Below are 288,358 nucleotides of genomic sequence, written 5' to 3'. Positions count from 1 at the left end.
GGTCATGGGATCGATTCCCACCTGTGGCCTTTCTGTATGGAGTTCCCATGTTCTCCCTGTGTTTGTGTGAGTTTCCTCCGGGTGCTCCAGCTTCCTCCCACATGGATAGGTGTGAATGTGTTTGTTTGTCTATATGTGTCCCTGCAACAGACTGGTGTCCTGTCCAGGGTGAACCCGCCTCATGACCTATGACACCCCCCACCCACCCCCCTTCCCCTGCAACCCTTAATTGGAGTAAGCAGCTGAAGGGGTGTGTGTGTGTGTGGGGGGGGGTACTTAGTGGAGAGTTTGTCTTAAATATGAAAAATCAGCACTCTGGGATCACTTTGGTGCAGCTGTAAATCTGTGTGATCACAAGTACCATTTTGTGGTGAGGGAAGCCACCAAGAGCCAACTAAGGGCTCTGAAGGAGTTAAAAATATCAGTGAATCAGATTAGAGGGACTCTGTAGTGAGGAAATGGTGCACAATTATATAGAAACACCATCCTGAATGTGAAACCAGGCGATGGTGACAACATCTCACTGGTGAAGCTTCTATGTTGGTGGTTCTGACAGGCTTGTGGGGCTGCTACATGTGTAGGCAAGTCTGCAAAAAATATATATTTATATATTTTTTAAAAACCCCAACCTTTAAACCTACAAACAAATAAAAAATCATCACTCTGGAATGAATGTGACACAGCTGTCAATCTCTCTACAGTAGGACATCCTTAAAAACTGTGACCACGAAGAACACATTCCGGTGAGGGAAGCCATCAAGAGCCATGTGAGGGCTCTGAAGTGGATGAGAGTCTACGACTCCCCCTGGACGGGGCGCCAGGCCGACGTTGGTCACTTCCCCAACCTGTACACATTTACAACTGTATAGAAAGAGACAACATACACTCAACAAAAATATAAACGCAACACTTTTGGTTTTGGTCCCATTTTGTATGAGATGAACTCAAAGATCTAAAACTTTTTCCACATACACAATATCACCATTTCCCTCAAATATTGTTCACAAACCAGTCTAAATCTGTGATAGTGAGCACTTCTCCTTTGCTGAGATAATCCATCCCACCTCACAGGTGTGCCATATCAAGATGCTGATTAGACACCATGATTAGTGCACAGGTGTGCCTTAGACTGCCCACAATAAAAGGCCACTCTGAAAGGTGCAGTTTTATCACACAGCACAATGCCACAGATGTCGCAAGATTTGAGGGAGCGTGCAATTGGCATGCTGACAGCAGGAATGTCAACCAGAGCTGTTGCTCGTGTATTGAATGTTCATTTCTCTACCATAAGCTGTCTCCAAAGGCGTTTCAGAGAATTTGGCAGTACATCCAGCCAGCCTCACAACCGCAGACCACGTGTAACCACACCAGCCCAGGACCTCCACATCCAGCATGTTCACCTCCAAGATCGTCTGAGACCAGCCACTTGGACAGCTGCTGAAACAATCGGTTTGCATAACCAAAGAATTTCTGCACAATCTGTCAGAAACCGTCTCAGGGAAGCTCATCTGCATGTTCGTCGTCCTCATCGGGGTCTCGACCTGACTCCAGTTCGTCGTCGTAACCGACTTGAGTGGGCAAATGCTCACATTCGCTGGCGTTTGGCACGTTGGAGAGGTGTTCTCTTCACAGATGAATCCCAGTTCACACTGTTCAGGGCAGATGGCAGACAGCGTGTGTGGCGTCGTGTGGGTGAGCAGTTTTCTGATGTCAGTGTTTTGCCAGCTTGCACTCGACCGAGACGGACGCACTTTTCTCTTCTCCCTCCCTCCTTATCTTTCCTGCTTTCCTTGCTTTCCTGCTTTTCCTGATCTTTTAAAGTGGTCTCTGAACGCAATTGACACTATTTTTTCTACAAGATCTTCGGGAGCGGAGGACCCGACCTGTCCTGCTGGGACGCATGTGATGGGTTACGTGATGGACTCGTGGAGGAGATGGCAGGTCATGTGCCTTTACATGCTTTCTGTGGAGGACGTTGAAGATGTGTACATATTCGGCTTGGTGGTGACCGGCTTTCTGATGTGTGGAGCGGGGCACTTGCTGGTTTACCGGAAAATCAAGAAAGTGGAAGCAGCTTTGATTGGTCGTTCCAAGCTGCCCTATATGATTGATTCGATTGGGAAGGCAGTGGCTGCGCAGTCGGCGGGGGTTAACCGCGCATTGGATGACATGTCTGGGAAGATCGCAGCCCTGGAAACCCGCTTTGACCGTCTGTGAAGACCACATTCTACATTCAGCGCATTGAGAACCACTCTGTTCTCAGAACTGTGGAATCTTTCAGGCGTCTGTTAATCTGGCTATTCATTTGGCTTCCCCAAATACAGCTGCACTTCAAGGTCGCTGTGATAAGATACCTCCTCAGAAGAACAACACTCTTATGCCTCGCTCCCTGGTCTTCCCCCCTCCCCTCAGCTTCTCCAGCTCTGACGTGAACTGTGACTGTCCAGGACTTTCTCAGCCTGTGCAGGGCTGTTCCCTTCCCCCCCCAGACTGTCGAACAAGGCCGTCGACGGTGCCGAAACTGGCTGGCTTCCGGAGTGTTCTGATAAACTGGTCCTTTCAAATCTCGGTTGTCGTCCTGTGTCCTTGTTTGTCTCTGTGATTATTGTTTTTTTGTGCTGATGGGATTTTGTTTTCCTCATTGCCGCTGTGTAATGCAGCGGCTATGAGGGTTTTTTTTCTTCTCCTTTTCCCTCGTGTTTTGCTTTATATATATGTTTTATGTACCGGGCCGGCCTATGTGTTGTGTGTTATGTGTGTTGTTTGTTATGGGTCGGTGTTGGTTTGCTCAGCCCTGCTGTTGACCAAGGCAGGGATGTACATCTGGAGCTGGTCCCCGGGCGCCTAATGGCGACCTCTGCTCCTACTGGCAAATAGGATGGGTTAAATGCAGTAGCCACATTTCATTGTGCAGGAAAGTTCTTCTGTTCTGTGCATATGACAATAAAATTTCCTTGATCCTTGGATCGAGTGGCCCATGGTGGCGGTGGGGTTATGGTATGGACAGGCATCTGTTATGGACGGAGACCACAGGTGCATTTTATTGATGGCATTTTGAATGCACAGAGATACCGTGACGAGATCCTGAGGCCCATTGTTGTGCCATACATCCAAGAACATCACCTCATGTTGCAGCAGGATAATGCACGGCCCCATGTTGCAAGGATCTGTACACAATTCTTGCAAGCTGAAAATGTCCCAGTTCTTGCATGGCCGGCATACTCACCGGACATGTCACCCATTGAGCATGTTTGGGATGCTCTGGACCGGCGTATACGACAGCGTGTACCAGTTCCTGCCAATATCCAGCAACTTCGCACAGCCATTGAAGAGGAGTGGACCAACATTCCACAGGCCACAATTGACAACCTGATCAACTCTATGCGAAGGAGATGTGTTGCACTGCATGAGGCAAATGGTGGACACACCAGATACTGACTGGTATCCCCCCCAATAAAACAAAACTGCACCTTTCAGAGTGGCCTTTTATTGTGGGCAGTCTAAGGCACACCTGTGCACTAATCATGGTGTCTAATCAGCATCTTGATATGGCACACCTGTGAGGTGGGATGGATTATCTCAGCAAAGGAGAAGTGCTCACTCAAAGCCTGCCCACAGGCAAATGACGCAACCGACAGGCATGGAAAAACTCACGCATGCGCACGAAGGTTCAAGCTTGGCTGATATAATCACACGTGATTCAAATCCATATAGTTTTTGAAAAAAATAAAAAGGTACGATACTTTTTGGACAGACCTCGTAACTGTTTTCTGTGAACACCTAGTGAGTAGCCTACCCTCGTTTAGGTTTTGAAACCTTGTTTCTGAAGTGTTTTTGTGTGATGTGCACAATTTTCAGTATTTTGACTAATACTACCAGTCATTTACAAGCCTAGATAAACTTTTATAAAAAAAAATAAAATAAATAATAATCAGTCCGAGTTTGATTATTAACGTTTACTTGTACTTTTACTTTCAATACTTGGGTACATTTAGTTGTACATTACTTGTCATACTTAAGTACAATAAATACTAGATACTTTAAGACTTTTACTTGAGTAGCATTTCAATCAGTGACTTGAACTTTTACCAAAGTCATTTTTTTAATGGGTATCTGTACTTTTACTTAAGTGTGATTTTCCGGTACTTTATACAACACTGGTCTCTCCTCTCCCTCCATTCTGAGAAAACTGGAGGTAAAACAAAGAAGTTGGAATAACTTAAATGAAATAATATGACTACCTAATACCACGTAATGGCTTTTTTTTTAAAGTTGGTTGAACTTAATTAACTTTGTAGAGGACAAAGCAAACCAAGTCTGCTAAACCAAACCACTAACTAAATGCTTTGAGTTAGTCTGATTGCACAAGTCTTGCAGAATTTATTCAGCAATGGTTGAGTTGCAATTACTTTAAAAAAGATCCAAGCAAATTGTACATTTAATGTTTTAAGTTGAGCAGTGTTATTTATTTTTTTTTTTTCGAGTGTGGCGCACCTATTGCTCCAGTTGTCAGGGTAAAAACACAAGGAAAGACTGTACCTCATCATGCCGTAGCCCAGTATGTGTGCTCGCCTAACTCAGGTATCCCTAAAGTTCAGGAACCAGTACAGGACAAACCCTGACTTAGTGGACACAAAGTCATTAATTCAGTTTAAATGTCTGAGATATTTGTTTGTGCAAGAACCCAAACCCGAGTTTCGATATGATGTGTTAGATTCAGTGCACAGGTGCCTCAGTGTTGAAGATGTGTCCTTGGAGAAGACGATGGACACACCCACATTTCACCTGGCTGTGAGACATGATGACAACTTTCGAGAGGTGGGGATGGACAGGGTGTCTGTCTGACGGCTTATGGTAGAGAAATGAACATTCAATACACGAGCAACAGCTCTGGTTGACATTCCTGCTGTCAGCATGCCAATTGCACGCTCCCTCAAATCTTGCGACATCTGTGGCATTGTGCTGTGTGATAAAACTGCACCTTTCAGAGTGGCCTTTTATTGTGGGCAGTCTAAGGCACACCTGTGCACTAATCATGGTGTCTAATCAGCATCTTGATATGGCACACCTGTGAGGTGGGATGGATTATCTCAGCAAAGGAGAAGTGCTCACTATCACAGATTTAGACTGGTTTGTGAACAATATTTGAGGGAAATGGTGATATTGTGTATGTGGAAAAAGTTTTAGATCTTTGAGTTCATCTCATACAAAAGGGGAGCAAAACCAAAAGTGTTGCATTTATATTTTTGTTGAGTGTAGATTGGGTCTTGTCTAAAAACACAGCCAGGTAGCACAAGCGGGATTTGAACCCAGGTCTACATATTGCCAGGGCAGATCCTGATCCGCTCAGTTACCTGTTGTACAGTCACTCCCAGTGTTTTATAGTAACAAAGTAAAAATACTTCACTACTGTACTTAAGTATGTTTTGGGAGACTTTGTACTTTACTTGAGTTTTTTTTTTTATTCAGCTTACTTTCACTTTTACTTCACTACATTTCTGACCTTAATTGCATACTTCTACTCCGATACATTTTCTATTGGCCATGCCGTTACTCGTTACAAAACACACACACACACACACACACACACACACACACACACACACACACACACACACACACACACACACACACACACACACACACGATAAAAGTTGTGTTTTCACCCAGAGACAACTAGTGACTGCAACGAAGTCAGGCTGATTTGTCATGAGGCATGTCCGATAGGCTTTTTGCACTTGCGCACTTGGGGGGTGTTTGTCAGGCAGCGCGGCTTTGCTTTGAACCTTGAACCAATCGAAGCACTGGTTCGCAGGTCGAAGCAGTGCTTTGATCTACGATTCATGGATTTTATTTTGCTTTATCCTAATTTTTCCCTGCTAAAACCCTGAAGAGCATATGTCTGTGAGTAATATTTAATATTTTTATGTTAAACCGACCTGTTATGGTCTTCTGAAACAGTTGATAGATGTATTTTATAACTTAAAAACGGGACCAATGCTAACGCGTTTTCTATGTTAAAGTTAGCATTAAGTTGTTTGCATCAGCACATTTGTGTTGATTTGTTTTCTGTAGAATTAATGGCTCAGCGTTCGTTGTCATAAAAGAGTCAAATTGTAATTTAAAAATTTTTTTTTTTATTCATATATTATAGCAACAACAATAATAGTCTACATAATTGACAATAATAGTCAATAACAATAGACTAATAATGTTACAATACAATTTTACAGAAAGAGAGAAAAAGAACCTAATGAAACAAAACACAACAGAAAAGATAAAACCATGTAACAATGAAAATAAATAAATAAATACATATAGAAATAAATACGAGGTCTGTCCAAAAAGTATCGTACCTTTTTATTTTTTTCAAAAACTATATGGATTTGAATCACATGTGATTACATCAGCCAAGCTTGAACCTTCGTGCGCATGCGTGAGTTTTTCCACGTCTGTCGGTTGCGTCATTCGCCTGTGGGCGGGCCTGTGACCACCCCTCCCGTCAGATTTCTTTTGTCTGAGAACTTGCTGAGAGACTGCCGCTTTGCTCCATGAAATTTTTTTCAGAAGCTGTTAGAGACAGGCAGTTGGAAACCATTCAAAAGATTCAGATGGATATCGGTGAAGATTCTGTCGACGTCACATGGATTATGGACTGTTAAAACCTTTTTAAAGACGGCCCACAGCGGCGGAGGGCGCGCGGCGCGCCGAGCGGCCATTCGACAGGCTGGATCGACCAGATCATTTCTAAATTGAACGCTGTGTTGATCCGGGACATCATGTGACTACCACAGAAATGGCAAGATAGCTGGACATAGCACTTTTGCGTCACATTCCACTGTTACAGGAGATTTTGTAATGAAAGACGTGCGGAGGATTTTGCGCGTCAGCACGAACCAGCTCAGGACACGCAGCAAAAAAACACCTCCGTCTTGGAAGTCTTACAGGACATGTTGTGGCATGTCCAGCTGTTACACAATTTCTTGGATACTCACTCGACTGAAAGCCATCAAAAGCCGTCTGAATCTTCTGAATGGTTTCCAACACGGAGGTGTTTTTTTGCTGCGTTCAGTTTAGAAATGATCTGGTCCATCCAGCCTGTTGAATGGCCGCTCGGCGCGCTGCGTGCCCTCCGCCGCTGTGGGCCATCTTTAAAAAGGTTTTAACAGTCCATAATCCACGTGACACCGACAGAATCTTCACCGATATCCAACTGAATCTTTTGAATGGTTTCCAACTGCCTGTCTCTAACAGTTTCTGAAAAAAATTTCATGGAGCAAAGCGGCGGTCTCTCAGCAAGTTCTCAGACAAAAGAAATCTGACAGGAGGGGTGGACCAGTGCTCACTCAAAGCCTGCCCACAGGCAAATGACGCAACCGACAGGCATGGAAAAACTCACGCATGCGCACGAAGGTTCAAGCTTGGCTGATATAATCACACGTGATTCAAATCCATATAGTTTTTGAAAAAAATAAAAAGGTACGATACTTTTTGGACAGACCTTGTAACTGTTTTCTGTGAACACCTAGTGAGTAGCCTACCCTCGTTTAGGTTTTGAAACCTTGTTTCTGAAGTGTTTTTGTGTGATGTGCACAATTTTCAGTATTTTGACTAATACTACCAGTCATTTACAAGCCTAGATAAACTTTTATAAAAAAAAATAAAATAAATAATAATCAGTCCGAGTTTGATTATTAACGTTTACTTGTACTTTTACTTTCAATACTTGGGTACATTTAGTTGTACATTACTTGTCATACTTAAGTACAATAAATACTAGATACTTTAAGACTTTTACTTGAGTAGCATTTCAATCAGTGACTTGAACTTTTACCAAAGTCATTTTTTTAATGGGTATCTGTACTTTTACTTAAGTGTGATTTTCCGGTACTTTATACAACACTGGTCTCTCCTCTCCCTCCATTCTGAGAAAACTGGAGGTAAAACAAAGAAGTTGGAATAACTTAAATGAAATAATATGACTACCTAATACCACGTAATGGCTTTTTTTTAAAAGTTGGTTGAACTTAATTAACTTTGTAGAGGACAAAGCAAACCAAGTCTGCTAAACCAAACCACTAACTAAATGCTTTGAGTTAGTCTGATTGCACAAGTCTTGCAGAATTTATTCAGCAATGGTTGAGTTGCAATTACTTTAAAAAAGATCCAAGCAAATTGTACATTTAATGTTTTAAGTTGAGCAGTGTTATTTATTTTTTTTTTTTTCCGAGTGTGGCGCACCTATTGCTCCAGTTGTCAGGGTAAAAACACAAGGAAAGACTGTACCTCATCATGCCGTAGCCCAGTATGTGTGCTCGCCTAACTCAGGTATCCCTAAAGTTCAGGAACCAGTACAGGACAAACCCTGACTTAGTGGACACAAAGTCATTAATTCAGTTTAAATGTCTGAGATATTTGTTTGTGCAAGAACCCAAACCCGAGTTTCGATATGATGTGTTAGATTCAGTGCACAGGTGCCTCAGTGTTGAAGATGTGTCCTTGGAGAAGACGATGGACACACCCACATTTCACCTGGCTGTGAGACATGATGACAACTTTCGAGAGGTGGGGATGGACAGGGTGTCTGTCTGACTGGTTGCCATCCAGGACCCAAGTTAATTTCCTGATGCGGTGAATGTTTTGACGTGCAGCAGCAGCGCATGCTCCCAAATCAGATTTGGCTTGACTTGTTAGCTGGACAAATAAATAGCCAATTTCTTATACCATGCTAAAAGCAAACTACCTCAAATTACCTGTAATACACAACCCACTAAGACCAGGCTTTTTTTTAGGAGGATGAAGCTCAGTTAAGATCCAAGTAGCAGGTCAGGTCTTGAGGCCCATGCAGCCAGTCATGTCGTGTCATCCCCAGATGACACAACATGAAGATGATGCCTTATTGGAACTCCGGTTCATTACAGGTTCCTTCCCTATTCAAGGCCGGTACCCATTTACAGCTGGTGGACTGGGATGATGCAGGTGAAGTGTCTTGTCCGTGGATACAGACAGGAAGCATGGATCTCACACCTGCAGTTGATCTCTTGGAGAGCCACCTGCTCTGCAAGACCCAAGTTACAACTTAAAAAATATTTTTGGGTTGGAAGGTTCCTTTAAAATATACCTTGACTTTGATGTTGAAAATCTTTCCAGGAGAAGTTATTGGATGTTTTGGGTTCTGTAGATCCCTCCCTTCTTATTTATAAATGTCAGGATGATTAATTTATGGTGTGTCTGTTGGATCTTTGTCCAGCACTCTAACTTCAACATTCACACTGATACCTTGTAAATTATTACCTCTGCCAACAAAGGTTATGTTATCACCCCTGTTTGTTTTTTTGTCTGTTAGTCTGTCTGTTTGTGAACAGCCTGGAGCCCATAATTTTTCATATATAGCTATGAAATTTTTACTGAAGCTTCATATCCTGATAGGCAAGAAGTGATTAAATTATCAAGGTGAAAGAGGAGGCAGAAAGAATCTTGGAAAATTGGAAAAATCCCTATCGCTAACATTGAACAAATAATTCTGTCAAAAAAAGATCAAATTTCTTTCATATTTGAGAGTGTTATATGTAGGATTGTATCCTTTATTGACTGACAAAGTTTGATCTGGATCTGATCCAGATTACAGATTTTTTGGCTATTTGAATTTAACATTGAAAACCCCATTTAATGTATATTTTATATTATATCTTAAACATGCTCCAATCACTCTCATATTTGAAAGTGAGGTGCCAACTGGCACTCACTATCACCTCACAAAGTTTGATATGTATCTGATCCAGATTACAGATTTTTGGGCTATTTGAATTTAACATTGAAAACCTAATTTAATGTATATTTTATATTATATCTTAAACATGCTCCAATCACTCTCATATTTGAAAGTGAGGTGCCGACTGGCACCCACTATCACCTCACAAAGTTTGATCTGGATCTGATCCAGATTACAGATTTTTTGGCTATTTGAATTTAACATTGAAAAGCTAATTTAATGTATATTTTATATTATATCTTAAACATGCTCCAATCACTCTCATATTTGAAAGTGAGGTGCCGACTGGCACTCACTATCACCTGACAAAGTTTGATGTGGATCTGATCCAGATTGTGGATTTTGTGGGCAATTGAATTTAATATTGAAAAGCCCATTTGATGTACATTAGCATTATATCTCAATCAAAATTGCCTCAGTCAGTCTCATCTGTGAGGTGTAACCTGGCACACGCAATGCATAGACTAATTTTGATGTGCATTTGCTCTGTATTGCAGAATTAGCAGATATTTGACTTTAACATTGAAAAGCCCTTTTGATCTACGTATATTTTATATTTTAGCTTATGAGAAGCCAATGTCTAACAAGAGTTTGACCTTTAGTTTTCCATATGTTTTACCTCCACCAGCGCAACAAGTCGATACCTGTTGAGAAGCTCATAGGTGGGTCACATATTCCAAAAGTCTCGGCACAATGAGACCTAAGGCACTTTGGCACTTGCACGAATTTGATCCCCACTCTGCCGCACAATTTGTCATGCAATGCGTCCCGCTTTGTCCTGCTTGACGTCACGCTATATAAAACAATAATTTCATAGCCAATGATGCATTTGCTCCAAGAAGTTGGCTGATGAAACCATTTGTCATCACTCCCAGAATCACAGAGAAATTATCTACAGCTATATGTTGTCTCGTGCACGTCATGCAGTGGAGAACGCATTTGGAATCTTGTCTCGAAGGTAATTATTTGTAATATATATTGTAGTGGCTTGGTAAAACAGTTGCATTTTCATTCCTTCTTATGAGTTAGAAAATATATCTGTAAAATTATGTTTATTATAGATGTAACATCTCGTCATAATTGTTCCGATGCCCTGCGCGCAGTGACACACATTGACACACAGTGTTTTCAAATAGGTTCCGCAATGTTCATAACTAGTTCACAAAATGAATGTCTGCCAGAATTTTTAACATTTAAAAATTTTCTTTGTGCACTGGCACGCATCCGCGCGCAGTTCATGCTCAATTTACAACAGTTTACGGGTCGTTTACTCACTGGCACGTTAGATTGCGTGCCAGTGCGGGGGTCAAATTTGTGCATGTGTCGAGGTGCCTATATGACTGCTTCACGTGTCAGTTAAGGATTGACTGAATAATCAACTAAGTGCACCCATTAGTCCATAATGCAGTTGAACATCAGTCACCCCTGTAATTCTCCTGACATGTTGACGGTAGCCAGTCTTAGCCGGCTACATTAAAGGTTGGATGAGTTCTGCAAATAGTTTGCGAATGTGGTGTGTTTCTTCTCATTGTCCAAATCCTCCACTGTGCTGGATTCATCCGGCCTCGCTCCTGCATTCATGCAGCTAGCTGGATGAACAATTAGGCTCTCTAATCTCATGAGAGGGAGCCTTTACCTCCCTGTGAATAATTTAGCATTTAACCAGCTGAAGCCGATAACAACCAAATGTATTTCTCTCTGCCAAGCAGAGGTTGGAGCGTCTGCATTCCCCCGGCAATGACAGGGATGCTTTTGTTTTTTCTCAAAATGCAATCACTTTAATGCCTAAAGTTGGGGAATGTGAGTGAGAGAGAGAGAGAGAGAGGGAGGGAGGGAGGAGCATTTTGCTGCAGTAATGGTTCTTTAGGATGCTACTGTGCTTGGGAACACATATTTACAAAACATCTTACTGCTGAAATTATGCCCTAAACAGCTGCGGCTGCAGAAAACTGAGGAGACGGGACTAAAAGCAGTGTTGAGGCATGTCAGTTAATATAAAATTAAAGACACCACATTAGAGTGTACAGTAATAAATTATGTCCTGCTTAATTTCAAGGAATTATTAATTAACCAGTTAGATTCCAATTTGCACACATCATTACGAATTAATCAAGAGTGTGGGTCATGAAAACAGAAATATTACTTACTGCTGGCAACAAAGGCTTCATTTATGTCCAACATATGTTCCAGTCTTTCAATCATAACCTTGAACAGAAAAGAATTTCAAATTATTGAGCGTGTAGGTCACTAAAAACATTCTACAAGTGCCTGTAATTCCAGGCGTATTTGTAGAATAAAATAATATGTTATGGATGCAAGAATTTCTGACCTAAAGTTATGATCAGTTACAAAAACACTTTCGATTTCATATTCAGATTTCTTTATTATTATCATTTCATTTTTTCTTATTCTATGCATGTAGTTTTATATCAAAATCATGTACAGAAAATTCAAGAAGTTCTTTCTTGAAAATGTGCCCATCAATATTAACAGTTCTTCCTCAAATATATACACTGCTGATTATGCAGCATTTCCTTGATGAAATCCCTGCAGTTGATATTTTAAAAGCAGTAAAAGTTGATGCTCCCCTTAATCTTGAGAAAATTCAGATTTTATCAACGATTAAATCGGTACAGTCAGGCAAATTCCCTGGCCCTGACGGATTCCCTTCTGATTTTTATAAGACATTTCATATGAAATTAGCCCCATTGCCTCTGCCTCAGCCTCAGCTAATTACCGACAGCGCATCACGTGCCACCTGTCATTTCTCAGGCACTTTGAACTTGAACTGGCCAGCGCTTGGATTGTGCTCCTGTGCTCACGTACACCCACTCACCTGAGTCTTTTCCTTCTCCTCAGTGAATCCACTCCTCGACAGCTCCGCAAGCAGCCACCTGGCTCTGGTTCTCCACTCTGTCAACTCATTACATCTCAGTTGTGGCTCCACTGGGCTGTGAACTATTGTCCATATCTTGGAAATCCTAAAGGGTCCAAGGGGGTGTCCAGGTTAACCTGTCGCTGTCCTGTGTTCTTGTTTTAAACATGGCAGGATTTTCAAGAAGTGTGAAAATTCTGTTGTTTTTTTTTCCCCACAGTGAATTTTAACATACTTTGGTCACTTATTTTCATTTCCATGGACCCTGAAAGATTGTCCTACTTGATGTGTCATCTATTGAGAGGTTTTCCAGAAACATCAAGATTGTGCAAAGGTTACATTATGGATGTGTTTCAGTTGTTTTTGTAACATGTAACATGGTACCATGCGTCTTGAGACAACTCTGTTGCGCCTTGAGGCAACTCTGTTGTGATTTGGCACTATATAAATGAAATTAAATTGAAAAAATTGAATTGAAATACCAGTTTGGCGTGTGATATCATCAAACCATATAGGCTAGATAACATTCATGGGCGACCGTGATACCAGATTGTCATAGTTATAGACTGTGACATTGAGAGTGTTGCTTTAGTTTGTGGATCCTGTTGGGTCTATAATTCTGTAAGGGTTTTAGCAAAGCTGGAGACCCCACAGCAGAGAACAACACAGAGAAGTAAAATGAATAGCCTTTATTTGGCAACATTGATCATGTAGATTTCCTGCTACTGTACACAGGAAAATTAGTCCACTAAATAACAGTGTCAGTGAGGGAGTTAGGAGAGAGGCGATACAGTAAAACAGGCAAAGGATCAGAACATCAGTCAAATGATCCAAAAGACAGTAGGCTAAACCCAGAGTACACTGGACGGCAGTAAATCCACCCCTAATGGGGTCAGACAGCCAGAACAAAAACTCTGTAGAGGGTGACATAGCTTTGTGACATAAGACAGAAATGAAAGCAAAATGATTCTTTAGTATATATGAAGAGTTCAGATGCAAAACCCAGTAAGTATTTTTTTTTTTTCAAATGGAGAAAAATGCAGTTGAAAATGAAGATTTAAAGGAAACCATATGCGGAAATGCAGAGACTTTCATCAATAAAATGGAAACAGTTTGTTTAAATTCTTTCATATTTTGCACACTGATGGTCCCCTTGACAGCCAAGTACATGTTGGCCTCAACTAAAAATTTATGGTTTTGGAGATTCTGGGTTTTGCATCTGAACTCTTCATACAGTAGTGTTCAGAATAGTAGTAGTGCTATGTGACTAAAAAGATTAATCCAGGTTTTGAGTATATTTCTTATTGTTACATGGGAAACAAGGTACCAGTAGATTCAGTAGATTCTTGTTGGATTTGTGAGAATCTACTGAATCTACTGGTACCTTGTTTCCCATGTAACAATAAGATATATATATATATATATATATATATATATATATATATATATATATATATATATATATATATATGAAGAGTAATATGTAATACAGGTTTCAGGACATATGGGATGTGATGGTACTGTGACAGCAACCTCCAAGAAAGAAGGTTCCCCAGTTCAAGCTGTGCAAAAAAGAAAAAAAAAAGAATGAAGAAGGTATTTCGTGACACACAATTTCAATAAACTATCCTCAGAGCTGCAAATAAACGCTTCAAATCAAGCGCTACCATTTCTAAAATGGCCTTTGTCAAACATCCTACGGTATTACTGCTGGTCAACAGGGAATATGTTTTCCCAGCAGTCTCCTCAGAGCTCTGACCTGCAGTAAAACCACAGAACTGTGAGAGCTTCCATCACCCTTCTGTGCATCCTGCCTGCAGTTCATTTTTCCTACAGACACGCTGAGGGTGCACGACCTGACCACACAGGCACACGTACATCCATCAGGAGTACAACAAACTGGTTTCACTCCCCGTGGAGTCTCAGCCATGTAAACATTTCAGAGACGTCAATTCTAATTTGATTTGTTGAGCTGGTCTCTGCAAAGATGCTGCCGGATGCCTGTGATGCCCGAGCACATCTTCAGGGGAGAAACAAAAGAAACTGTGGCTCCAATTAATCATTGAATGCATTTATAGGAGACCAAATGAAATTTGAAATGAGCACTTTTGTTTCATTAACTGCTAAAGCCTCTGGGTTTGAAGGAAAACAGGGATGTGTACGTCAGAGGAGGAGGGAAGAGAAAAATGCTTGGATGGAAATGGGATGAAAAGGCATCTGATGGCAGGTGGATTAATGACAGGAACCGGACTGAAACATTAAAAAAATGCCCTGTAGACTGCTGCTGCTGGTGGTTTGCTGCATTTATTTGAAAGAAACCAAACCTGTCTCTGTTTTTTTCAGTGCCTACATTGATGTGGATTCATCAGACATGTTGGCTGAGTGCAAATATTGATTTACATTTTGTCAGAAGATTAGAGTTCAGATGTGTTCACAGTGAAGATTTACGACAGATTAGATTTTCTTCAAGTAATCTTTATTTATTCACAGTTGCTGCGTTGAAAGTAATGATGACACAGTCTGATCTGCTGAAACAATCAACATGTTCTTGAATTGTGTAGAATTTCAGCTTTGATGCAGTGCGGCTTTAAAGCTTTAATACAAAAACATTGCATTTAGGAATGACATTTTTATGTGTATATACACAGTCACTCCATTTTCAAAATCAAAAGTAACTGAATAATCAGAATCATGCAGTGACACAAAGAAGGATTTTCCTTTAAGGTCAGGTTGGATCAAGCCTGGGAGCATGCACCAATGCCTTGTGTCACCCTGGGTCCTGGACAACAGCCACCCAGGCAGACAATAGATTCAGCCCCATTTCTCAAAAGTAACCATCAATCTGCTGCAGTCAGATGAAATGTAAGCATTCCTTTAGCCTTCTCCAGTCTCTGGGAACCTCAACACAGAGGAACCTGGGTGCTGGATCATGCACAGAGAAGCACACCACATGTCCAAAATGTTACATGATGCAAGTGATACTCTTCATCTGAGTCTTTCTAAGTAACCACTCATTTGAGTCATTGCAGTGGTACCCAAAGATCCTCCAAAGAGACTTATAGTACCAAAGATGCCCAGTGATACCTTAGGTCACTAGTCAGCATTCATGTCTCAAAACCATACAGTAAGACAGGAAGTGTCAGGACTGCAAAAAGACTTGGACCTTCATTCTCCTGCATATCCATATGCATCACAAACACCTCTGACCAGAGACCTTATGACTCCATAAGCTTTTCCTAGGTGTCTTTCAACCACAAAGGCCAAGGATCCAGACACATTAATGTTAATGTAGGGACAAATTAATCTCTCTGTAAGCTTGGCACTTTCCCTGAAAACAGATACACCTCTGATGGCCATGTCCAGGAAGTCACTGATCCAGAACAATTACAAATCCAGACAATCTAACGCCTTGCTTAAATTCTGAATTACTGTAATCAGGGTATCTCCTGATTCCACAAAGATCACAGCATCATCCATAAAGTAAGAAAACAACACATGAAGATATCTGATCAAGTCTCCCCTGTCCCTTCTGGTAGAGAGGAGCTGAAATTTCATATCTTCCTTTTTCATGTCATCTTTTTTCTGCCAGTCCACGAAGCTGTGTTACTGGAGATGTAACAGTCCAGTGTACATCTAATGACCATGCCATGTAATGCTTCTTCTTCTTTCGGCTGCTCCCGTTAGGAGTTTCCACAGCAGATCAATCGTTTCCATCTCGCCATGTCCTCTGTATCTTCCTCTGTCACACCAACCACCTGCATGTCCTCCCTCAGCACATCCATAAACCTCCTCTTTGGCCTCCCTCTTCTCCTCCTGCCTGGTGGCTCCATCCTCAGCATCCTTCTCCCTATATACCCTGGGTCCCTCCTCTGCACATGTCCAAACCATCTCAATCTCACCTCTCTGACTTTATCTCCAAACCGTCCCACCTGAGCTGTCCCTCTGATATGTTCATTCCTAATCCTGTCCATCCTCATCACTCCCAAAGAAAATTGCAACAGCTTCAGCTCTGCCACCTGACTTTTTGTTAGTGCCACCGTAAGCCTATGATAACTGTATTTCGGGAGAACTTTTCATAATGCTTCTTATAGTGTTAAAATGTATGTGTCTCCTGGTGCACATTGGTCGGTTAAGGGACCAAAAAAAAAAAAAAAACACTGTCATAACAGGCTTAATTTTTTTCCCCTTCGATACCTGGTGGTGGCCTGGTCTTGGTTAAAAATGCCCGGCCTGAAAAATTTCCCCAGTCCAGCCCTGCTCTAGAGCATATCTCCACCTCTCCAGGCTTGCTTTCCTTCCTATTCAACTTCTTGTACAGCTCACAATGTGCCATTTTCTTAGGTTTTGCCACTTCTCTTTTCGTCTTACTCCACGTCTCCTTGTACTTCTGGCTATTTTCTTCATCTCTCCAACTAGCCAAAAACTTTTTTGCCACCCTCTTTCTCATTATGCTTTCCTGGGCATCTTCATTCTACCCCCAAGTCTCCTTGTCTTCCTTCCACTGTCCAGATGCCACACCCAGTCCCAGTACGTTCCTACACAGTAAAATCACCAGTGTAAAACTAACACTGACAGTGTTAAATTAACACTGCCAGTGTACATATGGCCCTACTCTGGTCAGAGTGGGACCATATGTTCACTGTCAGTGTTGATTTTACTGTGTAGCTGTCCCCCTCACCGCATCTGCTGTACTTCTGCAGTTGTCCAGAATTGCTTCCCGTCCATCCAGAGCCTCTCTTAACTGCTCACTGAATTTCACACAACAGTCTTCCACCATCTGATCTTTGTTGAGCTCTGATTCTCCTCTTCTTCTTCACCTCTAAAGTCATCCTACAAACAACCATCAGATGCTGTCTACTACACTTTCTCCTGCCACCTCCTTACAGTCTCCAATTTCTTTTAGCTTGCATCGCCTACACAGAATGTAGTTCACCCGTGTGTACCTTCCTCCACTCTTATATCATACGTCATCCTGTGCTCCTCCCTTTTATTAAAGTAGTTACTCACCATAGCTGTTTCCATCCTTTTTGAAAAATCAACTACCATCTGTCCTTCCACATTCCTGTCCTTGATACCATATCTACCCATTACTTCCTCATCACCTCTGTTCCCTTCAAGAACATGCCCATTGAAGTCCACTCAAATCACCACTCTTTCATGCTTGGGCACACTCTCCACCACCTCATCTAACTCACTCCAGAAATCTTCTTTCTCCTTCATGTTACAACCTACCTGTGGGGCATATGCACTGATGATATTTATCATCACCCCTTCAATTTCCAACTTCACACTCATCATCCTGTCAGACACCCGCTTAACCTCCAACACACTCTTAACATACTCTTCCTTTAAAATGACCCCAACACCATCTCTCTTGCTATCCACACCATGATACAACAACTTGAACGCACTGCCTATGCTCCTGCTCTTACTTCCCTTCCAATTGGTCTCTTGCACACACAATATGTCTACCTTTCTCCTCACCATCATGTCAGCCAGCTCTCTCCCTTTACCAGTCATACTGCCAACATTCAATTCCCAACTCTCACTTCTACCATTCTAGCTTTCCTTTTCTAACACTGTCTGTGGACACATTCTCTTCCTCTTCTTCTTGTTTGCCCAGCAGTAGCCCAATTTCTGCTGGCACCCTGTTGTGCAATGGCACCGGTGGTGGTTGTTGTTAACCCAGGCCTCGACCATTCCAGTATGGATTTTTAGTCTGCATAGTTGAGTTGTCTTGTTTTACACCATATAAGTCCATGTAAGGCATTTTGTTGAATTTAGTCCACCAAAGCGGTAGTGAATCTACCACCTGGACCAAACCCAGGAGATGCCTGAAACTAGAGGTGGGTGGATCAATCCTAATATCGATACCAACACTGGTATTGATATTGAATGATCCTCATGTAAAAAGATCGAGACTCAAGCTTTTTATCTCTACCACACGCACTGACTGCTGCACACGCAGATTCATCAAAGTCTACTCTCTGTAAGAGTAGTGCTGCGCTGTGTCACACAACACGGAGCAGCGCACCCTTTTATTGTGGTTTGTCAGCCCTCTACCTCATGAGATTTTTTTTTTAAGTTGTGTTGAGTGATATTTTTTAAACAAAAATATTGATTGTGAAAATAAAGTATTTTTGTTGTCACGTACGTTTGGCGAAATTCTATCCTAGGTCTTTTGGATCCTTTGGATCTATGAAGCTTAAATATGACAAAGTATTGGTATCGGTATTGATATCGGTGATACTGGGCCTGTATTTACTTGGTATCAGATCAATACCAAAATTCCCGGTATCGCCCACCTCTACCTGAAACATCTAGCTGCAACTCCCAAACCTGATATGACCCAGTGGGTGGACAGAAAAAAAAAATCTGTTTTCAAGCTTTTTTTTTTTTGTTTTGTTTTTTTGTTATTGTTTGGTCCAAAAAAATAAAAGTTTTCCTGTCTTCTGACAAGTCTTGAGGATGCACTTGGGTTTTGTTTTTCCTTCTCCAGATTTAATGTGGCTCATGAATGTTTCAGCTACCCAGGGACCTGCTGTGCTGCTTTTGATTTATAGGAGAGCAGTTCCTATTAGACTTGGAGCAGGTGTAACATTTGGATAATGCTAATGATATAAACCTTTTTAGCTGTACTTATTTAACTGAGCAGCCAGGCTGCGTCTGGATACATAAGTGGTTGTGTCTGAAGTCTGTTCTTCTGTGTGAGAGCTCAGTGTTCAGTACATTCTCACTGGATGCTGCTGGTGAACAGACTGAAGGGATTGAATTGATTTTTCTTCTCAGATTGTAAACTTTTCCACTTCTTCATTGTTCACTGGACTTTGACTAATGCAGTTATTCTGACAAATACATTATGCATGTTGACTAATTATGCACAGATTGTTGTGAAAGTGTAGTGACACGGACCCACAACAGGGGGCGCAAATGAACGGCCAATAGATGAGCCAAAAGGTAACAATTTAATGTTGTGAAATGTGCACAACGAACATACAGACAATCTCAGAATATAATTACAGTCAAATCACAAAGGTGACGTGTGGGCAGGCTCGAGTATAGAAGACGTCTGTCCTGAGAAGAGCCGGAACCACACGATTTCCGCCGCCACAGAACCTGGTGAATACTGGAGCCGCCAAGTCCCGAATTCCCAGGTGATCACCGTCCCCGACTGTCGGATCTGGTACTGCTGCCGAGAACAAAGACAGTCAAGTGTGGGTGTGTGTACACCCAGTAACAACAGCGGTGGGAATGCCACCTCCACCTCTCACTCAATAACTGCAGAGTACTGTAGATTCCTCAGGGGAAAAGAGTGCCTTCAACGCTCTCTCAGCTTTCACCGACGGAGGTACCAGTACTCCTGCAAACACTCACAATATACAAATATTGCAATCACAAATGGCTGAGGATATTACCTCCAATGAAGTATGATATCTCGGCAACGAGGTGGAGATGACGTCTGGTCTTTATGGAGTGAGAGGACGTTGAGTAGATGGGTGACAGCTGTCAAGAGGTAATGAGTGACAGCTGTCACCCCCGGCTGTGTCCATGGCGGCAGCGCCCTCTTGTGCCTGAAGCCCGCTCTTTAGGCAGGGCGCCCTCTGATGGTGGGCCAGCAGTACCTCCTCTTCTGGCGGCCCACACACAACACAGATTGCAGAATCTAAATCCCATGTCACTTATTATTTTGACTTTATTTAAAGATTCAAACAGCAGATCCTCCAGGAATTTAAACATTAACTACATTTCATATTTCTTTTACATATCTGACTATAATATGAACAACGTCTGGTTGTCTGTTCCTCGGGTCCTCCCAGGTCCTTTTGCCAATTTCCATCAAACTTGATATGTGAATGCCATCAAATTGGTTTTAATGGGTTTATTTTGGCAAAGGTCAAGGTCGTAGGATCAAAGGTCAAAATGTAATTTGCACCAAACTTGCCACACATATGGAGTTGGGTTTCAGAATTGGCCAACAAGGTCAAATTTGTCAAAGGTCCAAACAGCATCCCATAGATGCTTCTGACTAAGTTGCTGGATGGTTAGTGGATGCTGGATGGATGATGGATTAGGAGCAGGTGTGGTTGTCCGTGAGAGCGACAGACTACTTCCGCATAAAAATGTACTAAATCAAAGGAATAAATTACTCCTTTTCATTGTCTCACATTTGTTACATTTTCAAATGCAAACAATGCTGTCCCAAACTGTACAATCCCGCAGGAAGAATTTTATATGAATGCAACCAAAACTTCTTCCTTTATCAACATATGTGTGGTTTTAAAGTTCCATGTAGCCTGAAATGCGATGGTTTGTCAGTTTCTTTCATTTCCAAAATGGCAGCTATAATTTTGAACCTCCCTTCTTTCAAAGTATTGATACAAGTAACCAAACATTCGTAGCTGTTTAACTGTATGTCACTGAATTCAAAGCCCATCAAAACATTGTGTACAGGAGAGTCTATTTCTGAAAATACCAACTACATCACTGTATTCTTTATGCTCGTGTTGGTTGGTCCTTTATACTCGTGTTGGTTGGTCCCTCCCAATCTGACGGCAGTGCTGGTTGAGTACCACGATCTTGCTGATGTCTTCAGCAAGGATCTAGCACTCACCCTTCCCCCGCACCGTCCGTACGATTATGCCATTGATTTGATTCCAGGCGTGGAGTTCCCGTCCAGCAAGCTGTACAACCTCTCACGACCTGAGCGCGAATCAATGGAGACCTACATCCGGGACTCATTAGCTGCCGGGCTGATCCAGAATTCCACCTCCCCGATGGGTGCAGGTTTCTTTTTTGTGGGCAAGAAAGATGGCGGACTCCGTCCATGCATTGATTACAGGGGGCTGAATGAGATTACGGTTCACAATCGATACCCGTTGCCCTTGTTAGATTCCGTGTTCACCCCCCTGCATGGAGCCAAAATCTTTACAAAGTTGGATCTTAGGAATGCGTATCACCTGGTTCGGGTCCGGAAGGGAGACGAGTAGAAGACGGCATTTAACACCCCATTAGGTCATTTTGAGTACCTGGTCATGCCGTTCGGCCTCACTAATGCCCCCGCGACGTTCCAAGCCTTGGTAAATGACGTCTTGCGGGACTTCCTGCACCGATTCGTCTTCGTATATCTGGACGATATACTCATCTTTTCTCCGGACCCTGAGACTCATGTCCAGCATGTACGTCAGGTCCTGCAGCGGTTGTTGGAGAACCGGCTGTTTGTGAAGGGCGAGAAGTGCGAGTTCTACCGCACTTCTTTGTCCTTCCTGGGGTTTATCATCTCCTCCAACTCCGTCGCCCCTGATCCGGCCAAGGTTGCGGCGGTGAGAGATTGGCCCCAACCAACAAGCCGTAGGAAGCTGCAACAGTTCCTCGGCTTTGCAAATTTCTACAGGAGGTTCATTAAGGGCTACAGTCAGGTAGTTAGCCCCATGACAGCCCTGACCTCTCCAAAAGTCCCGTTCACCTGGTCGGATCGGTGCGAAGCCGCGTTCAAGGAGTTGAAACGTCGGTTCTCGACTGCACCAGTTCTGGTGCAGCCCGACCCTAGCCGCCAGTTTGTGGTTGAAGTGGACGCCTCTGACTCAGGGATAGGAGCCGTGCTATCCCAGAGCGGAGAGACCGATAAGGTTCTTCACCCGTGTGCCTACTTTTCTCGCAGGTTGACCCCGGCTGAACGGAACTATGACGTCGGCAACCGGGAAGGGTCTTGAGGAGTGGAGACACCTGTTGGAGGGAGCGTCTGTGCCGTTCACGGTTTTCACTGACCATCGGAACCTGGAGTATATCAGGACCGCCAAGCGGCTGAACTCCAGGCAAGCCCGCTGGTCACTGTTCTTCGGACGTTTTGACTTCCGGATCACCTATCGCCCTGGGACCAAGAACCAGAGATCAGATGCCTTGTTGAAGACGAAGTCAAAACTGAGCTGTCGGATCCACCGGAGCCCATCATTCCGGAGTCCACTATCGTGGCCACCCTCACCTGGGACGTGGAGAAGACCGTCCAGGAGGCCCTGGCACGGAGCCCAGATCCCGGAACTGGGCCGAAGAACCGACTTTACGTCCCACCAGAGGCCAGAGCTGCAGTCTTGGATTTCTGTCACGGTTCCAAGCTCTCCTGTCATCCAGGGGTGCGAAGGACCGTGGCAGTTGTCCGGCAGCGCTTCTGGTGGGCGTCTATGGAGGCCAACGTCCGGGAGTACATTCAGGCCTGCACCATCTGTGCCAGGGGCAAGGCAGACTACAAAAGGTCCCAAGGACTTTTCCAGCCGCTTCCTGTGCCTCATCGCCCCTGGTCTCATATCGGCCTGGATTTTGTCACGGGCCTCCCGCCGTCCCAGGGCAACAACACCATCCTCACGATAGTGGACCGATTCTCCAAGGCGGCCCACTTCGTGGCCCTCCCGAAGCTTCCAATGGCCCAGGAGACAGCAGACCTCCTGGTCCACCACGTCGTCCGTCTGCATGGGATACCAACTGACGTAGTCTCGGATCGTGGTCCCCAGTTTTCCTCTCAAGTCTGGAGGAGTTTCTGCAGAGAACTGGGGGCCACCGTGAGCCTCTCGTCCGGGTACCACCCACAGATGAACGGACAGGCAGAACGGGCCAACCAAGAGTTGGAACAGTCCCTCCGCTGTGTGACATCCACACACCCGACAGCCTGGAGTAACCATCTGGCCTGGATCGAGTATGCACATAACAGCCAGGTGTCTTCTGCCACCGGCCTCTCCCCATTGTTTCCCGTGGTGGAGGGAGAGGTCGGTGTGCCCTCGGTCCAGGCCCACCTGCGGAGGTGCCGTCGGGTGTGGCGCACCGCCCGTTCTGCCTTGTTGAAGGCCCGGACGAGGGCTAAGACCCATGCAGACCGCCGGCGGTCCCCGGCCCCTGCATACCACCCTGGGCAGGAGGTGTGGTTATCAACGAAGGACATCCCCCTCCAAGTGGACTCCCCTAAGTTGAAGGACAGCTACATCAGACCATTTAAGATCCTCAAGATCCTCAGTGAAGCTCCAACTCCCAGCTTCACTGCGGATCCATCCTGTTTTCCATGTGTCCAGACTGAAACCACACCACACCTCACCCCTCTGTGCTCCCGGTCCGGCGCCGCATCCTGCCCGGATCATTGACAGGGAGCCGGCTTGGACAGTGCGCCGGCTCCTGGATGTCCGTCGTATGGGCCGGGGGTTCCAGTATTTGGTGGACTGGGAGGGGTATGGACCCGAAGAATGCTCCTGGGTAAAGAGGAGCTTCATCCTGGACCCGGCCCTCCTGGCCGATTTCTACCGCCGTCACCCGGATAAACCTGGTCGGGCGCCTGGAGGCGCCCGTTGAGGGGGGTGGTCCTGTTGTGTGGGCCGCCAGAAGAGGAGGCTGGCCCACCACCAGAGGGCTCCCTGCCTGAAGTGCGGGCTTCAGGCACGAGAGGGCGCTGCCGCCACGGACACAGCCAGGTGTGACAGCTGTCACTCATTATCTCATAAACAGCTGTCACCCATCTACACTTCATCATACCACTCCATAAAAACCGGACGTCATCTCCACCTCGTTGCCGAGATATCATCGACCTGTGAAGGTAATATTCTCAGCCTTAAAACTAACTGTGTCTTAGTCTGAACTCGTTTTCCAGCTGTTTTCCTGTGGAGTGCCTTATCTGGGGGATTGGCGTAATCAGCGACGGCTTCGCTTCACACCCCAGCCAGATAAGTGTTTGAGACAGGAGCTGCATGTGTGTGTGAGAGGTGGAGGTGGAATCTCCACCATTGTTGTTACTGGGTGTGCACGCACCCACATCTTATTGTTTCTGCTCCTCGCCAGCAGTACCAGATCCGACATTCGGAGACGGTGGCCACCTGGGGACTCGGGACTTGGCGGCTCCGGTATTCTCCGGGTTTGGTGGCGGAGAAAATCGTGTGGTTCCGGTTCTTCTCAGGACAGACGTCTTCTATCCTCTAGCCTGCCCACACGTCACCTTTGTGGATTGACTGTTTGTAAAATTCTGTATTCCTCTGTATTGTGGTTGTGCTCATTCACAACAGTAAAGTGTTCATATTCGACTCTTTCATTGTCCGTTCATTTACGCCCCCTGTTGTGGGTCCGTGTCACTACACTTTCCCAACAGAATGACCTAAAACTGAGGGAGCTGGTCTCCTTAGAATCTTTTAAAGGACTTTTAAATGACAGAGATGCTGGCACATTGACATGTAGTTCTTTTAACTGATTTTTTTTTTATTATATTGTAAAAATGTGTTGTTTTTGAACTTTTATACTGAAACTTCTACATTGGCTGGTAATTCTTTATTCTGTATGTGTGGTGGAATGCTGAAATTGACACATAACCTTGCTGCCTGTCTTGGCCAGGACGCGCTTGCAAAAGAGATTTTTAATCTCAATGAGACTCTTTTCCTGATTAAATAAAGGTTTAATAATAATAAAAAATTACATTGAATTCCCCAAACAGCAGCACAGTCAATCTGCAAATAGACTGGAATGTGATTACAGAGATGAAATGGAGTTTACTGTGAAATGAAGTAGCCAAGGTGAAAAAGAAAGTGGGCGGTGGGGTGGGGAGGGAGACATGAAGATGATGTATTTTGATGTTGTACGTTCTTGTAACCTTACAAACACAGAATACCTGGATGAATGTTTCAGCTACATACAAGCTCCAAACACTGTCAAAACCTTACTGAGTGTATGGATCTGTGCACAGATTCCATCCCGTCGATGTGGTTTCCTCAGAGTCGCGGCTACAATCGTTGTTGTGAACACGTCACAGGTAGTCTACAAAGCTGTATGTGATTGTTTGAGTAAAGGGGTACAACTTGCTGAATAATTGTGAATGCAGTGTAATTTGTCCAAATTTTTTAAGAACTCCAAAAAAAGTGGGACGAGAATGGCAGCTAAAAGCAAAAAGCTAAGAATCTAAACGACAAGCATATGCTGATTATTACAAAAAAAATTTCAGACACTGTTTTATATATATTATTTGATTTTATTTCATTGTTCCTTGCCCAGATGACCTGTTCTTTCTCAGAACTTTTGATTATTTTGTCAGAATTTTTGCTGAAATTGCACATGTACCACCAACAATATAAACCCAAGAACGGTTCGTCTTGAATTCCATCATCTTTTCAAAGCTGGCCTCCTGCTCTTCCAGCTGTTTTCTGAATTTTACCTCTTGTTCATTCAATTGCTTGAGTCTTCTGAGCCTCAAGCTCCTGTTGGAAGTTTGCTTCCTTTTCTCTGATCTCTTTGTTGTGCTCTTTCTTCAATGCTTCCAATTGTTTTTTAGCATTACTGCTTTGAGCTTCCATCATTGGTGGAATTGAGCTTCTTGATCCTTCAGCATTTTCCCAGCAGCGGTCTTCTGAACCTCAAGCTCCTTTTGGAAGGTTGAGGTGGATGTTGATTGTCCAGCTTCTGGTTCTGTGGAGTTTCTTTCATCAGCTCATCCTTTTTCTTCTTATCTTCATGGCACTGTGTAACACAAAGAAAAAAAAAATTCTGAAATGTTTCATTTTAATGTGATTTCTCAGCAGCACTTGAAGTACATTCATTAATTTTCTGACACTTATCTGGGTCCATGTCAAGGTGGCAACAGACCAAGAAATTCACCCAATGCTTCCCAATCAATGGCCACATTATTGAACTCTACTTGGGGGATCCCGAGGCGTTCCTAAGCCAGCTCGGAGATATAATCGTGCCTGGAAGATGACTGGGGGGCGTGGGCATCCTCACCACATACCTGAACCGGCTCAGCTGGCTCTCTTCGATGTGGAGAAGCACTGCTCTCTTCAGAGTCCCTCTTGAATATCTAAGCTTCTCACACCCACCCTGTCCCGGACTGTAAGCCCAGGTACACGATGGAAGAATCCCATTTCTACCACTTTTATCTTGTATTAACCAAAGTTCATGACCATAGGTGAGGACAAGGAGCATAAATCACCTAATAAAAAGACCACTGGTGGACCTCAGGTCAGCAGGGTGGGTTGGGTGCTCCTCCAAGACTCTAATCAGCTCCACACTACAGAATTCTGAGGTACATTCTGGCATGAATGGTCCCCAGGGTCAATACAGGACTTAAAACTACATTGTTAAAGTTCTACACACTGTCATACAGCTACAATCAAAGTTCTGAGCCAATCGCTATGGAGCATTGACGACTGAGTGGAAAATGTCAGCAGTGAAAACTCATTAGCCAGAACTATTTAGGTGGATGCGCAGGGGCGTTGGACTGGGGGGGGTAAAGGGTACTATGTACCGAGGTCCCAGAGCATGGGGGAGCCCACAAAAAACTGGCATTAAATACATTTTTGTGTTACGTTATTAATGTCCATACAATTCATGTTGTAAAAGAATTCAATTAGAATGAATGTATAAATGTTGCGAAACATAATTCTGCTATAACAACAATATTGAATGATCTCTGAGGCCCTTCCACCCCTGCACAGTTTTACAATGGTTTAGTCCAGGCGCACAGGTGGCATGCTGCCACACACACACACACACACACACATATATTCAGTGCAAGTCTGGTAGCCTACTTGGCTCGGCCTAAACCCAAAACGTCAATAGGTATTTAAATAAGGCATTGTTTCAAAAATGAATTCCAAGTTTAATGATGAACACATCTCAGCCAACTGCACAGACGCTGTGTGCAGTTACACAGACGCAAAGTGTCAGACACAAGCACCCGATGGACAATGCAAGCAGCAACGCAACGCTTAGTCATGTAAAGTCCTTTAAAATAAAAATTCTAAATATATCCGCAACATGAAAACAGGTTGGCTCGGTGGCCAAATTATGAAATTGATAAATAATGGAAACCATCAGAACAGACACCAACATGATTCGTGGCAGTTGCAATATAATATTAACAATTGGGCCTATTTAGAAGAAAAAAGTAATTAATGGTCTCACACTTACATTTGACGAATCCTTTTAATGTATGCTACAGCAGGAGACGACAGGGTTTTTTGTTGAACTCTCTTATCACGTCATCATAGTCCAACGATTCGGTCAGTTCTCTTTCAAGGGAAAGCACGGAGAGTGCATTCAATCTGTGAGTCAACATGCTCCCTCGTTTATCGCAGGAGTTACGTTCTAAAAATAACCCGTGATAAGCGAAATCCGCGAAGTAGTCAGCGCTATATTTTGCAATTATTATAGATGTTTTAAGGCTGTAAAACCCCTCACTACACACTTTATACACTTTTCTCAAACAGGCATTAACATTTTCTCACTTTTCTCTCCTGTGTAAACACTCTCTTTTTTCTTCTGGGCGAGAAGATTATCAACAGACACACACAGAACACAATGCGCAGCTCTCCCCTCACTCATTGCCTCCGGAGGTACAGATGCGGGACCCACAAAGAATCCAAGTCCTCTCTCGGTGGCCACGGAGCTCTGCGGTTGCGATCAACATCCGCATCAAAACAGCAAGTGTAGTCTCTGGACCTGTTGCCAGATTTGGTGCAATTCCGCACAGCAGACAGGGGGCGGTGTGAGTGGCCCGCTGCTGCGTTTACCGAGCACAAAGAAAGCGCATCGGAGCCAGTGAGCCGCAACCGGCCCGCCTAATAAGGACGCAGAACACAATGCGCCGGTAAAAAAAAAAAAAGAAAAAAGAAAAGTTTTAGAGCAAAGTTGCTCAAAAAAAAAAAAAAAAAAAAAAAAAAAAAAAAAATCCGCGAAGCTGCGAAAGGTGAACCGCGTTATAGCGAGGGACCACTGTACTGTGAAAATGAATTAATAAAAATCACAGAGGCTGAACCAGGTTTTTTTGATAAAATTTATTAATTGTCGCTCAGTGCTAATGCAATACCATATCATAGGAATACAATGAGGCAACAACAGGTGACTGTCGAGTGTTGACTCAGCCGTCTCATTGGATGGGGCGGGCCTGGCTGACAAGTGGGTGGGCCCAGGCCCATCCGGGCCCACCCCTGGCTACGCATAAGACCTAGTGACTCTTAATCCTCCACTTCACCCCTGTTTTATTTAAGTTTAATGACAATTTGTTTTGGTCAAACCACTTCTAAGCTGTGTTTTTACACAAGAAAAAATAAAATGCAGTTAACTGCACATCTGTGTCTTTTTTCATGAAAATATGTTTTTAAAGATCACATATTACACTTTAGTCAGGTCTTTAAAAAGGTCTTTTGTGGACTCTTGCTGTAATATGTTGTCAGTGGTTGAGATAGTTGCTGTAGGCATCTAAAAATGTTCATAATTGGGTGAAACCTGATGGAAATCTCTTTGTGGTGTGTCAGTGATGTACAACCCCTGGCAAAAATTATGGAATCACCGGCCTTGGAGGATGTTCATTCAGTTGTTTAATTTTGTAGAAAAAAAGCAGATCATAGACATGACACAAAACTAAAGTCATTTCAAATGGCAACTTTCTGGCTTTTAGAAACACTATAAGAAATCAAGAAAAAAAATTGTGGCAGTCAGTAACGGTTACTTTTTTAGACCAAGCAGAGGGAAAAAAAATATGGAATCATGAAAAACAAAAGAACGCTCCAACACATCACTAGTATTTTGTTGCACCACCTCTGGCTTTTATAACAGCTTGCAGTCTCTGAGGCATGGACTTAATGAGTGACAAACAGTACTCTTCATCAATCTGGCTCCAACTTTCTCTGATTGCTGTTGCCAGATCAGCTTTGCAGGTTGGAGCCTTGTCATGGACCATTTTCTTCAACTTCCACCAAAGATTTTCAATTGGATTAAGATCCGGACTATTTGCAGGCCATGACATTGACCCTATGTGTCTTTTTGCACGGAATATTTTCACAGTTTTTGCTCTATGGCAAGATGCATTATCATCTTGAAAAATTGTTTCATCATCCACAAACATCCTTTCAATTGATGGGATAAGAAAAGTGTCCAAAATATCAACATAAACTTGTGCATTTATTGATGATGTAATGACAGCCATCTCCCCAGTGCCTTTACCTGACATGCAGCCCCATATCATCAATGACTGTGGAAATTTACGTTCTCTTCAGGCAGTCATCTTTATAAATCTCATTGGGACGGCACCAAACAAAAGTTCCAGCATCATCACCTTGCCCAATGCAGATTTGAGATTCATCACTGAAATGACTTTCATCCAGTCATCCACAGTCCACGATTGCTTTTCCTTAGCCCATTGTAACCTTGTTTGTTTCTGTTTAGGTGTTAATGATGGCTTTCGTTTAGCTTTTCTGTATGTAAATCCCATTTCCTTTAGGCGGTTTCTTACAGTTCGATCACAGACATTGACTCCAGTTTCCTCCCATTTGTTCCTCATTTGTTTTGTTGTGCATTTTCGATTTTTGAGACATATTGCTTTAAGTTTTCTGTCTTGACGCTTTGATGTCTTCCTTGGTCTACCAGTATGTTTGCCTTTAACATCCTTCCCATGTTGTTTGTATTTGGTCCAGAGTTTAGACACAGCTGACTGTGAACAACCAACATCTTTTGCAACATTGCGTGATGATTTACCCTCTTTTAAGAATTTAATAATCCTCTCCTTTGTTTCAATTGACATCTCTTGTGTTGGAGCCATGATTCATGTCAGTCCACTTGGTGCAACAGCTCTCCAAGGTGTGATCACTCCTTTTTAGATGCAGACTAACGAGCAGATCTGATTTGATGCAGGTGTTAGTTTTGGGGATGAAAATTTACAGGGTGATTCCATAATTTATTCCTCAGAATTGAGTGAGTCCATATTTTTTTCCCTCTGCTTGGTCTAAAAAAGTAACCTTTACTGACTGCCACAATTTTTTTTTTCTTGATTTCTTATAGTGTTTCTTAAAGCCAGAAAGTTGCCATTTGAAATGACTTTAGTTTTGTGTCATGTCTGTGATCTGCTTTTTTTCTACAAAATTAAACAACTGAATGAACATCCTCCGAGGCCGGTGATTCCATCATTTTTGCCAGGGGTTGTATATGTGCAAAATAAAACAAAACACTACTCCTGGTATGTTTTTGACGACAACATAACTGTTACAACTCAAACGTTGATGTTGCGTGATAAAGGCCTTTTAATAATAACTCACTTAAAGAAATAATTGCAAAACTCACATGTAAGTAAAAAAACAACAAAAAACAAAACAAAACAAAATGATTAATCAAAAAAATAATCGACCAATGAACTGATTACTAAAATAATCAATAAGCCCTAGTGTTTAGGCTGAAATAAAATATGTCTTTCCTAAAAAAAAAAATCAAAGGCCGGATTTCAAAAAAGAAGAGAAAAAAAGGACAGGGAAAGAAAACTAAATGAGGGAAAGCAGCTGTTAACCAAATTCTTTGAAAAGAGAGGTGAGCTTCAAAGCTAGCTATATTGAGTTGGGGGGTTTGGGGCAGACTCCCCAGACTCCCCAACTCAATATTGCTAGCTTTAAAACTTTAAAAAGGGTTCTGACTCCCAAGTGTGATCTAAGGTATACATGCTTTAGACCTGGTTTGACTACACATTAGAAATTTGGTGTTTGCGTTAATAAAAAAGAACAGTGTGTGTGTGTTGGGGGGGGGGGGGGGGGGGTCTTCAGTATGGCTAGTACCCGGGGCCCAGAATTTGGTGCTACGCCCCTGTGGATGCCGTCTCTATCTTAAAGGAAAAACTCCCAGGAAAAATTTAAATAATCAGTGAATGTGACCCATTAATGCATGAACACCTGTTCTGACCAGGTGTACAACCTGAGGAGGTGATAACAACATTCAATTCAAGTCCCAAACAAAAGCCCACCTCCCAGTGTTTGACAGTCTGCTGAAATGTACGATAAAAACTTGTTTGAGAAGTTTAGTCTCACAACACGCAACGTCATTTGCTCAAAAATGGGCAACCAGACTCACCTTCTCCAAATGCTGGTCCACTGTGTCTTTATGACAGGGTTTGGGTTCAGTTGCTGCTACAATGAAATCATATCACGTGGAATACCTGCCACATTTCGGTAGTGGCCCTGCATTACCACTGCACAGCTTTGGAGCACCATTCTTCTTCTTCTTCTTTTTCTTTGTAGAAGGTTGAGGTGTTCCCAGCCTGAAGGTCACCTAGAGTTTTGTGAAGGAAGAATAAGAACATAAACAATTTCAGCATCTTTCAATAATGCATTTCTACTTACATTTCTGGGCTTATTTCTGGATATAATACACTTTGTTTTACCAAGATGAAGCAATAATTTATTTGTGTCAAACCAGTATTTTAAATTTTGTAATTCCCTCTCCATCATGTCCAAGAGCTGGCCCAAATGATCGCCACTACAGAACACAGTTGTATCATCAGCAAACAAAATACAACTCACAGACTTAGAAACAAAACCTATATCATTAATATACAACAAAAACAATAACGGCCCAAGGACTGACCCCTGGGGTACCTCACATGTAATCCTCAAAAATTCAGAATTTATCCCACCAAAATGAACACACTGATACCTATTGCATAAATAACTAGCTATCCAATCAAGGGCCAATCCTCTAATACTGTACTTCTGTAATTTGTCCAATAATAAAGTATGATCTATGGTATCAAATGCTTTCTGTTAATCAAAGAAAACCCCTGCAGTGTATTGCTTCATCTCTATTGCATTTGTAACTTGTTCAACAAAATCAATTAAAGCCAATGAAGTAGTACAATTTTTTTCTAAAACCATACTGCTGTTCGCTGAGTATATGATGTTTGGTTATAAAATCATTCAACCTCTTTACAAATACTTTTTCCAGAATTTTTGAAAACTGTGGTAACAATGAGATTGGCCTGTAGTTTGAAAAGACATGTTTATCACAAGATTTAAATAATGGTATCACCTTAACTATTTTCATTTTGGAAGGAAATGTCCCAGTCATTACTGACAAATTACAAACATAGGTTAAGGGTTTAATAATACAATCAATAATATTTTTAATCAAAAACATATCAAAATTATCACTGTCAGTTGATTATTTTTTTCCTTTTAATTTATGAACTATATTAATAATTTCATTTCATTTACTTCTGTAATATACTTTGAGTCCAGAATTGTATTAATTAATTTGCTGTTTTCCATAGAACACATTTTAGAGGATACAGTTGAGTTTGATAAATTTTTGCCAACATTAACAAAATAGTTATTGAACTGATCTGCAATAACTTTATTTTCTTTTACAATTTTGTCAGAATCTGTATAAAAATAAGATAGATGATGTTTAACAACTTTTTTCTTTTTAGTGATTTCATTTAAGTGCCTCCAACTGCCTTTAATGTTAGTTTTGTTTTTTCCAATAAATCACAGTAATATTGCTTCTTACACAATTGCATAATATTCATTAATTTGTTTTTGTATGTCTTATATTTTCTTTCAGCTTCATTAGTTCTGAATTTTATAAACTGCTTGTACAAAAGGTTTTTCTTTTTACATGCTTTCTGGAGTCCTTTAGTAATCCAAGGTTCATTAGTTTTTTGCATATTTCCAATTTTTTGCATCAACAGGCAATGTTTATCATACAAGTTAGAAATAATGGAAATAAATAATTCATATGATTTGTCAATGTCATCACAATAAATTTCACACCAATTTTGGTGCATTAAATCCCTTCTGAGTTTCTCGATAGTAACATCGGTTATTTTCCTTTTGATATGTACTTTTTCCTTTTGATCCATTGTATCAGCTGATGATTGGAAAGCTACAAAAACCGGCAAATGATCCACTGACACCACTAATAAGTATTCCACCTGTTATAGTCCCTACAGTAGCATTTGTTAATATATTATCAATGAGTGTTGATGTGTTTGTAATTATCCTGGTTGGATGCGTGATCACTGGGTACAGACCCATGCAAAACAGAGTTTATAAATTCTGTTATTTGTAACTGACCATAAGGATTTTAAAAAATTATATTAAAGTCTCCTTAGATAAATAAAAGCTTATTAGTTTTAATTGTGTTGTACATTTCAGTCCATTTATCCACAAAGATATTTATATTTGATCCTGGAGCACTATAAGCACAGCTTATAATTACACTCAACAAAAATATAAACGCAACACTTTTGGTTTTGCTCCCATTTTGTATGAGATGAACTCAAAGATCTAAAACTTTTTCCACATACACAATATCACCATTTCCCTCAAATATTGTTCACAAACCAGTCTAAATCTGTGATAGTGAGCAGTTCTCCTTTGCTGAGATAATCCATCCCACCTCACAGGTGTGCCATATCAAGATGCTCATTAGACACCATGATTAGTGGCCAAGTGGTTAATGCGCTTGGTTTCAGTTCAGAAGGTTCCGGGTTCAAATCCCACCCCTGCCACATTTCTCCATGTAATGTGGAGTTGCGTCAGGAAGGGCCAATTCAACATGCAGATCCACCTTGGATTTGCTGTGGCAACCCCAAGTGCAAACAAGGGAGCAGCCGAAGGGACTTACATTAGTGCACAGGTGTGCCTTAGACTGTCCACAATAAAAGGCCACTCTGAAAGGTGCAGTTTTGTTTCACGGGGGGGGGGGGGGGGGGGTACCAGTCAGTATCTGGTGTGACCACCATTTGCCTCATGCAGTGCAACACATCTCCTTTGCATCATCCATGAAGAGAACACCTCTCCAACGTGCCAAATGCCAGCGAATGTGAGCATTTGCCCACTCAAGTCGGTTACGACGACGAACTGGAGTCAGGTCGAGACCCCGATGAGGACGACGAGCATGAAGATGAGCTTCCCTGAGACGGTTTCTGACAGTTTGTGCAGAAATTCTTTGGTTATGCAAACCGATTGTTTCAGCAGCTGTCCGAGTGGCTGGTCTCAGACGATCTTGGAGGTGAACATGCTGGATGTGGAGGTCCTGGGCTGGTGTGGTTACACGTGGTCTGCGCTTGTGAGGCTGGTTGGAGGTACTGCCAAATTCTCTGAAATGCCTTTGGAGATGGCTTATGGTAGAGAAATGAACATTCAATACACGAGCAACAGCTCTGGTTGACATTCCTGCTGTCAGCATGCCAATTGCACGCTCCCTCAAATCTTGCGACATCTGTGGCATTGTGCTGTGTGATAAAACTGCACCTTTCAGAGTGGCCTTTTACTGTGGGCAGTCTAAGGCACACCTGTGCACTAATCATGGTGTCTAATCAGCATCTTGGTATGGCACACCTGTGAGGTGGGATGGATCATCTCAGCAAAGGAGAAGTGCTCACTATCACAGATTTAGACTGGTTTGTGAACAATATTTGAGGGAAATGGTGATATTGTGTATGTGGAAAAAGTTTTAGATCTTTGAGTTCATCTCATAAATCATATCCCTCAAGCTGAACAACATCAACTAGCTCCTCTCTCAACCAAGCCTCAGTAATTGCAATAACTGAAAAATATTTATTGGATATTCTTAAGCAGTCCTGAATTTTTGAAAAATTTGTGAGTGTAGTGCATGAGTGAACGTGGTGTGCGTGTGTGACCCCCATCCGCCCTTCCTGATCAGCATACAACATCCTCCTCAAAGCCAGCAGACAACTTCAATCAGGAAGGGCTGACCATCATAACAACATGAAGACAGACAAGAACGAAAAACAAGTGGCAACAGCAAAAACTGTGAGGTGATGAAAAGTGAGACACCAAGGAGATGGAACCCCAACAGTACAACATACCAGGACAAACAACCACACATGAACAAGCAGTGACAACAACAGTCTGTTGTCTAGTTAGTGAGCATCCATACCCTAATCTAGGACACCAGAGTCTTGAGCCCCTTGAGAACACCCAAAACCGAATTGTGGTGACGGCCACAAACACCTAACCACAGAGACCCAGATCACAGCTATATAACCGATCCCTACTGGTGCGTTGGGCCAAGACAAAAGTACAGGACCTTACCATATGACGTGGACCACTCTGGCATGTCAGGAGCCATACGGTCGACTGCATGCAATAGATGGAAATGGGTCTAGGATGCAGGGCCCCAGGAGAAACAAGGAGAAATAGGACAGTGGAAGGGCATAGGGGCCAGAAAGTACACCCACCAGAGCCACCGGGGCAGCCTGACGAACCACCAGGGGAATGGCCCAGGCAAAGCCAAAAAAAGGCACCTCCACACCGCTCCCCCACCTCATGGGGGCACAGGAAGCAACCCCACACACCAGGGGAAGCCTACAAAGAGTGACCCCCTTTGTAGTCTCACAAAGGGAGTCACCCCAGAACCACACCACTCAGGCCACGGCCCCCAAAGGGAGGAGCGAGCAGCGGTGGGGACGAGGGGCCAAGGAGCCAGCACGACGGAACCCAAAGCCCAGGCAGGGACCACCGAGCCCAACGAGGGCAGGATCCGGCCCCCAGACAGACCAAATCCCCCGAGCCAGGAAGCACATGAGACTCCCCCAACAGCCGAGACTCCCCCAACACAGCCAGCAGGACCCCCCAAGACTCCACCCCAGTTCCTCATCCACACCCACCGCAAACACCAAAGCCCAAGATCAGGAGACCACACAAGCGAGAGCGGGGCAACACCCCACCCCATGGAGATCATGGCCCCCATTTCCCCAGCAGCTATCCACCCCGTCAGTGTCATCACATGCAAACCATCGCAACCCCCCCTCCCCCAATGGGCCCCACAAGCCTCAGATTACGACCCCAAGACCACTGCAGAACCGGACAGACACTGCACCCTGCATCCCAGACATCCCCAGCCATCCGGGGCCGACCCCACATGCCACACTCATCCTACCTACAAAACCCACCCTTTTAATTAATCTCCCTAGCCCCGCCTTTTCTAAGTGTCCAGCGAGTGGTGTTGGATGTTCGTGTGTGTCACCTGGAATATGGCCAACACCTACCGGGAGAGGGATCGAAGGGGTGCTCACAGGGGGCTCTCTGTCTTTTGGCCACTGGTGTGCGCGAATAGTTGTAGTGACAGGCTTTAGAGGCGGCTCCGATTTTTCACGAATGGCATGCAATTCCTCCTTTGTGCGCTAGTCGGCTTCAATTGTGCTATGTGTGAAGGGGCCCTAACATTTGTACTTCCAAGATGGCATGGTTTGCTGATGTTACTCGTAGCAAAGTTAAACAACATCAGATAGTTATTGTTGCTCACACCATTTGACAATAAAATGTTTAATGCCAGCATCCCAGCAAATACTTTTACTGTGAAAGGCATACTGTCAGTGTTCCTTGCGACTGAGTTTAACTTGACAACACTGAGAAGACCTTAGTTAAAATTAGATTAGATTAGATTAGATAGAACTCTCTTTATCCCTTGGGAAGATTCCCTCAGGGAAATTGAGGTTTCAGCAGCATTGTATAGCCAGCCGAGTCTCACGTTTTTTTTTTTTTGTGCTCCCGTGACAAAATGAGTCAAATTTTCGTGACTTGTTTTTTTTTAACTCGCTATTACTAACCCTGCTCCTACCCCCAACCCTAATCTTAACCATAACCTAATCCTACTGCTTCCCCCCACCCTAACCATAACCACACCGACCCCCCCCCCCCCCTTCACTTTTAATTTTGTGCAGCCATCACGGAATGAATTAGAATGAAATTGTGCTGCCGTGACGAAAATGAGGCACTTTTTGTCACAATATCACGAACCAGTAGATTAATGTATATTTTGTACTGCTGAATAACGACTTGCCATGACACTGGGTTGGTATAGCAGCACACAGAGTATCAAAAGTGAAAAAAGAAAAAACAGTTTGCAAATATAAATAAAAATACAAATACACAATATAAATAAAGACATACTGACCAATACTGGTTTACTGGCTACTACTGTTCCTCTCCTTGTCGTCCTCTGTCTTCCTGTTACTCCTCCTCCCCCTGAGTGAGGAGTGGTACAGTCTGATGGTCTGAGGGACAAAGGAGTTTTTCAGTCTGTTGGTCCTGCACTTGAGAAGGACCAGTCTGTGGCTGAAGAGGCTCCTCTGGTTGCTGATGACGTGTGCAGGGGGTGACTGGCATCATCCATAATGTCCATCAGTTTGTCCAGTGTTCTCTTCTCTGCCAAAGTCCAGCTTCTGTTGGGAAAGTGTAGTGACACGGACCCACGACAGGGGGCGTAAATGAACGGACAATAGCTGAGCCAAAAATACAACACTTTACTGTTGTGAAATGTGCACAACGAAATACAGACAAATGCAGAATTTGGATTATAGTCAAATGTACAAAGGTGACGTGTGGCCAGGCTCAGGGATAGGAGACATCCGTCCAGAGAAGAGCCGGATCCCACACGATTTCCACTGCCACTGAACCCGGAGGATACTGGAGCCGCCAAGTCCGGAGTCCCCAGGTGGCCACCGTCTCCGGCTGTTGGATTTGGTACTGCTGGCAGGAAACAAAAACAGAAAACGAGGTGAGTGTGGTGACACTCAGCAACTCCTCGCACACAGTTCAGATAATGCAGGTGGGAATTACACCTCCACCTCCGCAAATATGAACACAATCTTTCTACAGATCTGATACAGACGCTTGTCTTCACGGGTCAGGAAGGGTGCGGCTTGTCACCCTGTCGTCCGCGACCAGCTCAGCCTCCAGCTGACACAAGCTACCACGAACTCCTTTAGAGAATCAGACAACGATTACGTGTGATACGGCACAGATTAAGGCTGGGGAAATTACCTCCAATGGTAGGCGATATCTCGGCAGCGGGGTGGAGATGTCGTCCGGCTTTTATGGAGTGGTTGATGATGTGGAGATAGGTGACAGCTGTCATGAGTTGATGAGTGACAGCTGTCACTCCTGGCTGTTCCCGTGAGGCGGCAGCGCCCTCTCGTGCCTAAAGCCCGCACTTCATGTAGGGCACCCTCTGGTGGTGGGCCAGCAGTACCTCCTCTTCAGCGGCCCACACAACAGCTTCATGCCAATCACGGAGCCAGACCGCCTGATCAGCTTGTCCAGCCTGGATGTGTCCTTCTTGCGAACACCAACAAATTTCTCGCAATTTGTACAACGTTTCAGTAACAACATAAGCTGAATAAAAGCTTATATTTGCTGTTAGTTCAAGTTTAAATAAACTGTGTTCAGGAGGTGGGATACTGTGTTTCCAATATTCTAGATGTTCTGTTTAATTTTGTTTTGAGTCTCTTCCAATAACCTGTTTAATAGGAATCCTCTTATTTTAATATAACTGATAATAAAACTGATTTTTTAAAACAATATGAAATACTATATTCAAATAATAAATTTAAATAATAAGAATAATAAAGACAGATTTTCATGGAAGATGATCATCAGACAAGCAAAACGTCTTGCACAACACAACCAAAGGGGTAAATGACTGGAATTTCAACATTTCTTTTGCTGTTTGATTCAAACCTGTTGTTGTTGTGTTCCGTTGTGTTCAGGGTCGCCTCAGTGGATACAGCCAGATCTGCATTCATATTTGGCACAAGTTTTACGCCGGATGCCCTTCCTGACACAACTCCAGTGTAACCTGTATTTTCTTAAACTGTAGCTTTCTATGAGCATCTCTCTCTCTCTCTCACACACACACACACACACACACACACACACACACACACACACACACACACACACACACACACACACACACACACACACACACACACACACACACACATTCAATCTCCTGGTGAATCTTCCTTCCTACGCACACCTATGGTCATGTGGGTTGGATCATGACCGAAAGAACTAGATCACATGTACAACCCGCCAAATTGGGCTCCCTTAGGGAAGTGGCTGGTGTCGCCCTCCGAGATAGGGTGAGAAGTTCGGCCATCCATGGGGAGCTCAGAGTAGAGCCGCTGCTCCTTCACGTTGAAAGGAGCCAGCTGAGGTGGTTCGGGCATTTGGTAAGGATGCCCCCTGGGCACCTCCCTAGGGAGGTGTTCCAGACATGTCCTTCTGAGATGAGACCACAGGGAAGACCCAGGACTAGGTGGAGATATTATATCTCCACACTGGTCGTGGAACACCTCGAGATCCCCCAGTCAGAGGTGGTTAATGTAGCACGGGAAAGGGAAGTCTGAGGTCCCCTGCTGGAGTTGTTGCCCCTGCGACCCGATCCTGGATAAGCGGTTGAAGATGAGTGAGTAATAATAATGATAATAATAATAATAATAATAATAATAATAATAATAATAATAATAGTGTTTATATGATGACAAGAACCTAAACAATTTATAAATACATTAAGACAGTAAATTAACATAAAAAAAATTATGTATTTACCAGGAAATACAAGGGTTGAGTTCTTCTAAAAACTGTTGTTGTCTATGGTTCTAAAAACATTCTGGACTCACATGCCATTCCAATTATAGAAACTTTACATAATTTATTACCACTCTTGAAAAATGTCAGCTACCTATTTTATGAACACTACCCCATCTAGAGCCCGTGGATCCCTATGGGCAACATGCTTGTTTGTTCTTATTGTTTGATTGCTTTTAATGTTTGTTTTATGTGTGCATGATACCAGTATATATTATTCAGGAAGTAATCTGTTGAAAATAACAGAAGTAATAGGGGATGAAATGATAAAAGTGAGAAACTGGTTTAATGAAAATAAGTTGGCTTTAAACTGGGATAAAACAAACTATATGATTTTTGGCAATCAAAGGAAGAATGATGATGTGAAAATTACCATTGATGGACATAATATTGAAAGAGTTAATGACGTTTCTTGGTGTTGTGTGGGATGAGAAATTAAATTGGAAAGCCCACACAGATTATATAACAAAGAAAGTTAGTAAAAGCATTGGTATCTTATTTAAAGTAAAAGATTTGTTTGAATGTAATTCCTTGTGTATGTTGTGTTGCTCAATGATTCTCTCATACCTCAGTTATTGTGCTGAAGTCTGGGGAAATACATATAACAATACCACTAAACCATTGTTTTTGCTACAAAACAGAGCCATTAGAATAGTCAACAAAAAAAGGTTACAGAGAGCATACTAACAATCTGTTTATTGCAGCCAATCAGTTAAAATTTAAAGATATTGTTAACTCAAAAATTGCACTTATTATGTGGAAAGCAAAGCATGGTATTTTACAGAGGAAGTCCAAAATATAGTCAGTTTTGTTACACAGGTAATTTGCCATAGAAGAAAATATAACTTTTGGATTACGTACTCACGAACTACTATGAAACTAAAATGTCCCTCTGTGTATGGAGTTAAGCTTTGGAATGCACTGACTAAAGAAATTAAATGTACAAATGTTCACAAGTTCCAAAAAATGTATAAAGATAAAATTATGAGAGAATACAGTAAACTAGAAGAAAAATGAATACAGCTGCCAAAGTGTGAATGTGGATGTTGAAATGTAGGATAATCGTGTTGATTTTTTTTTTTTTTTTTTTTTTTTTTGATGTTTGGTGGCTTGATGAGGGAGCGGCGTTGGGGATGAAATTTAAGTGACAAGTAGATTTCTGTCTATTTTTATTTATTTTGTTTTTTTTATCTTTATTTTGTTACAAGGAACAGAAAGATGTATGTTCCTTCTGTTCCTTTTTGTTCATGATGTGTGCTTATGTGGGTGAGAAACGAATGAAATGACATGAGTATGAACAAATAAATAAATGATAAATAGAAAAATAGACCACAGTGGAAATCAGTCTTTCATGTTGTTGTGTCATGTATTTTTATTGTATGTACTGGTATGTGCACTGAATGGTACTCAATAAATTCAAATCAATCAATGACAATGGGAGCGAAAGATTATGCAATTCTTTTTCAGAGAATGTGTATGGAACCCCAAATTGTTCAGGATAAAATAACAACATTTAAATATTAAAAAATACATTATAAAATAACAGTGCAGATGGTTCTATAATACGAGCATGAAATTTTGAATCATTAGTTAATATATAAATCAGATAAATTAGACTTCAGCACTACTGGAAATAAATGAAAAGATCTCAACTAAGCAAGTTTAAATTCTAGTTTTAAACCATATAGCAAAAAAAATTTCAGCATTTTTTGCATGCATTTTATGTATGAAATGAATAAATGAATAATAATAATAATAATTATTATTATTAATAATCATAATAATAATAATTTTTAACTGAAGCCGCGGATCGTTTTGCGCATGCGCACTGGTGTAATAATAAGGAAGTAGTTTTTTTTTCTGTCAAAGAAGGAAAACATGATAGTGTGGAAATTTTACTCCCCAACAGTATTCTGCTCTTGAGCACACAGTCGCCTGTGTTGAGTGAATCCAACAGGTGAAACTTTAACGCACTCCGTCTTTATTTTTGCTTTTTTCCCAGCTTCACTACCAACAAGCTAATGCTAATGCTAATGCTAATGGTAATGCTAAACAACTAAGTTTTGTTCATTTACCGAACAAACGCTTTGTAATGTTTTGAGTGCATGTTTTAGTGACAGCTGTAGTTGGCTCAGTGTTTCGCTGCAGGAGGATTAAAAACATATTTTGCATATTCTTATCCTACAGTAATAATGCAACAAATTAATGATGCGGTTTGTTTTATACTGATTATTTCTGCATCTGACTGAGTTCAGTTTGGTTGTGCCTCTGAATAATCTATAAAATATCAGAAAACGGTAAAATGTTTTTTTTTTTTTTTCAGGCACTCCTTCACTTTAGGACGAAGTTTCTAATACAGTACAGTAATACAGTAATACAGACAAATCTTTGAGTGACAGAATTTTTTTTTTTTAGGAAATGTTCAAAACTGAGTGTACATTTCCCATATTTGACTTTTCTGTATTACTTGGATTACTTCTATACTCGTTAAAGTAAAATAAAATAAAATAAATGTTTGAAAAGTTTTAGTTTATATGCAGTGAGTTTAGAATATATACAGTTTTCACTTTCTTAAAATACCTGCCCAAAAATATTGAAGTTTTCATGACATTCAGTTTTTTGAGATGCTAAATCCAAATTGTCTCAACATTTACATTAAAATATTAATTACAAAAATATCTGGCTTTTTTTTTTTAATGAAACGCTAATAACTAATTGATTTGTCCCTTGAGTTTGAGGTTTTACAGATTAAATGAATGAATGATTAGTCAGATGATAGATTTATTTGCAGCAGTAATTTCCATCAAGTCACATTTTCCTTTTACTAAATTGTTAAAAACCACACACATTGAATTAACAGTAAAAGAAAACATAATTTTTTAAATCAGAGAATAAACAAATGTTCACATTTGAGCATCTCTAACCTTATTTATTTATTTAGATTTAATAAGGCTCAGGCTGTATAATGCAAAATTGGTTTGTTTCTAGTATCCACCTTTTACACTTCAGTTTGTTTGGGTTTACATATTAGGCATCCTCAAAGTCCCACATTTCTATCCTGGTGAGAAACTGAATGGCTATAAGAAAAAAAAAAAAATTCTACTGAAATTACTTTTTTTCCTTTTGTTTTCTTTTCATATTTTTGCAGTGCCATGACAAGTATTTGTTTTGAAGACACATTGTAACCAATATCAGCTTTCTTAAAATATGCACAGTATGACCCCTTTAAGCAATTGATAGTAAAACTGTTGATTTGTTTTGGACTAATAAATTAATAATTTATTTGAATCTAAAATATTGTTGATTGTCATCCTCCTGGTAACTGACCACAAGACAAATACACAAGGAAAGAGAAACACCATCTCCTTGGTGGTGGTAATCATGTTCGTGCAATTGTTTGCTTTCTCAAATATAGGAAACAGAAGAAGACAACTCGGGGAAGGTTGACTTTTCCATTAACCTCCACAGTACAAAAAAAATCTGACTGCCTGCCTGATTTCCATAAGAGCATTGTCATTTCACAGATGTTGCCTTCGTACACACTGACATTTAAGAAAGATTGCTGAGAAATGAGATGAGGTCAGAAATCAGAGGTGGATGATTATTTCTTTCTGAATAAACAGCTCCTGTACTGGAATGAAGACCAACAGAAACAATATGTTTGGTGCTGGAATATCCAACAACAAGGTCAAGTATTCAAAGCTGGCAGCTGATGATGATGGTTACATTGACTTACAGGTCAGTCCTTGCTTTCAATACATCTGACATCATCCAACACACGGGGTTGATAATCCGTTAAGTATGTCAGCATATATTTATATCATAGCTTTCGAGTCTAGCTACAAAATTAAGTTGACTCTTAAGCTTTTAGTGCCTCCATTAGGCTGCTTTATTTGCTTGAGCAGTGATGCATGTGTAAGTCCTCACCACCCATGTTCATACTAATTAGCAAAAATGACAAACAAACAAAAGGAGCTCTTGTAAACGCTTAAAGAAGCATTTATTTCACTTCAATGAATGCAAGTGTTATGATCTTTGCAAGACAGTTAAAGTTTCAAGAGATGAAGTTGACAGGCCAGAACAAAAAACACAAAACAAGAGGCAGGTTCACGTTTGGATATCTCGCTGTTCTTCCCTCTTGGCTAGGAAGTACATAAAAAATCAGATATACAAGAAGAAATGGCCTTGGATTTTAGAAAGGCAAGGCATACGATCAAGTGGGAAGGTGTATTAGTTTTTGTGAGCTGTTTTTCTACTGCAGGAACTGTCTGTGTTAACTGTGCGACAGGCATCATGGTTGTTTTAGTGAATATATGATGCCTTCTGTACCTGAATTAAAGGTTGACCTTTCAAATTGCCAACCAAAGAAATGGTCTCAAAACAAATGGTGACAAAACTTGGTTTTGAACCTAGAATGTTGTTGAGATAACGTCTCCCACTCCAGACAAAGCAGAAAGGGGTAACAGCCAATGAACAGTTAACTGGATATCTACAACCCCTGGCAAAAACTATGGAATCACCGGCCTCGGAGGATGTTCATTCAGTTGTTTAATTTTGTAGAAAAAAAGCAGATCACAGACATGACACAAAACTAAAGTCATTTCAAATGGCAACTTTCTGGCTTTAAGAAACACTATAAGAAATCAGGAAAAAAAAAATTGTGGCAGTCAGTAACGGTTACTTTTTTAGACCAAGCAGAGGGAAAAAAATATGGAATCACTCAATTCTGAGGAAAAAATTATGGAATCATGAAAAACAAAAGAACGCTCCAACACATCACTAGTATTTTGTTGAACCACCTCTGGCTTTTATAACAGCTTGCAGTCTCTGAGGCATGGACTTAATGAGTGACAAACAGTACTCTTCATCAATCTGGCTCCAACTTGCTCTGATTGCTGTTACCAGATCAGCTTTGCAGGTTGGAGCCTTGTCATGGAACATTTTCTTCAACTTCCACCAAAGATTTTCAATTGGATTAAGATCTGGACTATTTGCAGGCCATGACATTGACCCTATGTGTCTTTTTGCAAGGAATGTTTTCACGGTTTTTGCTCTATGGCAAGATGCATTGTCATCTTGAAAAATGATTTCATCATCCCCAAACATCCTTTCAATTGATGGGATAAGAAAAGTGTCCAAAATATCAACGTAAACCTGTGCATTTATTGATGATGTAATGACAGCCATCTCCCCAGTGCCTTTACCTGACATGCAGCCCCATATCATCAATGACTGTGGAAATTTACATGTTCTCTTCAGGCAGTCATCTTTATAAATCTCATTGGAACGGCACCAAACAAAAGTTCCAGCATGATCACCTTGCCCAATGCAGATTCGAGATTCATCACTGAATATGACTTTCATCCAGTCATCCACAGTCCACGATTGCTTTTCCTTAGCTCATTGTAACCTTGTTTTTTTCTGTTTGGGTGTTAATGATGGCTTTCATTTCACTTTTTTGTATGTAAATCCCATTTCCTTTAGGCGGTTTCTTACAGTTCTGTCACAGACGTTGACTCCAGTTTCCTCCCATTCGTTCCTCATTTGTTTTGTTGTGCATTTTCGAGACATATTGCTTTAAGTTTTCTGTCTTGACGCTTTGATGTCTTCCTTGGTCTACCAGTATGTTTGCCTTTAACAACCTTCCCATGTTGTTTGTATTTGGTCCAGAGTTTAGACACAGCCGACTGTGAACAACCAACATCTTTTGCAACATTGTGTGATGATTTACCCTCTTTTAAGAGTTTGATAATCCTCTCCTTTGTTTCAATTAACATCTCTCGTGTTGGAGCCATGATTCATGTCAGTCCACTTGGTGCAACAGCTCTCCAAGGTGTGATCACTCCTTTTTAGATGCAGACTAACGAGCAGATCTGATTTGATGCAGGTGTTAGTTTTGGGGATGAAAATTTACAGGGTGATTCCATAATTTATTCCTCAGAATTGAGTGAGTCCATATTTTTTTCCCTCTGCTTGGTCTAAAAAAGTAACCGTTACTGACTGCCACAATTATTTTTCCTGATTTCTTGTAGTGTTTCTTAAAGCCAGAAAGTTGCCATTTGAAATGACTTTAGTTTTGTGTCATGTCTGTGATCTGCTTTTTTTCTACAAAATTAAACAACTGAATGAACATCCTCCAAGGCCGGTGATTCCATAATTATTGCCAGGGGTTGTAGAAGGACGATTTGCAGATAGTAAGAGTGAACGAGAGTAAGTCCTGTGTAGGGCCCTGACAGCAATTGGTGCCAGTGCTTAGCTCTGAAGTCCATAGCTTGAACTGGATGAGAGTCTACAACTGACAGGGGAAGTCTGAGATACTGTGAGCAGGATTCGTACCCAAGTTTACATATTATAGTCCAGGTTCTTCTCTACTGAGCTATCATTGCTACACTGAGGCATGAAAGGGAAGAAACCCAAAACGATGCAAGCCAGAGGAGAAATATCTGCTGTAGCTTAGCTTAAAGCTTTTTTTGTTTGTTTGTTTTTTAACAGTACTGCACAATCTGTACTGTTCCACCCAAAAAAACTAGTCCTTAGTCTTGTTCTGTGTCTGTGAAACAAGCTGCTATGTACTGAACCAGCCCACATTTCCACCAATTCAAACAGGAACCACTGCGTCAACAGACGTATCAGTGCCACACGCAATCAACAGAAACTTTTTTAATTTCTCTGACAGAGGTAGAATAATAAACACAACCCACTCACGATGTCTTCAGGATTGTCGACTCAGATTCCAGTATTTTCTGCTGCTTCTGAAATGGAACCAGCCTTTTTGGTTCTCAGCTGGTTTATGCTTGGGCAACATGATTTTAACTGTTCTAAATTAGACCTAAAAGCTAGTACAAAACTGATTCTGTGTTGGTTTAAATGCCACCTTTGTTTGTTTAAAAACAAAACAAAAAAGTAGAAGAAATAGAAGAATGTAAATTGGTGCAATATTCTGACACTTTTTACAGTTCAAGAAAAGTCCACCAAAGGTACCGTACAAGGCGATTGCACTGGCAGTGTTCCTGTTTTTGATTGGTTCCTTGCTGATAATCTTTGGGGCCCTTCTTCTCTCAGGAATCATACAGGTTGAGGTGAGTTTACACAATTTGAAAATATTGTATTTTAAATGCTACTTTTTTATTGTTGTGTGGGGCAGCACAGTGGTTCGCACTGGTGCCTCACTGTGAGAAGATCCTAGGATCCTGTCCCGCCTGGTCCTTTCTGTATGGAGTTTGCATGTTCTCCCTGTGTTTGCGTGGGTTTCCTCCAGGTGCCCTGGCTTCCTCCCACTTCCAAAGACATGCAGGTTTGGTTAATTGGTGACCTTAAGTTGACCATAGGTGTGAATGTGTTTGTCTATATATACGTCGGCTCTGCTATAGAATGGCGATCAGTCTAGGATGAACCCCACCTCTACCTAAATGACCCCTTAGCTCCAGCCCCACCCTCCCCTGACTTGTAATTGGAATAGGGTTTAGAAAATGGGTTAATGGATCTTTGTGTGGCCAGAATGTGTCTTCAGCCATCTCTGGAGGTGATTTTGTTCAAGTCTTCATGGTTTTGGTATTGGATTATAGTTGAGTCTGGCAACATTTCCTGAGGTTTACACATTAGTCTGGTTGCTGTCTCGAGTGTGAGTGCCACTAGCGATTATTTTCATGATCAGTTATTCAGTTGATGTAGTTTTAAAATGATTATACCTAGAGCTGCCACAAACGACTATTTTGATAGTCGACTAGTCAACTATTATTTTTGCGATTAGTCGACTAGTCAGATCATACGTAAATTGCAGCTTATCGCATTTTATCGATATCAATACATTATTGATTCCACTTATCAATCCTATTTGTTATCGATTCCCTTATCGACACCTCCTCTTAATTTTCTGTGCGTTACAAGTAGGCTTTAGAGGTTTTCTATGTCCGCAACATTTTGAGTCTTAAAGTAAATAAATATGAAATTTGTCACTGGATCCTTGATCTCTGGACATAGGCAGAAAAAAATCTGTAGTTCCTTTCAGACATTAACGGCATGGATGTCACTCTATAAGTCTGAGCTGAGCTGAGCTGAGCTGGCTGCTGGAGTCTGCAGGTCTGCAGCCATACAGTCTTGGGCTGCTGCACATCAGCCAGGACATTTCATTTTGGGAGGAAAAAAAAAACCATTTTGATCAAGTTCAGTTTATTGTTTGTATTACAATGTTTGGAAAGAGGTGTCATTTGATTTAAATGGTGATTCGCTTTGAAGTTATTAATTCTGAGTGGACTCTATCTTTCTAACTTGACTCGTCGGTGAAGCGTTTGGAGCAAAGGAATGGAGGACGATTCTCGTTTCTTTCTCGCAACAAGACAGGAGTCCCAGTTAGTCACTTTAATCCGCACAAAAATGACTCGCGATTGACATATTTTAATGGCTTTGGGTAGGAGTTGCCATTTCTGAAGAGGAGCGAAGCTGCGGGTCGAAGCACTGCTTCATTGGTTCAAGGTTCAAAGCAAATGACTCGTTGATTAGTTGTCGACGGTTTCAATAGTTGACGTAGTCGTGACTAGTTGACTAGTCGTGGCAGCCCTAATTATACCCCTGTAAACATAAGTTTGGGAGGTTCACAGAGGCATCACTGTGTCGATCCATGAGTCCTGTAAGAGCAGCTCCAGCTAAACTAGTCTATGGATTTAAATTAAACTTCACATAATGGTGACACACCATATGAAGATGTGCATGATGGAAAATAATCCCATTCTGACATCTTCAAAGGGAGGTTCATTCATACAGTCTTTCATTTTCTGACCATTATCCAGGTTCGGATCGTGGTGGCAGTCGACTAAGCAGCTCAGCCCACAAGGGGAGATAATTGAATAATTTGTTTGTTTTTTTTTGTTTTGTTTTTATATTTTTTTCACATAACCAGACGTGAAGGACTCCAGTTTATTTCATCCTAAAATATTTGCTACCACCAGTATATACATTAATACATAAAGTCAACTGAAAGGGGAGGCATGGGGGGAGGGGGGGATCATCTTCACACATATCTACACTCAACAAAAATATAAACGCAACACTTTTGGTTTTGCTCCCATTTTGTATGAGATGAACTCAGTGATCTAAAACTTTTTCCACATACACAATATCACCATTTCCCTCAAATATTGTTCACAAACCAGTCTAAATCTGTGATAGTGAGCACTTCTCCTTTGCTGAGATAATCCATCCCACCTCACAGGTTTGCCATATCAAGATGCTGATTAGACACCATGATTAGTGCACAGGTGTGCCTTAGACTGTCCACAATAAAAGGCCAATCTGAAAGGTGCAGTTTTGTTTTATTGGTGGGGGATATCAGTCAGTATCTGGTGTCACCACCATTTGCCTCATGCAGTGCAAGACATCTCCTTCGCATAGAGTTGATCAGGTTGTCAATTGTGGCCTGTGGAATGTTGGTCCACTCCTCTTCAATGGCTGTGCGAAGTTGCTGGATATTGGCAGGAACTGGTACACGCTGTCGTATACGCCGGTCCACAGCATCCCAAACATGCTCAATGGGTGACATGTCCGGTGAGTATGCCGACCATGCAAGAACTGGGACATTTTCAGCTTCCAAGAATTGTGTACAGATCCTTGCAACATGGGGCCGTGCATTATCCTGCTGCAACATGAGATGATGTTCTTGGATGTATGGCACAACAATGGGCTTCAGGATCTCGTCACGGTATCTCTGTGCATTCAAAATGCCATCAATAAAATGCACCTGTGTTCTTCGTCCATAACAGACGCCTGCCCATACCATAACCCCACCGCCACCATGGGCCACTCGATCCACAACACTGACATCAGAAAACTGCTCACCCACATGACGCCACACACGCTGTCTGCCATCTGCCCTGAACAGTGTGAAACGGGATTCATCTGTGAAGAGAACACCTCTCCAATGTGCCAAACGCCAGCGAATGTGAGCATTTGCCCACTCAAGTCGGTTACGACGACGAACTGGAGTCAGGTCGAGACCCCGATGAGGACGACGAGCATGCAGATGAGCTTCCCTGAGACGGTTTCTGACCGTTTGTGCAGAAATTCTTTGGTTATGCAAACCGATTGTTTCAGCAGCTGTCCGAGTGGCTGGTCTCAGACGATCTTGGAGGTGAACATGCTAGATGTGGAGGTCCTGGGCTGGTGTGGTTACACGTGGTCTGCGGTTGTGAAGCTGGTTGGATGTACTGCCAAATTCTCTGAAACGCCTTTGGAGACGGCTTATGGTAGAGAAATGAACATTCAATACACGAGCAACAGCTCTGGTTAACATTCCTACTGTCAGCATGCCAATTGCACGCTCCCTCAAATCTTGCGACATCTGTGGCATTGTGCTGTGTGATAAAACTGCACCTTTCAGAGTGGCCTTTTATTGTGGGCAGTCTAAGGCACACCTGTGCACTAATCAAGGTGTATAATCAGCATCTTGATATGGCACACCTGTGAGGTGGGATGGATTATCTCAGCAAAGGAGAAGTGCTCACTATCACAGATTTAGACTGGTTTGTGAACAATATTTGAGGGAAATGGTGATATTGTGTATGTGGAAAAAGTTTTAGATCTTTGAGTTCATCTCATACAAAATGGGAGCAAAACCAAAAGTGTTGCGTTTATATTTTTGTTGAGTGTATTTTGTTTAGTTTGTATAAAACGTACAACTGGGTTTGTAGAGTGAAACTTTCACGAAATTGGAGTTACTTGAAACCTGGGTGAAAATAAGTTGCTCTTGAGTCGCTTGGTGTAAAGGTCATCTGCAACGCACTTGAAACGTGTAAAAGTCAACCGTAACATTTGCAAAACACTCAGCTGCAGCCAGTCAAAAGACTGATATGGTGTCACACGATGATGTTAAACGACTGTTGCTGTAGCATCATTTCAACTGGACAGCAGCGGCTCAACAAAATTAACAAGCAATGAACAAAAAGCAGAGACAAATAATCTGTAACACTAGCTGTTTCAGTGGTCAGATGCACTCACAGGCGGGTCATCGGATCAACAACACATCTGAATTAATATTGATATTATGCATTAAAATGATGCAATACTAGAAATGAAACCATGTGCTTGTGCCACAATATGATACAACTATCACAAATTGATAGATGTCACCATACATAACTACATTGCCGTTTACACTATGTACAAGGTAATATGGTGAATGTTTAACTTTAAAGAAACAAATTATTCTGAAGTATGAATTGTAATACTTTGTGTTATCTGTTTCGTATTTATATATTTTATAAAAAATGTATGATCCTCATTTAAGGTCCTCATTTCTTCCATGCAAAGTTCATTTAAAATAGTCTCATCAGTTTATCTCAGATCAAGCATAAAATGAGCACAGCCTGACATTTGAGAAACGGGCGGTACCATAATCTGTCTTTTTTTTCTTGATAAATTATTGAAGTGATTAATTATTAAAATAAAACGGGATGTCACAGTGCCACCTTCAGGTACTATGAGCTTCCAAAAATGTACATGTGGAGTGGCGTTAGGAAGGACATCCGGCATAAAACTTCCACATAAACATAAAACTTTAGATCTGCTGTGGCAGCCTCAAGCAAAAAAAAAAAAAAAAAAAAGAGCAAATCCAAAAGAAATTACTTTTTCTGAATGTAATTTTTCACAACTTTTCTGTCACTTGTGGGATGACTAATCAGTTAATGGGCTAATCGCTTCAGCTATGTCGGTGATGCATATGAAAAGAGCCAAAGTGACCAAAATTTTAACTTCAAACGTAATTAAAAATGCTCATGCTGTTGGGAAGGTGTCGTAACACGGACCCACAACAGGGGGCGCAAATGAACGGACAATGAATAAGCCAAAAAGGTAACAGTTTAATGTTGTGATAATACACAACGAAACGTACAGTAATTTGCACAGTCAATGTAACACCACGTGACGTGTGGGCAGGCATGAAGATAGAAGACCCCCGACGAGAGAGAAGCCGCGTCCCACACGGCTTCCACCACCAACGGTCTGAGGAACACTGGAGCCGCCAAGTCCCGAGTCCCCAGGTGGCCTCTGTCTTCGGCTGTCGACCCTGGTACTGCTGGCAGAAAGCAGAAATATGATGAGTGAGTGTGAGTCCGCACACTCAGTAATTCTCAGTCCAAACACAGTTAGGAGGGAGCACCTCCACCTCCAAACTAGGAACACACTTGCAGCTCCTGTTACCACTTATCTGGATGGAGTGAGAGGCGAAGACGTCGCTTCTCTCACTGACCGCCAACCCAGCTGAAAGGGCACCACAGGACAACGGCTGCAAACAGATCAGACGTAAGTCACAGTTTAAATTCAGCAGAGAAATTACCTTGGTAATGGTAGTCGATTTCTCGGCTGGGAGGTGGAGTTGCAGTCCGGCTTTTATGGTGGTGATGATGAACGAGTGACAGCTGGTGCAGAGGATGAGTGACAGCTGTCACTTCTTCTGGGTCTGGCGCCCTCTCGTGCTTGGAGCCCGCACTCCAAGCAGGGCGCCCTCTGGTGGTGGTGGGCCAGCAGTACCTCCTCTTCAGCGGCCCACACAACACATGCTGTCGTTAAGCTTGTCTTTTAGAAGCTGTAATTAAAAAATAGTCTTGACATTTCATTGTGTGGCTGCCAGCTGTCTGCTGTCGTCTTGCTTTTCTTCAAAACAATGGTTTATGTGTGACTGTTATTAATGATTTTGTGGTTTTTGTACTTTGCCAAATTTGGGATCCCACTGTGGTTGCTGCTTTGTTAATCCCTTATAGCAGGTGGGAGAATGCAGAGGCTGCACGTTATTATATCTCTAATTAGCAGAAGGAGATTAATGCCCGCCCTTTTTCCAGTCTGCAGGATTGTATTTGCAGAACACTTGATATGACATGAAGACTGTTGCACACAGCAACTTACCAATTAGCTTGCACATGTTAAAAGAGCATATCTAATACCAGTAAATGCACATGATTCAAGCAACAGACATTGGAGAAGAGTGGGTAGATATGATTGGAGAAATGTTGGGGTTTTCAGATTGATGTGGTTTAGTCTGTTTTTGGTTTCAGATTGAGCTTGCCCGGTTGCCCTGAGCATGTGAGCAGTACTTTTGAACAAGAGTGCTCTTGGTGAATTGTAGCTGTTTCAAGGTCGGCACAAAGAAAGCTTAAATAAAATCCTCCCCTGCAGTAGCAAATGGAATGTGCTTGAGAATGCTTACCACTGACAAGTAACGCTTTTGTGCAGAAGGTTTGTACAAAGTACAATTCAGCGATTGTGACCATTTAACATCAAAACAGATTGGCTTCTTCAGATCGCTATACCTAACACACATACCATGTTTGGTGACAGTCAGCCAATTAAGAAAGACGACGTTGCATTCACAAGAGTTTTAGAAAATACACGCCACTGACTTTGACCTTTTGACCTCAAAATCAGTAGGTCACTGGAGGAGCGGCTCCAGCAGTTTCCACTCACAACATCAGAGGTCTCTGTTCACATCTGAGTGCAGAACCCTCAAACTCCCCGGCTTGAGGAACACACACATACCACCTCCCTGCATATGGAACACACAGACACACATACCTCTCCCCTGTGCATGAGCACACACACACACACACACCACCCCCCGGGGTGAGAAGGAGATTATTTAGATATATAATTGTAGTAATAATAATAATAATTGTGTATGGAGAAAGATAAACCAAAATAAAAGGTTTATAAAATCGCATAAATGATCTTAAAATATATTTTCAGAGGATGCTTATGAGAGATCTTATTCAGCCTTCCTCAGACAGGCTGCTCCACATCTTTGGGGTGGGTGCTAACCTTGTTAGACAGTCTCAAGGCTCATGTACTCGTCTTCACACAGCCTGTCTGTCTGTCGCATCAGGATGTAATCTCCTGAACATGCATCCTGTTGGACGTTGCCCATGCTAGTAGCTGGAGTGTAATAACCTGCACTTTTCCATAAACAGTGGCAGTCATGGGATTTCCAGCAAGCGGTCTAATGAAGGATGCATCAAACTGAAAGCTGAAAATGAGTCCTAGTTAGATGGTAGAAACACGTTGATTCTCTTTGGATTGAGTACTTGTTACTTGGTCTGGTTCTACTTCCTGGATGGGGAGAAAGCACCTAAAGATGATTTTAGGGTATCAGTGGGATGAATGTTTGACTTTTTGCCTCCTTTTATGAATCCTGATACTGGACGAGTAGATGAGATTAAAAAAGAACTGATATTGAATCCAAAACCTACTGGAATCTTAAACTTAAGAGTGTAACATGCATGCAAAAATTAAATGTGAAAGTGCAACAAGATAATATGCATGTGGCCAATGTAAAGCTTTAGAATCCCAGGGCTGTTAATTCTGTGTACAACAGTGCCATCTGGTGGTCAAAGTGGAGGGTTTACTAGATTTTACAGTTACGGAGGTTCGATTCCTCGTGTGTGAAATGAGCAATTTCACAAGATGATTATGTAGAGGGACACTAATTACAGTCTGCAGGATTCCACTATATTGTTTCATTACATATGGGGACGATAAACTGCCAAAAACTTTTCAAGCACATCAATTTCACCAACTGCTTTCAAAGCCTCCACAGGTTGATATATGAAAGTTATAAGACAATTTCTGATTCATTTTTGTTTTGCCGGTGCTCTCCTTGTTGGTTTGAAGTGTGCTGTTGTTGGAAATATTCCCATTTCCATCAAATTTTAATATTCCATCAATAAAATCTGATCAGACTGCCAACATGAAAGTCCTCATGGGACAGATTTGATAGTTAGACTCTCATTAAATATTTAACAAACCCTGGTTATTATTCTGAGTTCAGCTTTGTTTCTTAGCTGCTCATAAAATTTGCAATAAAAGAAATACTTTGAAATACACATTGAATTCTGGTCTCAACTTGGATTCTAATTTCGAAGTTCACACAATTAAGTCTGTATTAGTTTTTAATTGGTAATGTGTTGTAAATGGCCAAATTAAAAAAGTTTTAAAAAGTTGTAAGTGATTTTTCAATTAATCATTAGTCTAGTTAGTGATTTTTTTTTTATGGGTCCATTTGATTTCAATCGTGCAAAAAAAAAAAAAAAAAAAAAATCAAACCAGATTATTGACATTAAATTCATATCAGGAAGGATGCCCAATTGTAAAAACATCCACAAACATAAAAAAACACTGATGTGGAAATATAGAAAAAAAAAGGCTAAATAAATAAATAACAAAAATTTAATCATTCAAGTATGTTGGTGCTGTCAGGTCTCCATAGTAATGACAGTTGTATTTCAAAGTTGGACACAAGTTTAAATGATGCTGTTACCTAAAATATACATGTATTGCATTCTCAAATATGTGAAGAATATATGCAGATGTAGTTGAAATAGATTTTAATGTGCAGCCTTGGATCATCATTTCTCAATAAAAGTGGAAAAGATTCAGAAAAAAAATATTCTGTTAATTCCACATAGGGGGGCAAATATTTTTTTTTTTTTTTTTGCCAGCTACAGCAGCAATTGTTTAACTGTAAACTGAGATATTTTTACAGCTTGAAATAGACTTTTAATGTCCAAATTGGCCTGTCTTTGGTGAATAAAGGCAGAACTGTCCCTATATTTTCCACACAGGAGAGAAAATCCACTTTTTGGCAGCTACAGCAGTTATTGTCATCCTGTAAATATGAGATAAACAGGTTTTGACTAGCTGTGGAAAAACCTGCTGAATATATCTATGCTATTAAATGGGAATTATTGTGGGTATTATATGCATTCCAAGAAATTCTCCTGACAGTTTTTAACCATTATCTGATATTTAATGGTGTGAAATGTGAAAAATTATTGATGAATTGATCAGGAAAATGAGCAAGTGCAGAAAAATACTGAGCTGGTGAAGAGGGTTAATATTCTGAGAAAAGCTTATCTATTAATGTCATAAATTCGTGAAATAATCGGAGATTAACATGGTCCATTTAAAAAAAGAAAAAAAAAGACAAGAAAAAAATTCAAAGGGCCCTATCCTAACAATATGTGGTGCACGATCTAGACAGAAGATGATGCAAGTGGCTTTGGGGTATGTTTGGGGCAAGATCACATTCCTGTTTATGCAAATTTGTGCACAGCTTGCAAAGGGGCTGGATTTATCCTTTTAATTAGTCATAGGCACTTTTTGTTCAACATGAAACAAACCAACCAGAGTATATCCTATCATTCCCGTTAAGAGTGGAAATGCACCAGACGCACAGCATGTTATTGTTGTTATTTAGGAAGTGTTTTAAAGTGTGAGGATTTCTGGTTAGTTTTTGGGAGCTGCCCCACCCTTTCGGAGCGTGTCAGTGGGTAATAGCCACCAAAGCTCCCTGAGGTGAAGCAGGAAGGTGAAGTTGGTGTTTTTCCATGAGTATTCACTTTTTTTGTCATTGTGTGTGTATATAAGCAAGTTGAATACATGTTGTGAACCTGCTTGTGTCTAAAGTGCATCTGGATGTTACGCCATCAAAAGACCACAAATGCATGACTTTAGACCAGGGATTTTCTCATCTATGGTGCAGTAGGTTTCTGTTTCCACACTGTACCAATGTCCCTGACCACACCTTATTTTTACACCAGCATACACAGATGATAACTGTTGATTTCATACGTGTCACTAATCATCTCCATATTTTCAGCACCCAGATCGCACCATTCCCGTCATCATCATTGGAATACTGGTTTTCCTTCCTGGATTTTACCATTTGAGAATCGCCTATTACGCCTACAAAGGGTATCGGGGTTACTCGTATGACGACATCCCAGACTTTGGCGACTGAGTGTCCCTTTGTTCTGAAAGCCAGCGACCCTGAGACGCCTGCCTGCTGCTCACTTTTCTGATAGTTTGTTACAAAACAAAACAAAAAAACGCTAAATGTATTTTCTGGTTCTGGCCGTGAAGCACCACACAGGATTTTAACTGTTCTGCTAGATTTCATTAGTCTAGTAGAATCTGACATATTGTCATCCACAGAAAACCCTGAAGAACTCTTCAGGCTTTAAATATCTTGCTTAACTGACAGCCAGTCGCTTACTGAGTAAAAGATGTCAATAGCGAGCAGCTGTTGTCTCATAAAATTACAGGAGTATTGTTTTTACTCCTTCATCCAAGAATAAGTACGTCTGGGATGAGCAGTGAATGACTCCTTACTCACTGATACCTGAGAATGTTTGCATGCTTGTGTATTTCAGTAAGTGTTTGTAATGTGACTGACGTTATTAAAAGTCTCCACAGCGCCATCCAAAGAGTAGTTACTTTGACAAGTATATTTTAGAATGCAATCTGTTACACTTTGTGTTTGTGTACAGTACTTTTAACAGTCAGACATGTATTATTTTATGATGCATTTGCTTGATTTTTTTGAATGAAAATTGAAATAAAAGTTTTTATTGTGCATATTTTTCTTCTGTTATTCGTGACGTGGTTGTAATGATGTAACATTTACTCACAGGACGCATTCCTGTTGTTTGCATCAACATCAGGTAAACAGCGACATCCTCGTGGTTTTATTAAGGTGGATGCTGTCATCTCACCACATTTATGCATGCTGTAATTATTAAAAAAGGATTACTGAAAGTGAGTGTGGTGGGACTACATTTTACCTTCAAATTTACTTTTGAGTATTTTTGAAAATAAAGTTGCAGTTTTGAGTCTAGCAAAGCAAGCTGATTTTTGACTGTAAATAGAAATCTATATTTCTATTTGCAAAATTGGACAGAGAAGATGTTCTCACAGATGTGTAATAGAGTATTTGTCTGTGGAGATATGTAAACATTGATCTCTTAAACCTGTATCAGCATAAAGTAACTGATGATTTTATTAACACTATGTACAGTCTAAATCTATATCCAAAAATTAAATGATATCGATACCAAAACACTAAGTGGCTTATTAATTAATGATATTAGTGACCATTTACCAATTTTTATAGTAACTGATTTGAAGTTCAATACAAAATCACTGCCTTAAAAATTGATTTACGGGCTTGGAATCCTATTTACGATAAGCAAGATGCGAATTTAACATATTCCGAATTTGAAAACAAATTTCTCAATATATACAACAAAAATGGTCCAATTATACAGTATAATAAAAATAATAAATATAACGCTAACTCATGGATAACAAAAGGTCTTCAAAAGGCTTGTAAGAAGAAAAATATGCTATACAGAAAATTCATTAAAAGTAAATGAAGAGAGGCAGAGATTAAATATCCATCCATCCATTTTCTTCCGCTTTATCCGGAGTTGGGTCGCGGGGGCAGCAGCTCAAGCAAAGCCGTCCAGACCTCCTGATCTTCACACACCTCCCCCAGCTCCTCTGGGGGAACCCTGAGGCGTTCCAAAGCCAGCCGAGAGACGTAGTCCCTCCAGCGTGTCCTGGGTCTTCCCCAGGGCCTCCTCCCAATGGGACGTGCCCGGAACACCTCTCCAGCGAGGCATCCGGAAAAGATGCCCGAGCCACCTCAGCTGGCTCCTTTCGACGTGGAAGAGCAGCGGCTCGACTCGGAGCTCCTCCCGAGTGACCGAGCTCCTCACCTACCGCGTTCACACCAGGTGCAACGTAAGCAACAGCAGCAACAGGTTGCCATGTAATCCCTATGGAAGGACGTGTTGTGGCACCAAGCCACGCAGCGCGACGTGATGGACGCGAATGAAGCGACGTGAGTGAAGAGATTTTGAGCAGTTGGCGTGTTTGTGGTGCGATATTGCGTCGCATCATGTCGCGTTGCCCTCCTCCCCAAGTTGAAAAATCTGAACTTTTTCGTCTTGTCGCGCCGCGATGACCAATCAGGGACTGAATATGTAGTGACTTGGTGATGTCTGGAGTGTGACTGAGTTGGATGTGAACATGTCCTGTCTCTGGTAGCAGCCTTTGAGCAGGACTTATGTCCCTTTTGTCCTTTATTTCACAATTATGACAGCGTTTTTGGAGCGAGCAGCAGCACCACAGCAGCGGGAGCAGAGGTTTTAATTGTTTTACGTGCACGCGTGAGTGAATCGTCCGTGAAGATTATTTTATTAATTAACTACACATGTATAATAAAGCAAATGGTGACTGGTTTCTAAACACAATTATGACAGAGTTTTTTGGGGAAGAGCGAGGAGCAGCCCCACAGCAAGCAGTGGAGGTTTTTTCTTTTTTTATGTACGCACGCGAGCGAATCGTCAGTGAAGATTATTTTATTAACTACACAGATGTATAATAAAACAAATGGTGACTGGTTTATAAACACAATTTGACAGAGTTTTTTGGTGAAGAGCAAGGAGCAGCCCCACAGCAAGCAGCGGAGGTTTTTTTTAACATGCTTGTGAGCGAATCACAAATTATTAACAATTATGACAGATATATATATACGTAACTGGCTGTAAAAATGATCATTTAGTTGTACTTGTTGAAGCTTTTATGTATTTTACTTTTCATGTCGTATAATTTTTCAAGCCTAATCATTATTTGGAGTAATTCATGAAGCTGATTCATTTAGTATTTTGCACATCAGCTGTTGTTTTACGAAACAAGTGTTTCAATTATTTCAAATCTTAATCATTACATGAAGCAATTGTTTCATGAAATTTTATTGGGTATTAGCATTGTTTAACAATATTGTATTTTGAAACGGTTAAAAATGTAATCATTTTAAGAAATTGGTTTATGAAGCTGTTGGCTCATTCAGTGTTTTGAGTTTGAACAGTGTACTGCTTTCTGGATCAACAATTTAGCTGTTTCAGTTATTCTGAAACTTTGTCATTGTCAGAAATAACGGGTGATCTTTCTGAAACAATTGATTCAGTTATGTTGAAACGATCGTCTGAAGCAGGTGGCTCATGAAGCTGTTATTTTATTTAGTGTTTTGAGGGGTCTATGGTTTTGTGCATTAACATTGCATGCCTTTCTGAAACAACAGTTCACTGAGTGGCTCAATTATTTTTTAAAGCCTGAAATCCAAACAGTCCCGGCTACATTTTGATTGGGACAGTACCGGACTCGGCAGCAGATGATGCAGAGTTTGAGCTTTGAGCAGATGGAGGCGGGTGACTCAGCAGGGCTTGTGCTTCACCTGTGCGTCAGACAGACACCTGTTGCCGGCGGCCCCGAGCAGAAAACGGATCACGTTTCAGGTGGTTTTTCACCGCTACAGGGAGCAGAGTTCGCTGTGTCCACCGGACGAAACCGGTATGTGGAGGACGGGGTTTTAATAAGGAAAGCAGTCAGAGTTACAGGTAAGATTATTTAAAATTGTCCATAACGACCTCCGGCAGCTTCGAAACGATGAGAAATTAAAGGCGTTAGCTTAAAGTCTGGAGTTTGATATTTACACTCGACCCTCTCATTGGTGTCATAAATGTCTAATGAAGCTTCAGTGTGGTTTTATTTCATCATGTAGAAAGTGTGTGAAGCGCCGATTTAACAGTCGACAGTGTTTTTTTTTATGGCATGAAAGCCTCTTAACACATATTATGGTTACAAAAAACGGGAGGAAAAAAAGAGACTAGGCTTTCCTAAAAAAAAAATATATATATATATATATACACACACACACACACACACACTTTTCTACACGTGAACCCAGTAACTCTGTTTATACTTACAGGCCAACCTTAACATTTTGACTACATTTAATTATAATTCAGTAGACTGGCACATAACTACCAGGGGAAAAATAAAATAAGCACTCATTTGCCCCTGCAATTTTAAATTAATATTTTGCAGCTCTTTTCAACTAGTTACATGGGCCAACTCCAAACTATGATGCTTTCCAGGTTTCAAATGAGATTATTATTATTTTAATTGTTTCATTCCAAGCACATTAAATATTTATTGTTTTTGGTTTTTGGTTCCACCTTTTTAAAATTATCATGCCCGAACTAAATATCTGTTCATGTCATTCTGTGTAAACCTGCTTTTACACCTGGGCCACCAAGCAGTTTCTGGATAAGGTTTGTCCCTTTTTTCATATTATTGTGAAATGCGTTGGTACCTGACCCAGTAAGTCACTTATTTTTAATGTGATTTAGTATATTATATAATGACACTGCAAGAATACACAATATGACTTGGCCAAAGCAAACTTAAAACTTCCCAAGACTGTATCCAGTTAGTAATTTTAAATTCTAATTATGCTTCATTGAGTCATCTTGCAGCAGGTGCCAAATGGCTGCAGTTTTCCACAGTGTAATATCTTCAATAAGCAAGGATTATCAGAGGAAGAGAAAAGGAAATGAATAGTTCTTTGTCAAGGTCATGGACTTTGCCTGATTAGAGCGCATCTGAAATTTCAAGTTGGCAAAAGTCGATGCAAATCACCGTACCGTGTTTTTGCATGCTTTAGTCTATTTAGTACAAACCAAAATGCTGCATGTTCACACTGCACAATACTATTTACTACGTGAGCAGCTTGATGTGACATTATTGAACTCAGTCAGTATGCAGCAATAATCTAGCTGACAAACAGGAGATACACTGATTATTGTAACAAACTCTCTATGCAAGTTGATTTTCACTTTGTTGTGAAATTAAATTTAATGCAGTGTGCACAGAATGAATGAAACACACAAGACAATACACGTGTTTACTGTTAATTGCAAAAATGGTTCACAAAGACAATTGCATGCTCCAAGGGAATACAAGCATGAAAAATATTTAAAAACTTCAATATTGACAGTTTTTTCCCCCTGTCATATTGCCTTAAACCTCATAACTAAGCCCTTATTATCTCTGTTGTTATGATCCAGTATTCTTCATGGTTCAGTTCCATATCAGATTGTAGCTTTGATGTGGATTTGGCTACCTTACGCTGATGCAGTACCTCATTTTTGTGTAGAGATGCAGAACTTACGCAGCAGAAAACCCTGTTATTTTGATCATTTTCTCTTCCCCTTTCAGTCTGGCCTACTTTCCCTTAAGTGTACATCAAATCAAATCTTGTCGCAAGTAGGATTCCTGTTGTGATGGAAACCATGAGTTAGAATTTGAAAATGGCTTTTCAAAGCACAGTGAAAACTGGAAAGCAAACTTAGGTAAGGTTAACACCAAGGAGGTGGATTATGGCATGGTGAAACCGAGCAGTGGCATTTTTTTTTTCATTAATATGAGAAATCTGTTTTAAAATATTGTCTGGTATTTCTTTATAATGTACCATCTCAAAAAACATGGAAACAAGTGGGCAAAGAGCAGAGGTAGTTGCAAATTAAAATCAGCCAAGCATGTGATGCATGAAAGGTTTTTAGAAATAACATTTTAACATAATTGCTGAAACCTCAGAACATGGCCACAGTGAGATATAAGTTTCAATTTAGACTAAACTGATTGTCAAAGGATTAGTGGGTTTTATCCAGTGGTACGTTTGTGGATTTAGATGAAGCTTGTGATAGGGTGCCATGGAGTTGTGGTTTTGTATGAGGAGGTCAGGTGTGGCAGACAGGTATGTGAGGGTGGTGCAGGATATGTATAAGGACAGTGTGAGTGGTGAGGTGTATTGTAGGAATGGCAAATGGGCTCAAGGTGGCATTTGGGTTGCATTAAGGATCAGCTTTAAATCCTTTTTTGTTTGCAGTGGTGATGCACATGTTGACAGATGAAAATCAGGCAGTGAGTCTTCATGGACTGTTATTTTGGCAGATAACATTGATCTGTAATAAGAATAGGGAGCAGGTTGACGTGAGCTTGGAGAAGTGGAGATATGCTCTGAAGAGAAAGGGAATGAAGTAGAAGTAAGGTGGAGTGCATTTGGGTGGGTGAGAGGGAGCCTGGTGGAACAGTAAAGGTTGCAAGGAGTAGGCGTGGTGAAGGTAGATGAATTTAACTGTTTGGGGTCAACTGTTCCAAGTAATGGAGAGTGTGGTAGGGAGGTGGAGAAGAGTAGCAGGAGTGGTTAGTAATAGAAGAGTATTTATAAGCGTGAACGGGAGAGGTGAGATCTTGATGGTTTAAGCATTTGGTGTTGATGGATGCAGGGTATATAGGGAGAAGGTTGCTGAGGATGGAGGCCCAAAAAGAGCTTTATGGATATTTTGAGGGAGGTTGTGCAGGTGATTGGAGAGACAGCAGATACAGAGGACAAGGTAAGATGGAGACAGATCTGCTGTCTACACCTATAACTAGAGCAGCTGAAGGAAGAAGCAGCAACAGCCATTTTTATGCCATAAAAGCTTCTTGTTCTCAGATCTCATCAGTTATATTGGTCGCCTGAGCAGCAGTGAGATTGTTCTGCACTGAGGAGCCCCATCGTCTTTTATTTATTTTTAATAAAATTCACTTGTCTTCTCACTTTGCAAGTGTAAGAAGTGATGCGTGCCGCTAAGATTTTTTTTCTGCCTTGTCAACTACTCTTAATGTCAGTCTGTTTCAACTTTTATTTCTGTTATACCTGCTTTCCAACCTGCAACCACTGATGAAATAACGTTACGTGATGCAGTAAAAGCGGCCACAAATTATGGAGGTGAAGCCTATTTGTACCTTGAACCTGTCCTCATCATTTCACAGCACACCCAGAAGATTAAATTACCACACAAGTGCAACACAAGGTCTCATGCACTCACATCTAGCACTTTTTTTTAATTATTATTTTTTTTCCTCTTTTCCCCTGCAGAAAGCTGAGAGCCTGCAACATCTTGTGTGCCAAGTCCGGCACTAGAAAACAGTCTGCAGTCCTTGTTGTTTATACAGTAGAGCTCAACATACTTAATGAGGTGCATTGTTCATGTTAGATTTTGCTGACGTCGTGTTGAGTACTCTTGGCTGAACAATGCAACAATAATTCCCACAGCTGCAATATAGCTAATATGTACAGGTGTGCCTTTGAGCCATGTGTATGGCTTTTCATGTTAATAATATTGCTGATTTGAAGTCATCCATCGCTGGGGGATAACATCATGTTTTAGCACAGAAGTTATCATGGCTGAAAAAAAAAGATAAAATATATTGCATAGAGTACAGAGAACATCACATATATATTCTTTGCTGTTTAATTTAAAACAGTCTTGTTTTGCTGTGGAGAATCATTCATAGCATTGGGAGGTGTGCACTGTGCAGATCAGTGGATGCATGTGCAACATACATTTGGATATACATATAGTATACCTGGGTTCCCTCTGGGTGCTCCGGCTTCCTCCCACATTCAAAGACATGCAGGTTAGGTGGATTGGAAACTTTAAATTGTCCATAGGTGTGCATGCGGGTGTGAATGTGCTTATTTTTCCATATATGGCCCTGTGCCAGACTGGCGTCTTGTCCAAGGTGTACCCCGCCTCACGCCCTATGACTGCTGTGATAGGCTCCAGCCCCCCTGTGACCCTTAATTGGAGTAAGCAAGTATTGAAAACGGATGGATGGTATGTATACCTTTGTTAAGGTGTAATATCCACCAAATATGATCCTTGAGTTTGGAAAAGCGGAGACATATACCCTATAAAATGCAGCAACTGAATTAACAAATAGATAAATGTATGAATCCATCCCCTTCATGTTGTTAACATGACAACTCAAAATCAGTCTATAGACAACAAAAATTGGCTCACTTTGATGCATCATATTAATCCACAGAAGAAGTTTGCTTTTCTCACATATGCCATAGACCTGCTGAACACTGCCACCTGCTGGATGGCTGGTGAATATTGGAAGGATGATGGAAATTAGGAGCAGGTGTTGTAGTCGAAGTTACATGTTGCTTAAAAGTGTAGGTCTGGTGGACACCAGGTCTAGCAATTGGCCTTTATCATAATAATCATCATGATTAATGCCATATGTGCTCACCCGGCATTTCTTTTAATGAAGGTTTCTATACCGTTCTTTTATAGCAGTGTAAACATACTGCTAAGTAAGGTTTTTTCAGTGCTCTTCTTCACTTTCTGCATCTATTGCACATTTATTAATCATCTTAATGTACAGTCTTCAGAAAAAAGTGAAGCTAAACTCATAATTTGCAGGGAACTTTAAAAATAAACTATTCAAAGAAGTGTAAACAACAGAAAAGTGATGAAGTTTTTAAAAAATACAGACATGGGCCCATTTGTAAAGAGATGATTAAGTTATTAGCAGGGTTACGTAGAAATGTATGAACCATTTTTTTTTGTAAAACACTTCACCCTGGATTGGGGGAAAAACACATTTTTGTGGCCTCTTTTTGTAATTTATTAAAGAATTCTTCAATATTGCAGCTGTTTTGGTGTTGGTGTTTGCCTTTTAAAGGGCAACCTTCTAGTTTTTACAAGTAAATATTTGGTATTTTCTGGCTTTTTTCAGCTGAAAGTGCAGCAACAGTTTGACATTTAGAGTTTTATTTTCAGTCTTGTCTGGGGTTAACGTCGGTTAACAGGCTTCTTTGAAGCAGCCATAAAACAAGCATCTTCTGTCTTGTTTTCTCTGAGTACTGTGCATGTTGTTGTCCACAACAGTAGCTGAGACATTAAACAGCGCAGACCTGAGCACTGACACTAACACACATACACCTTGGCAGTGTTTGAGGGGAGAAATGAAACTTGATCAGAAAACAAGTGTGTAGACACGCCTTTGTCTTCTGGTTTGAAGTCTGGTGGGATAGATAGAAACAGGCGGAACTGCTTATAAATCTGTTACTGTGCCTTGTGCATGATTAATCAGCCAGTCCCCATTTCTCTCCTTGTCTGGATTAAAACAACAACAGAATTTCAACAGCATGCCTCCTGTCAGCTGGTAAATCTGACTTTCATCGGTGAGCTGCTGGCTCTTTATTTTGGCTTTAAGCAGTGCGATGTCACTGCGCTTATGTTTGTGCACATTGTCAGTTGCGGAGGGAGGATGAAATGTCTGGAGACCATCTGGTTACCATGGCCGACTGTGTCACCTGCGCAGGCCGTCCTTCTCTAGCAGCTCTTGGAGTTTTGGTTTGAGGTTTAATGACAGAAACTGCCCTGCAGATAAACAGGATTTTTCCTTCTCATCTTTTTTCCTGCTGTGTCCTACATGTTGGAATCGCATTCTGTAGCTTCTCTCTGGAACTGATTATTTTCCTCCCAGCTGCTGTTCTGCTTTATTGTCTTGATTTTTAATCTGTAGCCGCCTGTCCTCAGACACATTCATTTTTTAAACGGTAAAACCGCGTTACAGTGTGTGCAGTTATGATCCGTCATCATTCTTATGATTTGACATGATGCAGTCAATGGAAAGTGCAGACAAGATGTTAAGTGTCTGTTCATTATGAGCTGCACTTGTTTCATGTTGCTGCTGTTGCTGCAACAGACAGTGTGTGTTGTTTGTTCCTCTCCTGCTGTGTGGAGACGAAAAGCAACAGGAACTTAATATTGTAGCCTTTCTTCGTGTCGGTTCTGCCTGGCTCATCATCTGCAAACACTCGCCGTCACATTCAAATGTTAGAAGTCTGGGTAAACTGTTTTGCATGAGGCCATGTGCGTGAAGGACAGGGAATGGAAATGTGTTGATATGCATTCTGATAGAAGGCGATCGGTAGGTGCGCTGCTGCTTTCCTTTGATTTTCTGCAAAGTCTGTGCCTGTTGTTCTGTTTATTGAAGCGCAGGAGTCTGTTGAAACAAGTGCACCAGCTGCTGACGGTTTGTGTAATTGTTTTTCACCAGTTCAGACTTTGCTCCAGCCATGAAATGAAAAAGCTTGTAAAAGTCTCCCAGAGCAGATAGGGCTTGTGGGGCTTGTGAGGCTTTGGGCACGAAGGTTTATTTGTTGATTAATGTCACGTTCAGGAAGTACACAGATCACCAAAAATGACATCATTAATCTGGCCACCACACAGTACAGAGTGTACAGTGGTTTAGCCCCCCCATGTATTAGCCCCATCTTGAAGTGCTTTAGCGTCATGTTTCAAAGTAAAGATAGGTGTTGTATGGCTGGGGGGGGCCTGGCTGCCTTTTTGTTTGTCTTTTGTCCTGTCTTTTGTTTTTCCTTCCAGGTGGCTTGCATTTGGGACTGAGTGGCTGTGTAGCTGAGTTTATCAGGACCTCACCCTGATCACCTGAGGCTGATCACCTGCGGCTCGTCAGGACTCACAGCTGTGGTGCATCTACAATGGATTGGAACATGGTGGCATTTAAGACTGGAGTACACAGTGTGTATTTGCCAGAGACTCGACCTTGTGACCAGACGGGTGAGAGCGTCGTCTCGGGAGCCATCTCATCAGATGCAGAGAACGTCCAGGTTTGATGCATGGTCTGTGAAAGAGGAGGGGGTGAGGTCTCACGCTCGTCAGCACACTTCCTGAGGTACGTTAGATTTTGTGACTAACATTTATACAGTCAGTAAATGTGGTGTCCCTCACACCTTATTATATTGAGCTGTATGTTGGTCGTGTAATCAGCTTCCACTGCAGTGGAGTTTTGTGAACTGGATGTTCCATGCCTGCAGGGTGGGAAGCTGATTAGTAATTAAGCCAGGAAGTGTTTGCTGTTTGTGCACCTTTGAGCGTTCTCTCTGTGTGTTGAGTGTGGACTCACATAATGATTCCTTCTTTCACAGACTCGGTTTGTCGCGGCCACCTGGGGGGTGTCGGCGGGGTCCTTGGGTCCGAATTGGTTCTGGCTCCGGACCGTTGGCGCTGCTGGGAGCGCACCGCAAAACCACCACGCCAGACCGCGCACTTTTATATTTTTTCACATCACTGTTATGTTCATTAAACTCTGTTATCCTTTGTACCGTGCTCTGCTTATTTTATACTGGGTCCTTCAAACGCTGGTCGGTTCTCCGGGCTGCGTCCGACACATAACAGGTAGGGTTAGGGGTCAGGGTTACCATCCTAGTTCAACTGAATGATGGGTCTAAAACAGTTCAAGATGGGGCTACACCACCAGGGGCCTAAACCACTGTAAACCGATCACACAGCTGTACCAAAGTCAAGTTTTTAATTAACAGCATGCCATTGTATCAACTCCAAAACCTTAACATGGTTAATGCAGCGTGCCACTGTGACATCCCACCAACAATCTTAGCCATCACCCTTATTTGTTTAATTGGACTATAACATCAGTAGAATTTGTCAAGATGGTTCAAACCAAGATTTAATCTGGACCCTAGCCTAGTTATTCAATCATCACATTTTGAAAAGCATCGGTAAACAAGCAGTAAATAAATATGAACAGGATGTGAATCAACAAGAACTGTGTTCTTGGCTGAAACACCACAGGAGGTCTTTCCTACCTGTGGCAGTCAGACTGTATAATTCCTCCCCCTTCTGCAGGATGAATACATAATGATTATTCAGAGTTATTCAGTTACTCAGAGTTATGTGCAATATTGTCAAACATCTTGTTCAAATGTCTTCCAGTCATTTTGCATGAATTTGTTGTACTTGTAAAAAACAAATAAAATGTTCACTGTTTACTGTTTTGGTACTCTGGCAAAATAATTTCCTTTGGGATAAATAAAGTTGATCTTATCTTATACAAGTACCTTGGGATCCCCTTGGATAAATTGAAAGGTCCACGTAGATAGTCTGTTTCCGCCTACAGCAGAGATTACTTTTTTTTTTCTAATGCAGACTGAGTGTTTGGTGTGGACCAGAGAATTATGTTCTGTATTAGAGAGTTTAGTCGGTTACAGGATGTCAGCATGGTTTGGCAACCTCACTGTGCTACTTCAAAATTAAGCTCAGTCATCTGGTTCACATCACTATGAAGGTGGTTGGAAGGAAGGATCACAAGACAAATCAGTCTGTGTATGACCAGTCTGCCTGAGCCCGACTCAGAGGATGATCACCAACCTATCACATGTCCTATACACAGAATATGAGCTCTTGCCCTCGGGTAGATGTTACACAGTCCCCCACTGTGAACTGAAGCATTTGAAAAAGTAATGTCTGTCTACTTCAATCAAACTTTTAAATGATGTTGCCTGAGGCTGTAGGAATTGTGCAATGGTTCCATGGTGTTCATGGGGTACGTGCACTATGGGTTACTGCCTAGTGCTTATCGACGGGGGGTGGGTAGATTGTTGCAGTGTCAGTTTATATGTTTTTATGCCACGTTGTCTGTTTATTAGCCTACTATGTAGATTGTTTTCATTGTCATTGTACTATGAAGGCATGTATATGCAGCACATGAGTCCAAGACAGATTTCCCTCTGGGAGAGTAAAGTATATCATATCATGAGAAGAAACGCTTTTCAAAGTTCACTGTGAAAACACAAAATCCTGTCAAATACATTTGTCTAATTCTTCATCAAAATATAATAGATACAATGACTTAACAAGTAAAATTTCAGTAAGATAGACTTGTTTTTCAATGATACATTGTAGAAATCTAAAAGATTGTTGGAAACATCGCTTTGAATCAAATCTGTGATGAAACAAGCTTCTTTTGACTCGCCATAAGATTTTTAAGATGCTGTTAGTTGTAAAAGCTGTGACCCGTCTAATGTTTGTAAAATAAAGCTCAAAATTAGATCACTCAGTGCATTTCCTGATTTTATTTCAAGAAATTGTAAGTGAATTTACACATATTCCATTGGCAGTTTTTTTTTTTTTTTTGCAGATCTTGAAATTAGCTGAGAACACTAATTTGACCTTTATTTTACTAGTTTACTTTCCATCCCTGGCAAAAGCTTTCCTTTTCTGAGCCATGAAAAATACAAGCTCTGGTGCATTTCACATTGTGTAGAATCCACTGGTTTGCTCGTGTCTTTGTACTGTTCATTGGTCAGTGCTTTCCTGGTTTGATGACTAATGTCCAGGGGAGGGTCTGCAATAAGCACTGGTTACATCATTGGCACAAACTGTAGCAATGCCACAGTTACATCCCAATAAATGAGAACGAGGATGTGATGTGGCTTGTCAGAGCAGCTAGTACTACAAGCACTCTGTGTCATTGTTAAATATTTACAGCAATGCCAGATCATGTGTAACTACACCTCAGCAGCATCTCCATATCTGCCTCTAGCACTAATGACATCATTGCAGTCCTGTTACTGTGACTGAAACGCAAACCGGTGGACTTCACAGGAAGCTCATTTGTGAAATTGACTCACCTTATTGATACAGAAGAATGCCAAGCTTAAAAACATGCAACAATAAAATTTAGATTTGGATTTACAATGATCTGTATAGGGTTAGTCGGTCTACTTCAGGTTTAGGCGCATATGCTGCTACTGTTTCCACCACACTATGGTTCCATCTTGGGTCCTGGTTAGGGATGGGTATCAATAAGATTTTATCGATTCCACTTATCGATCCGTTTCCTTAACGATTCCCTTATCGATACCTCTTGTGAATTTTCTGTGTACAAAAAGTGGGCTTTACAGGTTTTCCATGTCAACAACATTTTATTAGTCGTAAAGCAAATAAATATGAAATTGGTCACTCGATCCTTAATTTCTGGACATAAATAAAAATGAATAAAATCTGTACATGGTCACTGGATCCTTGATCTCTGGACTTAAATAAAATCTACATGGTGGATCCTTGATCTCTGGACATATAGAAATAAACAAAATCTGTAATTTTTGTCTAAAGCATTTCCTTTCAGACATTAATGGCATGAATGTCACTCCATACCTCTGAGCTGAGCTCATCCGGCTGTGCTGCACATCAGCATCAATGTAATTCATAAAGAGTGCAGGACCTCTCATTTTGGGAGGAAAAAACATTTTGGTCTATTCTAGTTTATATTTTGTATTACAACGTTTGGAAAGAGGTGTCATTTGATTTAAAACAGTGATTCGCTTTGAAGTTATTAATTCTGACCGGACTCTAACATGACTCGACAGAGAGAGGCGCAGCGTTTGGAGCGGTACAAGTGGAACAGAAGACAATTCTCATTTCTTGTCTGCAACAAGACAAGAGTCCCAGGTAGTGACTTTAATCCGCACAAAATTGACTCATGATTGACATCTTTAAGTGGCTTTGAGAGGGGTTAAAAAGCGGACTTGCCACTTCTGAAAAGCACTGAATCAGAGAACCAATGAAGCAGCGGATCAGAGCACTGCTTCGTTGCTTCAAAAAGGAGCCGCGCTGCAAGAAGAGGTTGATTACAGACCCGCTGCAGGGTCTGCAATCAACGTAGAGAAATGATAATTTTCCCGACAAACACCCTCAAAAACAACAGCTGCTCTGAAGGACCGATAAGGGAATCATTAAGCAAAAAGGCTATTGATGTCAGTGGATCGAATAATTTCTTAACGATTCTCGAAAAGAACTGGTTCTCGATACTCAAGCTTAGTCTTGGTTGGTAACCACCCAAGCAGGCAACTGGTTCATCCCCACACAAAAGTAATCATCTGTCTATTGCAGCCTGGTGATACATAGGTGTCCCTTTGGCAGTGGGCCCTTAGCATGGAGGTACCTGCATGCTGGTTCATGCTCAGGGAAACACACCACTTGGCCACAGTGTCTTCACTGATATACCCTCACAGTGCAATTAGTTCACCTCATTTGAGTACACAAAGTCATGAAATTGCTCCCTGAGGATTTGCCAAATAGACCTAGTACCAGTGACATCCATTCATCACCTTGGGCCATTAGTTAGCATCTAGCCTAGGTCTCACAGTCATACAGTACGAATCATGAGGATCCTGAAGACTTGGACCTTTGTTCTCGTAACCTCCTGACTACCAGGACATACATACTGTGTGTGTGTGTGTGTGTGTGTGTGTGTGTGTGTGTGTGTGTGTGTGTGTGTGTGTGTGTGTGTGTGTGTGTGTGTGTGTGTGTGTGTATGTGTGTGTATGTCCTGGTACTCAGGAGGCTATACAAGTATCAGCATTGACAAGCTAAAGTGTCACTAAGTTCGACCCAGGTGTGTCTCCAGGCTTCAAAGGCAGAAGATCCAGAGACACGAATAACACTGCCAGAGTAAATTAATCTACAACACTTTCACCGCACATTAACATATTTTGGATGGCTGACTTCATAGTAGATTAGATAGATCCACCATAATCCCAAACTCAGACACACTGATTTCTCACTTAGCATCCCAGACTACCAGGCACAGCAAAACGTGCCTGCTCCCAGACTACCAATAACCAGCAAAAATCTATTTAAGCATAAAAATTCAAAAAGAAAAAATAATATAGCACCTTCAACTGCACCACAGACTAAAACAGTTAAATGTGGTCTATTAAACATTAGGTCTCTCTCTTCTAAGTCCCTGTTGGTAAATGATATAATAATTGATCAACATATTGATTTATTCTGCCTTACAGAAACCTGGTTACAGCAGGATGAATATGTTAGTTTAAATGAGTCAACACCCCCGAGTCACACTAACTGTCAGAATGCTCGTAGCACGGGCCAGGGCGAAGGATTAGCAGCAATCTTCCATTCCAGCTTATTAATTAATCAAAAACCCAGACAGAGCTTTAATTCATTTGAAAGCTTGACTCTTAGTCTTGTCCATCCAAATTGGAAGTCCCAAAAACCAGTTTTATTTGTTATTATCTATCGTCCACCTGGTCGTTACTGTGAGTTTCTCTGTGAATTTTCAGACCTTTTGTCTGACTTAGTGCTTAGCTCAGATAAGATAATTATAGTGGGTGATTTTAACATCCACACAGATGCTGAGAATGACAGCCTCAACACTGCATTTAATCTATTATTAGACTCTATTGGCTTTGCTCAAAAAGTAAATGAGTCCACCCACCACTTTAATCATATCTTAGATCTTGTTCTGACTTATGGTATGGAAATAGAAGACTTAACAGTATTCCCTGAAAACTCCCTTCTGTCTGATCATTTCTTAATAACATTTACATTTACTCTGATGGACTACCCAGCAGTGGGGAATAAGTTTCATTACACTAGAAGTCTTTCAGAAAGCGCTGTAACTAGGTTTAAGGATATGATTCCTTCTTTATGTTCTCTAATGCCATATACCAACACAGTGCAGAGTAGTTACCTAAACTCTGTAAGTGAGATAGAGTATCTCGTCAATAGTTTTACATCCTCATTGAAGACAACTTTGGGATGCTGTAGCTCCTTTGAAAAAGAGAGCTTTAAATCAGAAGTGCCTGACTCCGTGGTATAACTCACAAACTCGTAGCTTAAAGCAGATAACCCGTAAGTTGGAGAGGAAATGGCGTCTCACTAATTTAGAAGATCTTCACTTAGCCTGGAAAAAGAGTCTGTTGCTCTATAAAAAAGCCCTCCGTAAAGCTAGGACATCTTTCTACTCATCACTAATTGAAGAAAATAAGAACAACCCCAGGTTTCTTTTCAGCACTGTAGCCAGGCTGACAAAGAGTCAGAGCTCTATTGAGCTGAGTATTCCATTAACTTTAACTAGTAATGACTTCATGACTTTCTTTGCTAACAAAATTTTAACTATTAGAGAAAAAATTACTCATAACCATCCCTAAGACGTATCGTTATCTTTGGCTGCTTTCAGTGATGCCGGTATTTGGTTAGACTCTTTCTCTCCGATTGTTCTTTCTGAGTTATTTTCATTAGTTACTTCATCCAAACCATCAACATGTTTATTAGACCCCATTCCTACCAGGCTGCTCAAGGAAGCCCTACCATTATTTAATGCTTCGATCTTAAATATGATCAATCTATCTTTGTTAGTTGGCTATGTACCACAGGCTTTTAAGGTGGCAGTAATTAAACCATTACTTAAAAAGCCATCACTTGACCCAGCTATCTTAGCTAATTATAGGCCAATCTCCAACCTTCCTTTTCTCTCAAAAATTCTTGAAAGGGTAGTTGTAAAACAGCTAACTGATCATCTGCAGAGGAATGGTCTATTTGAAGAGTTTCAGTCAGGTTTTAGAATTCATCATAGTACAGAAACAGCATTAGTGAAGGTTACAAATGATCTTCTTATGGCCTCGGACAGTGGACTCATCTCTGTGCTTGTTCTGTTAGACCTCAGTGCTGCTTTTGATACTGTTGACCATAAAATTTTATTACAGAGATTAGAGCATGCCATAGGTATTAAAGGCACTGCGCTGCGGTGGTTTGAATCATATTTGTCTAATAGATTACAATTTGTTCATGTAAATGGGGAATCTTCTTCACAGACTAAAGTTAATTATGGAGTTCCACAAGGTTCTGTGCTAGGACCAATTTTATTCACTTTATACATGCTTCCCTTAGGCAGTATTATTAGACGGTATTGCTTAAATTTTCATTGTTACGCAGATGATACCCAGCTTTATCTATCCATGAAGCCAGAGGACACACACCAATTAGCTAAACTGCAGGATTGTCTTACAGACATAAAGACATGGATGACCTCTAATTTCCTGCTTTTAAACTCAGATAAAACTGAAGTTATTGTACTTGGCCCCACAAATCTTAGAAACATGGTGTCTAACCAGATCCTTACTCTGGATGGCATTACCCTGACCTCTAGTAATACTGTGAGAAATCTTGGAGTCATTTTTGATCAGGATATGTCATTCAAAGCGCATATTAAACAAATATGTAGGACTGCTTTTTTGCATTTACGCAATATCTCTAAAATCAGAAAGGTCTTGTCTCAGAGTGATGCTGAAAAACTAATTCATGCATTTATTTCCTCTAGGCTGGACTATTGTAATTCATTATTATCAGGTTGTCCTAAACGTTCCCTAAAAAGCCTTCAGTTAATTCAAAATGCTGCAGCTAGAGTACTGACGGGGACTAGAAGGAGAGAGCATATCTCACCCATATTGGCCTCTCTTCATTGGCTTCCTGTTAATTCTAGAATAGAATTTAAAATTCTTCTTCTTACTTATAAGGTTTTGAATAATCAGGTCCCATCTTATCTTAGGGACCTCGTAGTACCATATCACCCCAATAGAGCGCTTCGCTCTCAGACTGCAGGCTTACTTGTAGTTCCTAGGGTTTGTAAGAGTAGAATGGGAGGCAGAGCCTTCAGCTTTCAGGCTCCTCTCCTGTGGAACCAGCTCCCAATTCAGATCAGGGAGACAGACACCCTCTCTACTTTTAAGATTAGGCTTAAAACTTTCCTTTTTGTTAAAGCTTATAGTTAGGGCTGGATCAGGTGACCCTGAACCATCCCTTAGTTATGCTGCTATAGACGTAGACTGCTGGGGGGTTCCTATGATGCACTGTTTCTTTCTCTTTTTGCTCTGTATGCACCACTCTGCATTTAATCATTAGTGATCGATCTCTGCTCCCCTCCACAGCATGTCTTTTTCCTGGTTCTCTCCCTCAGCCCCAACCAGTCCCAGCAGAAGACTGCCCCTCCCTGAGCCTGGTTCTGCTGGAGGTTTCTTCTTGTTAAAAGGGAGTTTTTCCTTCCCACTGTAGCCAAGTGCTTGCTCACAGGGGGTCGTTTTGACCGTTGGGGTTTTACATAATTATTGTATGACCTTGCCTTACAATATAAAGCGCCTTGGGGCAACTGTTTGTTGTGATTTGGCGCTATATAAAAAAATTGATTGATTGATTGATTGATCTCTAGCACTGCGACCCGCTGGTTCTCTGCTTTGCTGCTTTTCAAAAGCAGCAGGTCAGCAATCATGCCAGTTTGAATTCCGTCATGCCAAAGCGCTTCAAAAATGTGAATGTGCCCACAAGGGATAAAAACACTCTTGTTCAGGTTTACACTAGCATTCAAAAGGCCTATAAAGTCATCCCTCTTCCACATCTTGGTCTCTCAGATCACTTGGCTCTGTCTCTCATCCCAGCATACAGACCCTTGGTCAGCAGAGAGAAACCTTCCACAAAAACACTTCAAGGGTGGAATGAAGAAGCAACTTCAGTTCTGCAGGACTGCTTTGATGTGACTGACTGGGAAGTCTTTGCAGCAGGGACAGACTTGGAGGGACATGCAACAGCTGTCCTCTCCTATATAACCTTCTGTGCAGAGACTGTAGCAGAGACTAAGCCTGTCAAGGTATTTCCTTATCAGAAACCTTGGTTCAACAAAGAAGTGCGAACTCTGATTAGAGAGCGTGACTCTGCATTTAAATCAGGGACTCAACTGGAGTACAGAGAGATGCAGCAGAGACTGAGGAGGGCATCAAGGAAGCTAAACTCATACACAAACAGGGCATAGAGGAGCATTTTAACACCAGCAGCTCCAAGAACATGTGACAGGGGATAAGGACTCTCACCAGATATAAAATCAGCAGAGCAGACCCTAACTCCACGGACAGCTCCCTACCTAACACCCTGAATCAGGTCTTTGCTCAGTTTGAGCAGCAGAATGCTGAATGCAGAAGCCAGATCTACCAGAGGAAGACCACCGGCTAGAGCTCCATCAACACCAGGTCAAAGCTGCCTTGAACAGACTCAACATCAGGAAGACAGCAAGGCCAGATGGGGTCTCTGGATGCATCCTTAAGGCCTGTGCTGACCAGCTGGCAGGAGAGTTCACCACCATCTTCAACCTCTCACTGCTGCAGTGTGTTGTCCCTATGTGCTTCAAGTCCACCACAATCATCCCAGTACCCAAGAAAAGCACAGTGAGCTGCCTGAATGACTATCGTCCAGTTGCACTTACACCAATAATCACTAAATGTTTTGATAGACTAGTTCTCTCACACATTAAAACTGCCATACCTATTGCTTTTGATCAGCACCAGTTTGCATACCGGTCAAATAGATCTACTGACGATGCAGTTATAACAGCTCTGCAAACTGCACTTTCACACCTGGACAATAGCAATACATATGTTAGAATGTTGTTTGTCAACTTCAGCTCGGCATTCAACACCATAATCCCACATAAACTGGCCAGAAAACTGAGCAACTTGGGACTCGGAAGCTCTCTGTGCTCATGGGTATTGGACTTCCTTCAGAACAGACCAAAAAGGGTCAGAATGGGACCCCACACCTGACCCTCAGCACCGGAACACCGCAGGGGTGTGTTCTCAGCCCTTTTCCCTACTCTCTCTTCACTCATGACTGCTCACCCCTCTACCCCACAAACACCATTGTTAAATTTGCTGATGACACAGCCATTGTAGGACTGATCCACAACAACAATGAGACAGCCTGCAGAGATGAGATCCACACTTGACGCAGTGGTGTTACAGTAATAACTTGAACTTGAACACTTTGAAAACCAAAGAAATTATAATAGACTTCCAGAAATCCAAACGGACTGAGCACTCTGAGCTGGACATCAATGGGAAGAGTGCGGAGAGGGTGGACTGTTTCAGGTACCTGTGAGTACAAATCACAGCTGATTTCACCTGGCCAGTGCACATCAGCCATCAGGTGGGAAAAGCCCATCAGAGGAAGGTGAAGCAGTCCCAGCTTCCTCAAAATCTGCTGGTCAGATTTTACAGGGTCACTGTGGAAAGCCTCCTGTCCTACTGCTGCACTGTGTGGCTTGCAAGCTGCAGAGCAGGGGACAAAAAAACTCTACAGCAGGTGGTGAAAACAGCAGAGGGGGTAATAGGGACCACATTGCCCCTTCTGTCTGAGATTTAGGTTGGCAGGCTTCAGAGGAAAGCCAGCTCCATCTCTAAAGACCCTACACACCCTGGACACCAACTGTTCACCCCCTCCCTTCTAGAAGGAGATACAGGGCACTAGGTGCACACACCAACAAACTGCAAATAGCTTTTACCTGCAAGCGGTCAAGTGTATAAAACCTTCTCCTTAATTGCACTCTATGTACATCAGCACTTTTTCTCTAAAAAATGCACTTAATTCTGTAAGTCTGCATCAGCACACATCTAGCATCTGTTGTGTATCTATGTTGTTTTTAGTTCTGCTTGGTTGGAGGTGATATGTTGCTCTTTTTTATGATATATTGTTTTTATGATATGTTGGCTTTCTTAATGATTTGGTGCTGAAGAGATGCTGCCAAAATGAAGTTTCATTGTGTCTACAATGACAATAAATTTCTATTCTATTCTGTTTTTTCATTTACTCCCCCTCAAAGCCATTTAAAGATGTCAATTGTGAGTCACCTTTATGCGGATTAAAGTCACTAACTGGGACTCTTGACTTGTTGCCATCAAGAAGCGAGAATTGTCGTCCGTTCCATGCGATGGTTCTCTTGCGTGCGCTGGACCCGCATCGCTGGTGCCTAAACTGAAGTTGTCCATCAGATACAGGAAATAATAATTCTGATTTTGTTTATTTCTATTTATGTCCAGATATCTAGGATCCAGTGACTATGTACAGATTTTTATTGATTTTTATTTATATCTAGAGATCAAGGATCCAGTGACCAATTTCATATTTATTTACTTTAAGACTCAATACAATGTTGTTGACACAGAAAAACTGCAAAGCCTACTTTTAGTACACAGAAAATTCACAAGTTTTATTGATAAGCGAATCGATAAAGAATCGGATTGATAAGCAGAATCGATAATGGCATCGGTATTGATAAAATCTTATCAATACCCATCCCTAGTAATACCCATGTAAATCACCCTTTGCTTTCCAGAGGAGGCCAGCTGAACAAGTTATTTCTTCCCATGTGTTGGGGAGATCATTGTCCTCAAAATGGAAGCAAAAATTTAACCCCTATTCCACAGCTCACCATTCTATTACGATCCCCCGTGATCCAGTCAAAGTGCAAAAACAGGAGGAAAGCGCTTATTCCGGCTTGCCTACTACCAGGCTGGCTTATAAAGTGCAGAACTGGCAACCTGCTCCAAAACGAAAGTAAAGCTGTGCCTGGCTGCATCCTCGACCAGAACTGCAACAAATGCTGCTTCAGCTTCAAATTTTTACCCAGATGGAGCATAATCAAACAAATTTCAAGCTGTACTCTCTAGGACTGGCTCTTTTAAAGATGCTTGAACATGATTGACACTGTTAAGACGGCGAACATCTGGACATGGCTGCATAATGATGCAGATTTGACAAATCAGGATGAAATTTTTGAACATCTTGACAATTTCACCCCGATTTCAAAAATGGTGCCGATGATGGCTGTAACTACTGTGTAAACCAAGTTTGTTCAAGATTGACAAAAGATGGATCAATAAGTTACTGTGATGCTTCAAAACACACCCCAATTTGCTGTTCTGGAAGATACGGTGCTCTGTGGACGAGCCCGGTTACATCCAATACGAGGAAAACAGCATCTCCACCTACAAGAACGTGTTCAGCCCTGATACAACCCTGGTAATGCCGGGTGATCATTCAAATTTACTTTAAAATATGGTTGTGTACTGTGTAAGTGGAACACAGAGCCAGTTTGTTGCTCTTGATAGGACACATCAAGAATTTTGCACATGTGGTTGTGTGCCTGTAGTAATTGATGTGTGGGGTTTACCGAAAACAGCCTTTGCTATTTGCATGAGTGTATTGCAATTACCTTATCTTAACAAGATGTCAGATCAGTGTGATGTGTGTTTAAAGTGAACAAGTGCACCTTGGTCTGTGGAGGGAGATAATCTATGGATTATCTGACCATAACCAGGATCAGCACGCATCTGAAACACACTTGAAAGTGTTGACTCAAAATACACAAAATCTTTCTCCTCTCATGTATCTCTGATGGTATCGAGCCGTGAGAAGGCTTTGCTTGTATGTGCCAAGTTTATATACTCAACAAAAATATAAACGCAACACTTTTGGTTTTGCTCCCATTTTGTATGAGATGAACTCAAAGATCTAAAACTTTTTCCACATACACAATATCACCATTTCCCTCAAATATTGTTCACAAACCAGTCTAAATCTGTGATAGTGAGCACTTCTCCTTTGCTGAGATAATCCATCCCACCTCACAGGTGTGCCATACCAAGATGCTGATTAGACACCATGATTAGTGCACAGGTGTGACTTAGACTGTCCACAATAAAAGGCCACTCTGAAAGGTGCAGTTTTATCACACAGCACAATGCCACAGATGTCGCAAGATTTGAGGGAGCGTGCAGTTGGCATGCTGACAGCAGGAATGTCAACCAGAGCTGTTGCTCGTGTATTGAATGTTCATTTCTCTACCATAAGCTGTCTCCAAAGGCGTTTCAGAGAATTTGGCAGTACATCCAACCAGCCTCACAACCGCAGACCACGTGTAACCACACCAGCCCAGGACCTCCACATCCAGCATGTTCACCTCCAAGATTTTCTGAGACCAGCCACTCGGACAACTGCTGAAACAATCGGTTTACATAACCAAAGAATTTCTGCACAAACTGTCAGAAACCGTCTCAGGGAAGCTCATCTGCATGCTCGTCGTCCTCATTGGCGTCTCAACCTGACTCCAGTTCGTTGTTGTAACCGACTTGAGTGGGCAAATGCTCACATTCGCTGCAGTTTGGCACGTTGGAGAGGTGTTCTCTTCACGGATGATGCGAAGGAGATGTGTTGCACTGCATGAGGCAAATGGTGGTCCCACCAGATACTGACTGGTATCCCCCCCCCCCAGTAAAACAACTGCACCTTTCAGAGTGGCCTTTTATTGTGGACAGTCTAAGGCACACCTGTGCACTAATCATGGTGTCTAATCAGCATCTTGGTATGGCACACCTGTGAGGTGGGATGGATTATCTCAGCAAAGGAGAAGTGCTCACTATCACAGATTTCGACTGGTTTGTGAACAATATTTGAGGGAAATGGTGATATTGTGTATGTGGAAAAAGTTTTAGATCTTTGAGTTCATCTCATACAAAATGGAACCAAAACCAAAAGTGTTGCGTTTATATTTTTGTTGAGTGTATGTTGTTTTTTGCCTCTGCACCAATGCAATGGAAGCAGAAGGATTTTTGTTTCTGAGATGCTAAAAGCATTGAAGTGGTTTACTTCTCATAAATCTGGATCATCCATAGAGTGTCCAAACTATTTAGTTCATCTCTTTTAATAAGATCATGTTTTTCACTGTTTTTGATTGTGGCCTTTTGAATCGTTACCAAGGTTATGCAGACTAACAGATTTAAAGGAGATTTACTGAAACATTGGCCTTGGTCTGGAAGAGAAACCATCAACTGGGCTAAATCCAGCTAAAGAAGAAGAGCTTTATTTACATTACAAGCTTTTGAAGCCTTGATGTAGGAATTTGCAGTGCATCCAGAAAGTATTCACAGCGCTTCACTTTTTCCACATTTTGTTATGTTACAGCCTTATTCCTAAATGATTTTTTTTTTTTTTTTGCAAAGTTCTACACACAATAATAAAGACAATGTGGAAAAAATGTGTTTTTTTTATATAAACCTAAGAAATCACATGTACGTAAGTATTCACAGCTTTGCCATTAAGCTCAAAATTGAGCTCAGGTGCATTCCGTTTCCACTGATCATCCTTGAGATGTTTCTGTAGCTTAATTGTAGTCGACCTGTGCATGTTGCAGCACAAACCAAGCATGAAGTCAAAGGAATTGTTTATAGACAATTGTTTATAGGGGAGGTGATGGTCTAGTGGTTAAGGTGTTGGGCTTGAGACCAGAAGATCATGGGTTCAAATCCCCGCCTGACTGGAAAATCACTAAGGGCCCTTGGGCAAGGCCTTTAATCCCCTATTGCTCCCGGTGTGTAGTGAGCGCCTTGTATGGCAGCACCCTGACGGGGTGAATGTGAGGCATAATTGTAAAGCGCTTTGATCGTCTGATGCAGATGGAAAAGTGCTATATAAATGCAGTCCATTTACCATTTATAGACCTCCGAGACAGGATTGTCTCAAGGCACAAATCTAGGGAAGGATACAAAAATATTTCTGCTGCTTTGAAGCTCCCAATGAGGACAGTGGCTTCCATCATCTGTAAATGGAAGAAGTTCGGATCCACCAGGATACTTCCTAAAGGTGAACCCCCGCCATCTGGTCTGACAAGACAAAGATTGAACTCTTTGGTGTGAATGCCAGGCATCATGTTTGGCAGAAACCAGGCACCATCCCTACAGTGAAGCATGGTGGTGGCAGCATCATGCTGTGGGGATGTTTTTCAGCAGCAGGGACTTGGAGATGAGACAGGATTGAAAGAAAGATGAATGCAGCAATGCACAAAGACATCCTGGATGAAAACCTGCTCCAGAGCGCTCTTGACCTCATACTGGGGCGATGGTTCATCTTTCAGCAGGACAGTGACCCTAAGCACACTGCCAAGATATCAAAGGAGTGGCTTCATGGCATCTCTGTGAATGTACTTGAGTGGCCCAGCCAGATCCCAGACCTGAATCAGATTGAAGATCTCTGGAGAGAGCTGAAAATGGCTGTGCACCAATGTTTCCCATCCAGCCTTATGGAGCTTGACAGGTGCTGCAAAGAGGAATGGGCAAAACTGCCCAAAGATGGGTGCACCAAGCTTGTGGCATTATGTTCAAGAAGACTTAAGGCTGTAATTGCTGCCAAAGGTGCATTAATAAAATACTGAGCAAAGGATGTGAACACTTATGTACATATGATTTCTTATGTTTTTTTTTTTAATCTGCAAAAAAAGAAAAAAATCATGTAGTCATTATGGGATGTTGTGAGTAGAATTTTTTAGGAAAAATTAATTTACTCCATTTTGGAATAACCATAGCAAAATGTGGAAAAAGTGAAGTGCTGTGAACACTTACCAGATGCACAGCAGCCATGACTTCTGAGACGAGGTGTTGTCCTGATAAAACAACACTCTTTTCTTCAGCTTTCAAGGTGAATGGTTAGGCTCTCATACCTACCTCAAAACCTGGCATACAGTTGTACATTGGCAGGAGATGTAACAGTTCTATGTTGGTGGTGAGAACGTACTATCTTTCCACTCCATGTATTCCTGCCTCTTTCTTAAAGGGGTGGATCCAGCACTCATTCTAGGTTGTGAAATGTTTAATGAAATTATCTAGATCTGCTTCAAAGTGCTCTAGTCTCTTCTTTGGTGTGACAAACCCACTGCACCCACCAAGCAGAAACCTTTGGTGTTCCAGTATGTGTATGCTGTGTTCTCAACTGTTACGATTCCAACAGCATTAGGTGTCTGATTGTTTGTCGCTCACACTATGCCCATCATGTCCATACTAATGGGTTATTCTCAAGGCTCTTTCTACCCCTCTTAAATTCAGTTGAATATTTTTCCAGTGTTGATTAAACATCAGTATGACTCTGTTGGGTAGTTGATCTTTTCTTCTTCAGGTGATTGGTGATATTACAGTGCCACATTTTTACCATTTTGTTGAATACCCACCGGGGTTCAACATCTTTTTGTAAACACAAAACATAGTCGTACCTGCAAGCTATCAATGTTGCACTCCACATTAGACGTGTATGGATTTTAGAGATGGGGGAGAAATTCTTAGATGCGTCGTGATGCAGACATGGATGGTTCTGAATCGATTCACAAATGTCAAAAACTGATTTTCTAATCTTAATTGCAACCTAATGCACACAAGCAAAACAGGTGTTTATTGGAGGAACAAGCACTTCACATTCCTTATGTAAACCTGTATTTCTGTTTTTTGTTGTTGTTGTTGTTGTTGTTTGTTTGTTTGTTTTGAGCCAGTAATGTACATTTACAGCTTAGTTAACAGCTCAGTTTTTTTTTTCTTTTTCTTTTTTGGCTCTGATAAAATGCGGCACACCACAGAGCAAGAAGCACAAAAAGTTCTGGCTACATCTGAACACAGTTTTTACTTCAGAATCTTAAAAAAAGAAAACACACAGCAGGGCTGTTATTTTGTATCTAAAGAACATCTCTGTTTTCAAGAATCTTCTCCCTGCCTTCTGCATGTTGAAGGCTCAGCTGAAAACTGACTAATATTCAGTTTCGTCCCGCTGCATCCAAAGCACAATTACAGAAAATACATGTGCACATGATGAGAATGGAACATCAGGGGCAATTTTTCTGCCATTTTAAACAGTGTCAGCAAGTCAGCAGTACAAAAAAGGTTCACGATTTTAACAACATGCATTCCTGCTTTAATTAATCCAACACGGGTACGAAGTGCATTAGTGCCCTACAGCCTGTGTGCATGTGAAATATTTTACCCATTAATTTGATGGAATGGTTATAGTCCAAAGCAGCCAGTCACCATACATGGGCCCACACTTGCACAGAAGGAAGGTATTGGAAGTAAATTAATTAATGTTCATTATAAATACTTTGTTTTGAAAAGTACCAAGTGGTCACACAGCGAGGAAAAAGAAATCCTCTGTAGAAAAAAATTTTGTATCGATAATTGTTGTATAATCCAATCGCAGACCTCTGAATCGTGATCAAATGAAATCATGTGGTGCAGAGAGAATCCCACCCTTAATGGGTTACTCAAGCAAATATTTGGCCTCCTTGAGTGAATCCATGTAAACCTGCAGAATGCTACAATTTACTCTGAAATAAATTGAAACTTGAGTTGACATTTCAAAATGCTACTGTGACTGATTTTTACTCAGATGAATTCCATTCACCTTCATTATTTTTGGATGGGTGCTAAACTTTTGGAGGTCTATAGCTTTAAGTAAAAAAAAAACAAACAAATAATATTGGCAGTAAGTGACCCTTAGCTGGCCTGCATTATATGAGAACAAACGTGCCGAGGAGTGGGAGGGAGACTGAGCACTGGTTTGATTGCAGGTGACTCACAGTAAAGGTGATTGATGCCTGTAGTACTTTGTATGCTGTTTGTGTGGGGTTAATGTTTAAATTCAGCCTATCATCGTGGCTTCCTCCCGCCAGTGTAGACAAATTAGAAATGAGGATTGTTTTGACCGCATGGAATCATCTGTCACGTTTTCGCATTAAGATGCACTTGCGTAACCTTCGCACTCGAGCTTATCTCTGTCCTTGAGTCCCCTAGCCACTCTGGCCAAATATCTTCATTGATGCACTGTAAAGAAAATGCTTAGATGTCGCTCCACACATGACTCTGAAAAGATTTATGTGACATTTATGACACTTAGCTCCAGAAAGGGATATAGGTCCAGGGAGTTTTCTGGCAACGGCGGTGGCAGCGCTGCCCATTTGTGTAATGATATGGGATGAATTCCAATTATTGGAAAGCTGTATAAAAACCTGAACGCTGCTCTCCCCGTCTGTAGCGTTATGACAGAAGCGGCAGCTCTGCTGTAGCCTTCTGAAAATCTGTCACAGATGGATGTCTTGCTGCGTGCAGCCAAGGAAGTAATGCGATTCTGACAATTGTGTGTCTTTTGCCAACAGATTGAACATGCTGCAGGTTGTGTGAGTGACAGATATGAGGTCAGCAAGATCATATCTGCAGACTTTCACTGCCGGAGCAGTGTTTTGCCTGTTTTGTAAGTATTTCCTTCACTTCAGCACTGAGCTAATTTCACAACGATCCTGTCGAACCTAAATCCATAATATTCAGAATTATTCTGCAATCCAGGGCTATAAATTTTTAAATAAAAGCTCTTTTTACCTTGGCTGCAACAAGACAAAGGCCTTTAATTAGCATTTTCCCTTGATTCCCTGTAAAGATCATTTTAACATATTTTTGAACACTTTTGTTTGCAGCTCTTTTAATTTGTTTCTGATGTGGTTGACAAATCCTCAGTGTATACCTGTTGATCTGTTGTTGTGCACTCTTAGCTCTTCTGTGCAGATATTCTGTTTGTACAAAAGCTTTTAATTTCATGTTTTTTTTGCAGTGATAAAATTGTAACATTGAAACGCATCACTTTGCACACATTTGAATACAAACTCTTCCCGTATCTCATTGGATGCAGTTCTGCATTTTTGTTGTTCTCTGCACTGGCGGCATCAAAAATGGGGTGGGTTAGTCCATCTCAGCTTGTTTATATAGACAAAAACAAAAACCAATTGAAATGATATCATCTTTTATGTCTCCTACTTAAAGGGCATATAACAAGGCCACAGTAATTAAAATCTAATGAATTTTGGTGCACCACATTAGTTGAAAAAGCAGATTTGTATTTTAACATTGTGAGCACAACCTGAGACCCCAGAGCAGAGAACAGCACAGAAGTAAAAACTGAACAGGCTTAATTCTCAGCTGCTGTTGTAGCAGAGTTCAGGGTATAGTGCAGAATTAGTCCAAACAGAAAATGCCTCAGAGCAGGAAAATGCACATGGGTTAATCATTGAAACAGGCAATGCATCAGAATATACCAGCAGGTCATTCCGCACTACAATAGTGTTCATGAGGGAATAAAGCCCCTTTCACATTGGCGTATTCGTAGAGCTGCTCATTGCAGCGTATCGTCTACGCTGAGTTGAGCAGCTCTACTCCCAGTTTTAGCAGCGCTACGTCAAGTTTTTGCTCCCTGCGCAGCAGTATGTTGAGGGAGACGGAAGAAATTAAACATGTTTAAATTTCTTCGGCGTAAAGTGCTGGACACAGTTTGAAGCAGGTCTGCGCAGCACAGCGTTACTGCATGCAAGACTGTGTAACACTGCGCTCCTGTACACAACCAGAAACTGAGTGCATCAGTTGGAGAACATGAGCACACAGCCCACAGCACCTGTGTGGTCAAAACAGGGAATCGAACCTCAACTCAGAAATCCAGAAACACAACACAACAGAGGTCGGTCGCTCGCTCTCTCGCGCATGCGCGCTCTCCCCCCCACCCTCTCTCTCTCTCTCTCTCTCTCTCTCTCTCTCTCTGTGTGTCTGATCAGACCTGTGACTTTAAAATAAAAGCGCACTTACTGCATGTCGGTGCGCTCATCAAACGCCCTGATCGATCAGATCTTATCAGAGCTCTGACTTTAAAATAAAAGCGCACTCGCTGAATATCAGTGCGCTCATCAAACTCCCTGATTGATCAGATCTGATCAAATCTGAAAAGAGCTGTAACTCTTTAAAATAAACGCGCACTCGCTGCATGTCGGTGCGATCATCAAATGCCCTGATCGATCAGGTCTGATCAAATCAGCGGACCTGATTGGAGCAACCGGAGGTTTAAAAGTTTAACGAGTGACACCGTTTCGTTCAGGGCAGCCTTTACCACAGCCAGACTCAGCAGCATCTGGACACAATGAAAATGATCCATCAAGACAAAAAATAAAAATAATAATAATAATAATGTTAAATGACTGTTTTTGAGCCGCACCACACCATGCAGTAGAGAACAGAGCGCGCTTCCACAGAGGCAGAAAATAGCACTGAACTGGTTTAATAGCGGCATGGTACACTCGACTGTGTGCACACATTAAAATGCGAACACACGCAGCTGCAAGTATGAAAGGAACACTGAAAAAGGCTGAGTACGCGCACATTTTGGGCGTATTTAAATGAAACACAACGCTGCAATGAGCAGCTCTACGAATACGCCAATGTGAAAGGGGCTTAAGAATACAGGCTAACCAGTAAAGCAGGCAGAGGGTCAAAACCTTTGAAGCACCTGCTGTTTGACCATTGTTTTGGATTCTGCATGACAAAGAACAGGTCAAAAGCTGTGCTGCTGCCCGATGAACACTGGCACCTGCTGGATGTTTCAAGAATGTGCATCCATATCAAATTATGAATTTAATATTTAAAGCCTACCATTAGCACATGGTCTCTACATATGTGCACTAGCACATATGTTGATTATTAGTATCGCAAAATGAACTGGCCTTTATTAAAGACAGCCTGTAATTTGCTCTTGTAGGCCATTAAAAAAAGCCAAAAATGTAATTTAAAAAATTGCCATCATGGAGCATTTTGTATTTTTTTTATTCTGAATCTTAAAAATCATTTGTAAAGCAAAGATGCCGAACAAACGAGAAGCTTCTAAATAGCGTATGATTTATAATAAAGAATGAAGGTAAACATTAAAGTTTAAAGAAAATAATTGGCTTTTAAAATAGGATTATTGTAGGTGAAATGTCAAATTTTGTTTTCCCCTCAAGAACATTGTGTTGATGACTTCATTATTCATTGATTATAACCCTGTTTGTTGTTGAATTATGCATCTGCTAGAACAGTACAAAGTAATCAGTTTTGTATTAATGTCAACAGTTCTTTTTGTTATTTATTTGCGTACGTTAATCAAATGGACAAGGTTCTCTGTAACATTAAATTTTCTGTAAAAGAAAACATTACATTTCAACTTTAGTATTTCAAGGGCATACCCATGAATAATAACAACAACAAAATATTTACGCAGAAATACTGGGAAGCTAAGGAATTTTGCACAGTGCTAAATATTTTCTTTTTAATCTGCATGTATTAGCAGGAGGCTGTAAGTTGTGTACAGGCCATTCAAATGTGCGCCTGGGAAATTATACACATACGTATGTGATTTATCAATTTTTTTGTGTATTTCATAGCAAAGAACTTAAATAATAATGGAATTTTTCTTTGAATGCTCCCTGCAGTGACCAGTGGAAGCATGAGGCCAGAGATGAGTGGAAAAGTTGGAGGTGTGGTGGAGCTGGAGTGTAGCTTTCCTGCCACAGGCTCGGCTGCGGTGTCGTCGCCTTTGCCACATGTGGTGGAGTGGGTTCGTCAGGGACTTGACATTCCCGTCCTCATCAAATTTGGATCCTACGCCCCTCGTGTACATCCAGAATATGAAGGTGAGCATCCGTTAAGAGGACTACAGTGCCCAAATCAGCTGCATGTTTAAATATCTGGAGCCAAGGAAATAGGTACAACCATTTAACTTCTTCTTCTACTGCACCAGTGTGGTGCAGCACATGTAGGAGTATTGGTTTTGGTCCTTTGTGTATATGTGAACACAATGACTCAAAGAATTTTGATCAAATTTGGACCAGACTTGGTGGAATGTTTGAGAGTCACCTCAAGACAAAGTGATTTGATTTACAGAAGAATCTGTTCAAAGATGAGATCACAGGCTAAGTCAAAATATTGGCCCAAATGCATATGGGGGAATATCTGCAATGGCTATTTCAAGGAACTGTTCAAAGATACACCCATGGTTACAATTAGACATGCAATATAAAGTCATATAGCCCCTTTTTATTTGTCACATAATCTTTGATCTTAGTTAAACTTGAAAGAGCAAATTGTGTGTTTGCAACAAAACTCGTTGCAAAATTGAGAATGTTTGTAAAGCTTTCAAATGCCAATGAGCTGGAGTTCCGTCGTCTAAGGGTAGATCTTATCTAAGCACACAAGATCTCAAAACAACATGATAGCTACAGTGAACAATTTACTGTTTGTGCCAGTGGCCTTTTCAAACCCTCCCTCAATCAAGGTGCAAAACATCATGATCCAAAATTGCAAGCTGAGCTTCAAATTGGAGCCAGAATGACATTCTGCTGTCACAAAAGCTTGGATCCGACTGAGTCACTGTACAGTGAGTCAGTAGCATTCAACACATCCTATTCTTGCCTGGTCAAAGAGTGATGACATCATCTGGACAGTGTCTTTTCATGCTGATATAAACCTCTCTGATTATGTATTGTGCAAATACCTTTGCATTAGACTCGTCTTTGGAAGTGGGTGCAGAAATCCTTGGTAAAGGGTCTTATTACCCTAATCAAGTACCTTATGACCTTTACTTAAGGTAATCAGTCCCTTCCAGTGATGGAATTTAAAGGAAAAGAGCATCCAGTTCCCAGACTTTCCTGGGTACCACACCTCGATGGCCTTTTCAAAGTGGCCTCAGTGGGAGCTGCTTTTAAAGGAGATGAATCTCTCGCATTGCATCATTTGCTATTGTGCACTTTCTGCCCGCAGCTCTGAGAACAAAGAGAGCCTTTTGGGGAAAATGATCCTCTATGGACCAAGGATACCTTTGTGCAGCTCCTGTTATCCTTTAAAGTCACAAACAATGGCACTAATGTGAACAAAAGAAGGGTCTGGGTGGCTCACATCTTCCTTTTGTCTGAGCAGTTTTCTGTTTGCACAGAACCGTCCTGCACCAAGAGAAATTCAACCTATCTTATCACCTGCCTACATCGTCCTGGAAAAGCATTTTTGAATTTCTGCAGGAGATCAGAGCAGAGCAGAGCTGTCCTGCGTGAAGAGAAATTTAACCTCGCTTATCCCCTGACAAAATCAGCCTTTAAAAGCCTTTTTGAATTTCAGGTAGAGAGCAGGGCAGACGTTTAACAAAACAAAAAACTGACATGATGCGTCACCAAAGAGTGAAATACATTCTCATTTTAATTTCTTATGTGTTGTAACTAGTGTTTAAATAATTTTGCCAGCAATTCCAAAATTCCAATACACTGGGGCCCACTTTTAACATGGGAAGAACATCTGAGGCCCACCCAAACCTTTAATCACAATTTTGATTGACACGTGAGATGATATAAAACTAGTTGAGATAAATGAAGAACAGCACTTAATTGAAATCCAGAGGCTTTGTTTTATTACTTCTGATTGCACTTGAAAAATAATCATAATTATTTTTCAAAATAACTATTTTCAAAAATAACTATTTGTAAATAGTTTTTTAGGTCATTTTAAACTTTATTACAAAATTTTAAAATCACACACATTATTTATTCATTTGTAATTATTTTTTAAATTAATTATTTAAAAATAATTAGTTATATTCTAATTATCTTTTAATGTTTGACTCTCATAGCCCACCTGCCATGCCTGCTCTGCCTCGCAGAGAGCTGCGGCTTGCCAGGGGGCTCAGGGCCCACATTTTGGGAATCACTAATTTAGGAACTCGCCAGCAGATGTATGTGAAACTATTTGACCTCTTTCTTTGTAACATGTTTAACATCTTTGAAGTCGGAAGAGAATCACTTACCCAAAATGGACAAAAAAAAATTTACTGAGTCTGTTTGATAATAGTTTTTTTCTTCTGGGTTCAGCATTTAAAGGTGATTATGATGAAGCTGTGAAACTCTTGTGCTACATGCAGTGTTGATCAGTTGACACTTTCCACTGTAAATAATGGTGAAAATAAATGTATTTTTTGTGTGGTGGTGGTGGTGATGTGTGCTCAGGGTCAACGATTCATCAGATAGGGAGAACTGTTTTTAAGTATTAATTTTAATAGTACTAATAAACTGCATTTTATATTAATTTTAGCTATATGTGTGAAAAGTAAAGCCTCAGTGGACTGCAGGTCTGTTGAGGTTGGTTGCTCCTGACCACTTGGGGTCACCGGTGTTTGGCCCTGACCTAACCCACCATCATAGGCATCAAGATTGACTTCAGATACACTCGTGACCTTTCTCATGGCCCAAATCATGCGTGTGACAGCCACTTTCCATGCATGAGTGGCTGTTATTGGAGAGACGATGAATCCAACCTTTGTCTGTTGCTTCACCAGTCACAGCTTCATGACAGAGAGGGGACACAGGGCGACTATTAAAAAGGCACTCTAGAGACATTCCCCGAGCTTTGTGACAGATTTGCACAAAAGTTAAGCGTGATTTGCAGAATTTGGACAAAACACAGTTGCAAAATGGCAATATTTCTGTTAATGTTGGAATGTGACTGCAGGGTTTGGACGTGTCATTCCAGTGACGCTCTTGCGAGAACTATAATTCCATTAGTCATGACTGATTCCATAAATCCTGCTAAATATTGCCATTTTTTAATCAGTATTTATGTAACATCATCTCCTATAAGCTCTCTCTTATTCCTTCCACACATACTACAATGTGTATTTTTCGAATGTCATGTGACTGTTTCTGCACATCATGTGACCTATAATGGCAAGAAAAAGTGTATCTGTTGCTGTTTTTGCAAAATGTGGCTTTTTCAAGTCACCTGAAAAAATGCCTCATTAAGCGTATTTTCAATTTGCTACTTCAAACGCTGCAATTTAATGGGTAATAGGAACCTGCCTACTAGGTGCAGCTCGGTAATAAAAGTTCCATCATGTCACTCTATTTGTACAGTCTGGGAAAATGTTTGACATCAGAGCTGCAGTGGCAGTAATCAGTGAATTGCGGTCAGTGTTTGTTAAAGGATCAGGCTCAGCTAACGCCTTCCTCATTGAAGTTTGTGCCCCCCCAGCCCAAAAAAACCCTGACGAGGAAATATGATATAGACATTTACATAGCAATAAAGTCAGGGCGAACTCTACATGATGAATTATCATAAGTGGGAGCGGGGCAGACTTTAATTTCAGTCCGGGCTCATAAAATACTCAAGCCTTTTGTCACGGACTCTGAAGATGATCCTTCAGTGTATGCTGATGTCACACTTCATTACACCGGAGGTTCCTTTCAGAACACGACTGCCAATACAGCAGCTATAAAAACCCCAAAAAGCCAAACTACCCTTTGCCCCGTGAAATACATTTGAGAGGTTTTGAACGCTTCAGTCGACTGTAAAGCATCCTGTCATACAGCTGAAAAGCACCAGAGACAGGTATGTTAATCACATGTCTCTCCAGTGACAAGCAGAAAGCTGCTGTTCTTTGAGGATACAAAAGATTAGAAAAAAGAAAAGAAAAGATGATTTCATTCACTCCCTTGCTAATCTCAGACTTTCTCACAGGTACTGGCTAACGTTGGAGTAACAGGTGTAGCATGGAAAACTAATGCCTCAGAAATGGAGGCACTGGTGTGGATTTCACCTGCTCAGGCCCTGACTGATCTCAGGTGGCTTAACTGTTGAGCCTCAGAAGCTGGTGTCCGTGTGTTGGATGCTGTAACTGGTCTCATTCTGATGGAGGTGGTGGCTCACTTTGCCACGGCTCCATTTTCTGCCGTGTGCAGCTTCATAAAAAAGAAAAAGCCCAACTCATTTGATTGCATCACACCTGCTCCATCAGTAATCATGGTATTTGACCTCGTATGCAGAGAAAATGCAAGATGCATGAGATTTTTATTCAATGGGTCCCCAGAGAGTGTTACAGGCTAAAAGGGGGATTTGTTGTAATAGAGTTGTAAGGATCAAAGAATTAACATGGGCTTTGTGAAGAGACCAGAATGTCAGTACCCTTACAGCTGCTGACTGTAAAATGTACACACAGCTGTATAAATGCTGTGTTAGCAAAGCTTATAGCACGCAAATCCCACCACAATCGGCAGGAGCAGGTTGTATGTGGCCATAGCACGGCTGACACGCCTAATATGCTTTCTTTCCTCAATGGGCAAACATGAGAGTTTGCACTGACTCTCACAGGGATTTCTCCTTAACGTTACAGCAGCGAGTATCCCAGTGGTCGCCACTTTCAAATTTCAAATGAACACACAATGCAGCTTAAGAGCGTGATGAGCTCTGAGGAGCGAAACCTTATCTACCTCAGACTCCAACCGAAACCTGAATGGCTCAATAGAGGGGGAAGGTGTGCCAAAGGCTGATGACGTGCAGCTTTGCATTCCCGCATCGGCTTTCACACTCACTGTAGGGCCCAGTTGAAGTGAAATATTTCTTTATATGGAGAGCAGGTAGCTCTGTGGGATAAAAAGTTGGGCTACCTGTAGTTCTGGGTTTGATTTCTGGTCACACTACGTGACCGGACAAGACACTTCACCCAGCTGTGAATGGGTATTAAGCCTCGGTCCCACCGAATAATAAACCATGAATAATGAGGTATGCATGGGTGTGTCAGTGATTATTTGAAAAATGACCCATGTTTTAAGCCGTCACATATCCGCTATTAAGGTGCCCCAATGTGCCTCTCTGTACCTCGCAGGTGCCTCTAGTGAGCCACGACTAACCTGTTATTTGAGGCCTATCCAGCCTCGTATGGTTCGTGTCACCACATATGATCCATGTCAAGCCACATATGATCCATGTAGCGCCATGATAATGTGACGTTGGTGCACGTTTAGGCATGGGTTTGGTCCAACCCTCCAGCCCTCCCACACCTGGTCCCTTTAAAGTGTAGGTTTTCAGTTCACAGCATCCATTCAAGATGTCACATTTTTTAAACGCAGTCTGTAAAAAGATGCTGCCCTGAGTGAGTGCACACTCCCGGATACAAATTCAGCCTGGCGCATGACACTGGCTGGTATGCGCCAGGCTGCTACCTGTGTTTCAGAGTCAAATGCAGCCATTCTGTGCATTCACCCAGCTCTCTGTGACCACAACAACAACAAAAAAAAATCCTTATTTCTTCCACGGCTTACAGTCACTGTAATCCAACTTTTAACTTTGTGTTCGTCAGTTATTCACTGCAAAATCACTCTTTTGCGAGCTCGGGTTTTGTGTAAATACTCGTCTTGGGTGCCAGTCATTCCATCAGTGCACACACACAGCGGAGCTCATGTGATCCTCTAAACAAGATATTAAATCTGTCATAGACATACTTTTACAGCTAGGAATGAACATGCAACTGTTTTACCAAGCTATAAAAACATTAAAAATAGTTACCTTTAAGCTGTTCCAGAATACGTTCCTTGTGGAGCAGGAGAAAAAGGGTCCAGATGAAACAGTCTTCTGTGATTTCAGAAGCGATTAGAGGTGTTTTCAACATCCAAGGTTTGCCAGAAAACGATTAATCTGCTACAAAATAATTATTTTACATACAGCGTCTGGTGCACAAAGCAGGTGGAATTGTGTCCGCAAGAGGGCAGCCGCTCCAAAAATAGCCTCTCAGGTCCTGTGTACGAGGTCTATTAGAAAAGTATACGACCTTATTATTTTTTTCAAAAACCATATGGATTTGAATCACGTGTGATTACATCAGACATGCTTGAACCCTCGTGGGCATGCGAGAGTTTTTTCACGCCTGTCGGTTACGTCATTCGCCTGTGGGCAGTCTTTGAGTGAGGAGTTGCCCACCCTCTCGTCGATTTTTTCATTGTTTAGGAATGGCTCAGAGACTGCTGCTTTATTTGATCAAACTTTTTTCAAAACTGTAAGGCACAACTGAGTGGACACCATTCGATAAATTCAGCTGGTTTTCGGTAAAACATTTAACGACTGATGAGAGATTTTGTTCTGGTAGTGTCGCCGTAAGGACGGCCCACGGCGCCTGATGGTGATCTGCGCTTCGAGGCGGCAGCGTCTCGCCGTTTCAAGTTGAAAACTTCCACATTTCAGGCTCTGTTGACCCAGTAAGTCGTCAGAGAACAGCGAACTTTCAGAAGAAGTCGGCATGAGTTTATTCGGACATTCCATTGTTAACTGACATTTTGTAATGAAAGAACGTGCGGGCAGAGTCGCATGTCGGGCCAGACCCGACCGCGGGGGGTCGCGACATGAAAAACACCTCCGTTGGGAACCTTAACGGGCAAGTTGGAACATGCCCAAGCTGTTAAACAATTTCTCAGTTACTCACTTGTTGAAAGCCATCAAAAGCCGCCTGAATTTTACAAATGGTTTTCAACACAGAGGTGTTTTCCTGTCGCGGCGCACGCAGATTTGCTGAGTCGTCACGGAAATGGCTCGGCGAATTTGCGCGCACGTCTTTCATTACAAAATGTCCTTAAACAGTGGAATGTCTGCATAAACTCCTCATGCCGGCCTCTTCTGAATCTTCTCTGTTCTCTCACGACGTCCTGGGTCAACAGAGCCTTAAATTAAGATGATTTCAGCTTGAAACAGGCCGACGACGGCGCCTGGAAGCGCTGCAGGACGTCCCGTTCTGTGGGAAGTCCTTACAGCGACAGAAACACCCCATAATCTCTCATCAGCCGTTAAACATTTCACCGAAAACCAGCTTAATTTCTCGAATAGTGTCCACTCGGATATTCCTCACAGGTCCAGAAAAAAGTTTGATAAAGCAACACGCGCCGTCTCGAGCAGCGTGTGAAACAAAGGAATTCAGCCGAGAGAGCGGGACCACATCTCACTCAAGGCCTGCCCACAGGGAAATGACGTCGCCAACACGCGTGAAAAAACTCATGGATGCGCACGAGGGTTCAAGCATGATTGGTGTAATCGCATGTCAATCAAATCCATATAGTTTTTTTTTTTTTATAAAGCTGCCGGTTAGTTTTATAAGATACCTCGTAGGTGCCAGGCACTTGGATAATGGGCTTTTAGCAGCCTCCTAAGCACCACAAACATGCCTCTATAATCCTTCTAAGTCCTTGTAGTAACTCGTACACAAACTGCCCCATGCTGTTGTTGCTAAATTTTGAACCACTTGCTCATAGATGAGCCTTGTTAACCAAAGATACTGCCTCTAGAGCCACTCAGAGCCAACATTCTCACACAACAGTTGAATAAGTACTCTCGTAGCAAAAAAAAAAAAAAAAAAACATGCTGCGTGGCTCAGTGTTCATCCTTCATTATTTGGTGGGACCAGGGCTTTAGCTTTGTTTGGGAAATAACCTGCATTGGATCAGTGTCCTGTCCGGTGAGGGTAGATTCATAGACTCTCATCCTCTGCACTCTGGAGATGACCACCAGCTACAGCGGCCCTCGGGCCCTATATAGGACTTACTACCTCTACTTTATATAAAGACCTGTCAGACCTTCCCTGTAATTCCCCAAAGAGTTTTTGTAATAATTTAAAAACTTAATTTGCTGAAGTTAAGCATTTATTTTTTGGATGAAAGAAAAAAGTTAAGCAATTATTTTTTGGATGAAAGAAAATCAATACCTTGTGTGTGTATGTGTGTGTGTGTGTGTGTGTGTATGTGTGTGTCCCACTCAGGCCAAAGAAAAGCGTTTTGTGGCTTTCAGAGTAGATTGTGTTTGTGAAGAAGCAGTGTAAAGCATCTCATATTTGTAACAATGTCTTTAGAACATTATATTTTGTTTGAAGCAAAACGTTGTGGTTAAAAGGATATGATTTGTTAGGTGTTGGACACGAGAGGATGTGACAACAAACCAGTCCACTGGGACAGTTTCCAAAAGCCTTTCCTTTAATATATAGAAGTCCAATCGTCCATCTAGCCATCCATCAGTTATCCGGAGCTGGATCGCTCTGGCATCAGGTTAAGTACTGTATGTTAGGTCAGACTTCCCAAGCAATATCATTGAGTTCCTCAATGGGCATCACAATGGGTTCCCAGAGGAGAGGCGATCCACAATGCACCAGAGTCACCACCATAAGGTTCTCAGCAGGTTGTTTTTTTTTTTTACAGTGTAAAAGTGAGGCTACCATAAGCCAGGTTGGGGTGCAGCACCCCTTTAGTGGGGGAAGGGGGCTCTGAGGTTTTAGACTGTTTGAATGGCTAGTTTTTAACCTGGAGTGGTATAATTAATGGCAGATTTTTTTTTTCCTTTGGAGTTTAACTCCTTGTGTGGACATTAACTCCTGTTATGGCCACACAAAAGGAGGCCGGGCCAAATGCGGCCCATAGGGCTCAAGTTAGCAATTCTTTTTCAGGTGCAACACAGTGACTGACTTAACAAGCTTCTACTCTACACTGTAAAAAAAATAACTTAAAAATATAATGCAACCAGCTGCAAAAGGTTTTTTGTTGTCTCGACTTCAGGCTTGAGTGTTGTGCTTCTCCTCAGTAAGTCTTTGAATTCACACAGAAGAGGAGGTTAAGTTGACTCAACTTTGTATTACAGCAAGCAACTCAGATTTGGTTCAGATGAAAATGATCTTTTGAATAAACATAATGTAACTCAAAAAAGTAAGATGGCTTAACTGCATGGTTCATGTAGTTGAAAAAAAAAAACTAAATCTTTTGCAGATGTGCATGTTGATGTTGATGTTTTACATTAGATGCTCTTCCTGATGCAATGCCATCTTATATGGACAATGGACAGGGATTGAACTGGGAACCTTCCGCACTGGAAATAAGTGCACTTAACCACTTGGCCACCACCCCCAAACTACATTGTTTTACAACCTATTTTTAGGTATTTCAGAATGACAGACACAAATAGCTTTACTCAGTCCAAGTGTTTATTTGACTCTAAAGCCCCTTTCACACCGGGGCTGCTTCCAGTTGCGTCTTGTGTCGTCATGACGCCGCCGCATGGAAGCAACCTAGTGCTGAGATGATGCAGCTCGGCGCCAAAACAGCATGAGGGGCGCAAAGGACGAAGCAAATCGGACGCCAAAAATTAAACATGTTTAATTTTTGTTTGAGTCCTCTGCTCGACGCAGAATTAAGTGGTTTCAGCGCAAGTCAGAGCAACAGGACGGTGCTCAGCGTGACTGGAAGCCACACACTCACAAGACAATGTTACCCGACGCCAATTTATGATTCCTGCTGTGTTCCATTGTTCCCGAAGTATAAATCACGCAGGATTGTTTTTATACCGTGTACACAATGCAGTAAAAACTACACGCTCAAAAAAGAGCACAGAAAAAAAATGCTGATTGCAGCTCCTCTCTCTTCTCTCACAAAACTGTTTAAATAAAATCCATATGTCCTGCTCACAGACTGATTGCCAGAGACAGGACATGTCCACATCCAGTAAAAAGCCTGGACATCCCCAGTCCACTCACGGACGATTCGTTCACACACACATGTAAGGAAGAAAAATGAGGCTGGCTGCGCTCCTCGCTCTCCCCTCAAACTCTCTCATCAGTGTGTTAAATAAAGGACTTAAGTCCTGCTCACAGACTGATTGCCAGAGACAGGACATGTCCACATCCAGTAAAAAGTCCAGACATCTCCAGTTCACTCACGGACAGTTCGTTCACACGCACACATGTGAACAATTAAAAGAAAGAAAAAAACTGTCTGGCTACAGGCAGGTTCTCACTCTTCCCTCAAACTCTCTCATCACTGTGTTTAAAAAAAAAAGGACAAAAAGGACATAGGTCCTGCTCACAGACTGATTGCCAGAGCCAGGACATGTCCACATCAAGTATAACTCCAGACATTTCCACATTTACTCACGGATGGTTCGTTCATGTGCGTGCGCATCTCGCGGTCACAGGAGGAAAGATAAACTATAACAGAACTCAGACCTGCAGCCCTGCACAAGAACAAATATAAACTAGAAGGGGAGTGTCAGTTCGCTGGTGTTTCCATAGAGGGCGATGTCCTCTGTGCAGAGAACCTGCAGGCTGCGTTCTCACCTCCTCTCTGCCCCCTGACGTCATGACGCCACAGGAAGCAACTCGAAGCAGGTCCGATGTGAAAGGGGCTTAAGGAGTCACAACAGTGAAGAAATGTTGAACCATTCTAGAACAGTTATCCTCTGGCATATAGCCTAGTTTAACTATAGTTAAATGTCGAGGAGCTGTCGTGTCGAGTCGAGGAGCTCAGCTGCGTGTCAGGAGCTGCATGTCAGAGAGCGAGCTGCAAAAAGTGTGTACCTGAGTTTTTGTGCCTCAGAGGTGGTGTTTGTAGTTGCCATCTGCCACGCCGGTGTTTGCCAACCCGGACAGTGGGAATACCACCTCAACCGGCAACTTAGCCCCGCGACTGGACAGCAACGACGTCCGAGGCCCACCCAATGTGGTGAATTCACCTAGGCCTCGCGCTGCTTCATTGAAGCCGCGCATCATGAGTGCCGCTTCCCCGAGGCCTCGTGCAGCCACCGCGGATCCATCGGCGCGGAAACACTGAGGCTGCGCGGCACCAGCGCAGTGCAGATCCATCCCGGTGACCAACAACGCAGGCTGTTAACATCGGCAATCGCCAAGCAGCCCACAAGCCAACCATGAGGCCTAAGAAGGTTCCTACGACGGAGGAAGGTGACGATATTAAAAAGTCTCTGGACTTTCTGTCAGAGGAGATTTCTGTTGTGAAGCAGCAACAGAAATCAATCATGGATCTGGTGGAGGTGGTGAAGGCATTCAGGCTCCAGAATGCCGAGTTGCTGAATTGGAGCAGTACACCAGAATTAACGACGTCATCATCACCGGTCTTCAGATCAAAACAAGGTCCTACGCACGGGCGGTAACAGATGAGAGCGGAGGGGAGCCCAGTGAACAGGAGGTCAGCTCTGTGGAATAACAGATTGCTGATTTCCTTCTATCTGAAGGTATAGAAATGGATTTAAATAACATTGAAGCGTGCCACCCTCTGCCCCGGAGAAATGACGGTGATAAATGAACCGTCATCATGAGATTCATCAACAGAAAACACAAAACAGCACTGTTAAAACAAGGAAGAAAACTGAAAGGGACAAACGTATTCATCAATGAACATCTCACCAAACGGACATCGCCAGGAAAGCACGCTTCTTAAAGAAACAGGGAAAAATCCAGCACACATGGACTTCAAACTGTAAAATATTAATTAAACTGAACGGATCACCAGAACAAGCAAAAGTTATGGCAATAAGGAACATCGAGGAGTTGGACAAATATGAACAATAGGTATGAGGACTCAAACACAACACAGCATCATGAAGCAGACTGGAGCAACCCACTCATCCACATCATCTACACCCGGAGACAAGAGAGACATAATGACTAAGGATAATGATCTGTTTATTTAGGTCTGGGAGGTGATGGTCTAGTGGTTAAGGTGTTGGGCTTGAGTCCAGAAGATCATGGGTTCAAATCCCCGCCTGACTGGAAAATCACTAAGGGCCCTTGGACAAGGCCTTTAATCCCCTATTGCTCCCGGTGTGTAGTGAGCGTCTTGTATGGCAGCACCCTGACATCGGGGTGAATGTGAGGCATAATTGTAAAGCGCTTTGAGCATCTTATGCAGATGGAAAAGCGCTATATAAATGCAGTCCATTTACCATTTACCATTTATTTCTGCCCAGGAGCTCTGTCTAGATACATTTAATTATAATAATGCTGCTAACCGCCCCTTCGAATCTGAAAATGATCCTGATACCTTTTTCAGTGAGAATATTGTGAGACAGTGCAAATATTTTACAGAAGAACAATTCAAAAATGATAAAATCAGTGATGAAGATTTTTCAATTATACATTTCAACAATTTTCCAAAATTTTGGAAAAAATATTTGCTAAAAGATTAAATGATTATTTACTGAAGCATAACATCATTTGTGAAGAACAGTATGGATTCAGGATGTCTCGAACTACATCACAGGCTTTGATGGACTTTGTGGAAAGTATAGCAACTGAAATTGACAATAAACAATACACAGTAGGTGTTTTTTTTTTATTTACAGAAAGCGTTTGACACAGTTAACCATGGAATACTATTAACTAAACTGCAGAAATACGGAATCAGAGGTCTGGCATATGTATGGATAACTAGTTATTTACAAGGCAGATTTCAGTATGTTCAATTCAATAATACAAATTCTGAACTCAGGGAAGTCACATGTGGGGTGCCGCAGGGCTCAGTGCTGGGTCCTTTGTTGTTTATACTCTATATAAATAATATAAGTTGGATGTTGAGTTCACTGAGATGTGTCCTTTTTGCGGATGATACAACTGTGTTTTGTAGTGGTGAAAATCTTGAACAGCTTCTGTACATAGTGGAGAAAGAACTGGAAAAATTTAAGGTTTGGTTTGATGCTAATAAGTTGTCACTCAACCTTGGGAAAACCAAATGTATTATATTTGGAAACAAACAGGCACCCAAATGTAAAAATCTAACTATAAACAATAAGGAAATTGAGTTAGTAACAGAGAATAAATTTTTAGGTGTTATCATTGATAATAAACTTAGCTGGAAACCACATATAAATTCTTTCAAATCAAAATTGTCAAAAACTATAGCCATTTTGTATAAAGCCAAAGACGTACTGCCACAAGAAGGGTTACTTACTTTATATCATTCTCTGATGGTACCATATATGACATATTGTGTTGAGTCGTGGGGAAACACTTACAAATCAAACACCGATCCAATATTCCTTTTGCAAAAACGAGCCATACGAATCATCTGCAATAAACATTATTGTGAACCAACTCATTCTCTGTTTGTGTCTTTAAATTTATTAAAATTCATAGATTTGGTCGGTTACAATTCAAACTTTGTTTCGAGCGAAAAACCAAGCCTTACCGAGACATATCCAGAGTCTGTTCAGATTGAGGGAATCCAGTTATAGTTTAAGAGGTTATGCAATTTTTATGAAACCACTAGTAAGAACAAATGTAAAGGGTTTTTGTGTGTCTGTGGTTGGGGTGAAGAAATGGAACGAATGTTCAACAGAGGTTAGAATGAGTGGTACCTTAGTAAGATTTAAGAATCTACTCAAAAAGAACATCATGTCTAGGTATCATAAAGAAGCAAATATAATTTGATTTATAGGGAATGTTCAATTTATAAGTGGGACTTATTGTATATTTGAATGTGTGGGTATGTGTATGCGTATGTGTGTGTATGTGTTAATGTATATGTGTATATGTATGTATATGTATATGTATATAGGTATATAAGTGACTGTGTATATGTATGTATATGTATGCTCTATTGAGCTGAGTATTCCATTAACTTTAACTAGTAATGACTTCATGACTTTCTTTGCTAACAAAATTTTGACTATTAGAGAAAAAATTACTCATAACCATCCCAAAGATGTATCGTTATCTTTGGCTGCTTTCAGTGATGCCGGTATTTGGTTAGACTCTTTCTCTCCGATTGTTCTGTCTGAGTTATTTTTATTAGTTACTTCATCCAAACCATCAACATGTTTATTAGACCCCATTCCTGCCAGGCTGCTTAAGGAAGTCCTACCATTATTTAATGCTTCAATCTTAAATATGATCAACTTATCTTTGTTAGTTGGCTATGTACCACAGGCTTTTAAGGTGGCAGTAATTAAACCATTACTTAAAAAGCCATCACTTGACCCAGCTATTTTAGCTAATTATAGGCCAATCTCCAACCTTCCTTTTCTCTCAAAGATTCTTGAGAGGGTAGTTGTAAAACAGCTAACTGATCACCTGCAGAGGAATGGTCTATTTGAAGAGGTTCAGTCAGGTTTTAGAATTCATCATAGTACAGAAACAGCATTAGTGAAGGTTACAAATGATCTTCTTATGGCTTCAGACAGTGGACTTATCTCTGTGCTTGTTCTGTTGGACCTCAGTGCTGCTTTTGATACTGTTGACCATAAAATTTTATTACAGAGATTGGAGCATGTCATAGGTATTAAAGGCACTGCGCTGCGGTGGTTTGAATCATATTTGTCTAATAGATTACAGTTTGTTCATGTAAATGGGGAATCTTCTTCACAGACTAAAGTTAATTATGGAGTTCCACAAGGTTCTGTGCTGGGACCAATTTTATTCACTTTATACATGCTTCCCTTAGGCAGTATTATTAGACGGTATTGCTTAAATTTTCATTGTTACGCAGATGATACCCAGCTTTATCTATCCATGAAGCCAGAGGACACACACCAATTAGCTAAACTGCAGGATTGTCTTACAGACATAAAGACATGGATGACCTCTAATTTCCTGCTTTTAAACTCAGATAAAACTGAAGTTATTGTACTTGGCCCCACAAATCTTAGAAGCATGGTGTCTAACCAGATCTTTACTCTGGATGGCATTTCCCTGACCTCTAGTAATACTGTGAGAAATCTTGGAGTCATTTTTGATCAGGATATGTCATTCAAAGCGCATATTAAACAAATATGTAGGACTGCCTTTTTGCATTTACGCAATATCTCTAAAATCAGAAAGGTCTTGTCTCAGAGTGATGCTGAAAAACTAATTCATGCATTTATTTCCTCTAGGCTGGACTATTGTAATTCTTTATTATCAGGTTGTCCTAAAAGTTCCCTAAAAAGCCTTCAGTTAATTCAAAATGCTGCAGCTAGAGTACTGACGGGGACTAGCAGGAGAGAGCATATCTCACCCGTGTTGGCCTCTCTTCATTGGCTTCCTGTTAATTCTAGAATAGAATTTAAAATTCTTCTTCTTACTTATAAGGTTTTGAATAATCAGGTCCCATCTTATCTTAGGGACCTCGTAGTACCATATCACCCTAATAGAGCGCTTCGCTCTCAGACTGCAGGCTTACTTGTAGTTCCTAGGGTTTGTAAGAGTAGAATGGGAGGCAGAGCCTTCAGCTTTCAGGCTCCTCTCCTGTGGAACCAGCTCCCAATTCAGATCAGGGAGACAGATACCCTCTCTACTTTTAAGATTAGGCTTAAAACTTTCCTTTTCGCTAAGGCTTATAGTTAGGGCTGGATCGGGTGACCCTGGACTATCCCTTGGTTATGCTGCTTTAGACGTAGACTGTGGGGGGGTTCCCATGATGCACTGTTTCTTTCTCTTTTTGCTCTGTATGCATCACTCCGCATTTAATCATTAGTGATCGATCTCTGCCCCCCTCCACAGCATGTCTTTTTCCTGGTTCTTTCCCTCAGCCCCAACCAGTCTCAGCAGAAGACTGCCCCTCCCTGAGCCTGGTTCTGCTGGAGGTTTCTTCCTGTTAAGAGGGAGTTTTTCCTTCCCACTGTTGCCAAGTGCTTGCTCACAGGGGGTCGTTTTGACCGTTGGGGTTTTTCATAATTATTGTATGGCCTTGCCTTACAATATAAAGCGCCTTGGGGCAACTGTTTGTTGTGATTTGGCGCTATATAAAAAAAAAAGTTGATTGAGTTGAAGTTGATTGATATATATGTATATATTTATGTATGTAAAGTATATATGTATGTATATAGGTATATATGGCACAGCCCAAGCAGAGGGTTACCCCCAAGAGCCTGGTCTGCTTGAGGTTTCTTCCTTATAGGGAGTTTTTCCTCACCACAGTTGCCTAGTGCTTGCTCTGGGGGTTGGTAAGGTTAGTCCTTACTTGCGTAAATTGCCTTGAGTTGACTTTCTTGTGATCTGGTACTATATAAATATAATTATAAGTGAATAGTATATTGACGTGTATGTCTGTGTGTTGACATGTAGTAGTGAATTTGTATTTATGTAAATATGACTGATTAGAATTGATGGACTTGTACTAGCAGGGGTGGGCGCTGATAAGCTTTGCTTCAGCCCACACCCTTTCGGACTCACTAGTTTTGTTTATGAGTTTGTGGAATTGTTCATTTTTTCTATTTGGATATTTTGTTTGCCGAATAAAGTATATATCTCTTTCAAAAAAATAGATTAAACACTTCGACTGAGTTAAGCTGTTTGTGCCTGTCTTTCTTAAATGCTAAAAATAAGTTGTAAAATGCTGTAGTTTGGTGTGGTGGCCAAGCCGTTTAGTGTGCTTGTTTCCAGAGCTGAAGGTTCCTGGTTCAAACCCCACCCCTGCCAATTGTCCATGCAACATAGAATTGTGTAAGGAAGGGCATCCAGCATAAAACCAGTGCCAAATCAACATGCAAGAGGCTTTAAGATTTTTTTCAGCTTTAGGAACCATGCAGTTAAGTCAACTTGCTTTTCTGAGTTATGTTAGTAGTTCATTCAAAAGACAAATTTTATCTGAACCAAATCTGAGTTGCAAGCTGTAATGTAAAGTTGAGTGAACTTAAAAACCTTTCGCAGCTGGCTGTGTTACATTTTAAAGTTGACTCAACTCTTTATTTTTACATTGTACAAACATCACTCTAATCATGAAGAATCACAAAGTTTTTTTTATGTGTTTTTAAAGACTGTAGTTGTGTGGTCTGAACAGGACTTTTACCTAGAGTCTGACCAATATATCTGTTGGCCAGTAATACTGGTTGATATGAGCCTTTCACAAACATATCTGTATCAGCTTTATTTCAAGACGGATAAACACTTGAGCTGTTGGAAATTGTATCATTACATGGTTTCTCCAGCAGAAGATGCTTTGACAGCATTGTTTACGATGCTTTCAATCATGGCTATAATAACACCACCACAGCCTGCTGAGGCCTTAGATCTGAGGGAGCCACTCCTGAAAGAAGTTCAGGAGGTGGTGCGGAAAGCAAGGTCCAGGTCAGCACCAGGACCAAGCGAAACACCCTACAAGGTCTATAAGCACTGTCCCAAGTTGCTGCACTGGCTCTGGAAGATCTTGAGGGTCATCTGGAGAAGGGGAAAACAGCGCAGCAGTGGTGGTTTGCAGAGGGTGTGTGGATTCGTAAAGAGGAGGACTCCAAGAACATCAACCAGTTAAGAATAATCTCGCTTTTCAGTGTTGAAGGGAAGATTTTCTTCAGCATTGTAGCTAAACGACTGGTTGATTTCCTCCACAGGAACGGGTACATAGACACCTCTGTGCAGAAAGGCGGCATTCCTGGGGTACCAGGGTGCTTGGAGCATATTGGCGTGGTCATTCAGCTCCCCAGAGAGGCAAGGGAGAACAAGGGTGATCTGGTGGTGCTGTGGCTAGATCTGGCCAATGCCTATGGCTCAATGCCCCACAAGTTGGTCCTTGAAACCCGGTAGAGGCACCATGTTCCAGCTACAGTAAGAGACCTCATCCTGGATTACTACTGTGACTTCAGCCTGAGGGTCTCAGCAGGATTAACAACATCTGAGTGGCACAGATTGGAGATGGGAATCATCAAAGGCTGCACCATCTCATTGATCCCGTTCACTGCAGCAATGAACATGATGGTGAAATCTGCAGAACCAGAGTGCAGAGGTCCCAAGTCTAAATCTGGGATCCGCCAAACACCAATCCGTGCCTTCATGGATGACCTGACAGTGACCACCGAGTTAGTGCCGAGTCATCTCAGATCTGGAAAAGAGAGTCAGTCGCTACTTGAGGAGATGGTTAGGACTGCCGAGGAACTTGAGCAACATCGCCCTCTATGGAAACACCGCCAAACTGACACTCCCCTTGAAATCCATGAAGGAGGAGTTCAAGTTCTTGTGTGCAAGGGAAGTGCTGCAATTCCGCAAGTCAGCTGACCCAGGAGTAGCAGTCAAGACTGGCAGGAAATGGGGGTGGAGGTGGCAGTGGAGCAGGCAGAGTCTTGATTACACCACAGAGTCCTGGTGGGAATAGTGGCCAGAGGCAGGGCCGGACTAGGAACCATGCTCCCCCTCCCGCCCCAGTTTTGACAAGCCTCGGGGACAAGAGCGGAGGCAACTAGTCCAGAATAAGGTGAGAGCAGTGGTGAAGGAGGAGAGATCCAGTGGGAATGAGACAGCAAGGCGCCTGGATGAGATGGGAGCAAGTTGCGGAGAGGAAGATCTCATGGACTGACCTCTGGCGGGCAGAGCCACACCGCATCAAGTTCTTGGTCCAGGCTGTCTATGATGTACTTCCCAGCCCATCCAACCTGCACTGCTGGGGTTTGGTTGATGCCCAGCATGCTCCCTTTGTCTGAGAAAGGGGACCCTTGAGCACAGACTGAGTTGCTGCCCAAAAACTCTGGGGGAAGGCAGATACCAGTGGCATCATGATCAGGTGCTCAAGACCATTGCAGAGAGCATCTGTAGTGGCATCACCAGCTGTCGGAGGTCAAAACGCACAAAGATAGCCATCAACGTCATCAGTGCTGGGGAGAAGCCAAGAACAACCCCGAGAGCAACATCAGGGCTTCTCAACACTACACAGGACTGGCAGCTGTCAGTGGACCTGGGCAGCCAACTCAAGTTCCCTCAGCATGTTGCTAAGACCACCTTCAGACCTGACATCATTCTGGTGTCAGAGGCAATGAAGAATGTTGTCATGCTGGAGCTCACTGTGCTGTGGGAAGAACAAATGGAGGAGGCCTTTGAGCGGAAGAGGGTGAAGTATGATAGCTAAGTCAGCAACTGCCACAGACAAGGCTGGAAGGTTAGGTGCTTGCATGTGGAGGTAGGGTGCAGAGGCTTTGCTGGACAGTCTCTGTGCAGAGCCTACACGGCACTCGGCATCACAGGAGAGAGAAGGAGGAGGGCCATCCACAACAACACAGAGGCAGCAGAGAAAGCCTCAAGGTGGCTCTGGTGCTAGGGCACAAGTTGATCAACCTGATCAACCTCAGCTGGGTCACCTGAGAGAGGGCGTCTGATGTTTGAAAGACTCAAACACCCAAAGACCTCAGGTACATCACTGATGATGTGCCCTAGCTACGCATCAGAAGATGTATAATGTCACTATAATGGTTTCTCCAGCAGAAGATGCTTTGACAGCATTGTTTACGATGCTTAAAAGCATGACTGTGACCCCAACACCCCGTGGTCACATTAGCTACAAGAGACAGAGGCAAAGTGACCAACTGCCATTCATTTTCTATCATAGTAGACATTTTACAGTGATAAGAGAGAAGTGGTTGCTATGCCACCAGCTCGGCAGGGCTAAAATAGATAACTCTGTTTCATGCAAATATTGAGCAATGTGACACGGCAACTGCCAGTCTAAGTGAAGGCAGCGTGATGTACCTTTGTTGGTTGGTTCTTGGTTATATAGTTTATGTTTAAAGGACATGTTGCGCCGAAATCGTAACAGTTAAGATTTAGGCTGTTAGTGACCATCCGATGATCCACCAGGATTACTTTGTGCAATTCTGTGACCGGTTTCAAAGTATATGGCATTTGCAACAAACAGCTACGGAGACGTCCGAAAACAAAGTACTCATAAGAACTTGGGTGTGTCTAACAAGTGACGTAGCTACTAGAAGCGTCCCAGCATGTGCTTCAATGGAATGTAGCTAACGTTAACGTTAAGAACTGAGGCACAGATTAATTCCAAAGTTTACATAAGTGTGATGTCATGTTATGATAAGTCGTTTTTAAGTGAAAACTGTTCATTTTGATGCAGTCATGGTAAAAGCTGGTGGCTCCAAGAAGGTTTATGTGCACCTGCAGCCACAAGTCATAAAGGCAGCCTGTCCATAACAATCTCTGCTCCAGGTTCAGCTTTGTGCATGATTAATTATTTGTTGTTATAATAAAAAAAACCAATACAGCTGCTGCTGGGAAAAACATTTCGTCAGCTGCACAGAAATGCACCTGCGAATGCTCAGAATGAAAGGAATAAATACATCAGCGATCACTAATAATTAGCACATGTGCGGAAAAGTACTTTTATGTTGTCTTGCTAACTGGGACATTAAAAACTGTGAGACATGTCCTTTAACCTATGAAACATCAATCCTCAGTTGTATTTGTTTTTCATGAGGGTTTATATTAATGAAGTCTTAGGAATTACATATACGTATGTATCAGAAATGTATTTCTCCTTAATATCAGTACTGTATCGGTCCCCCAAAAATCCATATCGGTTGGGCTCCGGTAGGAATGGGTATTGGAAACCGGTTCTTTTCGGGTATTGTTAAGAAATGAATCGATCCGCCAACATTGATAACCTTTTTGCTTAACAATTCCCTTATTGGTCCTTCAGAGTGGCCGTTGTTTTGAGGGTGTTTGTCGGGAAAATGAAAATTTCTTTACATTGTTACTGACCCTGCAGCGGGTCTGTAATCAATCATTTCTGCAACGCGGCTTTGCTTTAAACCTTGTTTCGCTCCTCTTCAGAAGCCGCAACTCTGCATCTTAACCCCTCTCAAAGCCATTACAATATGTCAATCGTGAATCACTTTTGTGCAGATTAAAGTGACTAACTGGAACTCCTGTGTTGTTGCAAGAAAGAAACGAGAATTGTCCTTCGTTCCATTGCTCCAAACACTGCGCTGCTCTCTGCTGAGTCCACTCAGAATTTATTATTTCAAAGTGAATCGCCATTTAAATCAAATGACACCTCTTACCAAATGTTGTAATGCAAACAATAAACTGCAGTTGATCAAAATGTTTTGTTTTCTTCCCAAAATAAGATGTCCTGCGCTGATGTGCAGCAGCCCAAGACTGTATGGCTGCTGACCTGCAGACTCCAGCAGCCAGCTGAGCTTAGCTAAGATGTATGGAGAGACAATCATGCCATTTATGTCGGAAAGGAAATGCTTTTGACGAAAACTACAGATTTTGTTTATCTCTATTTATGTCCAGAGATCAAGGATCCAGTGACCAATTTCATATTTATTTATTCATATTTAGACATAGAAGACCTGTAAAGCCTACTTGTAGTCCACAGAAAATTCGCAGGAGGTATCAATAAGGAATCGGATTGATAAGCCGAATTGATAATGGTATCGATATCGATAAAATCTAAGCAATACCCATCCCTCGGCTCTAGTTTTAACAGCATCAGTGGATTGCATGAATGTAAAGTGTTTCATGTACAATCGTCACACAAACACACACATTAAGAATCAGAATCAAATTTACTGCTAAGTAAGTTTGCACATACAAGGAATTTGATCTGGTGTTGGTAAAGTATAACTTTACCAACCCTTAGAGCAAGCACACAGGTGAAAGTGATAAGGAAAAACTCCCTCTGATGATACTGAGGAAGAAACCTCAAGCAGACCAGACTCAAAGGGTTAAGAAGTAAAAAGACTCAAATAGATAATTAAGAATAACAAGGGACTGTGCAAATGGCGAGCAGCATGATGGCTTAGTGGTTAGCACTGTTGCCTCACAGTGAGAAGGTCATGAGTTTCAAGTCCCACCTGTGGCCTTTCTATGTGGAGTTTGCATGTTCTCCCTGTGTTTGCGTCAGTCCTCTCTGGGTGCTCGGGCTTCCTCCCACATCCAAAAGACATGCAGGTGAGGTGGATTGGCAACTTTAAATTGTCCGTGGGTGTGCGTGCGGGTGTTACTGTGTTTGTTTGTCTATATGTGGCCCTGCGACAGACTGGCGTCCAGTTCAGGATGTACCCCACCTTGCGCTCTATGACTGCTGGGATAGGCTCCAGCCTCCCACGACCCTTAACTGGACTAAATGATTGAAGATGAGTGAGTGAGTGTGCAAATGGCTTGCAGCCCATCCCAGCAGTCATAGTGTGTGAGGCAGGATACACCCTGGACAGTATGCCAGTCTATCACAGGGTCACACACAGACAGACAAACACACTCACCCACACCTGCAGCTAATTTAGACTCACCAATTCACCTAACCAGCATGTCTTTTGAATTGGGAAAAAGCCAGAGTGAGACTGGGATCTAACACAAAGCTCCTCCTTGGGGCCATAACCCTCCCAATTGACCAAATACTGAACACCACGATGAAGAGAGGCCAGGAGCTGGCGGATGGTAAAAACAGGTCACCATCCACACACTGGGCGGGCAGCGGGGGAACGGCTGGAGGACATAAAACACTGGAACGGACTGGTTTGATATGACTGACATGAAATGTTGGATGGATGCACATGGACTGGGGGAGACGGAGACAGACAGAGACAGGATTAATAATTTTGGAGACTGGGAAGGGACCAATGAACCTGGGAGCCAATTTCTTGGGCATGCCCCTGAGGGCAAGGTGGCGTATCGAGAGCCAAACCGTTTGGTCTGGAGCATATGATGGCGCAGCGGATCACTTACGCTCAGTGGCGGACTTGTTGGCTACAATGGAACGTAACGTAAGCTTTCCGAGCCTGCTCCCAGGTTCGTTGGCAGTGGAGAATCAGACTGAGTGCTGACGGGACTGAGGAGTTGAGATTAATGGGAGGAAATACCGAAGGCTGGTGACCAAAAACTACATGAAACGGAGAATAACTGGTGAATGCTGAGGGTAAACTGTTATGAGCGAGTTCTTTCCAGGGGAGCTGTTCTGACCATGATGTGGGTGGGATGTTGCGATGCGAGTACCCGGAGACCCTTTTCAAGTTCCTGATTTAGCTGTTCCCTCTGCCCATTGGTCTGTGGATGGTAGCCCAAGGTTGAACTAGATGTGACCCCGAGGAGACGACAGAACTCCCTCCAAAAATGAGATAGAAATTGTGGTCCCCGGTCAGACACGCTATCCAGTGGTAACCTGTGCAGTTTGAAAACGTGGGATAACATAACCTCAGCAGTTTCCTTTGCTGATGGATTCTTAGGTAAGGGTATGAAATGGGCCATTTTGGATAAGCGAACTACAACAGTCAAAACTACTGTGTGGGCCTTAGAGGGTGGAAAACCAGTTAGAAAATCCATAGAACTGTGTGACCGTGGGCGAGTGGGAGCAGCAATAAGGACCCTGCAGACGGGCGGTTAGACGATTTATGCATAGCACATACTTGACAGACAGAAACATACTCTGTAACATCCTTAACTAGCCCTGACCACCAAAATCTTTGCTGTATCATAAACAAGCTCTTTTTATTCCCAGGGTGACAGAACATACGGCTCTTGTGGCACCAGTGGATTGTGTCCCCCTGAGAGACACCAGAACAAAAAGTTTGCCCTGTGGACAACCAGCGGGAACCGGCGCATCCCCTACTGCTGATTTTAGACTCGATGTCCCAGGTTAACGTGGATACGAAACATGACGCGGGTAAGATGGTTCCTGGATTCGCAGGTGTGTCAACCGGCTGCCCATGATGAGATAAAGCATCTGTTTACCATTCTTAGTGCCTGGGCGGTAGGACATGAAGTTAAACCGGCTAAAGAAAATGCCCCATCTGGCCTGGCGGGAATTGAAAGGTTTAGCCATAGACAGGTATTCAAGATTCTTATGATTGTTATAGACAGTGACCTGAATTAGTGCCCCCTCCAACCAGTGCCGCCACTCCTCCAAGGCCACTTTTACTGCCAACAGCTCACTGTTGTCGATGCCATAATTGCACTCAGTAGCAGTCAGTTTTTTTGACAAGAAGGCACGCGGATGCAGCCTATTGTCCGAAGGATTTCTCTGAGACAGGAAAGCTCCTCCTCCCACATTGGAGGCATCGACCTCAACCACAAACTGACGAGCGGGGTCAGAAAGGAGCAGCATGGGGGCCGCGGTGAAGCGATGTTTTAGGACTCTGAACACCTTGTTGCACTCCGGAATCCAGACGAACAGACAGTGAGACGAGGAGACCGCATGGAGAGGAGCCGCAACTGTACTGAAACTACGTATAAAGAAGTTTGCAAAACCTAGCAATCATTGAACTTCTTTGCGTGAAGTGGGCACGGCCCAGTCCTGCACAGCCGCAATCTTTTCTGGATCCGGTTGGTGACTCCCTCGGCGAGGTCAGTCCTACAAGCGTTGGTCGGTGCGAATAGCCAGCGCAATGACCTTGCCCAGGTCCTCCGGGTAGTCGATGACGATCAACTGGTCCTGTATGTCAGCTGCCAGCCCCTGGACGAAAATGTCTAGGAGTGAGACTGGGTTCCATTCAGTTTTGGCTATGGACGTCTATAGCGTAATCAGTGACTCGGCGGCTGCCCTGATTGAGCCTCAATAGGGAGCGTGCAGCTTTGCGTCCCGGTGCAGTGTATTGAAACACCCGTTTGAGAGCCATGGTGAAGGCAGGAAGTGAAGCACAAGTGGAGGATTGTCAACCCCAATCAGCTGTTGCCCAGGAAGCAGCATGACCGGACAGGTGAGTTATCATATATGCTATCTTCGCCCAGTTGGACGGAAACATAGATGGCATTAACTCAAAGTGTAGCTCAAACTGTGTGATAAACGGTCTGACATCACCGGTCTCCCTGGAGAAGCGCTCTGGTGGTGATAACTGACTGCAGACCACAGGAGCAGGTATGGAAGCCGGTGTCCGATGTAGCCTGAGGATTCACTCTGGAAAGTAGTTGGCTCATCTGTGCGCTTACTGATGACATGAAGGCGTCCTAGCTTTTAGCTAGCTTGCAAAACCTGGAACCAAGTGCAGTGAGCTGGTCTTCCTGCTATGTGACCTGCCAACTATGATGGCGTACCGCCAGCTGAAATGGGTCTGAGCCTGTAATGGTCCATTGTTGGCCAGATTGATCTGACAGGCAGGTTTGTCAAAAACGTTTGGACAGAAGTGCTAGGTTCACACAAACAGCTCTGGGTGGTAATAGACTTTAGTGATAAGGGTAGCAGTGGTCGCTACACAAGAAGGCAGTCCAAAAAATACAGCAGCAGTACAAAAATCATCAGGCTTTTGCGAGGTCAGAAAAACAAGCAGGAGGTCGAGAAACACACTGAGGCAGGCAGGACAATGGAACACAAGAACAAGAGCTGGAGAGAAGGCACAAGGTCTATCAGTCTGGCGAGGAACTACTGCACCCAGTGACCTAATATAACCCTAGGTGATGAGCTGCAAATTGGGAACAGGTGGGCGTGGAAAGCTCCAGAACCTTGATAGCCTGGTGTTTTTGGGGGTGGGGGGTTGCTCTTTCAGCACATTTGCTCAAACCAGTTCTTTTCTTTCTGATGTGATTTATTTCATTTTACAATTTATTTTCTTTCTTGTTCTGAAACAAGCAAACTGGAAAACCTGTTTTTCTCCAGGTTATTTTTCTCTTCTCGCTCCAGCGGGTCATACCCTGTGCAGGAATTTTTTTGTTTTTAGACAGAAGCTGGGTCAATTCACAACGACCCTTTTCATTTGAAAATCTTTCCTTACAGTGCTGAGTGGGTTTCTGTTTCTTTGTCACCTGAGAGTGTTTTTGAGGGATGAAGCTTCATGGGACTTGAGGTGGAAACACATTAGCAAATGCAGCTATGCTCTGAAAGAAGACTTAAAAAAAGGCTTGAAAGCTCCAAACCACTTAATGTAATGGAGCGACAGAGCAGGAGTGTAAGAGGAGGAGATGTAGAGTGTTTAGTTTCGTTTATTGTAGCTGGCAAGGCCTGGACTGGAATGGTCAGACTCAAACACACTCATAAAAAGAAACATTCCTTTTTGGTGCTTTTTTCTTGTAAATGTGCACTTACTACTTTTCTGTGGATTCAGAAATGCTGAAATGAAATTAATTTTCATCACATTGTCAAATTCAAGTTCTCAGATTTTCTTTTTGTTCTGCAGTACATTTCTTGGAACATTTGAACACAAGCATCAAAGTATTTTTGTAAATTGTGACTTTTATACTTTTAACTGTCTGTTTTGCCTGTTTTGCATTTCCTAAAATGCAGACATTAAGATTTAGATTCTTTTTTTTTTTTAACTTTAGTTTTTTTATTTTCTTTTTTACATATATGCATGAATGTAGAACAACAAACAAAAAGTATGGGATCAGTTCACAATGATCAAGAGGGCTTACAGTTTCAATTAACATTAATTATCACTTAGATGAGAGGAAAAAAACACGTTTAAATGTGTGTCTTTATTTTTAAATCTTATCCATTTGTCTAATTTCCTATAAAAATAATCTTTTTTAAAATCTTAAACAGTAAGTCGTTTTTTCCATCAGACATATTTCCTGTACTATATCTAACCATTCTTTTTGTCCAGGTCGGTCTAAAGCTAGCCACTTTCTTGTTGTGACATTCCTGCCAGCTGTGAGAAGAGTTTTAATCAGATAGTTATCCTCTTACAACTTTACCTATATTTCCAGATACAGGATGGAGCACTTCTTTGTAAACATATATCCACGCACATCATTTATCACAGAGTTGACTTTATCCCAAAATAGCTCTATTTTGGGCCAATATCAGAAGACGTGTATGGTTTGCATTTATTTGACCATATTGCCTCCAGCAAGTTTGCTGTAATTGTTTGGTTTTTAAATTTAGCATAATAAAAAAAAGGTGTTACTTTTTTCCAATTAAATTCTCTCCATGTAAGTGAACTTGTGGATGCCTGTTGAGTGTTACGCATGATACCATTTTTCTTCGGTAATCATGACATTCAACTCTTTTTCCCCACCTGTGCTTTGTCTAGTGTTGTTTTATACTGACATTCCATTATACTGTGGTAGATTCTTCATATAACCTTAGATATTTTTTGATTGTATGCTTTAACCATCACTTCCATCACTGGTTTCCTTTCTTCTGGTTTATCCCTCTTTATTGTAATATTTCCTCAATTCAAGATGTCTAAACAGGTCTTGATCCTGAAGTGCAAATCTTTTCTTTAAGTCTTCAAAATGTCTTAGTTCTCATTCTCTGTGGCAGTACAAAATGCAGTCATAGAGTTATAAAACCCGTGCTTAAATTCACTATCCAATGTTTAACATTTTATTTATTTATTTATTTATTTTGTTCCTTTTTCAGTTTAAGTTGTCTGGTAAGAGGGTACCATGTTTCCAGTGTAAATATTGTTATTTGATCAGTCAAATTCCTGATATATCCAGGGATTGTTTTTTTTTTTCTCCCAGGAGTGTTTGAGTGTTGTGCCAGGGATACATGTTTCAACATCTTTCCAGCTTGCTATATAATTTTCATCACACCAATTCGTGGTTGAAGCTCGTAGAGGTATATCTTAAAATTTGCAACTGCCATTCCACTTTGGCAATCGGAGTGTAGTGTAGTGTCAGTGGAATTTCTACTGGCAGGGATTGAAACAAATATAGTAACCTTGGCAAAATATATATATATATATATATATATATATATATATATATATATATATATATATATATATATATATATATATATATATATACACACACACCTAATACCCCCGTCATACATAGCCAGAATCACGCAGAGTGGCGTCGGACCTATGAATTGGCGCACATCCGAAAGGTGTTGGATTTCAGTTCCAAAATGTTCTGGTTGTTATATACACAATAGACCTTACAGTACAGATATTTGTCCCTTCCTTAGCGACATAAATAATATGAACTGTTGTCTCCATCATAACACGGGCAGCTGTGCCTCTTTGTGGTGTGCAGTAATGCGTCATTGCACGCTTCAGGCTCAGAGCTGGACAGATCTCACGCTGTAAAAAATGTTCTCCTTCTAACTCTGTAGGAGATATAACATGGAACTTGTGCCAGGCCGTTACACCATTAATAAACATGCATCTTACCTCCAACAGCTGTCCAGGAGTGTTTCACACCGTGGATGTGGACATGAAGCCAGGACAGCAGCCTGCAGTTAGAATCCTCTCACCCAAAAGAAAAACATTACTTCCATCTGATAATACAACCATTGCGGTGTCCAGAGTTGTGTTGTGCTCCTGAAGTGGGCAAACAAGAAAAAAGAAAGTTCCCTGGAAAGGCGCTCCATCTGAGGGACTGCATGCCCCAACTGCCAGCAGACTTTGGAGCGAAGTTGTCCAGTGGCAGGCGTGCGCATGTGCACCCCACGTGCGCGCTTAGTGTCCCATGCAGCGTTATGCATACACACACACACGGCTGAGCGATGATTACAGCCCCATGCATGTGTGCAGAGCACACCTGCGCCATGCACACACGCATGGACGTGTGCGTGAGGAACACAGCGCTCAGGTCACGTGTTTCTGTGATCTGACAGGTGTGGACGAGGCAGTCTGTCTGCGCTCTGATGCTACAGACCACGCCTCTTTTCCTCCCAATTGCGTTGGATTATGGCATTATTTGCCGTATCGGGCATGCATATCAGGCACATTCTTGCTATGTGTGACGGGGCTTAAGTATTTCATTTGTTTTGAGTCCCATTTGACACTATATTTATGTTTGATTCTACTAAGGGGGTGTGATTAAATGAGAGAATCTGAATTTTTGCAAGATTTAATTTATATCCTGCATAGTAATTGAATTTTCTATAACTCTCATTGTTTGCAGAAATGTCTACATCTGTTAAGTATATCATCTTGAGAGGCCAATTTTTTGTTTCCTACTCATGACAGTTATACTCTTTAATTCCGTATCCTGATGAATTGCTTGTGCCAATGGTTCTATATAAATAGCGAACAATGTGGAGCTAAGACAACATCCCTGTCTCATTCCCCTCCCTAGCACAAATCTCATAGGTAACCTGTTCACCTTCACCCTTCCAGTAGGTTGTTGATAAAGTGCCTTGATACATTTAACTGAGTCTTCAGTGAAGCCAAATTTTTCTAGTGTTTGGTATAAAAATTCCCAATTTTCTTGTCAAATGCCTTTACTGCATTGAAGCTTATCATGGCTGCATTATAACTGCCTTTTGGTATTTTATGTATGAATGTGGCATTCTTCTAATGTTATCTTGTGTTTGTCTTGATGTAAATCCAGTTTGACATTCCTCAGTTAAATCTGGCATTATTTTTCAAATTGTTTACAGATAACTGAAGTATATTTTATAATACACATTTAGGATTGATAAGGGTCTATAGTTATTACAATTTAAGGATTTAGATTTTCTCACTTTGTTTCATATATTAGAGCCTCAGTGATTCAGTTTGATGGTGATTTGATCCAGTATTGATCTGTTTGCAACAATCTGATGCACAGTTTGTTACATGATAATTGTACAATATGCAGAACTACAACTGCAAATTTTGTGAGAAGGATGAAAGGGGAACTCCGACAGAAATATATTTTTTCCTTTTTCCATCCTGCAGCTTCACGGTCAGCTTCCCTTCCATTCAAATCTGTTTCAGCCGTGCACTTTGCACATGCAGCAGTTGTGGTATTAGGTCATGCCGCCACTCCTCCCTGCCCTTCCCTTTTCTCTCTGTTTTCCCTGATGTCACCTTCCCAAAACAGCCATTGCATATCTTTCCTCTAAGTTGCTGCTGTGACCTTTGTCTCACTGAGCTGGTAAACACAGGAGCGGGGGGAAAAAATACCAGAGGTTGAAGGGGAGGATTGTCTGGCACTTTAATCCCTGTGTGTATTTTGCTCTAACATGACCCCCTCCCTTCTTCTCCCTGTGGATTTTGAACTTTGGACCCTTTGGAGGAAACATTAATAGGGTGCGTTATCACCGCTGACATGCCCAACTCCGGCTTCCTGGTTCTCTCTGACTCTCACAACTTTTCCTTCCTGCTGCGGTCACCAGAAATGTGTTAATTACATCCATGAAAATGGCATCCCAGAGGCTTCCACTCGACAGCGAAAAGCTGGGAGCCTTTACTCTTGACAAGCTTTTATATCTAAGAGGAGGAAATGTAACTTAAAGAATGACAGTCAAATGAAATTTAGGCCATTTTCTTTTCCCCGCTTCAATAATGCCTGGCCAGAGGGATGTTGTTGTACCCTATAGAATCTGATGATAGATGTTACCAAAATACCTTTAGAGGAAAAAAATCAAGTTACACATTTCAGGTAGCTTTTCTTTAAGCCTATTTGGATGAATTGAAGCTGAAGGTTGCACTAATGTTTCTCTGCCTTTCTGTTGTTGAGCTGGGAACACTGAGTGAAAGTACTGTTTAATTTAAGGGTCTCAAAGTGGCAGCCCTAGGGCCAGATATGGCCATTAAGATCAGGGTACTGTCCACAGCATGCCTTATCATGTGTCATTAAATATAGCATGCATGATTATTTTTTACCTCAGGCCAAAATATGGCCATCGGGTATTGCAAAGACTTTTTGTCCGTCGTCCATCCATCAGTGCTCAGCATAGGTTCTGTCCTATTACCGCCAGGGACTTCAGATTCACAGGGAGCATTCTTGGGACACAGACCTTGGACAGGTTCAAAGATGGCTAACCTTGACCTATTATAAGACCTGCAAACTGTAAAAGAAGTAATAACAGAAAGGCATGGGATTTATATTGTTCTTCATTTCTAGACTGCAGGTCAATGGTTCCCGGTTCAAACCCCACCTCTGCCACATTTCTCCATAAAATGTGGAGTTGGGTCAGGAAGGGCATCCAGCATAAAACCTGTGCCAAATCAAATCAAATCATGCAGATCCACCTGTTTTCCTGCTGTAAATGTTTTTTATACCTCAGCCGGCTGTGGATCCCCGGTTTACAAGTGGATCAGACCCCCCGGACCAGGTGTAGTGGATCCAGGTTGTGTGGAACTATTTTCTTTCGGCCTTCTTTGTTTTGGTTGGCGCATAACATGAATTTGTCGTCTGCTCACACCAAAACAAAGAAAATGTCAGACTTGTCAACATCCGAGATACGGCCTGAAAATTATGATTTCTAATCTTGTTTTACATATCATTTCTGAAGTAAAAAAGCAAAATACGCAATATGAATATGATCAGATCTACTTCATTGGGGATGGCGGAGGATACGGACGGATCACCTTCGTCTCCGGCTTTTCATAAACTAATAATTTTGTTTAACGTATCAGTTTTGTACAAACACAGTCACGGCTGAGGTATAAAAACAAAACACCCCTCGTCTGGGGAGCAATGTGAACGGATGATCCAGTTCGATCCAGATTGAATTGGGGATCAATCAATCAATCAACTTTTTTCTTATATAGCGCCAAATCACAACAAACAGTTGCCCCAAGGCGCTCCATATTGTAAGGCAAGGCCATACAATAATTATGAAAAACCCCAACGGTCAAAACGACCCCCTATGAGCAAGCACTTGGCAACAGTGGGAAGGAAAAACTCCCTTTTAACAGGAAGAAACCTCCAGCAGAACCAGGCTCAGGGAGGGGCAGTCTTCTGCTGAGACTGGTTGGGGCTGAGGGAAAAAACCAGGAAAAAGACATGCCGTGAAGGGGGGCAAAGATCGATCACTAATGATTAAATGCAGAGTGATGCATACGGAGCAAAAAGAGAAAGAAACAGTGCATCATGGGAACCCCCCCACAATCTACGTCTAAAGCAGCATAACCAAGGGATGGTCCAGGGTCACCCGATCCAGCCCTAACTATAAGCCTTAGCGAAAAGGAAAGTTTTAAGCCTAATCTTAAAAGTAGAGAGGGTATCTGTCTCCCTGATCTGAATTGGGAGCTGGTTCCACAGGAGAGGAGCCTGAAAGCTGAAGGCTCTGCCTCCCATTCTACTCTTACAAACCCTAGGAACTACAAGTAAGCCCGCAGTCTGAGAGCGAAGCGCTCTAATGGGGTAATATGGTACTACGAGGTCCCTAAGATAAGATGGGACCTGATTATTCAAAACCTTATAAGTAAGAAGAAGAATTTTAAATTCTATTCTAGAATTAACAGGAAGCCAATGAAGAGAGGCCAACACGGGTGAGATATGCTCTCTCCTGCTAGTCCCCGTCAGTACTCTAGCTGCAGCATTCTGAACCAACTGAAGGCTTTTTAGGGAACTTTTAGGACAACCTGATAATAATGAATTACAATAGTCCAGCCTAGAGGAAATAAATGCATGAATTAGTTTTTCAGCATCACTCTGAGACAAGACCTTTCTGATTTTAGAGATATTGCGTAAATGCAAAAAGGCAGTCCTACATATTTGTTTAATATGCGCTTTGAATGACATATCCTGATCAAAAATGACTCCAAGATTTCTCACAGTATTACTAGAGATCAGGGAAATGCCATCCAGAGTAACGATCTGGTTAGACACCATGCTTCTAAGATTTGTGGGGCCAAGTACAATAACTTCAGTTTTATCTGAGTTTAAAAGCAGGAAATTAGAGGTCATCCATGTCTTTATGTCTGTAAGACAATCCAGCAGTTTAGCTAATTGGTGTGTATCCTCTGGCTTCATGGATAGATAAAGCTGGGTATCATCTGCGTAACAATGAAAATTTAAGCAATACCGTCTAATAATACTGCCTAAGGGAAGCATGTATAAAGTGAATAAAATTGGTCCTAGCACAGAACCTTGTGGAACTCCATAATTAACTTTAGTCTGTGAAGAAGATTCCCCATTTACATGAACAAACTGTAATCTATTAGACAAATATGATTCAAACCACCGCAGCGCAGTGCCTTTAATACCTATGACATGCTCTAATCTCTGTAATAAAATTTTATGGTCAACAGTATCAAAAGCAGCACTGAGGTCCAACAGAACAAGCACAGAGATAAGTCCACTGTCCGAAGCCATAAGAAGATCATTTGTAACCTTCACTAATGCTGTTTCTGTACTATGATGAATTCTAAAACCTGACTGAAACTCTTCAAATAGACCATTCCTCTGCAGGTGATCAGTTAGCTGTTTTACAACTACCCTCTCAAGAATCTTTGAGAGAAAAGGAAGGTTGGAAATTGGCCTATAATTAGCTAAGATAGCTGGGTCAAGTGATGGCTTTTTAAGTAATGGTTTAATTACTGCCACCTTAAAAGCCTGTGGTACATAGCCAACTAACAAAGATAGATTGATCATATTTAAGATTGAAGCATTAAATAATGGTAGGACTTCCTTGAGCAGCCTGGCAGGAATGGGGTCCAATAAACATGCCGATGGTTTGGACGAAGCAACCAATGAAAATAACTCAGACAGAACAACCGGAGAGAAAGAGTCTAACCAAATACCGGCATCACTGAAAGCAGCCAAAGATAACGATACATCTTTGGGATGGTTATGAGTCATTTTTTCTCTAATAGTCAAAATTTTGTTAGCAAAGAAAGTCATAAAGTCATTACTAGTTAAAGTTAATGGAATACTCAGCTCAATAGAGCTCTGACTCTTTGTCAGCCTAGCTACAGTGCTGAAAAGAAACCTGAGGTTATTCTTATTTTCTTCAATTAGTGATGAGTAGAAAGATGTCCTAGCTTTACGGAGGGCTTTTTTATAGAGCAACAAACTCTTTTTCCAGGCTAAGTGAAGATCTTCTAAATTAGTGAGACGCCATTTCCTCTCCAACTTACGGGTTATCTGCTTTAAGCTACGAGTTTGTGAGTTATACCACGGAGTCAGACACTTCTGATTTAAAGCTCTCTTTTTCAGAGGAGCTACAGCATCCAAAGTTGTCTTCAAAGAGGATGTAAAACTATTGACGAGATACTCTAACTCCCTTACAGAGTTTAGGTAGCTACTCTGCTCTGTGTTGGTATATGACATTAGAGAACATAACAAAGGAATCATATCCTTAAACCTAGTTACAGCGCTTTCTGAAAGACTTCTAGTGTAATGAAACTTATTCCCCACTGCAGGGTAGTCCATCAGGGTAAATGTAAATGTTATTATTAGCAATAATCCATTTCAACAGCAGAAGTCTATATGAAAACTTTAACAACATTAAAGAATATTTAAGTCAGTTTAAAAAAATATTTAACATAATTGCTATATCAGAAACATGGATCAATGAAGATAAAGGAATGGATTTTGAACTGGATGGATATGAATTTAATTGTGTAAACAGAAAAAATATGTGGAGGAGGAGTGGCTGTGTATGTGGATAAGAACATGGATTATAAAATAGTAGACAATATGACAACTGTGATTGATAACTTATTAGAATGTATAACTATTGAAATATGTGAAGAAAAAAGCAAAAATGTATTAGTCAGCTGTATATATAGAGCACCAGGATCTAGTATTGAAACATTCACTGACTGTATGGGAAAAATGTTCTCAAAAACTAATCAAAAAACTGTGTTCATTTGTGGTGACTTAAATATTGATCTGCTCAATCCAAATAAGCATAAAATAACAGATGAATTTATCAGTATAATGTACAGTATGAGTTTATATCCAAAAATCACCAGGCCAAGCAGAATTACATCCCATAGTGCCACCTTAATTGATAATATATTCAGCAATGATATTGAGAATAACACTGTGAGTGGATTATTAATCAATGACATTAGTGATCATCTACCAGTTTTCATCGTTTATAATAGAAACCATCGGCGGAATCAGCCAGAGGAGAAAATAAAATACAGGCGAGTGCGGACAGAGGAAAACATGAACACACTAAAGAAGGATTTACAGGAGCAAAACTGGGAAAAGGTATACAGTGAAAGTGATGTTGATAGTGCATATGAAACTTTTTTACAAATATTTACATCATTATATGATAAAAATTGTCCAATTAAACAAGACTACAGAAAACAAAAAATCCAAGCTCGACCATGGATGACGAAAGGGTTACGAAATGCATGTAATAAGAAAAATACACTGTATAGAGAATTCATAAAACTAAAGACTAAAGAGGCAGAAAATAGATATAAGAAATACAAAAATAGATTAACTAATATTATACGGGTATGTAGGAAGGAATATTATAGTAACATATTATATAATAACAAAAACAATATTAAAGGAATATGGGATATATTAAATAGCATTATCAAAAATGGTAATAAAAAACAGAGTTACCCTCAGTATTTCATTGATAATAATGTCAAGAAGGAAAATAAGGATGAGGTAGTCAACGGTTTTAATAATTTTTTTGTAAATATTGGACCAAGCTTGGCAGAAAAAATTCCCGATTCCCAATCTGAGGATTGGGATAATAATCTTATAGAAAGAAATCCCTGTTCAATGTTCCTCACAGCAGTGGATGGAAATGAAATTATAGACATTGTGAATAATTGTAAATATAAAACATCTACCGATTTAAATGAAATTGATATGGTGGTGGTAAAACAGGTCATTGAATGGATTGTAGAACCATTAACATACATCTGTAACTTATCATTTCAAACCGGTAAATTTCCCAATCAAATGAAAATAGCTAAGGTTGTGCCGCTGTATAAGACTGGGGATAGACACCACTTCACAAATTATAGACCTGTTTCTTTGCTTCCACAATTTTCCAAATTATTAGAAAAGTTATTCAATAATAGATTAGACAAATTCATAAATAAACATAAATTACTTACTGATAGTCAATATGGATTCAGAGCACATAGTTCAACATCACTTGCATTAATAGAATCAGTTGAGGAGATTACAAACGCCATAGACCACAAATTACATTCAGTTGGAATATTTATAGACCTTAAAAAGGCTTTTGATACAATTAATCATGACATATTAATCAATAAACTTGAACAGTATGGGATTAGGGGGTTGGTGTTGCACTGGGTGAGAAGCTACTTAAGTAACAGAAAACAGTTTGTGCAGTTGGGGGAATATACATCATCATGCTTGGACAATGCTTGTGGCGTCCCACAGGGGTCAGTATTGGGTCCAAAACTGTTTCTAATTTATATAAATGATATTGTCAATGTTTCCAAAATATTAAAATTAGTATTATTTGCAGATGACACAAGCATTTTTTTGTTCAGGGGGGGATTTGCAGGAGTTACTGAGGAGGATCAGTATAGAAATGGGAAAATTGAAAATATGGTTTGACAGAAACAAATTATCATTAAACTTAAGTAAAACAAAATACATGTTATTTGGCTATTGTAATACAGACATACAGGTTCAGTTACAAGTCGAGGGGGTAGATATTGAAAGGGTACATGAAAATAAGTTTCTGGGGGTGATAATAGATGATAAGATAAACTGGAAGACTCATATAAAACATATACAAAGTAAACTGTCAAGAAGCATTTCAGTTCTAAACAAAGCGAAACATATTCTGGACCACAACTCACTCCGCATTCTTTACTGCTCACTGGTTTTACCATATTTACAGTACTGTGCAGAGGTATGGGGTAATACTTATAAAGGTACAACACAATCACTATCAGTAATGCAGAAAAGAGCTATAAGAATTATTCATAATACTGGCTATAGAGATCATACAAATCCACTATTTTTACAATCCAAATTCTTAAAATTCACAGACTTGGTTCATTTTCAAACAGTACAAATTGTGTATAAAGCAATAAACAATTTACTTCCAGCAAATATTAAAAATATGTTTTTTAACAGATCAGGGGATTACAGTCTGAGGGGGAAATTTAATTTAAAGCATCAGTGGGCACGAACAACATTAAAAGGTTTCTGTATTTCTGTCTGTGGGGTGAGGATGTGGAACAGATTGGGAGTGGGGCTCAAGCAATGTCCAAGCATGAACCAGTTCAAACAGCGGTACAAAAATATGTTTTTTTCTGGGTATAGGGAGGAGGAAGGGTAATGAGGGTTAGGGTGTTTTTGTTTTTTGCTTCGGCTTGTAAATATATAGTATTTTGTATGTAAGTAGGTATGTGTAGGTGTATATTTATGTTTGTGTATATATATGTGTATATATGTACATGTGTATATATGTGTATGTATATGTGCATGTATGTTGATGTGTGTATGTATATGTATATATATGTGTATGTGTATGTATATGTATATATATATATATATTGATATCGGTTTAGGTGTGTAGGAATCTATGTGTATATGTGGCAAAGGGTATTACTGGTTGTGGGGAAGAAGGGGTAGGGATAAATAAGCTGATGCTTCACCCTACCCCTTTTCGGACATGTTGGGTACACAGTAGGAACTTTTTTGTTGTTGTCTTTACTGATCTATCTTGTAATTGTTGTTGTATCAAATGTTCGAAATAAACAGTTTTCATTCATTCATTCATTAAAAAATGATCAGACAGAAGGGAGTTTTCAGGGAATACTGTTAAGTCTTCTATTTCCATACCATAAGTCAGAACAAGATCTAAGATAAGATTAAAGTGGTGGGTGGACTCATTTACTTTTTGAGCAAAGCCATTAGAGTCTAATAATAGATTAAATGCAGTGTTGAGGCTGTCATTCTCAGCATCTGTGTGGATATTAAAATCGCCCACTATAATTATCTTATCTGAGCTAAGCACTAAGTCAGGCAGAATAAATCAATACGTTGATCAATTATTATATCATTTACCAACAGGGACTTAGAAGAGAGAGACCTAATGTTTAATAGACCACATTTAACTGTTTTAGTCTGTGGTGCAATTGAAGGTGCTATATTATTTTTTCTTTTTGAATTTTTATGCTTAAATAGATTTTTGCTGGTTATTGGTGGTCTGGGAGCAGGCACCGTCTCTACGGGGATGGGGCAACGAGGGGATGGCAGGGGTAGAGAAGCTGCAGAGAGGTGTATAAGACCACAGCTCTGCCTCCTGGTCCCAACGCTGGACAGTCACAGTTTGGAGGATCCAAGAAAATTGGCCAGATTTCTAGAAATGAGAGCTGCTCCATCTAAAGTGGGATGGATGCCGTCTCTCCTAACAAGACCAGGTTTTCCCCAGAAGCTTTGCCAATTATCAATGAAGCCCACCTCATTTTTTGGACACCACTCAGACAGCCAGCAATTCAAGGAGAACATGCGGCTAAACATGTCACTCCCGGTCTGATTGGGGAGGGGCCCAGAGAAAACAACAGAGTCCGACATTGTTTTTGCAAAGTTACACACCGATTTAATGTTAATTTTAGTGACCTCCGATTGGCGTAACCGAGTGTCATTACTGCCGACGTGAATTACAATCTTACCAAATTTACGCTTAGCCTTAGCCAGCAATTTCAAATGTCCTTCGATGTCGCCTGCTCTGGCCCCCAGAAGACAATTGACAATGGTTGCTGGTGTCGCTAACTTCACATTTCTCAAAACAGAGTCGCCAATAACCAGAGTTTGATCCTCGGCGAGTGTATCGTCGAGTGGGGAAAAATGGTTAGAGATGTGAACGGGTTGACGGTGTACACGGGGCTTCTGTTTAGGGCTACGCTTCCTCCTCACAGTCACCCAGTCAGCCTGCTTTCCCGACTGCCCGGGATCTGCCAGGGGGAACTAGCGGCGGCTAAGCTACCTTGGTCCGCACCGACTACAGGGGCCTGGCTAACTGTAGAATTTTCCACGGTGCGGAGCCGAGTCTCCAATTCGCCCAGCCTGGCCTCCAAAGCTACGAATAAGCTGCACTTATTACAAGTACCGTTACTGCTAAAGGAGGCCGAGGAATAACTAAACATTTCACACCCAGAGCAGAAAAGTACGGGAGAGACAGGAGAAGCCGCCATGCTAAATCGGCTAAGAGCTAGTAGCTACGCTAAGCTAGCGGATTCCTAAAAACACACAAAGTGAATAATGTGTAAATAATTTAAAGGTGATTCAGCAGAAGGAGTGCCCCAATCAAGGCACCAAACAGGCCATGAAGCAGCACAGGCAACGCACGACAACAGCGAACGCACGACAACGGTGCTAAAATAAAATAAAAATCAACTAAACACGCTGTGGAGCAGCACAGATAACGCACGACAACAGTGCTAAAAGAGAAAAAAAAAAATAAAAATAAAAAATAAAATAAAAAAAATTAAAAAAATAAAAACGAAAGCGTTAGCAAGCTAGTTAGCTTGCCAACGCTGATGAAAGTTAGCTGATAAAAGTGCTCCGTCGCGATGTTTCGACCGTTAGAGGTCTTCCTTAGGCGTTGGAGCACAGTAAAAAAAAAAAAAAAAAAAAAAAAAAAAGTCTTGAAAAAGACTGTTAATTCAAGTCCAAAGCAGCAGGTAGCAGTCTCTGTGTAAACAGTCCCAACAGAGAGCCAAAATTCTGATGCCAACACGTAAATCACACACAGGAACTCGCTCAGCTGAAGCAGAAGTCAAGCCAATCACCTGGATGTTAGAGGGATCCGCCATCCCCAATTCAATCTGCTCACATTGCTCCCTAGACGTGGGGTGTTTTGTCATTGTATAACATCCTGAAACCACGTGTCTGTGTCATGTCCTTGTGCCTTCTGTTAGGATGATTTCTTTCTTTCTTTCTTTCTTTAAATTGGCCCACTATGATAAAAGTCAACACATGAGCAAAAAAAGAAATCATCCGTGTTTCTCATTTCTTTGTGCACTGCACTTTGTACAATTTGTGTGAGAAAAGATTCTTTAAAAAAAGCTTCCATTAAGAGGTTTTTTCAACTCTGCTGTCAAAAACGGACAAGAAAACTGCCTGTCGACTGGACAGTTTTTTGAAAACCTAATGAATGCAGAAAGGCTGCATGCTGGAAATGATAATGTGTTAATCTACAGTACGACTAAACAGGGCGTCACCTGGCATCAAGATGAGCACGTTTCAAAATGTGGTAATTTGTGTTGACTGTGTGTGTATGTGTGTGTCCATTCCAGATGAGATTTGAGAATAATGTTCTTTTTCCGCATCTCTCAGCTGCACACACTGACAAAACTTAGACTGGAGAAATGACAAGTGAAATAATCATCATGCGTGCTGGAACAGTGTGCCCTCACACCTTTCTTCCCACCTCTGTTTCCACAGGACGAGCTTCTCTTGTGCGACTCACCGCCCTGCGGCTTGAGGGCCTGCAGCTGGATGACCAGGGCTGGTATGAGTGCCGAATACTCTTACTGGATAAACCCACTGACGAGCGCCAGAACGGCACCTGGACGCTGCTTTCTGTAACCGGTGAGGTTACTGTTTGGTTCTTTGCCTCACCAAAACAGCCACATTTATTAATCACTGACCTCACATCCATGAAATTCTTAAATTGTGTTCAAAGAGATCTCCAAAGAGATGCATTAAATCTAACACATGGTGGAAAAAATATGATAAAACATAATAACTAAGGAGTGTGCTTGTATTTTTGTATAAAAATCCTCCATACATCCTGTTGGCAGGCCATGGAGCAGGTGATTAGAGAACCTGCAAGGCTTATGACAAATGTGGGTGTGGAATCCATTAGCTTAGCGGGGAAATTAGTGCAGAAAATCCACTCTGGTGATAGTGCAGTTTATGTGCCAGGGAGGGAAATTCGTCAAGTTGAGACTGTGACCTGTTTCCGTAGACGTGTCCATAAAACCCATAGAGGAATATGCTTTGCAAACTTAATACCCATTACTTTGGATGACATTGAAATTGAAGATGGCCCGTTGGCTGTTCCAGCAATATCAAATATTTTGTGCCTGCTACCTACAACCCGCGTGGAATGTCTCAAACCTAAACCTACTTCTAGGCATCTTATATATGCTGCTCTGGAACCACTCCTAAATCCAAACAGTCCAACTGTTAACCCCACTGAGGTCCTTAGTCTGGGTCTCATTAACATAAGATCACTTTCCTCAAAATCATTGCTGATTAATGATCTAATTATAGATCATCACTTAGATATGATTGGGTTATGTGAAACCTGGCTTAAACCTACAGCTGGCCTCCCCTTAAATGAGGCCTGCCCACTGGCGTACACATTTAGTCACATCCCTCGTGATGTGAAGCAAGATGGGGGTGTTGCTCTTATTTCTAAATCTAGGTTTAGTTTATTAGCTGTTGGGGGTCACAAATATAACTCGTTTGAACATTTGATTCTCCGCTCTGCCCACGATGCTCCAGATTGCCAAAGTGAGAAGAATAAAAATCAGCTGTATTACTTTGTCACTGTATATAGGCCCCCTGGCCCATACTCTGAATTCTTAGATGAATATGGTGAGTTCATCTCTAACTTGTCGACGAGTGCCAGTAACATTCTGATTATTGGTGACTTCAACATTCATATAAATAAGACTTCTGATCCCCTGTGCAAATCATTTATGGAAATTGTGGATGCATTAGGATTTCAGCAATGCATTCAAGATTCAATGCACTTTACTGGAAATACCCTGGATTTGGTTCTCGCATGTGGTATTGCTGTCACAAATATTGACATCATGCCTCTTGCATCAGTGGTCTTTTATCACTCACTTATTAGGTTTACAGTTTTGCTGCCGTGTTTAGTGGAACAACAACCTTATTTATCACTGCAGCGATGCATCAACTCCTCAACTATGACTGAACTCAAAGCTAGACTGCCTGATATCTTAGCTTCACATTTGGAAAATGCCCAGTCAGTAGACAGTCTTGTGTATAGTTTAAACTCTGCGCTCAAAACTACACTCGACATGATTGCGCCACCTATATTAACACCCCCCCCCCCAAAAATACAGTGACCTTGGTTCAGTGATTACTTGCGTGACCTCAAGCATAAGGCTAGAGGTCTAGAACGGAAATGACGTAGTTCAAAATTAGAAGTCTTCCACCTTGCGTGGCAGTGATGCTATCTTAGACAATAAGCATGCACTACTGGCTACAAAGCGGACCTATTACTCCGATTTGATCAACAGAAACAAGCTTAACTCAAAGTTCTTGTTCACCACGGTGGCAACACTTATTCATGGACAACCACCTGTGAGTTGCTCTCCTTTACAGTACAAGATTTCTTGGATTACTTGAGATGAAAATAGACGACATTAGGTTAAACATATCCCAGCATGCATTAACCCAGCCAGTATACCCTGCTATTGAGGTGGGCGCCATTACTGAGGTATTACCTAGATTTACAGAATTCGATAGTATCTCACTAGGTGTGCTGAGGAAACTCATAACCTCTACAAAAAGCACTACCTGCTTATTTGATCCCATACGAACAAAACTGTTTAAGGACCTGTGGCCCACTCTTGGACCGACTGTGCTCGAAATTATTAATGTTTCTTTAACTTCTGGATCTGTTCCTAAATGTTTCAAATCTGCGGTGGTTAAAAACACTCCAAACACTGCGCCACTCTCTGCCAAGTCAAGTTAGAGTCTGGCCGGAATTAACTTCACAGCAAATCACTGTTTTAAATCAAATGACACCTCTTTCCAAACATTGTAACAGAGACACCAAACTACAACAGATGAAAACTTTTTTTTTCCTACCAAAATGAGATCAATCAATGAATCAATCAATCAATTTTTTTATATAGCGCCAAATCACAACAAACAGTTGCCCCAAGGCGCTTCACATTGCAAGGCAAGGCCATACAATAATTATGTAAAACCCCAACGGTCAAAACGACCCCCTGTGAGCAAGCACTTGGCTACAGTGGGAAGGAAAAACTCCCTTTTAACAGGAAGAAACCTCCAGCAGAACCAGGCTCAGGGAGGGGCAGTCTTCTGCTGGGACTGGTTGGGGCTGAGGGAGAGAACCAGGAAAAAGACATGCTGTGGAGGGGAGCAGAGATTGATCACTAATGATTAAATGCAGAGTGGTGCATACAGAGCAAAAAGAGAAAGAAACAGTGCATCATGGGAACCCCCCAGCAGTCTACGTCTATAGCAGCATAACTAAGGGATGGTTCAGGGTCACCTGATCCAGCCCTAACTATAAGCTTTAGCAAAAAGGAAAGTTTTAAGCCTAATCTTAAAAGTAGAGAGGGTGTCTGTCTCCCTGATCTGAATTGGGAGCTGGTTCCACAGGAGAGAGCCTGAAAGCTGAAGGCTCTGCCTCCCATTCTACTCTTACAAACCCTAGGAACTACAAGTAAGCCTGCAGTCTGAGAGCGAAGCGCTCTATTGGGGTGATATGGTACTACGAGGTCCCTAAGATAAGATGGGACCTGATTATTCAAAACCTTATAAGTAAGAAGAAGAATTTTAAATTCTATTCTAGAATTAACAGGAAGCCAATGAAGAGAGGCCAATATGGGTGAGATATGCTCTCTCCTTCTAGTCCCCGTCAGTACTCTAGCTGCAGCATTTTGAATTAACTGAAGGCTTTTTAGGGAACTTTTAGGACAACCTGATAATAATGAATTACAATAGTCCAGCCTAGAGGAAATAAATGCATGAATTAGTTTTTCAGCATCACTCTGAGACAAGACCTTTCTGATTTTAGAGATATTGCGTAAATGCAAAAAAGCAGTCCTACATATTTGTTTAATATGCGCTTTGAATGACATATCCTGATCAAAAATGACTCCAAGATTTCTCACAGTATTACTAGAGGTCAGGGTAATGCCATCCAGAGTAAGGATCTGGTTAGACACCATGTTTCTAAGATTTGTGGGGCCAAGTACAATAACTTCAGTTTTATCTGAGTTTAAAAGCAGGAAATTAGAGGTCATCCATGTCTTTATGTCTGTAAGACAATCCTGCAGTTTAGCTAATTGGTGTGTGTCCTCTGGCTTCATGGATAGATAAAGCTGGGTATCATCTGCGTAACAATGAAAATTTAAGCAATACCGTCTAATAATACTGCCTAAGGGAAGCATGTATAAAGTGAATAAAATTGGTCCTAGCACAGAACCTTGTGGAACTCCATAATTAACTTTAGTCTGTGAAGAAGATTCCCCATTTACATGAACAAATTGTAATCTATTAGACAAATATGATTCAAACCACCGCAGCGCAGTGCCTTTAATACCTATGGCATGCTCTAATCTCTGTAATAAAATTTTATGGTCAACAGTATCAAAAGCAGCACTGAGGTCTAACAGAACAAGCACAGAGATGAGTCCACTGTCCGAGGCCATAAGAAGATCATTTGTAACCTTCACTAATGCTGTTTCTGTACTATGATGAATTCTAAAACCTGACTGAAACTCTTCAAATAGACCATTCCTCTGCAGATGATCAGTTAGCTGTTTTACAACTACCCTTTCAAGAATTTTTGAGAGAAAAGGAAGGTTGGAGATTGGCCTATAATTAGCTAAGATAGCTGGGTCAAGTGATGGCTTTTTAAGTAATGGTTTAATTACTGCCACCTTAAAAGCCTGTGGTACATAGCCAACTAACAAAGATAGATTGATCATATTTAAGATCAAAGCATTAAATAATGGTAGGGCTTCCTTGAGCAGCCTGGTAGGAATGGGGTCTAATAAACATGTTGATGGTTTGGATGAAGTAACTAATGAAAATAACTCAGACAGAACAATCGGGGGGAGAAAGAGTGTAACCAAATACCGGCATCACTGAAAGCAGCCAAAGATAACGATACGTCTTTGGGATGGTTATGAGTAATTTTTTCTTTAATAGTTAAAATTTTGTTAGCAAAGAAAGTCATGAAGTCATTACTAGTTAAAGTTAATGGAATACTCAGCTCAATAGAGCTCTGACTCTTTGTCAGCCTGGCTACAGTGCTGAAAAGAAACCTGGGGTTGTTCTTATTTTCTTCAATTAGTGATGAGTAGAAAGATGTCCTAGCTTTACGGAGGGCTTTTTTATAGAGCAACAGACTCTTTTTCCAGGCTAAGTGAAGATCTTCTAAATTAGTGAGACGCCATTTCCTCTCCAACTTACGGGTTATCTGCTTTAAGCTACGAGTTTGTGAGTTATACCACGGAGTCAGGCACTTCTGATTTAAAGCTCTCTTTTTTAGAGGAGCTACAGCATCCAAAGTTGTCTTCAATGAGGATGTAAAACTATTGACGAGATACTCTATCTCACTTACAGAGTTTAGGTAGCTACTCTGCACTGTGTTGGTATATGGCATTAGAGAACATAAAGAAGGAATCATATCCTTAAACCTAGTTACAGCACTTTCTGAAAGACTTCTAGTGTAATGAAACTTATTCCCCACTGCTGGGTAGTCCATCAGAGTAAATGTAAATGTTATTAAGAAATGATCAGACAGAAGGGAGTTTTCAGGGAATACTGTTAAGTCTTCTATTTCCATACCATAAGTCAGAACAAGATCTAAGATATGATTAAAGTGGTGGGTGGACTCATTTACTTTTTGAGCAAAGCCATTAGAGTCTAATAATAGATTAAATGCAGTGTTGAGGCTGTCATTCTCAGCATCTGTGTGGATGTTAAAATCGCCCACTATAATTATCTTATCTGAGCTAAGCACTAAGTCAGACAAAAGGTCTGAAAATTCACAGAGAAACTCACAGTAACGACCAGGTGGACAATAGATAATAACAAATAAAACTGGTTTTTGGGACTTCCAATTTGGATGGACAAGACTAAGAGTCAAGCTTTCAAATGAATTAAAGCTCTGTCTGGGTTTTTGATTAATTAATAAGCTGGAATGGAAGATTGCTGCTAATCCTCCGCCCCGGCCCGTGCTACGAGCATTCTGACAGTTAGTGTGACTCGGGGGTGTTGACTCATTTAAACTAACATATTCATCCTGCTGTAACCAGGTTTCTGTAAGGCAGAATAAATCAATATGTTGATCAATTATTATATCATTTACCAACAGGAACTTAGAAGAGAGAGACCTAATGTTTAATAGACCACATTTAACTGTTTTAGTCTGTGGTGCAGTTGAAGGTGCTATATTATTTTTTCTTTTTGAATTTTTATGCTTAAATAGATTTTTGCTGGTTATTGGTAGTCTGGGAGCAGGCACCGTCTCTACGGGGATAGGGTAATGAGGGGATGGCAGGGGGAGAGAAGCTGCAGAGAGGTGTGTAAGACTACAACTCTGCTTCCTGGTCCCAACCCTGGATAGTCACGGTTTGGAGGATTTAAGAAAATTGGCCAGATTTCTAGAAATGAGAGCTGCTCCATCCAAAGTGGGATGGATGCTGTCTCTCCTAACAAGACCAGGTTTTCCCCAGAAGCTTTGCTAATTATCTATGAAGCCCACCGCATTTTTTGGACACCACTCAGACAGCCAGCAATTCAAGGAGAACATGCGGCTAAACATGTCACTCCCGGTCTGATTGGGGAGGGGCCCAGAGAAAACTACAGAGTCCGACATTGTTTTTGCAAAGTTACACACCGATTTAATGTTCATTTTAGTGACCTCCGATTGGCGTAACCGGGTGTCATTACTGCCGACGTGAATTACAATCTTACCAAATTTACGCTTAGCCTTAGCCAGCAGTTTCAAATTTCCTTCAATGTCGCCTGCTCTGGCCCCCGGAAGACAATTGACTATGGTTGCTGGTGTCGCTAACTTCACATTTTGCAAAACAGAGTCACCAATAACCAGAGTTTGATCCTCGGCGGGTGTGTCGTCGAGTGGGGAAAAACGGTTAGAGATGTGAACGGGTTGGCGGTGTACACGGGGCTTCTGTTTAGGGCTATGCTTCCTCCTCACAGTCACCCAGTCAGCCTGCTTTCCCGGCTGCTCGGGATCTGCCAGGGGGTAACTAACGGCGGCTAAGCTACCTTGGTCCGCACCGACTACAGGGGCCTGGCTAGCTGTAGAATTTTCCACGGTGCGGAGCCGAGTCTCCAATTCGCCCAGCCTGGCCTCCAAAGCTACGAATAAGCTACACTTATTACAAGTACCGTTACTGCTAAAGGAGGCTGAGGAATAACTAAACATTTCACACCCAGAGCAGAAAAGTGTGGGAGAGACAGGAGAAGCCGCCATGCTAAATCGGCTAAGAGCTAGTAGCTACGCTAAGCTAGCGGATTCCTAAAAACACGCAAAGTGAATAATGTGTAAATACTTTAGAGGTGATTCAGCAGAAGGAGTGCTTTAGTTAAGGCACGTAAAGATTACACTGGGAAACAAATCATAATCTAGATAACTAGATCAATCTAACTGCGCAGATTAAACAGCTAACAGATACAGAAAAACACCGCTGTGCTCCGGAACAGGAAGTGATACAATACCGCAGTGAGAGCCAACCACCAGTAGAGGCAGTAGAGATGTGCATTGAGGTGTGGTTCTATCCAGAGATGGGTGTGGTGTCTATTTCTGTAACCCTCCTGTAAAATTTCCTGTATATTCGTTTTGTAAATTGTGTCAGTAGCATGGCCCAAGCAGAGGGTCACCCCTTTGAGTCTGGTCTGCTTGAGGTTTCTTCCTCAGCGTGAGTTTTTCCTTACCACTGTCACCTGTGTGCTTGCTCTGGGGGTTGGTAAGGTTAGACCTTATTTGTGTGAAGTGCCTTGAGGCAACTTTGTTGTGATTTGGCGCTATATAAATGAAATAAGTAGAATTGAATTGTCTTTTAAATTCCTTTTATTTTATCTTTGAAAATAGAATTTCAGGATTTATTTATTTAATTTTTTCAGACTTAAAATTTTCTTACATTTTCTGAAAAAGAAAAGAAAAAGAAAAAAAAATATTTCAACTCCTTTTAGATCATTGAATTCACAGGTGGTTTGTGGAAAGAATCACGTCGATGAATTCTTGCCACAACTCACTTAATAGGTTTAAATAATAAATCTGAATATAAAATGCACATCATTATTTTTATGGTGCTTTGAAGTATATCTGTATTTTGGAAACGCTTTGGTGTGACTCCACTGTACAGAACAAAGTATCAGTGCTCTGTGCAGATCAAAGCACTACACTTTCACAGTGCAGGTCTGCGTGAGCGTCAGGTGAGAATTAAAACGGATAATGAATGTGAACCACAGGCTGTAGATGGAGCTTTCAGATGTGCCCTGCATCTCTGCTTTTTACTTCCTATTGTTCACACTGTTTCCCAACATATGAGATTTAATGACTTTCATTCAAACACAGGATCAAAATAGACAGCTTAATGTCAGGGAGAAAGAATATTTTGAAGGGTATGTTTATCAGCACAGAGGGCTCTGCAGTTTCACCATAAAACGCCGCACGGCCTTAAAGTACACTGGACAGTACCACATGAAACCACTTAGTAATTCAGCTCATTATTCAAGCTGTGTCTCCACTTATCTTGAGTACTGTAATTCACTTTTTACCTGTCTTATTTGTGCATCAGATACATTGTCAACAGGTCTCCTTAAAGCTGTATGACCTTTCAAATTTCTAAAAACGGACAACTTAGTTTCTACTAAAATTCAAGCGTTATAATGTCTGTTCATTTTTCAAACTGGCTGCAAAATTATAGCTCATTTTAATGAAGAGAACATATCTACCTTCCATAACGAGTATTTTATTTTCCTTTTAACAGCGTCTACAGACGGGCGTGTGTGCATCCATCAGGTTCTTGAAATTACTGGAAGTTATAGCCATGCACATTGACAGGCTACCCCAGGTGAAACGGACTGTCAGATCATAACACGCAGTGGGCGATATGAATGTCACGTCACCCACGTGAGCTCATGAAGTGGTGTCTGTCCTGTGGTACGCCATTTACAAGACATGCGTGTCGGGCAGGACACGCGTCGGGCAGGACACGCGTGTGGGGCCGGCTGGACACACATCCAACAGATGTGGACATGATATGAGTGCCCTGCTTCTCATTAATACCATTTCATGACTGTACGTCTGTGACCATGAGTAATCTACAGAGAAACAGATGGATCATACTTGTGTTGTCCACTTGATAAGAGGGATTCAATGAAATGCATTGTTTTTATATGGTGTGTGGTTTTATTTTTTTAAAATACGTCCATGTCCTTCTTGATATCAGGCATTTTCCCGCACCTTTTACAGGACAGCGATGGTAGCTCAATGGTAACGTTTCTGGTTGGCAGTCAGATCTTTTGGAAATTGCAGGTTTGAATCTCGTGGGTGGCATGTATGTTTTATTTTTTTTTTATTTTCACAGCAGCTGCTCACACTGTGTTCCTGTGTGCACGAAACCGTCGCAGCAACATCGTTGACGCCTGCCAGTCAGCTCGATGTTTTTGTGGTTTGCTCAAATGAGCTGTTCCGCCATGATTCACCCTGATATGTACTTATTCGTATAATGTGTGAAGGGGCCCTAAACAATGACCAGGTCATGCGAGCATTCAAAGAAACATTGTGGGACAAGACATCAAGGATAGCGGGTACCAACAGCGTAGAGGACTTGTGGAAGGAAATTCAAACTGTCTATACGGAAACTGCAGAGAAGCACCCCAGGTTCAGACAACACAGCAGATCATTGCCCTGGATGTCACATGAAGTGTTAGCACTCAGTGACAGGAGGAAGAGTTTGAAGAACAACCGATATGAAAATGAAAAGACACGGAAAGAATATAACAACTTGACACAAGAAATCAGAAAGAAGATAAGGATATGTAAAAATCAGTGGGTTGAAGAGAAATATACCACAGTGGAAAAGAGTTTAAAATATAACAACTCAAAGAAGGTCTTCACAACAATTAATGAACTGACACAGAGCTTTGTACCAAAGATGACCAGCGTTAAATGACAAAATGGAGTGCAGTAATTATGGAGAAATTAGTTTGCTGAGTGTTCCAGGAAAGATCCACAGAGGGATGTTGAAGTGGAGACTCAAGCAATATGTAGAGTTCGTGATCACAGAAGAGCAGGCAGGCTTTAGAGAAGGCAGAGGTACAGTGGACCAGATATTTGTAATACGGCAGCTGGCAGAAAAGTATTGTAAGAAAAACAAGATCCTGTATAATATCTTTATTGATTTCAAGCAGGCATTTGACAATGTGTGGCAGAAAGGACTATGGCAAGTGCTTCGTCGTTATGGAATTCCAGAGCGACTAGTTGTATTCTTGGAAGACTTGTATAGTAAGTGTGTGAGTACAGTTAGGGTTGACGGGAACTTGGCAGATTGGTTTGCAGTAACCACTGGAGTTTGTCAATGTTGCAATCTGTCACCATACCTTTTCCTGTTACTGCTTGAAGCTATGTTGCACTAAGAGCACGAGTTGACTGTACTGTTGGTGTCAGTGCAGGTGGTCTAATAATCAACAATCTTCGTTTTGTCGATGACATTGACCTGATTGCAGAGACTCCAGCAGACTTACAAGAAATAACAGATAGAGTGAATGACTGCTGCAGAAGATTTAGTTTGAAAAGAAATAAACAGACCAAGGTTATGACTGTTGGAATACAACAAGATGACATAAACATCACACTGAATAATGGAGGTTTGGAGCAAGTAAAGGAAATCATATACCAAGGAGGTTTAGTATCAGAAGATGGCAAATGTATGGTAGACATAAAGAAATGATTTGGCTTGCCTCAGCAGCGATTGGAAAGCTACACAAAATCTGGAGGGCCAATGATATATCAGCGGGAACTAAATATGTTTTATAAAACATTGGTATTGCCAGTACTGATATATAGTTCTGAATTTTGGGTATTGAAGAAAGATGATGAAAGAAGGCTACAAACCATGGAAATGAACTGTGTCTGAACAATGCTGAATATATCCAGAAGAGACAGAATTAGAAATGAAGTCGTGAGACAAAGAGTAGGCTCAACTGAAACAGTGGTTGATGTTACACATAAGAAGAGGCTAAAGTGGTTTGGTCATGTTAAAAGAATGAAGCAGGAAGGACTACTGATGAGAGTCTTGCGCTGCTATTCACCTTATTCAACCCCGCCCACTTTTACAACAGAGGCATTTCCATTTTGTCTTAGGACTTCCGCTGAGCGGTGTTTTCAGTATCGAAATATGGAAGCCATTACATCGGTAGAAACAAAAACCTTTTTGAAAAGCTCAAAGGGAACGACTCTGGCTCACCCACGGGTCATAACAGAGTGGGCATATTGTTGGGAAAGTGTAGGTACACGGACCCCTCAACAGGGGGCGCAAATGAACGGACAATGGAGGAGGTCAAATAACAACACTTTACTGTTGTGAATGGGCACAACAAATACAACAGATTACAACAATAGACAAAAGCCAATTTACAAAAGGTGTCGTGTGGGCAGGCTCGAAGATAGGAGACGTCCGTCCAAAGCAGAACCGGAACCACACGATTTCCTCCGCCACCAGACCCCGGGAATACTGGAGCCGCCAAGTCCCGAACTCCCAGGTGGCCACTGCCTCCGCGTGTCGGACCTGGTACTGCTAGCGAGGAACAAAAAAACAATTAAATGTGGGCGCGTTTGCACCCAGGACTCCGCACGGCAGGAAAACCACCTCCACCTCTCGTTGGAAAAGGAGTCAGCTAAACAACGCACAAAAGTCACAAAAGATCACTGTCAAACAGTCAGCTGAGTACGTTACCTTCCAGGTAGAACGATATCTCGGCAAAGAGGTGGAGACGTCATCCTGCTGATGTACCCCTGCTGATCAGGTGAGTGGTAACAGCTGTTGCAGGTGATGCGTGACAGCTGTCACCCTGGCTGCTCCTGTGAGGCGGCTGCGCCCTCTGGTGCCTGGAGCCCGCACTCCAGACAGGGCGCCCTCTGGTGGTGGGCCAGCAGTACCTCCTCTTCTGGCGGCCCACACAACACATATGACATGGAAAACGTGGCCCTCGATTATTTTTAGCTACTTTGTGTTGTCACTCTGCGTGGACGGTTTGGCTATGAGGAACGCGCAGCGGCGCAAAGCTTGTATAAAAGCGCAATGAAGTTAAAATACTCCCTGACAAGTAGTACCACCGTAATACCAAGATTACGTAACGTTAATATACAATCCCTGGCAAAAATTATGGAATCACCGGCCTTAGAGGATGTTCATTCAGTTGTTTAATTTTGTAGAAAAAAAGCAGATCACAGACATGACACAAAACTAAAGTCATTTCAAATGGCAACTTTCTGGCTTTAAGAAACACTATAAGAAATCAGGAAAAATAATTGTGGCAGTCAGTAACGGTTACTTTTTTAGACCAAGCAGAGGGAAAAAAATATGGAATCACTCAATTCTGAGGAAAAAATTATGGAATCATGAAAAACAAAAGAACGCTCCAACACATCACTAGTATTTTGTTGCACCACCTCTGGCTTTTATAACAGCTTGCAGTCTCTGAGGCATGGACTTAATGAGTGACAAACAGTACTCTTCATCAATCTGGCTCCAACTTTCTCTGATTGCTGTTACCAGATCAGCTTTGCAGGTTGGAGCCTTGTCATGGACCATTTTCTTCAACTTCCACCAAAGATTTTCAATTGGATTAAGATCCAGACTATTTGCAGGCCATGACATTGACCCTATGTGTCTTTTTGCAAGGAATGTTTTCACAGTTTTTGCTCTATGGCAAGATGCATTATCATCTTGAAAAATGATTTCATCATCCCCAAACATCCTTTCAATTGATGGGATAAGAAAAGTGTCCAAAATATCAATGTAAACTTGTGCATTTATTGATGATGTAATGACAGCCATCTCCCCAGTGCCTTTACCTGACATGCAGCCCCATATCATCAATGACTGTGGAAATTTACATGTTCTCTTCAGGCAGTCATCTCTATAAATCTCATTGGAACGGCACCAAACAAAAGTTCCAGCATCATCACCTTGCCCAATGCAGATTCGAGATTCATCACTGAATATGACTTTCATCCAGTCATCCACAGTCCACGATTGCTTTTCCTTAGCCCATTGTAACCTTGTTTTTTTCTGTTTAGGTGTTAATGATGGCTTTCGTTTAGCTTTTCTGTATGTAAATCCTATTTCCTTTAGGCGGTTTCTTATAGTTCGTTCACAGACGTTGACTCCAGTTTCCTCCCATTCGTTCCTCATTTGTTTTGTTGTGCATTTTCGATTTTTGAGACATATTGCTTTAGGTTTTCTGTCTTGACGCTTTGATGTCTTCCTTGGTCTACCAGTATGTTTGCCTTTAACAACCTTCCCGTGTTGTTTGTATTTGGTCCAGAGTTTAGACACAGCTGACTGTGAACAACCAACATCTTTTGCAACATTGCGTGATGATTTACCCTCTTTTAAGAGTTTGATAATCCTCTCCTTTGTTTCAATTCACATCTCTCGTGTTGGAGCCATGATTCATGTCAGTCCACTTGGTGCAACAGCTCTCCAAGGTGTGATCACTCCTTTTTAGATGCAGACTAACTTTTGATGGAGGATGGAACAAGTTAAATGCTGGTCCACAGCACTCAGATCTCTCCTTTCTGTGTTCAAAACATCGTTCTGAAAGTGATAGTTCCCTCTTCTTCCAGTTGTTGTGGCACCCATGAAGTGAACAATTAATGCTGCTCGTGTTTGGACACTTCTAGCGTACTGTGTTCCCACATAGCTAATCATCAATGCAGTGGCAAACTGGAAGTTGCTTGTTAAAATGGAGCCACACACTCTGGCTTCCTGAATAAGGTGAATATCCCTGGACAGAGAATGGTAGGCAAAGACATGGATTAATAATATAGAGGAAGATACATGGCATAAGCATGGAAGAAGCTGTGCAACTAACTCCGGACAGGACGACGTAGAAAAATCTAGTGGCAATGCCATCGTCATCTGAGGGTTGGCGGAATGGCAGAAGAAGAATAATCAGAAATAATCTAATTGTTTGGTTTTTTTTAAATCAAAGACTAAGATGTCATGACTGAAACAAGACTAAAATACATTCAGGTTTCTTTTCACTAAAACTGGACTAAAATAACCATACTTAGTCAACTTAAACATGACAAAAAAAAGGTATGCGAATGGCTAAATATGACTAAAACTAAAAAATACATTTGACATAAGACTAAGACTAAATAAAAAATAGATAAAATTAACACTAACTACAAATCTCCTATCTAAATGCTAGTAAATGAAATTCTAGTAGTACCAAAGAAAATTCTTTTTATGTATTAAATCTTTAAAAACCCAAAGACCGGATACCTTTAAAAAGAAACATTGAACAAATATATCAGCTTTGCTTCAAAACATTAGGTTTTGTTTGATTTGAAAATTAAAGCTACAGTGTCTAGGGTTTAGTGTCATCTAGTGACGAGGTTGCAGATTACAGTGGTCACAATGCTTTGTTTTCTTTCACCTTTTTGGTTTTTTGTTTACAGGGATTTATGCTCCCTTGTCTTCTCTTCTGATAAGTAATGTGCATGATCTTCCATTCTACAAAAAATTAGGGTTCTCAACTTGTTAGCCTACAGTACTTTTCCAAAAGTTTGTGAAATTGTTGAATTGTTTCTTGCAGAATGCTAGATTAGTTTTTGCTGATAAACACCTCTAAATCCTGTACACTGTAGGTTTACGTTAAGTATTATTGTGCATTTCTAGTTTCTTAGCATCTTGACTGAGGCCTCCAAGCTAAATGCTGTTAAAAGCTCCACATTGCAAAATGAGAACAACAGAGATCAGGACTTTGTTGTTATACTGTGGACAAATGGACAAAACCATTACAGGATTTTCTGTTAACACTTTAAGAAGACGGGTAGTGTTTGTGAGTGTCATTGTGTTGGATTGTGGAGTCTATAACACAATACTCGTCACATTCTGATCTGACTGGTGTTTCATAATTATGATTAAAAATGGAACTTTATGAACATGTATGTTTAAATTTTGTTTTCCCATACTTTGATAAAAAGATGCACTTAGTTCATTTCTCCTGTTGATTTATTGAAATGTTGTTCTTTAGCTCCGCCCACCTTTATCAAAACTCCACCCCCTTTCATGGAGGCTCTTGTTGGAAGTCATCTCTCCCTTGTCTGTGTCGCTAATGGCAACCCATCTCCGGCAGTCCTCTGGCTGAAAGACGGCAGCGTAATGGAAGATGTAAATTATGAGGTCTGTATGCCTGAATCGTACAAAACCTACGTAACTTACGTATTTTGTTTTGGCGAATTTCATTGGCGGCGGTACAGCTGGTGCCAGGACCAGTACGTCCGCTAGGTGGCAAGTATGTTTTGGCCAAAGACGGCCATTGACAGCCACACAGTCAGTGGCAGGTCTCACTCACACACAGTGTGTTTCTTTAACACACTACTAGCGTGCAGTACACTGACTGTATTCAACATAGCAACAAGATTTATTTTAAAAGTAGCTGATATTTTCACTTCCTCATTTGATATGCAGGTGCTGTATGGGTCATTTTTCAGGTCTGAAATGTTGTATGTACCTGTTTCTAAGAAAAAATAAATAACTAAAAATCTGCCTGCCCTCACCACTTTTTCTGATGTCGAGGATGATGAACTGTTTTTTTAATGGGGCCTTATTTAATGACTATAAGAAATAGACATACCTCTAATGATTGACTAATTTCTTCTTGATAGGGCACCTATTATTGACCTTAATTGTCTTCATCTTTTGTGAAAGTCTGCGTTAAAATTTACATGAAATGACCATGTTGATTGAGGATAAAATAATCAAAGGTGAAGGTAATTTTGGTTAAACAAAAATGAATCACAGAATACAAACCTTAAGGCCCATTTACACAAGCATGCCCTTGTTTCACGTAATAACACGAACTGTGTCGTGACGATCCCACCCACTGTGTTCACAGCTAGACGCCGTTCTTTGTTCTACTGGCTGCCACGTGCTCTGCGCTGAACACTGCGTATATAAAATAATTATTTTGTGGCAGATTAATCATTTTTTTCTGCAAATTGGCCATTGAAAACAGCTCTAATCACTTCCTGAATCACAGAGGAGGCTGTAGCCGGAGCTGTGCGCGCATAACAAGCTGCAGAAAGCATTTTGAGCCATCTAAAAAGGTAATTATTTGTCTTGTTTACGTTGTCATGGCTTAATAAAACAGTTACGTGTTGTTTGCTTCTTGCAGCTGTTAAAGTATGTTTATAACAGATTTAACTTCTTGTTATAATCCTTCAGACGAGCTGCACTCTGATGCGATCCGCTGACGTCACCACTCATTCTGTTCACTGCTTGTTTACTCCACTTGACGAGCTGTACGTCGTGTTGGAGATTAGATCGCGCCACACAGCACGACAGTTTTTTTTTTGAACATTTTTTGTGCACAATAGCACACACTGGTGCTCCTCTGGCGTCCTGTTTGCACCAGTTAAAGACGAGTTTACTCTCCAGCACGACACAGCACGACACATCACAACACATCATGACACAGGTCATGATGTGTCGTGAAACAAAGGCATGGTCGCATAAATGCCCCTTTTGTTTAAAGCAGTCACATAGTAGGTGTCCAGCACACAATCACTGAGAAATGTGAAGTATGTAATTTATAATCAGTCAACTTATTTACAGCTCAGGAATAAGGCTGTTGAACTGGCTGAGTGCTGATTTAAGTGATTGTTCCATGTACATGTAGCACAGAAATACAAGGCTGTTCTTATAGATTCAGACCTAATCTGTAGAACATGAGGGTAGACTGGTAATGGTAATGTCAGGGAAAGACTTCATCATTGTCACCTACATGCTTGCTCATGGGGGAGGGGGTTAAGGTTAGACTGTACCCGTGTGAAGCACCTCGGGCGACCTATGTTGTGATTTGGGGCTGTATAAATAAATTGAATTGAATTCATGATGAAAAGGGAAGATGCAGCATCCAAAAAAGCTGAAACGCTCTCACTGATATTCAGATACAATATCAACACAAAAAGGCTGGTAGAACTAAAAAAAAAAAGTGGATAGTTTTCTTTGGAACTGAAGATTGGTTTTTGTTGGAAAATGTATTTATCTATTAGTCTGTTACCTTAGTTTTTGTGAGTTCTGCCAACATATTGGGATTACATTGTAGCCGTGTAAATGTTGCGTACTGATCTGTAACAGCTTAACCAGAGGACCCCAGTACAGAGAACCACAAGGATGAAAAGTCAAAGGTCAGTGTTTGCAACAGGCTTGGTTGTGATACAGGCTGAGGTCAGGCAAACAGGTAATCAGTCCAGACAACAGCATTTTTACAGCGGAATAGCAAATGGATTATCCAAAATACAAACAGTAGGTCAGTGCACAAAGACTGATCATATCAGGCAAAAAGTTCTAGAAGTGGCAGCCAAAACTGCAAACACATAATGGCAGCGTGGGTCTAACAGAGGGGAGAAACACTGCAAGTTAGAACGAGAAAGAGCTGGAATGAGCCCGCACAGTCTGGTGATGAAGGAATGCTTGTTGTTTGTTGGTTTGGCAACAAACAACTGCATGCAGACGTGCAGAGAAGCATGAACCAAGAACACCAGAAACAGAAAGTCACGCGTTTTAGTTTTTTCTTCCAGATCGATGTTGAACTTTATTATATTTTCATCCCATCTGTCAGCTGGTTGTTTATCAATCAATCAATCAATCAATTTTTTTTTATATAGCGCCAAATCACAACAAACAGTTGCCCCAAGGCGCTTTATATTGTAAGGCAAGGCCATACAATAATTATGTAAAACCCCAACGGTCAAAACGATTCCCTGTGAGCAAGCACTTGGCTACAGTGGGAAGGAAAAACTCCCTTTTAACAGGAAGAAACCTCCAGCAGAACCAGGCTCAGGGAGGGGCAGTCTTCTGCTGGGACTGGTTGGGGGCTGAGGGAGAGAACCAGGAAAAAGACATGCTGTGGAGGGGAGCAGAGATCGATCACTAATGATTAAATGTGATTATCACCACATTACTCACAAACAGACAGTTTAAAAACTGTCAGCCAGTAAATGTTTAGTTTCATGACATCGGTACTGATTTATTTATTCATTATAAAGCTGCTGGGCCGGATTACGTAATCCACTAAACAAAACAAATGTTAGTTTGAATTCAGGCCACTGAGTGTGTAGGCTCTGTCTTAGTTTCTTTATTTCTGTTTTGACATTTGTTTTATTTAGCAGGATGGAGTGTTGTCTGTGGGAGCGGTGAACATGCAGTCTGGAGGCGGTGTACACCTGCCATGCCTCCAACTCAGAGGGAAACGTGTCTCGTGTCACCAAACTGGAGATCAGAGGTCAGTTTTACCTCATTGCCTGTCTGCCTCTCCTGTCAGTCTGCCTGACGCTTGCTGACTGAGAGCGGTGGTAATTAGCATTTCTCTTTCTCCCTGTTGCATCATATGACAGAGCGGCAGAACAAATTCAAACTCTGATCTACCCTCATTCTGTCCCACAGACAAGATCAGAATCTTAATGTGAACTCTACATTGACATAGTGCTTCAGTTAGTGTGGTGCAAAGTAGGGCTGCAGCTAACGGTTATTTTAGTAATCAAGTATCCTATCGATTATTCTGGCGATTAATCGAGTAATTGGATAAAAAGTACTTTTGCGTTTTTAACAGTCCAGGACTCTTCCTAAGGAATGGCACAATGTCACTGCGCCATCACACAGATTGTCAAATTTAGTGTATCCCTTTTTGTTTTCCTGGGTAGTAATTTATTTTTTCACATCTTTACAAGTTTTGGATCTTTCCCAGTGTCAGGAGCTCAGCCAAAGTCTTGACATTTTGCTGAAATGGCGATGGGATGTGGCTTTCTGTTTTTTGTTTTCCCCAACTTAAGTTTTTTTTTTTTTTTTTTTTTTTTTTAAAGTTACTATATATATATATTTATTTGTAAGCAAAAGTTTGGGCACCCCTGATAATTTTCATGATTTTCCTTTATAAATCATTGGTTGTCTTGATCAGAAATTTCACTTAAATATATCATATAGCAGACAAACACACTGATATTTGAGAAGTGAAATGAAGTTTCTAGTATTTACAGAAAGTGTGCAATAATTATTTAAACAAAATTAGGCAGGTGCATAAATTTGGTCACCCTTGTCATTTTATTGATTTGAATACATTTAGCACTATTATTGGAACACAAAATTGGTTTGGTAAGCTCACTGACCCTTGACCTCCTTACACAGGTGAATCCAATCATGAGAAAGGGTATTTAAGGTGGCCATTGGCAAATGTTTCTCCTCTTTGCATCTCTTCCAGTGAGTCGCAACATGGGAGCCTCTAAGAACTCTCAAATGACCTGAAAACAATGATTGTTCAACATCATGGTTTAGGGGAAGGATACAAAAAGCTATCTCAAAGATTTCAGCTGTCAGTTTCCACTGTGAGGAACATAGTGAGGAAATGGAAGACCACAGGCACAGTACTAGTTTTTTTTTTTTCTTCTTTTTGTTTTTTCCTTGTCTGCATATATAGTCATGGTGAATGCCACAGTGGCAGAACCATTTATCAACATTAATACCCATATATGCAATTTATTCTTGCAAGACAGAAGGTATGTAGTGCATGAGTGAACGTGGTGTGCGTGTGTGACCTCCATCCGTCCTTCCCGATCAGCCTACAACATCCTACGCAAAGCCAACTGACAACTTCTGTTCAGGAAGGGCCGACCACCAAAACAACACAAAGACAAACAAGAACAAAAAAGTGGTGAAGGCAGTAGCTGTGAAGTGAGACACCGAGGACACGGGGCCCCACCCATACAATATACCAAGACAAACAACCACACATGAACAAGTAGTGACAGCAACAGTCTGTTGTCTAATTAGTGAGCATCCATAACCTAATCTAGGACACCAGAGTCTTGATCCCTTTGAGAGCACCCAAAATCGAATTGTGACAGCTACAAACACACAACCATCCACACACAGAGACCCAGATCACAGCTAAATATCCCATCACTAATGTGGCTGGTGTGTTGGGCCAAGATAAAAGTACAGAACCTTACCATATGACATGGACCACTCCAGCACGTCAGAAGCCATACAGCCATTCGCATGCAACGATGGAAATGGGTCCAGGATGCAGGGCCCCAGGAGAAACCAGGAGAAAAAGGGCAGTAGAAGGGCATAGGGGCAAGGAAGGGCAGCCACCAGAGCAATGGGAGCAGCACGGCGACCCAACAGGGGAGCGGCCCGGCGACGCCGGAACGCACCCCGACACCCCCCACATAGGCACAGGAAGCAGCCCCATACCCAGCAAGAAGGCAGGGTGCTGGCATGGGCCCACCAAAAGATGGCTGCCACAGAACCACACCACCCAGTCCACGGCCCCCAAAGGGAGAAGGCACAATACTAGTTAAGGCCCGAAGTGGCAGGCCTAGAAAAATCTCAGATAAGCTGAAGCAAAGGATGGTGAGAACAGTCATAGTCAACTGACAGACCTGCTCCAAAGACCTACAACATGATCTTGCTGCAGATAGTGTCTCTGTGCATCGTTCAACTATACAGCACACTTTGCACAAAGAGATGCTGTATGATGTAATGCAGAGGAAGCCTTTTCTGCATACACGCCACAAACAGAGTTGCTTGAGGTTTGCTAAAGCACATTGGGACAAGCCAGCTTCATTTTGGAATAAGGGGCTGTGGAGTGATTAAAATTGAGTTATTTGGACATAACAAGGGGCGGTATGCATGGCAAAAAAGAACACAGCATTCCAAGAAAACACTTGCTAGCTACTGTAAAATTTAGAGTTGGGTCCATCATGCTGTGGGGCTGTGTGGCCAGTGCAGGTACTGGGAATCTTGTTAAAGTTGAGGGTCACATGGATTCCAGTCATTGTCAGCAGATTCTTGAGAACAATGTTCAAGAATCAGTGACAAAGTTGAAGTTGCGCCAGGGCTGGATCTTTCAACAAGACGACCCTAAACACTGCTCAAAATGTACTAAGGCATTCATGCAGAGGAACATGTACAACGTTTTGGAATGGCCATCTCAGTCCCCAGACCTGAATATTATTGAAAATCTGTGGTGTGATTTTAAGCGGGCTGTCCATGCTTGGAAACCAACAAACCTTTTTTTTTTTTTTTTTTGCCTTCTTGCTCTCGGTCGGGACGGTTGCATTTTTCTCTCCTCCACCCTCCCCAACTTTCCTGCTACTGTAGCATGTTTTGTCTGTGAGGCTGCCAGCCCTGCTCCTCTGGAAAACAGCAAAATGGATCTGATCAAGTGGTCTCTGAACGCAATTGACACTATTTTTTCCACAAGACACTCGAGAGCGGAGGACCCGACCTGTCCTGCCGGGACACGTGGCGGGTTACGTGATGGACAGCTGGCGGAGGTGGCAAGTCATGTGCCTGTACACGTTGTCTGTGGAGGACGTTGAAGATGTTTACTTATTTGGAGCTGTGGTGACCGGGTTTCTGCTGTGTGGGGTGGCCACAGCACTGGTTTACCGGAAAATTAAGAAGGTGGAGGCGGCATTAATTGGCCCATCCAGGCTGCCCCACATGATTGATTTGATTGGAAGGGCAGTAGTGTCAGTTCAGTCGGCGGGTGTCAAGCGCACATTGGAATCCATCTCGGGGAGAATGGCTGCACTGGAAAACTGCTTTGATCGTCAGTAAGACCACATCTCCTCTATTCAGATGTATTTGGGAGCCACTCTGAAGTTTCAGACTGTGGAATCTGCCAGGTGTCTGTTAATCTGGATATCTATTTGGTTTCCAAATACCAGCTGTCCTTCAAGGCCGCTGGGATAAAATCCTCCCCCCGAGGAACACTCCTGATAGCCTCGCTCCTCGTGTCCCCCGCCTCTTCGTCTCCCCCCCTCCCTCCCTCCGTTCCCAGTCCTGAGATGTTGACTGTGGGACCTTGAGACTCTGGTGGACTGATTCAGGACTGGGATCCCCCCCAGGATGGACAGATAAGGCCTGTCGATGGCGCCACGGGCGGCTTTCCGGGCTGTCTGTCTGCACACTGGACACATCCATGTCTCGGCTGCTGTCTGTCGTCTGTTGTGATTTGTTTTTTGTTATGACTGTTTTTCTGTGCTATGGGTTTTGTTTTTTGCTCTCCAGTGCTGCTGCATGAGTTCAACACAGCAGCAATGGAGGTTTTTCTTTTCCCAATTCTTTCCTTGTGTGTGCTTTTATATGTGTTCTTGTACCGGACCGGCTTATGTGTGTTGTTGTTTGTTAAGTGTGTCATGAGGCCGGTCAAGGTTTGCTCAGCCCTGCTCGTGACCGAGGGCAGGGGATATACATCTGGAGCTGGTCCCCGGGCGCCAAAAAAGGCGACCTCTGCTCCTAACTGGCAATTAGGATGGGTAAAAATGCAGTAAACACATTTCATTGTGCAGGGAACATGTTTCTATGTACATATGACAATAAACTCCTTTTGAATCCTTGAATCCTTGAAACCTGAGATGTTTTGTAATGAAGAATGGTTCAAAATACCTTCAACCAAAATCCAGACTCTCATTGGAAGCTATAGGAAGCGTTTAGAGGCTGTTATTTCTGCAAAAGGAGGAGCTACTAAATATTGATGTATTTTTTCTGTTGGGGTGCCCAAATTTATGCACCTGCCTAATTTTGTTGGAAGAATAAAGGTTAAATAGATAAATAAATAAAATTGCACACTTTCTGTAATTCCTATAGACTTAATTTCACTTCTCAAATATCACTGTTTGTCTGTTATATGATATATTTAACTGAAATTGCTGATCCAAACAACCAATGATTTATAAAGGAAAATCATTTCTCCCACTTAGAAATCATGGAGGGGTCTGAAATTTTCATCTTAGGTGCATGTCCACTGTGAGAGACATAATCTAAAAAAAATAAAATCCAGAAATCACAATGTATGATTTTTTAATAATTTATTTGCATGTTACTGCTGCAAATAAGTATTTCAACACCTGCCAATCAGCAGAAATTCTGTCCCTCAAAGACCTGTTAGTCCGCCTCTAAAAAGTCCACCTCCACTCCACTTATAATTCCAAATTAGAAGCACCTATTTGAGGTCGTTAGCTGCATAAAGACACCTGTCCACCCCACACAATCAGTAAGACTCCAACTACTAACATGGCTAAGACCAAAGAGCTGTCCATAGACACCAGAGACAAAATTGTAGACCTCCACAAGGCTGGAAAGGGCTACGGGGGAATTGCCAAGCAGCTTGGTGAAAAAGATCAACTATTGGAGCAGTTATTAGAAAATGGAAGAAGCTAAACATGACTGTCAATCTCCCTCGGACTGGGGCTCCATGCAAGATCCCACCTCGTGGCGTATAAATGATCCTAAGAAAGGTGAGGAATCAGCCCAGAACTGCACAGGAGGAGCTGGTCTATGACCTGAAGAGAGCGGGTACCACTGTTTCCAAGGTTACTGTGGGTAATACACTAAGACGTCATGGGTTAAAATCATGCATGGCACGGAAGGTTCCCCTGCTTAAATCAGCACACGTCCAGGCCCGTCTTAAGTTTGCCCATGACCATTTGGATGATCCAGAGGAGTCATGGGAGAAAGTTACGTGGTCAGATGAGAGCAAAATAGAACTTTTTGGTCTTAATTCCACTTGCCGTGTTTGGAGGAAGAAGAATGCTGAGTACCATCCCAAAAACACCGTCCCTACTGTGAAGCATGGGGGTGGAAGCATCATGCTTTGGGGGTGTTTTGCTGCACATGGGACAGGACGACTGCACTGTATTAAGGAGAGGTTGACCGGGGCCATGTATTGCGAGATTTTGGGGAACAACCTCCTTCCCTCAGTTAGAGCATTGAAGATGGGTTGTGGATGGGTCTTCCAACATGACAATGACTGAAGCACACAGCCAGGATAACCAAGGAGTGGGTTTGTAAGAAGCATATCAAGGTTCTGGAGTGGGCTAGGCAGTCTCCAGACCTAAACCCAATAGAAAATCTTTGGAGGGAGCTTAAACTCCGTGTTTCTCAGCGACAGCCCAGTAACCTGGCTGATCTAGAGAAGATCGGTGTGGAGGAATGGGCCAAAATCCCTGCTGCAGTGTGTGCAAACCTGGTGAAAAACTACAGGAAACGTTTGACCTCTGTAATTGCAAACAAAGGCTCCTGTACCAAATATTAACATTGATTTTCACAGGTGTTCAAATACTTATTTGCAGCAGTAACATACAAATAAATTATTTAAAAAAATCATACATTGTGATTTCCGGATTTTATTTTTTTTTTATAGATCATGTCTCTCACAGTGGACATGCACCTAAGATGAAAATTTCAGACCCCTCCATGATTTCTAAGTGGGAGAACTTGCAAAACCGCAGGGTGTTCAAATACTTATTTTCCTCACTAGCTAAAAAGTGACACTTATGTTGTGATATCAAAGTTCTTCTTTGCATTTTTTGTCTAAGTTAAGAAAATAAATAATGTTGAAAAGTTTAAAAACACATTAATATTTGATGGACATAGCATTTGCTCTCTGCTACAAAATGACACTGTAGCTTTAATCCAGGAAGACAGGCAGCATTTTTCTGTCATGTTGACAGTTTAGGTTTTTTTTTTTTTTTTCAACATTTTTGAGTGGGATTGCACACCTTTTTTAAAAAACAATGCAACTCCTAATTGTCTTGTTTGAACAACAGCTAAATCTGAACTGATTTGATTGTCAAATCAGAATTAAATTTATTGCCAAGTAAGTTCTCACATACAAGTAATTTGACCTGGGGTCATTGGTGCATAAACAACAATAATAAAAAGAAAATGAAAAAATAATTCTGTCAGAAGTAACAGGAAGAAGTAAAGGAGTAAATCTGCACTTTAAAGATGAAACCCTGGATGAAAAACCTTCGAAATCAGTTTTTCACACTTTACTGTTTCACCAAAGCTGTGTGGTGAAGATAAACGATTAAAATTGGTTTGCTGCTTTTTTACAGCATGCAGCGTCCGCTGTTCATACTTTTTCCTCCTCCCTCTCTCTCTCTTCCCTCTCTCGCTGGGTATGCAGGCAGAAAGAGCTCTTTTTATTGGAAGACTTTGACAGTTTTTTTTTTTTTTCCACTGCGAGATGCTGTGCTCTCTCACTTTGAGCTGCAGCACTGTTCTGCTCGGCTCTCTGTAGGCCGGGGAGGGACGAACAGGTAGCTCAGCACAGACACAGCCTGGCTGGACTAGAAAACTACCTGAGAGCAGAGCACAGTATGTTGTTGTTGTCCATTCGGCTGCTCCCGTTTTTGTTCAGGGTCACCACAGCAGATACAGCCAGATCCGCATTGTTTATTTGGCACAAGTTTTATGCCGGATGCCCTTCCTGACACAACTCCAGTGTGTCAGGAGAAACACACCCAGCTGCTGGTGTTCCAAGAGGTCTCCCATAGTAGGACACAATATGTAACGGCCAGTATTATTACTATGCCAGTAGTAAATCATCACCACCTTAATTTATAGCTGTTTTCATTGAATGTTTGCTCTTAAAGCAGACGGAAGGATATTTATCTTTTTATCTCTGTTGGGTTGTGGGTGGTGTTACCTGCACTTAGTTGTTTCTGTCTGTCACACCATCTGTCATTCTTGTCTGGCCACGCCCCTTCCAGAACATTCCCCGCACCTGCTTCACCTCATGCCCTGATTAGTCCCTCTGTATTTTAAGCCCCTCACTGTCTCACTGTCCCCTGCCAGTTTGTTGAAATCCTTCATATCCTTGCACCTTTAGTCACAGTCTTGTTTGCGTTGTTTTTTGACCTTGCTTGTGTTTCTGATCTCCACCACGCTGTGACCTGACCCTAGTTGTTTTTTTGTATGAAGATTCTGCCTCATGATTACCTGTTACCTCCGCCTCGCTGACTGCCTAACCGTGTACTGAATCTAGCTTGGTTTTTTGATAAAGCCTTTTTGTTCCCTCAACTCGTCTGCCTGCGAGTCTGCATTGTGGTCCTACAACCTTCTGTGCCACGCCACCACGAACCATGACAGTTTGATACTGGTCTATAGCTTGTCAAGGAGTCAGCATCCAAACTTGGCTTCTTTAGGGGCCCCTTCACACATGGTGCGACATTTGGAGGAAGTGCACACTTAGTGCGCATCACGCAGGAATTGTGTGCAAACCGTGTATGTCATCCCTGCCTCCAACGCCTCGTACACCTGTGGCTACAACTATTTGCGCACACAGGTGCCTGAAAGACAAAGTGTGCGCTGTGCTAACCCATCGCACACTCTCGCGGCAGGTGCCGGCAAAATTCCAAGTGACATGCACGAACATCTAACACCGCTCACATAGCACTTAGGAAAATGTGTGGCCAGTCGCACTCTTGGCACGATAACAGACTGCAGACAATCACCTTCGTAATCGCAGAGAAAATTTTCTTTAAGTCCCACACGATTGTGGCTTTGGTCTGTGCGCTGAGATGACAGGGGGTGTGTCCTCCCACTGAAGCGGCTGTGGAAATCTGTGGATCTGGAAATTCCAGCTGGTTTGGACAGACATGGACAAACAACTACCCACTGTTACGCGCATGTGTCTGTTTGCTGTTATCAAGTGGACATATCACTGTGGCATTGTGTTGCACCGAGCGAGTGCGTGCACAGCGTGCACATGGACAGGCTGCTCCCAGGTTGAAACAGACGGTCAGACCAGAACACGCAGCAGGCGATCTCACTGTCACGTCACCCACGTGAGCTCTGTTCCACATGACATGGTGTCCTGAGGCACATCGTCCACAAGATACGCATGCGCGGCCAGTTGGAGATGCACCAGCAAATGTGGACATAAATGAGATGCGCAAACTGCTTCTCATTCATGTAATTTCATGACTGTATGTCTATGACCATGGGTCATTTACAGAGCAACAGAACGGATCATATTTGTATTGCTCACTTGATAAATGCGGTGTTTTTATATCGTGTGTGATTTTAATTTTTTTGTAATACTTCCATATCCTTCCTTATATGAGGCAGATTCCTGCAGCTTTCAAAGAACAGCTCTGTAGCTCAGTGGTAAAGTCTCTGACTAGTAATCAGAGCTTTTGAAAGGTGTGAGAAAAATATTCCACATAAGCAGCGCGATGTGATTCCACCCCTACCGGCTGGTTTTTATTTTTTATTTATACCACATAAGCGGCACAATGCTGTTCCACATGTACCAGTTTTTATTGTTTTATTTATACCACATTACCAGCACTATATGCTGCACCTCGCACTGTTCCTGCTCGAAACACACCGGCTCATGCACGAACTCTCGCACCGGGTTCGTGCACGCCTGCTCATCGGTGTGATGCTTTGTGCGCTAATTTCGAGCTGTTTCACCGTTTTCGTCCAAACTTCGCACTATGTGTGAAGGGGCCATTAACAAAGGTTTGACCACTGCAGTTTTAAAAGAGGCTGGGAAAACTGAAGAAAGTAGAATGTTCAATATAGCGCCCTAGTGTTGACCATAAGTCCTTTAACACCCAAGATGGCAGAGGGTACAATAAACAGGTTGTACATCAAGCTGCTATAATGCTTTTAGTAAGGACGGCCAAAGAAATACATTCAAAGTCATTTGAACCCTGCCTTCATATATAAGTGTAGCGGCAAAGCATTCTTCCTCACAACAAGAGGATTCAATAATTTAGACTCTGATGTCTTCAACCTTTTTCATAAAAATACTGTATGTTAAGAATCGATGTGCTGACAAATCAGTGTTGCAAACAAACTGTTTGGGCTGTTTAAGCTTCTAAAATGTGTTAAACAGCAATTTCGAATTATGCTTGTTTTCTAATATATAAAGCTGACCATGTGTGTACACTATGCACAGCCACACTAATTAAGCAGTTGACACCAAACTTAGTTTGGTGACTGGGGCACCAAGGGTAGGTCACTGGGACCCTTAGGTTGAAAGCATAATTGTACAAACACACACACAGGGTCAGCCTTATATATTAAATCATGACCCGTTCACTGGAGCCCTTATTTTCACAGTTCATGTGGTACTCAGGTCAGGTAGCAGCATCATGTTACTTACTACGTAGTAGCGGCTGGCTGGGGGACACTTTAATTACAATCCGAATGGGCCAGCGTGCGCCATGTGTGAGTTAAAGTGCGTGTTTTTCAATTAAAATGTACCTACTGTGTATCGCATGCCAGAGCATTGTCGTGATATGACATGCTATCACCTTTTTATCATCATTCACTTGAATCTCATGAATGTCACAAATTGCTCTATGAAAATTAATGATGATAGCATACACACAATGCAGTGCGACTAAAGTGACATGAAATATACAATGACATGGCTAAAATTCTCCTCTATTACCCGTGCGTACAACGGGTAACTCAGCTAGTTCATAATAAAATTGGAATGATACTGTTGGGAAAGTGTAGTGACACGGACCCACAACAGGGGGCGTAAATGAACGGACAATAGAAGGAGTTAAATTTGAACACTTTACTGTTGTGAATGCCACAACCAAACACAGCAGATTACAGAATGAATACAAGTCAATCAATAAAGGTGTCGTGTGGGCAGGCTCGCCGATAGGAGACCCGTCTGGGACGAACCGGAACCACACGATTTCCACCGCCACCGAACCCAAGGGATACTGGAGCCGCCAAGTCCCGAAGTCCCCAGGTGGCCACCGTCTCAGCGTGTCGGATCTGGTACTGCTGGCGGAGAACAAAGACAGTCAAGTGTGGGTGTGTGTACACCCCGTAACAATAATGGTGGGAATTCCACCTCCACCTCCGAAAATATGAACACAGTCTTTTACAGAACCTGAACAGTCACTTGTCTCACTGATCGTGAAGGGTGCAATCCGTCACCCTGTCGGTACCGACCAGCTCAGCTTCCCGATGACACAAACGACTGAAACCTCCTGTACAAAGATCAGAAAACACAGTGCAGTACGGCACAGATTAAGGCTGAGAATGTTACCTCTTGCAGAAGTCGATATCTCGGCGATGTGGTGGAGGTGTCATCCTGCTTTTATCCCAGGTGAGATGCAGATGATCGGTGACAGCTGTCACCGTTGATGAGAGACAGCTGTCACCTCGGCTGTTCCTGTAGCGCAGCGCCCTCTCGTGCCTGAAGCCCGCACTTCAGGCAGGGCGCCCTCTGGGGTGGGCCAGCAGTACCTCCTCTTCTGGCGGCACACACAACAGATACGCTGCTTTCATAGTTGACATCAGTGCCTGATAAGAAATCAAATGGTCTCTCCAAGTTTGATGAAAAAACCTCAAGCCTGAAATCATGCCACTGACGTTCAAGTTTCCTGCAACTTTCCCTGAGGGTCAGCAGTTCATCATTTAGCCAGAGGGTGTGACTCTTATTGGGCACCTTGCATTTTTTGCAGGGTCCACTGTATCAAGTAGACCCTGAAGCGAACTGTTAAAACTCAGTAAGACAGCTTGTTGAGAGTTCCTGGCAAAAGACAGGATTTAGTACATCTGGCAACCTTGAATTTAAAACGTCTAATGCACTGGGGCTGATATATCAGGATAGCCTCATTGAACTTGGTTTGCTACCTAAGATTAATAAAGTCGGGATTAAAATATCAAATAAAGTCAGAATGAAATATCACTCCCTGTAACAGGCAACCCATACCCTAATATTAGATCTAAAGTATGTTCATGTTGATGTGTTGGGCCAGACACAAATTGTGTAAGGTTAAAAGACCCAACAATGTTTAAAAAGTCATAAGGTCAGTTGGATCCCTCTGGTCCGCACCAGTTCTAAGTCATCTTGTCTTCACAACAATGTGAATATTAAAATCTCCTATGATCCTTTCATAATACAGGATTAAAGTGGATGGAAAGTCAGCAGATTCAAAAATAAAATTGTCCTTGTATTTAGATCACAGCAGTCAATACCTGAGAAGGCTTATTGATGGTGAAAAGCTGCATTTCAAAACTCATATAAGCAGAGATTGCTTACTATCTGTTTGCATTTAAACGGTGTTTAAAGTAGACCTGCATTGAAATAAATGTGGTCAGATCTCAGAAAGAAATAGCTGATATGTATTATAAGACCCTTATGAATGCAGTAAAGTAAATCTGCAAGCCCAAATTTGTAATTCAGCAGAGAAATCTTCATTTAAAAATGGCCCTCGGCGAAAACTGTTTGTACATCCGGGACATTGCAGTGACGTCCGGCAGAAGACGACGCGCTCCCGCCTTCAGTCCGATCCCGCATTGAAATTGATTTTATCTGTTAGTAATGTTACTGTTATACACATCCTGGTTTCAGCATCCAAAAGTAAGCTGCAATGAATGTGAGATACAGCTCTGCATGCTCAGATCAGCGGTGACATCGACAGCAGGCGACGTTCTTCCCTGTTCTGCGTGCTCGGTAAACGCCGAAGCGGGCCACTCACATCGCCCCCGTGTCTGCTGTGCAGCCGACACCACCTCCCTGTCTACTGAATGGAGGTGCAGCCAACTTGGCAAAAGCCCAGAGAATACGCTCGCTGTTTTGATGCGGAGCAGCCAGTGACACATGTTGCTGCAAGGACAGACTTTCCGCAGCGCCGCACGTCTCAGTAATCGGAGCCGCAGAGCTCTGTGGCTGCTGAGAGAGGTTTATATCTTTTTTAATGACTTGGATTCTTTGCGGGTCTCACCTCCGTACCTCGCGACGGTAACACCGGAGGCGAAAGACAGTAGATTTGTAGATTTTCAGTGCGACACCACTCAATCAAACGGGCGTATGAAAAAGTCCCCCAAAATAATTTTCAAGTACAAATAAAAGAAATGTGTACTCACCAAACGTGCCGCAAGACAATATGAAGTTTTAAAAAAAGTAGATCCTTCCGTATAAGACAAGAAAAAGGTGCAGATGCAAACTGCCGTAAATCCACAAATTACAGTTGGAGCGCGCAACGCATGCTGGGATAGGGTCTTTTCCCTGACGTCTCGGCAGCGTCCCGGATGTAATGACAGTTTTGCGGAGGGCTAAATTTTAGCTGTAAATTTGTCATTTTTAAATGAAGATTTCTCTGTTGAATGACAGATCTGGGCTTGCAGATTTACTTTACTACATTCAGAAGGATCTTATGTGTAAATATACTCATTTTTTGGTCCAAAGATCTGACTGCATTTATTTCAATGCAGGTCTACTTTAAATATGGATGCCACGCCCCCACCTGTCTCTGTCAGTCGAGGAAAGCTAAAAAGCTGGTGTTAGGGGGTGGGGGCAGAGCTCCAGCAGGGGTACTATTTCACCCTCCCGTAGCCATGTCGCCGTGACAAACATTACATCCAGTTCCCAGGCACCAAAAATATCACGGAAAACGAAACATTTATTGGACAGTGATGACATTCATCTCGATAAAAGCGTGCGTGCGTGGATGATTTTATGTAGTAAGATCATTGTAAATACTTAATATAACTGTAAATACGTTAAAAATATATGAATGACACAAGAAAGTGAAAATACTTTTCTCATTTTGTTGCAGCCTTATTCTTAAATGGATTTTTTTTTTTTTTGAAAATTCTACACACAATACCTTGTAATAACAATGTGAAAAAGGTTTTTTTTTTTATAGATGTTTGCAAATTTATATACATACATTCATTCATTCATCTCTTCCACCGCTTAGTCCAGTTAAGGATCGCGGGAGGCTGGAGCCTATCCCAGCAGTCATAGGGCGCGGGGGTACACCCAGGACAGGACGACAGTCTGTCGCAGTATATATATATATATATATATAATATATATATATATAACACACACACAAGGTTGGATAGGATTACTTTGAAAGAATACATGTATGTATGTACATACATTTGGATTACTTGTAATCTGATTACTTTTCGATTACATTTCAAAGTAATCCTACCCAACCGTGTGTGTATATATATATATATATATATATATATATATGTATGTGTATGTATATGTGTATATATGTGTTGTGTGTGTGTGTGTAAAAACCTAAGAAATCACATGAAGCTCAAAATTGAGCTCAGGTGCATCCTTTTCAACTGATCGTCATCCATATTTCTACAGCTTAATTGGAGTCCATCTGGGGTAAATTCAGTTGATTGTACATGATTTGGAAAGGCACACATCTGTCTACATAGGATTGTCTCGAGGCACAAGTCTGGGGAAGGATGCAGAAACATTTCTGTTACTTTAAAGGTCCCAATGAGACCAATCTCTGGACTGATGAGATTGGCATTAAACTGATGAGATTGGCATTAATGGCAGTTGTCATGTTTGGAGGAAACCAGGCATCATCCCTACAATGAAGCATGGTGGTGACAGCATCATGCGTGGGGATGTTTTTCAGCAGCAGGAACTGGGAGACTAGTCAGGATTGAGAGAAGATGAATGCAGAAACGTACAGAGACATCCTGGATGAAAACCTGCTCCAGAGCGCTCTTGAGCACTGGAGTGACTGTTCATCTTTCAACAGGACAGTGACCCTAAACACACAGCCAAGATATCAAAGGAGTGGCTTCACACTGTAAAAATTATCAGGGTGATTCAACTTAAGAGTGTCCCTTCGAGTTGGGGACAGGTCTCTCACTGTTGTCGCTGCCTACGGGCCAAGCGGCAGTGCAGAGTACCCAACCTTCTTGGAGTCCCTGGGAGGGGTACTAGATAGCGCTCCGACTGGGGACTCCATTGTTCCCTGGGGGATTTCAATGCCCACGTGGGCGGCGACAGTTAGACCTGGAGGGGGTGATCGGGAAGCACGGCCTCCCCGATCTGAACCCAAGTGGTGTTCAGTTGTTAGACTTCTGTGCTAGTCACAGTTTGTCCATCATGAACACCATGTTCGAGCAGAAGGGTGTCCATAAGTGCACGTGGCACCAGGACACCCTGAGCCGGAGGTCGATGATCAACTTTGTAGTCATATCATCTGACCTTCGGCCACGTGTCTCGGACACTCGAGTGAAGAGAGGGGCAGAGCTGTCGACCGATCACCACCTGGTGGTGAGTTGGATCCGCTGGGAGTGGAGGAAGCCGGTCAGACCTGGCAGGCCCAAACGCATTGTGAGGGTCTGCTGGGAACGACTGGCGGAACCCTCTGTCAGCGAGGTCTTCAACTCCCACCTCCGGGAGAGCTTCTCCCAGATCCCGGGGGAGGTTGGAGACATGGAGTCCGAGTGGACCATGTTCTCCACCTCCATTGTTGATGCGGCCGTCGTAGCTGTGGTCACAAGGTCTCTGGTGCCTGTCGCGGCGGCAATCCCCAAACCCGGTGGTGCACACCGGAAGTAAGGGATACCGTCAAGCTGAAGAAGGAGTCCTGCTTATCTTTGTTGGTAGGTGGGACCTCGGAGGCAGCTGACAGGTACCGGCAGGCCAAGCGTGCCGCAGCCCGTGCGGTCCAGAGGCAAAAACTCGGGTCTGGCGGGAGTTCGGGGAGGCCATGGAGGAGGACTATCGGTCAGCCTCAAAGAGATTCTGGCAAACCGTCCGGCGCCTCAGGAGGCGGAAGCAGCTCTCCACCAGCACTGTTTATGGTGCGGGTGGGGGGCTGTTGACCCTGACTGGGGATGTTGTCGGGCGGTGGAAGGAATACTTCGAGGATCTCCTCAATCCCATCATCACGTCTTCCGAAGAGGAAGCAGAGACTGGGGACTCAGAGGCGGACTCATCCATTACCCAGGCCGAAGTCACCGAGGTGGTTAGAAAGCTCCTTGCTGGCAAGGCTCCTGGGGTGGATGAAGTCCGTCCTGAGTACCTTAAGTCTCTGGATGTTGCGGGACTGTCTTGGCTGACACGCCTCTCCAACATCGCGTGGCGATCAGGGACAGTGCCTCTGGATTGGCAGACCGGGGTGGTGGTCCCTCTGTTTAAGAAGGGGAACCGGAGGGTGTGTTCCAACTATAGGGGTTCACACTCCTCAGCCTCCCCAGTAAGGTCTATTCCAGAGTACTGGAGAGGAGAATTCGACCGATGGTTGAACCTCAGATTCAGGAGGAGCAGTGTGGTTTTCGTCCTGGTCGCAGCACACTGGACCAGCTCTACACGCTCCATCGGGTGCTCAAGGGTTCATGGGAGTTTGCCCAACCAGTCCACATGTGTTTTGTGGATCTGGAGAAGGCGTTCGACCGTGTCCCTCGGGGCACCCTGTGGGGGGTACTCCGGGAGTACGGGGTCCGGAGTCCTTTGCTAAGGGCTATTGGTTCCTGTACGACCGCAGCAGGAGCTTGGTTCGCATTGCCGGTAGTAAGTCAAACCTGTTTCCAGTGCACGTTGGCCTCCGCCAGGGCTGCCCTTTGTCACCGGTTCTGTTCATTATTTTTATGGACAGAATTTCTAGGCGCAGCCAGGGTGTAGAGGGGGTCTGGTTTGGGAACCACAGAATCTCGTCTCTGCTGTTTGCGGACAATGTGGTTCTGTTGGCTTCGTCAAATCAGGACCTTCAGCTTGCACTGGGGCGGTTTGCAGCCGAGTGTGAAGCGTCCGGGATGAAGATCATCACCTCTAAATCCGAGGCCATGGTTCTCGACCGGAAAAAGGTGCTTTGCCCTCTTCAGGTCGGTGGAGTGTCCTTGCCTCAAGTGGAGGAGTTTAAGTATCTCGGGGTCTTGTTCACGAGTGAGGGATGGATGGAGCGTGAGATCGATAGACTGATCGGTGCAGCATCTGCAGTGATGCGGTCGCTGTATCGGACAGTCGTGGTGAAGAGAGAGCTGAGTAGGAGGGCAAAGCTCTCGATTTACCGATCGATCTACGTTCCGATCCTCACCTATGGTCATGAGATTTGGCTCATGACCAAAAGAACGAGATCGCGAGTACAAGCGGCCGAGATGAGTTTCCTCCGCAGTGTAGCTGGGCGCTCCCTTAGAGATAGGTTGAGGAGCTCGGTCACTCAGGAGGAGCTCAGAGTCGAGCCGCTGCTCCTCCACATCGAAAGGAGTCAGTTGAGGTGGCTCGGGCTTCTCTTCCGGATGCCCCCTGGATGCCTCGCTGGAGAGGTGTTCCGGGCACGTCCCATTGGGAGGAGGCCCCGGGAAAGACCCAGGACATGCTGGAGGGACTACATCTCTCGGCTGGCTTGGGAACGCCTTGGGTTTCCCCTGGAGGAGCTGGGGGAGGTGTGTGTGGATCGGGAGGTCTGGGCGGCTTTGCTTGAGCTGCTGCCCCCGCGACCTGACTCCGGATAAAGCGGAAGAAAATGGATGGATGGATGGATTCAACTTAAAAGCTTCAGTTCAATTGCTACCTTAAAAACATGTTAACTCAGCTTCAAGAAAAGCTTTTATTTAACTCAGGAAGGTCAGTAATATAAGTTGCCAACATATAACTGACCTTCCTGAGCTGAATAAAAACTTTTGTAGCTATGTTTGAGGTTACGTAGGTTCTGATAAATTTTGGAGTGTTGGTAACAATATTCACAGGCAACAACTTGTGTTTAGTTTGAATATTAATCACCAGCAGCACTAATGCATTTCAGTCACATTATCTGTGCTTTGGCTGAATTTTTTTTCTCTCTCGTTGCCACATGGATGGATTACTGGAGCCTAATAGCTGAACTGGACGGAGTCACATTAAAAGCACGTTAAGTAACTGATAAACGGTCATTTATGTCCATCCTGGCTTTAAGCTTTTAAACCTGATTAGCAGTAGGTGCTGCAGAGGTTGTGGTCATTTTATTCCTCTGTGGCATGTGTATGACAGGAGTGTGGAAATGTGAACAGACAATATGACAGTTTAGAACTGCTGTGTTTATACATACATTATTATCTTGTTTATGTGCTTCACCTTTGAACTGGGGATTACATTATTTTGTGACATTGATTTGTTGTGAAGTTTGTGATTTCATATTGCACATTGTTTGGTTTTCAATTTATGAATTTATTTTGTTGTTACCTGCAGTACAAATACAGGTACAATTTTTCAAGTATCATTATAAAATTGAAATGAAAAAAAAAAACCACACCTATATTTGCAGACAATAGATTACCATATTTTCCAGAGTATAAGATGCACCTGTTAAAAAAATGATTCTTAAAAAGGAAAAACCATATATGTCGCAGTGGAGTGAGTATACGTCACCCTTTTTTTCCCTCTGCATTATTGGCTGTATAATTTAAGATTTTTGTGCATTGTTGTAGTGTACTTTTTATTATTGCCATTTATTATTTAATATTATTTTGTTTAGTGCTTTGATTCCTGGGAAAGTCCTGTAGAAAGTGTCATTATAATCATTATTACTAGTAATGAATGTTTGATTTTTCGGTATATGAGTCGCACCACAGTATGAGTCGCAGAACCTCCCAAATTAGTAACAACTCCCCACACACACGCGCACACACACACACACACACACACACACACACACACACACCACACACACACACACACACACACACACACACACACACAAAATAGCAAATTATACTCCAGAAAATATGGTATACTATATGCTTTTAAAAAGGATCTGAGTTTTCTCCTGCTGCACATTTTATCAAACATAATGTGTAAAGAATTCAGACAAGGGTCTGCTTTTACTTTGGGATTTGGTATTAGCATTTGTTGAATCCCAACCTTCTAACATCATCGTTTCGGATTTTAGGTCTTGAAATTGTCACATAAAAGAAATTTAATAAATCTTATGCAACAAATTTCAGTACAATAAAAATGGATAAGAAATGTGCACTTGTTTTATTTGAACATTATCTTGAAAATATTTTCTTTCTGTAATTGTTTCACTTTAGCATTAATAACTTTCAAGCTACAGTCTCTAGGATTTAGGGGTGTTTATGACCAGAAGTGAAAGATAGCATTAATATCTGTTCATTAGTGTGTAATTACTTATCTGCAACAATGAATCAATGTTTTCATGAGCTTAGAATGAACGCATCATGTCTGCATAGGAGTGGGCCCTCTCATAGAGGCAGCCATGTATAGCAGCCCAAAAGGAACAGACTTACCTTTGCTTTAGCATTTTGCAGTGTGGCCAGAAAACCAAAGAAAAAAGAAGAGAAATGAGTGATTGCTCCTCTATAAGTCATCTACTGGTTGCTACTCAGAATCAGAATCGCCTTTATTGTCATTGTAATTTGCATTACAACGAGATTTGAGTGCAACTCCAAAAAGGTGCTTTCCGTGGTGTGAGTAATTTTTAGCCAATATAAAGATAGTAAAATTTAACGGTAAATTATTCAGAGTATATGTACAACTAATATAAACATAAGGTAAAATAAAATAAAATGTGGACCAAATAAAATGTAAAACGAGAATTATATACAACTGTGGAATCATATTGCACGGGAAAATAGCACATGTTTTACAGATATTGCACAAGAAACTTGAAAGGTGTGGATTAGAGTGATTTGTACTGTTCAGTGCAGTGATCGCTCTGGGGAGAAAGCTGTCCCTGAGTCTGTTTGTACTAGTTTTGATTGACCTATACCGTCGGCCGGAGGGTAGTAGGTCAAACAGGTGTTTGCTGAGGTGGGATATGTCTTTGCTGATCCTGGCAGCTCTGCTGAGGTAACGAGAGCTGACAATGTCTTCCAGGCTGGGCAGAGAGCAACCAGTGATCCCTGGGCCGTTTTGATCACCCTCTGCAGCGCTGTCCTGTCTGCTGCTGAGCACCCCCCGTACCACGCTGTGATGCAGTACGTCAGGATGCTCTCGATGGTGGCTCTGTAGAACAACCCAGCAGCTTCTCCTCCAGATTGTTTCTCCTGAGCACCCTCAGGAAGTGGAGTCACTGCTGGGCTTTCTTCACCACCACTGTGGTATTGACAGTCCAGGAGAGGCTGTCAGAGAGCTGCACTCCCAGGAACCTGATGGAGCTGACCCTTTCCACACAGTCCCCTTGGATGTAGAGCGGGGCTGGGTCAGCCCTGTTCTTCCTGAAGTCCAGGATTATTTCTTTTGCTTTTGTGGTGTTCAGCGGCAGGTTGTTAGCTGAACACCATGCTGTCAGTCGATATACCTCGTCTCTATAGTCAGTCTCATCCCCCCCTGAGATGAGCCCAGTCACGGTGGTGTCATCCGCAAACTTTATGATGGTGTTTGTGGGTTGGGTCAGAGAGCGGTCGTGCGTGTAAAGGGTGAACAGGAGGGGGCTCAGTACACAGCCTTGAGGGGAACCGGTGCTGAGTGTGATGGTGGAGGAAAGGTGGGGGCCAAGTTTCACCGACTGTGGGCAGTTTGTGAGGAAGTCCTTGATCCACTGGCAGATGGTGGTGGAAATGCCCAGATGTGTCAGTTTCTGGACCAGGATCTCTGGGATGATGTGGTTGAAGGCTGAGCTGAAGTCCAGGAAGAGTATCCTCACATAGCTCCCCTGGTGCTCCAGGTGGCTCAGCGCGGTGTGGAGAGCTGTGGTGATAGCGTCCTCTATGGAGTGGTTTGTCCTGTAGGCAAACTGGTGGGGGTCCAGAGTGGGAGGCAGACAGGCTCTGATGTGCTGAGAGACCAGTCTACCAGTCTTTCAAAGCACTTCATGACCACAGGCGTAAGTGCAACAGGCCTGTAGTCATTTATGCTCTCCACTGTTGACTTCTTTGGGACTGGAATGATGGTGGAGGATTTGAGGCAGAGTGGAATGATGGCCTGCGACAATGACAGGTTGAAGATGCAGGTGAAAACTCCAGCCAGTTGCTCAGCACACGCTTTGAGTACCTTTCCAGGTACACCATCGGGGCCGACCGCCTTCCTGGGGTTCACCGCCTTCAGCACACGTCTCACTTCATGTTCCTGAAGTGTTAGCGTGCTAGTGCTGGAGGGTGGTGGGTGTGGAGTTGCTGCTGGTCTGTCTGCTTCGAAGCGGGCATTGAAGCGGTTCAGCTCCTCTGCCAGCAAGGAGTCAGACCTAACATTTCCTGGGTTGCTGCTTCTGTAGTTGGTTATATGATTTATTTTGCCACATCCTTCTGGGGTCATTTGCAGCGAAATGGTCCTCTATCTTTTTCTTGTAGGCAGCCTTGGCCTCTCTGATGCCTCTTTTCAGATTGGAACTGGCCGCGCTGTACAGGGCCCTGTCCCCTGATTTAAAGGCGGTGTTGTGTATTTTTAATAGGGACTGGACTGCACTGTTCATCCAGGGCTTCTGGTTTGGAAAAACCCTGACCCTTTTGTTGACGGTGACAGTGTCAACACAGTTCTTAATGTAAGAGTGTACTGCAGGCTAACAAGTTTGAGAATTCTCATTTAGTGAACTAGAGGATCATAAATATGAAGTGAAACATGAAAGAGGGGGGATTGTGACCGTATAATGCAATCTGCAACCTCACCACTAGTTGGTACTTATTCCTACACATTGTAGCTTTAAACAAATTTGGGGTTTTTTGTCACGTATATCTGACCTTATGGTTTCTCTAACAAGGTCCACCCACTATTGTCGTCCCTCCAAAGAACACTTCTCTCAACATGTCCCAGAATGCTCTTCTCCGGTGCCAGGCGGTGGCCAACCCCCCCAACATGACCTATGTGTGGCAGAAGGGCAGCGAGAACGTCTATCACATAGAGTGAGTGCACGCGTTACTCATTGTGCACAGCTTCCACATCAATTTTCCATCTTTGATGTTTTGTGTTGGCTTTCAGCAAGTAGTGAACATTTTTACTTTTTCTGTCTTCAGCTTTTTTCACTATGAATTTTCAAGCTGTAAATGTTAGAGTGGCTGTTAAAGCTGGTTTAAATCAAACCTTCAGCAGAAGACTGCAGTTGATAAAAAGAGCTACTAAAATAATGTCAAACACAAACCAGACATTTCGGTGTTTAAATGTTACAGGGTGAAGTGGATGAAAAGTAGACTTTGCTTTTCTTTATGTAAATGATTTTGGGCAGTTTGCTCCTTGATGTTATTCATATCTGATGTGTGGTTAGATTTGCATGTGGTATATTGATTTTTATCCGCCTGGTATGAAATGGTGGCGGGGGGGGGGGGGGGGGGGCTGTGGAGAGACATAGTAATCAGCACGTCTGTCTGTCTGCATGTCTGACTGTCCGTCCGTCCAGCCATTTTCACTTGTTAGCACAATATCTCAAATAAACACTTGACCAATTTCATTTATATTTGGCATAAGGTTGTATTTGGGTCATCCCCCAACACCAGTCGATTACGGTGACCTTGGGGCCAATTTCAAGGTCACAGCGAGATATTTGATATATTTTCATTGCCACCATTGTTAGCTTCAAATCTCAAGAACCAGTTGACCAATTTAATTTATATTTAGCATCCATCTGCCATTTAATCACAACAAAATTTCTATTTGTTTTGTTGCAATTTGATGCCTAATTGAGTTTGGAAACCTGCAGTGAAGTCCCTTTGAAAAACTTACAGGAGCTGGGAGGGTGTCATTGTATGTGCCGTGATGTCACCAGGAGGTTTTTCATCAGCAGCAAGGTTGCGCTAAAGCCAGTCAACTGGTGTTCTGCCGTTGTTTTGCACACATCACATGATATATCTGATGTATGATGTCATAAAATGTGCAAGATCCATTTTGTGGGACACCGCTGGGGATTTTTTATGGGGAGCTGATGGGCTTATGGTTAACCCCTTAACGCCTATCATTGCATATATGCTACAATATTTGACTCAAATATGCAACATACCATATTGACCAGTATGCCTGTTGTCGCAAATTTGCAACATACTATTATTATTATTAAACATTATAACATAAAGTCATTACCAAAATACCAAAATTACTATTTATTTTTGTGCAAAAGTGAAATGAATAATCTCAACATTATTTACCATCTACGTAAAGGCAAAAACACACACAAAACATTTTTTTATATACAGCTGTATAAATTCAGGCATTAAGGGGTTAAAGCAGTGGACTTGAGAGCAGAGGGTCCTCAGTTTAATCCCCAACTTACTCCGAGTGTGTGGTTGAGTGCCTTGCAAGATGGCACGCTAACAGTGGTGTGTGTGTGAATGTGAGGCATCATGTGTAAAGCACTTTACTAATTCAGATGGAGAAGCTGCTGTGTAAATGCAGACCATTGATCCTCAGAGGTTAAGGACAAGTGTTAGAAATGCAGTATTCTGCTCACAACAGTACTCAACTTTAGCCTTGAAAAACATGGACAGGCTGAAGATGCGGCAGCAGAAGGTTCAGTACAATAGTGCTACCACATCCTCTAGCTCCTTCTGGTGGAATTCCAAGGTGTTCCCATCCCAGATGGGATAAATAATTCCCTCCGTCTAGGAAACACCTTAATCAGATATTCAAATGACCTCAGCGGCTCCTTTTTAGAGACTTCAGCCACCCTGCAAACAAAGCTCATTCCAGCTCAGTGTAACGTTAGTTTGCACACTGGTAAAGAATTGTAATTCAGGTACAAATAACCCTTTCTCTCTGAGGTTTCTGTGGTGGATGTGTTGCACACTATTTGAGCTCACATTTCTTACAAGCCTGTCTGGCACATTCTGCAGAGCCGCCAGACAGTTGACTGATTTTTTTTTAATTTTTTTTTTTTATTATTATTATTATATACTTTTTAAAGGTTCTTTACTGCTGTTTCGTTTCTCTCGGCACATTGCTGCATTCTGAACAACAGAAGTTATTGAAAGCACTTAGTTCTCAGAGTTTGTCCTGCTGGAGGCCAGTTCAGGGAGCTTGCTTGAGATGAAGGCTCACGTGAGAATCGACACGAAAGAGTCGGAACCATCAATTTTATATGTTTGTACTTAATAATGCATCACGGTCTCAGAACACCTGTTGTTCAAGTGTGAGTCAGAAAAGGTTAACGTCTTATGAAAATTTATACCTGTCTTCTTCTTAATTGTGAGCTGGTTAATGAACTTGAACTTTTCATGCAGTTAACTGATAATAGCTAAATTCTGACTCATGCTACAGCAAACCCTAAGCAGGATCAGCAGTCATTTACTCCACACAGTGCTTTTCTTAGTCAAAAAGGCAAACTGAGTGTGTGTGTGTGTGTGTGTGATGCATGAGTGTGTCTGTGTGTGTAAGAGAGATTCCTATGGGAGAGCTTTTGGTGAGGCCCACTTTGGTTGCCACAGTATGTAGGTTCCACATGTAAAGCATTTTAAAGTGTTGTATTTATGAAAATAGACTGTTTAAAATATTTTTGTTTATATGCAGTTGTACTATAATTGTCGGCTTCACAAAATGTTTTCATATCTGTTACTGGTTTTACCATAATGAATGTGTTGAAGAGCTAAAGTTTGAAGGGGTAGAGATAAGAACTTTAAGGAAGCCAAGCCTGCAAGGATAATAATAAATAAATAAATAAATAAATAAATAAATAATCTTCTTCTGGAAACCCAGGAGAGTACAGCCTCAACTTCGGCATTATTCCTAAGATGATAAAAAGTTTTTTTTTCCCTTTTATTTCAGTGTGAAATTTCAAGAGGCATCAAAAGAATAAAGCCTTCCCAAATATGGTGTTATACGTACTATGCACTGTACTATATTAAATATTAGTTACATACAGTACTGCCCCTGGACAGGGCACCACACCACCACAGGTTAATTCCCCATCTAATCTTGGTACCTATTTACAGCATGATGGGCTGGGAGAGTGCAAGGACATAGACAAGTAGAGTGAAATGGGCATTGAACCCAAGTCCGCATACAGTATTAGTAGCCCACAGAGCTACTTGCACTATGATATACTCATCTATGTGGATGTACTCCTTGCATACCTGTCACTGTTTCATGCTTTTAATTGTTGCTATTGTTCTATATTTTCTTTGTACAATTATTGCTCAGATTTCTTTGGGTTGTGAATAAAGTTGCAAAATTCAATTGCAGAAGATTCCTTAAAAGCTTAATAATTGGGTCTGTAATTTTAAGTTGGTGTGCAGATTCTCTGTATTGACTTTTACTCAAATATTTCATGTTTGTTTAAATTCAATAAATAATTTCCACAATGTTTGTGGTAAGAATGCAGTGAGTCTGTTTGTTATGAACAGTTATGAAATCATTCATCTCCATTCTTTGTGGGTAGCATGTGTAGGCAAAATGAAAGAGGTCTCAGAATGGAGCCTTGTGGGACTCCTCTGTTTTTTTAATGGGGCCTTATTTAATGACTATAAGAAATAGACATACCTCTAATGATTGACTAATTTCTTCTTGATAGGGCACCTATTATTGACCTTAATTGTCTTCATCTTTTGTGAAAGTCTGCGTTAAAATTTACATGAAATGACCATGTTGATTGAGGATAAAATCAAAGGTGAAGGTAATTTTGGTTAAACAAAAATGAATCACAGAATACAAACCTTAAGGCCCATTTACCAAGCATGCCCTTGTTTCACGTAATAACACGAACTGTGTCGTGACGATCCCACCCACTGTGTTCACAGCTAGACGCCGTTCTTTGTTCTACTGGCTGCCACGTGCTCTGCGCTGAACACTGCGTATATAAAATAATTATTTTGTGGCAGATTAATCATTTTTTTCTGCAAATTGGCCATTGAAAACAGCTCTAATCACTTCCTGAATCACAGAGGAGGCTGTAGCCGGAGCTGTGCGCGCATAACAAGCTGCAGAAAGCATTTTGAGCCATCTAAAAAGGTAATTATTTGTCTTGTTTACGTTGTCATGGCTTAATAAAACAGTTACGTGTTGTTTGCTTCTTGCAGCTGTTAAAGTATGTTTATAACAGATTTAACTTCTTGTTATAATCCTTCAGACGAGCTGCACTCTGATGCGATCCGCTGACGTCACCACTCATTCTGTTCACTGCTTGTTTACTCCACTTGACGAGCTGTACGTCGTGTTGGAGATTAGATCGCGCCACACAGCACGACAGTTTTTTTTTTGAACATTTTTTGTGCACAATAGCACACACTGGTGCTCCTCTGGCGTCCTGTTTGCACCAGTTAAAGACGAGTTTACTCTCCAGCACGACACAGCACGACACATCACAACACATCATGACACAGGTCATGATGTGTCGTGAAACAAGGCATGGTCGCATAAATGCCCCTTTTGTTTAAAGCAGTCACATAGTAGGTGTCCAGCACACAATCACTGAGAAATGTGAAGTATGTAATTTATAATCAGTCAACTTATTTACAGCTCAGGAATAAGGCTGTTGAACTGGCTGAGTGCTGATTTAAGTGATTGTTCCATGTACATGTAGCACAGAAATACAAGGCTGTTCTTATAGATTCAGACCTAATCTGTAGAACATGAGGGTAGACTGGTAATGGTAATGTCAGGGAAAGACTTCATCATTGTCACCTACATGCTTGCTCATGGGGGAGGGGGTTAAGGTTAGACTGTACCCGTGTGAAGCACCTCGGGCGACCTATGTTGTGATTTGGGGCTGTATAAATAATTGAATTGAATTCATGATGAAAAGGGAAGATGCAGCATCCAAAAAAGCTGAAACGCTCTCACTGATATTCAGATACAATATCAACACAAAAGGCTGGTAGAACTAAAAAAAAAAAGTGGATAGTTTTCTTTGGAACTGAAGATTGGTTTTTGTTGGAAAATGTATTTATCTATTAGTCTGTTACCTTAGTTTTTGTGAGTTCTGCCAACATATTGGGATTTACATTGTAGCCGTGTAAATGTTGCGTACTGATCTGTAACAGCTTAACCAGAGGACCCCAGTACAGAGAACCACAAGGATGAAAAGTCAAAGGTCAGTGTTTGCAACAGGCTTGGTTGTGATACAGGCTGAGGTCAGGCAAACAGGTAATCAGTCCAGACAACAGCATTTTTACAGCGGAATAGCAAATGGATTATCCAAAATACAACAGTAGGTCAGTGCACAAAGACTGATCATATCAGGCAAAAAGTTCTAGAAGTGGCAGCCAAAACTGCAAACACATAATGGCAGCGTGGGTCTAACAGAGGGGAGAAACACTGCAAGTTAGAACGAGAAAGAGCTGGAATGAGCCCGCACAGTCTGGTGATGAAGGAATGCTTGTTGTTTGTTGGTTTGGCAACAAACAACTGCATGCAGACGTGCAGAGAAGCATGAACCAAGAACACCAGAAACAGAAAGTCACGCGTTTTAGTTTTTTCTTCCCCAGATCGATGTTGAACTTTATTATATTTTCATCCCATCTGTCAGCTGGTTGTTTATCAATCAATCAATCAATCAATTTTTTTTATATAGCGCCAAATCACAACAAACAGTTGCCCCAAGGCGCTTTATATTGTAAGGCAAGGCCATACAATAATTATGTAAAACCCCAACGGTCAAAACGATTCCCTGTGAGCAAGCACTTGGCTACAGTGGGAAGGAAAAACTCCCTTTTAACAGGAAGAAACCTCCAGCAGAACCAGGCTCAGGGAGGGGCAGTCTTCTGCTGGGACTGGTTGGGGCTGAGGGAGAGAACCAGGAAAAAGACATGCTGTGGAGGGGAGCAGAGATCGATCACTAATGATTAAATGTGATTATCACCACATTACTCACAAACAGACAGTTTAAAAACTGTCAGCCAGTAAATGTTTAGTTTCATGACATCGGTACTGATTTATTTATTCATTATAAAGCTGCTGGGCCGGATTACGTAATCCACTAAACAAAACAAATGTTAGTTTGAATTCAGGCCACTGAGTGTGTAGGCTCTGTCTTAGTTTCTTTATTTCTGTTTTGACATTTGTTTTATTTAGCAGGATGGAGTGTTGTCTGTGGGAGCGGTGAACATGCAGTCTGGAGGAGTGTACACCTGCCATGCCTCCAACTCAGAGGGAAACGTGTCTCGTGTCACCAAACTGGAGATCAGAGGTCAGTTTTACCTCATTGCCTGTCTGCCTCTCCTGTCAGTCTGCCTGACGCTTGCTGACTGAGAGCGGTGGTAATTAGCATTTCTCTTTCTCCCTGTTGCATCATATGACAGAGCGGCAGAACAAATTCAAACTCTGATCTACCCTCATTCTGTCCCACAGACAAGATCAGAATCTTAATGTGAACTCTACATTGACATAGTGCTTCAGTTAGTGTGGTGCAAAGTAGGGCTGCAGCTAACGGTTATTTTAGTAATCAAGTATCCTATCGATTATTCTGGCGATTAATCGAGTAATTGGATAAAAAGTACTTTTGCGTTTTTAACAGTCCAGGACTCTTCCTAAGCAATGGCACAATGTCACTGCGCCATCACACAGATTGTCAAATTTAGTGTATCCCTTTTTGTTTTCCTGGGTAGTAATTTATTTTTTCACATCTTTACAAGTTTTGGATCTTTCCCAGTGTCAGGAGCTCAGCCAAAGTCTTGACATTTTGCTGAAATGGCGATGGGATGTGGCTTTCTGTTTTTTGTTTTCCCCAACTTAAGTTTTTTTTTTTTTTTTTTTTTTTTTAAAGTTACTATATATATATATTTATTTGTAAGCAAAAGTTTGGGCACCCCTGATAATTTTCATGATTTTCCTTTATAAATCATTGGTTGTCTTGATCAGAAATTTCACTTAAATATCATATAGCAGACCACACTGATATTTGAGAAGTGAAATGAAGTTTCTAGTATTTACAGAAAGTGTGCAATAATTATTTAAACAAAATTAGGCAGGTGCATAAATTTGGTCACCCTTGTCATTTTATTGATTTGAATACATTTAGCACTATTATTGGAACACAAAATTGGTTTGGTAAGCTCACTGACCCTTGACCTCCTTACACAGGTGAATCCAATCATGAGAAAGGGTATTTAAGGTGGCCATTGGCAAATGTTTCTCCTCTTTGCATCTCTTCCAGTGAGTCGCAACATGGGAGCCTCTAAAGAACTCTCAAATGACCTGAAAACAATGATTGTTCAACATCATGGTTTAGGGGAAGGATACAAAAAGCTATCTCAAAGATTTCAGCTGTCAGTTTCCACTGTGAGGAACATAGTGAGGAAATGGAAGACCACAGGCACAGTACTAGTTTTTTTTTTTCTTCTTTTTGTTTTTTCCTTGTCTGCATATATAGTCATGGTGAATGCCACAGTGGCAGAACCATTTATCAACATTAATACCCATATATGCAATTTATTCTTGCAAGACAGAAGGTATGTAGTGCATGAGTGAACGTGGTGTGCGTGTGTGACCTCCATCCGTCCTTCCCGATCAGCCTACAACATCCTACGCAAAGCCAACTGACAACTTCTGTCAGGAAGGGCCGACCACCAAAACAACACAAAGACAAACAAGAACAAAAAAGTGGTGAAGGCAGTAGCTGTGAAGTGAGACACCGAGGACACGGGGCCCCACCCATACAATATACCAAGACAAACAACCACACATGAACAAGTAGTGACAGCAACAGTCTGTTGTCTAATTAGTGAGCATCCATAACCTAATCTAGGACACCAGAGTCTTGATCCCTTTGAGAGCACCCAAAATCGAATTGTGACAGCTACAAACACACAACCATCCACACACAGAGACCCAGATCACAGCTAAATATCCCATCACTAATGTGGCTGGTGTGTTGGGCCAAGATAAAAGTACAGAACCTTACCATATGACATGGACCACTCCAGCACGTCAGAAGCCATACAGCCATTCGCATGCAACGATGGAAATGGGTCCAGGATGCAGGGCCCCAGGAGAAACCAGGAGAAAAAGGGCAGTAGAAGGGCATAGGGGCAAGGAAGGGCAGCCACCAGAGCAATGGGAGCAGCACGGCGACCCAACAGGGGAGCGGCCCGGCGACGCCGGAACGCACCCCGACACCCCCCACATAGGCACAGGAAGCAGCCCCATACCCAGCAAGAAGGGCAGGGTGCTGGCATGGGCCCACCAAAAGATGGCTGCCACAGAACCACACCACCCAGTCCACGGCCCCCAAAGGGAGAAGGCACAATACTAGTTAAGGCCCGAAGTGGCAGGCCTAGAAAAATCTCAGATAAGCTGAAGCAAAGGATGGTGAGAACAGTCATAGTCAACTGACAGACCTGCTCCAAAGACCTACAACATGATCTTGCTGCAGATAGTGTCTCTGTGCATCGTTCAACTATACAGCACACTTTGCACAAAGAGATGCTGTATGATGTAATGCAGAGGAAGCCTTTTCTGCATACACGCCACAAACAGAGTTGCTTGAGGTTTGCTAAAGCACATTGGGACAAGCCAGCTTCATTTTGGAATAAGGGGCTGTGGAGTGATTAAAATTGAGTTATTTGGACATAACAAGGGGCGGTATGCATGGCAAAAAAGAACACAGCATTCCAAGAAAAACACTTGCTAGCTACTGTAAAATTTAGAGTTGGGTCCATCATGCTGTGGGGCTGTGTGGCCAGTGCAGGTACTGGGAATCTTGTTAAAGTTGAGGGTCACATGGATTCCAGTCATTGTCAGCAGATTCTTGAGAACAATGTTCAAGAATCAGTGACAAAGTTGAAGTTGCGCCAGGGCTGGATCTTTCAACAAGACGACCCTAAACACTGCTCAAAATGTACTAAGGCATTCATGCAGAGGAACATGTACAACGTTTTGGAATGGCCATCTCAGTCCCCAGACCTGAATATTATTGAAAATCTGTGGTGTGATTTTAAGCGGGCTGTCCATGCTTGGAAACCAACAAACCTTTTTTTTTTTTTTTTTTTCCTTCTTGCTCTCGGTCGGGACGGTTGCATTTTTCTCTCCTCACCCTCCCCAACTTTCCTGCTACTGTAGCATGTTTTGTCTGTGAGGCTGCCAGCCCTGCTCCTCTGGAAAACAGCAAAATGGATCTGATCAAGTGGTCTCTGAACGCAATTGACACTATTTTTTCCACAAGACACTCGAGAGCGGAGGACCCGACCTGTCCTGCCGGGACACGTGGCGGGTTACGTGATGGACAGCTGGCGGAGGTGGCAAGTCATGTGCCTGTACACGTTGTCTGTGGAGGACGTTGAAGATGTTTACTTATTTGGAGCTGTGGTGACCGGGTTTCTGCTGTGTGGGGTGGCCACAGCACTGGTTTACCGGAAAATTAAGAAGGTGGAGGCGGCATTAATTGGCCCATCCAGGCTGCCCCACATGATTGATTTGATTGGAAGGGCAGTGTCAGTTCAGTCGGCGGGTGTCAAGCGCACATTGGAATCCATCTCGGGGAGAATGGCTGCACTGGAAAACTGCTTTGATCGTCAGTAAGACCACATCTCCTCTATTCAGATGTATTTGGGAGCCACTCTGAAGTTTCAGACTGTGGAATCTGCCAGGTCTGTTAATCTGGATATCTATTTGGTTTCCAAAACCAGCTGTCCTTCAAGGCCGCTGGGATAAAATCCTCCCCCCGAGGAACACTCCTGATAGCCTCGCTCCTCGTGTCCCCCGCCTCTTCGTCTCCCCCCCTCCCTCCCTCCGTTCCCAGTCCTGAGATGTTGACTGTGGGACCTTGAGACTCTGGTGGACTGATTCAGGACTGGGATCCCCCCCAGGATGGACAGATAAGGCCTGTCGATGGCGCCACGGGCGGCTTTCCGGGCTGTCTGTCTGCACACTGGACACATCCATGTCTCGGCTGCTGTCTGTCGTCTGTTGTGATTTGTTTTTTGTTATGACTGTTTTTCTGTGCTATGGGTTTTGTTTTTGCTCTCCAGTGCTGCTGCATGAGTTCAACACAGCAGCAATGGAGGTTTTTCTTTTCCCAATTCTTTCCTTGTGTGTGCTTTTATATGTGTTCTTGTACCGGACCGGCTTATGTGTGTTGTTGTTTGTTAAGTGTGTCATGAGGCCGGTCAAGGTTTGCTCAGCCCTGCTCGTGACCGAGGGCAGGGATATACATCTGGAGCTGGTCCCCGGGCGCCAAAAAAGGCGACCTCTGCTCCTAACTGGCAATTAGGATGGGTAAAAATGCAGTAAACACATTTCATTGTGCAGGGAACATGTTTCTATGTACATATGACAATAAACTCCTTTTGAATCCTTGAATCCTTGAAACCTGAGATGTTTTGTAATGAAGAATGGTTCAAAATACCTTCAACCAAAATCCAGACTCTCATTGGAAGCTATAGGAAGCGTTTAGAGGCTGTTATTTCTGCAAAAGGAGGAGCTACTAAATATTGATGTATTTTTTCTGTTGGGGTGCCCAAATTTATGCACCTGCCTAATTTTGTTGGAAGAATAAAGGTTAAATAGATAAATAAATAAATTGCACACTTTCTGTAATTCCTATAGACTTAATTTCACTTCTCAATATCACTGTTTGTCTGTTATATGATATTTAACTGAAATTGCTGATCCAAACAACCAATGATTTATAAAGGAAAATCATTTCTCCCACTTAGAAATCATGGAGGGGTCTGAAATTTTCATCTTAGGTGCATGTCCACTGTGAGAGACATAATCTAAAAAAAATAAAATCCAGAAATCACAATGTATGATTTTTTAATAATTTATTTGCATGTTACTGCTGCAAATAAGTATTTCAACACCTGCCAATCAGCAGAAATTCTGTCCCTCAAAGACCTGTTAGTCCGCCTCTAAAAAGTCCACCTCCACTCCACTTATAATTCCAAATTAGAAGCACCTATTTGAGGTCGTTAGCTGCATAAAGACACCTGTCCACCCCACACAATCAGTAAGACTCCAACTACTAACATGGCTAAGACCAAAGAGCTGTCCATAGACACCAGAGACAAAATTGTAGACCTCCACAAGGCTGGAAAGGGCTACGGGGGAATTGCCAAGCAGCTTGGTGAAAAAGATCAACTATTGGAGCAGTTATTAGAAATGGAAGAAGCTAAACATGACTGTCAATCTCCTCGGACTGGGGCTCCATGCAAGATCCCACCTCGTGGCGTATAATGATCCTAAGAAAGGTGAGGAATCAGCCCAGACTGCACAGGAGGAGCTGGTCTATGACCTGAAGAGAGCGGGTACCACTGTTTCCAAGGTTACTGTGGGTAATACACTAAGACGTCATGGTTAAAATCATGCATGGCACGGAAGGTTCCCCTGCTTAAATCAGCACACGTCCAGCCCGTCTTAAGTTTGCCCATGACCATTTGGATGATCCAGAGGAGTCATGGGAGAAAAGTTACGTGGTCAGATGAGAGCAAAATAGAACTTTTGGTCTTAATTCCACTTGCCGTGTTTGGAGGAGAAGAATGCTGAGTACCATCCCAAAAACACCGTCCCTACTGTGAAGCATGGGGGTGGAAGCATCATGCTTTGGGGGTGTTTTGCTGCACATGGGACAGGAAGACTGCACTGTATTAGGAGAGGTTGACCGGGCCATGTATTGCGAGATTTTGGGGAACAACCTCCTTCCCTCAGTTAGAGCATTGAAGATGGGTTGTGGATGGGTCTTCCAACATGACAATGACTGAAGCACACAGCCAGGATAACCAAGGAGTGGGTTTGTAAGAAGCATATCAGGTTCTGGAGTGGCTAGGCAGTCTCCAAGACCTAAACCCAATAGAAAATCTTTGGAGGGAGCTTAAACTCCGTGTTTCTCAGCGACAGCCCAGTAACCTGGCTGATCTAGAGAGATCGGTGTGGAGGAATGGGCAAAATCCCTGCTGCAGTGTGTGCAAACCTGGTGAAAAACTACAGGAACGTTTTGACCTCTGTAATTGCAAACAAAGGCTCCTGTACCAAATATTAACATTGATTTTCACAGGTGTTCAAATACTTATTTGCAGCAGTAACATACAAATAAATTATTTAAAAAAATCATACATTGTGATTCCGGATTTTATTTTTTTTTATAGATCATGTCTCTCACAGTGGACATGCACCTAAGATGAAAATTTCAGACCCCTCCATGATTTCTAAGTGGGAGAACTTGCAAAACCGCAGGGTGTTCAAATACTTATTTTCCTCACTAGCTAAAAAGTGACACTTATGTTGTGATATCAAAGTTCTTCTTTGCATTTTTGTCTAAGTTAAGAAAATAAATAATGTTGAAAAGTTTAAAAACACATTAATTTTGATGGACATAGCATTTGCTCTCTGCTACAAATGACACTGTAGCTTTAATCCAGGAAGACAGGCAGCATTTTCTGTCATGTTGACAGTTTAGGTTTTTTTTTTTTTCAACATTTTGAGTGGGATTGCACACCTTTTTTAAAAAACAATGCAACTCCTAATTGTCTTGTTTGAACAACAGCTAAATCTGAACTGATTTGATTGTCAAATCAGAATTAAATTTATTGCCAAGTAAGTTCTCACATACAAGTAATTTGACCTGGGGTCATTGGTGCATAAACAACAATAATAAAAAGAAAATGAAAAAATAATTCTGTCAGAAGTAACAGGAAGAAGTAAAGGAGTAAATCTGCACTTTTAAAGATGAAACCCTGGATGAAAAACCTTCGAAATCAGTTTTTCACACTTTACTGTTTCACCAAAGCTGTGTGGTGAAGATAAACGATTAAAATTGGTTTGCTGCTTTTTTACAGCATGCAGCGTCCGCTGTTCATACTTTTTCCTCCTCCCTCTCTCTCTCTTCCCTCTCTCGCTGGGTATGCAGGCAGAAAGAGCTCTTTTTATTGGAAGACTTTGACAGTTTTTTTTTTTTTTTTCCACTGCGAGATGCTGTGCTCTCTCACTTTGAGCTGCAGCACTGTTCTGCTCGGCTCTCTGTAGGCCGGGGAGGGACGAACAGGTAGCTCAGCACAGACACAGCCTGGCTGGACTAGAAAACTACCTGAGAGCAGAGCACAGTATGTTGTTGTTGTCCATTCGGCTGCTCCCGTTTTTGTTCAGGGTCACCACAGCAGATACAGCCAGATCCGCATTGTTTATTTGGCACAAGTTTTATGCCGGATGCCCTTCCTGACACAACTCCAGTGTGTCAGGAGAAACACACCCAGCTGCTGGTGTTCCAAAGAGGTCTCCCATAGTAGGACACAATATGTAACGGCCAGTATTATTACTATGCCAGTAGTAAATCATTCACCACCTTAATTATAGCTGTTTTCATTGAATGTTTGCTCTTAAAGCAGACGGAAGGATATTTATCTTTTTATCTCTGTTGGTTGTGGGTGGTGTTACCTGCACTTAGTTGTTTCTGTCTGTCACACCATCTGTCATTCTTGTCTGGCCACGCCCCTTCCAGAACATTCCCCGCACCTGCTTCACCTCATGCCCTGATTAGTCCCTCTGTATTTTAAGCCCTCACTGTCTCACTGTCCCCTGCCAGTTTGTTGAAATCCTTTCATATCCTTGCACCTTTAGTCACAGTCTTGTTTGCGTTGTTTTTTGACCTTGCTTGTGTTTCTGATCTCCACCACGCTGTGAACCTGACCCTTAGTTGTTTTTTTGTATGAAGATTCTGCCTCATGATTACCTGTTACCTCCGCCTCGCTGACTGCCTAACCGTGTACTGAATCTTAGCTTGTTTTTTGATAAAGCCTTTTTGTTCCTCAACTCGTCTGCCTGCGAGTCTGCATTGTGTGTCCTACAACCTTCTGTGCCACGCCACCACGAACCATGACAGTTTGATACTGGTCTATAGCTTGTCAAGGAGTCAGCATCCAAACTTGGCTTCTTTAGGGCCCCTTCACACATGGTGCGACATTTGGAGGAAGTGCACACTTAGTGCGCATCACGCAGGAATTGTGTGCAAACCGTGTAATGTCATCCCTGCCTCCAACGCCTCGTACACCTGTGGCTACAACTATTTGCGCACACAGGTGCCTGAAAGACAAAGTGTGCGCTGTGCTAACCCATCGCACACTCTCGCGGCAGGTGCCGGCAAAATTCCAAGTGACATGCACGAACATCTAACACCGCTCACATAGCACTTAGAAAATGTGTGGCCAGTCGCACTCTTGGCACGATAACAGACTGCAGACAATCACCTTCGTAATCGCAGAGAAATTTTCTTTAAGTCCCACACGATTGTGGCTTTGGTCTGTGCGCTGAGATGACAGGGGGTGTGTCCTCCCACTGAAGCGGCTGTGGAAATCTGTGGATCTGGAAATTCCAGCTGGTTTGGACAGACATGGACAAACAACTACCCACTGTTACGCGCATGTGTCTGTTTGCTGTTATCAAGTGGACATATCACTGTGGCATTGTGTTGCACCGAGCGAGTGCGTGCACAGCGTGCACATGGACAGGCTGCTCCCAGGTTGAAACAGACGGTCAGACCAGAACACGCAGCAGGCGATCTCACTGTCACGTCACCCACGTGAGCTCTGTTCCACATGACATGGTGTCCTGAGGCACATCGTCCACAAGATACGCATGCGCGGCCAGTTGGAGATGCACCAGCAAATGTGGACATAAATGAGATGCGCAAACTGCTTCTCATTCATGTAATTTCATGACTGTATGTCTATGACCATGGGTCATTTACAGAGCAACAGAACGGATCATATTTGTATTGCTCACTTGATAAATGCGGTGTTTTTATATCGTGTGTGATTTTAATTTTTTGTAATACTTCCATATCCTTCCTTATATGAGCAGATTCCTGCAGCTTTCAAAGAACAGCTCTGTAGCTCAGTGGTAAAGTCTCTGACTAGTAATCAGAGCTTTTGAAAGGTGTGAGAAAAATATTCCACATAAGCAGCGCGATGTGATTCCACCCCTACCGGCTGGTTTTTATTTTTTATTTATACCACATAAGCGGCACAATGCTGTTCCACATGTACCAGCTGGTTTTTATTGTTTTATTTATACCACATTACCAGCACTATATGCTGCACCTCGCACTGTTCCTGCTCGAAACACACCGGCTCATGCACGAACTCTCGCACCGGGTTCGTGCACGCCTGCTCATCGGTGTGATGCTTTGTGCGCTAATTTCGAGCTGTTTCACCGTTTTCGTCCAAACTTCGCACTATGTGTGAAGGGGCCATTAACAAAGGTTTGACCACTGCAGTTTTAAAAGAGGCTGGGAAAACTGAAGAAAGTAGAATGTTCAATATATAGCGCCCTAGTGTTGACCATAAGTCCTTTAACACCCAAGATGGCAGAGGGTACAATAAACAGGTTGTACATCAAGCTGCTATAATGCTTTTAGTAAGGACGGCCAAAGAAATACATTCAAAGTCATTTGAACCCTGCCTTCATATATAAGTGTAGCGGCAAAGCATTCTTCCTCACAACAAGAGGATTCAATAATTTAGACTCTGATGTCTTCAACCTTTTTCATAAAAATACTGTATGTTAAGAATCGATGTGCTGACAAATCAGTGTTGCAAACAAACTGTTTGGGCTGTTTAAGCTTCTAAAATGTGTTAAACAGCAATTTCGAATTATGCTTGTTTTCTAATATATAAAGCTGACCATGTGTGTACACTATGCACAGCCACACTAATTAAGCAGTTGACACCAAACTTAGTTTGGTGACTGGGGCACCAAGGGTAGGTCACTGGGACCCTTAGGTTGAAAGCATAATTGTACAAACACACACACAGGGTCAGCCTTATATATTAAATCATGACCCGTTCACTGGAGCCCTTATTTTCACAGTTCATGTGGTATTCAAGTCAGGTAGCAAGCATCACACTTTACTTCATACATAGTAGCGGCTGGCTAGGGTGCACTTTAATTACAATCCAAACGGGCCAGTGCGCGCCATGTGTGAGTTAAAGCGCGTGTTTTTTTAATTAAAATGTACCTACTGTGTATCGCATGCCAGAGCATTGTCGTGATATGACATGCTATCACCTTTTTATCATCATTCACTTGAATCTCATGAATGTCACAAATTGCTCTATGAAAATTAATGATGATAGCATACACACAATGCAGTGCGACTAAAGTGACATGAAATATACAATGACATGGCTAAAATTCTCCTCTATTACCCGTGCGTACAACGGGTAACTCAGCTAGTTCATAATAAAATTGGAATGATACTGTTGGGAAAGTGTAGTGACACGGACCCACAACAGGGGGCGTAAATGAACGGACAATAGAAGGAGTTAAATTTGAACACTTTACTGTTGTGAATGCCACAACCAAACACAGCAGATTACAGAATGAATACAAGTCAATCAATAAAGGTGTCGTGTGGGCAGGCTCGCCGATAGGAGACGCCCGTCTGGGGACGAACCGGAACCACACGATTTCCACCGCCACCGAACCCAAGGGATACTGGAGCCGCCAAGTCCCGAAGTCCCCAGGTGGCCACCGTCTCAGCGTGTCGGATCTGGTACTGCTGGCGGAGAACAAAGACAGTCAAGTGTGGGTGTGTGTACACCCCGTAACAATAATGGTGGGAATTCCACCTCCACCTCCGAAAATATGAACACAGTCTTTTACAGAACCTGAACAGTCACTTGTCTCACTGATCGTGAAGGGTGCAATCCGTCACCCTGTCGGTACCGACCAGCTCAGCTTCCCGATGACACAAACGACTGAAACCTCCTGTACAAAGATCAGAAACACAGTGCAGTACGGCACAGATTAAGGCTGAGAATGTTACCTCTTGCAGAAGTCGATATCTCGGCGATGTGGTGGAGGTGTCATCCTGCTTTTATCCCAGGTGAGATGCAGATGATCGGTGACAGCTGTCACCGTTGATGAGAGACAGCTGTCACCTCGGCTGTTCCTGTAGGCGGCAGCGCCCTCTCGTGCCTGAAGCCCGCACTTCAGGCAGGGCGCCCTCTGGTGGTGGGCCAGCAGTACCTCCTCTTCTGGCGGCACACACAACAGATACGCTGCTTTCATAGTTGACATCAGTGCCTGATAAGAAATCAAATGGTCTCTCCAAGTTTGATGAAAAAACCTCAAGCCTGAAATCATGCCACTGACGTTCAAGTTTCCTGCAACTTTCCCTGAGGGTCAGCAGTTCATCATTTAGCCAGAGGGTGTGACTCTTATTGGGCACCTTGCATTTTTTTGCAGGGTCCACTGTATCAAGTAGACCCTGAAGCGAACTGTTAAAACTCTCAGTAAGACAGCTTGTTGAGAGTTCCTGGCAAAAGACAGGATTTAGTACATCTGGCAACCTTGAATTTAAAACGTCTAATGCACTGGGGCTGATATATCAGGATAGCCTCATTGAACTTGGTTTGCTACCTAAGATTAATAAAGTCGGGATTAAAATATCAAATAAAGTCAGAATGAAATATCACTCCCTGTAACAGGCAACCCATACCCTAATATTAGATCTAAAGTATGTTCATGTTGATGTGTTGGGCCAGACACAAATTGTGTAAGGTTAAAAGACCCAACAATGTTTAAAAAGTCATAAGGTCAGTTGGATCCCTCTGGTCCGCACCAGTTCTAAGTCATCTTGTCTTCACAACAATGTGAATATTAAAATCTCCTATGATCCTTTCATAATACAGGATTAAAGTGGATGGAAAGTCAGCAGATTCAAAAATAAAATTGTCCTTGTATTTAGATCACAGCAGTCAATACCTGAGAAGGCTTATTGATGGTGAAAAGCTGCATTTCAAAACTCATATAAGCAGAGATTGCTTACTATCTGTTTGCATTTAAACGGTGTTTAAAGTAGACCTGCATTGAAATAAATGTGGTCAGATCTCAGAAAGAAATAGCTGATATGTATTTATAAGACCCTTATGAATGCAGTAAAGTAAATCTGCAAGCCCAAATTTGTAATTCAGCAGAGAAATCTTCATTTAAAAATGGCCCTCGGCGAAAACTGTTTGTACATCCGGGACATTGCAGTGACGTCCGGCAGAAGACGACGCGCTCCCGCCTTCAGTCCGATCCCGCATTGAAATTGATTTTATCTGTTAGTAATGTTACTGTTATACACATCCTGGTTTCAGCATCCAAAAGTAAGCTGCAATGAATGTGAGATACAGCTCTGCATGCTCAGATCAGCGGTGACATCGACAGCAGGCGACGTTCTTCCCTGTTCTGCGTGCTCGGTAAACGCCGAAGCGGGCCACTCACATCGCCCCCGTGTCTGCTGTGCAGCCGACACCACCTCCCTGTCTACTGAATGGAGGTGCAGCCAACTTGGCAAAAGCCCAGAGAATACGCTCGCTGTTTTGATGCGGAGCAGCCAGTGACACATGTTGCTGCAAGGACAGACTTTCCGCAGCGCCGCACGTCTCAGTAATCGGAGCCGCAGAGCTCTGTGGCTGCTGAGAGAGGTTTATATCTTTTTTAATGACTTGGATTCTTTGCGGGTCTCACCTCCGTACCTCGCGACGGTAACACCGGAGGCGAAAGACAGTAGATTTGTAGATTTTCAGTGCGACACCACTCAATCAAACGGGCGTATGAAAAAGTCCCCCAAAATAATTTTCAAGTACAAATAAAAGAAATGTGTACTCACCAAACGTGCCGCAAGACAATATGAAGTTTTAAAAAAAGTAGATCCTTCCGTATAAGACAAGAAAAAGGTGCAGATGCAAACTGCCGTAAATCCACAAATTACAGTTGGAGCGCGCAACGCATGCTGGGATAGGGTCTTTTCCCTGACGTCTCGGCAGCGTCCCGGATGTAATGACAGTTTTGCGGAGGGCTAAATTTTAGCTGTAAATTTGTCATTTTTAAATGAAGATTTCTCTGTTGAATGACAGATCTGGGCTTGCAGATTTACTTTACTACATTCAGAAGGATCTTATGTGTAAATATAACTCATTTTTTGGTCCAAAGATCTGACTGCATTTATTTCAATGCAGGTCTACTTTAAATATGGATGCCACGCCCCCACCTGTCTCTGTCAGTCGAGGAAAGCTAAAAAAGCTGGTGTTAGGGGGTGGGGGCAGAGCTCCAGCAGGGGTACTATTTCACCCTCCCGTAGCCATGTCGCCGTGACAAACATTACATCCAGTTCCCAGGCACCAAAAATATCACGGAAAACGAAACATTTATTGGACAGTGATCTGACATTCATCTCGATATTAAAAGCGTGCGTGCGTGGATGATTTTATGTAGTAAGATCATTGTAAATACTTAATATAACTGTAAATACGTTAAAAATATATGAATGACACAAGAAAGTGAAAATACTTTTCTCATTTTGTTGCAGCCTTATTCTTAAATGGATTTTTTTTTTTTTTTTGAAAATTCTACACACAATACCTTGTAATAACAATGTGAAAAAGGTTTTTTTTTTTTATAGATGTTTGCAAATTTATATACATACATTCATTCATTCATTCATCTTCCACCGCTTAGTCCAGTTAAGGATCGCGGGAGGCTGGAGCCTATCCCAGCAGTCATAGGGCGCGAGGCGGGGTACACCCAGGACAGGACGACAGTCTGTCGCAGTATATATATATATATATATATATATATATATATATATATATATACACACACACAAGGTTGGATAGGATTACTTTGAAAGAATACATGTATGTATGTACATACATTTGGATTACTTGTAATCTGATTACTTTTCTATTACATTTCAAAGTAATCCTACCCAACCGTGTGTGTGTATATATATATATATATATATATATATATATATATATATATATATATATATATATATATATATATATATATATGTGTGTGTGTGTGTAAAAACCTAAGAAATCACATGAAGCTCAAAATTGAGCTCAGGTGCATCCTCTTTCAACTGATCGTCATCCATATTTCTACAGCTTAATTGGAGTCCATCTGGGGTAAATTCAGTTGATTGTACATGATTTGGAAAGGCACACATCTGTCTACATAGGATTGTCTCGAGGCACAAGTCTGGGGAAGGATGCAGAAACATTTCTGTTACTTTAAAGGTCCCAATGAGACCAATCTCTGGACTGATGAGATTGGCATTAAACTGATGAGATTGGCATTAATGGCAGTTGTCATGTTTGGAGGAAACCAGGCATCATCCCTACAATGAAGCATGGTGGTGACAGCATCATGCTGTGGGGATGTTTTTCAGCAGCAGGAACTGGGAGACTAGTCAGGATTGAGAGAAAGATGAATGCAGCAACGTACAGAGACATCCTGGATGAAAACCTGCTCCAGAGCGCTCTTGAGCACTGGAGTGACTGTTCATCTTTCAACAGGACAGTGACCCTAAACACACAGCCAAGATATCAAAGGAGTGGCTTCACACTGTAAAAATTATCAGGGTGATTCAACTTAAGAGTGTCCCTTCGAGTTGGGGACAGGTCTCTCACTGTTGTCGCTGCCTACGGGCCAAGCGGCAGTGCAGAGTACCCAACCTTCTTGGAGTCCCTGGGAGGGGTACTAGATAGCGCTCCGACTGGGGACTCCATTGTTCTCCTGGGGGATTTCAATGCCCACGTGGGCGGCGACAGTTAGACCTGGAGGGGGGTGATCGGGAAGCACGGCCTCCCCGATCTGAACCCAAGTGGTGTTCAGTTGTTAGACTTCTGTGCTAGTCACAGTTTGTCCATCATGAACACCATGTTCGAGCAGAAGGGTGTCCATAAGTGCACGTGGCACCAGGACACCCTGAGCCGGAGGTCGATGATCAACTTTGTAGTCATATCATCTGACCTTCGGCCACGTGTCTCGGACACTCGAGTGAAGAGAGGGGCAGAGCTGTCGACCGATCACCACCTGGTGGTGAGTTGGATCCGCTGGGAGTGGAGGAAGCCGGTCAGACCTGGCAGGCCCAAACGCATTGTGAGGGTCTGCTGGGAACGACTGGCGGAACCCTCTGTCAGCGAGGTCTTCAACTCCCACCTCCGGGAGAGCTTCTCCCAGATCCCGGGGGAGGTTGGAGACATGGAGTCCGAGTGGACCATGTTCTCCACCTCCATTGTTGATGCGGCCGCTCGTAGCTGTGGTCACAAGGTCTCTGGTGCCTGTCGCGGCGGCAATCCCCAAACCCGGTGGTGCACACCGGAAGTAAGGGATACCGTCAAGCTGAAGAAGGAGTCCTGCTTATCTTTGTTGGTAGGTGGGACCTCGGAGGCAGCTGACAGGTACCGGCAGGCCAAGCGTGCCGCAGCCCGTGCGGTCACAGAGGCAAAAACTCGGGTCTGGCGGGAGTTCGGGGAGGCCATGGAGGAGGACTATCGGTCAGCCTCAAAGAGATTCTGGCAAACCGTCCGGCGCCTCAGGAGGCGGAAGCAGCTCTCCACCAGCACTGTTTATGGTGCGGGTGGGGAGCTGTTGACCCTGACTGGGGATGTTGTCGGGCGGTGGAAGGAATACTTCGAGGATCTCCTCAATCCCATCATCACGTCTTCCGAAGAGGAAGCAGAGACTGGGGACTCAGAGGCGGACTCATCCATTACCCAGGCCGAAGTCACCGAGGTGGTTAGAAAGCTCCTTGCTGGCAAGGCTCCTGGGGTGGATGAAGTCCGTCCTGAGTACCTTAAGTCTCTGGATGTTGCGGGACTGTCTTGGCTGACACGCCTCTCCAACATCGCGTGGCGATCAGGGACAGTGCCTCTGGATTGGCAGACCGGGGTGGTGGTCCCTCTGTTTAAGAAGGGGAACCGGAGGGTGTGTTCCAACTATAGGGGTTCACACTCCTCAGCCTCCCCAGTAAGGTCTATTCCAGAGTACTGGAGAGGAGAATTCGACCGATGGTTGAACCTCAGATTCAGGAGGAGCAGTGTGGTTTTCGTCCTGGTCGCAGCACACTGGACCAGCTCTACACGCTCCATCGGGTGCTCAAGGGTTCATGGGAGTTTGCCCAACCAGTCCACATGTGTTTTGTGGATCTGGAGAAGGCGTTCGACCGTGTCCCTCGGGGCACCCTGTGGGGGGTACTCCGGGAGTACGGGGTCCGGAGTCCTTTGCTAAGGGCTATTGGTTCCTGTACGACCGCAGCAGGAGCTTGGTTCGCATTGCCGGTAGTAAGTCAAACCTGTTTCCAGTGCACGTTGGCCTCCGCCAGGGCTGCCCTTTGTCACCGGTTCTGTTCATTATTTTATGGACAGAATTTCTAGGCGCAGCCAGGGTGTAGAGGGGGTCTGGTTTGGGAACCACAGAATCTCGTCTCTGCTGTTTGCGGACAATGTGGTTCTGTTGGCTTCGTCAAATCAGGACCTTCAGCTTGCACTGGGGCGGTTTGCAGCCGAGTGTGAAGCGTCCGGGATGAAGATCATCACCTCTAAATCCGAGGCCATGGTTCTCGACCGGAAAAAAGGTGCTTTGCCCTCTTCAGGTCGGTGGAGTGTCCTTGCCTCAAGTGGAGGAGTTTAAGTATCTCGGGGTCTTGTTCACGAGTGAGGGATGGATGGAGCGTGAGATCGATAGACTGATCGGTGCAGCATCTGCAGTGATGCGGTCGCTGTATCGGACAGTCGTGGTGAAGAGAGAGCTGAGTAGGAGGGCAAAGCTCTCGATTTACCGATCGATCTACGTTCCGATCCTCACCTATGGTCATGAGATTTGGCTCATGACCAAAAGAACGAGATCGCGAGTACAAGCGGCCGAGATGAGTTTCCTCCGCAGTGTAGCTGGGCGCTCCCTTAGAGATAGGTTGAGGAGCTCGGTCACTCAGGAGGAGCTCAGAGTCGAGCCGCTGCTCCTCCACATCGAAAGGAGTCAGTTGAGGTGGCTCGGGCTTCTCTTCCGGATGCCCCCTGGATGCCTCGCTGGAGAGGTGTTCCGGGCACGTCCATTGGGAGGAGGCCCCGGGAAAGACCCAGGACATGCTGGAGGGACTACATCTCTCGGCTGGCTTGGGAACGCCTTGGGTTTCCCCTGGAGGAGCTGGGGGAGGTGTGTGTGGATCGGGAGGTCTGGGCGGCTTTGCTTGAGCTGCTGCCCCCGCGACCTGACTCCGGATAAAGCGGAAGAAAATGGATGGATGGATGGATTCAACTTAAAAGCTTCAGTTCAATTGCTACCTTAAAAACATGTTAACTCAGCTTCAAGAAAAGCTTTTATTTAACTCAGGAAGGTCAGTAATATAAGTTGCCAACATATAACTGACCTTCCTGAGCTGAATAAAAACTTTTGTAGCTATGTTGAGGTTACGTAGGTTCTGATAAATTTTGGAGTGTTGGTAACAATATTCACAGGCAACAACTTGTGTTTAGTTTGAATATTAATCACCAGCAGCACTAATGCATTTCAGTCACATTATCTGTGCTTTGGCTGAATTTTTTTTCTCTCTCGTTGCCACATGGATGGATTACTGGAGCCTAATAGCTGAACTGGACGGAGTCACATTAAAAGCACGTTAAGTAACTGATAAACGGTCATTTATGTCCATCCTGGCTTTAAGCTTTTAAACCTGATTAGCAGTAGGTGCTGCAGAGGTTGTGGTCATTTTATTCACTCTGTGGCATGTGTATGACAGGAGTGTGGAAATGTGAACAGACAAATATGACAGTTTAGAACTGCTGTGTTTATACATACATTATTATCTTGTTTATGTGCTTCACCTTTGAACTGGGGATTACATTATTTTGTGACATTGATTTGTTGTGAAGTTTGTGATTTCATATTGCACATTGTTTGGTTTTCAATTTATGAATTTATTTTGTTGTTACCTGCAGTACAAATACAGGTACAATTTTTCAAGTATCATTATAAAATTGAAATGAAAAAAAAAAACCACACCTATATTTGCAGACAATAGATTACCATATTTTCCAGAGTATAAGATGCACCTGTTAAAAAAATGATTCTTAAAAAGGAAAAACCATATATGTCGCAGTGGAGTGAGTATACGTCACCCTTTTTTTCCCTCTGCATTATTGGCTGTATAATTTAAGATTTTTGTGCATTGTTGTAGTGTACTTTTTATTATTGCCATTTATTATTTAATATTATTTTGTTTAGTGCTTTGATTCCTGGGAAAGTCCTGTAGAAAGTGTCATTATAATCATTATTACTAGTAATGAATGTTTGATTTTTCGGTATATGAGTCGCACCACAGTATGAGTCGCAGAACCTCCCAAATTAGTAACAACTCCCCACACACACGCGCACACACACACACACACACACACACACACACACACACACACACACACACACACACACACACACACACACACACACACACACACACACACACAAAAATAGCAAATTATACTCCAGAAAATATGGTATACTATATGCTTTTAAAAAGGATCTGAGTTTTCTCCTGCTGCACATTTTATCAAACATAATGTGTAAAGAATTCAGACAAGGGTCTGCTTTTACTTTGGGATTTGGTATTAGCATTTGTTGAATCCCAACCTTCTAACATCATCGTTTCGGATTTTAGGTCTTGAAATTGTCACATAAAAGAAATTTAATAAATCTTATGCAACAAATTTCAGTACAATAAAAATGGATAAGAAATGTGCACTTGTTTTATTTGAACATTATCTTGAAAATATTTTCTTTCTGTAATTGTTTCACTTTAGCATTAATAACTTTCAAGCTACAGTCTCTAGGATTTAGGGGTGTTTATGACCAGAAGTGAAAGATAGCATTAATATCTGTTCATTAGTGTGTAATTACTTATCTGCAACAATGAATCAATGTTTTCATGAGCTTAGAATGAACGCATCATGTCTGCATAGGAGTGGGCCCTCTCATAGAGGCAGCCATGTATAGCAGCCCAAAAGGAACAGACTTACCTTTGCTTTAGCATTTTGCAGTGTGGCCAGAAAACCAAAGAAAAAAGAAGAGAAATGAGTGATTGCTCCTCTATAAGTCATCTACTGGTTGCTACTCAGAATCAGAATCGCCTTTATTGTCATTGTAATTTGCATTACAACGAGATTTGAGTGCAACTCCAAAAAGGTGCTTTCCGTGGTGTGAGTAATTTTTAGCCAATATAAAAGATAGTAAAATTTAACGGTAAATTATTCAGAGTATATGTACAACTAATATAAACATAAGGTAAAATAAAATAAAATGTGGACCAAATAAAATGTAAAACGAGAATTATATACAACTGTGGAATCATATTGCACGGGAAAATAGCACATGTTTTACAGATATTGCACAAGAAACTTGAAAGGTGTGGATTAGAGTGATTTGTTACTGTTCAGTGCAGTGATCGCTCTGGGGAGAAAGCTGTCCCTGAGTCTGTTTGTACTAGTTTTGATTGACCTATACCGTCGGCCGGAGGGTAGTAGGTCAAACAGGTGTTTGCTGAGGTGGGATATGTCTTTGCTGATCCTGGCAGCTCTGCTGAGGTAACGAGAGCTGACAATGTCTTCCAGGCTGGGCAGAGAGCAACCAGTGATCCCCTGGGCCGTTTTGATCACCCTCTGCAGCGCTGTCCTGTCTGCTGCTGAGCACCCCCCGTACCACGCTGTGATGCAGTACGTCAGGATGCTCTCGATGGTGGCTCTGTAGAACAACACCAGCAGCTTCTCCTCCAGATTGTTTCTCCTGAGCACCCTCAGGAAGTGGAGTCACTGCTGGGCTTTCTTCACCACCACTGTGGTATTGACAGTCCAGGAGAGGCTGTCAGAGAGCTGCACTCCCAGGAACCTGATGGAGCTGACCCTTTCCACACAGTCCCCTTGGATGTAGAGCGGGGCTGGGTCAGCCCTGTTCTTCCTGAAGTCCAGGATTATTTCTTTTGCTTTTGTGGTGTTCAGCGGCAGGTTGTTAGCTGAACACCATGCTGTCAGTCGATATACCTCGTCTCTATAGTCAGTCTCATCCCCCCCTGAGATGAGCCCAGTCACGGTGGTGTCATCCGCAAACTTATGATGGTGTTTGTGGGTTGGGTCAGAGAGCGGTCGTGCGTGTAAAGGGTGAACAGGAGGGGGCTCAGTACACAGCCTTGAGGGGAACCGGTGCTGAGTGTGATGGTGGAGGAAGGTGGGGGCCAAGTTTCACCGACTGTGGGCAGTTTGTGAGGAAGTCCTTGATCCACTGGCAGATGGTGGTGGAAATGCCCAGATGTGTCAGTTTCTGGACCAGGATCTCTGGGATGATGTGGTTGAAGGCTGAGCTGAAGTCCAGGAAGAGCATCCTCACATAGCTCCCCTGGTGCTCCAGGTGGCTCAGCGCGGTGTGGAGAGCTGTGGTGATAGCGTCTCTCTATGGAGTGGTTTGTCCTGTAGGCAAACTGGTGGGGGTCCAGAGTGGGAGGCAGACAGGCTCTGATGTGCTGAGAGACCAGTCTACCAGTCTTTCAAAGCACTTCATGACCACAGGCGTAAGTGCAACAGGCCTGTAGTCATTTATGCTCTCCACTGTTGACTTCTTTGGGACTGGAATGATGGTGGAGGATTTGAGGCAGAGTGGAATGATGGCCTGCGACAATGACAGGTTGAAGATGCAGGTGAAAACTCCAGCCAGTTGCTCAGCACACGCTTTGAGTACCTTTCCAGGTACACCATCGGGGCCGACCGCCTTCCTGGGGTTCACCGCCTTCAGCACACGTCTCACTTCATGTTCCTGAAGTGTTAGCGTGCTAGTGCTGGAGGGTGGTGGGTGTGGAGTTGCTGCTGGTCTGTCTGCTTCGAAGCGGGCATTGAAGCGGTTCAGCTCCTCTGCCAGCAAGGAGTCAGACCTAACATTTCCTGGGTTGCTGCTTCTGTAGTTGGTTATATGATTTATTCCTTGCCACATCCTTCTGGGGTCATTTGCAGCGAAATGGTCCTCTATCTTTTTCTTGTAGGCAGCCTTGGCCTCTCTGATGCCTCTTTTCAGATTGGAACTGGCCGCGCTGTACAGGGCCCTGTCCCCTGATTTAAAGGCGGTGTTGTGTATTTTTAATAGGGACTGGACTGCACTGTTCATCCAGGGCTTCTGGTTTGGAAAAACCCTGACCCTTTTGTTGACGGTGACAGTGTCAACACAGTTCTTAATGTAAGAGTGTACTGCAGGCTAACAAGTTTGAGAATTCTCATTTAGTGAACTAGAGGATCATAAATATGAAGTGAAACATGAAAGAGGGGGGGATTGTGACCGTATAATGCAATCTGCAACCTCACCACTAGTTGGTACTTATTCCTACACATTGTAGCTTTAAACAAATTTGGGGTTTTTTGTCACGTATATCTGACCTTATGGTTTCTCTAACAAGGTCCACCCACTATTGTCGTCCCTCCAAAGAACACTTCTCTCAACATGTCCCAGAATGCTCTTCTCCGGTGCCAGGCGGTGGCCAACCCCCCCAACATGACCTATGTGTGGCAGAAGGGCAGCGAGAACGTCTATCACATAGAGTGAGTGCACGCGTTACTCATTGTTGCACAGCTTCCACATCAATTTTCCATCTTTGATGTTTTGTGTTGGCTTTCAGCAAGTAGTGAACATTTTTACTTTTTCTGTCTTCAGCTTTTTTCACTATGAATTTTCAAGCTGTAAATGTTAGAGTGGCTGTTAAAGCTGGTTTAAATCAAACCTTCAGCAGAAGACTGCAGTTGATAAAAAGAGCTACTAAAATAATGTCAAACACAAACCAGACATTTCGGTGTTTAAATGTTACAGGGTGAAGTGGATGAAAAGTAGACTTTGCTTTTCTTTATGTAAATGATTTTGGGCAGTTTGCTCCTTGATGTTATTCATATCTGATGTGTGGTTAGATTTGCATGTGGTATATTGATTTTTATCCGCCTGGTATGAAACATGGTGGCGGGGGGGGGGGGGGGGGGGGGCTGTGGAGAGACATAGTAATCAGCACGTCTGTCTGTCTGCATGTCTGACTGTCCGTCCGTCCAGCCATTTTCACTTGTTAGCACAATATCTCAAATAAACACTTGACCAATTTCATTTATATTTGGCATAAGGTTGTATTTGGGTCATCCCCCAACACCAGTCGATTACGGTGACCTTGGGCCAATTTCAAGGTCACAGCGAGATATTTGATATATTTTCATTGCCACCATTGTTAGCTTCAAATCTCAAGAACCAGTTGACCAATTTAATTTATATTTAGCATCCATCTGCCATTTAATCACAACAAAATTTCTATTTGTTTTGTTGCAATTGATGCCTAATTGAGTTTGGAAACCTGCAGTGAAGTCCCTTTGAAAAACTTACAGGAGCTGGGAGGGTGTCATTGTATGTGCCGTGATGTCACCAGGAGGTTTTTCATCAGCAGCAAGGTTGCGCTAAAGCCAGTCAACTGGTGTTCTGCCGTTGTTTTGCACACATCACATGATATATCTGATGTATGATGTCATAAAATGTGCAAGATCCATTTTGTGGGACACCGCTGGGGATTTTTTTATGGGGAGCTGATGGGCTTATGGTTAACCCCTTAACGCCTATCATTGCATATATGCTACAATATTTGACTCAAATATGCAACATACCATATTGACCAGTATGCCTGTTGTCGCAAATTTGCAACATACTATTATTATTATTATAACATTATAACATAAAGTCATTACCAAAATACCAAAATTACTATTTATTTTTTGTGCAAAAGTGAAATGAATAATCTCAACATTATTTACCATCTACGTAAAGGCAAAAACACACACAAAACATTTTTTTATATACAGCTGTATAAATTCAGGCATTAAGGGGTTAAAGCAGTGGACTTGAGAGCAGAGGGTCCTCAGTTTAATCCCCAACTTACTCCGAGTGTGTGGTTGAGTGCCTTGCAAGATGGCACGCTAACAGTGGTGTGTGTGTGAATGTGAGGCATCATGTGTAAAGCACTTTACTAATTCAGATGGAGAAGCTGCTGTGTAAATGCAGACCATTGATCCTCAGAGGTTAAGGACAAGTGTTAGAAATGCAGTATTCTGCTCACAACAGTACTCAACTTTAGCCTTGAAAAACATGGACAGGCTGAAGATGCGGCAGCAGAAGGTTCAGTACAATAGTGCTACCACATCCTCTAGCTCCTTCTGGTGGAATTCCAAGGTGTTCCCATCCCAGATGGGATAAATAATTCCCTCCGTCTAGGAAACACCTTAATCAGATATTCAAATGACCTCAGCGGCTCCTTTTTAGAGACTTCAGCCACCCTGCAAACAAAGCTCATTCCAGCTCAGTGTAACGTTAGTTTGCACACTGGTAAAGAATTGTAATTCAGGTACAAATAACCTTTCTCTCTGAGGTTTCTGTGGTGGATGTGTTGCACACTATTTGAGCTCACATTTCTTACAAGCCTGTCTGGCACATTCTGCAGAGCCGCCAGACAGTTGACTGATTTTTTTTTATTTTTTTTTTTATTATTATTATTATTATTATTACTTTTTAAAGGTTCTTTACTGCTGTTTCACGTTTCTCTCGGCACATTGCTGCATTCTGAACAACAGAAGTTATTGAAAGCACTTAGTTCTCAGAGTTTGTCCTGCTGGAGGCCAGTTCAGGGAGCTTGCTTGAGATGAAGGCTCACGTGAGAATCGACACGAAAGAGTCGGAACCATCAATTTTATATGTTTGTACTTAATAATGCATCACGGTCTCAGAACACCTGTTGTTCAAGTGTGAGTCAGAAAAGGTTAACGTCTTATGAAAATTTATACCTGTCTTCTTCTTAATTGTGAGCTGGTTAATGAACTTGAACTTTTCATGCAGTTAACTGATAATAGCTAAATTCTGACTCATGCTACAGCAAACCCTAAGCAGGATCAGCAGTCATTTACTCCACACAGTGCTTTTCTTAGTCAAAAAGGCAAACTGAGTGTGTGTGTGTGTGTGTATATGCATGAGTGTGTCTGTGTGTGTAAGAGAGATTCCTATGGGAGAGCTTTTGGTGAGGCCCACTTTGGTTGCCACAGTATGTAGGTTCCACATGTAAAGCATTTTAAAGTGTTGTATTTATGAAAATAGACTGTTTAAAATATTTTTGTTTATATGCAGTTGTACTATAATTGTCGGCTTCACAAAATGTTTTCATATCTGTTACTGGTTTTATACCATAATGAATGTGTTGAAGAGCTAAAGTTTGAAGGGGTAGAGATAAGAACTTTAAGGAAGCCAAGCCTGCAAGGAATAATAAATAAATAAATAAATAAATAAATAAATAAATAAATAAATAAATCTTCTTCTGGAAACCCAGGAGAGTACAGCCTCAACTTCGGCATTATTCCTAAGATGATAAAAAGTTTTTTTTTTCCCTTTTATTTTCAGTGTGAAATTTCAAGAGGCATCAAAAGAATAAAGCCTTCCCAAATATGGTGTTATACGTACTATATGCACTGTACTATATTAAATATTAGTTACATACAGTACTGCCCCTGGACAGGGCACCACACCACCACAGGTTAATTCCCCATCTAATCTTGGTACCTATTTACAGCATGATGGGCTGGGAGAGTGCAAGGACATAGACAAGTAGAGTGAAATGGGCATTGAACCCAAGTCCGCATACAGTATTAGTAGCCCACAGAGCTACTTGCACTATGATATACTCATCTATGTGGATGTACTCCTTGCATACCTGTCACTGTTTCATGCTTTTAATTGTTGCTATTGTTCTATATTTTCTTTGTACAATTATTGCTCAGATTTCTTTGGGTTGTGAATAAAGTTGCAAAATTCAATTGCAGAAGATTCCTTAAAAGCTTAATAATTGGGTCTGTAATTTTAAGTTGGTGTGCAGATTCTCTGTATTGACTTTTACTCAAATATTTCATGTTTGTTTAAATTCAATAAATAATTTCCACAATGTTTGTGGTAAGAATGCAGTGAGTCTGTTTGTTATGAACAGTTATGAAATCATTAATCTCCATTCTTTGTGGGTAGCATGTGTAGGCAAAATGAAAGAGGTCTCAGAATGGAGCCTTGTGGGACTCCTTGGGTTGTTATATTTGCTTTTTTCAAAAGGTAATAACATTTTTAACTATTTGAACTCCTCCTTTTCAAGTGGATTTTGGAAAATTACCTCTAATAATGTACTCTGTTAGTCAGTAAGATGAAAAAAAGAAAAGCTCTTGGCAAGGCCCCTTACTCTAAAGTCACCTAAAAAGAAACCCTATACTATCAGGCTGAGGCGAGGCACAGACAGAGGCTGGACTCAAAAGCAGGCTCTCACACAGGACGTATGAGTAAAAATACAGGTCTTTATTACAGGCAGGGGTTCGATCATCAGTGAAGGCAGTCCGTGGAGTAAAAGCACCAGGCAAGGGCGAGACAGAAGACGTGGTCAAAAAACAAGCAGGGTCAGTACACAAGCAAACTGGGTTTTCAGAGCTGAGGCTAAAGGCAGGATCCGGTACACAGAGCAGAGTCAAAGCATGGCGTGGCAAAAACAGGACAGAGACGAGGTGCTGGAAAGTGATAAACATCATCAAACGAGCAATGAGGGAGTGAACAGACGCAGTTTAAATAAGGATGATGGTGGCAGGAAAACAAGGTGCATGTGAGGACGAAGGATCTGGAAAGGGGGGCGTGGCTGACAGATGAGGAACAGGTGCAAGAGATTGAGGGGGGAAAACACAACGCAGATGAATCAAAAGAACTAAGTGACTGGAAAATTAATGGAGGAAAATGAGAGATGCTTAAGGCAGACAATAATAAAAGTGAGCCAAACAAAAGGGGAAAAAACTAGGAGATAATGTGACTAATCAATAAAGTGGAAAACCAGGAGATCAAAAATAATAAAACTGGAACAGAACTGACACTGAATAAAGTATAGAAATAAATACAGTGACAATACAAAATAACTAATAAGAAATAAATCATACAGAACATAATCAGATACAAAACACTGAAGATAAACAGTAAGCAAACCTGTGACTAAAGCATTCTTACACTTGAAGTAAACCAATACAAATATGACAAACAAAATAAAAGGTAACCCAGAATGAAACTTGTGACTACAGTTAACAGAAAGAAAAGCAATAAATGACTGAACTGAAAATGCAATACAGAGAACCAAGAATACAATAAAGAACAAAAAAACCAGGGACCACAGAATAATACAAGAACCAGAATAGTAGAATGAACGGAAACAAGAATGAACATAATCAAGAGACATAAAATAAAAACAAAGTCAAGACCGGGCTAAACTGAAGGAAAAGAAAAGGGGACAAATAAGACTGGAACCCAAACAGGACAGAAACATGACATATACACTATATTTTTGGCCTTAAAGACTAAACATAATTCCAGTAAGCTACCCTGTTGGGGAAACCGGGGTACAGGGGATTAGAAATGTTTTGTGGCAGCATAAACACATTATGCATAGGTTTAGGTCATTGTATGGTGGATTTAATACAGCAACTTATTGTTTATAAGGCTGTGTTAGTTATTTCTCCCCAAGTGTAATTTACAGGTGGCACAGTGAATCAACATAGAATACTAGGACTGCAAGCAGTCATATACAGGCCCTCGTGACCGCCTACCTAGGCCAGTGCGTCCCCTTGTGACTAGATGTGGGTAGGTGCATACAGGGGCCAACCCTCATCACACAGTTCAAGTTTCAAGCAAATCAGACAATGTATGTAGGAGTTATGAAAGGTTGATGGTTCACCCACTAGGGGGCACTCAGAGCACAAAGAGAGGGGCCAGGTATGTGCAGGGGCCAACCGTTATCACACATGTGAAGTTTCAAGTCAATTAGGTAAAGCATGAAGGAGTTATCATGACTTGATGTTCCATGGCGAAGGGTCAAAATGGCAGCGCCATAGCGGCCACACCCTTTGACATAGAAAAAAGCTTACAATAAGTTTTGATCAGTATCGTCTCTGGATGATCTGAAAGAAATTTGAAGTGCATTGGACAAAATCCGTAGGAGGAGTTCGTTCAAATACAACGTGTGGCATGAAATGACATGAAAATTCAAAATGGCCGACATCCTGTTTGGAGTAGACCAATGGTGCAAGAGACTTTTTTTTGTACGTCTATGCAAGTCACACATATGTACCAATTTTCATCTCCCTACTCCAAAAAAAAAAAAAAAACCCTATGGGGAGGAGTTTTTGAAAGTTTTAAGGGGGTGCTATTGAGGCATTTTGCTCCGCCCTTGGGCGATGCCCCTATGAATTGTAAGAGGTTGTCATGCTTGACCTGTGTATCAATTTTCATGATGATATGAAAAAAATATAGCCATCAAAAGGAAGAACGTAATTTCATGGTGAACGATCGATATTCGGCACGCCACCACACGGACGCCGTTACTCGTAACTCCACAGCATTCATCACCTACATTCACCAACTTGTTCTGCATGTTTTAGAAGTGGAATGAAGTTGATGGGGTTAACTATGTGACATCAGTATCTGTTAAAGTAAAAATAGGACATTTCCTGTTACCACCGGGGGGGCGCTATGTGTTAGGTGGATTGTTAATATATGCAGATGTTGAGGGCGGAGCCCTCATCATGTCCAGCAAGTTTGAAGGATCTACGATTAAGTATGTGGGCGTGACAGCCGTTCTAAGTGAAATGGCGTGCTCCGAAATGCTCTTCAAAGTTTGACGAACCCTAGCAGCCATGCCTTTTGACCCAATTACATTCTTTTGATAACTTTTGATCAGCATGGTGTCTTGATGATGTGTACCAAATTTGAAGATGATTGGATGAAATCCCAAGGACGAGTTTGTTCAAATGTAAGTAGTGGAAATGGCCAAAAATGGCAAAAATTACCTCAAAATCGAAACTTAAAATCAAAACGGCCGACTTCCTGTCGACATTTCACCATGACAGTAACAGACTTTTTTGTGCGTCCCAGCATGGTAAATATGTGTACCAAATTTCATGAGGCTACAACAAAAAACAAACAAAAAAAAGCCCAATGTGGAGGTTTTTTGAAAATTTCTAGGGGGCGCTACTTCGCCATTTTGCTGCAACTATGTGTGAGACCTCCAAAATACCAAATTTCGGATCCGGCCAGACGACTGTACAAAGTTTGGTGAGTTTTTGAGCATGGGAAAAGGCCGGAATTTGGATTTCAAAAGTGAGAATAATAATAATAATAATCAATCAATCAATCAACTTTTTTCTTATATAGCGCCAAATCACAACAAACAGTTGCCCCAAGGCGCTCTAATAATAATAGTAATCAGTGCAATTACAATAGGGTCCTCGTAGGACTTTTTCCTACTTGGGCCCTAATAATGAAAAAACGCATGATTATAAAGATTTCTTCAAAATTATTGAATGTATACTGATGCATATACAAACTATAATCCAGCAAACCAGCTATGTAATGTGTGAGTATTGGTATTGATAACATTTTATCGATATCGATGCCATTATCAATTCTGCTTATCGATCCAATTCCTTACCAATTCCCCCATCGATACCTCTTGTGAATTTTCTGTGTACTAAAAGTATATGGGGTTAAAATTGTCTCATTAATATTTGTAAATGCACACAGGGTGATCTACAAATAATCATTGATTTGCAAATGTGTTCAGATATCCACAAATGCAAATTTCATAGTTGTAACTTGTGAATTGGTCTTTGCAAATAATGTTGTATTTGCAAATATAAAACTTAATTTGTAAAAAAAAAAAAAAAAAATATAAACATTTGTAAAACTGGAAATTGTATTTGTGAATTGAGTTTCAGCATTTGTGGATCACCAATTACACGCATTCATCGCTTTCCTCTGTGACACGCATTCATCGCTTTCCTGTGTGTGGTTCCATTCATTAAACAGCCATCTATACTCAACAAAAATATAAACGCAACACTTTTGGTTTTGCTCCCATTTTGTACGAGATGAACTCAAAGATCTAAAACTTTTTCCACATACACAATATCACCATTTCCCTCAAATATTGTTCACAAACCAGTCTAAATCTGTGATAGTGACCACTTCTCCTTTGCTGAGATAATCCATCCCACCTCACAGGTGTGCCATATCAAGATGCTGATTAGACACCATGATTAGTGCACAGGTGTGCCTTAGACTGCCCACAATAAAAGGCCACTCTGAAAGGTGCAGTTTTATCACACAGCACAATGCCACAGATGTCGCAAGATTTGAGGGAGCGTGCAATTGGCATGCTGACAGCAGGAATGTCAACCAGAGCTGTTGCTCGTGTATTGAATGTTCATTTCTCTACCATAAGCCGTCTCCAAAGGCGTTTCAGAGAATTTGGCAGCACATCCAACCAGCCTCACAACCGCAGACCACGTGTAACCACACCAGCCCAGGACCTCCACATCCAGCATGTTCACCTCCAAGATCGTCTGAGACCAGCCACTCGGACAGCTGCTGAAACAATTGGTTTGCATAACCAAAGAATTTCTGCACAAACTGTCAGAAACCGTCTCAGGGAAGCTCATCTGCATGCTCGTCGTCCTCATCGGGGTCTCGACCTGACTCCAGTTCGTCGTCGTAACCGACTTGAGTGGGCAAATGCTCACATTCGCTGGCATTTGGCATGTTGGAGAGGTGTTCTCTTCACGGATGAATCCCGGTTCACACTGTTCAGGGAAGATGGCAGACAGCGTGTGTGGCGTTGTGTGGGTGAGTGGTTTTCTGATGTCAATGTTGTGGATCGAGTGGCCCATGGTGGCGGTGGGGTTATGGTATGGGCAGGCGTCTGTTATGGATGAAGAACACAGGTGCATTTTATTGATGACATTTTGAATGCACAGAGATACCGTGACGAGATCCTGAGGCCCATTGTTGTGCCATACATCCAAGAACATCACCTCATGTTGCAGCAGGATAATGCATGGCCCCATTTTGCAAGGATCTGTACACAATTCTTGGAAGCTGAAAATGTCCCAGTTCTTGCATGGCCGGCATACTCACCGGACATGTTACCCATTGAGCATGTTTGGGATGCTCTGGACCGGCGTATACGACAGCGTGTACCAGTTCCTGCCAATATCCGGCAACTTCGCACAGCCATTGAAGAGGAGTGGACCAACATTCCACAGGCCACAATTGACAACCTGATCAACTCTATGCGAAGGAGATGTGTTGCACTGCATGAGGCAAATGGTGGTCACATCAGATACTGACTGGTATCCCCCCCCAATAAAACAAAACTGCACCCTTCAGAGTGGCCTTTTATTGTGGACAGTCTAAGGCACACCTGTGCACTAATCATGGTGTCTAATCAGCATCTTGATATGGCACACCTGTGAGGTGGGATGGATTATCTCAGCAAAGGAGAAGTGCTCACTATCACAGATTTAGACTGGTTTGTGAACAATATTTGAGGGAAATGGTGATATTGTGTATGTGGAAAAGTTTTAGATCTTTGAGTTCATCTCATACAAAATGGGAGCAAAACCAAAAGTGTTGCGTTTATATTTTTGTTGGGTGTATTTAGAACTCTCAGCCATTTTACTCATTTTGACTTCTGATATGAGCTGGACGGACATGGACAGACAAGGAGAGCAGTCGCCATCATCTAATGTAAGTACAAACAACTTTTGTTGTCCTAACTTAAGATAATACTCGACTCGCTTGATTATGTTCCTTCTTGACGAAATGCGATAAAGTCAATTTTCCAAGAAGGAACATCAATTTTTTTGATCGTTCTAACTTGACTCGGCAGAGAGCCACGCAGCGTTTTGAGCTGTGTGAACAGAACGGAGAACGATTCTCATTTCTTTCTCACAACAAGACAGGAGTCCCAGTTAGTGACTTTAAGGCCCAGTCACACGGTACTTAACGAAGGGTGATGATGCCCTGCCGAAACAAGAAATCTGGACTTTCGTTGACTGTCGTTGGCATCGTTTAACCTTCGCGCAGCCTCGTTCCTGCAGCTGGCGCTACGTCAGGATTTTTAAACTGTTGAAAAATTTGAACGAAGGGCAACGAAAACCTCAGTTCGTCTGTGTCACATTTTGCTGTCGTTCTTGATGTTTTTTAATCGTTTGTTTAGTTTTTGTAACGTCATTGTTTAATTTGATTTCGTTGGAGCAGCTGAATGTTTTCACACAGTGCAGAAGCCGGTTTGCGAGCACTGAGGCTGCTGCTGCTTCATGTACCGTTGGAAATTACAGGATAAACTCAGCCTGCTTGCTTGGATTTTTTTATCTGTGTGGGGGAGGGGGCAGCTTCAATGGGCTCAGGCACCTTACATAGGCCAGAATTAATCTTTTGTGTGGATATAATTAATTATTTTGCCACAAGCAACTGTTGAATTTGAAACAACAAAAAAGTTGTGTAATTTCCGACGGTACTTGAATGCAGCAGGAGCTGCTGCGTGTGCTGATTATTTTGTATTATATATAACAATATGAGTGTAGGAATGATAATCCAGCCCTTCTGTACATGTGGCAATGGGTAGATGAATCAAAATGATGATATAAAGAACTGTTCTGGAAGGCAGAATTCATGTTGTGGATCAGTGATCAGCAGGTGGAATAACCACACATGTGAGTCAATGTACGCGTTCACACGCACTGATTAATTTACTGCTCTGATATATTCAATCTTCTTTACACTTATATTTATATTTATTCTCCCTTTTGACAGTTTTCTGTTATAAATCAATATATATGGCTTAGAACATACAACCCCTGGCAAAAATTATGGAATCACCGGCCTCGGAGGATGTTCATTCAGTCGTTTAATTTTGTAGAAAAAAAGCAGATCACAGACATGACACAAAACTAAAGTCATTTCAAATGGCAACTTTCTGGCTTTAAGAAACACTATAAGAAATCAGGAAAAAAAAAATTGTGGCAGTCAGTAACAGTTACTTTTTTAGACCAAGCAGAGGGAAAAAAAATATGGACTCAGTCAATTCTGAGGAATAAATTATGGAATCACCCTGTAAATTTTCATCCCCAAAACTAACACCTGCATCAAATCAGATCTGCTCGTTAGTCTGCATCTAAAAAGGAGTGGTCACACCTTGGAGAGCTGTTGCACCAAGTGGACTGACATGAATCATGGCTCCAACACGAGAGATGTCAATTGAAACAAAGGAGAGGATTATCAAACTCTTAAAAGAGGGTAAATCATCAAGCAATGTTGCAAAAGATGTTGGTTGTTCACAGTCAGCTGTGTCTAAACTCTGGACCAAATACAAACAACATGGGAAGGTTGTTAAAGGCAAACATACTGGTAGACCAAGGAAGACATCAAAGCGTCAAGACAGAAAACTTAAAGCAATATGTCTCAAAAATCAAAAATGCACAACAAAACAAATGAGGAACAAATGGGAGGAAACTGGAGTCAACGTCTGTGACCGGACTGTAAGAAACAGCCTAAAGGAAATGGGATTTACATACAGAAAAGCTAAACGAAAGCCATCATTAACACCTAAACAGAAAAAACAAGGTTACAATGGGCTAAGGAAAAGCAATCATGGACTGTGGATGACTGGATGAAAGTCATATTCAGTGATGAATCTCGAATCTGCATTGGGCAAGGTGATGATGCTGGAACTTTTGTTTGGTGCCGTTCCAATGAGATTTATAGAGATGACTGCCTGAAGAGAACATGTAAATTTCCACAGTCATTGATGATATGGGGCTGCATGTCAGGTAAAGGCACTGGGGAGATGGCTGTCATTACATCATCAATAAATGCACAGGTTTATGTTGATATTTTGGACAGTTTTCTTATCCCATCAATTGAAAGGATGTTTGGGGATGATGAAATCAATTTTCAAGATGATAATGCATCTTGCCATAGAGCGAAAACTGTGAAAACATTCCTTGCAAAAAGACACATAGGGTCAATGTCATGGCCTGCAAATAGTCCGGATCTTAATCCAATTGAAAATCTTTGGTGGAAGTTGAAGAAAATGGTCCAGGACAAGGCTCCAACCTGCAAAGCTGATCTGGCAACAGCAATCAGAGAAAGTTGGAGCCAGATTGATGAAGAGTACTGTTTGTCACTCATTAAGTCCATGCCTCAGAGACTGCAAGCTGTTATAAAAGCCAGAGGTGGTGCAACAGAATACTAGTGATGTGTTGGAGCGTTCTTTTGTTTTTCATGATTCCATAATTTTTTCCTCAGAATTGAGTGATTTCATTTTTTTTCCCCTCTGCTTGGTCTAAAAAAGTAACTGTTACTGACTGCCACAATTTTTTTTCCTGATTTCTTATAGTGTTTCTTAAAACCAGAAAGTTGCCATTTGAAATGACTTTAGTTTTGTGTCATGTCTATGATCTGCTTTTTTTCTACAAAATTAAACAACTGAATGAACGTCCTCCGAGGCCGGTGATTCCATAATTTTTGCCAGGGGTTGTAATACAGTGATACAGCAGTGACCACAGCACACTTTTTTTTTTAATTGGAGCAAGACGTAGCGCGCAGCATGTCGACAGACAGTGTGGATTCTGATGATGATGGAGATGATCCCTCTTTTGTTCTGGACGAGGAACCAGAGCAGGTGGTCCACTGACGTGCACACAGATCTCCACAGCTTCTGTTTGCAGTTTCTCCAGAACTCCGGTGCTATGAGCTCCGTCCCAGCGCCGAGTCCTGGAACGCAGAGATGCAGACACACACTGCTCCAGCTGTGGCTCCAGGCATGTTTCGTTAAAGCTTCGAGATCGTGATCTTCAGTTTTGTTAAGTTCCTCTTTCGTCCCTTTTGCGCTCTTGCTTTGCAGACTGTTCAGTGATAAAAGCTCTTTCGTCCACCTTTTCTCAACGAATTGTGACATTTTTTACTTTTTCCCTTTGTTCAGGAATCGTCATATGCCGTGTGACCGGGCCATTAATCTGCACAAAAGTGACTCACAATTGACATATTCAGGGATGAAAGTGGTGAAAAACAAAAAAGCTGTAACCTAAAATTACCCCCAACACCACCCGCACGAAAATGTTTGAATTCTAGAAGCTCTGAAATGCAATCTGGGATTATTCCAGACAATAAACTGCAGTGAGTGCAGCATCCATTTTGGTGAGAAAAAACACAACTTTCCTTATTCAAATTCAATCCAGTAGTATTCTGCTCTTACTAGGATGCAGCAGTTTTCTAACTTGGCAGATAGATAGATAGATGCTGGAGGAAATCACTGAAGAAATTAACAAATTGAAAATATGCTTTGACAAATTGTCATTAAACGTCATTAAATAAAACAGGGATGAAGTGGAGGTTAAAGGGTCAAAGGGTGTTCACAGGAAATAGTTATTTATGTCTATATTTATTTATTTATTCATGTTCACTGTTAGTTGGTTTTATATTTTCTGTTGTGTTTTCATTCAGGTTCTTTTTGTCTGTCTAAAACTGTATTGTAGCATTATTAGTTATTATTACTATTATTATTATTGTTATTACTATATAAACAAAAATACATATAAACAAATGCACACAAACGTGCTGAGATGCGAACAGCTTAAAGGAGACCACTGAAAAAAATGCAGTCAGATTTTTTGAACAAAAAATGACTTACATTTACACAAGATCCTTCTGAATGTAGTAAAGTAAATCTGAAAGCCCAGATCTGTCATTCAACGGAGAAATCTTCATTTGAAAATGACAAATTTACAGCTAACATTTAGCCCTCCGCAAATTGTCCCTCTCATCATGGACGCTGCCGAGACGTCACGGACAAGACCCTCTCCCAGCATGTACTGCGCCAGTTGTAATTTGTGGATTTACGTCAGTTTGCATCTGCACCTTTTTCTTGTCTTATACGGAAGGATCTACTTTTTTTAAAACTTCATATTGTCTTGCAGCACGTTTGGTGAGTACACATTTCTTTTATTTGTGCTTGAAAATTATTTTGGGGGACTTTTTCATACGCCCGTTTGATTGAGTCGTGTCGCAATGAAAATCTACTGTCTTTCGCCTCCGGTACCATCGCGGGATATGGAGGTGAGACCCGCACAGAATCCCAGTCATTAAAAATATATAAACCTCTCTGACCGTCCATGGAGCTCTGGGGCCCCGATTGCCGAGACGTACGGTGCTGTGGATTTTGCCGCAAGAAGTCTGTCCTTGCAGCAACAGGTGTACCGGCCGCTTCGCATTAAAACAGCAAGCGTAATATCAGGACTTGTGCCAAGTGTGCTGCAGCTCCATTCAGTAGACAGAGAGGTGATGCCGGTGTTGTGCGCTGAATCTGGCACAACACCGGCTGCAAAGCAGACACGGGCGGTGTGAGTGGCCCGCGTCGGTGGTTAACGAGCTTGTTAACGAGCCTGCAGACTTAATAAGCGCAGCGGAGGCAGAGAGCGGGAGAGGAAGAACGGCGCCCGCTGTCGATGTCGTTGCTGATCTGAGCACACAGATCTGTATCTCACATTCATTGCAGCTTACTTTTGGATGTTGAAACCAGGACGTGTATAAGTAACATTACTAACAGATAAAATCAATTTCAATGCGGGATCGGACTGAAGGCGGGAGTGCGTCGTCTTGTCCCTGACGTCATGGAAATGATACGGCTGTACAAGCTGTTTTCACAGAGGGCTAAATTTTAGCTGCAAATTTGTCATTTTTAAACGAAGATTTCTCCGCTGAATTACAAATTTGGGCTTACAGATTTACTTTACTGCATTCACAAGGGTCTTATAAATACATATCAGCTATTTCTTTCTGAAATCTGACCACATTTATTTCAATGCAGGTCTACTTTAAGGCTAACTTTAACATTGAAAATGCCATAGACATGCTAACGCGTTAGCATCGGCCCCATTTTTAAGTTCTAAAATACATCTATCTACTGTTTCAGAAGACCATAACAGGTCAGTTTTACATAAAAACGTTAAATATTACTCACAGACATATGCTCTTTGGGGTTTTAGCGGGGAAAAATTAAGCTAAAGTGAAATAAAAGAACCAACGAAGCAACGAGTTGGATCAGTGCTTCATTGCTTCAAAGAAGAGCTGCGCTGCAGAAACAGTTGATTACAGACCCTTCATGGGTTCTGTAATCAATGTAGAGACGTGATCATTTTCCCGACAAACACACCCAAAAACAACAGCTGCTCTGAAAGACCGATAAGGGAATCGTTATCGGGAATTGGTGTCGGTGGATCGAATAATTTCTTAACAATACCGGAAAGAACCGGTTCTCGATACCCAGCCCTATGTGTGATTATCTTATATAATGATATAAGTCCTTTAGAAACTATTATAAATACAACTGTCATAATTTCTGTTCAAACATGAAAACAGTTGTTCATATACACAAATGATAGAAGTAATTCATGGAAAAATAAATGTATAAGCTTCAACAAGTAATATATCAAATCAAATCAATTTTATTTATATAGCGCCAAATCACAACAAACAGTTGCCCCAAGGCGCTCTACATTGTAAGGCAAAGCCATACAATAATTACGGAAAAACCCCAACGGTCAAAACGACCCCCTGTGAGCAAGCACTTGGCGACAGTGGGAAGGAAAAACTCCCTTTTAACAGGAAGAAACCTCCAGCAGAACCAGGCTCAGGGAGGGGCAGTCTTCTGCTGGGACTGGTTGGGGCTGAGGGAGAGAACCAGGAAAAAGACATGCTGTGGAGGGGAGCAGAGATCAATCACTAATGATTAAATGCAGAGTGGTGCATACAGAGCAAAAAGAGAAAGAAACACTCAGTGCATCATGGGAACCCCCCAACAGTCTAAGTCTATAGCAGCATAACTAAGGGATGGTTCAGGGTCACCTGATCCAGCCCTAACTATAAGCTTGAGCAAAAAGGAAAGTTTTAAGCCTAATCTTAAAAGTAGAGAGGGTGTCTGTCCTGATCTGAATTGGGAGCTGGTTCCAGAGGAGAGGAGCCTGAAAGCTGAAGGCTCTGCCTCCCATTCTACTCTTACAAACCCTAGGAACTACAAGTAAGCGAAGCGCTCTATTGGGGTGATATGGTACAATGAGGTCCCTAAGATAAGATGGGACCTGATTATTCAAAACCTTATAAGTAAGAAGAAGAATTTTAAATTCTATTCTAGAATTAACAGGAAGCCAATGAAGAGAGGCCAATATGGGTGAAATATGCTCTCTCCTTCTAGTCCCCGTCAGTACTCTAGCTGCAGCATTTTGAATTAACTGAAGGCTTTTCAGGCAACTTTTAGGACAACCTGATAATAATGAATTACAATAGTCCAGCCTAGAGGAAATAAATGCATGAATTAGTTTTTCAGCATCACTCTGAGACAAGACCTTTCTAATTTTAGAGATATTGCGCAAATGCAAAAAAGCAGTCCTACATATTTGTTTAATATGTGCATTGAATGACATATCCTGATCAAAAATGACTCCAAGATTTCTCACAGTATTATTAGAGGTCAGGGTAATGCCATCCAGAGTAAGGATCTGGTTAGACACCATGTTTCTAAGATTTGTGGGGCCAAGTACAATAACTTCAGTTTTATCTGAGTTTAAAAGCCGGAAATTAGAGGTCATCCATGTCTTTATGTCTGTAAGACAATCCTGCAGTTTAGCTAATTGGTGTGTGTCCTCTGGCTTCATGGATAGATAAAGCTGGGTATCATCTGCGTAACAATGAAAATTTAAGCAATGCTGTCTAATAATACTGCCTAAGGGAAGCATGTATAAAGTGAATAAAATTGGTCCTAGCGCATTTAATACCTATGGCATGCTCTAATCTCTGTAATAAAATTTTATGGTCAACAGTATCAAAAGCAGCACTGAGGTCTAACAGAACAAGCACAGAGATGAGTCCACTATCTGAGGCCATAAGAAGATCATTTGTAACCTTCACTAATGCTGTTTCTGTACTATGATGAATTCTAAACCCTGACTGAAACTCTTCAAATAGACCATTCCTCTGCAGATGATCAGTTAGCTGTTTTACAACTACCCTTTCAAGAATTTTTTAGAGGAAAGGAAGGTTGGAGATTGGCCTATAATTAGCTAAGATAGCTGGGTCAAGTGATGGCTTTTTAGGTAATGGTTTAATTACTGCCACCTTAAAAGCCTGTGGTACATAGCCAACTAATAAAGATAGATTGATCATATTTAAGATCGAAGCATTAATTAATGGTAGGGCTTCCTTGAGCAGCCTGGTGGGAATGGGGTCTAATAGACATGTTGATGGTTTGGAGGAAGTAACTAATGAAAGTAACTCAGACATAACAATCGGAGAGAAAGAGTCTAATCAAATACCGGCATCACTGAAAGCAGCCAAAGAGAATGATATGTCTTTGGGATGGTTATGAGTAATTTTTTCTCTAATAGTTAAAATTTTATTAGCAAAGAAAGTCATGAAGTCATTACTAGTTAAAGTTAAAGGAATACTCGGCTCAATAGAGCTCTGACTCTTTGTCAGCCTGGCTACAGTGCTGAAAAGAAACCTGGGGTTGTTCTTATTTTCTTCAATTAGTGATGAGTAGTAAGATGTCCTAGCTTTATGGAGGGCTTTTTTATAGAGCAACAAACTCTTTTTCCAGGCTAAGTGAAGATCTTCTAAATTAGTGAGACGCCATTTCCTCTCCAACTTACGGGTTATCTGCTTTAAGCTGCGAGTTTGTGAGTTATACCATGGAGTCAGGCACTTCTGATTTAAGGCTCTCTTTTTCAGAGGAGCTACAGCATCCAAAGTTGTCCTCAATGAGGATATAAAACTATTGACGAGATAATCTATCTCACTCACAGAGTTTAGGTAGTTACTCTGCCCTGTGTTGGTATATGGCATTGGAGAACATAAAGAAGAAATCATATCCTTAAACCTAGTTACAGCGCTTTCTGAAAGACTTCTACTGTAATGAAACTTATTCCCCACTGCTGGGTAGTCCATCAGAGTAAATGTAAATGTTATTAAGAAATGATCAGACAGAAGGGGGTTTTCAGGGAATACTGTTAAGTCTTCAATTTCCATACCTTAAGTCAGAACAAGATCTAAGGTATGATTAAAGTGGTGGGTGGACTCATTTACATTTTGAGCAAAGCCAATCGAGTCTAACAGTAGATTAAATGCAGTGTTGAGACTGTCATTCTCAGCATCTGTGTGGATGTTAAAATCGCCCACTACAATTATCTGAGCTAAGCACTAAGTCAGACAAAAGGTCCGAAAATTCACAGAGAAACTCACAGTAACAACCAGGTGGACGATAGATAACAACAAATAAAACTGGTTTTTGGGACTTCCAATTTGGATGGACAAGACTGAGAGTCAAGCTTTCAAATGAATTAAAGCTCTGTCTGGGTTTTTGATTAATTAATAAGCTGGAGTGGAAGATTGCTGCTAATCCTCCGCCTCGGCCCGTGCTACGAGTGTTCTGGCAGTTAGTGTGACTCGGGGGTGTTGACTCATTTAAACTAACATATTCATCCTGCTGTAACCAGGTTTCTGTAAGGCAGAATAAATCAATATGTTGATCAATTATTATATCATTTACTAACAGGGACTTAGAAGAGAGAGATCTAATGTTTAATAGACCACATTTAACTGTTTTAGTCTGTGGTGCGGTTGAAGGTGCTATATTATTTTTCTTTTTGAATTTTTGTGCTTAAATATATTTTTGCTGGTTATTGGTGGTCTGGGAGCAGGCACCGTCTCTATGGGGATGGGGTAATGAGGGGATGGCAGAGGGAGAGAAGCTGCAGAGAGGTGTGTAAGACTACAACTCTGCTTCCTGGTCCCAACCCTGGATAGTCACGGTTTGGAGGATTTAAGAAAATTGGCCAGATTTCTAGAAATGAGAGCTGCTCCATCCAAAGTGGGATGGACGCCGTCTCTCCTAACAAGACCAGGTTTTCCCCAGAAACTTTGCCAATTATCTATGAAGCCCACCTCATTTTTTGGACACCACTCAGACAGCCAGCAATTCAAGGAGAACATGTCACTCCCGGTCCGATTGGAGAGGGGCCCAGAGAAAACTACAGAGTCCGACATTGTTTTTGCAAAGTTACACACCGATTCAATGTTAATTTTAGTGACCTCCGATTGGCATAACCGGGTGTCATTACTGCCGACAATCTTACCAAATTTACGCTTAGCCTTAGCCAGCAGTTTCAAATTTCCTTCAATGTCGCCTGAAGACAACTGACTATGGTTGCTGGTGTCGCTAACTTCACATTTCTCAAAACAGAGTCGCCAATAACCAGAGTTTGTTCCTTGGCGGGTGTGTCACCGAGTGGGGAAAAACGGTTAGAGATGTGAACGGGTTGGCGGTGTACACGGGGCTTCTGTTTAGGACTACGCTTCCTCCTCACAGTCACCCAGTCGGCCTGCTTTCCCGGCTGCTCGGGATCTGCTGGAGGGAAACTAACGGCGGCTAAGCTACCTTGGTCCGCACCGACTACAGGGGCCTGGCTAGCTGTAGGATTTTCCAAGGTGCGGAGCCGAGTCTCCAATTCGCCCAGCCTGGCCTCCAAAGCTACGAATAAGCTACACTTATTACAAGTACCATTACTGCTAAAGGAGGCCGAGGAATAACTAAACATTTCACACCCAGAGCAGAAAAGTGTGGGAGAGACAGGAGAAGCCGCCATGCTAAACCGGCTAAGAGCTAGTAGCTGTGCTAAGCTAGCGGATTCCTAAAAACACACAAAGTGAATAATGTGTAAATAATTTAGAGGTGATTCAGCAGAGGGAGTGCTTTAGTTAAGGCACGTGAAGATTACACTGTGAAACAAATCATTATCTAGTTAACTAGATCAATCTAACTGCGCAGATTAAACAGCTAACAGATATAGCAAAACACCGCTGTGCTCCGGAACAGGAAGTGATACAATATCGCAGTGAGAGCCAACCACCACATTTGACATCCACTTGATAATGGGGGTTAGTAAATCACTTTCTAGACTGATTCATTGTGGCCTGATTCACTGTGCCCCGTGTACATGTGACACACATGAGTCATGTTATCAAATAGCTGATAATCTGGAGAAGACATAACTCATGATCATCAGTTGGGCAGGGTAGTCTTTTAACTAATACCAATTTTTTGGGCCACCTTTCCTCTGTTGTGAGAAATAAATACAAAGACATCCACAAAGTTTACTTTTGATAGGAAAAAACTGACTTTACTTGCCACTTAATTTTACCCTTAATGTACAGTGGGGCAAAAAAGTATTTAGTCAGTCCCTGATTGTGCAAGTTCTCCTACTTAGAAAGATGAGAAAGGTCTGTAATTTTCAACATAGGTACACTTCAACTGTGAGAGAAACAATGAGAAAACAAGATCCAGGAAATCACATTGTAGGATTTTTAAAGAATTTATTTGTAAATTATGGTGCAAAATAAGTATTTGGTCAATAATAAAAGTTCAACTCAATACCTTGTAACATAATCTTTGTTGGCAATGACAGAGGTCAAACGTTTCCTGTAAGTCTTCACTAGGTTTGTTCACACTGTAGCTGGTATTTTGGCCCATTCCTCCATGCAGATCTCCTCTCGAGCAGTGATGCTTTGGGGCTGTCGCTGGGCAACAAGGACTTTCAACTCCCTCAACTAATTTTCTATGGGGTTGTGGTCTGGAGACTGGCTTGGCCACTCCAGGACCTTGAAATGCTTTTTACGGAGCCACTCCTTTGTTGCCCGAGCGGTGTGTTTGGGATCATTGTCATGCTGGAAGACCCAGCCATGTTGCATCTTCAATGCTTTCACTGATGGAAGGAGGTTTTGGCTTAAAATCTCACAGTACATGGCCACGTTCATTCTTCCCTTAACACAGATCAGTCGTCCTGTCCCCTTTGCAGAAAAACAGCCCCAAAGCATGATGTTTCCATCCCCATGCTTCACAGTAGGTATGGTGTTCTTGGGATGCAACTCAGCATTCGTCTTTCTCCAAACACGAGTTGAGTTTTTACCAAAATATTCTATTTTGGTTTCATCTGACCACATAATATTCTCCCATTCCTCTTCTGGATCATCCATATGCTTTCTGGCAAACTTCAGATGGGCCTGGACACGTACTGGCTTAAGCAGGGGACACGCCTGGCACTGCGGGATTTCAGTCCCTCTCTGCGTAGTGTGTCGCCTTTGTTACTTTGGTCCCAGCTCTCTGCAGGTCATTCATCAGGTCCCTTTTGTTGGATTTTTGTTCACCGTTCTCATGATCCCACAGGCTGAGATCTTGCATGGAGCCCCAGATTGAGGGAGATTATCAATGGTCTTGTATGTCTTCCATTGTCTTACAATTGCTCCCACAGTTGATTTATTCACACCAACCTGCTTGACTATTGTAGATTCACTCTTCCCAGCCTGTGCACATCTACAATTTTCTTCCTGGTGTCCCCCGACAGTTCTTTGGTCTTGGCCATGGTTGAGTTTGGAGTCTGACTGTTTGAGGCTGTGGACAGGTGTCTTTAATACAGATAAGTAGTTCCAACTGATGCCATTAATACATGTAACAGGTAGAGGACAGAAGAGCTTCTTAAAGAAGAAGTTACAGGTCTGTGAGAGCCAGAAATCTTGCTTATTTGTGGGTGACCAAATACTTATTTTCCACCATGGTTTACAATTAAATTCTTTAAAAATCCTACAGTGTGATTTTCTGGATTTTTTTTTTTTCTCATTTTGTCTCTCATAGTTGAAGTGTACCTATGTTGAAAATTACAGACCTCTCTCATCTTTCTAAGTAGGAGAACTTGCACAATCAGGGACTGACTAAATACTTTTTTACCCCACTGTATCCAAAAACAAAGCACTAATTTATGAGGGGGATGTCTTTATGCATAAAAATATGGCATAACTGCTGCAAATATATATGTAGTTTTGCAGATATAGCTACTGATTCCCCTACCTTTAAAACTACATTATTTTGTGTTAACTATCTCATGGTTTCACAAAAATGTTGATTAATTCATTATTCAATAATTATCATTCTGTATATGTTATATATTTGAAATCCTGCACTGAGCTGTAAACTTAGTATCTCTAGTGTAACATTTTCATTAATAAATGTCTAAATTTTAGAACTTCTTTTTATTTGCACTTCCTGCACAGTTTTTCTCTGTTGCACATATCGTTGCTTATTTCAGGTAAACCTTTGTTCATACTTAGCCCAGTTTTAAGAAGGGAAAAGTTCCAGAGACGTTTCTTGAAGCTTCACTTGTTCCAGCTGATGACGCACCATGGATCGTGCTCAGTATCTTTCAGTAATTACAAAATAAATTGCTTTGCTAAAAATAGTGACTGCTCTTTGGGAATGTCAAGATGGAACTGGAGGTTAGTTTTCTTGTCCTCATTAGCATTGTGCTTTCTTTTTTTTAGGTTAATGATATCCTCATGTTTCTGTAGTAGTTTTCTGACTGACATATGCGATTGTAGGACTGTTGTCTTTTGCAGCGCCATCTCTCAGTCACTGAAGTGTTTATGCTGTAGCTACTAAACTGTTAGATTTCAGACTTGTAGTTTATGTATTTTATGCGTGCTCAGAGTCTTTAATGCTAAAGCTAAAAAGACAATGTATAAAACCTAGGCATAATTGCTCACGTCTTGTCATGTCATGATAATGAAATTATATTAATTACTAATTATTAGCCTCACCGTGATGTGGAAAGAAGCTGTTGTAATGGCAATGTCTCTGTTTGTCTTTCCATGGCAATATCTCCAAAACACAAAGAGCACTTTCAATCCAGCTTTGGGGATAAACTCAGTGGAATGCCCTGTCATGACTCAGGTCGTGTCAAGATCATAGGTGAAAGATACAGGCTAAATCAGGAGTCATTGTCTGATGTCTGTGGTGATGTGGTGTGATATCTTCAAAACTCAAAGGCCAAGTTAATTCAAACTTGGGATAAACTCAGTGGAACATCCTCTCACAACACAGGTAACGTCAAGGTCAGAGGTTTGGGTCAGATCCATCGCCAACTTCATTGTCTAAAATAATGACATATCTCAAGAATTAAATAAGATACTGAAATGTGGTTTCCTGCATAGACTTCATCTCTCCTGGGGCTTAACAACGATTTCAAGCTTTTGGCACTGATGATGTCACATGATGTCATCAAGCAAATTGTAATATTTATTCAACTGTGGAGAGGTAGTGCGATTGTACTTTGTTCTTTAAAGACAGTTACTAACTAACAAACTACTTACTGACTAATAAACTGAATTTCAGAGCAGCTTTTAAAGTACTTTTTCATGAAACAAAAAAGGGAGACTGGGCTGTGTAACACAGTGGTAAACATACCACTGTCCCAGCTTTTTTGAAATGTGTTGCAGGCATCAGTTTCAAAATGAGCAAATGTTTGCACAAAGACAATAAAGTTTATCAGTTTGAACATTCAATATCTTGTCTTTGTTGTGTATTCAATTAAGTGTAGGTTGAAGAGGATTTGCAAATCATTGTATTCTGTTTTTATTTACATTTTACTCAATGTCCCAACTTCATTGGAATTTGGGTTGTAGCCCATTTCCAGACACAAAGGTAATTCAGTGTGCTGTAAATGTAGCATAGAAATATGCTCAAACAACAGGGCTTCATAAAAATTTGTAGCAGCATTCGGATGCGTAATATTGTATCTTAATTCACTTTACAACCAGGGTGGATGTTCATCATTACAGACACAAAGGCAGAATAGTTTTGGTGAGAAGGCGGTTACGAACACGGTGCCGTAATTAAGCCAAGGTTGTGATTGATTAGGCCACCAACCTACACTCACCAGCCACTGTGTGAAGAAAGTCATACCTAATAAAGTGTCAGCGAGCATAAATCTGCTCTCACACACTGAAATATGACAGCAGTTTCACCTTGCATTAGTCACACTGAGAGCTGTGTTGCTGTCCTGTCAGCTTGAAGCAGTCTAACATTTTCCGCTGACCTGTCTCGTTAAGAATGCTCTTATATCCTCAAAACTGCCGCTTGCTGGGTCGTTTCTGTTTTATGTAAAAATCTACTGAGATCGGCAATTACTGAGATCAAGCCGTTCCAACTCCACCAACAATCATCTAAGTGACTTAGAGCAATGATTGGTTCCCCACTTTCCCCCAGGACCACAAAATGCACACAAACACCCCCCCCCCCCCAAAAGTAATAATTTGTGGGGGTGAGGTGGGGGTGTGGCAGTGAGGGTCAAAAATTAATATTCATTAATGATTAATATGGAAATTTAACAGTTGCTTTCTTCTCATCTGTTTGGTTTATCTAAAGAGGAATGTGATCTTTTTAATTACATGCAATTTCATTGAATAATTTTATATGGGCACCTCCATATTTTACCCTTAATAGTCTAAAAAAGTATACGCATAATATATATCACGTAACATGAAACAGCTTGAGACAACAGTAAAATCTTGTTGAATTTGAGATTTGGTCCTAATGGTGTCATCAGGCAGGGTGCCCTCTGGTGGTGGGCCAGCAGTACCTCCTCTTCGGCGGCCCACACAACAAAAACTACTTTTACAGGACAAAATTGGATGTGAACTGTTACCAAAATTTTGTACGTTACTCATACATTTCCTCAATCTGCCATAATATGACAAACTTCTTCAGCTGTCCTGTGAGAATTAACCGCTTTAACCTTGCGCTTAAACCACTTCAGATTGGGTTAAATGTGGATGTTAGGTGCTTATGAATTAGGTTTAATGGCTCTAAACTGGTGAGCTAGTTGTATATCCTCTGCAAACAAAAGATTTTTGGAGGGTCGATAGGAATCACCATCACCTGTCCATGAATTTTGCAAATACAGTTCCTTTGAAACCACTTCATGGATTTCAATGAAGCGTCACACAATGTGCTTGAAGGGAAAATAATTTTGGTCTAGCATTTTCAATGGGAGATAATTGGACTTTTGTTTTTGTTTTGCTTTAATGCATCATATTTGTCAGTTACATTTACAGGGGTTAATCAGTTTGTTAATTCAATGGTTTCAGCACACCAGATTTGCTGCCACATGTAAGGAACAAGTATGACATAGCGGAGGGATCCCTTTGCTAGTTTGTTCACAGGTCTCTAGTTTAAACTGGATTAACGCTGTAAAATTTGGATTGAAGTGATTTTAGTTACCAAAACCTTAATATTGTTTGCTTTTAGTCAGCTTTTAAAAGGAGAAATTCTAAAGACTGTGTTTGTACTGTGGGCAATTGTGATTTGCATCTTTTAACTTTTATGACATTTTATAAACTCAATGACTACTCCATTTGTAGTAAATATAATCAGATATTTGGTTGATAATAAAAAAAAATTGCCTAATAAAGTGGTTACAGACTGAATACAGATGTAACATGTTTATGTAAAGTGTGGTGAATCACAGACTCCTCGGGTTTCCCTTCAGGTTTCTTTGAAAATGTAAGAATATATAAAATGTGTGGGCACACCGTTCTTCCGACGTAACTAAAATGAAATGAAATGTGCTTAACCTCCATCTGCACAGCGGTGAATAACTCACAGGAAAAAAAACACTCCTACACTGTTGAGGCTGCGAGTTTGTTTGACTTGATTAGAAGAAGAAAAAAAATCTAAGCTGCCTCTTGCTTTTCTGAAGAAAGGTGCTGTCTTCTACGTGTTGAAGAATTCCTGTGTGTTTTTTCAAAAGGTCTCTGAAGTCACGGGTGAAAGTGATGGTAGATGGAACGCTACTCATCTCCAAGCTCATCCCAGAGGATTCTGGCAACTACACCTGCATGCCGACCAATGGCTTGCTGACCCCGCCCACTGCATCTGCCACACTCGTTGTGATGCGTACGTATGTTTATTGTCTGTTTTTTTGTTGTGAGGCTGAACAACACACCAGATCAGATATTCTGATTCATTTCTACATATTACATGCGGTAAGTGCACAATCAGGTGTTACCATTTTAATAATGCAATGTTACCAACCTATATCTCATAAATTAATGCCATTAGGGACATTAGAAGCTATTGCTAAGGACCCTTGGGCATACCTTTATCTGTGCCCTGCTTTTTACAGTTTGGAAATGCATAAAAAAAACCTCAAAAATGGTGAATATATGGTGAAAAAATGCAATTTTTTGCATGTTACCTCGTTTCATGTAAAATTTGCTCATTATATAATAAAGCTGATATTTATCCTCTCGAACCTTTCAAAGAACTACACCAGTCAGTGACAGTGACCAGTATTTCTCTGGTCATGACACAAGTTACGGAATCAAAATATCTTCACTTGGAGCCAAGCAGCAGTCATTTGAGTAAAATAATAGGTTTGTAACCAGAATCCAAATTTGTCAATTAATTTGAGAAAACACTATGTTCTAACATAAATCCTTTGATTTCATAATTCCTGTTTATTAGATTTGACACCTAAATGGATCCCCTACAAAACAGTGCTAGTAATTTGTTTCAGTTTTATTGCTGGAACTTTTGGGAAATTCACATAATCAGGGATGTGGATGTCCCCCAAAATATTGTAGTCTCTGTAGTAGGATACTCACAGAGAGGCAACACTAGGTGCAGGAATGATACCAGTATATTTCACTCGAGTGTCTTTGTCTCAACCAGGATCTAGAAATTGGAAGTGATATATTTATTTTTAGTACCTCAAGAATGAAAATTTGTGCCAAATGTAGTCTCCGTAGAGTCTTGTAGTCTCCGTAGTAGTAGCTCTATACTGGAATCACTTGTAAAACTATGATGGAGGTTTTACTGCAGAAATTTTGGTCCAGTCTTTTGACTCACATTATAGGACACAGAAATAACACCATTTCCAATGCTTTGGTGTGTAAGTTTTTGGAATAAAAGAGTTCTTCACAAACCTAATGTAGTCTCCGTAGTACCTGTTTTTGTTCACATGGATCAAGCACTCAGTCTGTCACCGAAAAAAATCTAAATGGTATTTGCTCATGAAATTCTGCATGAAGATCCCTTGGGATGTTGTTATCATTGTGAAACAAACTATTAAGCATTATACCGAATTTCATTTTTCGCCAAAAGTGAAACACTAGTGGTACACCTGATTGTGCAATTACCGATGGTTATGAGACCGTGTTCAGTCCCTCTGGTCTGAAATAGTGACATTACCAGCAAAACTGTTAACAGTCAAATTAACTACATGTATAATAACTTGCATAACTTCAAGCCTTTACATGTAAACACAGTCTAGTACTCATACTTTATAGGCTGCTGCCAGCCTTATAATGTATTACATTACACCTGAATACGTACATCTGTCATTTGATTGGTGAATTCTATGTCATGCGACAATTTTACTTGTCCCATTGCACGGCTGTTTTTCCCCAGCGTGCATGTTTGGTATTAACTGTGCATTTTTCTTGCATCCATTTTGCACTATTGCATGTATTCATGACAGCGCGGCGTGCTTGACGCGTCAATTAAACAATATTGTACGGCCCCATTAGCTTTTCATAAAAATGCTGCTTACATGTGGCCGCGGGGACATTTGCAGCAGCTGTTGAGGCGCTGTCAGATAAAGAAAGGGACAAGTTCTTGTATCGATGTTTCGCTGCCTTGAAGAAAGAGTACGTGTGCTTCACACATACCACTAAGCTCCTCAGGGTGGCAGCTCTCACTGAAGTTAGCGGTGTGTCAACGAGTCCTGCAGGGTAGAGTGAACCGCTGGATCCCGATGCCCTCCGCTTTCCGCTCCAAGAAGACACATCTGTCTAATTTTAAGTAAAATACCAAATGACTTGAATCTGTTGAGGTGTCATATAAAACAAATAATGAAGGTTTTCCATTTGAGCACTAGAAAGAATATTTTCATTAACTGAAAGATATCATTCAAATAAGCAGAGCCGAGTTGAATGGTACAGTGTATCGTTCCATCATATTCTCACCAATGCACTCAAACATTCCTTATTTGTATATTATTAAATAATAGAGCTCTTAGCGATATTCTGTTGTACCTGCATTAATGGGACTGTCCACCAGGTGGTGATATTGCTCCATTTCAAGAATCTTGAGTACAGGCTGCTGCTGTTTATAGTGTAGCAGTTAGTACCATGTGTTAATTTTGTTTCTGCATATGACATTGCAAAGGTGCTGTTCTTACACACAGGATATTATGGTAAATGGTCAAAACCTCAAATTAAGCTACTTTTACCAGTTGTGACGATGCAGGGAAATGGCCTTTGTGTGTCTGCCTTCCAGCAACAGCTCACTGTTTCTCAGTTAATGTAAACTGATGGTCAAATGCAATTTTTCCACATCACATTTTATCTCCCATGTGGATAACATGATTTACTTATAATTATAGTATTTCATACTGCATTGCACAGCACAGAGATATGCTTCACCTCAAAATTTGTTATGAAATTCAGTACACTGACATTTCTTCACATTATCAGAATAGGTAATAGAAAGTAAATTTCTTTCACTTTTATCTCCACCTTCAGACCCAGCTCAGGCTCTTCAAATGCCCAAAGAAACATACCTCCCCACAGGTATGGACGGTCTGGTCACCTGCCCATCAGTAGCTGAGCCCCCACTGCTCAGAGTGGATTGGACAAAGGACGGAGAGCCTCTTGATCTGGCCTCGGTAAAAATAATGATTCCCAGAGATATTGGCACACCTTCACTGCGTACACAAACCCACGTTTCCGTGCTTATTTTGTCTGGTTCACGCCATTTGATTTCAACACTTCAGGCATCACAGCGACATCCTTTCATATGAGATCTCAGACTTTTCTGACAATCAGCCCCCTCAACCTTCCTGCCAGATGGAAAGAGCATCAATTTTCTTGCTATTATAGCATGAACAGAGATAGATTTTAGGATATCTCTTCAGACATTTTAATGGGACATTTCCAGGGTTCGGGGATGAAAATATCTTGTCAGTTTTGCAGTTGCAGAGTCGTTCAGTCACAACCCAAAAAGCTTTTAAAGTTATCTCCATGGAATTCCTGACTGGCCCTTGCTCTCTCGCTTTTAAAAAAAATATAAATATGTTGTTTACCTCTGCTGAAGCGTGGCTGTAGATGACATTTTAGATGAGGACTGGGGTGATAGGGGGCAATCAGGTTGTTGTTGCTATCTTCACTTGAAATGAGTTTTTAGGAAGCTCTGAATGTGGATCCAGGAATCAGTTACCACCTTTTATCATTTCATCATCTGTTATCATTTATGTTAATAATGTAATGCACATATCACAGATAGAAACTGAGCAACAGCCGACTGGACAACAGTTGAACAGCAGGGTGGGTGACGCCCACTTATGAAACTGGATCACAGTCTTGATAGATTTCTAGGTTTGGAGAAATACTGGTCCTTGGTGTGCAATCCAATGAGTGCTACTTTGGAGTCATTGTCAACAGCAATGTAACCATTCATGTTTTGTTGGGAAAGTGTCAGTACACGGACCCACAACAGGGGGCGCAAATGAACGGACAATGAAGAAAGTCAAATAACAAAGCTTTACTGTTGTGAACACGCACAACAAACACAACAAATTACAATTTTGGTCACAAATCGAATTCCAACGGTGTCGTGTGGGCAGGCTCGACGATAGGAGACGTCTGTCCAAGTCGAACCGGAACCACCCGATTTCCTCTGCCACCGAACCCCGGGAATACTGGAGCCGCCAAGTCCCGAACTCCCAGGTGATCACTTGCCTCCGCTCGTCGGATCCGGGTACTGCTGGCGAGGAACAGAAACAGTCAGATTTGGTGCGGCTGCACCCAACAACACGTGGGGGTGGAAAACACCACCTCCACCTCTACTCAGAAACAACGCTGTAATGGTGGGAATAAGAGTACTTATCCAAATACGTCCTTTTCAATCTTCCAGTCGTTTTACACACAAGCAACAATGGATTAATCCGTATGCTGGCTGAGTTCGTCACCTCCTTGGTAGAGCGATATCTCGCAATGAGGTGGAGATGCCGTCCTGCTGATATACCTCCCTGTTGATTGATATCAGCTGTCTCAGGTGATGGGTGACAGCTGTCACCCTGGCTGCTCCTGTGAGGCGGCAGCGCCCTCCGGTGCCTGGAGCCCGCACTCCAGGCAGGGCGCCCTCTGGTGGTGGTGGGCCAGCAGTACCTCCTCTTCAGCGGCCCACACAACAGGACCCCCCCCTCAACGGGCGCCTCCTGGTGCACGACCAGGCTTGTCCGGGTGGCGACGGTAGAAGTCGGCCAGGAGGGCCGGGTCCAGGATGAAGCTCTTCTTCACCCAGGAGCGTTCTTCGGGGCCGTACCCTTCCCAGTCCACCAGAATACTGAAACCCCGGCCCATCCGTCGGACGTCTAGGAGCCGGCGCACAGTCCAAGCCGGCTCGCCGTCGATGATCCGGGCAGGAGGTGGTGCCGGACCCGGAGTGCAGAGGGGTGAGGTGTGATGAGGTTTGATTCTGGAAACATGGAATACTGGATGAATCCGCAGTGAGGCCGGAAGCTGAAGCCTCACTGCGGCGGGATTGATGACCATGAGAATTTTAAACGGACCAATGTATCGTTCTTGTAGTTTCAGGGAGTCCACTTGTAGGGGAATGTCCTTGGTGGACAACCACACTTCCTGCCCAGGACGATACGTGGGAGCCGGGGTCCGCCGCCGGTCTGGATGGGTCTTCGCCCTCGTCCGGGCCTTCAACAAAGCAGAACGGGCGGCACGCCACACCCGACGGCACTTCCGTAGGTGGGCCTGGACCGAGGGCACACCGACCTCTCCCTCAACCACCGGAAACAACGGGGGCTGATACCCCAAACACACCTCAAATGGGGAGAGGCCGGTGGCTGATGATACTTGACTGTTGTGGGCGTACTCGACCCAGGCCAGGTGGGTACTCCAGGCCATCGGGTGCGCGGCTGTCACACAACGTAGGGTCTGCTCCATCTCTTGGTTGGCCCGTTCTGCTTGCCCGTTGGTCTGGGGGTGATATCCGGACGAGAGACTGACCGTGGCCCCCAGTTCCTGGCAGAAGCTCCTCCAGACGTGCGAGGAGAACTGGGGACCGCGATCGAGACGATGTCTGATGTGTATCCCATGCAGACGACGACGTGGTGGACCAGGAGTTCCGCTGTCTCCTGGGCCGTAGGTAGCTTCGGGAGGGCCACGAAGTGGGCCGCCTTGGAGAATCGGTCCACTATCGTGAGGATGACGTGTGTTTCCCTGGGACGGCGGAAGGCCCGTGACAAAATCCAGAGCCGATGTGAGACCAGGGGCGATGAGGCACGGGCAGCGGCTGTAGCAATCCCAAGTGTCTTGCGGTGGTCGGCCTTGCCCCTGGCGCAGTTGTTACAGGGCCTGGATGTAACCCCAGACGTCGGCCTCCAGGACGCCCACCAGAAGCGCTGCCGACGACTGCCACGGTTTCTTCGCAACCCCAGGATGACAGGAGAGCTTAGAACCGTGACAGAAGTTCCAGAACCGCAGCCCTAGCTTCTGGTGGGACGTAGAGTCTATTTCTTCGGACCTGGTTCCGGGGTCCGGGTTTCGTGCCAGGGCCTCCCGACGGTCTTCCTCCCGTCCCAGGTGAGGGTGGCCACGATAGTGGGACTCCGGGATGATGGGATCCGGGGGATCCGACGACTCCGTTCTGGACTTCGTCTTCTTCATGTACCCGGGACAAAGCGTCTGATTTTTGGTTTTTGGTCCCGGGACGGTAGGTGATCCGGAAGTCAAAACGGCCGAAGAACAGTGACCAGCGGGCTTGCCTGGGATTCAGCCGCTTGGCGGTCCTGATATACTCCAGGTTCCGGTCAGTGAAAACCATGAATGGCACGGACGTTCCCTCCAACAGATGTCTCCACTCCTCAAGAGCCTCTTTCACCGCAAGGAGTTCTCGATTGCCGACGTCATAGTTCCGTTCAGCCGGGGTCAACCTGCGGGAAAAATAGGCACACGGGTGAAGGACCTTATCGGTCTTCCCGCTCTGGGACAGCACGGCTCCTATCCCTGAGTCAGAGGCGTCCACTTCAACCACTAACTGGCGGCTAGGATCGGGCTGCACCAGAACGGGTGCAGACGAGAAACGCCGTTTCACTCCTTGACGCGGCATCGCAACGATCCGACAGGGTGAAGGGAAGCTTTTGGCGAGGTCAGGCTGTCAGGGGCTAACTACCTGACTGTAGCCCTTAAGGAACCGCCTGGAGAAATTAGCAAAGCCGAGGAACTGTTGCAGCTTCCGACGGCTTGTGGGTTGGGGCCAGTCCTCTCACACCGCCGCAACCTTGGCCGGATCAGGAGCGACGGAGTTGGAGGAGATGATGAACCCCAGGAAGGACAAAGACGTCGGTGGAACTCACACTTCTCGCCCTTACCAAACAGCCGTTTCTCCAACAACTGCTGCAGGACCTGACGTACATGCTTACATGGGTCTCAGGGGTCCGGAGAAAAGATGAGTATATCTTCCAGATATACGAAGACGAACCAGTGCAGGAAATCCCGCAGACATCATTAACCAACACTTGGAAGTCGCGGGAGCGTTTGTGAGACCGAACGGCAATGACCAGGTACTCAAAGTGACCTAGGGGGTGTTAAATGCCATCTTCCACTCGTCTCCCTTCCGGATCCGAACCAGGTGATACGCATTTCTAAGATCGAGCTTGTGAAGATTTGGGCTCCATGCAGGGGTGTGAACACCGAATCCAACAGGGCAACGGGTATCGTTGCGAACCGTGATCTCGTTCAGTCCCCCTATAAATCAATGCATGGACGAAGACCGCCGTCTTTTTTACCCACAAAAAAGAAACCTGCACCCATCGGGGAGGTGGAATTCCGGATCAACCCGCGGCTAACGAGTCCCGATGTAGGTCTCCATTGATTCGCGCTCAGGGCAGTGAGAGGGTTGTACAGCCTGCTGACGGGAACTCACTGCCCGGAACCAATATCAATGGCACAATCATAAGGACGGTGGGGGGGAAGGGTGAGCGCCAGATCCTTGCTGAACACGTCGACAAGGTCGTGGTACTCCACCGCAACATCCCCAGATTGGGCGGGACTCTGACCTCCTCCTTAGCCTGGGAGCCGGGAGGACCGAGGAACCTAAACATACCCGATGGCAGGTCTCGCTCCACTGAACCACTACCCCGGACGGCCAATCGATCCGGGGATTGTGTTTCACCCATCCAGGGAAAACCCCCAAAATCACTCGGGAGGTAGCAGGAGTCACAAAAACTCGATCTCCTCCCGGTGATTTCCGGACACCACCAGGGTTACAGGTGGTGTCTTATGCGTGATTGGAGGAGGAGGGAGCCATCTAGTGCTCGCACCTGCACAGGCGAGGTAAGCGCCACCAGAGGGAGCCCTATCTCCCTGGCCCATCTGCTGTCTAACAGATTCCCTTCAGAGCCCGTGTCCACCAGTGCTGGGGCTTTCAGGGTTGATTCCTCATAAAGGATCGTAACTGGGAGTCGTGTAGCAATGTGGGTGTGTCCCACGTGAATGTCTCGGCCCACCCTTAGCCCAGTCTCTAGGGGCAGGCGTTGGTGTTTAACCGCTCGGGGCAGTCTCTCACTTGGTGCTCTGTCGAGCCACAATTAAAACACACTCCGTGGGCCTGCCTCCTCTGTGCAGCTGGTGCCCTAAATGTTGCCCTGCTCGTGTCCATAGCTTCGTCAGCAGGGGATCTTTAGCCACACGAGCGCCGAGGCCGTGGAGCGTGGGGAAGGCGGACGCGGTCGAACCGAAGGGAGAGGGATGGCGCGTGCCCGGCCACAGCCCTTCGGTCCGTTCCCGACGACGTTCTTCTAACCGATTGTCTAATCGTATGACCAGATCGATAAGCCCATCTAAATCCCGCGGTTCGTCCTTAGCCACCGGGTGCTCCTTAAGAACCAATGACAGTCCGTTTACAAAGGCGGCGCGGAGGGCAGTGCTATTCCAGCCGGACCTCGCAGCCGCGATGCGGAAGTCGACTGCATAGGCAGCTGCTCTCCGACGCCCCTGTCTCATTGACAGTAGCACTGTTGAAGCGGTTTCTCCTCTATTGGGGTGAATCGAACACGGTCTGAACTCCCTCACAAACCCATCATATGTCTGAAGGAGCCGTGAGTTCTGCTCCCAGAGCGCTGTAGCCCAAGCGCGTGCCTCACCGCGAAGCAGGTTTATTACATAAGCTACCTTGCTAGCATCGGTCGCCTACATAACAGGACGCTGTGCGAAGACGAGCGAACACTGCATAAGAAAATCCGCGCACGTCTCCACACAGCCTCCGTACGGCTCTGGGGGGCTTATGTATGCTTCCGGGGGAAGGTGGGAGGGGTCTTTGACAACCAGTGGAACGTCTATGTTACGTACAGGGTCTACGGGAGGGAGAGCCGCAGCGGCGCCCGGCGAGAGCCTCCACCCTGCGGTTCAGGAGGACGTTCTGCTCGGTCATCAAATCTAACCGAGTCGTGAAAGCGGTGAGGATCCGCTGCAACTCACCGATTACCCCTCCTGCGGACGCCTGCGCGTCCTGTTCTTCCATTGGCCGTTCAACAGCCGGTTGACGCCCCTCGGGATCCATGACGATGGCCGAGATATCCTGTTGGGAAAGTGTCAGTACACGGACCCACAACAGGGGGCGCAATGAACGTACAATGAAGAAAGTCAAATAACAAGCTTTACTGTTGTGAACACGCACACAAACACAACAAATTACAATTTTGGTCACAATCGAATTCCAACGGTGTCGTGTGGGCACGCTCGACGATAGGAGACGTCTGTCCAATCGAACCGAACCACCCGATTTCCTCTGCCACCAGAACCCCGGAATACTGGAGCCGCCAAGTCCCGAACTCCCAGGTGATCACGGCCTCTGCTCGTCGGATCCGGGACTGCTGGCGAGGAACAGAAACAGTCAGATTTGGTGCGGCTGCACCCAACACACGTGGGGGTGGAAAACCCACCTCCACCTCTACTCAGAAACAACGCTGTAATGTGGAATAGAGTACTTATCCAAATACGTCCTTTTCAATCTTCAGTCGTTTTACACACAAGCAACAATGGATTAATCCGTATGGCTGGCTGAGTTCGTTACCTCCTTGGTAGAGCGATATCTCGGCAATGAGGTGGAGATGCCGTCCTGCTGATATACCTCCCTGTTGATTGATATCAGCTGTCTCAGGTGATGGGTGACAGCTGTCACCCTGGCTGCTCCTGTGAGGCGGCAGCGCCCTCCGGTGCCTGGAGCCCGCACTCCAGGCAGGGCGCCCTCTGGTGGTGGTGGGCCAGCAGTACCTCCTCTTCAGCGGCCCACACAACAATGTTTGTTACATAGACATGTTTTCATTTCCACTGACCTGTGTCACACTTCTCTCTTACTACCGGCGATGGTGATATCACTAGAGTTATACCTCTGATTACATTTTAAATAAATATGAAACTTGATGGACATCAGCAGAAGGTAGAGTATGTGTCAGAAGTCTCATAGTTATTTTAATTCCATTACGTGACGTAATGGCAGAACAGAATATGCTCCCTGTCTTGTAGCTAGTCTCATTCCAGCTCTTCTGGCGTATTTGTGGCTGTAGAACCACATCGTGACCTCATTAATATCAGAGTTCCTCCTTACAATTTTTGCCATTTTCGTTTTGTTGTTGTTTATTTCCTTCTTAATTGTCCTTTCTTGTACTGTTCCTCGCATTAGTTTTGCTTTGCTTGTGCCACAAGTTGAACACAAAGAATGCATGATACTAGTACAGGACACGTGTGTTGTTGTGGTTTCTCAGTCTAAAGCATGTTTATGCCCGAATTATTTATTTATTTATTTATTTTTATATATACTGAGTTAGTTTGAGTATAAATTCCACACATTATACTACGCTTAACTTTTGGTTATAAAGTCTCGGAAATTAATAATGCTGCTGCATAAAGGGATCAGGATAAAAGGAGGAGAACTGAAGGTTTTTTCAGTCTTTCTGTGTCTATTCAGAACAGTTTGATGAACGTGATGAGGGTCTGCAGTCTGTTCCTTCTTAATGATTGTCCTAAACTCTTCTCATTTCTAATATCACATTTGAGTCCAGGTCGCCAGCCTGGGAAACTGTTTCCTTTGTTCTGCTCCCACCCCCTCCTGGTCCTCTGCTGAGCTGATTTGTCCTCTCATACACGTTTTCAGTATGCTACACACCAGTGTGTGATGGAACGACGTGTCGGGGATGAACATGCGCTGTTGGAAACGTGCCGGCTTCCCGCAGCATGGGACAGAGCTGCGAGAGCTGGCCCGTTATTCTCCCAATTATTCCACTTCCACCCTGAATGTCACAAGCTCTCATGTTCACAATAATACTTCCTCACAGCTTCATTTTGGGAAGATAATAGTGGTTTTGACTTCATTAAACAGAGCGGGAACGTTTTTTTTTTTTTGCAGAGGCACAACAAAAGTCGTTGACTTGTGGCTTAATAGGGAAAATGACTCAGAAATTGTAACTGGTTTTAATGCAGTTGTTTCAAAAAGTGATTCTGAAAGCTCTTCAGAGGATTCTTCTCACATGCATTTGTATTTTAATCCAAGCAATGATTTTTTAAAAAAGAATTTCAGTGTCTTTGACAACAATCTTGCAAGAGCTGTGACAGCATTAATAAATAAGGCACCTTAGAGTTTTACAGCTTTAGATGGGATCTACACAGGAGACAAGTATTTAACCACTTGTGGATGTTGTGAAAGTGTAGGAACACGGACCCACAACAGGGGGCGCAAATGAACGGACAATGGAGGAAGTCAAATAACAACTCTTTACTGTTGTGAATAAGCACAACAACACGGCGAATTACAATATAGAAAAGAAGTCAATTCACAAAATGTGTCACGTGGGCAAGGCTCGAAGATAAGAGACGTCTGTCCAAAGCAGAACCGGAACCACACGATTTCCTCCGCCACCGAACCCCGGGAATACTGGAGCCGCCAAGTCCCGAACCCAGGTGGCCACTGCCTCCGCTTGTCGGATCTGGTACTGCTGGCGAGGAACAAAACAGTTAGGTGTGGGTGCGTTTGCACCCAGCAACACGTATGGTGGGAAACCACCTCCACCTCTCGTCGGAAGAAAACAACACAATATCTGTTATCCAAAACCACAAAGCAACGGTATTCCTGTCAGGAAGACAGTATAGTCCGGCTGAGAACGTTACCCCTCGGTAGAGCGATATCTCGGCAAAGAGGTGGAGATGTCTTGCTGATATACCACTGATGATCAGATGATTGGTGACAGCTGACATAGGTGATAAGTGACAGCTGTCACCCCGGCTGCTCCTGTGAGGCGGCAGCGCCCTCTGGTGCCTGGAGCCCGCACTCCAGGCAGGGTGCCCTCTGGTGGTGGTGGGCCAGCAGTACCTCCTCTTCAGCGGCCCACACAACAGTGGAAATCAGATATCCTTCAAACATCAGAGTTATTCATAAGCAGCTATAGAGTGAGTCAGACATACATAATTTTGTCTTCAGTGTATTGTTCCTTTTTATAGATATCAGAGCAGTTAACATTCTGTATTTCCATCAGTACCCAGGATGGACTTTGACACCAGAAGGATCTTTGTTCATGGCGACAGTCAACGATGACGCAGCAGGCGTGTATACCTGTACGCCTTACAACAGCTATGGCAGCATGGGTTCATCCGGCCCGACAGCTGTTATTCTACAGGTCAGCATGCACACTGTACACACTATGCAGTATGATGAGACACTTACTTGAAGGTCTAAATTGGACCTTTTTTGAGAGAAGTCTACAAATGCCTATGCTTCAACAGAAATTTATGTCCTAGCTGGAAACAGATGTAGATGTAACTGAATTTTGCATACACTCATAGAACTGGAGTAGTGGAGCATGTTGACATGGAAATCATGCATGTGATCTCCAGGAGCAGGGTTAGTGACTCCTACTCCAACGTAAGGCCAAGGTTTCAAACCTTGACCTTTTGGGATGCACATCCATGAGAGCGATAATGAGTCCTGAACCTTGTTATTGGTGGCATTAGAAGCACATCATCACCATGACTTCCCGGTTTACCTCACAGTATAGAAAAGTATTTAATAGGCAAGATTTGTTTGCATCTGAGTAAATTGTAATGACTGAATCCTTTAAACGATAGGTGATTTGTTTGCCTCCATGTTTATGTGTTTAGGTGGTATACACAGACGCAGCGGCGCTCAGAGCTTCAATACAAGGTGCCGACCTTTGCAACGTGAGCAGTTTAGGGTTCACAGTTTGTGAATTAGTCCACCAGCCCTTTTGTTAATGTTCAACCCAGGCTATCACCTAACCTAGCTACAGTCGTTGTTTATTAACACAGGATTTTACAACAGCCTGGAAAACTAGATAATATTCAGTTGTTGTGCAGATGTTGCAGGTCATTAAGACCTGCAGGTTGCAGGTCTTAATGAACAGCCAATTAGACAGCTGAAGAACCAAATGAACTGATCTGAGAGTAGGGAGTCGTAAAGGGCGATTAATAGAAAAAGCCGAAGCACTAACTGTGGTCCAAACAAGCTATGAGTATAAATAAGTCGGGAGGGAGCACAAAGAGCCAAATGAACAAATCTTTCCGACACACCAAAAGAAGAAAGTAGTTTACTGTCACTGTCATAGATCCTGCTGTCACTTTCAGTTGGAGTGCACAAATTAATTTTCAATTAGTGCAGTTTAATAACGCAACAACCACCTCATAAAAGCTGCCTTGTGAATAGAGTGTATTTACAGCACAGCTGATGAACAACACAACTAATTCAGTCTGGTTGCCGAGAGCACGTTAGCCAGTTCTGTCCTTAACTCAAGTCTGGGATCAGGCCCTGATTGTGTGATTTGCTGCATCCATAACATCACGGGACCCGCCTTAGGTCCTGGATGACAACCACCCAAGCATACAAACCGGTCCATCCTCACATCTCTATAATAACCATCGTGGGCTTTCCTTTGGCATTCACTACCTACTGGGGTCCTTAACACTCAGGCACCTGCATGCTGGATCACACACACAGTGAAACAAGCCACATGGCCAAAATGTCATAGCTGATGCTCCCTCACAATGCAAGAGATACTCCTCATTCTAGTCTATCTTAGAAGCTGCTCGTTTGATACAAAATCATTCCAGTGGGACCCAAGGATCCTTCGAAGACCCAAGTACCATAGACAGCTATCTTTAGCTAACATCGTTACATTGCAACTGATGATTATTTTTCACTGTCAATTTATCCATCATCCCTTAATAATAAATACAAATAATAACTTTTTTGATAATGAATCAGTTCATTATTAATCTATATAATAGCAACAAATAAAAGGATGCCAGTTTGTCCACATGATGTCTTCAGATATCTTTGTAAAATGATAACAAATTAAGTGTGATTTTGAAACTCGTGGAAGCACCAAATCCTCATAAGAAAAAAGTATATTTCGCATTTTCACTTGGTTTATTGGGTAAAGAATTCATCCTTTGAGCTCTAGTGGAGTTGCTGAATGTCTTGCTACAAGAAAATGAAGAAAAAGAAAACAAAAGAAATTTTTAACTTGCTGTCAAAGACGTGTCATGAACTTTTTGGAGAAATGGAGCCAAGATAGTGCAGTTTCCTCTTTGAGCTGCCACTGCGAACAGGCGGAGGAATAATATAGTAGGGTTTACTGAAGATCAGTGGAGGAGGATCCGTCTCCACCATAGTCACCCTTCTGCGATGATTACTGGCCTCTGGATTTCTCAGGTCTTGTCATATTGAATTTCTGGCACTGGATTTAGAGTCTGTAGCTCACTTGATATGAGTAAAACATTTTAGTATGTTAAAGGAGGGGTCTAAAAACTGAACCAACAGTTTCAAACACATGTACAAGCTCATTTATAGCAGGAAGACAAGACATTTTGCTGAGAACACTTTTAATAACACAGCAGCTCTGATCTGTGCAGCTGTTTTTTGTCAAGGTTACGTTTAGTTCTTAACATGTAAGCTGGAGTTTGCATCATAGAAGTGTTCATATTGTCACATAGGTCTGATAGATTCTAAAGACTTTTTTATTACTTTATACTATATTAGCCATAATATAAAATGACCCTGATAATAAGAAAACTTCTCTTTTTCATATTTTGGAAAAATGTTTTCTGAAGATCAAATCTGGTTTTTAAATTAAAATGCTTTTATGTGAAAATAATGCTCATAAAAACACACCGAGGACAGACAGTGGGCCAGTGAACTGACTCAGATCATCATGTCCTTGAGTTTGCCAGTTCTCCACAAGCAGAGCTTTTTGTGTGTGCAGGATTTAGATAGGTAGGGGGGAGTGGGATAAGATGAGCCCCTTTCACTTATGTTGTCCTGGAGGTAAAGAAAAATGACACCTAAATAGAATGAAAACATATATGTTTATTTCAGGGTGTCTCCTGTCAAATGAAATGATCAAAATGCATCTCTGACAAAGCTACCCAAAATATTGACTTATAAAAAAAGTGCTCCTGTGGCTCAAGTTTCCCCAGGTTAGAGGTAAACTGAACCAAGTCAGTGTGTAAATTGAGCCATCTGGAGGTAAACTGACCATCTGAGTTTTAAAATGTAAACCTGAGCATATTGTGGTAACAAACAGTTTTAATAGTTTTGAACTTGTGAGAACAAACCACCAGTTAGTTTCAAAACCATTTATCCATTTCATCAGAACAACTATTCAATATTCCAGCTGTCAAGTTTGCAGGGGAATATGAACTGTTGCTCTCTCGCTGCAGTCACTCCAGCCTCTCGAGGTTGGGGCATCTTCAGCACATCACCCTGTGGGAAAGATGCCTCGTCCTTTTCCTTGAATGCAAAGCTGGGTTTCTTACTGCCAGTGATCACTCAGGTTCTTCTGAGAAATCTGGCACTCACTTCATTGTCTGCAAAGCTGTCAACCAAGCCACTGTAAAGGTGGCTCCTGCATTTGGATGCAAATTTTACAATGACAAAGTCACCAGCTACCAGATCTAAGACATCTGGTTCACTTCTTTCATTGCTGGAGCTCTCATGCTCAGAAGTGTCATCAAATAAGATGGCAACATCACTCTCCTCAGAGCTGCTTTCCACTGCCATTTTCATCTGGGTTTGTTTCCTTACTCTTTGATGGCTCTTTGTTTTGCCTTTCTGTTTATTTATCCTCTCTTGATGGGCACGTTTGATTACCTGCTATTCAGGTGTATCAGTCAGGATTCTTGTCATCACACGCTTTCATTTGTTAGTTTCCTGGGCTGCTGACTTTTGGGTAAGGGTAAAATCTCAGTAGTAGACACATAGGATCCAGAATGGTTGGGGTTTGAATCTGTGTAGGTGAAGCACATGCATGTGCAGAGCCTGGTGAAGGTATCTCAGCAGATACAGGTTGGGCCCGTCTGACACTATGATTGGCTCAAACTCTGCATCAGAGAAGACATCTCTTTTGTAAGGGAAAATCCCAGTAGATCTGAATCCAGAGGAGATATTCCATGGTGCCATTGCTGACATGAAAGCATCATTCATACAGCCAGGAATTTAGTATATGCTGGCTGTTTTGCCGGGGTTAGAGCTCATCCAGCCATCGAGAACTCTGTTGTAATAGGTCTTAAATGGACCATACACAGCTCCTCTAAGAAGACTCTCTTTGCTTCTGCTGTTCCAACATACCCTGCTGGTTCATTTCCTTTGCCTCCCTCTTTTTCATGTACCTCCTCAGTGTTGACCTGTCAATATACGTATCTCTTTTTTTTGCCACTGATATGATGGACTTTCCTCCTTTGACATCATTGGCTGCTCTCTCCATCTGTTCAAGGTTGTTGATGTTATGGTTAGGGTCCGGACGGGACCAGACCGGTACTTGGTGATGGACTTACACGCTGGGAGTAAGGAACAGAACTGGCTGTGTACGACAAGAGATTTATTTACAATAAACAAAACAACAATACTGTGCTGGTTAGACGGCCTGCTGAGCCAAGATAGGGCCCGCTTGTAGTGGTGGAAATTAGGGTGCTGCAGGTTTCTGGGTCAGTCTTGGAAGAAGACTGAAATCTTGGCGTGTAAGGTTCTGGAACTGCGGCCAGATGGGATGCACAGAGCTGAGAACAGGAACTTGAATATAGCTGCAGGAAGCTCCATCGTCAGAGCGCATGGAAGCAACAGGCAAGACAAGGTCTAGGTCATAGAATCTCAGTGAAGTCTCCTGGATCATCAGTGGTCATGGAAAACCAAGAATCTGACAGTGAATGAGCTGAAAGCCAGGGTTTTAGTAGCCTGCTGCTGATGAGCCGCTCATGCATGTCAGGTGTGTAGCGGTGATGAGAAGCAGGTGTTCCTCAGCTCTGAGTGCCCATCTGGGGGAAAAACTCAGAAACTACACTCAAGGTTAAAAACAGAACAGGGAGGCAGACAAAGGCAGACCATGACAGTTGAGCCCCAGCTTGTTTTCCTCTTGTATGTTCTTGGCATGATACCTTTTCTACAATGGTTAACATATGACAAACCAGTTGAATATACTCAGTTGAAATACTATTTTATACATCAGAGACTTAACTGAATTTCAGTGCCTTATGATGGGTAAGTTGAACCACTGGCTCAATTTACCCCATAGCCTTTGGCTCACTTTTCCTCATAGCCACCATTTTGGAAAAATGGGCTAGGTTAAAATGCAGGCTAATCTTTAGTTAAAGTGATTCACATGATTTTATATGTTAGCAAATTGCCATCATGTATAATATAATATGTATATGTTGCAGACATGAGTGATCAAAGCTTGTCAGCATCTCACCATGTAATTTAGGTCCTTCAGACTTTATTTTGAGTAAATGCTTCAGGGGAGCATTAGCATGGCAAAAACCTTTCAGCTCCCCCAGACCCCCCGCCTTTTTTTAAGCATTTTTCTTTATTTGCCTCTCACATGCCTGGAAAAGCTCAACAAACAAGTGACAACAACAAAAGCGACAACAGACCCAAACAATGAGCCCACACTTCTGTCTTTAAACATCTTGCCCCCCGCTGGAAGCTCTTGTTTACTACACGGCTTCCAGCACAGCAGCAAGCTGAGAGCAGCCAAAGCAGCTCTTGACCCTGTCAAGTGGAGGTCTTGGAAAATAAAGCAGTGCTGGCTTATGGTTTTGATTTATAAATAACATTAATACCGATAGACTAACTCCATTAATGTCAATTCTGTCATTTGTACAAAGTTAAAATGTAACATATATCTTTTAATGTTGAATAATGCACTAATTCTGAGGTTTTGTAACAACACAGACAGAGGATGCCGTCTGTATTTATGGCAGCATGGATGCTAGGTAAAATGTGCCTCTGCTAAGCACTGATTGGTTCAGTCATTCATTATGTAAACGAACACGTTAATGTGTCGTGTGTTGGTGTTTACAGATAAATGTGCTTTTGTAAAATATTCCATTTTTTTATTTGTAAAAACAGGCATTTTTACGGAGCCCTGGAAGTATCATCGCAAAATGTTTTGCATGTGGAGAGAATGTGCGCTCATTTTATTATATTGTGCCATGCGCACGTTTTATGATGTTGTGCACACGTTTTATGATGTTGTGCACACGTTTTATTATATTGTAAAAGTGCACTCAATATTGTCTTGACACATAATGTGGCTTTACACTGTGCGAGTTTTGCCCTTTTCAGATGATTTTTCATATCGTGCAGGAATTTTTTGGACCGAGTTCAGGTTAATCGCGCATCCTGCATCGTGTAGTGTACATGGAGTAACAACTGGCGTTAACATCTCACGAACCACCTCCTCGCCGATCGTATGGTCGAATGAAAATCAAACCTGTTTCATATTATTCTGGTCGGCCATCGTGAGGGGATCCTGCTGCTGAAGAGCTACAAGTGTCCAACCGCTCGCACTGTGCCTGTGCAAACACTGCAGAGCTGTCTTGTAATTTTTTTGTTGTTGTTGTTTTGTTTTGTTTTTAAACTTTGATGTCTCCCATCGAGAGTTTTTGTAAATTAAGTTTGAAAAAAAAGCTTACGTATTACTTCTGGAAACACGAGTCCGACGTGTGGTTTTTGAATGTACAATGTGTGTGAGAACATAAATCGGCGCTCTGAACTTTTACACCATGCGGTTCTGTGGTACAGTTTGAACTGAAACCGAGTACAGTGATTAAAAATATCATACAGTGGTCTGCCCAGCTTCAGGACGAATACTGCCATGAACTGCCATGAACACTACTGGCCAGTAGATGGCAGTAGATACCGTGAAAACCTGCCAAAAACAAAATTCCAGATAATCCGTGTCTGCTACATTTAAGATGCATGAAATTTAACAAACGCAAATACATTAACAATGTCTGTAAACCCAGAGAATATATTCACTAGAGTTTAATGCCGTTGTCCATGGAGCCTGAACAGTGTCTGAAATGCATTTGTCCTGCCGTGAACGTACTGAGATTACCCTACCCTACCCATAATGCAGTGCTGGGCACAGCATGTGCTCACTAAAACCTTAAAAATTAGTGCATTACTTTAAAACTAAAATATATATCTGATATTTTCACTTTATAAAACTTCAGACGTGAGAGTAATTTTAAATTAGTTTGGTTAAAATTTGAACCATAAGTTAAAAATGTATGCCTCCGGATGACTTGGGTGATATTGCCAGCGTATCAGTGTGCTGTTAAAGGAATTTTTTTTTTTTTTGTGACCAGTTCTCCTTTGCCTGCAGAGGATAGAGCAGTTTCTCATAGAAGCAGCTCTCTTCTGTTTGCAGAGGGTAGAACTATACATCTGTTATGAAACCTTTAACAGGTATGCTCAATGATTTTAAATTTATAAAATGTTTGTTGCTGTTCAGCTTTGTTTACTACGTTATCGGTCTAAAAGTTAGCCGACAAAAATTTATCGGGAGGTAATTAGTCCGATAATGGTTTTTAAAGTTATCTTAAAAGATAATCCGATAATGAAAACATTATCTTCAATAATTATCTGTTATCGGATTATCAGAACTGTGCCCACCACTGTCAGTATGCTATACAATATGACTATGATTTAACACAAAGTGCAGCAACAGTAAAAATGAAACATTCTTAAACAAAACAGTAATAATGCCACACTCATTTTGCACTCATCATAAGGTTAGGATACTGTGCCCCCCAAAAGCATTGGAACACTTGGAATTTCACAAATGTTAATTTGTTTATGCCATTTTAAATACAAGAAATAAAAAATAAAATAAAAATTTCTAAAATTATCTTCCTCAAACTCAAACTGAAAGCAAATCTGTAAAACCTGATAAAACCTGTAAACAATAATCAGTTTTATTGCCAGTTTTCTTTAGACAAGTCAGAGGATGGAAATATGAACATTTCCAAGTCACTGAATATGTCTTGGACTTTATTTACATCAATTATGAAGAAATACAAAAGTTTCTTTCACCAACACATCAAATCTAGGCTTTCATCTCAGATGTAATTTCTGTCAAATTGTAGCTGAACTTTCAGGGTCATCTTTTTAAGAAAATCCTTCTCTACACCACTCATCAGGAAGCTGGATTTATATTTGTAATCAATTTATGTCAAGTTGTAGAGAGTTGCTTTCAGTTTGAGTTAAGGGAAATAATTGTAGAAAAAAATCTATTTGAAATGGAATAAACAAATTAAAATGTGTGAAATACCAAATGTTCCAGTACTTTTGAGGGCAGTTGAGAAACACTGAGGAGCAGCATCTTACATCTCATATATAGTGCAACAGAGAATATTTAGAGTGGAATCCTGCAAATGGTGATACAAGCATCAAATTCGGCACAAATAATCCATAGACATGAACTCTTTTGAAAAAAAAAAACTGATTGGCCACTTGAACTTTCAGTAGGCAGCCAGGTAGGGGTCAATTGAAGAATTACACAGGGGTCAAAATTAAAAGATGCTCCAATCATATAGAAAACTACACCGCATTATTTGCATAACCATAAAGATTCCAAAAATGTACAGTAGTGTTCAGAATAATAGTAGTGCTATGTGACTAAAAAGATTAATCCAGATTTTGAGTATATTTCTTATTGTTACATGGGAAACAAGGTACCAGTAGATTCTCCCAAATCCAACAAGACCAAGCATTCATGATATGCACACTCTTAAGGCTATGAAATTGGGCTATTAGTAAAAAAAAAAGTAGAAAAGGGGTGTTCACAATAATAGTAGCATCTGCTGTTGATGCGACAAACTCAAAACTATTATGTTCCAACTGCTTTTTTAGCAATCCTGTGAATCACCAAATTATTATTTCATTGTATAACCACAGTTTTTCATGACTTCTTCACATCTGCGAAGCATTAATTTTGCTGGTTTGGAACCAAGATTTTGTTTACTAGTGTGCTTGGGGTCATTGTCTTGTTGAAACACCCATTTCAAGGGCATGTCCTCTTCAGCATGAGGCAACATGACCTCTTCAAGTATTTTGACATATCCAAACTGATCCATGATACCTGGTATGCGATATATAGCCCCAACACCATAGTAGGAGAAACATGCCCATATCATGATGCTTGCACCACCATGCTCACTGTCTTCACTGTGACTTTGGCTTGAATTCAGAGCTTGGGGGTTGTCCTCACAAACTGTCTGCGGCCCTTGGACCCAAAAAGAACAATTTTACTCTCATCAGTCCACAAAATATTCCTCCATTTCTCTTTAGGTCAGTTGATGTGTTCTTTGGCAAATTGTAACCTCTTCTGCACATGTCTTTTATTTAACAGAGGGACTTTGCGGGGGATTCTTGCAAATAAATTAGCTTCACACAGGCATCTTCTAACTGTCACAGCACTTACCCGTAACTTCAGACTGTCTTTGATCATCCTGGAGCTGATTAATGGATGAGCCTTTGCCATTATGGTTATTCTTCTATCCATTTTGATGGTTGTTTTCCATTTTCTTCCATGTGTCTCTGTTTTTTTGTCCATTTTAAAGCATTGGAGATCATTGTAGATGAACAGCCTATAATTTTTTGCACCTGCGTATATGTTTTCCCCTCTCCAATCAACTTTTTAATCAAACTACGCTGTTCTTCTGAACAATGTCTTGAATGTTCCATTTTCCTCAGGCTTTCAAAGAGAAAAGCATGTTCAACAGGTGCTGGCTTCATCCTTAAATAGGGGACACCTGATTCACACCTGTTTGTTCCACAAAATGGACAAACTCACTGACTGAATGCCACACTACTATTATTGTGAACACCCTCTTTTCTACTTTTTTACTACAAGTAATAGCCCCAATTTCATAGCCTTAAGAAGTGTGCATATCAGAATGCTTGGTCTTGTTGGATTTGTGAGAATCTACTGAATCTACTGGTACCTTGTTTCCCATGTAACAATAAGAAATATCTCAAACCTGGATTAATCTTTTAGTCACATAGCACTACTATTAGTCTGAACACTACTGTATAGTTTGGACTTTTTGTGACTGAATGTTATGGAGTTATGAGGTAAAAAGCAGCAAGAATGGTGACAAAGGTCCATTTCAGTTGTACAGGGGTACAAGTTACTCCAAAGTTGCTCCATTAATTTTGCACGAGCTGTGGTTTGTGCTGAATTTGATGCTTGTATCACTATTTGAAGGATGTTTAAGTTATCTGCTGCACTAACACTAGAACGCCTGGAACTTTCTGCCGCTGCTGCAAGGCCTCCTCCCCCTCTGAAATTAGTGTTGTGGTGATCACCTATTGACTGGTTCCTTTGAGTTGCAAAATTAGTTCAGTACCTGCTCCCTTGCCCATTCAGACTGTGTTGAAAGAGGGAGACATCTAGAAAAACAGGTCTTTAGGACCAGGTTTGGCATCCCTGGCCTAAATTGAAGGATAGACCAAACAAAGGACTTCAGCGAAAAAACATTTATTTTACATAAAAAATATTAATGAGAATCGCATTTATAAACAATTTGTGAGCACAGTCAACAAATTGCGAGTTCCTATGTACATTGTTCTGTTTTTTTTTGTTTGTTTGTTTAGTTTTTAGCTATTTTTACATACGAATGGAGATCCTTTCCTATATTTCCGACAGGTGTACTTGTGGCAAATGGCACATTTCTCTGTACTGCGATTTCTGTTGCAACTCTGACGCACTTGGCATGTTGTTGTTTTCCCTTCAGAAACTCTTCTCATTTCACGTAGTGCCTCCTCTCTCTCTCTCTCTCCAGTGCGCATTCCTGCATGTGTTTATTTCTCAGTTCCAGCTTATGCTGGAACTTCGCCTTGACTCCTTTGATCCTGTACATGCCTGTACAGTACATGTGCATTAGCAGGAGCATGTCCAGGATGTTGTAGAAGACAGCTATAGGCATCTCCGTGTTCCTGTGCGCACTGTGTAAGCACGCAGTTTTTGATCCAGCACATCAACACCACATTTCAAATGGTTGTAGTCTATGATTACATTTGGTTTTCGCCGCAAATCTTCTTCAAGCTCCTCTTTCTTATGCAGCATGCTGAGAAGACACACATTTTTTCTTCTTTTTAGCTGCATAAACTGTTAGCAGGGCACTGCCAGAAGTGACACCGTGTTGAAAACTCCTGACATTCTCTGGTGTTTTTTACCTGCTCTGGAACTTCCCGTCGAATTTTGTTTATTGTGCCAAGCAAAGTTGTATTGCGTTGTAGAAGCCTGTTCGCCAGAGACAACGATGTGAAAAAATTGTCCATAGTGACAGTTCTGCCTCTGTCCATAAAGGGTTTCATAAGCCTTGTCACAACATTGTCTGCAAGTCACTATGGCACGGCTGGGAGTCTTTTCCTAAGTAAGGAATGGCATTGCACATGTATAGTGTCCAAGTCTGCTGCAGTCCAAAACTTTATTCCAAACTTGTCCGGTTTAGATGCAGTGTATTGCAGAAAAGGACATCGGACCTTTGTTGGAAATAACTGTTCATCAACTGTTATGTGTTGCCCTGGGTTGTACGACAGCACACAGTTCTGAACAAAGCGCCCCCAAATGTCTGAAGTGGCAGCAGATTTGTCCATCTGCATGCGTTCCAAATGGGTGTCCTTGATATCGAAGCATAAATAGCGCATCAATTCTTCATATCGGTCTCGGGACATTGTGGACATGATTTCCGGAAAGCCGAAGCATTTTGACTAGCAGTCACACATGGCACCGGTTTTTGCAGTTGCTCCTCTGAAGAATAAAACAGCGATGAATGCCATCAGCTTGTAGAAACTTGTGCTGTAGTCGGGGTTTGTTTTGCGGGCTTTGTGTACTGTGCAGTCTGTGATGGTCCTCAGCATGCTGATGTCAAATAGATGAAGCTTTGCAAGCGACTAGTCACTTTGCGTCTTTCAGTCTCCGTCAGTCCTGCATTGCTGACTGATGTCTGGGTTGTCTGTGTTGGCTGAATGGTGCTGAAGTCCTCAATTTGTCGCTGAACCCAAACAGTTCCATCTCTCGCTGTCTCACAAGGTCCTGCCTAAAGATATCATGAGATAAGATGAAACCTCTATTGCCCAAAAGGGAAGAATTGTTTTGCATTTAGGAGCATATATAAATAAAACCATAAACAGAAAGACGTGAACACAGACAATGCTACAATATAAAAGCAAAATGTAAATACCTTGGAGTTTTCGCTTGCGTCCTTGCTTTTCTGGGCCTTCTCTTTTCTGGGACTTCTGTTCAGTGCTTGCGCTTCTGGGATAAAGAAGACTTTGCTCTAGTGCACCTGCGTTTTTGGCACCGTGGTTTGTCTTCAGCATGCTGTTTGCCTTTTCTGAATTGGGAAGACGTTCCTTTCACAGATGAAGGCTTCTCTTCATCGTCCTCTTCTGTAACAATTATTAGTCTTTTAGTCCGCTTATGTGCAAGTCTCGTGTGAAGAGGCTGTTTCAGCTCTGAATCTGTTGGTGCTGGCATGTCCTCATCAGAGGAGGAATCAGAGGGGATGAACTCTGATTCACCAATGAAGAAATCTTCATCACTACTCCCTGATTCCACATCTGGGAGTGCTTGCAAAAGAGATAAGGCTTCCAGAGGAGTGTATTTCTTGCTTGACCATCTTGCTGCCATTGTGATGTTTGTCTTCTTGACTTGAAGCTGTGTCTGCTTTTATAGTCAAAATGTCACACATACGCCCACATACATCAGGTAACCCTAACCCCACACAGCCTGTTTGTCTATGCAGATTGGGGACTGCATGCTGCATTAACATATGTTTGGGCTAGTGAATGGCTCATTAATGAAACATTGTGCCACAATGATGGGCTCTTGGAGTAGAGGGGGGGTATTTTCCCTGCGCAAATTTGTGCAGTCTCAGGTAAAGTGCTAATTAGCCATCAGATCATGATGTATATAAGGCAACCCCAGTTAAAGGAGAAATGCTGCTTTTATCAACCTGGACCTCATTTCTGGCATAAAATACAGTTGTTTACTCACCAATATAAGTTTGGTGTGATTAGAAGTCCATAGTTCAAACTACGTGTTCAGTACATATCTGAAGCAAACATTTTTCTTCTTCTACTAAGGTGGATTAGAACTTTTTGTGGTACACAGCACTAACTACTGGACAGGAGGAACCTAGCAGTCAGTGTGACTCACTAATTTCAAAATGCAGGTCTTTCAACCAGACGTGTAGTGCTGTGACATGTCAATCATCTGTGTCCAATCAGATTTCAGGGGAGTCCAGTGAAGCCTCCGCTCTAGCTCCACCCATCCCAGGAAGTGTTCAACATTTGACATTTCCTATTTCACTGTGACTGAAAATTTGGCACTTCCTGTTTGAGTGTGAGTTTGCCACTGAGTTCCCACGAGATTCCATTGGATCTTGTCTGTCAATCCAGGAAGTGTTTGCCATTTGTACGTTTCCTGTTTTACTGTGGATTTGAAATTTGGCACTTCCTGTTTAGGATGCCCTGTACCATGAGTGAGCTTTGTGCTGCTGCGCGACACTTTGCTCGTATTATTTTAGACCAGGATAAATTTGCTTTGACGTAACAGTAATTTTACCCGATATGTAGGAAATTTACTTTGACAAACAAAAAACGTTGTTGTTTTTTTAATACCTATATTGAGCCAGTGGGTCAATTTACCCACTGGCTCATCTTACCTCACTCCCTCCTACAGTAAATCTGAGATTCCCATTAAGGGATGAGTAAGCATCTATGAAGATTTTAAGAGTTAAAAATAGAACTGTAACTGTTTGATGGCCAGAAACAGACAGAAAAATCCTAACGATACAGCACGGTTTAGGTTACAATATTTTTGCTGGTTCTTGTGGTGATCTCATTGAAGCTGCATAGATAAAGTGATTCTGGTAGAATCTGACACTCTTCATTTGACACCATGACTATAAATTGCAGCTCACACCATGACTTTTGCCTGTTGGAGGTTTTAGGTCTTTCCAAGGCTTAGTGTTGCCGCCTACTGTTGTGAATGAATCTGACATGAATCTGAAATGCCATGCATTTTCTACAAACAAACAAAACCTTGCTTTATATTCTGCACAATAGAGCAATAAAAATGCATCGTAGCAGTTAAATTGATTATTTACAAGTATTATACCAAAGGGGCCCAGTATTTATGCAACCCATCGTCTTGGATTTTATATTTTTCATTCATTTATATCAAGTTGTAGAGATTTGGTTTCAGTTTGAGTCTAAGGAAGATCATTTTTGAAATGTTTATATTGAGAAGCCTGATTTACTTTTTGTATTTGAAATGCCATAAACAAATTAAAATATGTGAAATAGCAAGTGGCTGAATACTTTTGCAAGGCACTATATATATATATATATATATATATATATATATATATATATATATATATATATATATATATATATATATATATATATATATATATATATGTATGTGTGTGTGTGTACAGGTGCTGTTCCTATAATTAGTATATCATGAAAAAGTTGATTTAATATTGATTTAGTAAAGTATTTCATGATATTCTAATTATATGACCAGCAACTGTGGTGTGTGTATATATATATATATATATATATATATATATATATATATATATATATATGTGTGTGTGTGTGTGTGTGTGTGTGTGTGTGTGTGTACAGGTGCTGTTCCTATAATTAGTATATCATGAAAAAGTTGATTTAATATTGATTTAGTAAAGTATTTCATGATATTCTAATTATATGACCAGCAACTGTGTGTGTGTGTGTATATATATATATATATATATATATATATATGTAAGTGACTGACTTATATAAAATACTTCATATATCAACAGTGAGTTAGTTTCAGTACCAAAAATTGCAGATTTGCAATCAGTCACAAAGCTCTGATACTGCTGCCGAATCTGATTCTCTAGTTTGACCACACTTTTTTCTTCACCTCCACCCACAAATTAGGTGCAACCGCATCCGTTCACAGTCAATTAAAAACACATTTTATTGGCCTATGCCATGAATAGTAGTCAACTTGTGGGCACCACACTTCTGGGGAGTGCACTGTGTGGCTAATCCTTATTAAAACTAATCTTGTCCAAAGCGGCAATAATCCCCCAGCAGCAAACAGTAATCCCATTTTAAATTAATTGTTGGCATGCCTCAGCCTCCTTCGTTCAGTGATGTTGCTTTGGTACTTCACAGGATCCCCCATCATTCAGTGTCACTCCAGAGAAACAGTACAAACAGGACGTTGGCAGGACTCTGCTCATCCCGTGTCAAGGAAATGAGGACCCAACCACTACAGTCACCTGGAACAAGGTAAATCCATCCATTTCCTAAATCTGCTTATTCCAGTTAAGGATCACGTGGGGGGCTGGAGCCCATCCTAATGATCATCGGGTGAGAGGTGGGGTGCAACCTGGACAGGTCACCAGTCTGTTGCAGGATCAACACACATACAGACAAGACAGCAGGAGATACAGAAAGGTGCAACAGCCATCTGTGCACGCATGTGTCAGTCTATCAAGTTTCATTTCACTGCTGTAAAGAGTTGTGAAATTTGATCCACTTGCTGGGGACAGTCCTGTCATACTTATCACCAAGTTACATATCTGCACCTTCAGCACTCTACTGCCACCAATGGGACAAATTTGGAGCCGGGTTTTGCATGCAACTTTTGAACAGGTTGCCTGGTTTTCAAAAATGAGGTAACATTGGATTCCTTCGATCAAACCAACTTAGAAAATTTCCCACTGTATTAGATTTTTTAAAATGTCTAAAAAAAAAAATAATAAATAAATCACACCTCACAAATTTTGCATGGTCTTCACAAAAATTGGCACACTTAATTCTTCAGACCAATTTTTTTTATCCGTCACAGCTAACCCACTAAATCGGAAGCAAGGTCAGATCTCAGTAATGCTTTTATATATCAAACCCAAATTTGCTATGTGTGCTGGGAACCTCACTGTGAAAATAACTGACAAAAAAGTTAATTGTTTAACCTGTATGAGGTGCTTCTTGCTCCCCTTTTGCTGATTGTAACTATATTCATACATGTTAAAGCTCCCATACATATTTCTGTGAAGTCATTTAATTTGAAAGTCAATATGAAGACATGACTTCCAAATTTGAGCCTTCGTCATTAGGCAACAAACTTCATACACTTACAACAAACACTTTGTGTGATTGCAGTTGTGTTTCTTATTGGTAGGTTTTATGAGATGTTGTTAGTCAGGTTGTATGATGTGTGTGATATGATGACAAGTTTGAGAGAAAAAGAAACCTCTTAAAAGCTGGAGAGGGTTACGCAATCACACGTTTCTGTGTACTAATACAGATGTGATCACTTTCAGAAACACAAAACTACTTTGAGGTTGTTATTATTGTGGCTTGAGTGCAGAGTCAAAAACGTGTCACTGTTTCTTACTGTTGTTTGTGTACTTGATGTTGTGGACAGAAAGCTTTGGCTGATACAGAAACCTCTTGCTGTACTTGGTAGGTTGACCAGACTCGTCGCTCAACGTATTCCGTAGCAGCCAATGGTTCTCTACTGCTGCAACCTCTTGTTAAGGACCATTACGGGGTGTGGGAGTGCAGCGTGACTAACCGTGTGGCCTCAGTGACGGCCAGCACCCGTGTCTTTGTCTTTGGTGAGTCCAAACCATCAATTTTTTTTTACTGTACCCATGCTCAACTGAAGCCACAATGCCAGTAGATGTCTACTTAAAACTGCATTTTAGGCTAACTGCTACCATCCACAACTGTAAAGTTAGCTTAAATGCCCCAAATATTTTTGATGGTTTACTGTATAGGATTAACCTAATACTGAATACATTTTTTGCAACAGAACCTGCCTAACAAATATTAACTACTACAAACTCTTAGTGAAATTCTATCGTCCCTGCATGAATGGTAAATCTCCACCAGGTGGATATATTGCTCCATTTCAAGAACCTTGAGTACAGACTGCTGTGTGACGTGATGACAAACCTGTTGCTTGCATTAGTAGATATATTATAAATATTCATTCAGAAGTAAAGTAAGTCCAATATGAGCCCCGATACCATTGGTGCCTATTCGTATCCCGGGATTCCAAATCAGTTTGGATTAAATTTAAACAAGCCCACATGAAAAATAGCCGCCAGTCACAGCAGTCCTTAGCATATCACTATGTAGTAAATGCAGCTGATCCACAGTGCTTTCTTATATCATCAAAACACAATTTTTATTCATTGTTCATGCACTTAAATTTTTTTCGGACCCATGTCTAATGGACAATTTTCAAGTTACGCTGGCATCTTGAAACCGAGACTTCCGGCTAGGGAGCCTCTCGCTCGCTTGTTTGGCATCATTAGAAAAACAGCTTGTTATGACACCTCATGGAGTGGCTAACCGATTGGAGCTGGACGCCGGTTAAACGATGTCTCCAGAAGTCAACTTAAGTTCAGATTTCTTGTTTCTTTTTGGCTTCGGTGTCCTTTGTTAGTGCCGTGTGACCAGGGCTTTACATTCGTTGCTAGGAAAGTTCAACGACCAAAATACCAACATTCTGGGCGCAGTGAACATGTTTTCACTGTTATTTAATTTCTGTGTGCGACTGACATCGTTATTCAAGCATTCAAAAGGCTATTCCGACCTCCACACACAAGAAAGTTTCTTGACAGTTCTTGTTGTTGAACAAAACTGCATCTACCTAACCGGGTAAAGTTGTGACGTCATCACGCATGCACGTAGGTGCTGCTCTATCGCAACTTGAAAATCATTCATTGACCTGCATGTGTATTTGAAGTTGTTACCTGTACTGTACCCAGCGACTAAGGAGTGATAGACGTGTTGTGGCCTCACGTTTGGTGAACTTTTGTCTTTTGTTTTAAAAGAAATGTGGAGCACATAAATGTGGTTTGTGTAACAACAGTAACTTCGTCTGATTACGTAAGCTCTCCACATAATTCATATTTCAAAGTCTGTATGTGTCTAAATCAGTATTCTACCTGGCACTGACTGGAGGCCTGTGCCACCATTCCACCTCCAATGACTAAATGTGGTACATCTACAGATGACCTCTTGACTCTACCCACATCAGGCAGCCCCACCGTTGGCTGATTTCCATCAACTCCGGTCCATTTCCTTCATTACAGGAACGAGTCCCCATGCTGCTACCTCAGTGTCCGTCTCTCCAGGTGTGACACAGGCCAACGTATCCTGGGAGCCAGGCTTTGATGGAGGATCAGCGCAGACATTTTCAGTTTGGTGGGTGTAAAGCCTCCTCTTTTTTCTCAGGCTGTAACCATGGCAGCCATCGACAGCACTGGTATTATTCTATTGATTTGCAGGATGAGGGAGTCATTTATGTTATCAGTTTTTGGCAGCTACAATATAATATTCTGTTGGGAGCCACAGCATTATAATGCTGCGGCCTTGATGCTACTTCGTTTCTTAAAAAATGAGAGAGAAGCTTTGACATTTATTTTTTGAATCTGCACTGTCACGTTTCCTTGGAGTCTAAGGTAATTGTGTACAGTTGAAGGTCCAGTTTACAGCTGAGGTAATACATTAGCTGTTTACACAAGGTCTTGGTGTAAAGAGTAAAAAAAAAAAAAGGTACGTCAAACAAAATGGCCAAAGCTGTGATTTTTGAATGTGGATTTCTCACAAGATATGAGCTCAAAAATTTCCCTAGCTCTTGTAATCATCATCCTTACTGTTAAATTTATGCAGAACCTTCCTTCATTATTCAAGTACAAAACAATGTCATTAGTTTTTAATGGCAGTGTTTTCATTGTCAGTCCTGGTGAACTAAACACATACAAGAACTACTCGTACCAACAGAGTTGTTTACAAGTCGATCATACAGTTAATTTAAGGGAATACATTACAGTCCTGATTTCCTAAGATCCCAGGGAGCAAGTGCTAAATTGTTTGGAGCAGTCCAAAGTTTTGCATGTTGGGGTACAGTTTTGCAGGTGATTCACTATGAGTAAATGTGCAGTTGATAGCGAGCTATAACATGACGTAGACAGCAGTATGTAAATGAGGGTTTTACAAGTGTTGGTGACCGTTAAGAAGAAAATCAAGTAAAATCAGGCACTGCAGTATGTGACTTCTGCATATTTGTGCATAAAGTCTGCCACATAACTGAGTGTATTCACGCACTGGCAGTTCCCCCCAAAAAGAGATAATATCCAATTTCAGACATTTTATTAATAATGACAATAAGAACTTTGCACATAGTTGTCTGTGAGTGTTCCACCGACAGAACGCATCGGAGTTATTTACCACTTTGCTAAAACACCATGGCTAGAACAATAATGAAATGTCTGAAATAGGAGATTTTTTTTCCTTTATGATTTGTTTGTTTGCTGTAATAGCCAGAGAGTGTGTTCAAGTGCTATGCGTCCTGTGTACAGAGCCCTGATGTCCCACACAGACTATTGTCTTATTCACATGAAAAAAGAACTTTCCTCATATGATCTTTTTCTTTGTCGTTTTCAAAATGTGTTCCATAAACACAGCACTGTTTCGAGAAATAGCTGTATACACACAAAATCACTGAAAATGATTGAAGAAAGAAAGATTGTATGCCAGGCCTGTATGTGGTGCTGTAATGCTACTACAAAAAATGTAGATGAAGACGTGGAGCATAAAGCTCGCATGCTGTATACAAACAGAAGACGACATCATCATTTCACAAAAGTTACTTATTGGTTGTACACGAAATCTGGGACCCATTTTTTAAAAAGTGATACAAAAATTTTGAAGATATGCCTAAACTCGTCTCCATGTGCATGGGCCCTCTGATATGTGCGTCTATGGCAGGTCCACCTGTTACACATGGAGATATTTATTCTTAAAAAAACAAGAATGAAGTAAATGTTGTTTTTTCTGTGAACGCTCTGTTCAGGAACAGCAGTCTGTTAAGTCCAACGTAATACTAAAGTCAAACTCGCAAAATACAGATGCTGTCAGTACCCACTATTTCCATTTGACCTTGGATAAATCGTGTCTCATTTGTGTGTGTGTGTGTGTGTGTGTGTGTGTGTGTGTGTGTGTGTGTGTGTGTGTGTGTGTGTGTGTGTGTGTGTGTGTGTGTGTGTGTAAACATCACCTATTTGCATGTTCCTCTCACAATTTTGCACACTTGGGTGGACAAACCCCAAATTGCATATTCATAAAGGCAAAGGTGCTAAATGGACAATATGTACTATCTTCCTCATTTGAAAAATGCAATCTGTTAGTAAATCAGCATGGACGTTTTCGCAAGTGCGGTGGTGTTTGTGCACATTTTAACACACAGAAACCTTTAGTAAATCAGGACCTACGAGCAGTTCAGACCTACAGCAGCAGTTGTGTGCAGTTAGCCTGCAGTCATCCATAGTTTAGTTTTTCATTAATTGATTGTACATGAGTTTCATTTGGCTGATCACATTTTTGCTCAGGGTCTAGGTGTACATGGAGAATGGGGCAGATGTGGCCGTGAACCGGGGGCCTTCTGTTTGGGAGGGAAGTGCATAAACAGTTTGCTCCACTGTGCAATAACTGATTGTATATTTCATTCATTTTAAACAGTTCTTGTTTGAAAATAAAGATGAATCACACTTCATAATTACATTGACATGACCTGTTTAACTCTACGATTTGAATTTTAATATAACTTTAAATTTATTCATGTGGCCTAATGATACCATTAATTTAAATGGGGTCTTAATGTTGTACATTTCATTTTCTTTCCATGTCCATGATGAATGACCACCTCCAGGTGCTGTCATCAGTCACCTTGTTGTGGCCAGGTAGTGTTTATTTGTTTGTTTGTTTATTGGGGTGGGGGTGAATTTTCTCCTAATACGCTTCCTCATGACATTGTCACCTGGGAGTGCTGCATTAAATGAAGTAAGATCTTAACCCAGAGTGAGAACTAGGCCCGTTGCTGCAGCATAGAGGAGTGTGGATGTCCTGTTTCTAAAGTACCTTAAGGCGGGTTTACACTGTGCGAGTTTTGGCCCTTATTCAGCCAATTTTTCACTCGTGCGAGAATTTTTTGGATCGCGCCGAGTTTCAGCTTAATCGTGCGTCCTGCATCGTGCAGTCTACATGGAGTAACGAGCTGCGATTAACATCTCACGACCACCTCCCGATCAGGAATTGTATGGTCGGATGAAAATCAAACCTGTTTGATATTTTGGTCGGCCGTCGTGGCTCGTGAGGGTTCCGCGCTGATGAAGCTGCGCTACAAGCATCTACACACTGATTACCTCGCGCACTGTCCATGAGCAAACACCGGAGAGAGCAAACAGTGATCTCATGTAAAGTCTTGTTTTTTTTTTTTTATTGCGTTCCCTCGCAATAACCTAATATGATATTAAAGTTAATGCCTATCAGCGCGCACAGTGAATGGAATCAGGTGGGGGAGACTGAACGTATATGCGCGCGCGCACACACACACAGCAGACAACAGGATTTACGACAGATGAGGGAGTAACTTGCTCCACCTTGCACAGCTGTAAGACTCCGTATGAAATATAGTTGAATGTTTATGTTTTCTTTTTTTACCGTCCTCTCGTGAATCATGTTGCCGTCTGCTGTGTGTGCGCGCGCGCATATACGTTCAGTCTCCCCACCTGATTTCATTCACTGTGCGCACTGATAGGCATGAAATAATTTTTTTTTAAAGAGAAAAAAAAAGCTTCCGACGTGTGGTTTTTTAACGTACAATGTGAGCAGTCAGATTGCATCAGTGCATCGGCCCATACAGTGTGAGACCATGAATCGTGCGCTCTGAACTTTTAAACCCTGCGGTTTTGTCGCACAGTTTGAGCTGGAGCCGAGTACAACGATTGAAAATATTGTACAGTGTATGCCCAGCCTTACATGTGTCTCTGTGACTCTGTATGTGTGTCTGCAGCCAAGGTGGCACTCTTTGTAGTGGCTTTCTGTGTGCCTTAAGCCGCCACCAAAAACTGGAGCACACTTCTTAGATGATCTCTTACATGATAACAACCCATATTATTACAGATATTTAAATATAAAGGAGCCATTCGGTCATGAAGTTCAGGTGAACTAACTCTGGTAATTTAGACGAGATCTTTATGCCAAGGTACTTAATATTGCCAGTGGGAAAGTTATAATGTGGATCTTAGGCTGCAGGATTCCACAAATCCTCAGTTAAAGGAAGTATCATTGATTTTGACCAATTTATAGAGTCATCTGATAATTGTGAAAAAGTAGTGATAAGTTTAAATACTTCCTGCAGTGATTGCAAGGGTTCTTGGAGATATAGTACAATATCATATAAATTGATTTTGTGGTCAGGTATTGAGGAATTGATACCCTTGATGTTAACATTCTGACATACTGCAACAGCTAGAGGTTCGATAAATATTGCAAATAATAGCAGTGAGAGCGGGCAGCCTTGTGTAGTCCCTCTCTGCATTGTGAAACTTTGAGATGTGATCTCATCAGTGGTGACTGTGGCCTTTGGTGAGTTATATGGAGTTGTGATCCAATAGATAACTGATTCTCCACAAACAAATTTATGAACAACAGTAATAAGAAAACTCCAGCTGACTTTGTCATAGGCTTTTTCTGCATCTAATGAGACCACTATTGCCTTTGTGTTGCTATGCTGTGATTTGCTAATGAGATTAAGAAGTCTTCTGACATTATTGATAGAATGTCGACCCTTAGTAAACACAGTTTGGTCATTATGTATTACTGATGGCAGTATTTTTTCGAGACAGGGTGCCAATGCCTTGGCAATGATTTTTACATCAGTATTTATTAATGATAATGGGCAGTAACTAGAGGTCAGAGTAGGGTCATTATCCTCAAAGTTTTATTTGCTGCAGTATACATATAAGGGGGAGATCTGACCTTTGGTCCAAATTTCTGCAACACCACTTTCAAAGTAGCTACTTTGTTTCTGTGTCAAATACTACAGAATTCATTCAAGGATTTTGTTTTTGTGCGTGTGTGTGTGTGTGTTTTTCTTCTGCTGTTCAAGATGTAGAAGATTGTGTATGACACTTGGTCAGGAGTGGGTAAGAATGGGTACGGAAGATGATGATCTATGGTGCATGGGGTAGTTTATTTACTAATGGCCCGGTCACATGGCATACAGTTATTCCTGAACAAAGGTAAAAAAGTAAAAAAGTCACAAATCGTTGAGAAAAGGTGGACGAATGAGCTTTATCACCGAATAGCCTGCAAATCAAGAGCGCAAAAGGGATGAAAGAGGAACAAAACAAAACCGAAGCTAACGTTGATCTTGACGCTTTAAACGAAATGCACCTGGAGCCACTGCCGGAGCAGTGTGTGTCTGCATCTCTGCGTTCCAGGACTCAGCGCTGGGACAGAGCTCAGCTGCAAACAGAAGCACGTGATCTGACCCACTGTGGAGATCTGTGCGCACGTCGGTGGATCCACCTGCTCTGGTTCCTTGTCCAGAACAAAAGAGGGATCATCTCCTTCATCATCAGAATCCTCACTGTGTGGTTGAGACTCTGAGGACACGTTGCACGCTCCGTCTCGCTCCAATTTAAAAAAAAAAAAAAGAACTGAAGCGCTTGCTCAACATTCATAAGATGCCTCATTTTTCACAAAAAAACCCACCACACATGGTCAATATGCCACCAAAATAATACACACTGCAAATGCGCCAAATATTTCTCAAATCTCTCAAATACCAAAACTCTAATTGCTGTCTGTACACCCGAGATGCGCGCGTACATGAGAGAGAGAGAGAGCTGTCTCTCTCTCTTTGCCTTTTTTCAAAACCCCTGCTGTTTCTGATCACCTCATGCATGCACAGGCGCTGTGTACGTGAATCAGACACACATGAGGCTGATCGCGCTCCTGCAAAGCCCTCCTGCGAACAAATCAAGGATCAGTTCCTCAAAACGTTTGAACTGTCAGACACTGAAAGGGCCAGCAGGCATTTTTGTCTACATGGGCTGGAGGACAGCAAGCCCTCAGAGCTCCTGGACAGAATGCTGCAGCTCCGGTCGGACTTTTTGTGCAGCAACTCCTCATGGGCTCACAGTGCTGGAATACCACCACGATCACAGATTGCCGTGCACTGGCGGAGGAGACCGAGAAATTCTTCCTGGCCAGCCAGCACCACTGCATGACCGCGGCAGCACTCACCACATCACATGCAGTGGCAGAAGCCCCACACCACACACCAGCACCACTGTGGAGGGAGGAGCTGCATAGCACTCACAAACCGACTTTTTTTTTTTTTTTACTGTGTGAAAACATTCAGCTGATTGAACCAAGTCAAACTAAACGCTAATGTTACAAAACCAAGCAAACGATAAAAAACACCAAGAACGACAGCAAAATGAAATACGGACAAATTGAGGTTTTCTGCGGCATTCGTTCAAATTTTTCAACAGTTTAAAAATCTTGACGAAGTGCCAGCTGCAGGAACGAAGCTGCACAAAGGTTAAACGATGCCAACGATAGTCCAGATTTCTTGTTTTGTTTGGGTTTTGTTGCCCTTTGTTAAGTGCCGTGCGTGGGCATAATCTGAAAAAACTCAGATTGTCATCTGTCTTTTCCTTTAAGACAAACGTGTGTCAACACCTGGTGAACGCAGTAGTGAGAGGATTTCTAGCAAGGAACCATCTGCCCTCAAGGTGTGCAAGAGGTAGCAGCAGTCATCTGCCATCACCTGTTTTTAATATATACTATATATGTGTTTAATAAGTGTACATGCGTGTTGTAGAACGTGCCATAGTGTTTAGGGTGTAAGGATTTACTAGTAGAGGGAGTATTTTTATCCCCTGCTGGCTGAAGGCTCAATGGGGGATTATGTTGTAGCGATTTCTGTCTGTCTGTTCATCCATAAATCCCAAAAAGAGATAAGCGTTCTGAAGTCAACTCCTCTCACACTTTTAGGAGGAATTTTGTGAAACTTGGAACACGTCATTGTTATAGGTTGTTAATATGTATATTGTAATATTGTACAAGGGCCATAACTTTTGACAAAGTTATGGCCCTTGATTAACAAACTTAGATACTGCCAGTGGGTGCCTGCATTCTGAAATCCAGTCCTCTCACATTTTTAGGAGGAATTTTGGGAAACTTGATACAATTCCTTGAAATGTTAATAAATTGTAGTAAGCATTGTGCCAAAGTAGCATTTAACGGGGGGGATATTGTGTTCTAAAAGCACTCTCATTGCTTTTAAAGTCAGCCGCATCCTTTGAATGAACACTAGTCCTCACTACTTACCAAACTCTTACTTATATGTCCAACAAGTTCCTTGTGCATGCCAATGGCCACACCTCAGCAAACCTCATTGGCTTGCGAGCTATACTAGGTATGGGTAGCACACAGAGAGATTTTCTGTGATGGCGTTTGCTTTCCTCCCCTGTCAATGCATGAAGACTGGAAACTTCCAAAATGGACTGTTCAACAGATGAAACAATGACTTCAACATCATACTTCCCAAAAATTAAAATTTCATGTGGCTAATGGCTTTTTTGAAGAAAAAGACTTCTCATTTTTATACCAAATTTGGTGCTTGTATCATCAACGGAACGATTCTGGCACTTATCTTCGGCACAATGGCACTGTGTACTGGACATTGGCATCGGTTTTGTGTTAACACTGCACCATGTGCTGCTTTCCAGCGGGTGGAAAATTGGGCCCAGAGTAACTTTTCTGTATCAGCAGTTATTATTTCCATAGATCCCCCAAAAAGAATATTGAAGGCAACACGCTGCATTCAGTGGACATGAAAAAGGGTTCAATGTGACAAATTATTCACTTGCAGAATGAATTAGTAGAGCACAAACAAAAGAGATCTCATGTTGTGCTGTTATGCTCTGTAATTAAGATCAGCAGAGTGCATCACAATAAGCGCAACATAAATGCTGAAATAAGTGCTGCACCTTCTGTGTGTGAAGAAAAATTAGCCCACAATGAAATGTTTCTTGTCCTGGTGAGAAATAATTTGCTTTTGTTTACTTTTCAGTAGTGCAGCTGAACCTCATCAAATGACTTCTGCTGAGTCAAAGCCATCATCATCAAACCCATAATAAAGAAAAGAAGAAGACTGACATGAATAATTTTCAAGCACTCACCAGCTTTTGAATAGATGAACAGGTTTCTCTTATTTTGTCTTCAGGTCAAGTGATGTGCTGGATAAAAAATAGACCTAGAACATCAGCTTAGGCAGAAACAGGAAAATCACCATAATTGGAGTTTACAAGTGACTTCTGCAATCACAGGGGTACATCAGCACCGTCTCCGCCACAAAATCTGGAGCTGATGAAGATGACGATGATGAATAATGAATGAAACCTACTTTACTGTCATGTTTCATGAATTCCCACCGTGCTTTTGTTCTCACTCCTTTTCTTTGACCATCTCTCTGTCTCTCTTTCCCTTGCACGCTCTCTGCAGGGTGAAGAAGATTTCGGTGACTGATGGTGAAGATGATGATGATGGGAAGAAGGACTGGTTCTCCATACCTGTGCCCCCCTTGTCTGGCACCACACTACACATGACGGGGCTTTCTTCTGCCACCGATTACCGGTTCAGCATCCTGTCTCACAATAAAGTGGGCACTGGACCTTTCAGTCAAATCGCCACCACAAGAACGCTGGGTCAGTACACTGCAGAATTTATCCAATACTTTCACATGCAATTTTTTTCTCAAATGTTTATAAATTAGGATTGTTCTCAAAAGCATGTCAGTGATATTCCATCATTGTGCTGTGGTTTTGTTTTAACCAAGGCAGGATTTCAAAAATGGTCAAACCAAAGTTACTCTCAGTATTCAGGTGACTTGTCATCATGGAGATGATGGTAGGCCGGTCACAACCTGCGTATGTGGCACACTCCCTTTGTAGGTCGCTCAGTTTGTAGTAATTCCAAGCAGCTGAGGTCTTCGTCGTGTTGTCTTTCTTTGGTCAATGTGAACTCAAGAGTGATGAGTGACATCAGCTTCGCTGCTATGAGTGCCGGGGATTTCAGATGACGGAGTTAAAATGAGATTATCGCTGTTTTTTTCCCCCACATTTTTACTGAGAAATTACAATATATAAATACATTAGGCCTACTAGCATATGCTGACTAAATGCATTTTGTAGCTGACCTTTATTAATAGCATTTATTTTAAAAGAAAGAATGAGTATCCTAGTAAAATTAAAAACCAACTACAGTCTTAACAAATTTACTCCTTCATACCAAGAGAAGAAACTCATCAGGAAAGCCACCTGTTCAAGTGATTAATTAGAAGGGAAATCTTTGTTGGCTCTTAATGTCACCCAGCAGTCCTCTGTGCTTTGTACTATCATTTTAGACATGATATTGTAATAAAGTAGATGATTGATAGCAAAAGGAGTCATAATAAATCATAAAAATGTAATCACACCGTGGAAGGATTATATCTGCCTGCCTGGTGTATTGTGGAAGTCCCCGAGGAGGACCCAAAGTTTTAGTTTCAAATTAATCACGACTGTAACAATGATACACCCTAACTTTTCAATAACCTTCATGGATATACAGGTGGATGAATGTGTGGGTGAATGCGTGAATGACTAGTTTTAATGGATATATTGTGGTTGAGACCCTCAGAATATACAGAGCCAGGACTTCACTTTCTACTGGTTCACAAACACTGCTCACGAGGAAATGAAAATATAATCTAAAACTCGACCAGCATTTGCCAAAGTGAAAACTTCCAGTTGGGCTTGTGAAGACCCTGTCACACCTTGATGATTTAGCCAACGTATAAATCCAATAAATTAAGGGTAAGTTTTTTAAGTTAAGAGCACGTTGAAACACGCTGAAGCTCGCTGATGTATGTCCTAAAAGCTGAGTTCCTCAAACATTTTTGGGCATGCTGAAAATTTTCAACGTTTCATTCACACACGGAAATAATATAAAGTCTGACGTGTTTGTTTCAGTCCAATTCACCGTCATGAACGGACATGAATCCACATAAAGCTCCTGATTTTTCAAAATGATGTCTGAACATACTTTAATTAGTGGCTGGAAATGTAGCATTTTAAAGCAAGTCCCTCTGTGATTTTTCTGCTCCAGGTGCATTTTTCATGCCGGTGTCGTGCGCTCTGATCACACAGAAGTGCTGTGATGATTTAAACTTTTAAAGCATCGTTGATGTGATCATCAGACAACCTGATCGATCAGAGTAACTCTTTAAAGCATCGTTGCTGTCAATGTGATCACCAGACGACCTCAACTCAACTTAACCTTAATTTCTAATGCATGTTTAAAATGACAGCTGTCGACCAAAGTGCTGTACATAATTAAAAAATGGGCACCAAGTTACTCCCAATTGTAAATAAATGAATTAATAATTACAGTAAAATTACAACAGGCAATAAAACAGATAAAAGACATAGTAAAATAAAGAGTAAAAAGTAGTAGGTAATAATTTAATTTGATTTAATTTTATTTTATTTACATAGCACCAAATCACAATAAAGCTGCCTCAGGTGCAATGAATAAATAAGGTCTAACCTTACCAACTGCTAGAGAAAGCACACAGGCAACAGTGGTAAAAACCTCCTCTGATGATATTGAGGAAGAGACCTCCAGTACTGATCTGCTTATCAAATTTAAAATGGCTGTCAGAAATCGCCCCAACGTTCTTCACACAGGAGTGAATGTTGGAACTCAGGGGACCCAGGACATCAGCAATGCAGCTGTGGAAGTGCTCCCCCCAAACAGGATAACCTCCGTTTTGGATTTATTAAAATTTAATAGGTTAGCACTCATCCCATATTTGACCTCACTCAATCCAATAATGGCTGCATCGGGTCATTGCCTAATGACCTTAGTGGCAGGTAAATTTGGACATCATCGGCAAAGCACTGGAAGATATTTGGTATTTTCGAAAGATACCGCTGAGAGGCAACATGTACAAAAGGAAAAGAATCAGACCTCAAATGGAGCCTTGAGGGGACTGAACCAGGTGAGAGCAGAGCCTGTAATGCCCACACACTGCTCGAGATGACGCAGCAGAATCACGTGGTCCACTGTGTCAAAGGCAGCTGACAAGTCAAAGCATCAGGATGGCAGGACTACCTGAGTCAGCAGCTAAAATCAAATCATTAAAAACTCTCAGTAGGGCTGTTTCGATGCTATGTCTGGGTTTGAAGCCAGACTGAAACTTTTCATAAATGTCATGCTGGGCTAAAAATGACTGCAACTGGATGTAGACCACACTCTCCAACACCATAGATAAAAAGTGCAGTTGAGATATAGGCCTAAAATTAGAAAGGATGGAAGGATTGCCATTTTTCTCTTTAATTAAAGGTTTCACCACAGCATGTTTAAAAGCTAAAGGCACACAGCCAGAGGTAACACTGGTGTTAACCAGCAACAAAGTAGTGGCTCCCACTGAATCAAAAAAGACTCTAAGGAGAGGAGGAGGAATGATCTCTTAAGAACAATTTGTAGGACGCAGATGATTGATTACGTTAGAAAGTTGGGAGAAGGGCAAAGGCTTGAACTGATCGAGGGCAGGATACCATAGAGAAAAATCAGAGTCTGTGATGGGCCTAACACCTGAATGAGCTGGTCTAAGGGCAGACACTTTTATGATTAAAAAAAATTGTTACAGAGTGTAGGTGTTGGCACAAGAGGGGAGACATCACTGGGATTAATAAGAAAGTTCGAGACATTGAACAGGACCTGAGGCTTATGGCAATTATTTCTGACTAAAGTAGAGAAACAGGTTGCTTTGGCAGCTTTCTGATAAGCAAACATACAGCCTTGAAGAATTTGTTGAGATACAATGAGACGATCTTTTTTCCATTTTCTTTCAGCGCATTTACATGCGCATCTGAGTGCGCGCGTTGACTCGTTAAACCATGGCTGTTTGCGTGGTTTAGAGTGCCTTGACCTAAGAGGAGTGACACGGACCAAGATCTCCGTGCATGCGGGGTTAAAGACAGACAAAATATCATCGGCACTGAGACCTCATTTTCCATGAAGTGTGCACAAAAAAGAATCATTAAAAACAATATTAAATATATAAAAAAAAAAAAAATTATTATTATGTTTGACCTCTGTGTGGAGGGGTCGAGGCTACACGACACTGTACATGTGCTTGATGATGTGTATGTCAACATCTACATGCTCCGCTTGCCAACCAAAAGGCTGGAAATACAAGCCAAACCAGACTTAACCGTTCCAGCCCGTACCATACCAACCTAGACTGCTTGGTGAAAACGGGGCCGCAAAATTGCCATGGTGTGGCAGCTGCATAACTTATTCCACGTAGCCAGCGTATTTGGCAAATTTTTCATAAGTCACCATACACTGGCTAAATCGTCAAGGCCTATTAGATAATTGATCAAATCAAGGCTTGAGTCTCCCAGCAACAAGTGAAGTCAAAGGAAATTGGTATAAAAGTAGTATAAAAGTAACATTTTCTCCAAGTTTCATAAACACTGACTCACAGCGAGACAGAGGTAATTAGAAACCCACAAACATCCCAGAGCTATCAGGTGTACTACTCAGGTTGTGGATTCAGGATATTAAATTTCCACAAAAGCATGTGGTTTAAATGTGTGGCAGAAACCAAACTGGTAATGATGATGCCCTCGACTGAGCAGACGCCTGCTGGAAGGCGACATTTACTAAATAGCTCACACCTGTTAATTAGGGATATCCCAATTAAGCATTTTGAGCATCTGCCAATGCAATTTAAGTACAGTTTATTTTTACTGTGTTGCACAAAAGAGTGCAAATCACAGTGAAGCAATTTGGCAGTTACATAATATCACCATTCTTAAAGGGCATATCTCACTTCAATTAACACAATCTTTTAAAAAAATTACTTCCAACTTTTTAACTTGTGTGAGTCCTGATGTAGCTGATAAAAATAAAATTAGCCTTACAGTGTCTGAAAAATGCACACGGATTCAGAGCCATATTATACATAAAAGTGACATAATTTCAGGTGCTGCCTGAAGGTTTCTCCATCTGTCTCCATTTCATGACTTTCACCAGGACACACAGTCAGTCTGGGCTTTTTTTTGTCTTCAAATGTAATATGGGTTTAATATGGCTTTAATGTGGTTTTCAAATCAAATTCTTGTATTTTATGATAAACAAATGTCCGCCTCACCTCTTTGTAAGGGCCCGGTCACACAGCACACGGCGATAGCTGAATGAAGGAAAAAAGTCACAAATTGTCAAGAAAAGGTGGACAAATGATCCTGCACTTTTCTCATCCCTGAAAAACCTGCATATCAAGAGCGCATAAAGGAATGAAACAAAACTGAAACTAGCAAAAGAAAAATGAAGCGAACGCCGGCCTTGGCGCTTTAAAGAAAATCAAAATGAAACATTAATGATAACGTGACTTGACAGCAGGTATGAGGCCGAGCGAAGCCAGCCCTGTGCTCAAGTCTGCAGCCAGCTTGTGATGTCCACAGCACCTGCAGGTGCGGGATCTGGTTATCTTGACAACAGATTTATCTTCACAACAACGTGTGCGCACATACACATTCCAGCCACAAATGGCTGGAACGTGCGTAAATAGTTAAGGTAGTTGATAAAATGTCCTTGCCTCTATTGTTTCTGTATGGCAATGTTGCTCTTTGTCCCACACATGGACGAGTCACATTCAGCTCGTCTGAGATTTTGTTATTGATCCGTTCAGATATTGTCAACATTTGTACAAGACATCAGACTTGGGAGGTTGGACGACAATCAAACTGTACGCTGACGGGAATAACTACGGGAACTACGCAAACAATGAGGACTGTCAAGACAGAAAGCAAACCGGAATATAGACGAATTGAGGTTGTCCTCGGGATTCGTTCACATTTTTCAACAGTTTGACAATTCTGCCGAAGCGCCAGGTACAGGAACGCAACTGGACGACGGTTAAACGATGTCTCAGAAAGTCGACGTCAGTCCAGTTTTCTTGTTTCGTTTTAGCTTTGGTGTCCTTCGTTAGTGTCGTGTGACCGGGGCTTAACCCACAGTGTATTCACAAAAACAACATTGCTTATGTCTCAATAAAACTGAATAATAATGACTGCATACCGTCAAGTCTGATTTCACGACTGCTGTATTCACACACAGAGCCATGTAGAATTATTGTTTCACTGTAAGATGCTGTCTTTTGTCCACAGAAAAACAATTCCCTGCATCAGCCTCCTTCTCCAGATTTGCACTGACACCAGGGCTCCCAGTAGCGCTTAGCTTAGCCATCAGTTAACTCAGCTTGGCCAATAACACAAACACTGGAGCTGGTCCACATCATGGCTGTCCTGTTAAGAGTGGCCACTTGCCATCGCCTTTCAGTCGGATTCCGTGATCACAGCTAGACTGGCCGGTGTCGCCACAGGTAGCATCTTAGCTTAGCATGGTGCGACGCCGCAGAGCAATCCACAAACATGGCCGGTTCCACGCTTTCGGGGGAGGAAATACACTTTGTTAAGAATTTTCTCCTGGCCACACGAAACGAAAGGATACAATCCATGGTTATATCCATCATGTTTTGAAGACCATTCTCACGTTGTTCTGGGCTTCACTTGTCCTGTTTGTATGAGACATACTATAAAAAAACAAAAACAAAACCTCACTGTCCTCCTCACAATATTATCTTGAAAATCCGTAAATGCAAAAAAACACTAGTCATTCTGACTACATCCTGGCAAAATATATGTTTTAACCATTTTGACATATTAACTGTCAAAGTCCAAAATAAACACTGATTTCACACTGTAAAAAATTATGTTTTCCCCCATTCGTTTTAGGAGCATGACCTGAGATGATCTGACCAAAATTCATATTCCTCACAGCTTGAGGTTTCTGAGCATTTATCAGGGGCAGGTGAAATCATGCTAATTTACCCATGTTTGTAACTTAATTTCTCTGGGTATATAGTACCAAAAATAAAATGAAATACATCAATATTTTTATAATTCTTTATTTATAATAGTCAGCTCATTTGACATTTTATTCATGACTGATGCTCACTTAAATGGTTTCCAACAGTGATTACACAAAGCTGTTGCTGCTTTGTTTTCTTTGTAGTAGCCAACCAAACCTACTGTTATTCAACTCCGCTACCATTTCTGACAAGGAAATAACTTGATGAAAATATATATGTTGTATATGTATGTGCATATATATACTATATATACTACATATATACGAAAATCCCCACTGCAGGAGATTGGTATGTGTGTTCCTCAAGCTTGGATCCTCTACCAGAGGCCTGGGGTTTTCGGGGTTTGGCGCAGTATCTTAGCTGTTCCTAGGACTGCACTCTTGTAGACAGAGCCCTCTGATGTTGTGACTGGAATCTGTTGGAGCCACTCTTCAAATTTGGGGGTTACAGCTCCTAGTGCTCCTATTACTACTGGGGCCACTTTGGACTTTACCTTCCACATCTGCTCCAGTTGCTCCTTCAGCCCTTGGTAGGTCTCGATTTTCTCATGCTCATTCTTTCTGATGTTGCTGTCATTTGAGATTGCCACATTGGTCACAACTGTGGTTTTCTTTCCCTTGTCAACTACCACTGTATCTTCTTGGTTGGCCAGCAGCTACTTGTCAGTCTGGAATTTGAAGTCCCACAGGCTCTCAGCACTGTCGTTCTCAAGCACCTTTGGTGAGGTCTTCCATCGAGACTTGGGAACTTGTAAACCATATGCGGCACAGATGTTCCTGAACACGATTCCCGATACTTAGTTGTGCCTCTCAGTGTACGCTGTCCCAGTTTGCATCTTGCATCCAGCTACTATGTGCTGGACTATCTCTGGGGCACATTTGCACAGCCTGCAATTTGGGTAATGGGGAGACTCCTGTCTGTATGGGTTTGATGCTTAGGGCTTGTTCTTGTGCTGCCATGATGAGAGCCTTCATGTTGTGCTTTAGGTCTGCTTTTGTAGCCACTGGTAATTCTTCTTGATGTTGTCCACTTCCTCTGTCTGTCAATGGTACATCCCACCCATGGAGGGCTTGATCTTCCATCTTCCATGATATTGCCTCCTCCTGTTCCATATCACTGTCTGTCTTCAGTGTATATATACATACATACATATATATATATATATATATATATATATATATATATATATATATATACAGTAGTGTTCAGAATAATAGTAGTGCTATGTGACTAAAAAGATTAAGCCAGATTTTGAGTATATTTCTTATTGTTACATGGGAAACAAGGTACCAGTAGATTCTCACAAATCCAACAAGACCAAGCATTCATAATATGCACACTCTTAAGGCTATGAAATTTGGCTATTAGTAAAAAAAAAGTAGAAAAGGGGGTGTTCACAATAATAGTAGCATCTGCTGTTGACGTGACAAACTCAAAACTATTATGTTCAAACTGCTTTTTTAGCAATCCTATGTATCACTAAACTAGTATTTAGTTGTATAACCACAGTTTTTCATGATTTCTTCACATCTGCGAGGCATTAATTTTGCTGGTTTGGAACCAAGATTTTGCTTGTTTACTAGTGTGCTTGGGATCATTGTCTTGTCAAAACACCCATTTCAAGGGCATGTCCTCTTCAGCATAAGGCAACATGACCTCTTCAAGTATTTTGACATATCCAAACTGATCCATGATACCTGGTATGTGATATATAGGCCCAACACCATAGTAGGAGAAACATGTCCGTATCATGATGCTTGCATCACCATGCTTCACTTTCTTCACTGTGAACTGTGGCTTGAATTCAGAGTTTGGGGGTCGTTTCACAAACTGTCTGCGGCCCTTGGACCCAAAAAGAACAATTTTACTCTCATCAGTCCACAAAATATTTCTCCATTTCTCTTTAGGCCAGTTGATGTGTTCTTTGGCAAATTGTAACCCATCCATCCATCCATTTTTTTCCGCTTTATCCAGAGTCGGGTCGCGGGGGCAGCAGCTCAAGCAAAGCTTGAGCAAATTGTAACCTCTTCTGCACATGTCTTTTATTTAACAGAGAGACTTTGCCGGGGATTCTTGCAAATAAATTAGCTTCACACAGATGTCTTCTGTCACAGCACTTACAGGTAACTCCAGACTGTCTTTGATCATCCTGGAGCTGATCAATGGGTGAGCCTTTGCCATTCTGGTTATTCTTCTATCCATTTTGATGGTTGTTTTCTGTTTTCTTCCATGTGTGTCTGGTTTTTTGTCCATTTTAAAGCATTGGAGCTCATTGTAGATGAATAGCCTGTAATTTTTTGCACCTGCGTATAAGTTTTCCCCTCTCCAATCAACTTTTCAATCAAACTACGCTGTTCTTCTAAACAGTGTCTTGAACGTCCCATTTTCCTCAGGCTTTCAAAGAGAAAAGCATGTTCAACAGGTGCTGGCTTCATCCTTAAATAGGGGACACCTGATTCACACCTGTTTGTTCCACAAAATTGATGAACTCACTGACTGAATGCCACACTACTATTATTGTGAACACCCCCTTTTCTACTTTTTTTTTTACTAGTAGCCCGATTTCATAGCCTTAAGAGTGTGCATATCATGATTGCTTGATCTTGTTGGACATGTGAAATCTACTGAATCTACTGGTGCCTTGTTTACCACGTAACAATAAGAAATGTACTCAAAACCTGGATTAATCTTTTTAGTCACATAGCACTACTATTATTCTGAACACTACTGTATGTATGTATGTATGTATACACACACACACGCACACACACACACACACACACACACACACACACACACACACACACACACACACACACACACACACACACACACACACACACACAGTGGGGCAAAAAAGTATTTAGTTAGTCCCTGATTGTGCAAGTTCTCCTACTTAGAAAGATGAGAGAGATCTGTAATTTTCAACATAGGTAGCAACACTTCAACTATGAGAGACAAAATCAGAAAAAAAAAATCCAGGAAATCACATTGTAGGATTTTTAAAGAATTTATTTGTAAATTATGGTGGAAAATAAGTATTTGGTCAATAATAAAAGTTCAACTCAATACCTTGTAACATAATCTTTGTTGGCAATGACAGAGGTCAAATGTTTCTTGTAAGTCTTCACTAGGTTTGTTCACACTGTAGCTGGTATTTAGGCCCATTCCTCCATGCAGATCTCCTCTCGAGCAGTGATGTTTTGGGGCTGTCGCTGGGCAACATGAACTTTCAACTCCCTCAACAAATTTTCTATGGGGTTGACGTCTGGAGACTGGCTTGGCCACTCCAGGGCCTTGAAATGCTTTTTACGGAGCCACGTTACCCGAGCAGTGTGTTTAGGATCATTGTCATGCTGGAAGACCCAGTCACATTGCATCTTGAATGCTCTCACTGATGGAAGGAGGTTTTGGCTTAAAATCTCACGATACATTGCAACGTTCATTCTTCCCTTAACACAGATCAGTCATCCTGTCCCCTTTGCAGAAAAACAGCCCCAAAGCATGATGTTTCCATCCCCATGCTTCACAGTAGATATGATGTTCTTGGGATGCAACTCAGCATTTGTCTTCCTCCAAACATGACGATTTGAGTTTTTACCAAAATGTTCTATTTTGGTTTCATCTGACCACATGATATTCTCCCAGTCCTCTTCTGGATCATCCATATGCTCTCTGGCAAACTTCAGACAGGACTGGACACGTACTGTCTTAAGCAAGGGGACACGCCTGGCACTGCAGGATTTGAGTCCCTCTGCGTAGTATGTAGCCTTTCTTACTTTGGTCCCAGCTCTCTGCAGGTCATTCATCAGGTCCCTACATATAGTTCTGGGATTTTTATTCACCGTTCTCATGATCATTTTGACCCCACAGGATGACATCTTGCGCGGAGCCCCAGATTAAGGGAGATTATCAATGGTCTTGTATGTTTTCTATTTCCTTACAATTGCTCCCACAGTTGATTTATTCACACCAACCTGCTTGACTATTGTAGAGTCACTCTTCCCAGCCTGGTGCACATCTACAATTTTCTTCCTGGTGTCCTTCGACAGCTCTTTGGTCTTGGCCATGGTTGAGTTTGGAGTCTGACTGTTTGAGGCTGTGGACAGGTGTCTTTTATAAGATAACGCGTTCAAACAGGTGCCATTAATACAGGTAACGAGTGGAGGACAGAAGATCTTCTTAAAGAAGAAGTTACAGGTCTGTGAGACCCAGAAATCATGCTTGTTTGTGGGTGACCAAATACTTATTTTCCACCATGGTTTACAATTAAATTCTTTAAAAATCTTACAATGTGATTTTCTGGATTTTTTTTTTTTTTTTTTGTCTCATTTTGTCTCTCATAGTTGAAGTGTACCTATGTTGAAAATTACAGACCTCTCATCTTTCTAAGTAGGAGAACTTGCACAATCAGGGACTAACTAAATACTTTTTTACCCCACTGTGTGTGTGTGTGTGTGTGTGTGTGTGTGTGTGTGTGTGTGTGTGTGTGTGTGTGTGTGTGTGTATATATATATATATATATATATATATATATATATATATATATACATATATATACAGTGGGGAAAATAAGTATTTGACCCCCTGTCAGTTTTGCAGGTGTTCCCACCTACAAAGAATGGAGAGGTCTGTAATTTGTATCGTAGATACACTTCAACTGTGAGAGACAGAATCTAAAAAAAAATCCAGAAAATCACATTGTATGATTTTTAAATAATTAATTTGCATTTTATTGCATAAAATAAGTATTTGATCCCCTACCAACCAGCAAGAATCCTGGCTCTCACAGACCTGTTAGTATTTCTTTAAGAAGCCCTCTTATTCTGGACTCTTTACCTGTATTAACTGCACCTGTTTGAACTTGTTATGTATAAAAGACACCTGTTCACACACTCAATCAATCACACCACCATAGCCAAGACCAAAGAGCTGTCTAAGGACACCAGGGACAAAACTGTAGACCTGCACAAGGCTGGGATGGACTACAGGACAACAGGCAAGCAGCTTGATAGAAGACAACAACTGTTATGATTATTTATTAGGAAGTGGAAGAAACACAAGATGACTGTCAATCTCCCTCGGTTTGGGATTCCATGTAAGATCTCACTTTGTGGGGTAAGAATGATTCTGAGAAAGCTCAGAACTACACAGGAGGACCTGGTCAATGACCTGAAGAGAGCTGGGACCACAGTCACAAAGATTACATTAGTAACACATGATGTTGTCATGGTTTAAAATCCTGCAGGGCAGCAAAGTCCCACTGCTCAAGCCAGCACATGTCTAGGCCCGTTTGAAATTCACCAGTGACCATCTGGATGATCCAGAGGAGGCATGGAAGAAGGTCATGTGGTCAGATGAGACCAGAATAGAGCTTTTTGGAATCAACTCCACTTACCATGTTTAGAGGATGAGAACAACCCCAAGAAAACCATCCCAACCGTGAAGCATGGGGGTGGAAACATCATACTCTAGGGGTGCTCTTCTGCAAAGGGGACAGGACGACTGCACCATATTGAAGGGAGGATGGATGGGGTCATGTATTGCAAGATTTTGGCAAACAACCTCCTTCCCTCAGTAAGAGCATTGAAGATGGGTCATGGCTGGGTCTTCCAGCATGATAATGACCCCAAACACACAGCCAGGGCAACTCCGTAAGAAGCATTTCAAGGTCCTGGAGTGGTCTGGCCAGTCTCCAGACCTGAAATCAAGAGAAAATCTTCGGAGAGAGCTGAAACTCCAAACCTGAAAGATTTGGAGAAGATCTGTATGGAGGAGTGGACCAAAATCCCTGTTGCAGTGTGTGAAAACTTGGTCAAGAACTACAGGAAATGTCTGACCTCTGTAATGGCAGACAAATGTTTCTCTACCAATTGTTAAGCTCTGCTTTTCTAGAGGGTCAAATACTTATTTTATGCAATAAAAAGCAAATTAATTATTTAAAAATCATACAATGTGATTTTCTGGATTTTTTTTTTTTAGATTCTGTCTCGACCTCTCCATTCTTTGTAGGTGGGAAAACCTGCAAAAGTGACAGGGGGTCAAATACTTATTTTTCCCACTGTATATATATACACTGCGCCTCACACCACATGACTGCTGGTGTAGACTCCACCCCCCTCTCCCTGTGACCCTTAACTGGAATAAGCAGCTATAGAAAATGGATGGATGGATGTGTATATATACGCACATTTTTGAGATGCACATAGTTTCCTCTTTGTGACTGTTTGAAAGTGTTTATCCCTGAAAATGACAGACAGAAAAGGCAGGGGGGAGTTCAAGGGACTGGTGGAGGTTACAAAGGGTATTGTATTTGATTTTCTTTCTCTTCTACCAGGCAGTTGTACCCATTGGCATAAAGATGGTCACAGCTAAAGCAATCTGGCATTTGACCTCAATGACCTTGACATTCACATAATTGACTGACCTCTGGTTAACCCTGCCAGGGTAAGTTCTGGAATCCACCTGTGTATGAGCCATATTTGGTCCAAATTGGGCTGTAAATCTAATTCCTTGACCTTGAAGCCAAAATAAATTCTTTAAGAGCAGTTGTGTAGTCAACCTTCATTGAAATACAGAGTTTGGTCAAAATTGGCAGAAGGACCTGGGAAGAGAAGGTGAAGAAACAGACAGGCAGACATGACTTTGGCTCCAAAAATTGAGCTTTAACAAGGTTCTCCTTGCTGGGCAACTCCAAAACCCACTTCCATAAGTGTGCTAAGTTTGGTGGACATTGGGGTGTCAAAAATCTAATTTAGTAAGGTTGGAACCTCAGTGACCTTGACCTTTGTCAAAACAAATTGCCTCACTGCCAACTGCTTACTCCAATGGGTCACGGGGGGCTAGAGCCTATCCCAGCAGACATACTGTAGGACGTAAGGCAGGGTACAGCCAGGACAGGACGCCAGTCTGTTGCAGGGCCACATATAGACAAACAAACACATTCACTAGGCGTGCCGGAAAAAATCGATTCACATCCGAATCGCGATTCTTATTTATTAAGGTTCTGAATCGATCCAAAATGTTCAAGAATCAATTTTTAAAAAGCATTTTTTTGCTTACTCGCTGCGTGTACTGTTTGTCAGACAACGGCCTCCGTACTGCAGCGTCCCCACTAGGGGAGGGTCCGGCGTGCTTCAGACAGTCGTGAGATGCAGCTTAGCATGGCAGGCGAAGAGCTAATTCAGCCAGCACTGTCTTTGCTGAAGGCAAATGTTTGGGCGCATTTTGGATTTTATTATTTGCTGCGTAAGAAGGAGCTTGACATGACTTATCCAGTGTTCAAAATCTGCAAAATGTCAAAGTCATGTACTTCGGAAACACTTCAAATCCTCAAGACCACATGCTACGGCATCACCCGGAGCTAAAAGAAGCGGAGCAGCGGTCTCTGCCGACTACTGCGCAACGCACACTCCATCACTTCACTAAACTGCCAGCCAACTCAGAACGAGAAAAGCAGATAAGTAAATTTACATCTTTAGAAACACTTGATTAACCTTGTAAAGCTGCATTTTCTTAAACATAAACATTTTTTAAGTAATATAACTATTTCTCGGAGCTCTTTCAATTGAAAATCAATTCTGAATGGAATTGTCACCTCAAGAATCGGAATCGAATTGAATCGTGAGTTGTTGTAAGATTCACATCCCTAACATTCACACCTGCATGCACACCTACGGACAGTTTTTTGTTTAAAGTTTCAAATCCACCTAACTTGCATGTCTTTGGATTTGTGAGGAAGCCGGAGCACCCGGAGGAAACCCACACAAACACGGGGAAAACATGTAAATTCCACACAGAAAGACCGCAGTTGGGAATCGATTCCATGACCTTCTGTGAGGTAACAGTGTTAATCACTAATCCATTGTGCTGGCCCTCTAAACAAACTGTTGAAGGGAAGTTCTGGGGTCAACTGTCATCTACAGATCAAGTTTGATGGAATTCATGACCTGGACTTGGGGGACAAGAGATACACGTTACAGATTATATTCTGACTTCTCTGTCACACTGCAGAAACCATGAATACCTGGGTTCGTAGCCCCTCTGTGTGTGTGTGAACTACTTCAGCCCCTTTTGAATCATACTTTTGCATTCACATAACACACGCTGCAATCTTTAACCAGAACCCACTGACTGAATTAATGTATTTTTTAATCTTTCTCATCAGATCCTCCTCCTCCGAGCAGCAAACTCAAACCTCCCGTGCTGCTGTCAGCTAATCGGAGCTCAGCAGGTGTGAGTCTGCAGTGGTCTCTTCCTGAAGCTCAGTGGCCTCCCGTCACAGGATTTGTGCTCCAAACCCGCACAGCACCAGGGGACTGGTTCACTTTGGTCGGAAACATCAGCGCCAACAGCAGCGAGATGATCGTTCCAGGTCTGCACAAGGTAACAAGCCCTTCTCCCTCCGTGACTAATCAGCTTCTTGTCGAGGGTTGTATTTTTTTTTATCTCATCCAACCTCTGAGGTTTGACTTTTGTACATCCTTATTTCTGAAGAAGAGGTGGCAGGCGTCAGTTTTCTGTCTTCTTTCAAATGATGGGCGCTGCCTTTTCTTCTTCCTGTCTATCTCATCTCTCTTCTCTATAGGCCTGCGTGAATTTAAATGAACTTCATTGCCATTGCAGGCACAGACTTGTGTTGACAAAGTGTGGTTTCATCCTGTGTGTGTGTGTGTGTGCGTGTGTCCCTTCTCTCTCAGGACTGTGTGTACGAGCTGCGAATGCTATCTTGTCGCGGGGACGTGCTGAGTGAGCCCGGTCCATCAGTCAATGTCTCGACCGTGGGTAGGTGTTGGAGAGCAACCTTGTTCCCACCCCGTCTTCCCCCTCTTTATTTATGTTCACCATCGTCCTCTGTCACCCGTCTCCCTCGTCAGTCCTCGACTCTGAGAATTAGACCAAAATTAGAGCAGGGCCCTGGGGAACGCTGCCCATTAGAAGCCTGATTGATAGAAATAGTTCCACTAATAACTGCTCAAAAGACTTGAAAAAAGAAAAGTACAAATGCTTTTGGTGATTCTTCCACGAGTGTGACATGAATGTTTCATTAGATACGGCCCAGAGATAAAAAAAAAAAGACCTAAAAGCCCCACTGGTGTTGCCGAGTTCTGTCACAGTAATCAGAGCCACAGATTATGTATATTGTTAACCGTCGCCGTGGTGATAATCGCAGCATGTCGTCTGTGCAAATGAAATGAAACAATCAACTTTATGAGTTGATGATGTGATCATCAGGGGTGTAGACGAAGATTAAATCCACTCCTCAACAAGAATCCCAAACAGGGCAACATATTGTATTCATGAGATTCTTTGTTTTATGATTTACATTAATTGTATTTGTATTAGTAAGAAATAAGATTTATACACTAACACTCATTAACCAAAACATATTAAAAGATGTCATTACGCATTTACAGCTGGATGAAATGAGATCTACATTGAAAAATTGGTTTTCTTTTGTTTTTATTAACTTCATATGTTATGATTATCTTATTATTTAGTCTCAGTTTTTGATGTTTGTTTATCAACTCTAGAGTTATGTTGTGGGTTTTTTATGTCCTACCAATGATTTAATTACCAGATAATTGGATGAGCCTGCTGCTGCTTTCAGCTGCTCCCTGTAGGGGGCCCCATAGCAGATCATCCATCTCCATCCATCCATTTTCTATACCTGTTTACTCCAATTAAGGGTCACGGGGCCTGGAGCCTACCCCAGCAGTCATTCGTTGTGAAGTGGGGTACACCCTGGACAGGACACCAGTCTGTCACAGGGTCACATACAGACACACCCCTACAGACAATTTAAAGTTTGCAGTTCACCTAACCTGCATCTCTTTGGATGCGGGATGAAACCGGATCACCCAGAGGGAACTCAGGCAAACACAGGGAGAACGTGCAAACTCCACATAGAAAGGCCACTGGTGGGAATCGATCCCATAACCTTTCTGCTGTGAGGTAATAGTGCTAACCACTAAGCCACCGTGCTGCCCTCGTCCATCTCCATCTTAGCCTGTCCTCTGTACCCACCATGTCCATAAATCTGGACCTCCTCTTTGATCTTCCCATCCTTCCCGGTGGCTCCATCTTCAGCATCTTTCTCCTGATTTAACTCACATTCATATACATCCCTAAACCATTTGTCTCACATCAACTGTTTATGATGGTTTTTCACAAGGATAATGCTAGTTACAACTTTTTATGGCAGGGTATTGAATATCAAGAACCACTGGAACAACACCACAAATTAAATGAAAATTAAAATGTGCACAGAAACCACATTAAAATAGGAAATTTGATGCAACAAATGAAATAATTATGCAATTTTTGTTTTATTTTATTTAATTTTTTTTTTTTTTTTTTGGTTGATGTCATATAAGACTAGAGTGCTTGGACAAATTCTATTGTATCTGCAGTCATCATAAATGTCCATCAGGTGGAGATATTGCTCCATTTCAAGAACCTTGAGGACAGGTTGGTGTGGGACATAATGATGAACCATCTGCTGGACAAATCTGGGGTTGTTAATGGGTTTAATCTTATTACATGCATGATGGAAATTAGGAACACGTGGTTAAATGTAGCTTGAAATTAGTTTTTTTTTTTTTCTTTTTTGTCAGATTGTTTCATTTTCAAATTCTAAGTTTGATGGACATCAAGGCCACTGCTGCTTGTTGTCATCTGAGCTATAATCAAAAATCTAACCTGTGTTGTTTTTTTCACATTTTCTTCCTTATATGACATATATTTACTAATGTGTCCCAGGGTTGGAGATGTATCCAGCCTCTTCCCGGCTCCTGGAGACTGTCCCAGAGCCATTCCTGACTGGCGTGCTGGGAGGGATCGGCTTCATGTGTTTGGCATTGGTTTTGCTGCTGGGGTCAGGTTGTGTCATCAGCCACAAGAGGGATCGGCGCCGGCGAAAAAAGCAGCAAGGTACGGTGCCCCTCATTCCGGAGACTCCAGAAACACTCACTTTGATGAACTGCATCATGAATATCATCATTTATTCAATAAAAACTTGAAGCCACTTTCAATCCGTGACATAAATCATAACCCAGCTGCATGGATTTGCCGCCGGTCTTGTCCCACGCTCATCCATTCAGTTGTAAAAGTTATCGATGCCATTTACATTACTTGCTAATTAGGGTAATTTCTCATTAGCGGCTGATAAATGTAAGTGTAATTAACTTTTTGGACAAGACTGCGGCCCTCAAGCCCTTTAATGGGCTTTTATTGGGGTTGATTATGTTTTTACTTCTTGGTCAATGTGGTTGTTTCCTCACGAGTCTGATACCATCTTCCCCATTTCCCTCCCTTTCAGATCTCCCTCCTGCCATCTATAAATGCTCCCCATCAGTGTAAGTACCCCTTTATCATTTCATTATGACACTGTACCTCCTATTGCCCTTTTCCCTGTGCTTCCTTCAGAAATGAAAATGTCAAACAAGCCGGCGCTGCACTTATGTTCTATTTCACATCTCCTGTTTTTTTTATATGTATTGGTTCTACTGCTGCTTCTCCACCCACTCCTTCACTCTCAATCTTATGTCCTCTTCCTCAGTTTCTCATCCTCTTCTACCTCTGGCTTTTCTTACAATTTTCTCCATTCTCTTTTCTTTTTGCTCTCAGAACATCTTCAGGCTCCAGGAGTCCAGACAGTGTGCTGAAAAAACGCCTTCTTCAAGCCAGCACTCTTTGTCCCACCAATTTGTCTACCACCACCACCACTTCCTCCTCCTCACAGACAGACGACTCCTCCTTCAGCCACAGTGACAACCAGCATCAACCAAAGCACCTCTTTTTAACCTACACTAAAGGCTGCCTCACGCGAACAACATCATCTCTGACGTCCCCTCCCATTGAGCTGATCTCTAGAGGTCCAGATGGGCGATTCACACTGCAGCCCTATGATGATGACACACTGAGTACTCAAAGCAGGAGGAGCCTAAAGGATGACCTCTGCCGACCTGCGAGTGTTCGGAGGTCTGTGTCACTGAGCTCAGAAGAAATAAAAGAACCACCATTTGTGCTTTCGGTAGATGTCCCACCGTGCAGTCCAGCAGAGGACCTCATCTGCACCGAGGCCAAGATCTTGTCACGATGTAGTCCTCATATCTTAGATCAGAAGGCAGGATATGATGACTTTCCTGATGTTAGTAGCCTGCGCTCAGATAGCAGCCAGATTTTAGCCGCCATCCCTCATGGAGATGGACACCTGTCTCCCACATGTCCAGTCGTCAAGAGCCTGGGTCAGCCATCGACCACTGCCAGCAGTCTGGTTCTCCAAATGGAGCACGAACGGGAGAGAGGAAACCTGAGCCGCTGCCTGAAATTGGCTCAGGAGAGGGAGATGCTTGAGAGGGAGCTCAGGAAATACACACTGGGAAGAAGCTCTACGAGAGAAACAGGGAGGGAGACGCCACACGTGGAGGTTGAGGAGAGGAAATGGAGAGAGGACGGTGACAGTCGATGCATCTGGAAACACAAGAGCAGTACCTTGCCACACGCGTACCCTCAGGGCAGTAAGGAGCGCTGCGGCCTGTCACAGAACTCTTTCTCTTCATCCTCGGTCCACTGGGACACCCGGCCTCTTGTCTCCCCTTTTACTCTGATCCCAGATCAGAGCGGTGTCAGTGCGGCTTCACCTCCCGCTACCTTGTGTTTTCAGTCTGGTAACCGCCATTGTGCCCCGTCGTTTACTTATCAGTCCCACCTCCAGTCTGTGGAGGCGGGCTCTTTTATTACAGACAGATTAACCCGCCCACGTTTGTACTCCAAGCACCAGAGAGATGAAAGGGGAGAGACAGAAGAAGTCTGTGATAATATACTGAACTCCCCGGTGTTGAAAACACAAATAGCGGATTTCTGCTCAGGATCATGGCCATGGAGCGATCCCAGTAATGACAGCCGTCCCACATCGTTCATCCATAGCAATAAAAACACTGAAAGATCAAATTCTACTCTCAAAGCAACACCAGCGTCTGAACCCACTGATGGATACGGTGAGGACGTGTGTGTCGAGATGAGCGTGGATGAGCCAGACCTCCAGGTGTGCGCAATGCGGCCTGCAAAGCTAATGCTGCACCACAGAATCGCCTCTCACTTGCAAGGAGAACACCAGCTGACACAAAACGGTCTGCATGTTCAACGAAGCTTTTCCTGCCGCGGTCCTGCTTCTCCACAGCCGTCACAGCTGTGGAAAACCGGCAGCTCCAAAAGGGGGGACACAAAGCGACGCAGTCAAAGTTTGGACTCGAGGAGACAGAAGCAGGGCAACCTCCTGACCCGTGACCCATGGATCAACTCTGTTGAGCAGGAGAACTGCTCCGCCACGTTACCTAATCGTGCACGCTCTCATGCTGTTGACAGGAAGTTTTCAAGTTCTCAGGGTGGCCTACAGTCTCCTCTGCATGTAGAGCAGTCAACCGTGACCCCTCCGTTACATCCTGCTGCAGACCCGTCGTCTCTAAGGAAGGGTCCAACAGCACTTGCATCAAATCATAGCCGCCTTCCCACTTTGAGACCGGGAGAGACCCGTCCAGGTTCATCTATCAGGAAGCTCTAAGGGCCACGACACCTGTAGAGACCATGAAGGAGTCCTCCAGGTGTTTGCCCTCTCATGATGATGGCAAAAACAGGGCAGTGGACGTGGAGACAAGGGTCTATGATGGAGTGCTGGAGTCTGGGAGCAGTTACAGCAGTTACGCCAGCAGCGGCAGAGGAAGCATGGAACCTGCTAATGGATGTCTGTCCCTGTGCCGGCCTTCGCCGACTCTCACCATCTCACCTGAGGCACTGGAGCAGAGCCACACAGAGGACACAGAAATTCACAGAGTGGAACCCAAACACAGGTATTGTACTGCTGTGAGAACAAAATGCAGCCACTTGCATTCATGTTAAAAGAGGGTCCTCTTGTAGCAAACTGGCTTTCAAGGATAATTTGAGCACAAAAATCTGGCATACGCTGTATAAAATGTATTCAACCTTTTGGAATGTATCGTTTTGTCAGTTTTTATTGAAGCACCTTTCAGTTTTTTTTCAAACAAACTCAATTGATGAGGCCTAAAAATGTTAACGGCATGCTGGAGGCTGATCAGCAACGTTTTTCCTTCCTAAAACCTTCATTTTGATACTAAAATATTGAGTGACAGCACAAGAAGATTACTCAGTGAGGCCGCTTATGTTAACTATGAACATCTTCAAATCATCAGATTAGAGACACTGTGCAGACATTGTGTTGTCCATGGAACTGACCAGTCAATTTTACAGCTAAATTGGTCAGTTTGCAAGAAAACTTGTGAGCTCTCTGAAGTCTACTAGACAAAGATTTTGAGGTCTAATAAGGCCCAACTTGAAGCTTTTTTATTTTTGCCTTCACATTAAAGACAGTATTTAGTTTAATGACAACACAGCACACCATAAATACACTATCATGATTATCAATCACTGTGGTGGCAGCAGCATGCTGTGATCAGGGGTGAGTCCAGAAATTTGGGGGGGGGGGGGGGGGGGGGGGATTGGACAATCTTGATTGGACAATCCACTGAGCAGATTCCACTCATTCATGAAATGCCAATGTAATATTGCATTCTGATACAGCGTACTGATATTAAAAATTGTTATACTTGTAGTAACCAACTCTTTCCATTAGATTATCAAACTTAAAAACTTTCTCGTTTTATTATTTATTTGTTTTTTAACTTTCTCTTTTTTCTTCTTCCATTTTTTTCTTTGCATCTTTTCTTTTTTGTGGCTCTTGGGGGGGGGAATACATGCAGCAACCAGGACCAGTTCGCAGAAATCCTAAAAAAAGGGGAAAATTTGTTTTCTATAAAAACAACCAGCGTAAGCATGAAGCTGAACCTAAACATGAACAGATTATAAAACAGTTTAACACTCTGGAATTGCCTGGAGTCCAGATATCAGTCCAGCTGGGAATTATATCTGAACTTGAGAAACAGCTGTAGTCTGATAGTTCCAGCAGAACCCCAAAGAACGTCAACAGTTTGCAAAGAATCACAAACACCTGCAGGATGGAGATGTGCAAAACTGATAAAGATCCACCAAACGTGCATGCCTCAGTGGTGACTCCAGATGCAATCATGATGGCTTTCATATTCTTAATTATCAGTTTTATTTCTCATCAGTTCAGCCAGAAATATTAAACACTTTGGAAGAATTAAAAAAAAAAAAAAGGGAAACGACAGTGTGCACAAGGGGTGAATGCTTTTCTATGCAGCTTCACTTCAAGTTGAGCATTTTTTGAATGTGATATTTTCGAGAGCATTAATTCAAGTGGTTCATGTTTTTGAGAAGCTCTTAGTTTTCAAAGTGCTATGAAGTGCAGATCTGCAGTGATGATGCATTATTTGAACAACATGCAATTAAAACTTTGAATGGGAGACTGCATAAAGTGGCACATGTGATAACCCAGGGGATTAGAGACGTCGACACTCTCCTCTGCTTTAGGTTCGGAGTCCGTCATTACTGTGTAAGTGAAAAATGTAATCTTTATATTTAATAAAATAAAATGCGTCGTTAAGAGCAAAAAGAAACATTAGCGTGCAGCTTAGGAAGCAGAGCTGATGAAAAAGTGTTTTCTACACTAATGACTGCGTGTATTTAATGAAATATCAGTTTCTCTCTTTCGTGGTGATGTTTTCTCTCTCTCTCTCTCTCTCTCTCTCTCTCTCTCTCTCCTCTCTCTCTCTCTCTCTCTCTCTCTCTCTCTCTCCCCCCCCCCCAGGAGAAAGGCCTCCGTTGATGAGAATTATGAGTGGGATGCTGCAGATATCTGCCTGCAGTCCAGAGACCTTAATGGTGAGAATATTCTTAGTAACACACAGTTCTTCATTTAGACTGAAACTGTGGAGGGAAAAAATAAAAAAAGCTGTTGCGGAGGTTTGTTTGGTCAGTTTCCCACCTGTATGAGAGAATAGTTTTAGATCAGTCCCTCAGGAGGGATTTGGCTCATGTCTTCCCTCTAGTGGAGAAAACCTTTTGCGAGTTGCAGTGTGTAATGATGCTCGTGATGTATGTAATGTGTGCATGAATTATGTCAGTAAAGGGACGTCTGAGTCCATCTTCACCTCACCCAACGGAGTGTGACGTGCTGGAACTGTGTTGACATTGAGAATTCTTGTCAAATTTTACATCTATAAAGTTAGGGCACTTGTGGATGAGGAGTTCAGGCATGCACCATGAAAGACATTTTGAGTCTCCTTCACTGACCCTTGTGCAAGGTGTGGACAAAGTTTCAAACTGTCACCTTCCAGCATATCTTTCTCTGAACATGAGAAGGAGGCTGCACTCTCTGTCAAGCACTGCATTCCAGAGCCAGCTACATGGCAACGAAAATAAGCTAGCATTAGTGACTGGGCTCTCCTACAATGTAATTGTGCTATTCAGTATTGTTCTGCCTCCTGTCTTACTGTATGGTTGTGGCAATTGGACTTAGCCAGTGACCTAAAGCCGCAACTTGTCGTCTTTGATACTCGGTTTCTACTAGGTATCTAAGGGGATCCTTGGGTACCACGAAAATTACTTTGTGGCAACTGAGCTGTTTCTTCTGGATTTTAGTTGGAGGATAGCTCTTCCACTGTGAGGGAACTTCAGCTGTAACATTTTGACCATGTGGTCCAACACACGGGTGACTCGGTGTCAAGGACCCCACCAACTGTAAAAGGCCAAGGACACACGCCCATTTACTGTATCACCCGTCTCTGATGGTTACCTTTGAGAGGTGGGCATGGATTGGTTGTCCGCCTTGGCAGCTGCTTCTCAGAGCCAGATGGGGTTCTGTCGTGTGTTGGATGTGGCTAAGCACGCTTGCTTCCAGACCTGAACCGAGGATTGTTCCACAAACTACATTGATCTGTTCTGGAACCATTTGGACTTTGATAGGGAACACAACTAGCTAAAGTGGATTTCTGTTTACGTTGTTTGCTTCCATCATGTCAAAGGTCAGCAGAAGCACAAAGTCTTGTGATTGGTCATCGATGCATATTTTTGCACTGGAGTTAACCAAATTTCAACTTGTCACCAGAAATTCATCAAAAGATGACATGCCCAAGGAAATCTTAGTCAATACATACTGTTGAATTCTGTCCATCTCAGTGAAAAATGTCTGTTAAAATGTGATGCAGAGCAGGAAAAGGAGCCCAGGAGCAACAGAAATGTAATAAAACATCTGTTTCACAAAGTCCGCAAACTCAGAAGATAATTTCACAACTTTCCTTTACCCACAGGCCTGCTTCCTTCGTTGGATCTACAGAAGACTGCGTTGTGCAGTAGCCTTCCCAGCATGCAATGCTCCACCAAGGCAGTGAAAAATTGCACTCGGCTCTCTCTACTCCCAGGGCTTCAAAGCTTCGGGGAGCCAGAAACCGACACCGTGCTGTTCTGACTGCTCCATCCGAGGGCTCGGCTCATCTGGTGTGTCCTTTCTCTCATAGAAACACATCAGAGAGAAACCAGCTTTTCTTGATCTGTTTTGCTTCTTTTTTTATACGAGGGGGAGAAAAAGGCTAGACAGAATATGAGGTTTTCAATATGGCGTCTGTCAAACTGAATTTGAAAAGTGATTTTTTTTGTGTGTGTGTAAGTTTTTTCCATCACACATAGGTTACACGTGCTGCGATTAAAAACAAAGTATTGCAGACATGCAGCAGCTTCGACCCATCGCTGTGGCAATGTAGATGTTTTTCTTTTAACATTATCCTGATAAAAGCTGTGATAAATGCTCGGCCACATTCTCTCATGTACTTAGACAAGCATTCATCACTCACAGACATCTCAACTATTATCAACTAATGGGTTTTAAAGTATGTGTGTATGTACAGACATTCGTAAAACAAAGAAAATACTATAAAAACTTTATTTTGATGCAATACAATAATTTCCTTCAGAAATTTTTTTCTAATTTTCTCTTCTAAAGTTATGAATTTTTAGGACATAAAAAAGGGTGAAACTAGACATATGGCTGTTCTCAGAACCTGAGGAAGGTCCCAATGTTTGTCCCACAAAAGGAAACAAGTGTCTTTTTCTCCTTCTCTAATTTTAGCTTTACTTTCAGTGGAGTCAAATCTTCAACGAGTGACGATTTTTATACTCATACTTTAACTCGGATTCACACCTGGAAACTGCTGTCCAGCTCACAGATCTCTAATTAGCAGCTCCACTGGAGCACCGTAACTATCCAACAGCCGGAACTCAGACATTCCCCCACAGGGCCTCGGTGATAATGTAGTTTCCTGTCATCATTTCACACACACACACACACACACGCAAAAACAAAATCTATAAAGATTTATAGCGTATTGTAATTATTGACCAAATAAGTAACAGAGTTGTAGAACTTGTGTGGTATGTAGACTGCGAGCTGATATTTTTATGTGTTCACGTAAGAAAATACTGTTTTTGATTCTAATTATTGATGGTGTCTCTGAGCCGTACATCCTGGTTGTATCTACAACAATCTGATTTAAATTTAATGTCAGCGCTGCATCCTTGTGGGTGTTTCCACACCAAGCATTGTTGGCTGTATATCCTCAAAATTAAATCAAATAAATGTGTGGCAACAAAGGAGATGCACGTTTGTGTGCGTGGAATACTGAACACGCTCGAGGTGTTCATGGTCCTGGAGTTTGGACTTGATCTCAAAATAGACCAATGAAACCCTCCGTGAATTAAATGTACATCTTCTAAACAAAGTGACAGTGTTTAAAACAGACGTCATGACAGTTGCATGAATCAATACATTGGTGACCAGAACTGATGAATAAGGGAAGAGAGAGATGATGATGATGCAGGTGATTTCATAGATGATCAGTGACTTCTAGTTGACAGGAAGAGCTCATTAGTAAAACCACCTGCTGAGGCGATTTTGTTGCAGTGAAAACCTGTTACCAAAATGTTGCCCATTCCTGATCTAAGATATCACCATCTGTGAAAGCCTCTGAAGCTCTCTTTGTCGGGTTTTTCAACTATAAGCTGTAACAGCTGGACCTTATACCCCAGAGCAGAGCACAACACTAATGTTTGGTAAAAACTGTTTATTCTGGGAGGCACAAACTGGAACAGGCTGAATGTATAGCAGAGGAAGCCCATACAGTAAAGTCGCTCCAGTGGAAACAAACCAGGAGGATGGTGGAGGACACAGGCGAGACTTTGGTCACACAGGGAAACTGTCCTTCAGACAAGTGTGTCCATGAGAGAAGCAGTAAGCAAGTAATCCAAATAAACAGGCAGAGAGTCAGGGCACAACTATCGAATATACCAGTACAGCACAACAGGAAACAGCAGGAAAAACTCTGTAAACGTAGAGAGACAGCAAAAGTTGGCAACTGCAGGTATAACACAAGGGAAGAAAGCATGCATGAGAGTTAGATAATCTGGTACTAAAGTGTTGGGATGTGGACAGTTAAATAGTGCACAAAACAGTCAGTGAGGAAGTAACTGCATCTGAAACCGGAAACCAAAATGACAGGACGTAAAGCTTCTGGAAATACACACAGAGCAGATTTAAAAATAATAGTCTGAGGAATAATTAACAGAGAGGAGAATTCACTAGCAGAGCATGAGGAAGTGGTAAGAAATATTATAACAGTTCTCAAAAAGAGCAGGAAATAGCCGGGATGTGAACTGTGACATAAGCTTTACTTCCCCCTAAATGATTTTACCTCTATCAAGAAGGTTTCTTTTTTATTCACATGGTTTGTTTTTGTTCCATTACATGTATTCTGAAATGTATAACCTGATTTTTACTACACTTCAGTTATGAGGTGGATATATACGTGGAGTATATTATCAACTTTAATGAAGGAATATAAAGTTGAGCATTTTGCAGAATAGATGCTTTTAAATGTGTGGGAGGAGATTAATTTTTGTCATTCCTCATTTTCTGTCTCATCCACATCGGTTGCTGTAGTAAAAACATAGCACTCAGAAGCCTAAGTAGTCAACATTGCTGATGCATGTGCTGAACGTATTTTTACAGTGGGCTCTTGCTCAATATTGGTGTCACCAGATCCGTACAGCCTACGACACTCATTCTTTGCATACTCAGATCCAACTTCCAAGCCATCAAAATTGCAGGCTTCCTGTACATGTGCCATAAACACAAACTTTACATGGTGTCAAAAGTTCACAGTCATGACAAAACACACCCAGAATCTGATCCCATGATGATGGTGATTTGAGAGTTTAAACCATCGATTTCTATTATCTCACTAGATGGAGGACTGGGGCGATCCGCTCATTCGCTGGCTGTTGCCAGAGCGCTGCCATCTTAGTTAGCGTCCAACAACCAGACATAAATAGAAATCAATGTTGGCATGATCAATATTTTTAAGAGTTTCATCATAAATCTGTATTTTCCGTGCTATTACTGTGCTGTTACATTTATTCAAACTCAGTCCCACATTTGCACAGCCACTATTTGTCAAAACAAAGACAGAAGAGGATCAGGCTATTTATGTAATAGACTTGAATGAATTTATTCGTCCCAGTCCAGATGTTGTGAAGCAAGACAGAAAATAATACCATCAGTTTGTCAAACACACTATGTCTGCCACGACACGAGATAATGGTCTGATCCTTAATTAATTTCATTTTGAAGTTAAAGACGGAAAATAATCAGGATGAAAGGAAGAGCTTCCCATGCTCACATCATATTAAAGCTATTAATATTAAAGACTACTCTTAACTCACCTGCGGTGCTGCTTTCCCAGAGCACTTCCACAAAATTATATTAGTAGAATATACAATGTCAGAGTGACTGTCATGTGACCCACCAAATTGAGAGAAAAAACATTTCCAATCTATGAATTTGCTCTTACAGATTATTTCAGGATGGAAAACCTGATGTGAAGAAAAACCCAGAGGCTAATTTAAAAGGGATAAATTGAGACTTATGAAAGTGAGCCTTCAAATTTAATCGCTAAACGAATGGTGCGCTATTTATCACGGCAAAGCAGACAGGAAAACTTTTCAGAATACAGATCGACACAAAAAATAAATAATTTTTTAACCTTTATTCAGCAATTTATTAATTTATCCACATCAGTAATATTACATACACACTTATGAAAGTTCACTCCACAATTTATTATTATTTATTTATTTAACCAGCTGATACTCCTTTGTCAGCTTGTCACAACACCTGAACGCTGCACAAAACAGCATTTTCAGATCACTTTAACCCAAGTTTAAGTCAGCGCATCATAGATTTCTATTTAATCTAAAGCCTGACAACGCGGAATAACGCTAAGTAAGATGGCGGATGCCGGCAACAGCTCACAGGCTGCATCCGCCATCTGGTGGATTAAATAGAAATCGATGGTCGAAACAGATTTTGAAAAAATGGATTTCCTGCAATTTTGACTGTTCAGACTTGTAATGATTAAAATCATATATGCACCATAAAGAATTTTTTTCTGGCAGTCTGCATAAAGTTTGCATTAAAATACAATGAAATGTAAGTGAAGCCAGAAATGAAAAATGAAATAAAAGTAAATACTCCAGGAGCTTTGATTTTTATTCCTGTAAACAATCCGCTCACAGGAAAACCTCTTAGGTGAATCTGCCAACTAAAGAGCACCGTGCTACTGTGTGCCATCAAGATAGGTCCTTAAAGCAGCACACACACACACACACACACCCATTAGCGAGTTAGTTCTGGGGATCAAACCTGTGACTTTCTGGCCACAAATGTTTCTCAAATAGCAAAGTTGCCTTTTCTTAAAATGTGATGACAAATCGGTTTATTCCTGAACCATAGCGGAAAAAGGAAAAAGCAGTCCAACTTTCTGTTTTAGCTTTGGGCCTTCACATTAGTCAGCCAAATAATTAACTCTGAACTCCACAGTGTACTGGGGCATTGTGGGATATCCATCCTATAATTGAAATTCAGTCAAAGAGGCTACATTTACTGCAGATCAATGTTTCACTTCTGTAGAACATTTTCATTTTCACATATTGTACCTCCGGTCCACACATGATCAAACCCTGCATGCTGCTCTGGGGATTTGTAGTCAGCAATACTTTCTTTTCTTTTCTTGTCTTTTTTTTAAATAGAAATCAGAGGGGAAAGGATGTTGAAATGGGCAATTCTGTACAGATAATAATAATATGTAAATTTACTGTTTTTGAAGTTAGAACAGTAAGTCATGAGTACATATAGGGTGTATATGTTAAATATTCAACAAAAATAATGTCATTAAAAAGAAAAAAATGGCCTTGACTACAGGGTAACATGAAGAATAAACCAGGGCACAACGTTCCACTGGAAACCTTTCACAAAGAAAGAATTATGCTGATTGGCTCCTAAATGTGATGGTTATACAGCTACCTTTTTCCCCTCAGAGTTATTGTATGTACTTAGAGGGATTAGCTTTAAAGCAAGTACAGTTTTATTATGTCCATTAAGATGTGAATGAAGTATTTGCAAATGCCAGGAAGTGATTCCCGAAACTAGAAACCAATCACAGGCTTATGAAATGAAATGTCATATACAAAATGAAACAGCCGCGTGGCGTTAGAGATACCTGGCTGCAGCGCCAAAACTCATCACAATTAGCATGAAACACAACCGCAGTGCGTCTATTACACTCAGGGTTCTTGTTTTGTCTCATGGATTCTCATAGATTTATGACAGGATTTATTTTTGCATGGAATAATTTGACTATAACAAGATTATATGACCTTGTGTATCCAATGGTTGTATTTTTACTGGAATATGACACTAGATACTGCAGTTTAACTATGTAACAAAGCGGAGGGATGGACTCACTGTCACTCATGGATTCATTCTATTCTAGAACATTCCAGAAGTGTAGGATATATATATATATATATATATATATATATATATATATACGAGGTCTGTTAGAAAAGTATTCGACCTTTTTATTTTTTGCAAAAACCATATGGATTTGAATCACGTGTGATTGCATCAGCCAAGCTTGAACCTTCGTGCGCATGCGTGAGTTTTTTCACGCCTGTCGGTTGCGTCATGCGGCTCCGTCCCGACGCGCGAATTTCTCCGCACGTCTGTCTCAATGTGCCGAAAAAGTGCTGATGTCCATGTCTTCTGCAATTTCTGTGGAAGTCAGACGATGTCCTGGATCAACAAAGCCTTCACTTTGGAAATGATCGGCACATTCCACTGTTACAGGAGTTTTTGTCATGGAAAGAGGAGCGGAGAAATTCGCGCGTCGGGACGGAGCCGCATGGCGCAAAGCAACGCTGTGATGAAGCCTCACAGGACATGTCCTGGCATGTCCAGCTCATTCACAATTTCTCGGATAGTCACACGACTGAAAAGCCACCGAAAGCCGTCTGAAAGCCATCTGAAAGCCGTCCTGTGAGACCAACATGGAGGTGCTTTTGTCTGCGCCATGAGTGGCTCGGTGGCGCATCCCTCCGCTTCTCTTTCCATGACAAAAACTCCTGTAACAGTGGAATGTGCCGAAAAAGTGGTGATGTCCACGTCTTCTGCCATTTCTGTGGAAGTCAGACGACGTCCCGGATCAACAAAGCCTTCACTTTGGAAATGATCTGGTTGTTTCAGCGGGGTTTCAGCCTGTCGATTGGCGCTCGGAGTGCGCCGCGCTCTCCGAATGGTGTCCACCTGGAGGTCTCTCACAGTTTCTGGAAAAATTTGATGCAGCAAAGCTCCAAATCATTCAGACATTTTATTCGCAATAAAAATCCGACGAGAGGGGTGGACCACTGCTCACACAAAGCCTGCTCACAGGCGAATGACGCAACCGACAGGCGTGAAAAAACTCACGCATGCGCACAAAGGTTCAAGCTTGGCTGATGGAATCACACACACATATATATGTATATATGTATATATATATATATATATATATATATATATATATATATATATATATATATATATACTACTTGTCTGTCAGTCTGTTACAAACTAGGACAATACTGTGCAACAGAAAGAAAAGAGAAATAGAAAAGAGGAAAAAAAACAGTACACAAACTCAGAAAACTTAAAAAATACAGCTCAAATATTCAGATAAAAACAGTTCATTTCCAGACGTTAGCTTGGGTGAGTCAGCTGCATGTCACTGGCATCTTCTTTCATTTTCAGATTCTCTGTAAAATAAATATCAGCTGGAGTAAGACCCTCAATTTGAATGAATAAATAATTAAAAACATCATGGCTGGGATTGGCCTTAAAATTGAATAAACTCTGACAAACAAACTTTTTCACAATGTTTTTTGAAGATTGGTTTAACGTTAAAAATCTCTCACTGTATTTTTTTAAAATACTGACATCAGCCCCAAAATGTAATGAGATTTAGGCCTCGCCAGGTCTGACCTTTTCAACAAGTTTGATGAAACTCAGTTAAACTACAACACAATTTCATGCCTTAAAAAGCTAAATCCCAAGTTATGCATTTCCTACTTAAGTAACACCATACGCTGTGATGTGCAGATGTACATTAAGTTTCTGTCTCCTGTTAAGCTCCCCCCCCCGATACATGGTCTTAAAAAGTGTGCTCCACACATGCAGAAAAATATGACTTACATTGTGAAAAAATGTTTTGTTTTGTTTTTTTTACACATTGTTTTTATTATCAAGTCATCAGTCGCTACCTTTGTACATGGAAATAGAGACTGGAATGGATGTCACGTGACTAGTGGCGTGCCGCACGGCGGCCATTACTAAGGGTGGAGAGAGCGGCTTGAGCCAGTTAAACAGAAGCGAAATGAGGGGAAAAAAGGCAGCCAGTGCTTCACCATCAACTGCACCAACTACAAAAACAAATTCTCCAATACTAAAATGAACTGTACAAGAGCCTTAATGTAATTATGTAAAACAAGTCGTTATGTCGCAATTTAATCTCAATATACTGAGACTATAACTCAATGCCTAAGTTCAT

At 42.1% G+C, this 288,358-nt stretch overlaps 2 protein-coding genes and 1 long non-coding RNA gene across 4 annotated transcripts; 2 read left to right on the top strand and 1 right to left on the bottom strand.

Moving 5' to 3' along the window:
- The first annotated feature begins 41,645 nt into the window (after positions 1–41,645).
- tmem230a (transmembrane protein 230a) lies at positions 41,646–56,919 on the top strand. 2 transcript variants are annotated; one of them, XM_034192312.1, is made up of 4 exons: positions 41,646–41,774; positions 43,441–43,555; positions 46,774–46,896; positions 56,454–56,919. In XM_034192312.1, the coding sequence occupies exons 2-4, from the start codon at positions 43,454–43,456 to the stop codon at positions 56,592–56,594; spliced, it is 366 nt and encodes a 121-aa protein (XP_034048203.1). In that variant the 5' UTR covers positions 41,646–41,774; positions 43,441–43,453; the 3' UTR covers positions 56,595–56,919. The 2 variants fall into 2 exon arrangements, with proteins under 2 accessions (XP_034048203.1, XP_034048204.1); XM_034192313.1 differs by lacking the exon at positions 41,646–41,774 and having other exon boundaries at positions 43,161–43,555.
- Positions 56,920–59,877: 2,958 nt separating this feature from the next.
- igsf9a (immunoglobulin superfamily, member 9a) lies at positions 59,878–281,333 on the top strand. Its single transcript, XM_034191993.1, has 21 exons — positions 59,878–60,036; positions 84,737–84,831; positions 87,860–88,060; positions 127,648–127,794; positions 142,252–142,400; positions 172,699–172,810; positions 193,814–193,955; positions 218,958–219,103; positions 221,734–221,876; positions 230,754–230,894; positions 245,762–245,878; positions 247,062–247,212; positions 248,701–248,812; positions 256,970–257,172; positions 271,618–271,835; positions 272,150–272,234; positions 274,212–274,382; positions 274,771–274,807; positions 275,079–277,300; positions 279,196–279,269; positions 280,697–281,333. Exons 2-19 carry the CDS (start codon positions 84,771–84,773, stop codon positions 277,012–277,014), a joined length of 4,272 nt encoding a protein of 1,423 aa, XP_034047884.1. The 5' UTR covers positions 59,878–60,036; positions 84,737–84,770; the 3' UTR covers positions 277,015–277,300; positions 279,196–279,269; positions 280,697–281,333.
- Positions 255,942–281,246, bottom strand: LOC117529261. The gene is made up of 5 exons (XR_004565964.1): positions 281,237–281,246; positions 271,642–271,647; positions 263,152–263,159; positions 261,159–261,160; positions 255,942–256,118 (listed from the first exon to the last, which is right to left on the bottom strand). It is a non-coding gene; the product is annotated as an uncharacterized LOC117529261 (long non-coding RNA).
- Positions 281,334–288,358: the final 7,025 nt, after the last annotated feature.

This window comes from Thalassophryne amazonica, chromosome 17 (genome assembly GCF_902500255.1).
Source record: "Thalassophryne amazonica chromosome 17, fThaAma1.1, whole genome shotgun sequence".
NCBI lineage: Eukaryota > Metazoa > Chordata > Actinopteri > Batrachoidiformes > Batrachoididae > Thalassophryne > Thalassophryne amazonica.
Note: the sequence above shows the minus strand (reverse complement) of the source record. Positions and strands in the feature narration are given on the sequence as shown.

Coding starts and splice junctions, on each gene's coding strand:
- tmem230a (XM_034192312.1), top strand. CDS start 43,454: ATGAAGACCAACAGAAACAATATGTTTGGTGCTGGAATATCCAACAAC. Junction 43,556..46,773: donor ATGGTTACATTGACTTACAG/GTCAGTCCTTGC, acceptor CACTTTTTACAG/TTCAAGAAAAGTCCACCAAA. Junction 46,897..56,453: donor CAGGAATCATACAGGTTGAG/GTGAGTTTACAC, acceptor CCATATTTTCAG/CACCCAGATCGCACCATTCC.
- igsf9a (XM_034191993.1), top strand. CDS start 84,771: ATGAGGTCAGCAAGATCATATCTGCAGACTTTCACTGCCGGAGCAGTG. Junction 247,213..248,700: donor CACCCGTGTCTTTGTCTTTG/GTGAGTCCAAAC, acceptor CCTTCATTACAG/GAACGAGTCCCCATGCTGCT. Junction 271,836..272,149: donor TCGTTCCAGGTCTGCACAAG/GTAACAAGCCCT, acceptor CTTCTCTCTCAG/GACTGTGTGTACGAGCTGCG.